General features: G+C 40.2%; 1 protein-coding gene across 1 annotated transcript; it reads left to right on the top strand.

Annotated features, from left to right (window-relative positions):
* Window positions 1-65,273: 65,273 nt before the first annotated feature.
* On the top strand, window positions 65,274-204,721 carry LOC124613051 (hexokinase type 2-like). Its single transcript, XM_047141627.1, has 9 exons — window positions 65,274-65,447; window positions 68,018-68,157; window positions 68,301-68,516; window positions 75,477-75,539; window positions 87,903-88,002; window positions 119,647-119,836; window positions 168,791-168,946; window positions 177,004-177,280; window positions 204,480-204,721. Exons 1-9 carry the CDS (start codon window positions 65,414-65,416, stop codon window positions 204,555-204,557), a joined length of 1,254 nt encoding a protein of 417 aa, XP_046997583.1. The 5' UTR covers window positions 65,274-65,413; the 3' UTR covers window positions 204,558-204,721.
* Window positions 204,722-288,358: the final 83,637 nt, after the last annotated feature.

The raw sequence follows: 288,358 nt of genomic DNA, 5'->3' as shown, positions 1-288,358 counted from the left end.
TACTTCGACCATCATTAGTTATTTTGCTCCCCAATTAGCAAAACTCATTTACTAGTTTAAGTGTCTCATTTCCTAATCTAACTCCCTCAGCATCACCCGATTTAATACTTGGCAGGTATATGGGAAAAATGAGTGCTTATCACATCAATGTATTTTTTAATGCTGGAATCTTTAAAGGCTTCCTTGCACTGGCAAACAGCCAAAGTCTCTGCATTATCGAAGTCGTTTACTATCCCTCCAATGATCTCGAAATGTTCGTTGTAAAACAACATAGTTTCGACCCACGTACCCTAACGAGTTACCACTGGTTCGAGGGGTAAAAGCACGTTTGAAAGTTTTTCTTTGTAGATCTTGATAGGAGCAGGAGCCTCCAGAAACACTTTCTTTGTTGATGAAATCTGTTTATTTACATTCACACGCGTGGAAAGTACTTCTTCAGCAAGGCGATGTACTCAATGAGCAAAGCACGTCACATTAATCAAATTGGGATAAAATACTCGGAGGGCTTTTCCTGCTTTGATCATATAGGGAGTAGCATCTGAAACAAACACAATTCCATCTACAGAAGATTCTGGAAATATTTCTCTAGTACCCTCATTCACAAATCTGGCGATCGTAGAATGATTTAAAAGTTCTTTGCAGGCCACTAAATAGGAAGAAGAAGGCTCTTCTTTTAAAGCACCAACAATTAAATTTGCAGTGTAACGGACACAAGTGTCTGTAGTTTCGTCGATTGAATTCCAGATAATCCTGTCCTTGAGTTTATTGCGTATTTCTTCCAGAACATTTACGTAAATTATCGGTATGTAATTTTTACACGATGTTGATTCATCTGGTATATTTTGATTTAACCAATATTTGCGCAGGAAGCCTTTGAGGATAGGGTTTGTAACTTTGTGGAGAGGAATATTGCTTGCAGCGAATGCTTCATATAAATCCATGTTAAACCGACTTTTTTGGTTACCTTTGGACAAATTACAGCTACTGCAACATGCTGTTCTTAGAAGTTGTTGTCATGGTGCTTTCTTCTGCTTTCCTGTCATATGAAGACTTGTCTTAACATGCTGGTGTATTTGAAACTTGTTTTTGCACGAAACGATTTTCTCGCAAACTCGGCAATATTAAACAATTCCGTCGTATCTAAATGTTCCAGGATGGTCAGGTATCCATGAAAGGTTTCTTTTTTTTTCGGGCGGGATAGCGCACAACACATTACACACCACACGTCGTAAACACTTTCAGCTGTGTACAAGTAAAGAGAAAGCTAAACTGAAACAATGGAAGTGCGACTAAAAGCTTGCTTAGTTTAATGTAATTGTTGCCGACGCTTACGGTATGGCAGCGGAAGGGATTAACCGGGGACGTGGGCGCAGGAGCATTGACTCCGCCCGATCTCGATCCTCTTCTGTAATGATTTCGCTAGGCGGTGGCATCTCGATTAGCGATTGCACGCAGTTCTAGGTCGCGGTCATTCTGTGAGACATCAAAACTAGATGGAGCTAGAGACTTCCCGACAAAATTTTTAAAAAATTGTAAACATAGAGCGAAAATATTCATCGTATCTAGTTTTTACTTAAAATATGCAATAACCGGTGGAAAGGAGAAAATATACAAATGCACATGCAGCATGCAAATGCATATAATCCGGTCTCTAGTGATTACCATGGACGGCAATTCGTGCTCTGCAGTGTACCCTCATGCTGGAAAGGAATTCTTGTGGTAGGTCTTTCCATTCCTCCACCAGGGCAGTTGACAATTACTGGATGACCATTGGTGCATGCGGATTGTGCATGTGCAAGTCTCCCCAACGTATCCCGCGACGTGCTCCGAGGGAATTAAGTCGCAGGAGCGAGCATTCGTGGAGGGGATTAACCGGGGTCGCGAGTATTCCCCAAATGCCCTCTCGTTCCAAGAGGTCCTCCACCTAAGCTTTTCGATGCGGTCGCGCATTGTCATGGGCGTACAGTGTTCAAAGATTTGGAGGGTCCAAAACATGGTTCAAATGGCTCTGAGCACTATGGGACTTAACATCTGAGGTCATCAGTCCCCTAGAACTTAGAACTACTTAAACCTAACTAACCTAAGGACATCACACACATCCATGCCCGAAGCAGGATTCGAACCTGCGCCCGTAGCGGTCACGCGGTTCCAGACTGAAGCGCCTAGAACCCTCGGCCACTTCGGCCGGCGATTTGGAGGTCAGTAAGCCCATGCAGCATTATGCTTCCCCAAACTATGACTCCTGGATAACAAAAACGAACATGTTCAACAGTGCTGGACGTATCCTCATATGGCGAAAGATGGAAACACGTAATGCGGCCAGGAACATTGCACCTTTCATGCTATTCGAGAGGAACGGTTTAAGCTCTGCCCTCGAATTCTCCTTTCCCTCATTTCATTCTCGACTTTAAACTGAGATTACAAAAGTCATGGGATACCTCCTAATATCGTGTCTGATCTCCTTTTAGCCGGCGTAGTGCAGCAACTCGACGTGTCATAGATTCAGCAAGTCGATGGAAGCCCCTGCAGAAGTACTTATCCATACCGTCTCTAAGCCCCGCCATTATTACAAAAGCGTTGCCGGTGCAGAGTTTTGTGCATAAACAAACCTCTCCATTATGTCCTGTCAATGTTGGATGGAATTCTGCCGGGCGATCTGGGTAACCAGATCATTCGCTTAAACTGTCCGTAATGTTCGTCAGATCAGTCGCAAACAATTTTGGGGTCAGTGGCATGGCGCATTGTCATCCATGAAAATTTGGAAACATGACGTCCATGATGATGATGATGATGAGTCCCATACTCCTTTACAGAGCGTAGGGGAGCGACGCGGGAGAACCGCGCCGCCTTACTAGGCAAGGTCCTAGTGGAGGTGGTTTGCCATTGCCTTCCTCCGACCGTAATGGGGATGAATGATGATGATGAAGACGACACAACAACACCCAGTCATCTTGAGGCAGGAAAAATCCCTGACCCTGCCGGGAATCGAACCCGAAACCCCGTGCTCGGGAAGCGAGAACGCTACCGCGAGACCACGAGCTGCGGATGAATGGCTGCAAATGGTCTCCAAATAGGCGCACATAACCATTTCCAGTCAACGATCGGTTCAGTTGGACCAGAGGACACAGTCCATTCCATGGAAACACAGGCTACACCGCTATGGAGCCACTACAAGCTTGCAAAATGCCTTGGTGCCGACTTGGATCCACGGTTTTGTTAGGTCTGCGCCACACTCGAACCTTACGATGACTGAATCTTTCAAACATATCTTTGTAAAACACGTGACTGACAATATGTCATGGGGGAACAAATTCTTTATGGATGATATACGTACCATCAAAAAAGCAAATCAGCATTGCTTCGATCTTTGATTCACTCATTCGAGCTTTTTATTGATCCATGAGATGTCCCAGTGTGTCACTCCTCACTTAGCCGTTTTGTCTCAGGATCGTACTCAAAAATCCATGACTTATCGCCTGTGATCGCACGATTGAACCATTCGTCGTCATTGACAGTTCTCTCAAGAAGATCAACACACACGTTTATTTGTTGTCCTTCTGCTCAATTCTGGGCTTTCTTTTCGGTACCAATTTGGCACAAATCTTTCGCATGTGCAAAGCTTCGGTCAAAATTTGATGTGCGGTAAAAGAGTTTAACAGGTCATGCATAATCCTTGTTGTTAATCGTCGGTCTGATCTCTCCCTGATCGAGGTTCATCTTCAACTTCCCAGCCTCCCGTATTTCAACGGCTTCTCTAACTGACCTTGTCGCAGTACGGTATTTCGGCGTTTGTGCTAAAATCATGGTGCATTCGTATTCCATCGCGTGAATGTCGGACAAACACTGCTCAGCTACCGCGGACTTGTTGGGATGCGTCGGTCGTGTGTGCCGCAGGTGTTCTCGGCCCAGATCAATATTGTGCTCTTTCTGACCCATCTATGTCTTGCCACAGTGGTACGGAATAATCTGGTGTACACCAGCCTTCCATAAACGGAGGTAATCATTCACTCTCCCCAGTAATGAAATGGTACAAATGGCTCTGAGCACTATGGGACTTAACATCTATGGACATCAGACCCCTAGAACTTAGAACTACTTAAACCTAACTAACCTAAGGACATCACACACGTCCATGCCCGAGGCAGGATTCGAACCTGCGACCGTAGCAGTCGCGCGGTTCCGGACTGAGCGCCTAGAACCGCTCGGCTACCGCAGCCGGCCCCCAGTAATCCCCCATGTTTTTTGGGCGGACAGAAGATAGTTTTTACCGAGCAAAGACTTGACTTAAGAATACTCGTAAATTTGAGTTAGTATTGGAGAATTCAGTATTACTTGTTCAAAAAACATGTCAGTCAAATACTGCCGATTGCAGAATCGCCACAGGCAGTTCGGACATATATATTCCGTCCCGGTTGGTTAATGGGGTGGTAATAGGAAAGACATCCGAGCCAATTACGTTAATAACCATGCTGATTTTGCCTCAAGACGGGGCAAAGGCACAAGAGAAACCAGAAAAGAAAATGTCTTCCACCGCTAGGACTTGAACGGGATTCCTGCGTCGAATGTCATCACATTTGAGCGATTGCGCCCTCAGAAGGAAAGATTTGGTTCAAAATTCCGTCGACGACGAGGTCTAGAGACGGCACACAACCTCGGATTAGAGAAGGAAATCGAATATATTCTTTTCAGAGGACCATCCCAGCATTTGCGTTGAGCTGTTTCAGGATATTCATTTCGTTTCATTGCTTGCATATTCAAAGACCTGGTGCACCATAATACACTCCTGGAAATTGAAATAAGAACACCGTGAATTCATTGTCCCAGGAAGGGGAAACTTTATTGACACATTCCTGGGGTCAGATACATCACATGATCACACTGACAGAACCACAGGCACATAGACACAGGCAACAGAGCATGCACAATGTCGGCACTAGTACAGTGTATATCCACCTTTCGCAGCAATGCAGGCTGCTATTCTCCCATGGAGACGATCGTAGAGATGCTGGATGTAGTCCTGTGGAACGGCTTGCCATGCCATTTCCACCTGGCGTCTCAGTTGGACCAGCGTTCGTGCTGGACGTGCAGACCGCGTGAGACGACGCTTCATCCAGTCCCAAACATGCTCAATGGGGGACAGATCCGGAGATCTTGCTGGCCAGGGTAGTTGAGTTACACCTTCTAGAGCACGTTGGGTGGCACGGGATACATGCGGACGTGCATTGTCCTGTTGGAACAGCAAGTTCCCTTGCCGGTCTAGGAATGGTAGAACGATGGGTTCGATGACGGTTTGGATGTACCGTGCACTATTCAGTGTCCCCTCGACGATCACCAGTGGTGTACGGCCAGTGTAGGAGATCGCTCCCCACACCATGATGCCGGGTGTTGGCCCTGTGTGCCTCGGTCGTATGCAGTCCTGATTGTGGCGCTCACCTGCACGGCGCCAAACACGCATACGACCATCATTGGCACCAAGGCAGAAGCGACTCTCATCGCTGAATACGACACGTCTCCATTCGTCCCTCCATTCACGCCTGTCGCGACACCACTGGAGGCGGGCTGCACGATGTTGGGGCGTGAGCGGAAGACGGCCTAACGGTGTGCGGGACCGTAGCCCAGCTTCATGGAGACGGTTGCGAATGGTCCTCGCCGATACCCCAGGAGCAACAGTGTCCCTAATTTGCTGGGAAGTGGCGGTGCGGTCCCCTACGGCACTGCGTAGGATCCTACGGTCTTGGCGTGCATCCGTGCGTCGCTGCGGTCCGGTCCCAGGTCGACGGGCATGTGCACCTTCCGCCGACCACTGGCGACAACATCGATGTACTGTGGAGACCTCACGCCCCACGTGTTGAGCAATTCGGCGGTACGTCCACCCGGCCTCCCGCATGCCCACTATACGCCCTCGCTCAAAGTCCGTCAACTGCACATACGGTTCACGTCCACGCTGTCGCGGCATGCTACCAGTGTTAAAGACTGCGATGGAGCTCCGTATGCCACGGCAAACTGGCTGACACTGACAGCGGCGGTGCACAAATGCTGCGCAGCTAGCGCCATTCGACGGCCAACACCGCGGTTCCTGGTGTGTCCGCTGTGCCGTGCGTGTGATCATTGCTTGTACAGCCCTCTCGCAGTGTCCGGAGCAAGTATCGTGGGTCTGACGCACCGGTGTCAATGTGTTCTTTTTTCCATTTCCAGGAGTGTATAAAAAGATGACGTACATTTTACAATTTTACATATAATCGTACATTGTTTCACGTTACTAGCACGAACTGTTTTGAGCAATAAAAATAAAGGCAATAAGAATGAGTTACAAAGAAAATTGAACTATTTGAAGAAAAAGGAGGTTATAAAATAATAAATGTTAGTAATTTAGAAAATAATAGATAGATACGAAAGGGACGATCTGGAGATTTTCTTTTGCTGTTAAAACGAAATATAACATGTAAATCAGAGTTAGTATTGTTGCTATTACAGGTGGGAGGGCTTTGGCAGAAATATCAAGCTGTCCCACCTGAAGAAGCATAGAAAATTATATCTTTTTACGAGGTGTGTGAGAATCGTGCTGGGAGTGACAACACTGCGAGCATCTGGCAAAGCTGTGTTTTTCCACTTGAGTTGACCGGTGTGTTTATACCTTCCAGATGCTCAGTCCGAGTTTCAGCTCCGTACAGCCATCACGTGAGTTTTGAGAGCGCCATAGTGAAGTTGTGTTTTTGTTGTGTGTTACGAAAATGGAACAGCGGAATTTAGAGCAACGGTTTGCTATCAAGTTTTGTGTTAAACTTGAGGAACCCGCGAGTGTGACCTCCTATGAAAAGTTGTCCATCGAGACTCTGGTTATAATCTCAAAAAGGCTTGGGAACCAAAACTGAGGCTAATTAAGAAGTACTCAGCTGACACAATGTTCTTTCGGCCTGGACGGACGGACAGTCTAGACCAGTGGTCTCCGAACCTTTTCCCTTAAGAGCCAGTTGACATTGTACGGCGACACCTCGGGCAGCATCAGAAGGAGGAGGAGGCTAAGTGTCCATTGGAAGAAAGATTCAATTTTCAATAGACCGTGGTTGCTGATAGAAGCTTACCACTTACAAGTTTTGAATCTACATATTATAAGGCATCACAATCAATATTTTTAAGCGAAAAAGAAAATAATTTATTAGAACTACACTCATTTTTCTGAAGGCTTACAGAATGACAAATTTTCCTTACCTAAGCGGAATCAGTGTACAGTGCAACAGGACCTACTGTTTGTTGTTCAGACTTCCGAGCACATTTTTTGGGTATTTTCACACCCTCGTGTCTAAAAGAATCCCAAGTGGCTGCACCATTTTCAATCGCATTTTCGTATTAGGCTATTTGGAACAAAGATGGTTTTAAAAACTACTACTTAATTAATTCAAAATTGTCACTAAGGGATAGAATTTCGGATGAGAGGTTTGCATTTAAAAGGGATTAGAAGTCAGTTTTACCTGTTGCGTTATGTATGTTTATGGACGTAACTAACTCTTACATCTTAGTGGGGTGAACACCATGGCCACTTTTCCCGAATGGACGGGCAAAATATGTAGTTGCCTATCTTCCTGTCCTGGTCATTTTACCTCACCTTCCCCTACAGATCTGACTGTTAATTGGTAACCTACATGAATTAGTATGTTATATTAATTAATAACAGCATTTACAACATGAGACACGATCACAGACTTTTACTGAATATTTTGAATTTCATTTTTCTGTTAGCCTACTAATTGGATTGTATTACAAGAACGTTAATTTGATTTCATATTACTTGCTAAAAACATGTGCCACATTTGAAGATGACCGTTTGTCTATAATGCGCATTCAAGAATCCATGTTAATTCCGTTTCGCATTTATACCATGGCAGCTGATTGATGCGATGTGCGCACGCTCGTGGGATGATTAGCACTGGAAGACAAATCATAAAATACTCCCTGTGTCACATTCTCTAATCCCACAGTGGCTGCTCTATGTATCACTCTATCCCTGACGCAAGCGGCGAACTGTAGTTAGCTCACGGTCGAATTCACGGACGTCAGTTCAAACTAAGCACATCTTAAAATATCAATGTCTATATAAATATGTTTGTGTGTTACTAAGAAAGAGAAATATACTCTTGTGAAGCGCTTAAAATCAGTTAACGTTTTTGGATTTGGCTGTTAGGTGTTATAAGAATACTATTATTAAATACGCCTGAGAACCACGGGTTTCGGCAACAGCTGATCCGGGCCGCATGCTACCGGCGGGCCGCAGATGGTGTCATCGGCCACAGCTGCCGGTGCAATCGCCACTTAGGCCCTCGACGCAAGCCCCAAGTGCGCACCGCTTACGGACGGCCCGTGGAGGGAAGGGTATATATAAGTCGGATGTGTACCCATTTGACCTAAGAAATTCGTCCTTCCAAAGTTACAGACCCTCCTGTGTTTCTTTTAGGAAAGTACTGGAATGTCGGCCGGCCGGAGTGGCCGTGCGGTTCTAGGCGCTACAGTCTGGAGCCGAGCGACCGCTCCGGTCGCAGGTTCGAATCCTGCCTCGGGCATGGATGTGTGTGATGTCCTCAGGTTAGTTAGGTTTAATTAGTTCTAAGTTCTAGGCTACTGATGACCTCAGAAGTTAAGTCGCATAGTGCTCAGAGCCATTTGAACCATTTTGAACTGGAATGTCTTATCCATAGAGCACAAAGCATATTCGTGCAAGACAACAACATAATAACCCGTGGACATTTTGTCTTCCGGCCAGAACTCAGAACTATCCACCAATCCCTACGTCAGGTGGGAAAGCATATGCAGGCCGAGAGATAGGAAACACAGTACTGGAGAAGTCTTTCTAGCGGCGCGGGATTAGCCGAGCGGTCTAGGACGCTGCAGTCATGGACTGTGCGGATAGTACCAGCGGAGGTTCGAGTCCTCCCTCAGGCATGGGTGTGTGTGTTTATCCTTAGGATAATTTAGGTTAAGTACTGTGTAAGCTTAGGGACTGATGACCTCAGCAGTTAAATCCCATAAGATTTCACACACATTTGAACATTTTTTGAGAAGTCTTTCTAGACAGAGAAAGGATCTGACAAATTCTGGCATGCTGGCTTAATTTACAAACTGCCTCAGTTAGACATTGCAGGACGCATGATCAGCACGATTCATTCGTGACTGTTGAGGACGCAATACTCTGTTAGGTGTGCAAACATTGCAGCAGTATCAGGAATGCTGTGGTCGAGGACCCACAGGACTCGGCTGTCGGTCCAGTATTATACATGCTCTTTTGCAGCGACGTCTGAAGCAGCTGCAACCTTACCTTTATAACCTGCAGGAACATCTGGACGCAATCACCAATTGGTATAATGTGACAAGTAAATAAACCCTAGGACGCCCAAGCCTTTTTTTCTAACTTGGATGCCTAAGGCGGGGGAGGGGGGGGGGGGGGGGGTTCGGCGAACCCACACGTATTAAATAAGTTTACTGATGAAAAATTACAACTTTCAAAATGGTTTATGTATTTTAACTAAGGCATCGGTTTATAAATGTTGTTAATTGTTATAAATATTGGAGTGAGTGAATAAAAAATTGACATATTACAATACAAAATACAGATGTGTTCATATACAATAGACTACTCTGAGTCCTCAACTCCAAGGCAAGAGACACACTTCACAATTTTTTCTGAATGTGTGTTACACACATGTTTATGACACTGTCCACAATATTGTTTTGGTTTACTTAGATTGTTGTACTTCTGCTTCTTTGTTTTAGCTTCTCTTAGACAAATATGGCACCGACCTTCCCCTTCAGGAGGCTGACGTGCTTCTGTTGTCACTTCTTTGATTTTCTTTTGTGGAATAGTCTCCATTGATTGAACAATTTGGTTAGATAACCCTCTTGCATTGGCACTTCTTTCTTCTACCTGCAATTTCACTAGTTCCAGCGCCCTCTAAACAAGCTGAGCATCTCATGAATGGTGAGGTGGACCCCTGGTTTATACAGTAGTGGAAACTTATCATTCACTTTGTTGAAAACATCACGGATTGCTGTGAACTTGTCTGCTTCCCTTCTTAGTTGGCGGGAACTTTTGTCATCAAACCTTATGATTGCAATAAGTTCCTTGAAACATTGTCTTGCCATAATACCCTTGTAAACTGGCTTACCCATTAGGTCTGGCAAAAGATCATATACACTGACAGAATTGTCCTTATTTACCCCCATAAGTATCAGGAATCCTATAAAGGTATACAATTCTTTCTCATTAGTCAAAGTAACATTTCGCCTAACTGCCTCTTCATTTGAATGTTTCACTATAACAACCATGATGTCAGGCGTAAGAAGTAACTTCAAGGCTTCTCCAGGTGAATGACGAACACCAGCTGGAGTTACTCCTGCCCGCTCTCTTACTATATTAGCAACAGACCTCCGAGGAATTCTAGGCTGTGTGGTTACGTTCCTTCTTCCAGACTTGGCCACAATAACATCCTGATGGTGACTGCCTGAAGCTGTGCTATCTTCATCTTCTCTAACATCCACATCACTTTCCCGTTCTGAATCGTACTACATAACACCATCCTCATATTCATTTTCATTTCCTGAGTCAGAATCTTCATCTAAAATTTCATTCAGAACTCTTTTTAAAGACGAGTCACGAATTCTTTTAGTCATTTCTAAGTCTGGGTGTGAACAGTAGGGAACTGCACTAACACACTGCAAGTTTACAAGATAAATAACAACTGACTGACATCAACAACCACTTCCTCCCAAAGTAAACCGATTGTTGTGAATATCAAGAATACCAACCAACAAGAAACTAACTTGCATTGTTGTAGAGATGAGAAATATGAAATACTACAAAGGGAAATTTTCTATAGCATGGAAGCCTAAGGGGGGGGGGGGGGGTTGGGGTTGTTGGGACCATAAAAAGTTTGTTTATTTTTTCTTTCAAAGCAGGAATTTTATATAAAATATATTGACACTAATGTTTCATAAAATAGAGCCAACAAACAATAACTCAAAGGGAATATGTAGTATTAAAGTTACTTGCGCAAAAGCAGGGGACATAAAAATTTTTGGGTTCAACGAACCCCCCCCGTTAGGTGTCCTAGGGTAAAAACACCTACAGCTTTCCTTATGATTTTATTTGATTTTGTCGCTACCAGTTTCAACGTTTCAGTGCGTCATCTTCAGGCTGTTTTTGATGTGATACAGGTTGATATGATCCCCATGCGTACCACATCTGTCGCCAGAATTACAGGACACGCAGAGAATGTGCCAGCACTCCAACCATCAACTGCCAACTGGCAGTAGCGACATAAAAAAAAAAAAAAAAAAAAAAAAAATCGTCAGGACGGCTGTAGGTGTTTTTATTTACTTGTCACAATAATAAAAGGCCGTCATCCCAGAGCCCTCCTGCTAAAAGGATGGACATACAATTGGTATAATATCTGTAAAATAAAAATTCATGCAGCCAGAATCATGCCAGACTGCTTTATTTCTGTGGTCGGCAAAAATATGCAGTGGACCGACTCGGTAGTCTCTCTTGGCCTTAAACTTGACAGAAACCCAACGTTTTGTAAACAGATAGATTGGAACTGAAGTAAAGATGTGCTGCTTACTATCAGTTCTATCCTCTCCTTAAGGGTGGAGTGGGGAATGGGGGGGTGGGGGCTATCAACAGAGATAAAGCTAAAAATCTACACTACTGGCCATTAAAATTGCTACACCAATAAGAAATGGAGATGATAAACGAGTATTCATTGGACAAATATATTATACTAGAACTGACATGTGATTACATTTCCACGCAATTTGGGTGCATAGATCCTGAGAAATGAGTACCCAGAACAACCACCTCTGGCCGTAATAACGGCCTTGATACGCCTGGGCATTGACTCAAACAGAGCTTGGACGGCGTGTACAGGTACAGCTGCCCATGCAGCTTCAACACGATACCACAGTTCGTCAGGAGTAGTGACTGGTGTATTGTGACGAGCCAGTTGCTCGGCCACCATTGACAGACGTTTTCAGTTGGTGAGAGATCTGGAGAATGTGCTGGCAAGGGCAGCAGTCGCACATTTTCTGTATAAAGAAAGGCCCGTGTAGTACCTGCAACATGCGGTCGTGCATTATCCTGCTGAAATGTAGGGTTTCGCAGGGATCGAATGAAGGGTAGAGCCACGGGTCATAACACATCTGAAATGTAACGTCCACGTCTACATAACGTCCACGTCTACATAACGTCCACGTCAATGCGAACAAGAGGTGACCGAGATGTGTAACCAATGTCACCCCATACCATCACGCCGGGTGGTACGCCAGTATGGCGGTGACGAATACACGCTTCCAATGTGCGTTCACCGCGATCTCTCCAAACACGAATGCGACCATCATGATGCTGTAAACAGAACCTGGATTCATCCGAAAAAATGACATTTAGCCATTCGCGCATGCAGGTTCGTCGATGAGTGCACCATCGCAGACGCTCCCGTCTGTGATGCAGCGTCAAGGGTAACCGTAGCTATGGTCTCCAAGCTGACAGTCCATGTTGCTGCAAACGTCGTCGAACTGTTCGTGCAAATGGATGTTGTCTTGCAAACGTCCTCATCTGTTGACTCAGGAATCGAGACGTGGCTGCACGATCCGTTACAATCATGCGGATAAGATGCCTGTCGTCTCGACTGCTAGTGATCCGTGGCCGTTGGGATCCAACACGGCGTTCCGTATTACCCTCCTGAACACACCGATTCCATATTCTGCTAACAGTCATTGGATCTCGACCAACGTGAGCAGCAATGTCGCGATACGATAAACCGCAATCGTGATAGGCTACAATCCGACCTTTACCAAAGTCGGAAACGTGATGGTACGCCTTTCTCCTCCTTACACGAGGCATCGTTTCACCAGGCAACGCCGGTCAACTGCTGTTAGTGTATGAGAAATCTGTTGGAAACTTTCCTCAGTCAGCACGTTGTAGGTGTTGCCACCGGCGCCAACCTTGTGTGAATGCTCTGAAAAACTAATCATTTGCATATCACAGCATCTTCTTTCTGTCGGTTAAATTTCGCGTCTGTATCACGTCATCTTCATGGTGTAGTAATTTTAAAGGCCAGTAGGGTATAAGAGTGTCATCCTTCCGACGATGCTGTATGGATCAGAGGTGTGGTTTATGGCAGAAAATTCGCCTCTAGACAAACTGCAAACACTGCAGAATAAGATCCTTCGCATCACAGCAGATGCCGACCAGTACGCGATAAAAACACGCATTAGGAAACTCCTAGGCAAACTATCCAGCTTTACCAGCGTGAAGTAGAAGTCTGTAAATCTCTATGACGAGACTTCCACTTCGACCCACCAGCTTATTCATCAGTTAGGAATACAATGCCGGACATGTCAGCTACTGTCGGCATCGCCTTCAGGAGGAACAGCGACCGTTAGAAATGAAACTTGTGGAGCAACCACAAATCGAATACAACTTTCATTTATCGTCATGCTTCACTTGACAGACGTAAGCTTCTTCAGAAATGAGGGAAATACGAAGTGATAAACCAACACAAAATGAAATAAAATTACAGATTCAACTTACAACGTGGTAACTCAAAATTTAGTAGCCAAAGGCCACTGGTTAAATATATCTGTATCACAGTAGTGGAAATCAGTATAAAGACAGGATCCCTGCGAAAGTAATAGTACACTGTTTGCAGCGGCATCTATAGAATTTATTATGTATGTTGTAGGCACATATAAGACAAACAATCATGACGGAATTACATCGTTTGTTCCATTACACGAGTAACAAAATAAGGCTTTTGTATTTACTAGATAGAAGTTGGTATAAAGGCACTCACTGCCCTGTTGTGCTATTGCATTGCTAGTACTTTGTCCAACCTCCGTTCTTCCTCATTACCTCAACAACTCTCTTCGGCATTGACCTTTTTAGGGCTTTTAGTCCTCGCATTGAAATCATCTACCACTCGTATCGCTCTTTTCAGCTCGCACATGACAAATAGCTGGAAACAGTATCAAAGCAAGACGTCTAGAAGTAACCACCTGGAGCGACATTAAGTGGAATGACCACATAAAACAAATAGTAGATAAAGCATACAGTAGTGGAAATCAGTAGAAAGCCATGGATATTTGTAGAAAAATTAACACCCTCGGTTGAAATAGTTGTGCAGTGTATACAGGGTGAGTCACCTAACGTTACCGCTGGATATATTTCGTAAACCACATCAAATACTGACGAATCGATTCCACAGACCGAACGTGAGGAGAGGGGCTAGTGTAATTGGTTAATACAAACCATGCAAAAATGCACGGAAGTATGTTTTTTAACACAAACCTACGTTTTTTAAATGGAATCCTGTTAGTTTTGTTAGCAGATCTGAACATATAAACAAATACGTAATCAGTGCCGTTTGTTGCATTGTAAAATGTTAATTACATCCGGAGATATTGTAACCTAAAGTTGACGCTTGAGTACCACTCCTCCGCTGTTCGATCGTGTGTATCGGGGAGCACCGAATTACGTAGGGATCCAAAGGGAACGGTGATGGACCTTAGGTACAGAAGAGACTGGAACAGCACATTACGTCAACATGCTAACACCTTTTTATTGGTCTTTTTCACTGACGCACATGTACATTACCATGAGGGGTGAGGTACACGTACACGCGTGGTTCCCGTTTTCAATTACGGAGTGGAATAGAGTGTGTCCCGACATGTCAGGCCAATAGATGTTCAATGTGTTGGCCATCATTTGCTGCACACAATTGCAATCTCTGGCGTAATGAATGTAGTACACGCCGCAGTACATCTGGTGTAATGTCGCCGCAGGCTGCCACAATACGTTGTTTCACATCCTCTGGGGTTGTAGGCACATCACGGTACACATTCTCCTTTAACGTACCCCACAGAAAGAAGTCCAGAGGTGTAAGATCAGGAGAACGGGCTGGCCAATTTATGCGTCCTCCACGTCCTATGAAACGCCCGTCGAACATCCTGTCAAAGGTCAGCCTAGTGTTACTTGCGGAATGTGCAGGTGGGGTTGCCACGGCCGCCAACCTTGTGTGAATGGTCTGAAAAGCTAATCATTTGCATATCACAGCATCTTCTTCCTGTCGGTTAAATTTCGCGTCTGTAGCACGTTATCTTCAAAAAATGGTTCAAATGGCTCTGAGCACTATGGGGCTTAACTTCTAAGGTCATCAGTCCCCTAGAACTTAGAACTACTTAAGCCTAACTAACCTAAGGACATCACACACATCCACGCCCGAGGCAGGATTCGAACCTGCGACCGTAGCGGTCACGCGGTTCCAGACTGTAGCGTCTTTAACCGCTTGGCCACACCGGCCGGCCACGTTATCTTCGTGGTGTAGCAATTTTAATGGTCAGTAGTGTACTATACACGACGATTTCCAGTAAACAGTAGATTCAATTGTACCAGAGAACCCAGTTCATTTCATGTAAAACACAGTCCACACCATTATGGAGCCACCACTGGCTTGCACGGTGCCTTTTTGACGACTTGGATCCATGGCTTCGTGGGGTCTGCGCCACAGACGAACCGTACCACCAGCTCATACCAGCTGAAATCAGGACTCATCTGACCAGGCCGTGCTTTTCCAGTCGTCCAGGATCCAATCGATACGGTTATGAGCCCGGGAGAGGAGCTGCGGGCGATGTTGTGCTGTTAGCAAAGGCATTCGCGTCGGTCGTCTGCTTCCAGAGCCCATTAGCGCCACATTTGGCTGCGCCATCCTAACGGATACGTTCCTCATATATCCCACATTGATGTCTGCGGTTATTTCACGCATTGTTGTCTGCCTGTTAGCACTGAGAACTCTACTCAAACGCCGCTGCTGTTGGTCGCTAAGTGAAGGTCGACGGCCTCTGCGTTGTCCGTGGTGAGAGCTAATGCCTGAAATTTGGTATTCTCGGTGTAGTCTCGACACTGTGGCTCTGTCCCATGCGTCTAACCCCGACTAGCATTTCGCATTCAACGTCTGTTAACTTGCGTTGTGTGGTAATAATTACGTCGGAAACCTTTTCATACGAATCACCTGAGTACCAATGACAGCTCCATAAACGCTCTGCCCTTTTATACCTTGCGCACGCGATACTACCGCCATCATTTATGCACATCGCTATCCCTTACATTTGCCGCCTCAGTGTTTAACATGACAATCTTGAGTTGTCGGGTGTACTGCTGGATATCGTCGTCTGTATTTGGGTGACGTGACTCATCGTCTTCATTAGTTGCTGATGAAGGCAACGAATCAATTTGAGTCCGGCATTACACCCTACAACAAAGATACGTCAACAAATCGCGGGAGAAGCCTGAAGAATTGCATGAAAACGGCTACCACATTTTCAAATTAAAAAACTGGGAGTATTATAAATAATCTTTATGTTAACCTGTGTTACTTTTTACAAAAGCATATTTCTCGGTTAATCGAACCTTCTTAAACAACTGTTTCTTGTATTTGATGTTGTCATAGCATTGCGAACAAATGGAGTGATTTTATTAAATTGGAGCATAAGTTTATGGCGTTTTTGTTTTGCATTTTGGTATTCCGATTACTATGAGTTTATTTATCGATTGTCATTTTGTATTTGTAGTTCACTGTTGATATTTGAGTTCACATACTTTCATTTGTTATATGGGGGTAATGAGTGAAGCTATGGACGGTACGCCGGCCGGAGTGGCCGAGCGGTTAAAGGCGTTACAGTCTGGAACCGCACGACCGCTACGGTCGCAGGTTCGAATCCTGCCTCGGGCATGGATGTGTGTGATGTCCTTAGGTTAATTAGGTTTAAGTAGTTCTAAGTTCTAGGGGACTTATGAGCACAGCAGTTGAGTCCCATAGTGCTCACAGCCATTTGAACCATATGGACGGTACATAGTGGAATGCCAAGTGGAGAAATCGGAACATTTGAGACATATTTTCTGAATGAGATCAGTTAGAGGGTTAACAGCAGGGAAAGCAGCCAGAAACATTTGCGCCTTGTATGGGGATAATGTCATTGAACAGAGTATGGCAAGAAAACAGTTTTATCGTTTTAAGGAGGATCGTTTTGATATCAGTGACTCTCCACATTCCAGAAGATCTTCAGGGTTTGATGACGATCGTTTAAACACATTAATGCACAACGATCCACGTCAGTGTACTTGATAACTAGCAAATATGATGCATTATGATCATTCCAACATCGTGTGACATTTGCTAATAATGGGGAAGAGTTAAAAATTTGGGTACCACATGCTCTAAGCCAAAAATCATCAATTGGCTCATGAAAAACACCGGCCATTCCCATCCTGTATCTTTACTGGCGACGAGAAATGGTGTCTTTAGTATGCTAACATGTTGTTGTTGTTCTTGTGGTCTTCAGTCCTGAGACTGGTCTGATGCAGATCTCCATGCTACTCTATCCTGTGCAAGCTTCTTCATCTCCCAGTACCTACTGCAGCCTACATCCTTCTGAATCTGCTTAGTGTATTCATCTATTGGTCTCCCTCTACGATTTTTACCCTCCACGCTGCCCTCCAGTACTAAATTGGTGATCCCTTGATGCCTCAGAATATGCCCCACCAACCGATCCCTTCTTCTAGTCAAGTTGTGCACTAATTTCTCTCCAATTCTGTTCAGTACCTCCTCATTAGTTACGTGATCTACCCATTTAATCTTCAGCATTCGCTTAGCCGGCCGTTGTGGCAGTGCGGTTCTAGGCGCTTCAGTCCGGAACCGCGGGACTGCTACGGTCGCAGGTTCGAATCCTGCCTCGGGCATGGATGTGTGTGATGTCCTTAGGTTAGTTAGGTTTAAGTAGTTCTAAGTTCTGGGGGACTGATGACCTAAGATGTTAAGTCCCATAGTGCTCAGAGCCATTTTTTTTCAGCATTCGTCTGTAGCAGCACATTTCAAAATCTTCTATTCTGTTCTTGTCTAAACTATTTATCGTCCACGTTTCACTTCCATACATGGCTGCACTCCATACAAATACTTTCAGAAACGACTTTCTGACAATTACATCTATACTCGATGTTAACAAATTTCTCTTCTTCAGAAACGCTTTCCTTGCCATTGTCAGTCTACATTTTATATCCTCTCTACTTCGACCATCATCAGTTATTTTGCTCCCCAAATAGCAAAACTCCTTTACTACTTTAAGTGTCTCATTTCCTAATCTAATTCCCTCAGCATCACCCGACTTAATTCGACTACATTCCATTATACTCGTTTTGCTTTTGTTGATGTTCATCTTATACCCTCCTTTCAAGACACAGTCCATTCCGTTCAACTGCTCTTCCAAGTCCTTTGCTGTTTCTGACAGAATTATAATGTCATCGGCGAACCTCAAAGTTATTATTTCTTCTCCATGGATTTTTCCCAACCACTGCTTCCCTTTCATGTCCCTCGACTCTTATAACTGCCCTCTGGTTTCTGTACAAATTGTAAATAGTCTTTCGCTCCCAGTATTTTACCGCTGCCACCTTCATGATTTGAAAGAGATTATTCCAGTCAACATTGTCAAAAGCTTTCTCTAAGTCTACAAATGCTAGAAACGTAGGTTTGCCTTTCCTTTCTTCTAAGATAAGTCGTAGGGTCAGTATTGCCTCCCGTGTTCCAACATTTCTACGGAATCCAAACTGATCTTCCCCGAGGTCGGCTTCTACCAGTTTTTCCATTCGTCTGTAAAGAATTAGCGTTAGTATTTTGCAGATGCTAACATAAGGTAGGGAAAGGAATGTTTGAGCCGTAAAAAGGCAGAAACTCCCCATACAAAGACCTGCGCTCATCCATGAAGGATATTGTTATGCATATGGTCGAGCAGCGACGGTGTGGTACACTATGAATTGCTTCTCCGAGGTATATTATTCGCGCTATCTAAGTTCACACTCGGCGTTGTGGCTGTTGGTAGTGACCGTAAAGGTATCGCCCATTTGTGGTCGCTCCCACCAGACACCGTGCCGAGTGTCAACTTAGTTTGCGTGAATAGAAACCATCACTGCTGTCATTTACTGACAACAACTGAGACGTCTTGCAGACGCAATTAGGAAAATTGCATGAAGTCATGCTACTCTACGATAACGCCTAGCCGCATTCTGCTAGACTACAAAAAACACTATATAGGAGTTTGGTTGTGAAGTCATTCTGCACACACCTCACTCACGAGATCTTACGCCCTCAGATTAGATTAGATTAGATTAGATTAGATTAATACTAGTTCCATGGATCATGAATACGACATTTCGTAATGATGTGGAACGAGTCGAATTTTCCAATACATGACATAATTAGGTTAATTTAACAACATACTTAAGTTAATATAACAACTTTATTTTTTTGTTTTTCTTTATTTTTTATTTTTATTTTTTTAATATTTTTTTTCTTTTTTTTCTTAATTTATATCTAAAAATTCCTCTATGGAGTAGAAGGAGTTGTCATTCAGAAATTCTTTTAATTTCTTCTTAAATACTTGTTGGTCTTCTTAAATACTCAGATTTTCACATTTTCCGCTCTCTATCGAACAAGCTTCATGGACCTAACTTTCCGGATGAAAATGTGCTCCGAGCATGCCTCGACGAGTTCTTCGCCTCAAAACCTCCTGATTTCTGCTGTCGCAGAATGTAAAAATTACCCTAGCGTTGGCAGTCTATTGTAAATAATGAAGAGACTTTATTATTGTTGACTAAAGTCTCTGTTATGTTTATCTGTGGTGTTGATTAAAATTATGAAAAAACGCTACGAACGTATGCAGTAAACTAATAGTTTATTTTTAGGCATACGGTAACCAAAACATTGTCTACAATGAAAACGGCTAATCTCAATGAAAACGTCACGACTATGGCTTGGCTAACTCAATGCGCGATACGCTAAGGAGCGAAGTTGAAGATCAGGTCGCCATGGCAAAACAGTCAGCGATCGCCTGAAGTGTAGCCAACCTGCTTTTATTTCTCTCAGTTCAAGCCCAATTTCAGTTTGTGAGATGACACTTGACATTACATAACAACAAATTGACATGGAAGTCCAAAAATGTTTTTTTTTACTGTTTTAGCACATTTACAAAGAGGGTTTGAAACAGAGCATTGAAAACCGAGTGTAATCCGAATAAACCTGAGAGAGCATTGTTGTGATATTACCTGTATCCAAATGATCAAGATATTATTTAGAAATTCCTCTATTCTTTTCTGTCCAATAAAAGTTAGTGTCAGCATATATCTCTTCTAGCCAATAAATCGAGTTTCACCTTATTATTTAGAAATTCCTCTACTCTTTTCTATCCAATAAAAGTTAGTGTCAGCATATATCTCGTCTAGCCAATAAATCGAGTTTCACCTTTTTGCAGTACACACTCCTTTGCCTTTTCCCATTTTTATTATAGTGGCAGTTTGGAATCGGGACTGCGAGTGTGAAAACAAATTTAACAAGGAAACTTAATCCACCATTATGAAGCCACTCGAGACATCCTGCAGGCTGTGCAAAGACCCTCCAATTTTTGCACATGCACATAACCATGCAGCTTTTTTGCATTCATTCGTAAGATATGTCTACAGTATCGGCTGCATCGTGAATTTTCATTCGCCAATTATTCATGATATAATATTTATAATTTTTCTAGAGTTTTATGTGCAGTAACCACTATGCCCCAATCAGAATGAACATCTTCTGTGGCTTTGCCACGCCTTTTACAAGTATTGGTGTACCATGCAAACCTCCATGATTTCAAAGACCAGGATAAAAAACCACAGTAGATATGACAATGAAAAATTCATCATATTGTAGAGCATCTCAAAGAATTTATATTCCCGCATCAGAAGTGCCAAGTGTTGTCGCCAGAGCGCAGCATGGTCGCATGAAATGAAAATGGTGACTCCACAGCAGCACGCGCAAGCAGTAGTGTGGTTTGCAGAAACAAAATCGCCGATTACTGTGCAAAGAAATTATCGTCGTGTGTATGAATGTGATCCGTCTGATGCGAAAACAATTTAGGAATGATATAGCAAGTTTCTGGCAACAGGAAGTGTTCTGACACATTTGGAGGTGCACGTTATGGAGTTTCAGAAGAGACTGGGGAGGATATCAGACAAACGTTTCTCAGATGCCCACGCAAGTCAATTCTAGGCAACTTGATGTACCTTGGTCAACATTGCATTGTGTAGTTCACCAGCGTCTTCGTATGTGTGCTTGCGAAGTGCAACATCTGATGCCGAATGACAAACCACACTGACAACAATTTGCTGCGGATATGCTGCAGCATATTGATATGGATGCCAGTTTCTTGGAAAGATGTTTTTCTCAGATGAGGTAACCTTTCATCTATCAAGAAGGGATTTGGGGTTCGCAAAATCCTCACGTTGTCATTGAACATGTTCGTGATAGCCCTAAACTAAACATCTGGTGCGGGCTAATTCATGACAGGATTGTTGGACCATTCTTCTTTGCAGAACAAACAGTGAATGGGTCAGTGTATCTGGACATGTTGGAGCAGTTTGTGTAACCTCAAATGTAAGACTTGCAACCCAACATCATTTTTCAACAAGATGGAGCTCCACCTCATTGGTCAATGGCTGTTTGCAGGTTCTTGGATAAGAAATTTTCCAGTCGTTGGATCGGACGTGGAGTACCCATTGCCTGGCCACCGCGTTCACCCGACATTACACTGCTTGATTTCTTCATGTGGGGATTCGTGAAGAACCGTGTGTATGCTACCAAAGTAGACGATATTCCTACGTTGCGACATTGTATCACTAATGCGATTGCAACAATAACAGAGGAAATATTACAAAGAATCTGGCAAGAAACTGAACATGGACTCGATATTCTTCATGCTACAAATGTTTCACATGTGAAGGTGTATTGATGATAAATAAATAAATTCTTTGAGAAACTCTACAATGTGGTGCATTTTTGATTGTCCTATCGACTGCGTTTTTTTTCCCCTGGGTCTTTGAAATCAGGGAGGTTTAACACCCTGTATACTGGGAACGCAAACTGCGCTTTGACTTCATCCAGTTCGGTTTTGCTCTGTGTCAAACGCAAGCTTTTAACTGCAGCAAGTATCTACTTTTCACCAAAACAGGGAAACAAGTCAAGTTTAATATTTCTCGTGACAACCATCAAACAACTACATTTCACGTCAGTTTAGACAAAAGCAATACACCAACAGTTATACAGTTTTTTGTTAAAAAAAATAAAAACCTCTGCTACTCAACTTATGGAAACAAATTACGCTAAGAAAAAAATTCAATTACAATAATATATACAGAATCGATGTTACTGATCAGCCATAACTGTAACGAAACATAAAACAAAATTTATCCATTTCGTAGCTCATAACGTGATTTTTAACGACGATCCAATAGACGGACATGAGAAGCTGTGTAGCATCTCTGACTGAACTTGATTGCGAATATGTATTCCAAGACACTGAACAGAGCTCCAGGGAATACACATGAAGGATTAGGACTGTATTAAGACTACAGCAAATGTTTATTCAGCCTATTTTCGGAGATCTGTTTCCTTCTTCGCTTACCCCCATAAATTCTTTTCCGAGGTTATTACTTTAAGTGTTGCACTATGTTAAGGAATGTTGTGTAAGTCTGTTTCCTTGAGAAATCCGAGAAATCAAAATATCTACACCAACGTCTTAGTGCTCAACCATGCCTCCGCAGCCGAGCGAACCGGTAAGTATGCATTCCCCATGTGTTGTGTGATTTTAGCGAACTCACAGTTTTTGGCCTTTACAAGTACAAATAACATTAAATAACGAAACTGTAATGTGAGCACACCTTAAAAGCTACTATACAATGCTTATGTAACATATTTTTGTGTTGCTTTGGAGTTTTAATGTTTCTAATTGCACTCTACAAAATGCGGAACTGAAGTTTGCCCGGCTGTCTCGTAATGCGAATCAGGGAGCTGGGACCTGTGTTTCAGGAGCGCCAAATTGTGGGTGGAGATCCAGAAAATCTCAATAGAGATTTCTGACCATATATGTTAGTGGTCTCCCTTGAACAGCACAATATGAAGTATTATTTTATTTTATTATTATTATTTGTATCATTAGCACCAGCTATACGCGACCTCAATTGCTAGTGTTTCCTACCAAGTTTTACTATGCTGTATACGCTCAGACAATTCACTTTATGTTGTTTTTCATTCCCGTGTCTGAATTTTATTTCAGCATTGTTCAGTTTCGACAACTGGTCGTTAGTTCTCAGAAGCGAAAGTAGTTATTACAGCAGGCTCTCGATCATAAGTGTAAAGATTATACGGCTTGCGGATTATCCGTGTATAGTTCTCGATTTTCGATAAGATAAAAGTAAACCTGAAGTGGTTTGTTGTAATTACAGTTAATATGTTCATTTAGAATACAAATTTCTATTTGTAACGGCGTAGATGACGAAAACATCTGCGAGAGCTTAAATGATGATGCCTTCTATCCGGCATTTGAGCAACTAAGGAACATGAATATAGTGATCAACAATAACTGACAGTGTTTAAAAACGTATTTCATGTGCTTCCCCTAAAAGGCTGAATTTTCAGGAGGGATTCGCGGTTTAGCTATACCAGATTATGTATTTCGCTTGAAACTGTGTATCCCATCAGTCATGCCTGTGCCATAACGTAAGATATGACATGTCTCAAGATACATCTGCCTACGTGTATTTTTTTCGCTTTATAACTTCATTCTGTAAAGTTATGCGGTATCTAGAGAGCAGTTTTCAATTTTGTGAGTGCATATAACTTAGGGTTTACAGTTTGTTGTTATTTTGTACTAGATTTTCAACAGGCTCGTCTCTATTCAGTTCAAGCAAGGGCGATTGCGACCTCGATGTTTGGTGCCGTAATCCACAAATCATCATTAGTCATGATCATCATCAACGATTCGTATAAGTGAAAAGTTGGAAAATACTGGTGTGACGTATAAACATTAAATTTTTGCTATCTTTCTCCGACGACATTTGTGTTGTCTTTGGTTTCTGTCGACAAATCAATAGTTTGTGATAATTTTTTTAACGTGGGCCATAAATAAATCTTAGATTGCTACATATCCAGTGATTCCATCGTGAAACAGGGAAGGTTGACATGATGGATGCTAATCACTAATGCAGCTAGTATCGAAAAAGCATTTGAATGATGAGTTTATAAGGTGATGCCTCGTTAAAGGAAATAATAGGCATGAGAAACAAAGCTTAGTAAGGGCAGGTTTTTGATTTGCTCGTAGCTAACAATGACTATCACTTTACGTGGGTGTATTTTTGGATTAGCACGAATTTTATCTCATATGAAATCACTAATCAGCCAAAGAAAACTATCTGGGATGATTATATTAACAATCTTTCTGCAGATGAAACACTTGAAGTACGAGAAAATAAAGTTGACTAGGGTTAATCGGGTCCTGCCATCACGATTATCAAAATCAGATGAGCAGTAGGGCAGCAGAAGACAGGAAAGTAGAATGAAATTTTCACTCTGCATCGGAGTGCTCTACCAACTTCTTTTTTTAATTTTTATAATTTGTTAATTTTTTATTGTATTTTTGGATTTATTTTTGTTTCATTAAAAAAAAAAAAACGATCCTTCAACTGCCATAGCCGAGCGCCCGAGTCGTCTTCTCGTCTGTTGGGAGTGGTTCCCCCTATTCCGTCCATAGAGGATCAATATGCTCGAGGATTTTTCTTCATTTTCAGTGTCTCATACCCGGAACGCCCCAGTGAGGAGGATCTGCAAATAATGAACCTAAGTAATTTGCGAAACAGTTCTGTACTTCGGGTGGCAGCTGAAAGCTGCGTGTATCGTCTTCAGTCGGGACCAAAAGTCGAGTGTGCCTTTGTGCGCATCGGAAAATATGTATTAAAGGGCAATGTTTTTTAGCCAGTTAACGGCGTTCGTCCTGGTTGATGGAAAGTATATGCCATCGGGGCGCAATACATCATCACAGGAGATAGACTCCGGCAATCGCTGCAAGAGTAATGCCAGCATGCACTGTATGAGTAGCCAGCACTCACTGGTCGCAGCAGAAGTCAGGCGATGTGCATCCGAGTCTATGACTGAGCTTGTCAGACACATGGGGTTGCCCGTCAGAGCAATGGAATGTAGCCTCTGAGGAGTAGTGAAATTCCCATTCACAACCATGTACCACAATGAACATACCGTTGTAGGTAGAAAAGGCAACAACAAGATGTCTGTGTGCGACTCTATTGATAGGTTGCTGCTGTTGATAGAGGTGATAATAGTCTTTCATGCTTGGCATCCTGTCATCGGAAGGTCTGACCTTAAGTAGCTGAGGTCAATCAAGAGCTCTCTGATGTGGGTGAGTGCCAGTGAAATGTGTCCTACAGAAACTGGGGAATGCAGAGAGTGTGGTGCCACATCAGTGATCAGGGTGCACATCAGAGTGGCATGGGCAGAGGTCCACGCGCTACGTGTAGTGTTGAGATAAAGCAGTCGCGCATGTTTATAGACATGAATTAAACCGATACCGCCCGCCCACTGCGGAAGTGTCAGGATTGCGTATCGGACTTTAAAAACAAGGCCGACGCTCACGAAATGTCAATAGGCTGCTTGCAATCTGTCGGCCATTGTAATCGGCAAGTGAAGGACATGCACAAAATTGTTCAGTTTGGAGACAAGATAGGTGTTAACATAATATGTTCTGAGGAGCATATCCATGCGACGCAATTTGTTGTCCCATATCAGAGCACGCGTCTGGTGTAGGAGCCGGCAGTACATAGCTGCCAGTGAGCGGTGAACATTGCTATAGAACTTTACTCCTAAATATTTGATTATGAGCACCTTGTCAAAGGGCACCGCCATTGCATGGAAAAGCCCCCCGGCGACATCCATATATTTTGTCTTCTTCATGTTGATGATGTTCCCAGTGACCGCCCCGTACTGGCATAGCCACTGGAGCGCTATATGCATTTCATCCTCTGATCTGGCCTGGAACATAACATCATCGGCAAATTCACCACAACGAAAGGTCACGTCCCGCAGGGACATGCCTGTTAATCGCTGCTGTAGACCTTGTAAAGCTGGTTCAAGTGCTGCCACAAATTATATACCCGACAAGGGGCACCCTTGTCACACTGAATGCCCAACAACAATGTGATCAGACTGGTAATTGTTGACTATTGACCAGTGCGCTCCATGGGCCAGTCGAAGGACCGCCTGTGTGGACTCTGGAGAGAGGCTCATGTGTTCCAAAACTGCGTAGGAAGCCATGGTCAAATACATGGTCGAAATCGATGGCGACAAGGGTGCCTCATATTTAGCAGGCCGCCATCAAAGCAATTATGTCGTGGTATGCTCCTAACACTGTATGAATGTAGCTGACACTACCTAGGTCCGCAGCTCGTGGTCGTGTGGTAGCGTTCTCGCTTCCCGCGCCTGGGTTCCCAGGTTCGATTCCCGGCGGGGTCAGGGATTTTCTCTGCCTCGTGATGACTGGGTGTTGTGTGATGTCCTTAGGTTAGTTAGGTTTAAGTAGTTCTAAATTCTAGGGGACTGATGACCATAGCTATTAAGTCCCATAGTGCTCAGAGCCATTTGAGCCATTTTTTTGACATTACCTAAACATGTCTGATCGGTGTGGATGGCTTTTCTGATAGCGGTGTGGAGACGCACGCGGAGGATTCAGACGAAGATCTTGTAGTCATTGTTGAGGAGTGTGAGTGGGTGAAAGTCCTGCCACCTACAACCACCATTCAGTTTCGGTACTGGGATCAAGAGGCCGTCTGTGAATTCCGTGGGGACAGTAAAATCAGGGCGGAACAGTTCTTGGAACATTTGAGCCACTTGTCGCACATAAGGTCATAAAAAGAGCGGTAGAATTTCAGGGATAACACGTCCAGCCCAGGCGATTTGTTTGGTGCTCCACGTGCCAAGGCCTATGACAGCTCGTTGGATGTAATGGGCAAGAGCAGAGTATCAACTGGTACCACGTCCCTAGAGGCGGGAAAATCGTACAACAGCACGTCATAATCATGTACGTTTCGCAGATCTTCCATGTACAAGGTCCCATAGTGTTGGGCGAACAGGTACGCTATGTCCGTTTGTGTCACTGCGCAGCCGCCCTCGTCCGTGTTTAGCGCCGTAATGAGCTGACGTTTGCGGTGACACCTCTTGCGCACAATGTGATAGACTGATGCCATTTCATTGGGGATGCAGTCTTGCACTCGCGCATAGATGCGGACATCTTCTAGCTGCTTTGCCCTGATGTGAAGTAGATGAGATTTGATGCATTGTACGGACATCTGACGTTAGGGAGACGGCTATTGCGTCGCCAGCTCACATAACACTATAGTAAAATTCCGATGTTGCCCTTTGCCAGTTCGCTCTGTCAAGCCCGTAGGCCATCAGGGTATTTCGGAGTGCAGGTTCGACACATCCCAGCCACCACATCAACGTGGAAGCATACATGGGCAGGCGCCTGAAACGACGACGCCACGTGTCAGTAACTGCTTGCCGACATGCTTCCTTGCAAAGGAGGGTGACGTTCAGCATCCATGGGCCTCTGCGAGGTCTTGTTAGTTGTTGGGGTAAGGTGATAGTGCAGATCTGTGAAGGGCGTCGGCCAGAGTTCTGCATCACAGGTTGCTATGCAGAGGTCCAGACGACTGGTAGAGTGGCCGGTAAAGTGCGTATATCAGCACTGGTTCTCATGATGTAACAGCCATGTGTCGTGGAGCACGAGGTCACATACCAGTGCCTGTAGAGCCGGGCATGAGACGTAATGTGGTATGTGGTCCTCGGGCCATCCACTATGTAATGGTCCATATTTGTTTGCAAAAAATGGGGCTACCTCTCTCAAATAGAAGACCACGGTGTGAAGTACCATAGGGGGTGTAGACGTTAACAAGATGGACTGCGCCAAGTGTGAGAGCAATGCCTTCTCCATGTCACATCCGTCACTTCTATGCCATCTCAGAGAAGGATGGCCGTCCCTTCTGCACCATCACCAGAGGGTAGGCTGTAGGTGGTGTAGCCATATAGGTCTAAACGCAGCTCGGGACGGACCTCCTGGAGAAGAGCAATGTCCAAGTCTGCTGCTCTGATCATGTCATGTAACATGTGGCTCTTGACAGTGAAGTGGACACCATTGACATTGACTGTTCCCACATGGTATGACTGAGACAAATCAAGTGGTGGAGGCAGTATGCATGTGCTAGCCCACGGTGAGCTTGTACACCACACATCCACCCAGCCACATGACGTGCATTACTGTGCCATATGATCCCCTGACTGGTAGCGCCCACCGGGTTCAGTGTCAGCCATGGGCTCTGGAGGAGGTATCGATGTGTGCTGTGCATCATTGGCCTCCCTGTCGTTTGTCCAATCACCAAGTGAGGATTGGGAGGTCAGTGGTGGCTGTCCACTTTCACAGGAGCCCACATTTTGGGAGTCTACCTGATGCGCCTCGTTTTCAGGGCCACCAGATGTACGAGTGTGTTCCTTATCATCAGGCGCCTTCTAGTGAATGAGGCCGATGGAACCTGTTGCAACTGTAGACGTGTCAATGCAGTTGATGTCTTCTGCCATTCTCACATCCCTGTCCCATTCTTCAGCTGACAATCGCCTCTTCTTGTTTTTCTTGGGTGACTTTTGCTTGCGGGTTCGAGATTCGACATCCACTGGAGGGCGGGGCTCGACACGGTCTCAGTCAGTCATCTCAGACAGTGATGGCGGCTAGGTGCCCACGACGCCACGGTGGCCAGAGGCTGCAGGAACCTCTACACCATTTGGCTGTGGTGGTGTTGTCGTTGACGTCATTGGCGCTGACTCTCCAATGGAGTTCGCAGTGGCTTGAGGTAGTAGCAGGTTTTGATCATCCATCAAATCATGTCGTGCCACCTCCACATACATTAATGGGAGAGACGTCATCGTGGATCATTGGGGAAGTTCATTGCGGGGTGCCTGAACAAAGCAGCGCTGCAGACACTCAGTTCTAACATGGCCCTCCTAGCCGCAGCCTGAGCAGGTCCTCGGTTGGCCATCATATACAACAATTGTGTGGCAGCTGCCAACGAAAACATATGATGGGACATGCTTCTTAAGTTCTATGTGAATTTGTCGTACCCTGTTAAGGACAGGGTACATTTCAAATGTATTCCATTTCTCCTCTTTGTGGCTCAGAATTGTAGCACATGATGTCTCGAAGAAACCGTTCAATTTCATGGGGCTTCGGTCTCGTGTATGATGCATTGAACATTAGATTGATGCATTGAACATTAGTTTGATCAAATGCCAGTTGAAACTATTAGGCCGGCCGCTGTGGCCAAGTGGTTCTAGGTGCTTCAGTCTGGAACCACACTGCTTCTACAGTTACAGGTTTGAATCCTGCCTCGGGAATGGATTTGTGTGATGTCCTTAGGTTTTAGCAGTTCTAAGTCCAGGGGACTGATGACCTCAGATGTTAAGTCCCATAGTGCTTAGAGCCATTTGAACCATTTTTTGTGAAGTTGAAACTATTAGATGATAACTGTATCTTAGTTCTCCAAAAAGTATTTAATCAGATTAATAATACTGGGAAATTTCGTGATAAACAGCTTATATCACACTTCATCCCTTTGCCCAAGAAGAGCAATGCAACAAAATGTGGAGATTACAGACTAATTAGCCTAATAAATCATACCTTAAAGATATTTCTCAAGATCATTCAATATTGAATAACTGCGAAGTATGAAGGAGATATGGGAACTTCTCAGTTTGGATTTAGACCAAGTGTAGTACAAGAGAACATTGGTCGCAATTCAAGTATTGGTTCCAAAGTGCTACAATCAGAGGAAGGATGTAATGCTGTGCTTGATAGATTATGAAAAAGCATTTGACAGAGTGTAACAACATAAACTTGACATAGATGGAAAACATATTCACTGCACAGAAAATCTTTATTGGAATCAAACAACTGAGGTTAAAATTGGCAATCAAGTGACAGAAGCACAAAGAATCTGTAAAGGAGTTAGACAATGATGTGTGCTCTCACCACTCCTCTTTAATCTGTACTCAGAACATGTATTCCAGGTGGCACTTGAAGACCATGAGATAGGTGTCAAAGTAAGTGGGGTATGGATTAACAACATATGATATGCAGATGACACATTCTTAATTGCTGATAACATGAACGGCCTAGAAGACCTTCCTACTGCAGTGGAAGAACACACTAGGAATATGGGTCTCAGCATCAACAGCAAAAAGACAAAATTTATGATAGACACTCGCAATTCAAATGAACATCAAATGTAGATCTAATGCATAACAATCAACCCATAGAAAGAGAGAATAGGTTCAACTACTTAGAGATGTGGTTACGTGAAAACTGGTCGTCTCACATGAAAATCAGATGTGGAATAGAGAAGGCCCACAGTGCATTCATGAAATTTAACTATGTTTTTACAAGCACTGTCTTTGAGCTTAATCTCAGAATTAGATTTATAAAGAGCTATGTGTGGTCAGTACTACTTTTGTATGATGTGGAAAGTTAGACGCTGAAAGTAAACACTATAACAAGTTGGAAGCATTTGAGATGTGGTTGTATCGAAGAATCCTTAAAATTCCATGGACAGCAAGGAAAACAAACCAAGAGATCTTGAGAATAGTAACCACAATCAAACGTAAGAAAACAGCTTAACATAGGTCATGTGATACGAAATGAAAGGTATCATGTTTTCAGCTGATAATCGTGGGGAATATTGAAGGCAAGAGAGGAATTGGTAGGAGGATGACGTCATAGCTCAGCAATGTCAGACAGTGGACAGGAATAAAAAATGTGGGGGACTTGATCCATACTGTAAGAGGAACAGAGGACAGCAGGTGTGACCGCAAACATCCATTAGTGGATATGCAGCAGCAGCAGAAGAAGAATGACTAAAAATTGGAAATCAATATGTAGTTGACTGGAAGGAATACTGTAGGCAGTGTGTCTCTGCTGTTATCTGCTATCTGTCAAATTTTTCATGGTCTATGAAACACATTTTATTACACCACTTTATAGGTTAATTCCAGTTCACAGCATATTTCTCTCCAAAATTTGTCACTATACTTATAGATGTCCCATAACATGGTTTGTTGCCTGCGAACGAGGTAATCTTTTGATTTGGACATCCTTACTCACCTGAGTTTTTCACTACCTCGGTTTCTCCCATGACAAGATATTCATCATAGACAGTGTCCTTATTGTACAACAAACGCAAATTTCACATCTTGGTTCTTTTGTGGTGGATGCAGTACTCTATTTTCCATGTGGCAGGGCTTCTGCTAATTGAAAGAATTTGTTGTTGTCAACATTCGATCCATATTAAACATATTTTTATGTATAAAAAATAATTTATTTATAAACAAAAGTGTGAGGTAAGTTCAGAAATTATGTTTAATATGAGTGATGAACCTATTATTTCTGTGCATATTATTTACAGACATTGTACGTCAATTGTCAAAAATGGAGGGAGGACCCACTACATAACTTTAACCCAAATAATGAATGCAAAACAAAGATTATAGTAACTGATTTATCTGTAGCCAATGTAGTTTAAGGCCCAAGCAAGTCAAGTGACCCCTTGGGGCACCAAGCTGAGAGGGGCACCAGAGGCGTCCTAGTGTAAAATTTCTATTCAGGGTGTATCGTGATTTGTAGTGAACACTGATACGGATGAAAGTATATGATAACAGAAGCAAAAACATTAACAGCAAACATGGATCCACACACAAGCCATTTGTGAGATACTGCAAATGTGTGTTTACGAGCTGCCACTGACTTCTGTATCAAATATCGTCCTACTTGTTGTGGACTGACAAGACAGCCAGTCCACAGTGACGGGTAACCGAAAGGCACGCGCTTAAACTCACGCAGGCTGGCGTGAGGTCTGAAACAGGATACGTAATGAATGCTATAAAGAAAAGTACGTAGCTGCTGGAATACTTAACTTTAATCCACAATTGGTGACATAGGTCTTGTTACTGTACATACTTGATTAGATACATAGCAAAGGATAAATGGTGCCTTGCTAGGTCGTAGCAATTGACTTAGCTGAAGGCTACGCTAACTATCGTCTTGGCAATTGAGAGCGTAATTCTCAGTGAACCTTTCCTAGCAACGTCGGCTGTACAACTGGGGCGAGTGCTAGTACGTCTCTCTAGACCTGCCGTGTGGTGGCGCTCGGTCTGCGATCACTGACAGTGGCGACACGCCGGTCCGACGTATACTACCGGACCGCGGCCAATTTAAAAGCTACCACCTAGCAAGTGTGGTGTCTGGCGGTGACACCACACTACTTAGTATAAAAGAATTTAAAATGTAAACTTTTAGGTTAAGACCCTATCAAATTGGGCTCAAATTTCACCCAAAGACTACCTTAATAAGTAATATAATACAGCTCTAGCACATTACATATTGTAATTTATACTCAAACATGTGTTACACATGTCGTCCTCACATTTTGGGGCAATACCACACTCATCTCTGCAGCGAGTGACAAATTATTTCAGACACCCTCGAAACATGGCATAAATCTTGATAAGACTGTACAGTTCTCTGCTCCAGTTCTGTACATTTCATTTTTGAGACAACTCCAATGGAGAAATCCGAGAATATTGAAGTCAGGCAATGCAAGCCAAGGTATGGTACAAGCTGTGCGCGACCTGTCTGTCTTGGACCATACTGGCACGTGAGATGTCATCTTATATTCAAATCAAAATGCGCCTGTGCACCATCATGTATGTACCACTTCACTCAATGTTACACAGAGTGAGCCCAGTTCGATGGTGCTCCAATCGAAAAGTTTACATTTCAAATATAAGAAAGTGTGCTGAAAAGTGCTGTCTCTGAATTTTTTATGTGAAAATTCTTAAATCTTTTTAAATAAAACAGATGTTAATAACATTCTACATCTTTATTCTTCATGTCTAAAGTTTTGCAACCCTCTCCCACTAGATGGCCCCAGATTGTAGTTTGTAACATGGCGCTGTGTAACATAACTATGTCGGGGCATGGGAAACAGCATGTGATAATCGGATTACGAATTCGAAGAGTTCGTCCACACACGGAACACCATTTTGTTCATCATGACAATGCTGGACCATACACGACCACTTCAACATCTGCAAGAATCCAACAAATTGGGCTCACTGTTATCGAACATCTTCCATACAGTCCCGTCTTGCTCCCATCCGAGTTCCATCTGTTTCCAGAACTTGCAGAACCTTGGGGGACCTGACTTTGATAGCGATGAAGTGGTGGAAGCAGAGGTGAGGTTGTGGTTCCATCAACAAAGTCAAAACTTTCTGCAGTGACGATATTATCAAACTCGCCCCTCGTCAGGAGTAATGTGTTTGTTGCCTGGATGACTAGGGCCTATGTTGAGAAATAAATATGTAGACATGAAATATAAAGATGTAGAATGTTAATAAAGTTTGTTTTGTGTAAAAAGCTTTATGAGTTTTCACTTTAAAAAATTCAGAGGTATTACCTTTCAGCATACCCCCATATTTATGCTAACTAGGGCAAATTTCATACTGAAGTCTGTGGTAGCTTGTAACCACAAACTCTCAATTATCTTGCAGACATCCTCTTTGTGGGCCCATGTTTACTCTTAACGTTTTTGTTTCTGTTGTCATATACTTCCACATGTGACAGTTTTTGCTATTAATTATGATCCACTACATCTATGCAATAACAAATTTTTAAAACTTCCTGGCAGATTAAAACTGTGTGCCAGACCAAGACTCAAACTCGGGTCCAACTGGTAATGCTGTTTCCCCTAGTCATGTAGTGTTCCCAGACAACTCCTCACTCATCCCAAAAGAGAGTAAGCAAAACCTGTGTGTCAGACCAAGATCTGCACCAAGATGGGTCTACATAAGCATTATTAAACAAATAATAATGCTTATGTAGACCCATCTTGGTGCAGATCTTCCAATCTGACATCACTTCAATGACGGACGTGGCTGTTTTAATTACTACCGTCAACAGTAATCAAACCCAGGTCTACAGCATGAAAAGGGTGAACACTGTCATTTTTTTGTCCTCTTTCTTTCAATCTGTTACTTCATCACCTTTTTTTTTTTGTCAGTGTTTCAGTGCAGATGTTGCATGGCAGCTTTTAAATTATGTCATAAGAGCTTCACATAGTTTTTCTAAATTTTTTATATCAGTGGGGTTGTAGAATACCCTCACCCCACCCCCCCCACCCCCCGCCCCCGCCCCCCCCCCCTCCCCTGAGTGGACACGGTGAGCTACTGTGCTGTCACCATTCAGGTACGAAGGGAAATTGTTATATTACACTAAAGTTATGAAAGTCATGGGATACCTACTAATATCGTGTTGAACATTCTTTTGCCCAGCATAGAGCAGCAGCTCGATGTGGCATGGGCTTAACAAGTCATTCAAAGTTCCCTGTGAAAATATTGAGCCATACTGCCTCTATAGCCGTCCATAATTGCTGAAGTGTTGTCGGTGCAAGATTTTGTGCACGAACTGTCTTCTTGATTATGTCCCATACATTTTTGATGGGATTCATGTCAGTCCATCAGATTGACCACATTATTCGATTGAATTGTCCACAATGTTCTTCAGACCAATGTGAACAATTGTAGCCTGGTGACACGTTTCCATTGTCATGTACACTGTGCACTGTGCACTGGTCTGGTGAGTATGATGAAAAAAAAAGTATGCACAGCCACTTGTGCACTGGTCTGGTGAGTGTGGCGGATGTGGCATAGTATCAAAGTGCAGGCAATAGGACGCCAGCATTGTCATGCTGAAAAATTACGCCTGTAGTCAGAAGTCGAAATCACTTTGGTCTTACTGCTAAATGAAACTGACTTTTTAATGTATTGGAATATGATGTACTGGTAATGCTGTTTCCCCTAGTCATGTAGTGTTCCCAGACAACTCCTCACTCATCCCAAAAGAGAGTAAGCAAAACCTTCCCTGCAGATAGCTCCATCCAGAACTTCTTGAATTTTGGTGGTGAGGAATGGTGCCATTCCTTGGTTGCTCTCTTTGTTTTGGGTTGGTGGTAGCACACCTAAATTTTGTCTACTGTAATGATTCTTGCGAAGAACCCATCAACTTCTGCTTCAAAGTGCCGCAAACGTTCTTCACAGATGTCATTGTGTCAGTCTTTCACTTCTAGAGTGAGCTGCAGTGGCAACTGTCTTGCAGACTCTCTGTGAAACTTAAGCAATTCATGAACAATGTGCAAAGTGAATGTAAAATGACAACTCGTTCCATGTCACTACAATTTTTTTCTGCAAGTCATCCATCGAACATGCAAACAGTTAACGAGCTGCAATAGACTCTGGTGTCACAATACAGTGTATATGATCTGGGTACTGACCATCTGTCACAGAAATCATGCCATTTCAAAACCTTCTACTCCACCCATGCACTTGCTGCCATGGCAGACAAGCAGCATAATACTGGGCCTTCTTTCTCTGATGGATCTCAGTAGGTTTTGTACCTTCACTGCTCCAAAAACGTATGACAGAACACTGTTCCTCCTTGGTGCAAATTGAAAGTGGGGCAGTCATTTTGAACTGGTGCTTGTCTGTGGTATTCTGCCACCTTCAGTGCATTCCTTACATCATTGGTAACAGTACTGCCAGCTTACAGAACAGTGGTAAGAAATGTCAGTTTTTAATTACTTTGTTAAGGATTTCATTTGACTCCCCCTTGTACATTTCTGATGTATAATAGAAGTAAATTTGTCTATTGTATCTATATAATGTGAAAATATTCAGAACCCAGCTGCATGCATAAACTGCTCATTTTTCATATAATGAAATTGTTCAACTGAAATTTTGTCATCAGTTCAAGATATTGTTGTAATGAGGATTTTAGCAAATAATAGTACAGAAAATGCAAGTATTTTACTACATGATGATGTTTAAACTGCATTTCCTGAAATATAATCACAAGTACGTATTTTTTAACCATAATAATGGCATTTAATAGCTTGTGAAAAGTGGAATACATTGATATAGCATATGCCAATGTTCACAATAAAACATTTCACAAGAGCTGATGGCAGTGTGCTATGTGCACTGTGCAAGTCTGATAGGACAGCAGTTTCAGCCCTGTTAGGATATATTTAGAAAGGTGTGCAACTGAAAAAGAGCTGTATTAGCATACTTCCATCTGATATTCAGCCCATATTCTGGCTATTTATACAGAATATTTGGCTTTAAACCTTGGTTTTACTTGAAATGTTGCTGCTCTCGAACAGTGCATAAATAATTTAAAAAGAAACCACTTTTGTATATTGCATTATCCTCAACACAGGATATGAGTATCAAGAAGTAATTAGATGATAGCAGGAAAGTTTTCAATGAAAAATTTATACTTATCTTGTTCAGTTGAAAGTGGCCATCATTGTTAATGAGTTTAACAGATTAGTCTAATTCACTGCAGAAAATATTTGGGTGACTCCTGTGGAATATGCTGCATACTTACTACATTACAAACATCTTTCCCGCAGCCAACATTCTTTTTCAAACTTCACGATTTATTTGTAGCTGCTCTACTTTTCCGTTATAAAACTTTTCATTGAAAAACATTGAGACATTCTGAGCAAAATCTCAACTGCCCTGTGGTCACAGCCCTGGTCACTTATAAGATATTTTAATGAAGCATTCAATTTTAGGTATTATTATAAATTATGTGGTTTTAAATTTTGATGGAAAAAGATTAACACAAGTAGTTTCACATCATTTCATGGTCAGCAGAGAACAAAGATACCCTTTAAATGGTTTCATAAAATATAGGGCATTGGATATTAAATATTACATGATGAATATTTTTAACAAGTTACATGATGAAAATTTTTAACAATTAATATTACAATATGCGTATTTTCATCAGAATTAAATTAATACTTCACTTTCTTACAATAGTGGTAGGTTCATTCATCAATATTACAATAATCATAATAATACTTAGTGAATGATTCAGTGCTTATGTATAAAAACAGGTTACAATTCTTGATACATAGCACAATAATACATTCTTCTGTTATACATCATTGATTAACAAAATGATTAAATTACTAATAAAATGGTTTGCTTAACATTATTTACATATTTTTTTTAAGCACTTCTTATTCTGCATATAAGTATGGTATTCTTCTAACGTGTAAAATGGATCTTGTAACAGTAATTTCTTTGGCTGAAATTTGAGCTTCATTGTGGATGGGGTCATAATGTTACTGGGCACTGCATTGGCTAACTTTAAACCTGTGCGTTGTGGACCCTTTTCATAGAGTGCTGTTCTGTGGTTGCAGATGTAATTTTTTTTTTTTTAAATTTCTTGCGTTGTACTGATATTAATCGGACCAAATGTTGGGCTGCAGTCTTTTAACTAGTAATATGGCTTTTAGAATGTACATGTTTACTGTGGTTAGTCCACCAGTTTCTGGAAACAAGCCACAGCATGATTCTATATGTTTTGCTCCACAGATGACTCTTATAGCCCTTTTTGAAGCAGGAATAGCTTATTTAGATTTGCTTAGCTTGTTGCTCCCAAAATTTCTATTCCATAATTCAGGTGAGAGGAAGATAGAGCATGGTATGCAGTCTCTAGGGCAACAGAATCTTTGCACAACTTGCTAATTGTATTAATTGCAAATATATTCTTAGACAACTTACATGCTAGAGTGTCAACATGTGTGTCTCATTTTAGATTGCTTTCAATTGTTAAACAGAGGAATTTTACACTAAACTCTTCTTTTACTAATTCATTGCATATGTGTAGTTTAATTTCATCATTAAAACTACTGTTGTTAAACTCTGTGAGACATGTTTTATTACTGCTTACATTCAAGTGGCTTTAATTAAAGTACTGAAAAATTTCATTTATCAAGTTATTACAGTGGGTCTCTAGTTCATTAAATGATTCCTTTTTACACACAATGGATGTGAGGGAAATGTTCGGGTTAGTTACACCAAACAACCCCCATTTAGCAGTAGTTCATTTATTCAACCAAACACAAGCAAGGCTCACAAAGAACTGGACATGGCAGAAGAGGCCAAAGATAATCTTAGCTTAGTTCAAAGATGGGTGCATAGATGTTGGTGTCGATTTCATTGGCGCCACATAGCCCCCCCCCTCCCCCCTCCCCCACAGTACGGAGTAATTGTGAGAGGCCGGGGGGGGGGGGGGGTGACTATGGTGTTGGCAGCAGTGGTTTGTGGATGGAACGGAGCAACGACGACGATGTCTCCGGTGGGCGTGGCGAACACACGAAGCATGTCTAGGTCGACGTTGTGTGGGAGGGAAACACATTTCAGCAGGTGGCAGGGAATGGTGGAGGTTGAGCACTGGATGAAGAGAAACACACGATGAACAGTGTATAATTGTGCAGTATTATTGAGATGTCGTAGATTATGTCTGGGGGGACAGGCACAAACACCTCGAGCGAGGGCACATTCAAGATGGGGGAGCATGTGAAACCTCGAAGGGGCGAGGCAGGCAACGGTGGAGAGGTCGAAGGGACCGGCAAAGGGTCCGGCGGTGAGGGCATGATCGTAGGTAAGCTCGATGTGGGGAGCATGTGGTCACTCGGCGGAGTGCGTGAGACCGGAGTAGAAGGCGAGGTCGGAGGAGAGCTCGATGATTGGAGCCGGAAGTCACTCGACCGAGTGTGTAAGTCCGACGTGGAGGGAGTGGTCGGAGCATCGTGAGCCACAACAGTGAGTGGTGTGGTCGTAGCCTGAAGGGGGGTAGAAGAAGGCTCAACATGAGCAGGCTTAAGTCTGTTGAGAGAGACTGTAACAGCTGAATCTTTCATCTAGATGTCATAGGTGTTGGCTGAGCGCCAGAGAACTCGGTACGGGCCGGTATATGGAGGTTGGAGGGGAGCACTGACAGTGTCATCTCGGAGCATGACGTACTCACGATTGTCCAGAGATTTCGGGACGTGAACCTTAGGGCGGGAGTGGCTGGTGGGTGGAGGGATATGGAGGTTGATGAAGTGGCATCTGACACGGCCCACGAAGGAAGGTAAGTCAGACTGAGGGAGAGAAGAGAAAGGGCTCACAAGTTCACCAGGGAGAACAATGTTCTGGCTGTATACAAACTCGGCTATTGTGCCTTTGAGGTCTACCTTATAGATTGCACGAATGCCGAGTAGCACAAGGAGAAGGGCCTCCGTCCATAGAGAGTCATGGCATCGAAGAGCCACCTTGAAAGTGCGGTGCCAGCGCTCAACTAGCCCGTTACTTTGCGGGTGATATGCTGTGGTATGGATGTGCCGGATGCCGCAAATGTTACAAATCTTGTTGAACAGGGCCAACTAGTCTGCCCTGGTCAGTCGTGATGATAGCTGGACATCCGAAACACGATACCCATGACTCGACGAAAGCTCGAGCAACAGATGCTGCCGTAATATTGGGGATGGGGACAGCCTCGACCCAGCGAGGTGTTCGGTCAATAGGTGAGAGAACATAATGAAAGCCATTAGAGGGGGAGAGGGCCGACAATGTCAATATGAATATGCTGGAAACGCCCAGGAGGGGACGAAAAGGCGCCGAGGGACGGGGGTGAAGTGTGCTTGTGTACTTTGCAGCATTGGCACGCAACGCAGTCCTTGTTGACATTTCTCCACACAAAGCGCTCTGCTACAAGGCAGGCGGATGCACAAACACCGGGGTGGGCTAAATTATGCAATGCGTTGAAGACAGCTCGACGGAGTGTGGTTGGGATGAGGGGGTGTAACGTGCCTGTATTGTCGTCATACCAGATCTCACCAGAAATGCCAAGGAGTGTGGTGCGGACAAAGTGTAGTAAAGAGGTAGAGTCTAAAATCAAGTTTTGTGTTTCCTTGTTGGCGGGTTGGAGGTTAGGCAGTTCAGAGAGGTCTAACAGCAAATGGACGGCACTGACTCGTGAAAGGAAATCAGCAACAATATTGTCAGCACCCTTTATGCGTCTGACATCAGTGGTGAACTGAGATATGAAGTCCATGTACCTGAAGCAGCGAGGAGGCGGGTCAGCTGGCGGGTTTGTAATGGCCACAGCCAGGGATTTGTGGTCCATTGAGACATAGAAAGGGCGTCCCTCAACGACAGTCTTAAAATGCTTGATCGCTTCGTAGACCGTGAGCAACTCCCTGTCAAACACGGAATATTTCTGTTGTGCATTGGTGAGCTTGCGCGAGAAAAACTGCAGAGGTGAAGTTTGGCCATCGATTGTCTGGCTAAGGACAGCGCCGATGGCAGTTTCGCTCGCATCTGCGGTGATGAAAAGGATGAGGATGTGCCATGGTGCAGGCGTCGGCAAGAAGATTTTTGAGGGCAGTGAAAGAGGTAGTCATAGCAGGGGTCCATGGAATGGGCCGAGATCCAGAAGTGTTGATGCCTGCCAAGGCGTCCGTCAGTGGAGCCTGAATCTCCGCAGCCCGAGGTAGATGTCGGTGATACTAATTAACCGTCCCCAGAAAGTGCCAGAGCTCTTTCAATGTATTGTTCGTACTTTCTCATGGGGCGGTGAAATGCCGTCGGCAGAGACCCGAAAACCAAGAAAAGTGACAGCGGGTTGATGTAGCTGCAATTTGTCCTGGTTAGTCTCAATGCCTGCTGCCGTGAGAGTGTTCATAACAGTTTGCACATGTCAAATGTTCTCCTTGACAGAGGAACTGAACACAAGAATGTCATCAAGGTATGCAAAGCAGAATTTTAGGTCGAATAGCAGTTTGTTGATGAAGCATTGCCAGGTCTGGGTTTTTTTTTCACACGGAAGGGCATGAATCAAAACTGAAATAACTCGATCAGGGAGGTGATTGCTGTCTTCTTGATGTCTTCAGGTGTCATGGGGATCTGATGGTAGGCCTGTTTGCAATCAATGACAGAGAATGTGGTCGCACCTGCGAGGGAGCTGGTAAAGTCAGCAATGTTGGGTATGGGGTAGGTGTCCATAATTTTTCATGCGTTTAGTCGACAGTAGTCAGCGCACATGCACCAGGACCCGTCTTTCTTGGGTGTCATATGTATGGGCATAGACCAGCTACTGGCAGAGGGCTCAATGACGCCGGAGCTTAGTAGTTCAGAAATCTGATTTTTAAGGTCGAAGAGGTGCTCGGTACAAAGTCGATGTGGTTTACTGGAGATCGGGGGACCCTGCGTGAGGTGAAGCTTGTGAACCATGCCGTTGGTGACGACGGAAATGTTGCCGGCAGCACAGGAGGTGGTTTGTTTACGATGTGTGGGAGGCTGGGCAGGCGAGACGTGGTCGTGGTGTTCAGAGCCACTCGGCGGATCCGACGGGAGCCAAGGCAGCAAAGTGTCCCAGGAGTCAACGTGACAAGATGGCCGCCAGCCCGAAGCAGTGGCACCGTGGGTGGGTGAGCTCGGTACAGCTCGTGAGCCGTTACTGAGTCCATTGTCCGAGGGCACGGCCTGTGGCAGCATGGTCGCGGGCGAAACGCTTGGCCTGAGTGCACTGTTTGTGTTGCCAATGGCGGTCGCATTGCGGCACGCAAATTTGCATAGTTTGAGGTGCTGTCCACGAGGGACGGGGTGGGAGTCGTCAGTTCGGGGACACGTGACGCTCGTCGCGCATGTGCACTTGTGTCCGGCCGAGTGTCAAACGCTTCCATGTTAGGAGGGTGTGGCCCTGTGGAGCTGTCAGTACAAGTTATGCCAATCTTGATAGCACAGTTGTGAGGGGTATCGGGAGGTAAACATACAGAGGCTCGATTGCTGGGACTGCAAGCAGATTCGGCGTACTTACTGACCTTGCTTTGTCCGTGCTGTAGTGTCTGTCATACTTTTGCTGCATCGGAGATCTGGAGCTGAGTTTCGTGGAGCCAGAGGGAGAGCTCAAAGTTTTCCTTGCATAGGCAAGCGACGTTTTCAGACTCGACAAGGCACATGTGCCTTGTTTCTTGTAACGTCGTCAACAGAGACGAGCATGTATGGATGAGATGAGCCCAGACTGATGTGTCATGGGGGGGTTTGCTCGATGGAGCACAGGGGACGTGAGTCTTGGACGGGTGATGAAACACGGTGTTTCGCACTAGGTCTGGTGAAAGTTTGTGATATTGCAAGAAGTCAATGCCTAGTATAGGTTCGTCAATTTTGCACACTAAAAAAGTCCACTTGAGTTTGCAGTTTGCGGAGAGTGAGACAACATGGGAAGTTGAAGCCAAGCATTGTAGTTTAGTTGAATTCACGGCCTGCAAGGAAGTATGATGCGGGCTGATGTTCAACGATGCTAAGGACATAGGCAGCAACGAAACATCGGCGCCTGTGTCCACTAGGAAAAGGTATCCCGATGAAATGTCTTTAATGTAAAGTCGTCTGCAATTATCCAGTTGTTCCTGGACAGAATGGAGCACTGGGGGGTGCTTGTCATGTTGTGCGCAGGAGGCAGCATCCAGACCTACCTGTGATTGACATTTGGGAAGTAGCAGGGTGGTCTGCAGTTCCCCGCCGCCTCATCAAACCGTGTGTGAAAGTAACAGTATGGGTAGTGCGGTTGCATTTCCTGCGGAACGTTTCTTGCCAGTGGCAGTGGCCGAGGTTTGCTGGCCGCAGCAGGCTTGGTTGCAGGAGGGGGCGTGACCGTGGGCGGAGCCGGTGACGTCCCCAGTAGCTTGTCTACTGCTTCCCGGAGCAAGCGGAACGGTCGGCACAGTGCAGCCCTGACAGCGTCCGGCTGCAGGATGATGAGCCTGAACCTGAGACTTGTCAGGTAGGCAGTGGCTGGCGAAATAGAGCAGCGATGCATCGTGTAGCTTGTCAGCAATTGTCATTCTTTGCTCTACAGGTTCAGGAGACCTCTGAGACAGAGCAAAGCGGATGTGAGGAGATAGTTTATCTGACCAGATGGCGAGGAGAGCTGTGTCAGAGAGTAGATGGGCGCTGACCAGGGCATGTATCCGTCTCCAGAGCTAGGAAGGTTTGTCATTGCCTAATTGCTTGATGTGGAGCACTTGCCATATTGGTGCCTCATTTGAGCGTGCAAGCCGACGTAGAGCTGTCTTTTTGGCTAGAGTGTACCAGGTAGATGAGTCCGGGGTGTCAACCAGGTCAGCAATTAAGTCCTTCTGGTCGTGCAGGTTGGTGATGAGGCACAGAAACCTGGTTGACTCGTTGAGTTTGTATTGGTTGAACACTTCATCTGCAATTTTGAACCAGGTTGTAGCTCTGTAGGGATTAAACGGCGGCAGCTTCGGTAAGTGTTGTAGAATGTTCTGAAGAACAGGTTGAGTTGAGTTCGTCGGGGCACTGCCTGAAATGAGCTGTTGTTGCTCTAGTATTCCAGGAGAGTGTGCCTCCAGGGGATGTGGCAACGACTGCTGTATGGGTGGCAGCATGAAGGTGACACATTGTGGTTGCGTGCGATCCGTCGCGATGCGGAAGGCCGACGCGGGTGAGACACCGTAATGTGTCGATTGCGGTTGTGGAAGCTCAACACATTGGGGGTGCATTCAGATTGACACGTCACGGAAGACTGATGTGGATGAGGCACTGAGATGTGCTGAGAACGGTAGCAGAAGCTCGACTGGAGCCAGCGCGGGAGCGACAGGTGAGAAAAAGTTCAAACTTTGAGAACGCATGTTAGTCTGCGGAAAGCTCGACGTATGATCAGAGCTGGGGCCACCTGTGTTGCAGAGAGGCTGCGGAGGTGCGGGCTGTCCAGAAGCACACTGTGGGAAATGATGTCGAATGTGGGAATGTTCACTGTTCATAGTCACTCCACTCAAAACGGTGTGCGGATAAGGTGAATGTTAGGGCACAAAACGCTGAGGCATAGCAGTGGGATGGAGGTGGAGGTCAGGCACAGATAACAAGTTATTGTTCCTGTTGCAGACCGAGTTATCAAAGTGGGAAGGCATGTGCTGATGCTGTAACGAGGCAGGTGCGGGTGTGGTCGGATGCTGAGTAGGTTGACTTATGAACAAAGCAGTTCCGGCCACGTGGCTGGTATCCGCGTGGTACTGCACAGATTGCGGCACAGAAAATCATTGTCCTGCCGGTGGTAGGTTGTCCAACAAAGCATTTGCAGAAATCGGCATTGGTCCCGTACTGCACGGAGATCCGTAAGAGGTAACTGCACAGTCAATGAGGGAGGGCACATGTGGTGGGAACAAAGGCGTTTGATAACTGGAGTCATGGACACTCCTAACCTCCTTTACATCATCATTCATTGTTAATTTATCATCATTGCTTCTGTTATTCAACCTGAAGTATATACAATTAGTTTTGATTACTACCTTTCAGGATGCCTATATTAATATTTTGTGGATCTGATAAGTGTTTTACTAGAAATCCTTCTGAAGTTTGTGAAATCTCAACACACTGCATCCGGTTTTCTAGGTAGGACTTAAACCACATCTTAACCATACCTCTTATTCCTATTAACTCTAATTTATATACAATTATGTGGTCCACTGTATCAAATGCCTTTGATAAGTCCATGAAAATTCCATTCACATGATCATCTTCCTTCAGTGCCTCAAGAATGACCTTTGTAAGCTGTGCCATAGCCAATTCTGTACCTCTTTTGGACCTGAAACCATGTTGTTCTTTGCAAAGAAGGTTAAACTTATTTAGATACTGCATTAACCTATTTTTCATTACTTTTTCAATAATTTTGGAAATGGTGGACAGTAGGGAGATTGGTCTGTAGTTTTCTACATTTTTAAGGATTGGTATTACTTTCGCTTGTTTTAGCTGCTCCAAAAAACAGATTTGAATGAGTCATTGATTATTTTTGTTAATGGAAGTTTTATGGAATTTGCACATTCTTTAAGGACACAAGCTGGGATTTCATCTAGACAAGTTGATTTTTTATTTTTTAATTGATGTATAACTTGTGCGACCACTTTCTCAGTTGCTGGATAGAGTGCCATTGAGTTTGGTGGATGGTTCTGGTTGGGTAAGACATATGTGTCTAGAAAGTTTTGTTGTAATTTCTTAGCAATGTTGTTGAAGTACACATTTACAAAGTAAGCTATTTCTTTTGGGTGGTTCATTTGTCTATTTTTGTTCTTAATTTGTGAATTCAAAAGTTTTTGCCCCATGTTTGCTGTTTCCTGTTTGATAATATTCCAGGCTGCTTTGCTTTTGTTTTCTGCCTGCAATAGTATTTTATGGTTTGTGATTTTTTTAGCAGCTAGTAGTACCTTTCTGTAGATTCTCTTATAGTTCTTATAAAATTGCAAAAAAGCTGGGTAAGTCTGTCTATTTTTGATTGAAGTGAGATACCTAAGAGTTCCAGAGGATTTTTTGATCCCTTTGGTTATCCAAAAAGATTGTTTCTGAAGCCACGATGGTATGCAAAGTTTTGGGGAATGCTTCCTCAAATTTTAGTGTAAAATTGACATGAAACTACTAAACATTTTGTTCACATTCGTTTCTGCATAGACTTCCTCCCACCCTTCATATTGTATCTGGGGTGAAAATTCATACAGGTTTGACTTTGAGAAGAGCCATTTGTATACTTTTAATTTAGGGTGCTTTTCTACACAAAAATTTACTTTTAATTTCTGACACAAATGGTCTAATAAGTCCAGATCTTGAAAATGTATATAGCATTTTTTAGTGTCTATATCTGTTGCTACATGTTCTGTGAATGTAGAAGATTGTTTCGTTACTCTAGTGGCACAGCTTGCAAGTGAAGTCATGCAATAACTGTACAAAACATTTAAATTGGCATGGCTGACATATCTGACTTCATTGTATTGGTATTGAGATCCTCACAGATTATTATGTTTGTTTTTGTTTACTAGTGTCAGATTTAGTTTTGAGAAAAAAATATCCACATAACCACTCGGTGATTGGTACATACAAATTACCTGGTCAGTCATGGACACTGCAAAAAGCTTATTCTTGTGAATGAAAGCTCACTATCCAAGTTGTTGCCTGCTTTCTTAGATGCCTGAGAGAAGCACAGAGTGAAAATATAGTTATTGTAATATATGATGCGGGTGGAGCTTGCTCCCTTTGTACCATTCCTTATCCCAGTGCACTGTAAGTATAGGGTGTAAGCTCATTTTCACTGCTCTCCGCAGCTCATACTGAAAACCAATCTGAGAGAAGATTTTATTCTGCCTGGATGTATGATTTTTTTAGTGAAATGTTGCACATAATTGTGAAAAATACTACAAGAACAAATATATAAAGTATTCCAATCATAATTACAGACTGTTAATGGATTGTACATTAATTGTAAATAACATTTTAATCATTTGTAATATAAGTGTTTATTTTGACAGGTAAGGCAGTTATGCAAGGAATTCCATCTCACTGATGTTCAAGTTAACCAACTTATGTCTTCTTTTTTGGAGGACGTAAAGCTTGGTCTGGGGAAGGATACACATCCAAATTCAATTGTAAAATGTTTTATAACATATGTGCAGGATCTTCCAAATGGGAAAGGTATGTTTTATAAATAAAATTTCTGATGTCACAAGGCATATTCAAGTTTTCAGAAACATCAGGTAGCTAATGTTTACTGTTGTATATAAATATCACAGTATGGATCTGGAAATGGTTAAAAATTTGCAGAGCCTCTTCCATTAACAAATACTGATAGTCAGGCACTTAACGCTGCCCACCTCAATTACAAGTTGAGTAGCACCATTTTAGTTCTTCTCTTTTCCATCTAATGAACATGACAATTTACCGTTCACTATTATCATTCTTCTGTTTTGGAATTGGACATGAGCTGTTTTCTTTAATTCAAAGTCAATGTTAATTAATAGTGCACCCTGCCATTTATTCATGGTAAAGACCATAGCATGTTAGAACATATTTATAAACTTCATCTGGCATACTGGTGATCATTGTCATTCCATTCCACATTGACCCCTATCACTTCTGTGCAAAGATTTGTGCAGTCCTGCTGTGAGATGACACAACTCATTTGCTGGCCAATCGCAGTACAGTTGACCTACACTTTATTATTGTTAGTCAAAGGTCTGCCAGAAATGACATGCCACTCACCAGAGATCAAAAAAACAAACAAAAAGATAAAAAATTTAAAAAAAAAGTGAGATTAAAACTTCCACAAACTTGTCATGTAGGAATACTGAAACCTAACAGTTCTCCAGTGCACAAAAATATTTCACATTGGAAACTTAAGGACTCCTGAAGTTTCAGTGTAAAATAGGCTAAAAGAATGTGCAAAAGACAAAAGAAAGAAAATGTGGCACAAAAAACCTAATATGGATATCATATTGCATTGCATGGTCTCACAGAAAATGGAAAAGAAGTAAAATTACAAAATCTATAAATACATTTACTTTTACACAAAATAGAATCTATCAGTATTTATGGATCAGCACGGCTTTAGAAAGCATTGCTCCTGCGAAACGCAACTCGCCCTTTTCTCACATGATATTTTGCGAACCATGGATGAAGGGTATCAGACGGATGCCATATTCCTTGACTTCCGGAAAACGTTTGACTCGGTGCCCCACTGCAGACTCCTAACTAAGGTACGAGCATATGGGATTGGTTCTCAAATATGTAGGTAGCTCAAAGACTTCTTAAGTAATAGAACCCAGTACGTTGTCCTCGATGGTGAGTGTTCATCAGAGGTGAGGTTATCATCTGGAGTGCCCCAGGGAAGTGTGGTAGGTCCGCTGTTGTTTTCTATCTACATAAATGATCTTTTGGATAGGGTGGATAGCAATGTGCGGCTGTTTGCTGATGATGCTGTGGTGTATGGGAAGGCAGAGCTGTTAAAACACGATATAAAGAACATCTATTAGGTAAAAAAGGAGCTAATGTTCACAACTCTACTTTTGCTGAACACCTCTTGATAGCCGGCCATACGCCTAAACAGTTAGGAGACACGGTTATCCTACACAGACAAGTTAAAGGACGGAGACTAGATCTGTGGGAAGAGTTATTTATTTTTAAACATCTAGAGCTCAAAGACGGTAATATACTCAACGATCAGTTGAACCTTGCCTGTAGACAATTTTTTGAAGGCTTTAAACCCGTACTATTTAATTCATAACATTAATGTTGATAACCTCAGTTGTCTATTTCCTCAGGAAGCTATAATGCATTTTTATATCTCTAAGCTCACTACCTTTTATGCAATGTGATTTACTCATGATGTATGGCTGCCACTACACTGGCCCTCATGTAATTCTCGCTTATCCTAAAACCTCAGATCCCAGTGAATATATATTAACTAGATTGTGGACCAGCTTTCATAATTTACGTCTTAAGATGCCATTACTGTTTATTCTTACAGTTTTGACTTATATACGTTCTATGTGCTTCACTAATATGGTAATATAATTATATTTTGGCTGTATATGCCACTGCATGTAACTCATGGCGTATGCGCCACCTACCTTTTTGAAATACGTTTCTACGTTATTGTTTCTAAGGCTCCCACATTGTCATAATGGGAATGTTAAATTGCTTTCCTTTTATTTACTGTCACTCTATCTAAGGACGCAATTAATATTTATATTTTACATGTTGCTTCAGTACTCCAATCGGCACATAGTACGCGACCTGAGCACCACCTGCCCTGGTCGCAGTGCTACCACGCAGGCCGATTTTACTCAGTTGCTTATGCGCTCTCCAACTTCCATGTACTTAATTTGATTTATCTGACAAACCCTACTCTTAGGGCTATATGTGATTTTGACTAATGGAGCTATGGAGATGGTTGTTAAAATGGCAATGACATATCACTCCATGTTAATATAATACTGTAAGTACAAGAAATCCTTCTCATACTCTGTAACACAAGATTCTCTTAATATATGTTAAACGCTAATCTTGACTTATGTGTATACCTTTCATATAAATCACAATGTTCATTTTCCTCAGGCCGACTTCTGAAGAAGATAGGTTTAAACTTATCGAAACCTAGGTAAAGACTACTTTATCCTTTGCAATGGGTCGGCTGTTTTTAATCTAATTACGTGGAACCGTTGCTGTTACGCAGCTATGTTTAAAATAATGAAAAGCATCAATATTATTAAGAACAATGAAAGGATTGAAATACACAATGCATATCAATTAGTCTCTAATTATGTTTCTTTTACAAATAATAATCATTCAGGATCAAAAATGAGGGGCACACAATAGGAGATTTCTGAAGAAACATGTGTAAATACTATATATGAAAACACAGAGAAGAGAAAACAATTTTAAATGAATGGTACTCTAGAATATGATGTGCTATTTAGTTTCACAGAGTAAATACATATATACTAATCAAATTTGAAATCAATCTGGTCGTAAACTCAGTCTGGCTGTAACAATTTGTGGGGCTATGAAATGGAATGAGCACATGGCCGCAGTCAAAGCAGGTGGCAAAAGAGGGAAGTGCAAGCAGCCTACAAAGGAGACTGCATAGAGAATACTTGTCTGACCCATCCTAGAATATTAGTCAAGCACATGGGACTAATACCAAATACGCCTAACAGGCGATATTGAACAGACACAAAGAAGGACAGCCTAAATGGTCACAGGTCTGTTCAACTCATGAGAGAGCATCACAAAGACACTGAAAGAACTGAAATGATAGATGACTGAAGACTGGTGAAAACTACCATGTGAAAACCAATAGTCAAACACACACACACACACACACACACACACACACACACACACACACACACATGCACCGTACACTAGCAATGGTGCTATTATCCCACACTTCAAAAAGCACACATCAACAACACATGAGAAAGTGAATTGGGTGACACCCCAAGTATACAGGCAGCAACTGCTGGTGCTACAGCGTTGTGTGAGGGGTGCCCAGGAGGTCATGTGACATGACGAACTCCAACATGTCATCCATACAGAGCTTATATACAGCAGAAGCTGGTAATACTGTATGGCACAGGTGGATGGGATGGACACAGGATGTTGAAGTTGCTCCTAGTTCACCAGGTTGTAGGTGGCAGCTGTCAATACTACAGCATATCCCAAGGACTGTTGGGAAGGTCACATGGCATGGCAACTTACAATGTGACAATTGAGCAGAGACAGCAGGCTGCATAAGTCAGCTATGCTGTAAAGCTAAGATGGTGGGGATGGTTATGTGACAGTGTATATAGTCTGAGCATGCCACACTCAGCTACTCGTACAACCAAGTTGTAGGGTATGAAAAAACGGTTATGAAGCATGACATACAACACCTCCCATAAATCAGTTGCTTGCAGTCATGATGGCTCAATTTCCTTCCTCTTTTCTAATTATTATGCATCACTTGAACAAGAAATATGAACTTACGGCAGCATCATAACAGTAATAATGTTAGGTCAGTACATATAGCAGCAATCTACCTAATAAACAGCACATAGTGAAACTGAACATGTCTCAATCCAAGAACACACAATGACAATGACAATGTTTTTTACCATGTAGACATCATCATTGGTAATTCATTTAACTAAATTATTAAAGTTTTCTTTATTTTTAGTTTAGTCATCTAGTTCCATAGTACCAAATTGAGGAGAAAATATCAAAGGTCATGGAATGTGGGAATGTGTCAGTACATAAAATTACAACACAAAAATAATAACAGATAAAATAAAATGTTTATGAAACTAAAAAAAAGAGAAGCCATTAGTTAATGTAAACGCAATCAGCAGTATAACACAGGAATCAGCTTAATTTTTCAATGAACTCCTCAATATAATAGGAGTGACCCATAAGGAAAGCCTCCAGTTAAGATTTGAAAGCACATGGATTGCTGCTATTCTTATGGTAGCTTATTGAAAATGGATGCAGTAGTATACTGCCCACCTTTCTGCACAAAAGTCAAGGAAGTGTGATCCAAATGCAGACTGGATTTGTGCCTAGTATTAATTGAGTGAAAGCTGCTTATTCTTGGGAATAAGGTGATATTATTAACAAGAAACATCAGTAAAGAATACATATATATTGAGACGCCAGTCTCAGAATAGCCAGACTAATGAACAGGGGTTGACAAGGGCTTCGCGAACTTACATTGCTTATTGCTCATTTCTGAGCCAAAAACATCCTCTGAGAATAGAAAGAGTTATGCCAAAATATAATACCTTACATCATAGGCAAATGAAAATAAACAAAGTAAACCACTTTTTATGTTGGGCTATTATTTACTTCAGATACTGTTTGAACAGTGAAAATGGCAGCATTAAGTCTTCGAACAAGATCCTGAATGTGGGCTTTCCATGACCATCTATCTGAACATTAGAAATTTGAACTTTTCAGTTTCACTAATCATGTGCCCATTTTGTGAAATAAAAACACTGAATTTTGTTGAATTGTGTGTTAGAAACTATAAAAACTGAGTCTTACTATCATTTAGTGTTAGTTTATTTTGTACAAGCCATGAACTTTTGTCGTGAACTGCACTATTTGGAGCAGAGCCAATGTTGCACACAACATTCTTTACTACCAAGGTTGTGTCATCAGCAAACAGAAATATTTTAGAATGACCTGTAATACTAGAGGCCATATCATTTATACAAATGAGGAACAGGAGTGGCCCCATCACTGTTTTCTGGAGCACCCCCCCCCCCCCCCCCCCATTTAATTGTTCCCCACTCAAACCTCACACCATAGCCACTCTCAACACTGTGAATAATAACCTTTTGCTGTCCATTGTTAAAGTAAGAGGGGAATCAATTGTAAGCTACTTCCCATATTCCATAATGGTCCTACTTCTGGAGCAATATTTTGTGATCAACACAATCAAACACCTTAGTTAAATGAAAAATTATGCCCAGTGTTTGAAACCTTTAGTTTAATCCATCCAGTGCCTCGCAGAGACAAGAGAGAGTGTTTTCAGTTGTTAAATCGCTTCTAAAACCAAACTATACATTATGTGAAATAAGATGCTCAATTATCCTTACATACACAGAATTTTCAATAACTTTAGCAAATACTAGTGGTATAGAAATAGATCTAAAATTGTCTGCATTATCGCTTTCTCCCTTTCTATAAAGTGGTTTTACTAATGAGAACTTTAATTGTTCATGAAACTGCCCATTCTTAGAGGAAATATGGCTAAGTACAGGGCTAGCATGTGCAGCACAATTCTTTAATATACTGCTAGGCACTCCTTCGTACACATGAGAGTCCTTAGTCTTGAGTGATTTAATTATTGACCCAGTCTCTGCCCTATCAATATCATAGAGGAGTATTTCAGACATCAGATTTAGAAAGGTATTTTCCAACAGAGTTATATAATTCCCTGTAGAAACTAAGTTTTTATTTAATTCACCAGCAATGCCCAGAAAATGATTATTAAATACTGGACATCATGTATCTGACTCATCAGTAACAGAAATATTTTTACTACGAACTGACTTTATATTGTCGGCCTTGTGCTGCTGATCAGACACTTACGTATGTCTTACTATACAAACATCACACAAAAAAAAACCACTGGCACAGAAGTGATGTTCTTCAATTCTGTTACTGATTATAGTGCACAGTTCATTAATTTTATCACAGTGAGTTATCTTGACCAGTTTATAAATGGATCTAAGAAAAGTTAAACCAAAACATGTACAAATTCTTGAAACTTATTTGTAATTAAGGCAGTCCTTTCTTCCATGATGCAGCTTTGAAATTTTCCACTTTTCCTTTTGCACTTCTTTTCTTACATTTATTTTGTCCTCTTCAGTTTTTTCTTCCTTCTCTTCTACAATTGCTATCTTCTCTCCATTACCTTTTTTCTCTTCTGCCTTTGTGGTGTCTTCTTCTGTTTGTCAACAAGATGTAATAATTCATGGAAGTTATCAAATGTTTCCAATAATTAATTTCCTGTGTACATTGCACAACAAATGTCTGGCTCAGACAGTGATCAAGGTGTCTTCATTTAGAGGAGCATTCAAGAAGATATTTTGGCCACAATATTTTTGCAAGGAACTTCTCATATTTCTTTTATTTCTATTTTAATTGTTGAGCAAAAACAATTTTTCTTTATAATTTGTAGTTTCTCATGCTGTTTCAAACTCAGCAGCAGTTATGTACTGATTAACCGTATAGTTGGGCCAAGTGTGTGTGCTTGTACTCATGTAATGAAGGTAACATTCTGTTTTTTAATCTTATGACTTCATGTGAATGAAAGAAACTTTGAATTGTTTCATGAAATCTATGGGATTATTAGGATCAATTTCTTTGAATTGACAGTTCTTGTCAGTATTATCAGAAACAATGTTTCTAGACAAATTCACATCACAACCTTTACCAGTGAATGTACTGACTTCTTCACCACCGTCTGGAACCTAATTACGCAATTGAGGATGACATCCAGTTTGTCACTGAAACTGCTCCTCAAGGTAATGTAAAGATCAGTCTTTGAGCATTATGACAAACCCTTAATGAATAATTCTGTTAAATGTGCATATACAGAGCTCCAGGGGTCACAGGATGGGGTCATCAAACATGGTTGTGTTAAATGCTTGCGTGACTAATTTCCAGATATATGCAGTACCAGCAGAGTACTATTCTCTAATCAATGTCGTTTTCAGTGTTTTCACAAGGGCTTTTCTTGAGTGTAAATATTTGCAAAGTGAAAAAAAAAAACATTATATTGTAGATCACAGAGGTAGACTGTGAAACATATGGTACCTATGTTATTCTAACAGTATAACAGGAAAAGTTTTAAACTTGAATAGATAAATTATATAGTTACAGGATTAATTTGCATAACAGTTTCAAAATATATTTCACTTTAAATAGTTCTGATTGGGGACGCTTGGAGTTACCAATGTCTAACATTGGTTTGTTCTCCAGAAAGAAACATTCCCAAGTAGAATATAAAGACACAGAACAACAGTGATTGATATTTTATTTCTAAATTGATCTGCCTATCTTCAGATACATGTGAGCTAATTAATAAATGGTTTGTCTGTTCATGATGGTGAAATGGGATCAATAAAGCATTCCCACAAATCAGGTTTAACATCATCATCATCATTTTCTTCTTCTTCTTGTTCTTCTTCTTCTTCCTGAATTGTTTCTGTTCATTCCCAGATCCTCTTCTAATTGTCTCTTTTCTCCAACGGTCTATTTTTCAAAATTTTCTCTCAACATTGCCCTCTCCAATTCACATCATCCTTTACCTGGTCTCTTCATCTTGTTCATGGTCTTCCGTTTTCTCTTCTTCCAGATTCTATCCACGCCAGAGCTTTTCTCAATAGTCTTCCTTTTCCCATTCTTATATCATGGCCAAACCATTTCACCCTATTTCTCTCCATTTAGTTTCCTTTTGCAGACTGGTGTGAAGTGTGTTTTGTACTGTTTCATTTCTTGTCTCGTCCCTTCTCATCTTAACCAGGATCCTTCCTAGAAAGTGCATCCTGTTGCTTATGTTCTGCTCAATTTTTTTTGTCCATGTCCAACATTCTGATCCCTGTCAGATAGTATGATTTATATTTCATGATATTTGTTCTGACTGGTATTTTCTAATTCCTAATTATGTCTGATACACAACAGTAAAATTTTGAGCAATTATTTCTCCTCTCCAAAATTTTCTTCCTTAATGATTGCTTTTCTCATCAGCTTACTTCCTAGATATTCAAAAGCCTCTACTTCTTTAATAATTTTTCCATTACAACTCATATCTTTCATTTTTTCATTTTCCCTGCTGATTTTTATTATCTAACTTTTTATTTTGTATGTCTGTGACTGCAACAACAATGTCTTTCCCAGATTCCCATTTATTTTGCACTTGTGGTGACTATCGACCAAGTCATGTGTAATATCTAGGTTTGGCAGGCTCTTTGCGACCAGTCTGTGGCCGCACGCGAAACAGTAATTGAGAGTGTATATAGCTATATATGTGTGCTTCTGAGTAATAAAATAGTGCTTATTACATGTGGTATAGTGTACATCATTGGATCTGGCAATCCTACAACACTAAACCCATACTGGTGACCCCGAATTTTGTTCATGAGAGCTACAATGAACTCTCGTAACGTCGGGTGGTACACAATGTATCACTTGCCGCATGCTACACAATACAAGTGGCAACTAGATGTTCCAACGGATGCTTCGGCATGGTTTTCTAATTATCCACCTTGTGTTCAAAATAGTTCGACACAGTTCCCAAACACACTGACTAGCTGTACTCAACAAGACAACACTTCTACTTTCCAACAGCCACATATGCCGGCATCAGGTATGAACAATAACTTGTTGTTACTGTACATGAGTCAGCAGTCATGTGGCAGTGTATCATACCAACAGAATATTTTTCATGCTCAAAGCTTTGAATGCAAGTGTTTTACACTGAATATGAACTTTCCACATGTTCTGAGGGCTCAACAATGGCTGACACAATGTGCTCAAACCCCAGTGACTATGTTTACAGGTTTCCCAAGTGCCAGTGTGAACTTTCTGTCCGAATCAGTGGTGGTACAAATCAAGCCAGACACTCAAGACAGTAAATTTCATGTTTATCTCAGAACTCTGGATTTTGCACCAGCCCCCCTTACCCCCCCCCCCTCCCCCTCCCCTCCGACTACCAACGTCCACTTTACGAGTGTTTCTGATGGCACATGCCATTCCCTGCTGCGTCTGCCACGTGTGTTCCACAAACATGAGTGATTTAAACAATTTTAATGCACCTGTAGGGGAGGGGCCTGGAAACTGCACTCCGTAATTTTCCGTACATCGGTCAACTACAGTCGACTCTACTGTGCCGGTCCATTTTACGCCTGTTGGCGTTACTCCATCGAATGCCCGACTTGTAGATTTCTTGACCAAGGCCGAGCCAGCCGCACCTACTACACCTGAGCCAATTATGCTGCAGAGCTACGGACAGGGGGTGACAGTTTCTGACAAACAGTTACGTCAAGACTTCCCCATCCGTTGGCCTAAGCTACCACCCCTTCGCAAGGACATGGTTTGCCTTGGTTGACCACGTCCTCCAGCTACAGTGTGTCGTTGATGGCAATTCGAAGTTCCTTTGCTTACTATGTCACCTCCATGATGAACTGGACCTGATCTGCGATATTGTGGCTTCACCACACACTACAGATAAATATGCATTTGCCCAACGCACCATCCTCGAGCAACTATCTACACCAACAGAGGAAGCTATCTGCCTCATCAGTCATGAGTCGCTGGGCTCCAGATCCCCGTCGCAGCTGTGTCATCATCTCCACACCATGATTGACACACATCACATGCCAGACGTTACACTTTGGACCATCTGGTTGCTCAAACCTCCCCCGTAGGTTCAAATTCACCTTCTCCGTGTAACTTTGGCCCCACTAGACTCTAAACTGTAGATCACAGTCCAGGTTTAGAACATTCTGCCCCACCCGCAAACTCCCCCCCCCCCCCCCCCCCCCCCTCTCCCCCTTCCCAGGGGGCCCTCAGGCCTTAGGGGTTGGCACACCTGCACGGCAGTTTCCATCGTGCAGTACAGACTGCGTATGACTTGCTCTGCCACTTTTAACTCAGGCAGCCTGATGGACAACCCTGCGCGCCGTCCCACTTGGTGTTATTTCCATTTGGCGACGCGGCTAAGAAATGTCGTACTTATTGTGCATTCCCAAACTAATAATGTGACCCAATTCAGGAACTACGGGCGTTGCACTGCACAGATGCCTATCACTTAATACTTCCTCACCTCACACACCAGGACGCTTGTACGTGAAAGATGCAGTGTCTACCCTTCTTTTCTAGTTGACACGGGGGGTGGGGGGGGGGGGGGGGGGGGGGGGGCGAGGTTAGTCTGCAGGTATTAAATTTGAGCATCAGCCTAGCCCCCCGCTTTGAGCGGCCAATAATTCCCTGATCCAATCCCATGGAATAACTAATTTAAGCCTTAAACTGCAGGACATTAGTACCCCATTATAGCGGACTTTCATTATCGCGGATGTGGATGAACCAGTGCTTGGGGTAGATTTTCTCTTAGCCCATGCACTTTCACCTAACCTGTAACGAGGTACACTAACCTTTAACTTGAAAGGCTGTACCACCGGTTCAGATATCTCTTCCCTCTCACCCGAGAGCACCAATCTGTTGTGTGAGCTAGCCGAAACCAGTGTCGCAATGCTCTCTCTTAGATGACACAACGACAAACTTTGGGACAGCAATGAAGCCCTCCGCTTACGCATCGTCGCCATGCAAGCCAAGCTCATGGATGCTCGTAAGCAGGTCGCCCAGCTGTCACACACGGTCACGCCCCCAATCCCTGCACTGCTTCCTCGCACCCGCCGCTGATGCCGCGTGACATTTCTACTGCCAGACAGAAGCTGTGCCCACAACACTACCGAATACCCCACTGAGCTCCACGACAAGGACTACCATTGGATCACCACCACTGCTGCTGACCCACCGGACTGGGATACACAAGCATGTGCATTACAGGTTAGTCGTACTGCATCGGGTGTGGGTCCATCATCCCCATCAGTGTTCATGATCAACAACAGTACTGTCCATAGAATCAATACCACAGAAGGTCCACCAGTACGCGCAAAGGCTAGGCATTTAAACCTGGGGAAACTTAAACATGCCAAAGCTATTATTCAGGAACTTTTAGACAGTAAGACTATTTGCCCTTCTTCTAGTAGTTGGTCGTCAGCCATTCATTTGGTGCCCAGGAAAGATGACACTGTCCGCCCCTGAGGTGACTATCGGGCACTTAACACCAGAACAATTCTAGATAAGTATCCTGTCCCAAATATTCAAGACTTTGCTTCCCAGCTGCATGGGGCACAAATTTTAAATGTAATCGACTGTCACAAGGCATACCACCAACTGCAAATGGCACCGGAGGATGCTGAAAAAACTGCTATCATCACCCTGTTCGGGTTCTTTGAGTATTTGTTTCTGCCATTTGGCCTTAAAAATGCTGCACAGATGTGGCAACGGTTTCATTGACTCATTGGTTGGAAAACTGGACTTTGCATATGCATACGTGGATGACTTGTTAATTTTTTCTTCGTCCCTCGAGGAAAATGAACTCCATTTAAATAAAGTGTTCCAACTATTACAAGCAAACGGTGTCACAGCGAACAATGCTAAGTCACAACTCTGCCACACTATTGCCACTTTCCTGGGCCATGGGGTTTCTGCCGACGGCATCCACCCCCTACCCCTACCCCCTACCCGTGTGCAGAGGCCATTAGTACGGTGCCTTTGTCCAAAGATTTTCAGAGCCTCCGCCGCTTCCTTGGAATGGTAAATTACTACTGCAAGCACATCCCCCATGCTGTTGACATACAAGGTCTAGTGACGGATGCTCTCACAGGAAAAACACTTCAGGGTCTCAAGCGGTCACGTGAACTCCAGATATGTTTTGCGCACTTGATAACCTAAAGTCAGCCTTACAGATGGCCGTTACGCTCGCTCACCCCATTCCTTATGCATCCATCTTGCTTACTACAGACGCAAGTGATACAGCACTGGGGGCGGTATTTCAGCATACATATTGATAACATCGGGCCCTTGGCCCCCTCGAGCCCCTTCCATTACATACTGTCTGCCATTGACAGGTTTACTCGCTGGGTAGAGGTAATTCCTCTCACTACTATCACATCTGACGCAGTGGCCCGAGCCCTTTTATTAATGTGGAATTCGCTGCCCAGTTTCTATCGCCACTGACCAGCGCCGCCAGTTCGAGTCTGCCCTCTTCTGACAGCTTTATGAACCGTGTGGGGTGAAACGATTTAGGACTACAGCATATCCCCCCCAGAGCCATGGGCTTGTCGATTGCTGGCACCAAATGCTTAAAGCTTCCCTGATGTGCCACGGAGGTGAGTGGGGCGACACCTTACCATGGATAATGTTAGGCGTTCGGGCCATGTACAAAGAGGATCTTGGCATGTCCCTGGCAGAAGTACTGTATGGAGAACCCCTCACACTCCCAGCAGAGCTAGTTGAGCCTTCACTTCCTCCAGGTCAAATCTGCGACTCAACATTCGTCGGGCATGTTTAGGAGTTAATCACTAACATTCGCATGCCTCCTCCTCGACCACACTCGCTCCCTCCCATATTTCTGCATAAGGACTTGGCGTCATGCACTTACATCATGGTGCACGATGACACTGTCCGATCAACACTCAGACCTTCATACTCAGGCCCGTACAGAGTCATATCGCAGTGTCCCAACATGTTTGAAGTGCTGATTAATGGCACACTTCAAACGGTATCTGTCTGCCACCTCAAACCTGTGTGGTCTCTGGGAGAGCTGCCCGATACCCCATCCAGTCAGGCCCCATCCCCCTGCTACATCCGCCTCACACGAGACATCTACCAATGCTCCATGGGTGAGTGACACCAATTCCCACATGTGTGACGCTACCCACTCCCAGTCGTGTGACAGTGCTTCAGGTGCATGTGACATTCCCCTACAGAGTGACACGTGTGATGACTCCCCCTAGGCAGCCCCCCACCTCTGCCCTGTTAGGATTTAGTGACGTTTCAGGGGCCAGCCCCAGAATGTGTGATGTCGCCAATGATGACTCGTATACGGAAGTGGTAGTGAATGTCAACGCAGATGTTATTTGCAGCTCTAAAGTGTGTTTTGTTATGCATCTGGATAATGTGTGTGTCTTCTATGAACAAGCCAGCTCCTCCAATGACAGTTTAATCCACATTCATCATCTCCAATCTGTCCCCTTGCCTGTTGGTACTGACCCATCAACAGTTAAAGTCCTACATACTGCAGCAGGCATTCAGGTCTGTTACCACAGCTCCTCACAACCCACCGTCCCCTCCCCAGATCCCTTGACTGCTGTACAAGGATTTGCCTGGTTGGGCATGACTATCCACCCCCCTCGCTGGCTCGAAGACTTCAAGTACTAATGTAATGTAAGGTATGGTTTCAGTTTAAACACCCTCTCCCTCCCCCATAGGCGTTTCCTTTACATGTATGCCCCAATATCAATATTTGTTTTGTGCTCCACACTCTAGGGGGAATGGGGGGGGGGGGGGGCTAATATGGTAACTATCGACCAAGTCGCATGTAATATCTTGGTTTGGCAAGCTCTTTGTGACCAGTCTGTGGCCGCACGTGAAACAGTACACACGTGCACCAAGAATCAATAATGTATATAACTGTATATGTGTGCTTCTGAGTAATAAAATAGTGCTTATTACATGTGGTATATTGTACATCATTGGATCCGGCAATCCTACAACACTAAACCCATATACTGCTTGTTTATCTGTAAAAGTTTAAGTGAGCAGTAGAAGTTTAACTAAGAAGGAAAAATTACAGTTTCATATAATTGTAAATTCTCATTTAATCACACTATCAAAGAGAATTTTGCTGCATAAAAAGTGGGAAAAAGTTGTATCTTGTGCCAAAAATCTGCTGTTAAAGGATTACAAAAATTGTCAGACCAGTGAAATGTAGTAAGTCGTCTTTTGATGCTATCTAAATCAAAATATTGAAATGTAATATGAAACTGATAGCACCTCCTTGAGGTACCTTTGTAGTCAGTCAATGAGTCAATCTGTTTTTTTCTGAAAGTCTGAAACATACAGTAGTAATTTTCATTCATAAATATGGAAATTAACAAGTAATCTCTGATTATAGGCCCATATTTCTCTTCACATATTTTTAAAACCTGGAAAACACTTATAATACAATGTTGAATAACTTTTCTGTACTACATTTTAATAACTGGTCAGTTTGATTTCTGTATAGGGCTGCCTATGGAGAAAGCTACTCACAAACTCAATTCTGGGAACAGCATAGTCATAACTAGTTCTCAGTTTACAGAAAGCAACCTGTCATTGTATAACCTGACACGTCCCATATTCCTGAAGACTAACCTATACCTCAATCGCCACAAATGGAACTCTTGATTGCTATGTTGTTCTATGTTAAAAACCCTATTCCTCAGGAACAGGCTCACATATAAGTTTAAATTTATGTCACATACTGAGGTCTATGGACCCTTGGTGGTGGAAAACATTGAAGCTTTTAATTCAATGGAATCAGAAGATAGGCCATTTTGTCACACATTTTAATACTCGCAAACTTATTCAGAAAATCCCCTATGGTACTTCTCATTGGCCTAGAATCATGAAACTTGGCAAAAAGTAAGTTTCACAGTACAACCAAAAACTGTAAAACTGTAAATTTGTAATTATATCGTACGAAAAAAATTTTGTTGTCATTTGTTATCTGTTTGTCTGTCTGTCTGTCTGTTATTACCCCTTTTTCTCAGGATTGGGTAGATGCATCACATTGAAATTAATGTCACATACTAAAGTCTATGGTCCTTTGGTGAGGTAAAAAATTAGAGCCTCTATGTCAATGTAGTCAAAAGATATGGCCATTTAAGTCATATATTTTGATACTCGCAAAGTCACGCATCAAAACCTATAGGGACTTCCCATTGGTCTAGAATCATGAAATTTGGCAAATAGGAAGGTTGCGCAGCACAACCAAAGGAAAAAATCTGAATACTGTAAATTTGTAAATACATCACAAAAAAGGACATTTCTTATCTGGCGTCAAACTTGAAATTAAAACTATCAATAGTTCTATATTCAGGTTGACTGAGTCACTGTGGCGGAGTCAAACATCAGGTGAGAAATGACTTTATTGCTCATATGACATGTTTTGGAATTAATCCAGGAGCGATTACTGCACGTAGGTATGACGTTTCAAGTTGTATGTGAAACCAACACTTGCAGACTAATGTAACGAAAATGTGTTTCACATAAAACTTGAAATGCCATATCTCTGTTCAGTAATCACCTTGGATATCTTACAATGGATTAATTTTGAAACACATCATATGGGCAATAATGTCATTCCTTGCCTGACGTTTGAATTTTACTTAGTGAACCAGTCAGCCTAGATGGAGAACTACTGATTATTGTAATAATGGTCACATGCCTCCAGCATTACTTTACATCATATTTATATTACTGAAATTGAAACAGTCTCCAAAATTTTGTACCCTGGGACCAATATCTTGCTAGTATCAATATCAGTAGCAGGAGAAAATGGTCAAGATTCTTAATTCCTGGCATGGATGAATTGTCTGCAAACATAATTAAGTTTGTGCAGTGCCCTCACTGCTCAAGTGCCACTCGCACCTGGCCAATATTTTTATTCTAGAGGATGATAAAGAGTGCTGATGAGGCAAATAAAATTGTAGAGGAATCTGGATTGAACAAGCTGAGGGAGGTGGGGTGATTAAGTCCTAGCGTGATTTTAATAGGCAAAATTTCTTTAGCAATTTTACAGATACTCAAAAAGGGCAATATCTCTTTGAAACAAACTGGCAATAACAAATGAAGCAATAGTGATAGAAAACTTTTGCAGTGACTTGTCTTGTGACATGTTTGTCAATAGAAAAATAAGCACACTAGACAAAAAATTATTCACTTCCAGGAGATGTCACATAAATACCCTGTTACACTGTTTGTAGCTGTGATTGTGACTGGTCTCAGTTCAATGAAGAAGAGGATCCACAGATTTCTTCAGACATGCTATATGCAGCTGAAGCCACTCGTTGATGATTAAATCTCATAGAGCTATCAGATTATAGGGATATTGAGTACTTTGTTTCCCCTGGTGTTACAAGTAGTCCCACACATTTCCTACAGAATTAAGATTGGTTGACTTACTGGGTCAGACAAGGTTCAACAGAGCACTGGAATGTATTGTGCAGCTGTGTGTACACAGCTAATGTCATGTTGGAGGATGGGAGTGTCCACAGCATACTCATCATGAGGATGTAGAAGTAGGGCAACAACTGGTTATTAAGAATGTGGAAATAAAACACCCTGGTACATGTTTAAAGTAACATGAATAAGTGGTTCCAAATCATGATACAAAAAGAAACACCAAAACATCACAGATCCACATCTGGCCTGGATCATACCCTCTACACACTAGGTTAAATGCCTCTTTGGGCTATCAGTGCACTCGGTGCTTTGCAACATTTTAAAATATACTGGTGATGTGAGGGAGGATAAGATTACAACATGAAGTTACCAACACTTCTGACATGTACTGACATTTCCTGAGTATTTTGGATACTTACAGAGTGACATAATTTTTTATTTAATTTTTTTCCACAAAGAAATTTATTTAGGTGTTAAGGGGTTAAAGGAAATTAAAATTGACCTTGAGAAGAAATTTAATAACTTGAGAATATTTCCACTACAGACACAGAAATGTTGAAGAACAAAATGAAAGGGTTTGCCATGATTGTAAATACACTGAAGTGGCAAAAAAACTGGTATAGGCATGTGTATTAAAATACACAGATATGTAAACAGGCAGGATGCAGCACTGTGGTCAGCTATGCCTATATAAGACAACAAGTGCGTGGTGCAGTTGTTAGATTGATTACTGCTGCTACAATGGCAGGTTATCAAAATTTAAATGAGTTTGAACGTGGTGCTATAGTTGGTGTATAAGTGGTGGGACACAGCATCTCCCAGGTAGCGATGAAGTGGGGATTTTCCTGTAAGACCATTTCATGAGTGTACTGTGAATATCAGGAATCTGGTGAAACATCAAGTGTCTGACATCGCTGAGGCCAGAAAAAGATCCTGCAAGAATGGGACTGACACTGACTGAAGAGAATTGTTCAGTGTGAGAGAACTGCAACCCTTCCACAAATTGCTGCAGATTTCAATGCTGGACCATCAACAAGTGTCAGCAAGTGAATCTTTCAACAAAATATCATTGATAAGGGCTTTCAGAGCCAAAGGCCCACCCGTGTACCCTTGATGACTGCACAACGCAAAACTTTACACCTTGTTTGGACCCATCAACGCTAACATTGGACTGTTGATGACTGGAAACATGTTGCTTGGTCGGATGAGTCTCGTTTCAAATTGTATCAAGCACATGGACATGTATAGGTATGGAGACAACCTTATGAATCCATGGACCCTGCATGTCAGCAGGGGACTGTTCAAGCTGGTGGAGGCTCTGTAATGGTGTAGAGCACATGCAGTTGGAGTGATACGGGACCCCTGGTATATCTAGATATGACTCTGGCAGGTGACATGTGTTCCTGTTTCTATGTGTTTGGGCGCTGATGACCAGGCTGTTTAGCGCCCGAAAACCTCAAACCACACACGCACACACACACACACACACACACACACACACACACACACACACACACACACACACGTAAGCATACTGTCTGATCACCTGACATGTGTACCATTTTTGTTGGCTCTTCAGTGTTGCATCGGAAGATGAACACACAATCATGAATAGGACAAAATCTTGTATATATTATCATCAAAAAGCTGCCATTTTCATAACAGATTGCATTAATCGATTGCAAATCGCTGAACTGTACGGGGTTCCTTGTCATATTCTAGTCTCACAGATTCATGCTCAGAACCACATTCAAAATGAGTGAGAAGAAATAGAACTCTTCTTAATAAAATCATTTTGGGTATTAGGCAAAATCAGTGTGAAACACTAAAACAGCTAAAATACCAATGTTGTGAACAACCTTGCAGTAGTCCACTTCATGGCAGGTTTATCATCTCGAAGAGGACCACCACAAAGTCAGTGGAAACTTTGGCATTTCAGTTGTTTTAGCATTTCATAATGATGTTGCCTAATACCCAGAATTATTTTATTCAGATTGACAGTGGCCATGGGAGCCTATGAACATTCAATTGATTACCATTGGCAGACAAAACATGTGTCTTCTGTCTCACTTCTTGTGGAGATTTTGAGGAGGACAGGGAAAAGGGATGTGTGTGTGGTATGTGCTGCTGGGAAAGGCATGACATGAAGGAAGTAAGGTCTTCCTTATTCCTGCAGTGCTGCCAGCAAGGAGATGGGGTTATGCAAGAGGGTATTGAGAAGTCAAGAGAAGCAATGTAACATGCCAACAGATGACAGTGCAAGGCTGCACACATAGGTTTTGGGAGCACCTATGTTCACAAGTCAGTGTGCCAAGAGACAGTGTCCTGTTTATATATGGAGCTGTGCAGCTGGGGCTATTCTGACCATGTTTGTTACCAAACCTGCAACTTGTACAAATAACAAGTTAAAATAATGAGTGACCGTGAAATTTTGTGTGAACTGGAGAAATGCACCTCAGAGAGACTTGACACAATTTGAAAAAATTTATTGTGATGCTCAACAAGTCAAGCGAGATGTTTTGAGTGGCATGTGCAATTCAAGAATGGTAGAACATCACTGGAAGACAATGAGAGATCATGACGACCTGCCACAAGCAAAACACCAGAAAATATTGAAACCAATCAGGAACTTGTGGAGGAGGATTGTTAGCAAACAATCCACAATGTTGTTGTCAATGTTAGTGTATCCTGCGGATCACTGAAGGCAGTCCTTAAGTGATTTCAACATGCAGCATGTTTCTGTCGAGCTTGGCCCCAGGAATGGAAGGAACATCACATCCAAGTGTGCCGAAAGCTGTTGCAGCATGCTGTGGATGATCCGTTCATTTCCAGGATCATTGTGTATGATGAAATATGGGTATATCTCTTGAGACAAAGTGACAGTCTTCACAATGGGAGAGCCAACCATTTCCATTACAGAAGAAGGTAAGGCAACTCCAAATGCACGCTCATTGTCATTTTCAACACTTGTAGCATTGTTCTTAATCTAGGTTTTAAGGCATGTGGGGGAGGACATTCGGTGTAAGCAGTCTGATTTGTGGTGAACAAAATACTTGTTATTCCATGACAACAATGCACTCTGTCACCAGAAACAAGATTATGAAACTTCTGCACCCACCTGCTCACCAGATTTATGTCCTGTAGACTTCACTATTATCCCAAAGCTAAAGATCCAGCTCAAAGGTTGTTGTTCTGCTTCCACTGCAAAGATCCAGTGCAAATCACAGAATGTGCTAGACATTCTTTGAAAAGAAGACATCCAGGGCACATCTCATCAATGGCAGAAACTCCGGGAACACTGTATTGCTGTATAAGGTGACTATTTTGAAGTTGATTGTGTGTAAACATACATTCATAAATTACTTTCTCATAAACAGAGCTAGTCTCAGAACTTCCAGTATGCCCTCATATTTTGTGTTCTGTGTTTATAACATCTAAAGGGTGATTTCAGTAGGAGAATTTCCAGTGTGGGAACAATAAACAAAATTGAGGAAAGGCAACCAGTAACCAGTAGCTGATTGGTGTTTAGTGCATAGAAACATATCACAACTCAGAGATGTACATTCTGAATTATTTATTATGGAAAAAGGAGCAGTATCTCAAAATTGGTAACATCTCTGCCCTTTGGTGTATTTTTATGTGTCACACACCAGGTATAGGTGATTCCCATTCCTAATTTTTTTTCATTTGAAATTCTCCAACTTTTGCCAAATGAAAACTCTGATGAATGTAGAGGCAAGAAGAAATACACAGGTAGTATTTTCCACTTATTGTCACGCACTTTATTCCTAATGTTCCATCAGCATAAAGTAACCGTGCAGATATTAGTAATTTATTAAAATCTCTGAGAGCATTAACTTTCTGTAAGTAGCCATTCTTGGCTTTCTTGAACCTTAGAATATCAAAACATACCTTAAGTTTAGAGGTGGGTAAGGATTTCTTCTCTGGCATCACATTCTGCAGTGTTGAACCGGAATAGTTCTGAGGCATAAATGTATAGCTTCTCAGTTACTAGTGCAATAAAGAGGATGATAGCTTTGTGTATCCAATGACACATTACATGTATTTTGAAAAAAATCTTGTTGTTATGAATAGAATGTTCCAGTGTGAGAGAGCCATATGAGAGGTGTGGCTGACAGATGTCTCAAATACGTCACACACAATTTTTTCACTTCCAACCACATCCTTGAATTTTCACAGGGAAAAAGACGTTGTTTTGTAGATATGTTTGAATTATTTTTCCCAGTTACTTTTTGAATCTATAAAATATTTAAAATTTGAGAGACATTCCTTTTTTGTATCCCAAAATAAACATATAAGAGATTTTTAATGTATTATTAATTACAATAGAGTACATTGTATGATGAGAAATTAAAAGAGAGTCATACAATTTCTGATATGTTTAATAAGATTTGAACTTTTGCGATCTGAGGTAAGTAAGGTTGTATCAGTATTACAATGTATGACAAAATGCAGTTAATAATTGATATCAATTTGAAAGAACAGGCTGAGGTATGATCCTTGTAGGACATCAATACTAATTTGTATTAAGCGAAGATAATGCCTGTGTCTGACCAAAACAGGTTGTGTCCTGTTATTAATGTAGAACTATTTTCAAGTAAAACAAATCATTAAGTACCAAAAGGATTACAGTGAAATTATATACTTAGAAAATGTAATGTGAGTGTCATTATGTTCTTATTTTCTAAAGCTTATTATATTTGATCAACAATTTCTAGAACAGTTGCAATGCTATTTTTACTCAGTTGGAAACTAAACTGTTTCATGTTTCGTAAAGTAGCTACTAAGTTGAATCTGACAGTATCTGGTCATCCACTGATATTAATATAAACAAAAAAATGCTTTTTATGCAAGCAACAGGGAGCTTACTTCAAGGAAATTAATTTGTTATATTTCCTAACATAAATTTTACTTTTATTCACGAAATTAATCTACAGCTATTGCCATAGCATATAATTTATGAATTATGCAAAACTGTAGGAGCAAAGGAGACTGCTCACTGAATAGCAGAAGCCTTATCATCAACAAGCATGTACAAAACAAAATGTCATAGCTTTCAGAGTAAATCCTTTTCCAGGCTTGCGTTGTATATCCAGTCAGGTCTATGTTGAGACTCTGTGCGCGAGTGAGTACTTGAAATTAACAAACAATTTATTCCAAAAGCTAGCATGCTTTCTTTCTTTTATGTATATGCCTACTCTTTTGTGTGGACTTGCCGACTCAATGCTTTTGGTATTTGGTTAGGGTTTTCCTTTACTCCTAAATTATTTATATTATGATTTATGCAGCATAGGACAGAGTTAAATATCTATTAAATTTAAAGCCATATGAAAGCAGTACTGTATTTGGATGAGGGCTTCTAAATTATAATCACTGTAATTCAGAATACACATAACTTCTTGTTATGTATGGCGGTTTGGTATGTAGTACCAGCAAGTTTAATCTTCTCTTCTTTTCATTCTTTTACAATACAGAAAGGGGAAAATTCCTTGCACTTGATCTTGGAGGTACTAATTTTCGTGTTCTTGTTATTCACTTGTCTGAGAAGCACTTTGACATGAAAGCCAAGATATTTGCAATACCACAAAAAATTATGGTGGGAACTGGAACACAGGTTTGTTGGTAATACATCACTGATAATATAGTAGTTTGATTATAGCAGAACATTCTGCAGTGTAGTTAAATATTTATTCTGATAGCCCACTATCAAACAATTCTACTGTTATGTTTAGCACTGATTCTTATGTTTTCTTGCAGCTGTTTGATCATATAGCTGAATGTCTAGTGGCATTTGTTAAGGAGCATCAGTTACACACAGAAGTACTGCCTCTAGGATTTACATTCAGCTTTCCATTAATGCAGAAAGGACTATCTGTAGGAATTCTTGAAAGGTGGACTAAAGGCTTCAACTGCTCTGGTGTTATTGGACAAGATGTAGTTCAGCTGCTGAGAGATGCACTGGACAAAAAACCGGTAATATAGTATCAGAATCTTAACAATAAATTTTATTCTTCAAGAGAACTTGTCCTCACTCCTATAGATCAACCCTATCTCTAAAATTTGTTTTATTTGGTTCCCTTCTCCTCAGTTAACCATCCTACACGAATCAACTTCTGCCTCCCTGATGCTGCCTTAGGAACATGTTCACATTTAACCATCCATTCCCCAAAATTGTCTTCACTTTTATAGATGCCAAAAAGCATCACTCTTTTACAGTTTTGTTACTTATGCATATCGCAGCTGTAATGATAAACAGTCTCTCTCCAAATACCAGGGAGGCCTTGCAAAGGCTACTTGCTTAGTTCAGTGCCCCATAAGTCACTTCATGTGACAAATCTTAATTCTTTGGAACTATGACAATTAGTGGAGATGTTAAGTTGCAGACAGGCACTTCAAAAAGACTACTACACAGGTAGCTTTCAGCTAAAAGACTTTCTTCTGAATTAGACAACACTCACTCACACTTTCATGCAAACTCAACTCACACACACATGACCACTGTCTGTGGCTGCTGAGGTCAGACTCTGAACAACAGAGCATGATGGGAGAATTAGTCTGGATGGTGAGGGTAAGGAGGAGGCTAGGGCAGGAAGGGGGAGGAATGATGGTGAAGTCTGGAGGTTAGATAGTGGGTGGTTGAGGCGGGGTGGGGGGGGGGGGGGGGGGGGACGGAAAAGGAAAGAAATAAAGAAGATTGTGGATGCTTTGGTGGAGTAGAAGTAGTGCTGGAGTGGGAACAGGAAATGGGATGGTGGGTGAAGGACAATGACTAATGAAGGTTGAGGCCAGGAGGGTTCCGAGAACATAGAGTATATTACCGGGAGAGAAAATATTGTCATTATTTCATCATGGATTTTCCAATATCTAGAACTAGTCAGCTTACTGAGTATTAACATAATGATTATTTAAATATGGCTGCTAGCTGACCATTTACAGTGGTTTCAATACAGCAGAAAACAATCTTCACCTTCATGGCACAAGTTAGTGTGTAACACTTATGCACTAGATAAGAACTAGTTTCATATGATTTTGAAACACAGACCTGTTGGTTTTTGAACATTTTTGAACGCATTCTAAGTTGATTTCTGAATGAATCATAAGTTGATTTTTGAATGAATGTACAGGGTGTCCATTGATAGTGTCTGGGCCAAATATCTCATGAAATAACCATCAAACAAAAAAACTACTAAGATCAAAACTCGTCCAGCTTGAAGGGGGAAACCAGATGGCCCTATGGTTGGCCCGCTAGATGGCGCTGTCATAAGTCAAACAGATATCTACTGCGTTTTTTTAAATAGGAACCGCCATTTTTTACTACATATTCGTGCAGTACATAAAGAAATATTAATGTTTTAGTTGGACCACTTTTATCACTTTGTGATAGATGGCACTGTAATAGTCACAAATGTATAAGTACGTGGTATCATGTAACATTCCACCAGTGCAGGCGGTATTTGTTTCGTGATACATTACCCATGTTAAAACGGACCGTTTACCAATTGTGGAAAAGGTCGATATTGTGTTGATGTATGGCTATTGTGATCAAAATGACCAACGTGCGTGTGCTATGTATGCTGCTCGGTATCCTGGACATCATCATCCAAGTGTCTGGACTGTTCGCCGCATAGTTACGTTATTTAAGGAAACAGGAAGTGTTCAGCCACATGTGAAATGTCAACCACGACCTGCAACAAATGATGATGCCCAAGTAGGTGTTTTAGCTGCTGTCATGGCTAATCCACAAATCAGTAGTAGAAAAATTGCGCGATAATCGGGAATCTCAAAAACGTCGGTGTTGAGAATGCTACATCAACATCGATTGCACCCGTACCATATTTCTATGCACCAGGAATAGCATGGCTACGACTTTGAATGTCATGTACAGTTCTGCCACTGGGCACAAGAGTAATTACAGGACGATGACAGATTTCTTGCACATGTTCTATTTAGGGACGAAGCGTCGTTCACCAACAGTGGTAACGTAAACCTGCATAATATGCACTATTGGGCAATGGAAAATCCACAATGGCTGCGACAAGTGGAACATCAGTGGCCTTGGCAGGTTAATGTATGGTGCGGCATTATGGGAGGAAGGATAATTGGCCCCCATTTTATCTAAGGCAATCTAAATGGTGCAATGTATGCTGATTTCCTATGTACTGTTCTACCAATGTTACTACAAGATGTTTCACTGCATGACACAATGGCAAAGTACTTCCAATGTGATGGATGTCCGGCACATAGCTCGCATGCGGTTGAAGCGGTATTGAATAGCATATTTCATGACACGTGGATTGGTCGTCGAAGCACCATACCATGGCTCACACATTCACCAGATCTGACGTCCCTGGATTTTTTTCTGTGGGGAAAGTTGAAGGTTATTTGCTATCATGATCCACCAACAATGCCTGACAACATGCATCAGCACACTGTCAATGCATGTGCGAACATTACGGAAGGCGAACTACTCGCTGTTGACAGGAATGTCGTTACACGTATTGCCAAATGCATTGAGGTTGACGGACATCATTTTGTGCATTTATTGCATTAATGTGGTATTTACAGGTATCAAGCTGTAACAGCATGCGTTCTCAGAAATGATAAGTTCACAAAGGTACATGTATCACATTGGAACAACTGAAATAAAATGTTCAAACGTACCTACGTTCTGTATTTTAATTTAAAAAAACCTACCTGTTACCAACTGTTTGTCTAAAATTGTGAGCCATATGTTTGTGACTATTACAGCACCATCTGTCACAAAGCGAAAAAAATGGTACAACTAAAACATTCATATTTCTTCACATGCTCCATGAATATGTAATAAAAAATGGGGGTTCCTATTTTAAAGAATGCAGTTGATATCCATTTGACCTATGGCAACGCCATCTAGCGGGCCGACCATAGCGCCATCTGGTTTCCCCCTTCAAGCTAGATAAGTTTTGTTCTTTGTAGTTTTTTTGTTTGACGCTTATTTCATGAGATATTTGGGCCGGTCACGATCAATGGACCACCCTGTATGGTGTACATGATGCCTCTGCCAGGGGAATCCCCACTGCATCTAGATAGAAAAAAACTTTCCCACAGACCGAAGGGGATGGGGCTATATGAGCTGAGCTGAATAAATCCGAATGGGTGAATGCCAATTGCTGTCTGTTTATATGGTTGACTGGTTGTGTGAAAGATAAGCACTGTTGTAATTGTTAGCAAAATCCATAGATTGAAACTACCAGAGTGTAAATAAATGACTAACAGAAATAACATGTAAGAAAGGTTACATATTAATATTCTCAGTGTATCCAAGAAAATGAAATTTTGACAGACAATTTTTGCCATACCGCTACAGTACTAAGCGCCAGTTGTACTGTCCACACTTAGCAGCTGCTTAAGGTCTATTCTTTGAATAGTGTGGAAAATGCATTGTACGAACACTTACTAATGCCTAAACAGAGAATAAATAACACTTACTAATGCCTAAACAGAGAATAAATAACACTTAATAATGCCTAAACAAAGAATAAATGTGGGATAACTAAACTGGTGATTCTGGCAGAGTTAGTGAAGTTAACTGGAAAATGAGTTTTGATAATGGCAGGAATAGTTACAAAATTAGTTATGACATGATTATTTGTTAGAATGAGGAAAGAGGTGAAATTGAGACATCACACAAATCATATGGAAGAATATGACGATTCCAAATTTGTATAAAAATTTAGTACTACTACTGTTCAGTCTCATGCTTGAGAATTTAAAGTTTATGAATGCAGTGTGAAACTGTTTCCTAATGTACAACTTTTTGCTTGTAGTAGACTTAATAGGCATTTGATATGGGTGCTTTGTGAATTATATTCTGTTGTGTTCTTTATGTAAATGAGGTAAATGTAAATGACCAATTGTGCCAAGACAGTCTTGCTTATTTGGTGTGTGTTACAATTGCTGCAGTATCAGAAAGGTCAATTTCACTTTATGTAGCAGACAGTGACAAAATAGGTGTAATCAGATCAAGAAACCACACCAGTCTTTGATACTATTCATATTATCAGATTCTTTCACAGAAAGGAAAACACACCGTGTAAAGCTGTAGCAAGATTAGAGAGAAAAAACTGCTGGAATCTAAGGATTGAAGAAATGTCTACTGTCCTGTTTGTCTCTTGTCTTTACTGGCTTTATGTTTCCTGTATTTGATTTTATGTCACCCCAAAGCGAAAGTCACTAGCTAGTAGGCAATAAAGAGTGCAAATTTTCTGAAGAGCTCCTTTTCTCCCAGTTACAAATAATCCCATCCAGTATTAATTGTGAGTATTTTTTAAGGAGGGTAGGATGTCAAATCGTGTGATTGGAAGCAGGCACCACAGGATATTTTAATTTCCAGTGTCCTGAATATACATTCGATGGCCTCCATTACAAAACATACAGCTTGAATTCCGCAGAGTGATGTGATGTGCGATAGAAGAATGCTGCGAAGAGGTGTGGCACTGCACATTGTCACACTTGAGACAAAATAACGTGTCTTAAATTTCCCCGAATATATATGTTTTATATATCAAACTCCACAGAGAGATGTGCACTACAAAATGAATATATTTTTGAAAAAATGTTTCTTTTTTTTAATTTTTGACATCCTACCTCAAACTCTTGAGGGAGGAGTGGTCATTTTTTCCCCGGTTCGGAAGTATCATACATCCACAGCCTCTTAGAAGGGCCAATATCAACTTACTTTCAGAGTTAACTTTGCTCTGTGACAGACATTTAATACCATTAAGTGAGCATCAAAGATTTTGGTAGCAGCTTTATTCATCACTTTCTGACCTAAGGTCAGTTTTAAGGAAGTGTAACGGGGATAACTTTTTCTTCTAACATTGCAGTTATGGATAGTATTATACATACAGAATTCTAATAGATTGTTTACAACAAATTTCATGGTAGAAAATTTTGCAGTAACACTCCTGTTAGAATATGTAACTCCTTAAACAGTTGTCTACAATATGATCAAGGATGAGCATAGCATACTATTTTGATGACACAATTTTGTGAAATGAAGACTTTTCTTCTTAAAGATGAGTTGCTCAGAAAACAGTCCCACATGACATTTCTAAATAAATACAAGCAATGTTAGTGAATATACTGTGTAGTCTCTCTGTGAGACTTGCAATAGCTTGAAGTACAAAAATGGCTGAACTGTGTTTAAGAAGATGTAAAATGTATTTTTTTTGGTGATGTACATTCTTGTTATTATGTACAACCAAAAGCTCTGAAGAACTCTGCCTTGCTTACTAACTCCTGCTCAAGGTTTAATTTAATGGCTGCTGTTGTACTCCTTGATACTGTGTGTCTTTAAAATTAAGGGGGAGACCATTTTCAGAAAGCCAGTCAACAATCCTTTTAAACACATGTTTGTCTGTTGGAATAGATTATAATACTTGTATTATCTGAAGAAAGAACTAATTAACTAGAAGTATATTAATGAAAGATTATTAACATGTATGAGAAATAACGGAGAACCAAGTATTGAACATTGTGGAGCTCCATTAATGATTCCCTCCTACTCAGAACAGTGTTCCCTGTCAGCAGTTGGTGGATTATGGAGTAGACATACTGCACTCTTTTTGTTAAATGTAATGTGAGATATTTGTTAGCATTAATTCTATAAAACCTTAGTTTTTGTATCAAAATATTGTTATTTACTCCATCAAATGGTTTGGATAAGACATTTAATTCTTGTATAATCTACCAAGTGAGTGACAATCCAAGAATGATGGGTGAATGTGTACGTAACAACCTTTCTCAAATCCAAGTTTTGCTTTACTAAGTGTATTGTTACTACCAAGATAAGACACTATTGTAGATTATTCTTATAAAATAATACATTAAACTGCAATGAAGCTTTCATGCTGCTGTGACAGTATTATGATCTACGGACCATTAAGCTGAACCTGTGTTGTGAGCCTCACCAGTGGAAATCTTCTGACAACTAACCTGTAAAAATATAATTTTAGAACAATTTTCAGATTAAAAATCTATAATGCTACATTTTAAGGTTTATTATTTTATTCTGTAAAACTTTTATCAATGCCACTGAGTTTAAATATGATATTTTGACTTCAAACATCTTTGTTGGATGAATACATATTATACTTGCATTTAATTCATATACAATACTTATGTGAATGTAAGTTTTGAATAATATTACTGACTAATTGGTTTGCACATTCACTTGATACTAATGAAACTACTTATACTTTATTCATAGGTTCTTACTCTCAAAATGTCACTTTCAGTACTGAACTTAGAATTCCCAACTAAAACGCTCATTATGGTCACCTTAACTTTAGTATGACATCATGAGTTGGTAAGCTATCTTCTGCATTGTCCACAATAGCTCCTTAATTAATCAAGTTATGTGAATGGTTTTCCATTGATTGAAGAGCTTAAGGACTTTTAAAACAATATAAATAAATAAACAAAGTAAATAAATTTATGCGTCTCATTTTAGATGGAATGAGGTACAGAAGAAATCAACTTTCCACAACACTGAATATACTTCAAGCTCCAAATCAAGCATGCTTTTAAAACTCTTAGTGATTTTGACAACTGAAGTCTCATGTGTGTGACTGAGCACCACAGGGCATTTGATGCTAGGGTGCGTGGAGTTTGAGAGGTGAATGCTCATTTATTTCGCTTATACTGTCCACCAAAAAAAATTAGCTAAATAAGACTGTAAAATAAACATGTCTCTAATCTTGTAGTATTAAAAGTGGGCCCGCAACACAGTATTAAAAAAAATTTTTTTTAATTTTCAGTGTGTGTGTCCCTTTGTGGTGTAGGCCCTTAGGCTACTGCTTAAATAGTGTGTACATAAATGTGGCCCAGAAGTCATGATCCACCCAATGATTGGTTGACTAATTTTTTTATTTTTTTCATTGGATTCTGTAGAGATTCAGAAGGAAGAACTTCAGGGTGAAACAATCCAAGATATACATTAACAGAGTGAAACAGGTATTAGAAACTGAATTAATAATTAAATGTTATTCAATGGCAGTAAACTATTTGTGCTTGCATAAGCTGAATTTGTTGTTGTTCTTGTTGTGGTCTTCAGTCCAAGGACTTGTTTGATGTGGCTCTCTATGCTAGTGTATACTCTGCAGGCCTCTTTACTCTGCATGATTACCACAACCTACATCCATTTGAACCTGCTTATTGTATTCAAGCCTTGGTCTTCCTCTACAATTTCACTTCTCCTCCCCCCACTTCCAAATTGACAATTTCTTGATACCTTCTTTCAGTGTGTGGCATATATTTACTTTCTCCACAATTTGATTCAGTACTTCCTCATTTGTTATTTGATCTAGACATCTAATTACCAACATTCATCTATTTCATCACATTTCAAAAGGATATCTTCTCTTCTTGCCTGAACTATTTGTCATACATGTTTCACTTTGATACAAGGATACATACCAGAAAAATACCTTCAGAAAAGAGTTTCTACCTTCTTTCAGTGTGTGGCATATATTTACTTTCTCCACAATTTGATTCAGTACTTCCTCATTTGTTATTTGATCTAGACATCTAATCATCAACATTCATCTATATCATCTCATTTCAAAAGGATATCTTCTCTTCTTGCCTGAACTATTTGTCATACATGTTTCACTTTGATACAAGGATACATACCAGAAAAATACCTTCAGAAAAGAGTTGCTATCACTTAAATTGATGTTACATATTAATTCCTATTTCCAACCTGTATTTTATATCCTTTCTACTTTGGCCATCATCAGTTATTTTAGTACCCAAATAGCAAAACTCATCTACTGCTTTTAGTTTGCCATTTCCTAATCTAATTCCCTCAGAATTGCCTGCTTTAATTCAATTGCACTCCATTGCCATTTTTTGCTTTGTTGATGTTCATATTAGAATTTCTTTTCAACACACTATCCATTCCATTAACTCTCTTCCAAATCCTTTGGCATCTATGACAAAATTGTGTGTCATTGGCTAACCTGTAAGTTTTCATTTCTTCTCCCTGAATGTTAATTCCTATTGCAAATTTTTCTTTGGTGTCCCTTAAAAATTAAATAACACTGGGGATGGACTGCAACTCTGTCTCACTCCTTTCTCAACAACAGCTTCCCTTTCATGTCCTTTGTCTCTTGTAATTGCTTTCTGCTTGCTGTAAAAGCTGTAAATAACATTTTGCTCCCATAGAATTCCAGAGAGTGTAGACCAGTCAACATTGTCCAAAGGTTTCTCTAAATCTACAAATACTATAAAAATTTTAAAATTTTGTACATGGTTGGATTGTAGAAATAGTAAACAGCCAATCAGTTGCAAATTGGATGGTTTATTGAAACCCGTTTACTGTGGTTCTAACATTTATAAAAATGCCTTCTTCGGAAGGAAATATAGAGGATTACATGTTGTGATAGAAGTACATTGAAATATAGCTGAAAGGCATCAGTAAAATATAAAATTTCACTTCCATATACAGCTAGTGCTTTCTCAGTTATATTAAATAACAGCTGTTTACCTTGTATTGCTAGTCTGATTTTTGTGTACTGTAATGAGTACACTAGCTGTAAGTTGGTGAGGAAATATCATATTTCAGCAACCATTTTGTGCATGTTTTAATTTAATATGAAGGCGAAATTTTATATTTGACTGATGCCTTTTGGCTACATTTTAGTGTACCTGTGTCACAATGTGTAAACCAGTTGTGAGATTTAAAACCTTCATGGCGTACAGATTGTTCCATAAAATTTTGGACAATCTGCCAGATGTCTGAAACTTGCTGCCGTGATGTTTCAGTTCAGTCTTCTGGCCATCTTCAGCTGAATACTGACAGGAAAGGCCCTGAGCTCATGTATTTAAGACCCTGTTGGCACATGTGAGGAGTGTCCAGTAGGGGTTGCCCATGCGCTGTTTGCCTGCAACTCTGTGCACTGTGTCACATACCCCCACGTGACTTCTGTGATGAAAGCTGGCTTCATCGATATCAGATCAGATGTTTTCGCTTGGCAAATTATGCTGATTATGCAGAGCATAAAGTTTCTCTATGGCCATGATGAAGTACAAAACTTTGACATATGGGCCATGGTTTTCATTTGGTCATATCCAGTTGTCCATATTTCCTTCTGAAGAAGACTTTTTACAAACATTGAAACCATTGGCTGTTTACTATCCCTACAAGAAAATGCTATAAACATAGGACTGCCTTTCTTCAACCTATGTACTATGATAAACCATAGGGTCAATAAGCCTTGCATGTACTTACATTTCTCTGGAACACAAAGTGATGTTCCTTGAAGTTGGCTCCTATGTTTCTCTATTCTTCTATAAATAATTTGTGTCAGTATTTTGCAACCAAGAATTATTAAACTGATGGTTAAGTAGTATTCACATCTGTCAGCACCTGCCATCTTTGAAATTCTTTCTGAAGTTTGAGGATATTCTGCCTGTCTCATATATCTTGCACACTAGGTGAAATAATTTAGTCATGCGTGGCTCCCTCAAGGAACTCAGTAGTTCTGGTGCTGTGAAAGCAGCTGCTGCTTTCTCCATTATATTAAATAACTGCTGTTTACTTTGTATTGCTAGCTTAATTTTTGCACACTGCACTCTTTACACATTTTAACACACTGCAATGATATTTCTCATAACAAAGTATATTCCGGGTGAGCTATATACGAGGGTGGTTCAGAAAGTAACCTCCGATTGGTCACAGTGCGGGTTGTGGGGGGAGTAGCGACGCCATCTGTGCGTTCACGCACTCAACAGGTCAGTCGGCATCAAGCAAGCCGTGGTCGAGTGAACGTCGTACCTGCGCTAGTTTAGTTTTTGTGGCAGTTTGAAATGTGTGCTGCAATAGAAAACCCCGCCAAATGTGAAGTGCGTGCTGTCATAAGGTTTTTTACAGCCAAAGGATATTCTGCAGCAGCTATTCATCGTGAGCTTTGTGCTGTGTACGGACCAAGAGTTATGAGTGAAGGAGTTGTCCGTGAATGGGTACGTTTATTTAAAAGTGGACGAGAAAACGTTCATGATGAAGAGAGGAGTGGTAGACCATCATTGGTGACTGACGAACTCGTTCAGACAGTTGATGCAAAAGTTCGTGAAAATCGACGTTTCTCAATGTCGGAGTTGTCTACTGGTTTTCCACAGATTTCTAAGACTCTCTTGTATGAGATAGTGACAGCAAGATTGGGTTACCGTAAGTTCTGTGCACGATGGGTGCCCAAAATTCTTACCGACCACCACAAAACTCAAAAAATGGCCTCTGCATTAGACTTTCTGTCACGTTATGTTAAACAGAATCGTGACCGGTGACGAAACCTGGATTGAGTACGTGAACCCTGAGACAAAAGAACAATCAAAGATGTGGGCACATTCAAATTCGCCTACCAAACCAAGAAAAGCCTCGCAAGATTTTTCTGCCAGAAAACGTGGTACGACCATTAATCAAGACGTGTACTGTGAAACAATAAAAAAGTTACGACGGGCTATACAGAACAAACGCCGTGGTATGCTGACTTCCGGTATCGTTTTTTTGCACGATAACGCCCGTCCTCACTCTGCTCGCAGAACAACGGCCCTTCTTGAGTCCTTCAAGTGGGACGTTATCAACCATCCACCTTACAGCCCAGACCTGGCGCCAAGTGATTATCACCTCTTCATGCATTTGAAGAAATGGCTCGGGTCACAGCGGTTTGATGACGACGAAGAGCTCAAAGATGCGGTCACAGGCTGGCTCCAGGCACAAGCGGGTGATTTTTATGCAGAAGGAATTTCAAAGCTTGTGAAGAGATACGATAAGTGCCTCAATCGCTATGGAGACTATGTAGAAAAATAGTGCAAAGATGTAGTTGTAAGATGTATATATTAAAATATTTTTATTTAACTTGGTGTATTTTTTTAAATCAACCGGAGGTTACTTTCTGAACGGCCCTCGTAGATGTAGGCCTGTGAGTCATGAGCTTTGATGCTTATCAATCAGCTGACAGTAATTTGCTTCTTGAGTCTAGATCATTTGCAGAAGCAGTTAATAATGTGTGTTGTCAATTTCCTCCTCGATTTAGTGAGATTCCTGATTTCTTTCTTTGTACTAGATGGGAGGTAGTTGAAGAGTTTTGCCCCACAAGATAAAGCCCCATTCTGAATCCTAGACAAGAAGGCATTACGTTACATTAATTTTATTTCATGAATCATTTGGAGAAAAGTCTGTGGGATTGGAAAAAAAGGCAAAGACATACATTTTATTTAACTGCAATAGCGTGAAATGACTTAATGTTATATTCGAGTGTTCTATTAAAGTGACAGCATTGATTTCAAAATACCGAGAGCTTTAATTTTAAGAGTTTCTGTGCAAATACTTGAGAACACTAAACTCTCAAATTCTGTCTTAAATTTGAATACTTTACCATATCTACAAGACATTTAATATGTTCTAGCAAGTTTTATTGTTAAGCTCTTATCAGAATACCAATTTTTTTTAAATTCTCTTCTCAGTTTGTTTTAGAACTAACATCAGATATAATTCACACAACTCACTTTGCCCCAAAAATGACTCTACTAATGAATGGAAATATGTAGAATAAACTGATTCCTCAATTTTTAAATTATGTATACTGAAAATGCAAAAGATTTGAAGTCAATCATTTTGGTCCAGAAAGATGTCCAGTATTAGGACATACATTTTCAGTAACTTGCCAGCAGCCCTAGAAAGGTTAACTGCAAATAAAGTTCAATTTAAGAGGAACTTAAACTATTTATTGTTTGCCAACTCCTCCTACACCATTGAAGAGTTTCATAGTAGAATTGACAACTGACTAATACAACTCACGACCCATCCTCACAGCTTCACTTCTGCCAGTACTTCATCTCCTACCTACCAAACTTCACAGAAGTTCTCCTGTGAAACTTTCAAGACTAGCACTCCAGAGAGAAAGGGTATTACAGAGACATGGCTTAGCCAAAGCCTGATGGATTGTTCCCAGAACATACTTTTCACTTTGCGGTGGAGTATGCACTGTATGAGACTTCCTGGAAAATTAAAATTGTGTGTTGGACCTGCCTTTAGCAGGCAAGAACTCAACCAACTGAGCTACCCACACAGTCATGGCCTGTCCTCATAGTACCTGCCCACAGAGGTCTTAGGTTCAAGTTCTACTCTGACACACAGTTTTAATCTGCCAGGAAGTTTCAACGTAATTTCTGCTTCTATGTTTTCAACTGCAGTTCCCTTTGGACCCACATTTCTTTCATTCTTCAAGAATGTTGTTCATTCTCTTACTGCATCCACTTTCTTCCAACTCTTGATTTTTTTTCCTGTCCTGAAAGCCTGCTTTCTCTTTTGCTTATTTAGACAGTGTTCTGTTTCTTATTGTGTCCTCGTTGGTTCTCATGTGTTTGATATCTCTTCCTATTTCCCCCAGCCAGGTGATTTTGGATCTGTAATTGTTTAGTAAATAAAAAAATTAGTTATTCTCACAGTGTTCATCTTGCATGTGTGTCCATAGAATTTTAATCTCTCTTTTCTCATTGTATCTGTTAACTTTTCAATTTTCAGTTATAGGTATTTATGTGTTAAATCTTAATCTATTCTGATTCACTGCTGCTTTTGTGTCCTAATATTTTTCTTGGGTTCCTTCATTCAGCTTTTTTCAACTTTGCACGCTGTCCCTTCTCTAGTCTGCATAGAGTATTTAGGGTATGACCACCATTTCATAGTGTTCCATGTTTAAGATTTTATTTAGTATATGTGTTCCTTGTTATTTGAAAGGCCCTCTCCATTTTATGTATTCTAGTCTGTGTTGTTTAGTATCCATTCTCCTATATACTTAGAACAGTCTACTTTAGATATTTTGTTGTTATTTATTTGAAGCTTTTGAGTTGCATTACTGATGTTTTTCAAATGAGATTTTTAATCCAACTTTTACTGCTTGATGTTTTAGTTTAGTCATTTGTTCTTGTGCACTTTCAGTTAAATGTGTGATAACTGTCACATCATTTGCAAATGTTAAAACAATCTACAGTGCTCTTGTTTGAATTTCTCCCTAATTGTATACCATTAGTATTTTGGCCTTTGTCCATTCTATAATCACTTCCTCTAATGCACGATAAAAAGGAGTGGTGAAAAGCCATTTCCTTGTCTTTAATCTGAGCTTTTCAAAATTTTCTGACAGTGCTCATATAAATTTTACTTTTGGTGTTGTGTTGGTTAAAGCTGCTTTAATTATTTCTGCTGTTTCATTATCTAGTTCAGACTCTTTCAAAATGCTGAGTAATGTATTTCTAACAATAGAATTGTATGCCATTCTAAAACCTGCAAATGTTACCACATATTTGAAGCTTCTGATTATGGTAATTTCTAAAGATGTGCTTTAAATTTATGACTTGTTCTAGTCATGGTCTACTCTTCTCGATCTCTCCTAACTGTGGATCAAGTATTCTTCCAGCTTTGTTTAAAAGTGCAATAAACAAGATTGTATAGGTCACTGGCAAGAGGAACATCCCTCTATAAATGTTAGGATCTGTTTCATCTTCATTTTTGTTAGGGTATGTCCATCCCGTAGGCAGGGTGTTGGTTCTCACATTCTTGAATTATATTCATTAGGCATGCTATCATATTGTCACTAAGAGTGCGTCCATAATTCTGCAACTTTACTGGCTTCCCCATACACTGTTTATTTTTAACTTGTTTGTTACCATGCCATCTATGTCTAGGTGATGAGTAAATCACTCAAATAGGGGTGAAACTCTTCTTGATCAAGTTGATAGGATTTGCAGTTGAAGTTTTCAAAGAATTTTAGTGGAATAAGCACGAAAAAATAACTATAGGATGTACAACATAAACAAACAAACAATATACACATAAAATATATACTTTATTGATTTATATTTAGGATAACATGTTACATCATACTACATTACTGGCCATTAAAATTGCTACACTGAGAAGAAATGCAAAGTTATGGACTGTGTGGCTGGTGCTGACGGAGGTTCGAGTCCTCCCTCGGGCATGGGTGTGTGCGTTTGTCCTTAGGATAATTTAGGTTAAGTAGTGTGTAAGCTTAGGGACTGATGACCTTAGCAGTTAAGTCTCATAAGATTTCACACACATTTGAACATTTTTGAAGAAATGCAAATGATAAACGGGTATTGATTGGACAAATATATTATACTAGAACTGACATGTGATTACATTTTCACACAATTTGGGTGCATAGATCCTGAGAAATCAGTACCCAGAACAACCACCTCTGGCCGTAATAACGGTCTTAATATGCCTGGACATTGAGTCAAACAGAGCCTGGATGACGTGTACCGGTACAGCTGCCCATGCAGCTTCAACATGATACAACAACCATCAAGAGTAGTGACTGGCGTATTGTGACGAGCCAGTTGCTCAGCCACCATTGGCCAGATGATTTCAATTGGTGAGAGATCTGGAGAATGTGCTGGCCAGGGCAGCAATTGAACATTTTCTGTATCCAGAAAGGCCCGTACAGGACCTGCAACATACGGTCTGCATTATCCTGCTGAAATGTAGGGTTCCGCAGGGATCGAATGAAGGGTAGAGCCACGGGTCGTAACACATCTGAAATGTAATGTCCACTGTTCAAAGTGCCGTCAATGCAAACAAGAGGTGACCGAGATGTGTAACCAATGGCACCCATATGGCGATGATGAATACACGCTTCCAATGTGCATTCACCGCGGTGTCACCAAACACGGATGTGGCCATCATGATGTAAACAGAATCTGGATTCATCCGAAAAAAGGACATTTTGCCATTCGTGCCCCCAGGTTTGTTGTTGAGTACACCATCGCAGGCACTCTTGTCTGTGATGCAGCATCAAGGATAACTGCAGCCATGGTCTCCGAGCTGATAGTCCATGCTGCTGCAAACGTCGTCAAACTGTTTGTGCAGATGGTTGTTGTCTTGCAAACATCCCCACCTGTTGACTCGGGGATCGAGACGTGGCTGCATGATCCGTTACAGCCAAGCGGATAAGATGCCTGTCATCTCGACTGCAAGTGATACGAGGCCATTGGGATCCAGCCCGGCATTCCGTATTACCCTCCTGAACCCACTGATTCCATATTCTGCTAACAGTCATTGGATCTCGACCAACGCGAGCAGCAATGTCGCGATACAATAAACCGCAATCGTGATAGGCTACAATCTGACCTTTATCAAAGGCGGAAATGTGATGGTATGCATTTCTCCTTCTTACACAAGGCACCACAACAACTTTTCACCAGGCAACGCTGGTCAACTGCTGTTTGTGTATGAGAAATCGGTTGGAAACTTTCCTCATGTCAGCACGTTGTAGGTGTCGCCACCGGCACCAACCTTGTGTGAATGCTCTGAAAAGCTAATCATTTGCATATCTCAGCATCTTCTTCCTGTCAGTTAAATTTTGCGTCTGTAGCATGTCATCTTCGTGGTGTAACAATTTTAATGGCCAGTAGTGTATGTTGCATGACAATCATTAAAACATGCTCAACACATCTGAGGTGATTTTGGACAATTGAAACCATAGGTCAAGGTTGTTTTCAAATTTTTCTTTGCTGCTTGGCATTTGGCAGTTTGCCATTCCTTCTGGTAATACACAGTGCACTTCATTCATACAGGCATTTTCCATGGACAATAATTCGTCAATGACATGTCCCCTAAATTTTCTTATTTCTATTTTTGTATGTGTGTCCCCTGGTACATGATGTGAACATTTACTATACTTGTTCCTAAAAGCAAATGTTGTACTAACTTCCAATACCACTTCATATCCTTCCTTTTCATTGTGGAGTATGACCTCATTTGATCACTTCTGTGAATGGCAGTTTTTCAATTATTATATGCCAGTATTGCCAAAGGTTTCTGTTTCAGAGTATGACTGTGGTGCATAGAATCTGAGCTTGATGTCATAATAGGTATGTGTTTTGTTGGTAACATCCCAACATTGCAAGTGTGCCTCCATTTTAGCACCACAGTACCATTGTCATCTTCATGTGCTAGCATTTCATCTCTCTTCCATGGTTACAACATTAAAAACTTGTGGCATAAACTTTTTGTTGTACCGTACTGTTTCAACAACATGCATTTTAAATTTAAGGTATTTGATTGTGAGTTCATATCTCATACAAAAGTGCAAGTTCGATATAGACATTTTTAGCCATACTAAATTTCTTTCTTAGATTGGTATATCATCCAGAATATACTCCTGCAGGCCATGTATACCCTTCAGTGGAGCACAGTTTGAAAAATTTTATACCATACTTATGTGATTTCATTGGTATGTATTGTCTGAACCTTAGTTGTGTAGTCTCGTTGACTACAGCATCTTTGCCTGGTGAAAATATTTTTTTATAGTTATCAGTCAATATATTTAGAAATGGTAAAAATTTTCGAAGACTGCTACTCTCATCCATCATTTTATTATTTGCAAAATGCAGAAGTGCTGTTTGAGAGTAGACTGGTACGGAACGAGTATGAAAGTGATTCAATTAACCCCCTGCCAGACTCTTAAATGTGAATTGCAGAGTAGTTATGTAGATGTGGATATAGATGTAAACATAAATTACTAAATTACTTTAAATTGTCTTAAGTAAATTTAATATGCATCAAAGCAAGAAACATGAACACAAAATTCTAGTAAACACAATAAAAATATGATATAAGGAGTACTCACATTGTCAAAGTTATCACACAAATCAGTTTCTGTGACTGTCTTTGTCATAGACAGGAGTACAGCATATCACAATTGGAATGTGTATCACCTACGCCTATGAAGATCTAGAATCAGAAACTGCAGTAAATGGTTTTCCTGATCTAGCAGTTACATTTCAACATGTCAGTCAGTTAGCAAAGTTGTTTTTGTTGCCAAATTATTAGATGAAGCTCTGTATTGTTTGTATCTTCGTGATTAAATGCGGGACTTTGGTTTTAAATGTCTGGGCTTTGAGACTAATTTTATTTATTTATTTTCATTTATCACTTCTTTTGCCTCTGGCAATGCTTCTTACTGTACAGAATGCTGAACTGCAACATGGATCTGAGTTCTCATTAAGTTTTTGGTCCCCATATACCTGGTTGGGTAACTCTGTTCGAAGGTCTGACGAAGACAAGGGTATACTGCCTCCTGTATACTACCATGCTCAGTAAATTAATGTGGTGGTCAGCTCACCTTTGGATTGATGACTGCTCTATTTAAACTGATTATGCAAATTTCATCCCCACAGGAATCTAAGCCATGGTCAATGATCTGTAATATGTCAAACAATGGAAAATCCAGGATGGAATGTAACAATATTATGAAAAGGAAAGTTGCTACTCACCATATAGCGGAGATGCTGAGTTGCAGACAAGCACAACAAAAAGACTCACAAATAAAGCTTTTGGCCATTAAGACCTTTGACCTGTAATATGTGTGCTTTTATCATGCTTAATATGCTTCTGAAACTATGATGTAACACCACTGTTGTCTACCATTTGTATTTGCTTTCAGATCAGCCATGGCACTTAATGGACAATGCCACATGGCTGAGAATTATCATCTGCTGAATGATGTATTATTTATAATATTTGTTATAAGGATATCTATGACAACACTATCTTTTGAAACCACACCACTTGAATACACCATATGCTGTTTTCCTAGCATTCTGGGCCTATGTTGTGGACGCCTCCTATGTTACAGAGCCTTAAGTTCTGCAAATTATATTGTTTCTTGCCATTTACTTTACACATATCTGACTATTTTGAAGTTTTTCGATTATAGAGAAGTTTCTTGAAGTCTGAGAAGTTCCTTCTGCTTATTTTTCTGCATGTTTACAGCATAAGACCTTCAATAATAAATAGTGTGAGTCACTGATGTGCAGGAACATCTGAGGTTGAAGAGTGACAATCTTGTTGCTAGCTGTCTTTTGTGGTGTTACCAAGCATGCCTCATGTTAATTCATATCATCAGTGAACATTGTCAGGTGATCTGTGTTATACAACATATTTAATTTGTGAGCTGGATTCATTTTCTGAACTAGGATCAAACTTTATCTGCAGTCAGCAACAATTACATGACCGGCCCTAAAAGTAATATATAAGTTTTGCTATTTGCGTAGCAAAATAACTAAAGATCGCATAAGTAGAGAGGATACAAACTGCAGATGGCAGTGCAAGAAACATATTTCTTAAAAAGAGAGATTTGTTAATTAAGAACACAAACTCAATCTTGGGAAGCCTTTTCCAAAGGCATTTATGTGTTTAGCCTTATACTGAAGTGACACTGTATTACAGTTCATACAAGAAGAGGTTAGGGGAATACAATGTGGTGCTACTGAATGATGTTTGAAGATTAGGTGAGTGGATAGAATAACCAGTAAAAAAATACTGAATCAAGTTGGGTAGAAAGAAATGTATGGCAAAACCTGACCAATGGAAGAGATCAGCTGACAGTACAGATCCTGGGTCATAGAGAAATCTTCATTTTGGCAGTGGTGGCATGTGTGTGGGGAGGTGGAGGGGATGGAGAAATCGTAGAGATGAAGAGGCTTGCATAGGATCAACTAGTGAGGAGAGTTGCATCAAACTGGTCATTGAACTGACACTGTATATTGATGTTATTCCTAATAAATAATATTTTTGATACTGTTTCAGAATGATCATTATTCCATTACTATCAGTTTATTGCTACTATTACTATTGACCCAATCCTGAATCATAACTTTGTTATTTATTATATTCTGTAACAAGTTGTATAGATCTTGTAAACATGACATATTACATAAAGATAGACAATAGATCTAAAGATGGCAGTAAAAAAAAAAAATGTTGTTACAGCACTGCTTGATGTGATGCTTGTCTTGGTGGAAGATAATAATAGTTAAAATTTTACATGAAGCAGTTGCTAAGAAAATGTTGATACTTTCAGTGTGCCTCTCATGATATTGGTCCATAATTAAATTGAATCGTGGTGTTGCAGATTATGTAAACTTTATAACATACAAACCAAAATCCCTTCATGCACAAAGAAATGGTAAAGAGTACCATACCTTTTTGACCTATCTTTTTGATTACAGTGTTAGTATTGTTAAAAAATGTAAATGCTAACTCTATATAACATGAAGAAAATCTGTCAGCCACAGAATGAAACTTAGAGAAGCCATTTCTTTGTTTTACATGTAGAGTCTACTTTTTCTTTGCTGATGCTGTTTTCCATACTCAGTTTCAATTGCTTTGTCCTAAGTTCCAAAATATTTGAGTGGAATGTTGGGAAGACCAATAACTCTTTTAACTTGCATCACTGAGTATAAGAATGACAAGATATTTGTAATGTACTTAGACAACATTCTTTTTATGTATAGGATGTGAAGATTAACATCGCTGCAGTTCTTAATGACACTACAGGTACGCTGATGTCATGTGCATGGAAGGATCACAACACAAAAATAGGACTCATCATTGGTAAGAAATGAATTACATCACATTTTTGATACATCCTATTTGCTTTCCCACAATCCATAAGTCTATAGTTCTGTGGCATTTGTCAGTAGCAAAAACTATATAAGGTAAAAATTAAGTATTAAATTATTAAGTGTCACTGGAGCAATTGGCCATCTAATGTGACTATGAAAGAATGCAAGTCCGTCAATCTTTAAGAAGGATCTATGAGCAGATGTGTAAAGCAGTTGTCCCATATGATTAGAGTCAGTTTGTTGTTGAATTATGGCTCATGTCTCACATATATATGTGATGACTTCTTAGGAATGGGAAAAAGAATAGATTTTGCAGGTACCAGTTGTGCAAATACGAATAAAATAAAGTTTCAGACTATTTACACTCTGTTTTCTTTTAGCCAAGTTCTAATTGTAATTGCATGCTGTTTTGCAACTTTTTTATGTTAGTCCTTTCTTTTCCATTATGACTTGTTATACAATTTACTGGGGAAGACAATCACCTATTGTCCCCACTTTCAGTGACTTCTTACGTTGGTTGTACATCACAACATTACTTCAAGGATTTTTATCAGTTTTTTTGTGTACCTTTCATTGTCATTTCAAATCAACTTGTTCTAAAATGCAAACAAACATAGATAATTATTGTACTTCATTTTTAGTCAGATGAAACAAAATTATAATACAGTTTCAGCCAAAAAACTTTCAAAATGACAGTATTCGTTTAGGCTTCCAGCTATGTAAAATCGTTTAAAATCCATGAGCTTTTGACCAAGTACACCTTTGCCATTCTCAAGTGGTGACTGTTGATTGGTTTCTGCTGCTGTCCTTATGTAGTGGTGTTACTACCTATGACATCACTGTTTCCCAGTCTAATGCCATATAAGGTTATGTTTTGTTTGCAAGACCGCTGTGCCCACTTCAAACTTACAAAGGCTGGGTGCCAAGCTGTGCTTAACTGCAAATCATCGTCTTTATTCATGGTTTTTGCAGAAATTTTTATCTTGACCATTAGTTTTATGATGCTGCCTCAAAAACCATTTGTCTATATAATAAATGTTTTGCCAAAAGCAGTTCAATATTTGTTTTCCAGAGCATCTTCTGCTATCACTAATTTCTCAGAACACCATGAGTGGAAACATCTTTCATGTTCTGTAGAGTGCTGTTCAACAATATGTGCAGTCTGTCCAATGTAAAACTACAACCACATGGTATTTTGTATATACCTCATGTTGTGAGGTCTGCATCATCTTTCACTGTCCTAATGGGTAGTTGAATTTTTGATTGAGGCTGAAGATTGAATGGATTTTATGCCTGCTGGCTAATCTTTCTATATGGCACTGGAATGCTCATCAGTGACACCACAGATGGTAGGGCTGTTGTACAAGGATGACAGCAGCAACAATATGATAGTCATCACTTGACATTGGCCGTGGAGTACGTGGCCGAAAGCTTGTGGATTTGAAACCATTTGACGTGGCTGGAAGGTTGTCTGAAATTTGTCAGTATATATTTCTCAAAACCAAGCATTTGCAGCTTACAGGATATTCACACTTCATATTTTATCATCCATAATACAGTTACTTATTTCCTTACAATCTTAATGAACCTCTTCCTTTCTTACAATATAAAAGAACCTCTTCATTTCTCAATACATAGTAATATTCTTGGCCAGTTTTAAAATTATTTCTTTCTCTTCAATTATCTCTCTAACATACACTATTAAGCCAAAGCATAATCACCACTTGCTTAATACTATGTTGGTCCTCCTTTAGAACGTAATACAGCAACAACTGTGCATGACATGGATTCTAGATGTCCTTGGTAATTTTCTGCAGGTAAATGGCACCAGATGACTATGCACAAGTCATGCAATTCCAGTAAATTATAGGACATTGGTTTGTGGGTGCAGAAGTAGCTCTCAATATGAGTTCTATAGGGTTCAGACCATGCAAATTTGTTTGCTCATATGAGTGCACTGTCAAGCCTCTCAAATCATTGTGGCATCATTCTAGCTGTGTGGCATGGAATACTTGCTGGAAGATGTCATCATTGTCAGGGCAGAAATCAACCATGAAGGGATGCAAGTGGTCTGCAATGATGTACATGTAGTCCGCAACAGTCATGGTGCCTTCGATTCCTGTCATGTGCCCCATGGTAGCCCAGGTGAATGTCCCTGACAGCATAAGGCTACCTCCACCAGCCTGTGGCCATGATGCAGCCATTGCCTGTCTGACATATTTGGACGCAACCATCAACCTGGTGGTGCAAGAAACATAATACACCCAACCATGTGACATGCTTGCATTCATTCTCAGTTCAATCTTGATTGTCCTGTACCCACTGTGTGTCATATTTAATGATGCCACTGGGGCAACATATCCAACAATGCTCACTGAGTGGTATGTTCTGAAACATTTGCGCCTCCACCAGCATTGCACTTTGTCATCGTAAGGGAAAGCCTGCTACCTGCACAGTCTGTATGTCAACCACCTCGTCACCTGCTGATGGTTTCACTGTCCAGCAACACAGTTCCTTGGATGCTTATCACAATAGCATGTAAACAGTTAATCACAGTTGAAGAATGGAAAATCCAGGATGGAATATAACCATATTATGAAAATGATAGTTGCTACTCACCATATAGTGGAGATGCTGACATGTGCAGACACAACTACACACATGACTGCAGTCTCTGGCAGTGTGACTTCAGCTGCAAGAGACTGCAGTCATACGCATGAGTTGCATATGTGTGTGTGTGTGTGTGTGTGTGTGTGTGTGTGTGTGTGTGTGTGTGTGTGTGTGTGCGCCTGTTGTCTATTTTTAACATGACCTTGCTGGCCTAAAGCTTATTTTGTGAGTCTTTTTTTGTGCCTATCTGTAACTCAGCATCTCTGCTATATGGTCAGCAGCAACTACCCTCTGCTATATGGTGAGTAGCAACTACTCTTTTCATAGTACTGTTAATCACATTTGCCATTTCCTAAATGCTTATTCCCAGGCAATTTGCTATAACAATCTGCTCTGTGTTAAAGTTGCTTCTGTCATAGCTTTCCCAATCTGTGGCAGGTATCACTGCTAGAATCATTACTCATTCATCTCTGCTGCTTTTATATCCTTTTCTTGCCACATCACATGCCTAAAACACCACCAGGTGTCATTCACTGTCAGAGTGGATAATGATTATAATGTTTTGGCTCATCAGTGTATGTTATAACACTGGAAGCTCATGCCCTAACTGCAAGGAGTCCATTTGACTGCAGTGTGCAAAAGAGAGGGCAAATAAATTTTGCACAACTTATTGAAAGTTTTTGAAGATGATCAGCAATACTTCCCCTAATGACACAGTCACTAGCACTTCTTGCACAGTCATGCAGCTATTAAATGTGCAAAGTTACAGTGTGGTGCAGGCTTGATGCTCTTCCATAGGCCTTGCACTGTGCTATAATATAACTAACAGTCATATTCCCTTAGCTATGTGGCGGGGCCAGGAGCCTGTAAGTTGCATTTGCTAAGTGCTCATGTGATGAAAGCTAGTGAGGCTGTACGATATGGATAGCAATTTATAGATAATGGGTGCCACTCACTGAGTTTCACCACATGGATGCAGTGCTGCAGTGTGCGTTATAGATAGAATTCATACCCAGGATTTGAAAAAGACAAGCAAATATTGTAAACAATTTCCAACAAGATATTTTTTCACTCATTTATAGCTGACTGATATGGCATGCAAAGAAACATGCAACAGAAAATAGTATTTACACTAGCTTTTGAGCTCTTGCTCTTTCTCTGGCCAAAGTATACATCTTCATAGATACAACCATGCGGACACCCAAATGCACTCTCCTGGGCTATGCAGACACCCAAATGCACACACCCATCACTGTGGGCATAATGTGAACTCTAAAAATAGCAAGTAAGTGCAGATTTATGACTTGTGAGGTTTAACTCCTTAACATAATGATTTTTGTGACTTATGTTCAAAAAATAATTTTTTTTATTAATGAAAAACATCCTATAATGAATAGCATTAGATACAAACATATAAAGATAGCTTTTAATGCTCAAAGTAGTGAGTTATGAAACTTTGGAGATCAACAATGATAAAATCCCAAGTATACTTGTGCACTGGACTTTAACTAAAATATCCTGAAACTTGAAGTCATTTTTTTTTGCTTCTATGTAGCTATGAAGTCTAATCATATATTAAACAATGGTTTCTGTGAGCCTAAATCTTGGGGAGCTGGCTGGGGCACAGCAGATGTATTTGTCTCATATCACTGACAAGCACTTGTCACTCATCGGAAAACTGTTGTCACTTTCTGTCTCTAATGAAGTAACATCACATTTTTTGTTATTTTCTGAGCCACTAAATGCAATGTCGAATGGAGGTGCACAATAGCCATCCTTTTTCTAAGGCATTGTGTAAACAACTATACAAGAGAGAGGTTGAAACCGCATGTTTTGTTGTTGAGTATCCAAAGATGCACACAGTAATGATGGTATCTAACAGCAACCAATTCAACCAAATCATGACAGCCAGGCTAAAACTGTAGAACCAGATGCTCTCTAGTGGCTGAATACCTAACTTTCAGTGCAGAAACGGATATAAGCAGGGTTTTATTTTTTTGAAGGTCTGTTCTTAATTTGCTCTAGTATACTCAGGATTTTAAGTTTCTGTCAAAACATCAAAACTGAGATAACTTGAGGTTTTATGATAAGGGATTAAATGCAAACAAATGTGTAGTGATTGCAAATTTCATTTAGCCCCTGAGTGGAGGATGCTGGGAGTGGAAGCTTGTGATCAGCTCATAGCACCTTGGCTGCTGAGACAAGTCCAGCCTACTTTTTCCAGAGCAGCCAGCTTAATGTAATGGATTAATGTGTCAAAAGAGTGACACAAAAGTTGATGGAGAATCACTAGATTTAGCAGATATAGCCTCTTCACTCAGTTTTGTAAATAAAATGAACAATCACTATGTGCAACAACACACGTGGATCAACACAATTGGCATTTATTGTTACAGCACACAATACCTTCATGTAACTAAGATCAGCAATGGGCATAAATGTTCTAGGTTGGCAAAAAATCAACCAACACAAATATGGTGATCATGTTGTGGTAGCAAAAAGTTATCTGATTGAAGAGAATGGTAAACTATCTCATAGAAACCAGCAAGGCATGTGCAATACTTCTTATGAATATGTGGAAATATTGATACAACCAGAACAGCACAAATCTGAAGACACAAATATAAAGGATAGAGCAAAGATGCTCCCCTGTGAGTCAAACAAACTTGTGACTGTCTGTGCTGCCTTTTTCCTTAATGTGTTCAATATTTGCTATTAGTCTTTTTCTGGTATATCTCCCACACATTTTAGCAATATTCTGAAAAATGATGCACATGCGTTTTGTGAGCAGTATCCTTTGTGAACTGGCAGCATTTGCCATATATCCTGCCAATGTCCCAATGAACCAAAGTCTACCACCTGCTTTATCTATGACTGAGCCTATTTAATCGTTCCATTTTATATACCTGCAACTGGGTATATCCAGGTATTTCATAAGTCAGTTTATTCCAGTTGTGACCCACTGATGTTTCAGTCATAGGCTACAATTTTTCTGAATTTTCCGAACTGCACAGTTTTACACTTCTGTACATTTAAAGCAAGTTTTCAGACTTTGCACTAATTTGAAATCTCATCAGAATCTGACTGTTTATTGGGGCAACATTTTTCAGACAGTACTTCATTATAGGTAAAGGAATCACCTGCTAGAACTGTCTACATTAGAGCATTCATGCAGAGCCACAATTTATGGATTTGTGTATATTTCTTCATGTTAACATTCAGTACACAAGTGCATTTACTAGTATTGCCTGTAAATGTTTGAACCAATAAACATGCCTTTCGAAAGGAGAAATTTTACTGTTACTGCATCAGGTAAATATTAGAGAGATTGGAAAGTAATTTTGTTTACTTACGTTAAATTCATACCTATAAATTGTTAAATAATTTTTTTAATCAGTGATGTAATCAGCCTCATTATCAACAATCTTTTGCGATCTAGTGTGGGAATTTTTGATGCTGGATTGTTAAAAATAAATTAGTTTTTGAGCAAAATATCTGGAGAAGACATTTTGGACATCATTCTCCTTGTTGAATTTATCACTTAGAAATTGTTGCAGTGATCATGTTGTTGTTGTTGTGGTCTTCAGTCTTGTGACTGGTTTGATGCAGCTCTCCATGCTACTCTGTCCTGTGCAAGCTTCTTCATCTCCCAGTACGTACTGCAGCCTACGTCCTTCTGGATCCGCTTAGTGTATTCATCTCTTGGTCTCCCTCTGCGATTTTTACCCTCCACGCTGCCCTCCAATACTAAATTGGTGATCCCTCAATGCCTCAGAACATGTCCTACTAACCGATCCCTTCTTCTAGTCAATTTGTGCCACAAACACCTCTTCTCCTCAATCCTATTCAGCACTTCCTCGTTAGTTATGTGATCTACCCATCTAATCATCAGCATTCGTCTGTAGCACCACATTTCGAAAGCTTCTATTCTCTTCTTGTCCAAACTATTTATCGTCCATGTTTCACTTCCATACATGGCTACACTCCATACAAATACTTTCAGAAACGACTTCCTGACACTTAAATCTATACTTGATGCTAACAAATTTCTCTTCTTCAGAAACGCTTCCCTTGCCATTGCCAGTCTACATTTTATATCCTCTCTACTTCAACCATCATCAGTTATTTTGCTCCCCAAATAGCAAAACTCCTTTACTACTTTAAGTGTCTCATTTCCTAATCTAATTCCCTCAGCATCACCCGACTTAATTCGGCTACATTCCATTAGCCTCGTTTAGCTTTTCGTGATGTTCATCTGATATCCTCCTTTCAAGGCACTGTCCATTCCATTTAACTGCTCTTCCAAGTCCTTAGCTGTCTCTGACAGAATTACAATGTCATTGGCAAACCTTAAAGTTTTTATTTCTTCTCCATGGATTTTAATACCTACTCCAAATTTTTCTTTTGTTTTCTTTACTGCTTGCTCAATATACAGATTGAACAACATCGGGGAGAGGCTACAACCCTGTCTCACTCACTTCCCAACCACTGCTTCCCTTTCATGCCCCTTGACTCTTATAACTGCCATCTGGTTTCTGTACAAATTGTAAATAGCCTTTTGCTCCCTGTATTTTACCCCTGCCACCTTCAGAATTTGAAAGTGACTATTCCAGTCAACATTGTCAAAAGCTTTCTCTAAGTCTACAAATGCTAGTAATATAGGTTTGCCTTTTCTTAATCTAGCTTCTAAAATAAGTCGTAGGGTCAGTATTGCCTCACATGTTCCCATATTTCTACAAAATCCAAACTGATCTTCCCCAAGGTCGGCTTCTACCAGTTTTTCCATTCGTCTGTAAAGAATTCACGTTAGTATTTTGCAGCTGTGACTTATTAAACTGATAGTTCGGTAATTTTCACATCTGTCAACGCCTGCTTTCTTTGGGATTGAGCATAATAAATGGAAATCTGGTGGTGCAGTATTGGGCAAGTACAGTGAGGCAATTATTTTCACTCCAATTCATTATTTTTTTTCCAGAGTTCCACTTACTCATTGCATTCTTGCATTATCATGTTAAAGAATAATACTTTTTCTTCATTGATAACTGCTGGGCACTTATCAATTAAAGATTGATTTACTCAATCCAGTTGTTCACAGTAAAGGTCTGCATTCACAGTTTGTCCAAGTATCAGAACTTTAAAATGAATGACCCCACAAATGCTCCATCAAATGCACAAAAGTGCCTTCTGGAGTGTAAACCTGGCTTTTCTGTACTTGGGATTTATTGCGAGAGACCTACTGCATTATGCAGCTTGGATTATCACAGGGAGACTCATTTGTCATCTCCAGTGATCAAGGAATAAAAATAAAACCTTGTCTATTGTGCCTCTGAAGCAATAAGTTGCATGTGATGGATTGGTTAGCTTTGTTCGTCTTTACCAATCTGCTACAGATGTTCTTGGATGGTCGACCAAGTTTGATTAAAAGTGTTTGACAGTTCCTCAATTGTCTAATGTGAATTTGCTGCAACTTCCACCCTTAATATGTCATTCTCTAATGTTGTTAGTCTTCCTTGTTTATGTCAGTTGGAAAAATCAAAATGATTGATTTGAGCTTATAAAACCAACTTTGGCACTTAAAAACATTTAATGCACTTGGATAAACATTGCAATGGATGAGATTTGAAAAATTGACAGCTTAAAGTTGGAAGACAGGATAATATGCAAGACAGGGATTACTGACAAAACATCATGCACGAGTTAATAAGAGCAGAAAGCTGAATGCATTGTATGTGGTAGAGGTGGGGGGATTAGGCAGGTCAGAAAATAAAAGATTTAGAAAACTAAAAGGGAGTGGAGGAAGGAATAGTTACTGAGAAGAAATGCTGAGACCAAAGAAACTGACATAAATTAAGGCCAGGTGAGTGGCGAGCAGCAATGACATGTAACACCAGTTCCAACCTGCAGGATTCTGAGGAATTGGCATCTGGGGGAAGAATCCAGATGGCATGCATGGTGAAACAAGCACTGAAGTCACTGTCATGTCGTAAAGCATGCTCTACAACAGGATATTGTGTGTTGCCAATATACACCCTCTGCCTGTGTCCATGCATCCTAGCTGATAACTTGGTGGTAGTCATGCCAATGTAAAAGGCCATACAAGTGTTTACATAACAGCTGAGACACACTGTTACATTTCACAGGTGCTCTTCTTTTGATAGTATATGATTTGCCAGTTACAAGGGTGTATAGACGATGGTAGGAGGGTTCATAGGGCAAGTCTTAGAGTGGGGATGGTCACAGAGGTAGAAGCCATGACGTAGAGGAATGAGTGCAGAAGCAGCATACGTTGTTGTTGTTGTTGTGGTCTTCAGTCGTGAGACTGGTTTGATGCAGCTCTCCATGCTACTCTATCCTGTGCAAGCTTTTTCATCTCCCAGTACCTACTGCAACCTACATCCTTCTGAATCTGCTTAGTGTATTCATCTCTTGGTCTCCCTCTACGATTTTTACCCTCCACGCTGCCCTCCAATACTAAATTGGTGATCCCTTGATGCCTCAGAACATGTCCTACCAACAGATCCCTTCTTCTGGTCAAGTTGTGCCACAAACTTCTCTTCTCCCCAATCCTATTCAATACTTCCTCATTAGTTATGTGATCTACCCATCTAATCTTCAGCATTCTTCTGTAGCACCACATTTCGAAAGCTTCTATTCTCTTCTTGTCCAAACTATTTATCGTCCATGTTTCACTTCCATACATGGCTACACTCCATACGAATACTTTCAGAAATGACTTCCTGACACTTAAATCAATACTGGATGTTAACAAATTTCTCTTCTTCAGAAACGCTTTCCTTGCCATTGCCAGCCTACATTACAGTAAAGCTGCATGCCCTCGGGAAAAATTACGGCTGTAGTTTCCCCTTGCTTTCAGCCGTTCGCAGTACCAGCACAGCAAGGCTGTTTTGGTTATTGTTACAAGGCCAGATCAATACGTTATGACAAGGATATTGTGGAGACTGGGAGAGCAATAAAAAGTTATTCTAGGTATGATGGGCAAAATATTAGACAGAATGGACCTCATTTCAGGGCATGATTTTAGGAAGTCATAGCCTTGTTGAAGCAGCTGATTAATATGTTCAATACCAGGATAATATTGAATAACAAAATGTGTACTCCTAGTAGTTTTTTAGAGGAATCAGCAGTACTAGAACTGGGTGTGATGGCATGGGAAATCTGCTTTTGAACTAGGCTGGGGGCATAATTATGTCTACCGAAGGCTGAGGTGAGAATGGTAGTGCACTTCTGTGAAGAATCTGGATCTGGACAAATAAATTTGCCTCAAATGCCAAGGCTATATGGGAGGGAATGTTTGGCATGGAAAGGATGGCAGCTGTCAAAATGTAAGTACTGTTGTTTGTTGGTAGGTTTAATGTGGACAGAAGTGATGTGTAGCTGGTTTTCGATGAGGACGAGATCAACATCAAAGAAAGTGGGATAGGAAATGTAATTTGGAGAAGGTATTCAGAGATTCCAGGAATTTTAGCAGGTCAGCCTCACCGTAAGTCCATACGGTAAAGATGTCATCAATGTATGTAAACCAAACCAGGGTCTGAAGACTTTTGGATCTCAGGAAACCCCTCCCCCCCCCCCCCCCCCCCCCAAGCAACACATGGAAAGGTTGGTGTAGGAAGAAGCCATCCTGGTTCCCATGGCCGTACCCATGATCTGTTTGTATATCTGCCCCTCAAAGGTTAAGTAGTCATTGGTAAGTACAAAGTTGATTAAGGTGAGCAGGAATAACATCATAAATTTGGAATTAGTTGGGTGCAAATTGAGGAAATGCTAAGCAGCTGACAGACCATTTACATGAGGCATTTGTATAGAGGGAGGTGGCATCAGTGGTGGCAAGCAATGTGTGTGTTGAGAGTGGGACGTGCACAGATTTTAGATGATCTGGGAAATTCTTGGTATCTTTAGTAAAGGAGGGAAGTCTTTGTGCTATAGGTTGCAGGTGTTGGTCAATTAAGGCGGATGTATGTTTGGTGGGAAGATATGTGGAGAGTGGGGAAGAAAATTGCTATCAAATTTGCAAATAAATCATCAAAAGATAATTGCGAGAAGGCTCTGTAGTGTAATGAATTGTGAGTGAAGTCTAGAAAAAATTTAGGGGCAAAATGTTGGTTATTACAGGTGGTATAGGTAAATAAATGAGCAAACTGTCACATAAAGTCAGAAAAAGACAACAGACTGAACAAGATACATGACAACAAAGAATAACAGAGTATTACATAAAAAGGAATGGTGGCAACACAGGTAATATAGCAATGAAAAAAATTAATTTTTTAAAATATAATATAATCGGATAGGAAAAAAAAATCTACTTACCAAGTGGTGGCAGGAGAATACACATGTAAAAGTACTGGATTCTGCAAGCTTTTGGAGCCAATGGCTCCTGCTGCAGAAGGGTTGAAGTGGAGGGGCAACGGGTTAAGGAAAAGCATTGGTTAGGAAATGGAGAGAGTTCAGAAAAGTTGCCCGGGATAGAGGAGACTTATCGGATGGGATGAGAAACAAAGACTGATTATATGAGATTTGAAAACCTGAGAACTTAAGGTGGAAGAGAAGCTACGGTAATACACTAGACAGATAACTGACAAAACATCATGCATGAGTTAATAAGAGCAGAAAGCTACATGCATTGGTTGGGCGGTAGGGGGGGGGGGGGGGGGGATGCAGACAGATCAGAAAAAAGATATAGAAAACTAAAAGGGAGTGAAGAAAGGAGTAGTTACTGAGAAGAAATGCTGAGGCCAAAAAATTGACATAAATGAAGGGCAGGAGGGTGGCGAGAAGCAAGGACATGTAACACTAGTTCCCACTTGCAGAATTTTGAGAAACTGACATCTGGGGGAAGAATCCAGATGGCATGTGTGGCGAAAAGGGCATTGAAATCACTGTCGCATTGTGAAGCTTGCTCTGCAACAGGATATTGTGGGCTGCCACAATGCACCCTTTGCCTATACCCATTCATTTTAACTGGTACCTTGGTGGTAGTCATGCCAAAGTAAAAGGCAAAACAAGTGTTTACGTAACAGCTGATACGTGACATGTCATTTCACAGGTAGCTCTCCCTTTGATGGTATCTGATATGCCCTTTGCCAATTACAGGACTGATATAGGTGGAGGTAGGAGGGTTCATAGGCCAAGTCTTACAGTGTGAACAGTCACAGGGGTAGAAGTCATGGGGTAGGGAAATAAGTGCAGAAGGAGCATAAGACGTGACAAGAATATCACAGAGATTGGGAGGGCAATGAACAGCTATTATGGTGTGATAGCCAAAATGTTGGACAGAATGGACCTCATTTCAGGGTATGATTTTAGGAAGTCATAGCCTTGTTGAAGCAGCTGATTAATGTGCTCAAGAACGGGATAATACTGAATGACAAGAAGTGTACTAAGTTCTTCTTTGGAGGAATCAGCAGTGCTAGGATTGGATGTGATGGCCCAGGGAATCCACTTTGGAAGTATGCTGGTGGGGTATTTATGCCCTGTGAAGTCTGAGGTGAGAAAGGTGGTGTACTGCTATAAATAGTCTTGATCTTACCAAATAAATTTGCCTTGAATGCCAAGGCATGTGGGAGGGAATGTCTGACATGGAAAGGATGGCAACTGTCAAAATGTAAATGCTGTTGACTGTTAGGAGGTTTAATGTGAACAGAAGTGTGTAGCTGACCCTCAGAGTGGATGAGGTCAACATCAAGGGAAGAAGCATGGGATGTGGAATAGGTTCACATTACATTTAATTGGGAGAATGTATGGAGAGATTCCAAGAATTTTAACAGGTCTGCCTCACCATGAAACCATTTGGGGGAAATGCTGTCAATGTATTTAAACCAAACCAGGGGCAGTAAACAAGGCATACTAACATTAAAATATCTTAGGAATGACTCTGAAGTAACAATGAAGTGATAAATGACAAATGAATATTGACATGCACAGAAATGACCTTTCTGGACCTTCTAATGTGTTGTCACCAATGAGCAGTATATTTTAAATGTATTACATTGCAATGTGGTGTCAGTGCAAAGGGATGTTGAAATGGTTGAAACAATAGCAGAAAGCCTAATAATATTTGATGATAGTAGTATCCATGAGAAAATAACACTTTTATTAGACCGGACAAAAAGACTGTTATCTGAAATACTTCTCCTCATGCCATAAACTTGAAACCTCAAACACTTAAGTGTGTATTATAACAGACAGGGAATTTCACAAAAAAAGAGAATTATAAGAACCTACAAACAACAGTGCCAATAAATAAATCAGATTGACAAAAAGTATGAATTAGATGGGAGAGATTATTGTACACTTGAGAGCCACAGTAGAGGAATTTCTGCTATTATACAAAATAAAGATGCCACAATGAAAGGGATTTGAATCACAAAAAATCTCAGTCCAGGATACAAATGAATAGTAGAGGGAACTGCAAATGATGATACACCAAAATAAAAGCAAACTTACAATAAGACCACTAAAAGATACAGCCTGTGAGGGAACCCATAAGTGAACTTTCTCATGGCAACATTCCACATGGGCATAATCTGATACCGAACGAGGTGGCGCAGTGGTTAGCACACTGGACTCGCATTCGGGAGGACGACGGTTCAATCCCGTCTCCGGCCATCCTGATTTAGGTTTTCCATGATTTCCCTAAATCGTTTCAGGCAAATGCTGGGATGGTTCCTTTGAAAGGGAATGGCCGATTTCCTTCCCAATCCTTCCCTAACCTGAGCTTGCGCTCCGTCTCTAATGATCTCGTTGTCGACGGGACGTTAAACACTAACCACCACCACCATAATGTGATGGATTTTATTTATTTGCTGGAAGCTGTGCTTAAATTATGATGTGTAGTAGTTTTGTAATCTTTGTATATATATATATATATATATATATATATATATATATATATATATATATATATATATATATATATATATATATGATGTGTAGTAGTTTTGTATATATATATATATATATATATATATATATATGTCTGCTTGTGTCTGTATGTGTGGATGGATATGTGCGTGTGTGCGAGTGTATACCTGTCCTTTTTTCCCCCTAAGGTAAGTCTTTCCGCTCCCGGGATTGGAATGACTCCTTACCCTCTCCCTTAAAACCCACTTCCTTTCGTCTTCCCCTCTGCTTCCCTCTTTCCTGATGAGGCAACAGTTTGTTGCGAAAGCTTGAATTTTGTGTGTATGTTTGTGTTTGTTTGTGTGTCTATCGACCTGCCAGCGCTTTTGTTCGGTAAGTCACCTCATCTTTGTTTTTATATATAATTTTTCCCACGTGGAATGTTTCCTTCCATTACACATATATATATATATATATATATATATATATATATATACAAAGATTACAAAACTACTACACATCATAATTTAAGCACAGCTTTCCAGCAAAAAATAACACAAATAACAACAGCTATAACTGGATCTCAAGGTCTTTTATGTATTTTATAACATGACTCATCACTGGGGAGAAATCTTCAAAATGATGCTTGTAGGCACATGCGGGTCATGTTGATACATCATGAATCTCACGGAAAACTTGTGTGACAATGTGGAGATAATAATAAAAAATAGGAAATACAGAAAAATATAGAGCAATGTTTCATATGCAATATTTATACCTGTAACATCTGTGATGCCTCAATTTCATAAAGCATAGATTGCATATAAATTACAAAATATGTGAATAATCCATAAATCCAGTTAAAGAAGAGACAAACATAGATCTGAAAACCATTTAATTACTGGCATCATCAGCAGCAAACCCATTACCAGTTAATGAACAACGTTGGATGAAAAAGGAAGAGAAGGCTCTCCTAGCTACTACGAAAATCACACATTTTAAGTCTACCGGAACAGGATGATACACTATCAGTGATGGCATGTGAGTCTATAGCATTCAGACCAGTGAATAAGGGAAAGGCATCTACATATGAAGTAGGAACTACACATGCAGTAGAAGCTGCAACAAGAAGCACAACAGGTGAGGAACCAACGAAAGTACAGTCGGTAGCTTAGTGGTCACACAAAAACTAAGCTTCTTCATTATTGAAAGAATTTTTTTATTTGAAAGCAAAGACATCAGAAAGGAAGAAACTCCCAAGGTAAACAGTGCTCAAAGTTTTTCAGTTGCAAATATGGAGTGTGTAAGAAATAAAGTACATCAGTAAGAAGTGAAACTGCTGACTAAAGGGAGCTCACAGATTTGTGTTATGGAATACTGGTGCAAAAAATCTGAAATAATACATATAGCTTTGACCCTGCAGCAGGTGTGCTGAAGATAATTATGCCAAGGACATGTGTGGCACTCTGTGTCGCCTAACTGGCAATTTTTTTTAGTGTTATGGTAGAATTCATAGAAGAGGTTTTGAGCTAAAGTTAGACTGTTATAAGCACAGATTTCAGTGTTATTATAGGACTTTATTAAAGTCTTACAAAAATGTATAGTGAAGAGAAATGGAAATACTGTATAGTCATAATAAAGAACGGGACATCCAATTAAGAAAAAAAATATCAGGGCCGCACATCAAGTATCACACACTTTGTTCCTGTGGAGAAGCTCTGCAGTCATTACAAGTCACAATATTGTGGCTGTGTTGCTTGCAAACAAATCTTGTACAACTGTTGCAAGCCCCACAATTTTTTTTTTTTTTTTTTTTTTTTTTTTTTTTTTTTTTTTTTTTTTTTTTTTTTTTTACCGTCACAAAGATAGCACCTTCCCCACCTTCTAACAAACTCTTCATTACCTATGGGTATCGATCGATAGGATGACAGAAATCCTTGGATGTCCCCTGGTAAAGTAAAGAGTTGTGCCCTATCTTTCAACTGGCTCTCTACTAGAGCCAAGGACAGGTTTGTGAGGTACGTTCTTCTTCTGAACCTTTTATCTGGATTATTTGCAAAGAACAGCACTTGGGAATTAACTCCACCAATATCCAGATATCAGAAAAACAAGGCCAAGTGCCATCTTCTTGTTGTCCCCTGAGTGGAGCAGGATGTACACATGTAATTAACAGCTGGCCAGTGTGGTGGAGTGGTTCTAGGCGCTTCAGTCTGGAACTGCACGACCGCTCCGGTCGCAGGTTCGAATCCTGCCTCGGGCATGGATGTGTGTAATGTCCTTAGGTTAGTTAGGTTTAAGTAGTTCTAAGTTCTAGGGGACTGATGACCTCAGCTGTTAAGTCCCATAGTGCTCAGAGCCGTTTGAACCATTTATAATCAACAGCATGTATGCCACCTTTGGTTGCATTGTAGTCCAGATTTACAACAGACATTCCAATAGATGTTTTTTATGCATTGATGACAGAAAATGCACGGCCTTCTTTCTTTTCATTTTTGCATGAAACAAGACAGAAATCATCTTGGAATCCAAAAAGACGGTTTCCAATTTCTCATGACCTGGTAAGCAAAAATTCTGCAGGAATTTCCTTCTTGTTCTCTTTCAGTTTCCCTATGAAGGTTAGCCCATTTTCTAAAAGATACTGTCCTAAAGGATAACTACTACAATAGTTATATCCTGTGAATGCCCTTGATTGGTCCAACTAATCTTCAAAATATCCATAGGCTGGTTAGATACAAGATATGGTCCAGAATTCTGTTTGCCACAGTATACGTCAAAGTTACAAGTGTAAAATGTCTTAGTATTACACAATGCATACAACTTCAAACCATACTTGAAGGCTTATTGGACATGTATTCCACTAAACCACAACTTCCATGAAAACCAATGAGAATTTTATCTGTGGTTGTGAACTCTCCTGAACTGTAGTTATTTCTCCAGTTGTTCAAAAATACAGAGTGGAGACCATGGATGGTAGCAATTTTGTCAATTACAAGTCACTCTTTTCTCATGGAAGTATCATCAAACCTCAGTGACCAGAACAAGAACAGAAAGTACTTGTAACTAAATGCTGGCCTGAGATTAATCATTCCTGTGCCATTTGACGCCCACAAGTCTGATACATTTGTGTGTCCTCCTCCTCGTACAGCAATAAGAAACAGTGCTCCTAAGAGAGCCATTATTTCAGAGGCAGAAGTATTTCAGCAGTCTCTGTCCATTGTGTAATTCACAGACAATCTCTTGTTATTTATATGTCTATTGGTGTCCGTAACAACACAATCAATTATCTCAGGATAAAAAAATTTGAGAAGACTTCCAATTTCAGTTTTAGTTCCTGTAGCATTATGTTTTGGGCCAGGTAACACCTTTAATTATATTCTTACGCATTGTTTTACTTGGCACCAGTTACGGATTATTTATCCATAATGTTTCCTGGTCCTTACCAATATAAAAATGGCACTCATCACTTGGTAATTCATTCACTTCATTCCCACCATCATCCAATTGCTCAGACTCACTGGAATAATCTTCAGCCTTGACTATTTCTGCTTCACCATTGCTGTCAAAGAAATCAGCATAATCCTCTTCATAAGATGATTCCAGAAGAAGGCATTCAGTTTCGTCTGGCGTCAATCCTTTTCTTTGTGCGAACCTTCTAGACAATAGTAAAAGTAAAAATGTTATTGTAAAATATGGTTTCTGACCTTCAGAATATTCAGGAGAGATTACGCCACATTTACTTACATCACCGGACATGTGTGGTATGCAGTGCTACTTCAGTGTGGTTGTCCATTTCACAGATCAGTCACGGCTCTTATGAACGGTCTTATAATGCAATAATAGTGAAACTTGTTGCCTGATAGTGTCATTGGAGCATATCTAGCTCCATTGCTGTGCACTTGGTGTTCTAACTTAATTACGGAAATAAAACTGAATTGGCAGTACTGTATGCTGCAGGGTTAAGCTCAAATGATCTAGAATTAAAACTATAAAAGAAAAAAAAGTTGGATTGGGTGGAACACTTGCTAAAGTCATTAAAGCAGCTTCAAATAAATAAAATAATTAATTAATCTTTTGAAGAAGATCACTTTCCAAACTTTCTGAACAATGCAGAATGGTAACCACTGACAAAGGCTCATAGGAAGGTAAAGAAAATTAACTTCATTTCCCTCCTTCCTGTATTTTCTAAAATTTTTGAAATGATAATTCAAATTCAAACTTTCTGCCAAAAATTTAATGTAATCTCAGAAAACCGATTCGGCTTCTGAAAAGCCAAAAGGCAATTTATGTCCTCAATGAATTTATGAATAAAATTTGTTCCACTTTAGACAAACCACAAAAAGCTGTGACTTATCCAAAGCATTTGAATGTGTGAACTACTCCTTACTATCATATAAAATGAAAAAAATGTAATTATGGATAGTGCCTTACAGTGGTGCAACTCAAGTCTGGCAGAGAGAAAGCAAAGAGCTTTCATAACATTGAGCAAAAGGAAATACTCTTCACAGTGGAGAACTGTGATTTGTTCTTAAATACAAATTATAATTCTGTTTTATTTGCTAATGACATGTCAATACAGACAGAAAAAAACTGCAGAAGAAATTCCTGAAAGTGTTATAAATATATATGCAAAAAATATACAGAGTAATATTACTAGCTGCTATGTTGTTGTGGTTTTCAGTCCTGAGACTGGTTTGATGCAGCTCTCCATGCTACTCTATCCTGTGCAAGCTTCTTCATCTCCCAGTATGTACTGCAGCCTACATCCTTCTGAATCTGCTTAGTGTATTCATCTCTTGGTCTCCCTCTACGATTTTTACCCTCCACGCTGCCCTCCAATACTAAATTGGTGATCCCTTGATGCCTCAGAACGTGTCCTACCAACCGATCCCTTCTTCTAGTCAAGTTGTAGCACAAACTCCTTTTCTCCCCAATCCTATTCAATACTTCCTCATTAGTTATGTGATCTACCCATCTAATCTTCAGCATTCTTCTGTAGCACCACATTTAGAAAGCTTCTATTCTCTTCTTGTCCAAACTGTTTATCATCCATGTTTCACTTCCGTACATGGCTACACTCCATACGAATACTTTCAGAAATGACTTCCTGACACTTAAATCTATACTCGATGTTAACAAATTTCTCTTCCTCAGAAACGCTTTCCTTGCAATTGCCAGTCTACATTTTATATCCTCTCCACTTCAACCATCATCAGTTATTTTGCTCCCCAAATAGCAAAACTCCTTTACTACTTTAAGTGTCTCATTTCCTAATCTAATTCCCTCCACTTAATTTGACTACATTCCATTACCCTTGTTTTGCTTTTGTTGATGTTCATCTGATATCCTCCTTTCAAGACACTGTCCATTCCGTTCAACTGCTCTTCCAAGTCCTTTGCTGCCTCTGACACAAATACTTTCAGAAATGACTTCCTGATACTTAAATCAATACTCGATGTTAACAAATTTCTCTTCTTCAGAAACGCTTTCCTTGCCATTGCCAGTCTACATTTTATATCCTCTCTTCGTTGACCATCATCAGTTATTTTGCTCCCCAAATAGCAAAACTCCTTTACTACTTTAAGTGTCTCATTTCCTAATCTAATTCCCTCAGCATCACCCGAATTAACTCAACTACATTCCATTATCCTCATTTTGCTTTTCTTGATGATCATCTTATATCCTCCTTTCAAGACACTGTTTGTTCCATTCAACTGCTCTTCCAAGTCCTTTGCTGTCTCTGACACAATTACAATGTCATCGGCGAACCTTAAAGTTTTAATTTCTTCTCCATCGATTTCCACATAAACTGGACTTATTAAAATATTGGAAATGCAAATTGTAACAGCTTGCTGTGCACTCTGAATAATAACTTTGGGGCAGACTCCATTCGCTAGAGCAACATAAGTTATAGCGTAATGTTGTTGTAAACAAATGTGGAGAATATCTAACTGATGTTCAAATTATAAAAAAAAAGTATGTGGGGCAGAAGTGCTCCCTAGTACTTAACTTCAGTAAGTAAAACTTTTATGTATGTCTGTTGTTGGTCTGCTCCTTGTATGTAAATACTGGCAGGTACTTCTTTCTCATAATTTAATAGTTTTCTTAACTGAGCTCAACACATTAGGAGCACTGGGAGTGTGGGACCATGTGGAAGTGGGATCGGGCAGGAAGTTGTCTTCCAAGTTTGCTTTGTCATTGAGCCGCCAAGCTGGTTTGAGACACGAGACAGACACTGTTTGTCTTTTGCTGTGGAGCAGTATATCAAAAGCCTGCATTGAGTGGCATAATAGTTTATGTGTGCCCGGTGCCCGAGTGGGGGGTGGGGGGGGGGGGGGGGGGGGCAGTGCGGGTCGCACTGTGTCATCACACAACATCACATAATCACAAACATGTATGTCTTTGTGCACGAAGACACAATGGCCCATGTGTGCCCTTGGCGGCAGGCGCATGAGGGTTAGAATGCTCAACTAACTGTGCCAGAAGGATGAGAGGTTGCCCATACAAAAGTCTCTTAGGGAGGCCTTTAAATCCTCTTTGAAGGCTGTACAGATGCCAAGTACGATCCAGGAGGGATCCTCTGACCAAGACATGTCATGGCACATCAGCATGGCTTTTAAAGTGCTGTGCCAGCACTCAATGAGCCCATTACTCTGCGGATGGTAGGCTCTTGTACATACTTTATGTGCACCACACTGGTCACACAGCTTGGAAAAAAGAACAGCCTCAAATTGTCATTCCTGGTCCATCACTGTGACTGAAGACAGACAGTTGAGCTGCACGATCCAGAAAGCAATAAAGGCCCATGCGACAGAGTTGGGTGTTATGCCCTTGATCAGAATGGCCTCGACCCACTGACTAACATGGCCAATGATAGACAGGATGTACCGAAAACCATCTGAAGGGGGCATCGGGCTGATGATCAGGTTGAGATGCACATAACAGAATCTGTCTTCAGGAATGTCAAATGAGTTCAATGGTGGATATGCTTGGGAACCAACCTTTGAGCATTGGCAGGGTACGCATGCACAGGATTAGTTTTTGCAATTTTTGCCTAAACTCTGTCCATACGAAATTGTCCGTTATTGGCATGTGATGCCCCAAATACTAGGATGTGCGAGGACATGGATAGTAGCAAAAATCTTATGGCACAAGACAGCTGGAACTAAGGGGCAGGCCTTACCTGTGGAAATGTCACAGAGCACCAGTAGGGGAGAACCCAGAATTCAGCGCAGCTCGATTGAGAGTGAGGTAGACTCACTGTGTAATAACTGCTGTATGTCATCATCCATCTGTTGCTGGGCTGCTAGTTTGTCAAAGTCCCAAGAGAATGAGATCGTACCAACTTGTGACATGTAGTCAGCAATGACATTTTCTGCACCCTATATGTAACAGACATCAGTGGTGAATTGACATATTAGGTCCATGTGTCGGAAGAGTTTGGGGGAGTGGGGGGAGGAGCTCTGTTTTGAGGATACACGCTGCATTGGCCAGCGACTTGGGGTCTGTATATATAGTCACTGGCCTACTCTTGATGTCCTCATGGAAATGTCCAACTGCTTCGTAAATGTCAAAAATTTCTCATTAAAAAGTGGACCATTGATGTTGGGAGGCAGACAACTTTCGTGAGAAGAAATGAAGTGGTTGCACAAACCCTTCACCTGATGAAGGAGCACAGCGTTAATGGCTGTATCACTTGCATCTGCCGTGTTAGATGGTGTTGTTTTGTGGTCTTCAGTCGTGAGACTGGTTTGATGCAGCTCTCCATGCTACTCTATCCTGTGCAAGCTGTTTCATCTCCCAGTACGTACTGCAGCCTACATCCGTCTGAATCTGCTTAGTGTATTCATCACTTGGTCTCCCTCTATGATTTTTACCCTCCACGCTGCCCTCGAATACTAAATTGGCGATCCCTTGATGCCTCATAATATGTCCTACCAACCGATTCCTTCTGCTAGTCAAGTTGTGCCACAAACTCCTCTTCTCCCCAATTCTATTCAATACCTCCTCATTAGTTATATGATCTATCCATCTATAGTATTCTTCTGTAGCATGACATTTTGAAAGCTTCTATTCTCTTCTTGTCCAAACTATTTATCGTCCATGTTTCACTTCCATACATGGCTACACTGTATACAAATACTTTCAGAAATGACTTCCTGATACTTAAATCAATACTCGATATTAACAAATATCTCTTCTTCAGAAACGCTTTCCTTGCCATTGCCAGTCTACATTTTATATCCTCTCTTCGTTGACCATCATCAGTTATTTTGCTCCCCAAATAGCAAAACTCCTTTACTACTTTAAGTGTCTCATTTCCTAATCTAATTCCCTCAGCATCACCCGAGTTAACTCAACTACATTCCATTATCCTCATTTTGCTTTTCTTGATGATCATCTTATATCCTCCTTTCAAGACACTGTTTGTTCCGTTCATCTGCTCTTCCAAGTCCTTTGCTGTCTCTGACACAATTACAATGTCATCGGCGAACCTTAAAGTTTTAATTTCTTCTCCATGGATTTTAATACCTACTCCAAATTTTTCTTTTGTTTTCTTTACTGCTTTCTCAATATACAGATTGAATAACATCGAGGATAGGCTACAACCTGTCTCACTCCCTTCCCAACCACTGCTTCCCTTTCATGCCCCTCGACTCTTATAACTGCCATCTGGTTTCTGTACAAATTGTAAATAGCCTTTCGCTCCCTGTATTTTACCCCTGCCACCTTCAGAATTTGAAAGAAAGTATTCCAGTCAACATTGTCAAAAGCTTTCTCTAAGTCTACAAATGCAAGAAATGTAGGTTTGGCTTTTCTTAGTCTAGCTTCTAAGATAAGCCGTAGGGTCAGTATTGCCTCATGTGTTCCAACATTTCTACGGAATCCAAACTGATCTTCCCCGAGGTCGGCTTCTACCAGTTTTTCCATTCGTCTGTAAAGAATTCATGTTAGTATTTTACAGCCGTGACTTATTAAACTGATAGGTCAGTAATTTTCACGTCTGTCAACACCTGCTTTCTTTGGGATTGGAATTATTATATTCTTCTTGAAGTCTGAGGGATTTCTCCTGTCTCATACATTTTGCTCACCAGATGGTAGAGTTTTGTCAGGACTGGCTCTCCCAAGGCTTTCAGTAGTTCTAATGGAATGTTGTCTACTCCCGGGGCCTTGTTTCGACTTGCTACCACATTCTCATTGAGTATATTAAAAATTTGAAAGATGATGACCATGCTCCTCAGATGTAATTGGCAAAATAAGAATTTTTTAGGCCGTACGGCATGCAGCAGTACTCGTAGAGTCTGAAAGGGATGATTATTGCAGTCTTGGAGATGTCATCCATATGCATTGGGATCTGGTGGTAAGCTTTCAGGCAGTCTGTCACACTGAAGACTGGAGCACTGTGGAGCTGTTGGGTGAAATCCTATATGTGTGGTATCAGATAGTTGTCTAAGATTGTCTGGGCATTCAGTTGTCAGTAGATGCCACACAAACGAAATGAACTATCTTTCTTAGGATCTAAGTGACTTGGTGAGGACCAATTACTGCTGAACAGGCACGCAATACCGCTAGCAGTTCTTGCATGCTGCAATTTTGTGGTGTTAAGGCACTGAGCCTTATGGCATACTGGTGGGCCTTCCATGGTGTTCAGTTTGTGACAGGTGCCAGTAGTAATCGTGACTACCACCAATGGGATTACCTGAGCAACAACAGTGGAGGCAGACATAGGAACACTTGCGACAATACAGGCTGGAATGTCACTGACTTGTGGGAGTAGGTGTCCCAGTGAAGGTGTCTGTGGTATCTGCACCATAGCGGTATCAGCGTTGTTATGTCCCTGCGATGTGGCCGCATCCTCTGCTGCCTCGAGTGCACGTCTGGACAGCTGATGCAGCAGTGATCAGCTCTTGTAGGCACATGTTCTCGGCATGAAGGTCATTAGTCTTGTTGTGCTGAGTTGTTAGGTGGGTCAGGGCAGCAGTGAGTTTTGCAGCGAGGCAGGCACACACAGTTGTAGCAGCAGACAGGGCTTCACAGTATGTGGCAGGAGGCGGTAGGGTGGTAGCAAAGAACCCTGGTATCTGGTTACCAGTAACATGATGCATGAGGGCTCCTGCTTTGAGATCCGATGAGAACCCAAAATTGCATAGGAAATCCATGCTGATAATGGGGAAGTTGACATCCACAACACAGAATGTTCAAGTACAGTGTAAGGCAGACAAGAGATGCAGTTGAATTTGGCCATGCTATGGACACAAATTGTGGCATTGTTGGCAGCTGGGAGAGGCATAGAAGACGGCAGGAGTGTAGGAGGAGTGCTCAACTTGGGAATGATGCTAGTGTCAGCACCTGTGTCTATGAGGAAACAGAGTGTGCTGATCCTGTCATAGATGTATAGTCTGCTGGCATGATGGGCAGCTGGAGCAGTCGGCTGAGGATTTGATCAGCACCCTGAAGTGTTGGTATGAGCCGTGGTACCTATTTGGACTTGTGCTTCACATTTGGGCAGTATCAGGTTGTGGAACAAGAATGCGTGGCATCTCCATACTTAATGTGGTACCAACATAGTGGATATGCTGTGTGTGGTACCTGTCCCAGTGAGCTGGTGGCAGGGGGTGCGAGGCAATCTGCTGTAGCATGGGGGTAAGCGTACCAGCTGGGCTATAAGTGGCAGCAAGTACAGTGGTTTGGCCACTAGGTGGCATCATCAGCTGCTGGTATGTGCTGGATGCTCAACCTCTGCCGGTCGGCCACTGAAACACAGAAGTTGGGGATGGTGCACTGCTACCGACTCCTGGCATGCCCAAGAAACCAGCAGACGTGAGCAAGCTGTGTTTAATGATGCTGTATGTCTGGTCCGCTAGGTGTGGCTTTCTTTCCAGGGTAGTATTTTTGTGAACCAACAAGAGCTGACAGAAATTTTACGAGCCACAACAACCAGTGTACGAGGTCGGGAAGTTTGCATGTGCTGACCTGAGCCCATAAGTGGTGCCAAAGGTGAGAAGGCTTACAGTCCCCTAAAGACACTTCATGAATAACAGAGTGGATGGCTTCTACATGGGGATCCGTTAAGTGCTTGATGATGCAGGTTGTTGCAGTTGCATATTTGTGCTGGGTCGGTGGCATGAGCAATAGATCACTGACCAGATCCAGCTTGTTGTGTAAATGGCTCATCAAACAGATGAAGCGTGCATCATCTCCCTACATGCCATTTATGTCCAGGATTTTATCCACCAGAACGAACCACGCTTTGAAAACCGCCTGAAAGGTGGATGCTGCAGCAACGTTGGTGGTGGTGGTGGTGAAGGGGGGGGGGGGGTACTCAGAAACTGGTATGCAATCTGTCTGTGATTCAGCATAAGTAAGCATCTGTCCACATGATGCACAAGGCATGGAAGAAAACGCGGTAATCATGGGCATCATGGCGGCAGCAACACAGTCGCAGGTTGTTGACACAGGAACATAATGACATGAAAGTCAGGTGGGAGTACTTGCTCTTGTGTCATGCTGGCAGAAAATGTGTTTCATTCAAATGTTGTAGGGCACTGTTTTTAAGGCAAGTGCTTGTTTCACCTGCAATACGAAGTCCAGGAACTGTCGTACATGTCAGCATGGTGCATTCTGTGTGAGCCACGGCTCATGGACAGTACTGCTGGTTTGGTTATGTTGTGGCTACATGGGAACACATAGACATGGAAATGCACTCAGAACTGTTGATGTCTGAACCACCAGAAACTTGTCAGTGAGAGAGACTGTAGGCAGACTCATGGCCATTTCTGGATCACACACCATGTGGTGGTTCATTAGTACTACAGCACATGTATAATGTGAAATGAGAGTAGCAGAAACAGGTGCGCAGTTGTATCAAAGAAGTCTGCAGTAACCACTATGGGAACAGGTCATACAATCATTGTTTAAGGACCTGAATACCACTTTGTATATAAAATCTGTATTTGTTGAGAACACTGTACACAACACACAAGAACACTGTACACAACACACAATCATAAGTCAAGTGCCAAATAGAGACTAAAGAACAAAACAGTAATGGTGGCACTAGTTTGAATAGTCAAAGATTTTGGTAGTTCAGGGATAGCACATTGCATCAACACTTGATTCAGGTGGTTGATTACTGCCATAAATGTAACTCCAGCACACACTTTCCAACTGGCAGAAGAACTGGTTTTCAAAACTATTGTTTGATTGTGTCCATAGTCAAACATCTACTGTGAGAAAACAATGACTTCCATGCCTTCTTGAAGAGTCAATAGGTAGTGCCACTTACCTGCAAGTTTGTTCTGAGCTTCCAACGTATAAATATAAGCAAACACTACTTACTTTTCATGTACACCTTTTATTACTAAATAAATATCTAAAAATCACATTTGTGGTGCTTTGTTTTGTAAAATTAATAAAATCTAAAACACTTGTGGAATTCCTAAGAAACCAAGTTGGTGATTTATTTCAACTTTGGTATATAACTCTGAAATCTGCCACACTTATTTATAAAAGACCACTTTTTGCCCAGAACCCAATCAGTCTTGTTGTTTACTGATGGTTATTGAAAAGTATCTCCATGCTTGAGCAAGCAATAGTATGGTATGCAGGCATCTGAAGTACGAGATATATTTTGTATGCCTGCTGCACTATGAGTAGTTGTCACATGATGTGAAGTGATGGCTCATCAGCTCTAGAGGAGAGGCTGGAAATGGATCTCATTCTAAATGGCCCTGCAGTCACCCCAATTTCCTCATGGTGGACTGTATCCAGTACTGTAAGGTTGGATAGTCTAGCTGTATATTCATATCAGGCAGGGATTGCACAAAAGCTTTATAACTCAGAAATAAGCAGGTTCTATCTGCTCCACATTTTCTGTGTGAAATACGTTTTAAAATGATGGCAATTTTTCCCATGTAAGCTGTAATATTTATTAAGACTTCTTCTTAGTCACTCAACCTATTTTGGCCTATATATCCATTTTCGAATGTTCACAAAAAAATGGCAGCAAAGCTACAATCCATGATGGTTTACAAACTGTATTAGAAATAGTACCAATCTACTCTAGTTTGTAAACTGTCACAGGAACTTCCTGTGTGTTTGCTGCCATTTTTATGCAGGCACTCAAAAATGGCTATCTGTTTGACTAAGGAAAGATTTTAATCAGTACTGCAGACTAAGCTGAAAAACGTTTATTCCATAAATTTATGAATGTGGTGAGCACTGTGAAGAAGATATACATTTTAGAACATTAAGGGCTTCGAGTGGAGGAGTTTTAAACCTCCTTAGGTGTGGCAACCATGTAAACTTCTGAATGAAAATGAGGTCCAGAAACCACAAGTTGAAATTGATGTCCTTCAATTTAAATTCAGGGAAATTAGAAGGGTGCCCATTCCACTCCAAAATCCTTTGTTATCTGCAATTGCCCTGTACTTCATGCAATAATGGAAGACAAATTAAAAACTGAAAAGCTGCCCACAAATAAAGAGCAGTGGACAGGACTCTTTCCCATTGGTGTAACACTATCAATAACCAAATGGTACCATGCATAAAATGTCACTTTGAAAGACACCATTCCATTTTATAATATGATATGATAGTACGTCTTCAACTCAATATCTAAAAAGTGTGGAGAGAGGACGAACCATAAAAAAGATGATTCCCCAGAAGTTCCATGAAAAGAACTATCATTAGACATTGGTTCCAAGTTGTGGGATGGGTTAGACACAGAACCCACAGAGAAAGTGGCTTAAGGGTCTGCCTGGATTATAGTTTGCAGACCAGTAGCAGTTGGCCATCTGCTCCAAAGTCTTCTCCACATAGCTTGTAAGGGCAATACATTGATAACTATTTTTGAATGAACTGTCGTTCCCAGGCTCAAGAGGGCAATTAAAATAGCAGTCTTATATGAGTCAGGGAATTTGTTCTATTCCCATATTAAGTTGAAAAGTTTCATAAGGATTTTCTCAGAAGTATTTCTGGTGACATTCCACAACATGCTGTATTTGATTTTATCATACCTGGAGCCACATCAAGTGCTGTAGACAATGCTGAATCCATGTCCCACATAGAGAAGGAGCAGATATAAACTTCACCACTGATGGAATTAGTCATAACTGCCTCTTTTAGCACTCACCTGGTAGTGACTGAAAACAAATTACGGCTGGCAGTAGTGTTGATTTAGGCAAAATGCTCTGCCAAGGTTTGCTCATTGTCTCTCTTGCTGATCAGCAGGCTCTCATTCTTCATTGAAGGATCAGCAGGGTATCTCCCATTTATCCCTGAAATCCTTCTAACAGCTTTCCGCACATTCATTGAGTTGATGTAATGGTTGATGGAATTGATTTGCTCTTGCCATCTAAAAGACTCTTTAAGATTTTCATCAGTTGGCTTATACATGGAACTTGCACAGTTGTTCATCTGATCCTGATTGCCAAATAACACTCATCATTACACCAAGGGGCAGACAGGTTTTGGAGCTGTCTAGAAGATTTTGGCATAGATGCATCAGCCTCATGGTGTATCATAGGGCTGAAACAAACAATCTATAATTGGCCTTAATTATGTTCAAATCAAACCAATTTATTGTCTAACACTCAGCTTATATGTTGAACACCCATTTTGACATCCGTCGTGTGGACTGTGCTCAGTCTGATCAGTTTATCCTGATCAAAAAGTGGTACTTCAGTGTACAGCTTCAGCCACTTCACACTTATCGATGTGTACAAGGATTGGACAGCATATGGATAGGATGAGTCTTGTGGACATCCACCATAGCAATTCTGATGTGTACACTCAGTTCCATGTTCAGAAGATATGGGTTTTACATCAGTTAGAGACTCTCAATAGGTCAATCGTGTGGTTGGTGGAACACCGCAGTATTAAAATCCCCACAGAGGGTGAACTAGCGGGGGAGGTGATTAGGTAGTGGAGATTCTCATCATCTAGAGCAGGTAAAAGCTATCTTCACTTTATCTAATACTAGAATTGAAGCAGCAGTTGTTTGCAAATTGGTCTAGAGTTGAGACACGTGTTACAGGCTGTGTTGTTTATCAACAAGGCAACACCATCATAAGCCCTCTCCCCACCAAGATTGTTGTTTGTATGTTAAATCATAAATCCTTTAAAACAAGGATGTTAGTCATTGTAAAAGGGATGTCTTCCAAGTACAGAGTCTTACGTGTCCTATTTCTCTTAATTCCTCCACATTAGTAAGGAATCCATTAATGATCCACTTCCATATGGGTTCAATTTAGTAGTGAAGTTGTTCTCTGTCTTCTGTTTTCTGTTGAGTTGGTGGGTCTTTGGAGATTCACGATTTGAGATAGGGAAATTGTTGATTCCCTTTTAGATACTTCAGTAGATTCTGTTGGCAGGGTGTGGCATCTCTGTCAGAATCAAGTCAGTATGGTTTCATGGTTTCAACTTGGTTTTTCAAGTCCTGTCTTTTTTGTGTTTTGTTATTGCTTGAGGCACACCCGTTTGATTTTCCATAGCTGCCTGTCTGAAAGACATGATTGTTTCCAGCCTACTGCTAGCTTATCCATTTGGTGATAACCTCAGTTGTTTTTGTGGCCTAAAACAGTGTTTGCATGCCACTTCACATTTGCCACATCTTTCCTGATCCTTGCAATTTATGATGATGGACCATAGTACAGGCACTTAAAACATTTCATTGGCTTTGGTATATAGAGTCCCTCATTAAAACAGATTAAATTATCCTTGACCTATTCTGGTAACAATGGTGTGTTTAAGGTGAGTATAAATGTAGCAGCTTTCTCAAGCACTCTATCCATTCACTTCATTATGTTTCTCACATCAACAGTTCCTTTTTCTCATTCATATTTCAACTTCTGGAAGTGCATTCCCATTAGGTATCTGCATGACATTACATTTTGTTGTGAATTTTGGGACCTACTGGTTTTTCACAAGCTATGGAAAGTCCAGCAAGTGTCTCAAACAATCAACTTACCAGTTTAAATCTTAAAACACAAAAAAGATAGGACTTGGAAAACCAAGTTGAAACCATAAAACCATACTGACTTGATTCTGATTGAGATGCAATTCCCTGTCAGCAGAATCTACTGAATTACCTAAAAGGGAATCAACAAGTTCCCTATTCAAATCATGAATCTCCATAGACCTGCCAACTCAACAGAAAACAGAAGACAGAGAACAACCTCACTACTAAATTGCATCCATATGGAAGTGGCTCATTAATTGATTTCTTACTAATGTGGAGGAATTAAGATTAATAGGACTTGTAAGACCCCTGTGCCTGCAAGACATCCATTTTAAAATGACTGACATATCTGTTTTAAAGAATTTATGAGTTAACACACAAACAACAATCTTGGTGGGGAGAGGGTATAAGACAGTGTTGCCTCGTTGGTAAACAACACATATTGTAATTCGTGACTCCACTCTAGACCAATTTTCAAACAACTGCTGCTTTACTTCTAGTATTAGAAAGAGTGAAGATAGCTTTTCCTGTCTCTAAAGCTGCTCTAGATGATGAGAATCTCCTCTACCTTATTACCTCTCCTGCTAGTACACCACAGACCGCAGGGTTGAGCTATTGAGAGTTTCTAACTGATGTAAAATCTGTATCTCCTGAACATGGAACTAAGTGTACATTTCAGAACTGCTGTGGTGGTTGTCCACTAGCCTGTCTATCCGTACAGTTTTTGTAATTGGGTGGCTGCAAAGAAGTAAATGTTTTTACAAGAAATATTCCATTTCTAAGCTGCTTTACTTGTCTAAGACTTTATGGGAAGAGATCTTTTCAAACTGCTCATGTAAGCTGCTTTTCAATTCAGGGCTTTTTGAATATAAAAACAGGAAACATATTCAAAAGACACCACATTACATTTCAGTTAACAAGAATGATCTTTTAGTTAGTACTAGGCAATATGAAACAGTGGTAATACTGGACTCACATTCATGAGAATGGCACCTCAAATGCCTGTTCGTACATCCTGATATACAGTATGTTTCCTGTGGTTTCCTTAAGTAATTAACACGAATGCTGGGACAACTCCCCTTCTCCAATCTAAGCATATGCTACTTCTATAATAATTTTATTCTCAGTAGGGCATGAAGTTCTGATTTTCATTTCTTACTTCCTCCTTTTAATTGGATCGATGTCATTGACCCAAGGCAGTGAATACATCCATTTGAGAATATTTTATGCATTAAATGGGATCCATAATGCTCCCCTGAGCAATAGAAGAGGTAAATATTCATACAGAGCCTCTTTTATCTGGAAAAGTATTGTACAATTGGGATGCCTTAGACAATCCTGAGGTTGCACAACAAATGTCTGTTTCATCGCAGCAGCTATTCACTGTGTCAGCACATAGCACGCCTTGGGGTTGAAAGGTTTTATGTCAAGCTTTGTACCATATAGCAGTCCAGGCAGTTATGGCAAGATCTACATCCTCTGTAACATGCAACATTCCGCCACCAAACTGAACTGTGGTACTAAAGCATCTGAAACTTGAGCCAACCAAATCCATACTCAGCCTAGATTTGTGAAGTTATCTGTTTGTCATAACACAGGGATTAAGAAGAAGTTATCAAAGTGGCATGGATACACTCAACATAATATCCTCCCTCCTCCCCCCCCCCCCCCCCCCCTCTCCTGCCACACCCACCCACACAAAGATAGCAGGAGACATGTGAGCTATGTTACTGAATATTTTCTCCAAGTATGTTTAGGGGCAGATTGTTTTCAATTTTAAAAGGTGTTTTCTTCTTATGATTTTGTTATCTATAACAAGAAAACAATTTAGTTGATAATTTTTTTATTTAATTTTGTTGCTTTTCATTACAGTTTCATAATGATATTTAACTGCTAACTCTCTTCATATTACGTCAGTGTCAGGTCAGTCAGAATTTGGCAAAAAATAATCCTCAGTTAGAATGTTAGTTGGTGAATTTGCTGTATCTGTGAAGCAGACTTTTTTTAATGAATGTTCATTGTGGTAAATGGAACAAACAGCTGTAACAGTTTTGCCTTTTGCAACTAGATTTTACAGTGATGTGGGGCATGTAAGATAATCTCACAGATTATTAATTGTACATCTTAAAAACTAGCATGTAAGAGACACTACTTCTTCTCATTTCTTATTATATTTCTGAATAAACATGTTCTCACTTAATGTAGGAACTGGTACAAATTCATGCTATGTAGAAAAAACTGAGAATGCAGAACTGTTTGATGGTGACAGGAGCAAACCATATGTAATCATCAACACAGAAAGTGGAGCATTTGGTGATGATGGAAAACTTAATTTTATTAGAACAGAATATGACAAAGATGTAGATGACAATTCCATAAATCCTGGAAGACAACTGTAAGTAGTCACCTTTAAAATAATCTATGAGGAATCACATGCAAAGAGTTTCTAATCCTATAAAATTAACTTGAAATAGATTATTTATTTGAGAATAATGTTTCCCATCATATGTCTTCAGTTAATAAACCTGAAATGAGACACAGATTCTCAGCAATATCAATGAATCAATAATTTAAAACAGCAGTGGTTACAGTATTAGCATTAAACATAACCTTAATGTTTGTTATATATTCCTAAGCATTTTGTTTGTCGTTAGCTTCTAGTAAGAGGCATAAATGCATTTATAAGCAACGTGTGTTTAACATTCACTAGCAGTTGTTAATTATGGATGCAATAAATTCATAACTTCTGCATGCAAACTAGCTACTTGCTTTTTGATGAGGGAAAGTTAAGAAGCTGTGAGCATGGCACAAAGGCAGAGATGATCTCAATTAAATTTAGTACATGTAATGCTGACACCTGCTGTGCGAACAGTGTAAACTGATTGTCGAACTGAACTGCAGAGAAAAATTTGTTTATACAGTGTTTTAAGATAGTTGTGTTGTATGTTATTAATTCAAGTGAGTGAACTAGAACACTGTGATGCCATAAAATGCTTTTCGCATATAGGGGCTGTAGTATGAAAAGTTAGTGTGGATCATGATTGGATGGAGGAGTGAACTGAGTCAGACAGGGTTCAATATTGATTTTGGATGGAGTCTGATTGGTAGGGTTAGTGGCAAAAAAGTGTTTCCACTCTATGGACTGGGAAAAAGGAGAGAATGTCTTTAACAAGTCCAGCATGATAAAATTTGGGGAAGGATTGATGCCTCAGTGAGATGGAGGGTCTTGGAGAATATGCTCATGACTGTGCTTTGGGTCTGTTTAGGTTCTGGATTCTGTATGATAGTGGGATGGAGTTTCTAAGGGGATGTAAATGTAGTAAGTCAGTGAGGCAGGATTTGTTGACTCTGAGGGGATGAAGGGGAGGTTTGGAGGCTCTTATAAAAGTGGTGGTTAGTGGCACTACAGTGCAGGAGTAGAAGGTGAACAGGTTGATAGTTTTTTGAGGGGATATCATACATGCTGTCATAATTCGTGGAGGGCAAGAGATTCAGTCAGTGAGATGGGATGCAGGAATTTGGGATTGCAGAGAAGGAGAATTTCACAGATAGAAAGGAGGTATTGCTAGGAGGTTTGGGCCTGATTTATATGGTTTTTGCAGGACTTGTTTGGTGATGGCTATAGACTGACAGAATTTGAACAAATATAGGTCATTATGGTGGGAAGGGTAATTTTGTGGTAAGGCCATCTGAAGGTCTAGGAATAATTGTGTTGGTGGTGAGATAATGCACCAACAGTGGTCACATAGCTGCATGTTGTGCTTCGATGAGACCATTGTTAGAGTGTGGCTTGGAAGCCAGAGCATGTGCAGTTTGGAAGGTGACAGTAAAACACAGGAAAGAAAAGGAAAAGGACAGACACATACCAAAGTAATGCTTTAGAGAACAGTAATATAGGAAAGCAGCGCTAGTTTGTGGGATGAAAGGAAAGCCGTTAGGTAAAATCAGACAATGGGAAGTCCAGGAGCGAATAACAACAATATGATTAAAAGCATAGATTGCTACTTACCACATAGAGGAGGCACTAAGTCACAGGAAGTGACAATGCTGCCCTCCAATACTAAATTGGCGATCCCTTGAAGCCTCAGAATATGTCCTACCAACCAATCCCTTCTTCTAGTCAAGTTGTGCCACAAACTCCTCTTCTCCCCAGTTCTACTCAATACCTCCTCATTAGTTATTTGATCTACCCATCTAATCTTCAGCATTCTTCTGTAGCACCACATTTCAAAAGTTTCGATTCTCTTCTTGTCCAAACTATTTATCGTCCATGTTTCACTTCCAAACATGGCTACACTCCATACAAACACTTTCAGAAACAACTTCCTGACACTTAAATCTATACTCGATGTTAACAAATTTCTCTTCTTCAGAAACCAGTCTACATTTTATATCTTCTCTACTTCGACCATCCTCAGTTATTTTGCTCCCCAAATAGCAAAACTCATTTACTGCTTTAAGCATTTCATTTCCTAATCTAATACCCTCAGCATCACCCGATTTAATTTGATTACATTCCATTATCCTCATTTTGCTTTTGTTGATGTTCATCTTATATCCTCCATTCAAGACCCTGTCCATTCCGTTCAGCTGCTCTTCCAGGTCCTTTGCTGTCTCTTACACAATTACAATGTCATCGGTAATCCTCAAAGTTTTGATTTCTTCTCCATGGATTTTAATTCCTACTCCAAATTTTTCTTTTGTTTCCTTTACTGCTTGCTCAATATACACATTGAATAACATCAAGGATAGGCTACAACCCTGTCTCACTCCCTTCCCAACCACTGCTTCCGTTTCATGTCCCTCAACTCTTATAACTGCCATCTGGTTTCTGTACAAATTGTAAATAGCCTTTCGGTCCCGTGCCACCTTCAGAATTTGAAAGAGAGTATTCCAATCAAGGGTTAGCAGTCTATTATCGTCAGCAACCTAGTCCTGCAGAATTATATAAATCAGGCTCAAACCTCCTTGCAATACCTCCTCTCCATCCATAAAATTCTCCTTTTATGAATCCCAAATTTTCACACCATATGTCACTAATTGGAACCTTTACCCTCAAAGAAGCAGAGCAGCACACACATCACCACCTCAAAAATCTCTACAGTCTGTTCACTTCCTACTCCTACCTTAGATTACCACTATCTACCATCTCTACAAGTGCATGCAAACCTTCCCTGCATCCCCCCGTAGTTGACAAACACTGTCTTGCAGACCTACTAAATTTACTACATCCTCAGAAGCACCCTCCCACCAAACATACAAAGTCCAGAACCTTTACAGACCACAGACACAATCATAAACCTATTCTCCAAAAGCCTCATTCCCACCTTTTGCCCCACTCTCAAATTTAATGATACTGGATTTGTTACAGACTTTCTCTCCTACTCCCGGTCCCTGAAGTGGAAACACTTTTTTGCCACCAACCTTATCAATAAGATTCAGTCCAATATCAATACTTAACCCAGCCTGACTCAGTTCATTCCTCAATTTAACTGCGATCAATCCCACTGCCCCCAAATGAGTCCACCAGCTACCAGATTCATTCACCAATGAACTCTGAAACAGTGACACCATTCCAGAAATTTAGTGGGATCTCCAGTCTCTTCTCATATCCTTAGGCCCCAGAAACTCTCCCCTGAGTCTGTCTCTCTCTCCCCACCCCTTACACTCCCCACACTCCTACTTTCTACATCTTTCCTAGAGTCCATGAACTCAACCACCCAGGCTGCTCTGTTGTGGCTGGTTATTATGTGTTCATTGAGAGAATCTCTGCTCTCATGGACCAACGCCTTCAGCCTATTACCTGTAACATACCCTCCTAATAAAAGACTCGAACCATTTTCTCCACTGAATCTCCACAGTTCCTGTTCCTTTACCACCCAGTGCTCTGCTTGACGTTGTTGTTGCACCTCCCTTACACTAACATCCCTAATGCCCATGACATTGCCACTATCGAACCTACCTTTCCCAATGCCTCACTGACTCCAGATCTACTAGCTTCATCCCAGTTACCACAACCACCTATATTGTCACCCACAATTAGTTCTCCTTTAAAGGCATCACTTACAACCAGATCCATTAGTACAGCAATGAGTACCCACATACTATGCCAACATATTCATGGGACATCTACAGGAATCCTCCTTAACCACCCAGAATCCCAAACTCCTCACCTTGTTCTGATTTATTGATGACATCTGCATGATCTGGATCATTGTTGAGGACACCCTACCTGTGTTCCTCCAGCGCCTTAACACCTTCTCCCTCATTCATTTCAGCTGGTCTTCCCAATGAAACAAGCCATCTTCATTGATGTTGATCTCCATCTCAAAGGATGGCTGCATCAGTACCTTCATTCACATCAGACCTACCAATCACCAACAATACATCCACTTCAACAGCTGCCACCCATTCCATACCAAGAAGTCTCTTTCATACATCCTAGCCACCCATGCTTGTGTCACATCTGTAGTGATGAGCAGTCCCTCTTGAAATATGCCAAGGGTCTCACAGATGCTTTCACAGACCAAACTTACCCCTCCAACTTTGTTCAGAAACAGGTCTCCCATGCCTTGTCTCTCTAGTCACCTTCCATCTCCCACATACCCCACCGTCTGACCATAAGGGAGCACTCCTATTGCGACTTAGTGTCACCCACGACTCAAGCAACTGAACTGCATTCTTTTGACTAACTCTTATCATGCCCTGAAATTCAGAATACCCTACCCACTATCCTCCCCACCTATCCCATAGTGGTATTCTGTTGGCCACTGAACCTAACAATATTCATGTCCATCCCTATCCAGCCCTGCTCCCAATCCCCTGCCTCATGGCTCATATCCCTAGAATAGATCATGATGCAAGACCTGTTTCACACATCCCCATGGCACCATCTATCCCAGGCCCAGAACAGACATCTCCTATCCCATCAAAGGCAGGACTACTTGTGAAAGCAGCCATGTGGTCTACAAACTAAGCTGCAACAACTGTGCTGTTTTTTACATGTGCATGACAGCTAACATGTTACCTGTCTACATGAATGGCCACTGTCAAGAGACAGCTGGACCACCCAGTTGCTCAATGCACTGCCCAACACAATGTACTTCACTTCAGTAAGTGCCTCACAGTTTGCACCATCTGGATCCTTACTACCAACACCAGATTTTCTAAATTATGCAGGTAGGAACTCTCCCTGCAACATATCTGTCATACCTGTAACCTCCCTGGCCACAGCCTTCACTAGTATCATCCTGCACCTTCCTGTCCCCTATCCACTCCAGCACTGCACATTCCTTCTGTTCCAATAGTCTTTTCCTCTTCTCTACTTCTCTCATCTCCCCTTTTCCACCCACCATTCTCCCCTCTCCTTGCACAGCCTCCTGACTCTGCACCTAACAGTCCTATCCTGTCCCCACCACATCCCTGCATGGTCTCACAGGTAGCACAACACTTTCCCATCTACCCCAGATGGCTGCTCACGTCAGATGCTGTTGCAGTCCGCAGTTGGGTCACAGGAACCAGAGACAGTGACCATGTGTGTGTGAGTTTCACTTCTTTATAGTTCACTTATCTAAGAAATGTTTTTCATTCATCACACACTCCTGGAACTCTTGAGCACAGTAAAATCCTTTACTTTCATCCATTTTGAAATGCTAGTTTTAAAGTTATTTATAGGCAACATGTAGGCACTTTCAGGTAATCTATTGAAGTAGACACTACCAAAACATTTATAGCTGTTATACCTCTTTGCTGACATAGCATATGGAATGTTAAATGTCTGCCCACTTCTTGTGCTATGGTCATAGACTGACCTGCCTCCATAGGTGATAAGTACTTAAGCTTTCTTTGACAAATACGAGACCATTATCGATAGTCCTAGGTACTGTAGGTCAACAGAAGTGACCGATTCCCACATCTGCTTTGACCCATGATGTAAGGGTGTTGTGATGTGTGACGTCATTAGGGTGCGGAGTTTATGAGTTGGTTGTGTTTGTAGATGACTTTTTGTGTTTGATGGTACCCTCTGGTGGTGGTGGTGATGGTGGTGTGTGTGTGTGTGTGTGTGTGTGTGTGTGGTGTGTGTGTGTGTGTGTGTTTTAATTTCTGTAGGGATGTTTGATTTTTGGGTTTTTGGATGTGTATTGGTTTTATTTTTATTTTTTGTAGTTGTATGTGTTGGTTTTTTTGGTTTTCATAGTTGTAGGTGTTGTTTTTGTGGTATTGGCAGTTGCGGTTGAGCTATATAGTTCAAGGGAAGCATCCGATTCCTGTGGATTTCTTTTTTTCATCATTTTGTGTGTTTTGGGATCATGGTGTGTTCTTTGCTGTTATAATTAGCTTGTTCCACCCTAAAACCGCCAATTTCGCATGGTTTTTCCATTAGTTTGATTGTATTTTTGGAGGGATATGTTATTGTCTTATTTATATGTATTTTCGTGTTTGTTTTCATGTGTATGTAGTGACATCACAAGCGCCATATTGGAGACACTGAGAATGGCTATTTCCGCCATACTTACGATGTTATTGGTCAAAGCAGATGGCTGGAATTGGACACTTCTGGAATCCCAGTACTGTTATTATCTTAAGTTGTTTAAAATAATCTCTACATGATTTACCTGGGTTAAGACCTGGAATGCACCTGATAATATTCTTTAGCCATTTGAATCCTAATTTTGAGCCTACAGAATTATCCTTTGGTAGCATTGCATAATTTGGGTGGGACTGGAAGAACCAGAAATATGCACATAACAGGAGTTCTTTACTGACACTGCTTCTCAACTTGTATTGCAGATAGATGACATGAGCTAGGCTGCCTTCAGTAGTACATTTGCCTCAAAGCAACTACTAAATCTCTCTGTCACTACCACCATACTAGCTTGGACATTTCTGAAGTTAGTATCACATGTGATGAGTGTTGTTTTATGTGTGTATGGTATGCATCACATGACACTACTGTGGGCAAATTATTTATGCAGGTAATAAACAAAAAACATCCAAGAACAGATCCCTGAGGTATACCTTTTGTAACTGGAAGACAATCTGTCTTTTGACTATTTATTTTCACTAAATGTTTTCTGTTGTTCAAGTAAGACTGCATTAGGGACAGGGCCTTTTCTGCTACTCCTTAGTGGTGGAGTTTTCTGAGAAGAATATTGTGGGAATCCATATCAAATGCTTTACTTAGATCCATCAGTATTATGCAGATTATCTCTTTATTTTCAAAACAGTTGTATATCTTTGATGCCATATTCTTAACTGCTTATTGAAATGCTGAACCTGAGCCCATATTAAGTATATCATTATACTGCAAATATTGGCTCATCTGTTTATGCATGCAGTATTCTACTTTTTTTTATTATTTTTTTTATGTGTAGATATAAATGATATAGGTCAATAGTTATCCTGAGAGGCTACATCTGCTTTCTTAAGTACTGGTCTAATTACAGGTATTTTTTAGACATTCTGGATAATTGCCTTCATTTAAGATTTTATTAAATATTTTACACAATGGGATTACAATTTGTTTGTTTGTTTATTTAATAATATAATTTGAGAGGCCATAATAACCCTCTGTTCTAGAATTTTGCTGCTGATTCAGTGACCACATTCTCTGCTGCAATGAGTTCAGCAAAAGTTGTGTGTTGCTTTATTGTTTGTTACTGGCAATAGTGTCTCTGCCTTAGTCACATCCTCCTCATTGTTGTCATCTGAGTGACGACTGACGAAATAAACATTTAGGATCTTCGGTGGAATTAATATCTAGTGTACTTTGTCATCACAATTTATTTCTTTTCTAATAATTTCTCACACAACTTTGCATTTATTCACTAAGTTGAGTTCAGTATAGGTGTATGTATAATTTGTTTTTCACTCTTACGTGATTTCAGATGTGTAAAGCTTTGTCACATTCATAAACATTTCCTTGTAACCTTGTAACCTTTGCTATGATACAGTATGTCATGATTCTTATTTTACTTACATGTGGGGTGTACCATATTTCATGGTTGAGTGCAGTGACTGTTTGCTCGGTTCAGGTCCAAATATTTGAGGGCAATTCATTAACATCTGCTTTGGTTATTATTTTGTCCCATTTTATTGTCTTCAGTTAATTTTTCAACTGGCTTAGCTTTGAGTCAGTAATCAGTCTTGCAGTTCTTCTATGTTCAGTGCAGGTTGCACTTTAATACTGTTAAGAATTTATCTGAGCCATAGTCCATCGCTGGCCGGTGTGGCTGAGCGGTTCTAGGCGCTTCAGTCTGGAACCACGCGACTGCTGCGGTCGCAGGTTCGAATCCTGTGTGTGATGTCCTTAGGTTAGTTAGGTTTAAGTAGTTCTAAGTTCTAGGGGACTGATGACCTCAGATGTTAAGTCCCATAGTGCTCAGGACCATTTGAACCATAGTCCATCATGATCAAAACTGTAAAATCTGACTTTGTCAGATTCTACTTTGTTTAGATGAAAATTACATATTATGTTATATAAGCATGCTGTCTGCCTTGAGGGTTTTCCATTAATGCAGCAGAAATTAAAAGATATTAATGTATTTAGCAGAAGTTAACATTTCTATTCTTAAACCTAATGGCTATATTGATGTCACCAAACATTAATATTCTGTACTCAATATGTTTAAATAGCTAGAGCATCAGTTTCTCCAGCAGTTTCAGAAACAAGTCTATGTTGTGACTCAGGAGGCAGTATATCGAAGCAGTTATAATTTCAACTGCAGTTTCATATTTTGTCTCTAGGCACATTTCAATTACGTCCATAACTTCATCAATTAAGTTCACAGTATTTTTAACATAGACAGATACACAAACATGTTTTGCCATTGTTGTGTGGTAGGTAGTTGTCAAGACGTACTCATATGGAACACTTAATTTTAGGTCCTCGTGTCTCAGTCAGTTCTCATTTAGTAATAGTACTTTGCAGTTTTAGTTTTCAAGGCAGTTACAAAATTCATTAACTTTATACTTAGAGATGGCACATTGGTATGCAAGAATGTGATACTTTGTGCTTGGGGGTTATCTGTTTGTGGTAATGTACTTCCTTGTTCCTGATGTTTTTTGGAATACTGCACTATACTGTGTGGGTAATGTGTAAAATCATAGCTATTCTCTTTCTTCACTTGGGGATTATGAGGGTGACAAAATTATTTGGCATATGACTGTTTACTACGCACAATATTATATTACATGGGAACTCACTATACCGTGTGCTGGCCCCATTCCTCCATTTTCCTGCCAGGTTGGTTTCTACTGCTGAAGTGGTATTATCAAGGTTGAGCTAAATTCCACAGTACTATTTTTAATGTAATTACCTGTGTGTAGAGTTATTTGTCTCTTATCTTTATGATTAAGATGGATACCAGTCTTGTGTGGCTTTCACAGGTTTTCTCAAGACCAGCACTAAATTTTGTGATTTCAGCATAGTCGCAGGACCAGCTTGGGAGACTATCTTTTAGGAACATTTGTTTGATGTATGTGAACCACACTGGTTTTAGGTTTCCTACTGTGAATTTCCTGTTTTTGCAGTAAATATCATTAGCTCTTGCACTGAAAACAATGTAGTCTTCTGTGCCCATGTACACAGAGTGCTGTATTATGTTTTTGATAACATAAAAAATGGAGCAGCAGGACTACTCGTCCCTTCAACAGAATACCTATAATTTACATTTTCATTTAGGAAGACCAGAATCCCTCTATCATCAATATCAGCCAACACAAGAGTTTTTCTTCTTCTGGTAATTTTTCCTTGTTGCTTTCTCGTGCATCTTCTGTCGTAAATTTTTCGCCACTATATTGAGTCTGTTATGTGTAAACATACAGCTTTGTACACCGTTACTGCTGCCTAATACTTTATTCTTGAGTTTGCTTCTCAAGTGACTAGGATTAGAACTTATGTATATGCCTTTTATTTCTGGAGAACTTTTCATTCACTAACTGCAAGTCTGCAGCTTTGCACACCTTCTGTGATACTATTTTTGCCTCTTCCTTTTGTTGATCAGACTTTATACATATAGAAACATTTCCTCTTTATTTTATCATCCATAAGTGATAATACAATGTGCATCTGAAAATAGAGAGAGCAGTCTCAGAAAATAATACAAAATACCTTTACTGACCTTCAGAGTAATCACCATTAGCTATAACACACTTCTGACATCAGTCATTTAGCTGTTGGAAACTGTCAGCAAATGCTTCTTGTGATATCACTCAAAACAACATGGTTATGCATTGTTGGCTATCCATAATGCCTGTGAATGTTTCCGAACAATAGTGCTTACACTGTCTTGCTTATTTAACTCTACTGGTCTCATTCTCAAAGACAGCTGCCGATCATCCACAAGCATTCCTCGCATTCACCTCATTGCAAAATCGAGCAACACATTAACATGAAGTTTTCGTTCAAATTAGGAAAAACAACAACAGAGACTCAGAATGTCAGTGCAACTGCACTGGATTGAAGCAGTGAGCAAAAATCATGTTTTTGAGTGGTTTAAAAGCCTTAGAAATAGAAAGGATGGTATTAAGGATGATTCGCATTTGGGTCAACACATAAAATCACAGACTACATTGAATGAGTGTGACTTATACTTGCAGACGATCAGTAGCTGTCTTTGAGAATGGAAGCAGAATAGTTGAAGACAAGTAAGGACAGTGTAAGCACTATTGCTCACAAACATTTGCAGATGATGCAGATATCCAAGAACACGTGACCACAGCATTTCAAGTGATTACAAGAGAAGTGTTTGCTGACAGTTTCCAACAGCTTTACAACTAATGTCATAAGCATGTTGCAGCTAATTGCAATTACTTTAAAAGCCAGTAAATGTATTTTGCTTGCAACTCTTGTTTCCTTTTTCTGCTGAGAACATTCACCAAACTTTTCAGACGCATCTCATATGCCATCATTACCCTCACTGTCTCTGCTGTTCATTGTCCAATCACATTTTAGCACAACACTGCCCATTCTTCCAGTTTATCACAAGTTTGTTGTTTTCTTTCATTGAGGAATCAATTTTAGGACACTAGAAATGAAGTATGCTATTATATTTCACACATTGAATGTCTTTTTTGCTGTTATTGTGTCCTTGTTACACTTTTCACAGATTGAAGAGGAAATATCACTTATAGGAATATATTTGTTCTGTGCTTCCTGTTCAAGTTGTTGGTTTTCTTTTAGTAGGAATAGAGCAACGTGTCATTGTTGAGTGACTGAAGGATAGTACAAGATGACTTAGACAAAATTTCAAATTGGTTAATGAACGGCAACTACCTCTAAATGTAGAAAAAATGTAAGTTAATTCTGTGATGTTTGGATACAGCATTAGCAGCATCTTGCTTTGCACAGTCATTTTGTTTAAATATCTGAGTGTAATGTTGCAAAGTGGTAGGAAATGGAACAAGCATGTGAAGATTGTAGTGGGGAAGGTGAATGAAGGCGAATGGTCAGGTTTGATTTTTTGGGAGAATTTTGGAAAGTGTGGTTCACCTGCATATAGAGGAGACTGCATATAGAACGCTAGTGAAACCCATCCTTGAGTTCTGCTTGAGTATTTGGGATCCACACCAGATCAGGATAAAGGAGGACATTGGAGCAATTCAGAGATGGGCCTGTAGGTTTGTTACCAGTAGGTTGGATCAACGTGCAACTGTTACAGAGATCTCTGGAAATTAAAATGGAAATCCCTGGAGGGAAGGTGCTGTTCTTTTCAAGGAACACTACTGAGAAAATTTATACAAATTTAGAGAAACTGGGGCTGACTGTAGAATGCTCCTACTGCCACCAACATACATTTCACTTAAGGACCATGAACATAAGATAAGAGGAATTATGGCTCATATGGAAGCATATAGACAGTTGTTTTTCCCTCACTCTGCTTGTGAGTGGAGCAGGAAGGGAAATGACTAGTAGTGGTACAACACACCCTCTGCAATGCATAATATGATGATTTTCAGAGTATGCACATACATGTAGGTATAGGTGTAGATGCAGATGTAGAGGTTGCTTCAGTCTGTTGATTTCTCTGCAGTAATGTACTGTATTTACATTTTAAAATGAGTTGCGTGCTTCAGTTTCTTGACATTCTTTTGTTTAGTTCGTTCAGCTTCTCTTAACCCTTAGCCATCACTTGCCAAAAATTCCACACTGTCATCTGTTGATCTGCAGAACTTGGTGAAGGTATCACAATTCTTCCTGAGCTTGTAAAGGCAACGGTGATGAAATATAAATGGAATTTTTGTATTTTATGAAGTTGCCAAGTTATAGTTCATTACTGATAACATGATGTAATATCTTTAAAAAAATTTTTGTTTTTTTATTCTTTGGTAGCAAAGATGTGATGATTCTGGAATAGCTGCTAAGTAAAGTCAATAAAGATGTCTTAAGCAGGTCAAGTGGCATGTGTTCTTGGTGATTTAAAATTAGACTAAATATCGTTAAGCAACATCTTTTGGGAACTGCCGCAAATATTACATTACAGCAGTTATATTTGGTGACCCCGAAGTGATAACAAGAAGATATGATGATAAACAGGGGTCTTTCCGAAGATCGCCTGGAAGCAAACAAGGTTAGCGTCAAAATTCCGCCTTTTTGGAGTGAAAAACCCGAAATTTGGTTTCATCAGGTAGAAGCACAGTTCAGCTTTTGCAGAATTGTTACAGAAGAAACTAAATTTAACCACCTAGTGTCACAATTAGAACCAAAATACATCGAGAATATTTGGGACATTATCTGCAGCACAGATGTGAATAAATATTCGTTGGCTAAGGAACGTCTACTGAATATTTTCAAAGAAAGTGAAGATAAGCATATTAAGAGATTAGTTACTGGAATTGATTTGGGAAACCAAAAACCTAGTCAGTTATTACGCAAAATGCAAGCCTTGGCAGGTGTAGATGTGTCAGAAAAAGTCCTAAAGACACTTCGGCTAGAAAAACTTCCAGATTTGATAAGAAACATTTTAATTGTCAGTGACGAGGGACTTGAAAAGGTGGCTATAATGGCTGATAGAATAACAGAAATAAATCCCCGTAACAAATTGTATGTCACAAAATGTGGTGCTTGTAGCCAACAGGATGTTTCGATAACAATGAGTGACTTGATGACAAGAATTTCGGGGCTAGAGCAACAAATGGCCACGCTGTCAACTGGTTATCCGGGCAGGTCTTGTAACAGAAGCTGTGAGCATCAATATAAAAGAAGTCTTACTAAGTCTCGGAATAAATACAACCCCAAGGGCAGGTACTGTTATTACCACTTTTGCTTTGGGCAGAACTGCAAGCCTGAAAAATGCACACCTCCATGTAGCTGGACTGAAAAGGGAAACGTGACCCAGCAGCTGAATTAGTGGCAAGTTCTGCTGCCCAAGTCCATTGCCGCAAAACCCACTTATTTGTAACCAATAAAAAAATGGGATTGCAGTTTTTAGTCAACAGTGGGGCGGATGTTTCTGTAATTCCTGCTCACGCAAATGTTAATGGTGAGTCACCATATAAATTGTATGCTGCAAATGGTACCGAAATTCCTACATATGGAATCGAACTTCGTACTACTGATCTGGGACTGCGACGTCAATTTCAATGGCCATTTATAGTTGCAAAGATCAATAAAGCTATACTGGGTGCTGATGTTTTGAATAAATTTCAATTATTAGTAGAAGTCCATAATAAAATATTAATAGATGATGTAACCAAGCTCAATGCTGAGCGTAAAGTTGTCAGTCTCAGAGGAAAATGTCCTGAGCACCGTGAGCCAAAACACAAAATTTACAGATCTGCTGTTACAGTATCCAGACATAGCTAAACCTAATTTGGTACCTAGCAAAATTAAACATGATGTCAAACACTATATTACCACTGAAGACTCGTCTGGGTTTTATAGGGCAAGACAATTAGACCCAAAGTGCATGGCGATGGCAAAACAAGAATTTAAATTCATGTTAGACAATGGCAACATTAGACCATCTAAATCTGCATGGGCAAGTCCTCTCCATATTGTACCTAAGAAGGATGGCTCAATACGTCCGTGTGGAGATTGTAGACGGTTAAATGAAAGAACAATTCCAGACCGTTATCCTGTACCTAGAATAGAAGATTTCCATTATATTCTTCAAGGCAAAAACATATTTTCTAAAATCGATCTCTTTAAGGCCTATTATCAAGTACCTATTGCTGAAGAAGATAAGCACAAAACAGCTGTAATCACACACTTTGGACTGTATGAATTTAATGTCATGAGCTTTGACCTGCGTAATTCACCTTCAACATTCCAGCGATTCATTAATGAAGTTATGTTTGGGCTAGATTTTGTGTTTCCTTACCTCTATGACATTTTAATCGCCTCATCCAGTATTGAAGAACACCGAACACACCTTAAACTAGCCCTGGAGCGATTGTCTAATTATGGACTTCGAATCAACATATCAAAGTCAACCTTTGGAGTAAATAAAATTGAATTCCTGGGGTGCTGGATAACATCAGAGGGATCCCGTCCAGTACCTGAGAAAGTGCAAGGAATTTTTACCTGACAAACTGCATGAGCTCCGCAGATTTCTTGGCATTGTCAACTACTACCATCGCTACCTTAAAGATGTGGCACAGACTCAAGCTGTTTTGCATGACTGTCTTAAGGGAGCAAGAAAGAAGGATAACAGACAAATTCAGTGGACTGAAGAAGCAAAGAAAATGTTTGAGAAACCTAAACATGATATAGTAAATGCTACATTATTGGCTTTTCCTAACTCAGAGTTACCCCTAGCATTATGTACAGACGCGTCAGATATTGCTGTTGGTTCTGTGCTCCAGCAACTGGAAAATGGAAATTGGAGACCTGTTGCATTCTTTTCACAGAAACTGAGTAAATCACAGAAGGGTTACAGTACCTATGACTGAGAATTATTGGAATTTACCTTTCTGTAAAAAAGTTTAAGCATTTACTGGAAGGAAGAGACTTCATAATCTTCACTGATCATAAGCCACTCACATTTGCTCTCAAGCAAAACAATGATAAGGCATCTTCTCGACAGATGAGACTGTTGCAGTACACTTCATAATCTTCACTGATCATAAGCCACTCACATTTGCTCTCAAGCAAAACAATGATAAGGCATCTTCTCGACAGATGAGACTGTTGCAGTACATTTCACAATTTTTGACCGATATTCATCATGTCAGTGGCCATGACAATATTGTTGCAGATGGCCCTATCCAGAGTTGATGAAGTAGTAATACTGGACTATGATGAAATTGCCAAAACCCAGCAACAAGATCAAGAACTACAGCAACTCTGAGCAGGGAACAACTCCTTAAACTTCAAGTCATATCAACTTCCATCAGGGAAAACATTGTGGTGTGACACATCCACTGCAAATATCAGACCTTATATTCCTCAACCTTTTTGTTATCAAATATATCTTCATTTTCATGGTTTAGCTCATCCTGGCATAAAGACAAGTGAAACTGTTGAGTAGCAGAGCCATTTGGTCAAACATCAAAAGTGATGTGCGACAGTGGACTAAATCCTGTGTCAGTTGTCAGAAAACCAAGGTCACTCGCCACACAAAATCACTGCTAGAGAAGTTTGAAGAACCTGATGAACGTTTCAGTGTTGTACACATTGACCTCATCGGACCTTTTCCTCCTCCTAATGACATGACTTATTGTTTAACTTGTATTGACCGTTTCACATCTTGGATGGAAGTCATACCACTTGAAGATATTTCAGCTGAAAAAGTGGCAACAGCCTTCTACCAGCACTGGATTGCAAGATCTGGTGTACCATCACAGGTAATCACTGAGCAAGGAACACAGTTTAGATCGCAGTTGTTTAATAATTTGGGCATAGTATGTGGAATGAAAATTCAGCACACAATGCCATATCATCCTCAATGCAATGGTAAAATTGAGCGAATACATAGAACTCTGAAGTCTGCAATTAAGGCCCATAACAGTTCTAATTGGACAGAAATTCTGCCTACTGTTCTATTGGGGTTGCGCACTGCAGTGCGAGAAACATCGAACCATTCCATTGCAGAGATGGGATATGGAAAAACTATAAAACATCCTGGTGAATTTTTTGAAGAGTCCACTACAAAGATTGAACTTGATTCATTTGCATCTAATTTGCAAAAGCAAATGCTTCATCTGAAACTTAGTAGGCCTACACAAAGCAAATCAAGATCAGTATTTGTTCCAAAAGATTTGCAAACCTGTTCCCATGTCTTCCTGAGATGTGACAGGGTTATAAAACCATTAGAACCTACATATGATGGTCCCTTTCCTGTCATTTCAAGACATGAAAAATATTTCACTATTAAAAGGAAGTGCAAACACATAAATGCGTCAGTGGACAGACTTAAACCAGCTTATCTCCTGTAAGAAAAATGGGAATCGGTGAAGGAACTTCCAAACTTTTCCAAGGACACTGAACCACAACATCCCACAGAGGAACCATCTCCAAATATCAGAGTATCGAAGTCAAGATGGATTATAAGGTTCCCACCTTGATTCTTAGAGCAGTTGTCTGTGGAGAATTAATCAAATATCATACCAGACATTGTAAAAAGTTTTTGTAATTATCTTGTATCATATCTTTCGTCATTCCAATATGTTTTTTTATTGTTTTATGTTAATGTTGTGCTGAATATATATATATATATATATATATATATATATATATATATATATATATATATATATATATATATATATATATATATATAAAAAAACAAAGATGAGGTGACTTACCGAACAAAAGCGCTGGCAGGTCGATAGACACACAAACAAACACAAACATACACACAAAATTCAAGCTTTCGCAACAAACTGTTGCCTCATCAGGAAAGAGGGAAGGAGAGGGGAAGACGAAAGGAAGTGGGTTTTAAAGGAGGGGGTAAGGAGTCATTCCAATCCCGGGAGCGGAAAGACTTACCTTAGGGGGAAAAAAGGACAGGTATACACTCGCACACACGCACATATCCATCCACACATACAGACACAAGCAGACATATTTAAAGACAAAGAGTTTGGGCAGAGATGTCAGTCGAGGCAGAAGTGTAGAGGCAAAGAAGTTGTTGAAAGACAGGTGAGGTATGAGTGGCGGCAACTTGAAATTAGCGGAGATTGAGGCCTGGCGGATGACGAGAAGAGAGGATATACTGAAGGGCAAGTTCCCATCTCCGGAGTTCGGATAGGTTGGTGTTGGTGGGAAGTATCCAGATAACCCGGACGGTGTAACACTGTGCCAAGATGTGCTGGCCGTGCACCAAGGCATGTTTAGCCACAGGGTGATCCTCATTACCAACAAACACTGTCTGGCTGTGTCCATTCATGCGAATGGACAGTTTGTTGCTGGTCATTCCCACATAGAATGCGTCACAGTGTAGGCAGGTCAGTTGGTAAATCACGTGGGTGCTTTCACACTTGGCTCTGCCTTTGATCGTGTACACCTTCCAGGTTACAGGACTGGAGTAGGTGGTGGTGGGAGGGTGCATGGGACAGGTTTTGCATCGGGGGCGGTTACAAGAATAGGAGCCAGAGGGTAGGGAAGGTGGTTTGGGGATTTCATAGGGATGAACTAACAGGTTACGAAGGTTAGGTGGACGGCGGAAAGACACTCTTGGCGGAGTGGGGAGGATTTCATGAAGGATGGATCTCATTTCAGGGCAGGATTTGAGGAAGTCGTATCCCTGCTGGAGAGCCACATTCAGAGTCTGGTCCAGTCCCGGAAAGTATCCTGTCACAAGTGGGTCACTTTTGTGGTTCTTCTGTGGGGGATTCTGGGTTTGAGGGGACGAGGAAGTGGCTCTGGTTATTTGCTTCTGTACCAGGTCGGGAGGGTAGTTGCGGGATGCGAAAGCTGTTTTCAGGTTGTTGGTGTAATGATTCAGGGATTCCGGACTGGAGCAGATTCGTTTGCCTGCCAGCGCTTTTGTTCGGTAAGTCACCTCATCTTTGTTTTTATATATAATTTTTCCCACGTGGAATGTTTCCTTCCATTATATATATATATATATATATATATATATATATATATATATATATATATATATATATATTAAAAGAAAAGTTCCTTCATCACCATGTATTAATTCGTAACCATGTTGCTGGTGGGGGAGTAGTGTAAAGTCAACAGTGATGAAGTCTAAATGGAATTTTTATATTTTATGAAGTTGCCAAGACCGTTAATAGTTATAGTTCATTACTACTGATAACATGATGTAATATCTTTAAAAAATTTTTTTTGTTGATTCTTTGGTAGCAAATATGTGATGATTCTGGGATAGCTGCTAACTTTTCCAAGGACAATAAAGAAGTCTTAAGCAGGTCATGTGTTCTTGGTGATTTAAAATTAAACTAAATATCATCTAGCAACATCTTTTGGGAACTGCCGCAAATATTATGTTACAGCAGTTATAAGCTCATAAAATGGCTGGATCTGTAGTTGTTTCCAGATCTCTCCCACACAACAGCCTCCCTACAGGTTGGATAACAGGATTACGCCACTGCTCCCAGCCACAATTTTGTTGAATGACATTGTGATGACCCTCATTTCATAGTCCTCAATGTTGAGTCCTGCTTTTTTAACAAAACAAGAGTTTCTAGTTGTGACTCACATTTACATAGCTGTTTTACACTTCATACAGATGATTCTTGTGGCAACGCTCTTTTTAATGTAGCAGTGACTGGAGTCTACCACTTCATGTGTTCCAGTAAGCAGATAATGCATTGATATGGATGCTGCATATATGATTTCATTTATCTGCTTTCATCTTTCTGTACCCCTTTATTCTACTAGTTTTGCATTAATATAACACACTATAAATTTTGCATCATAGTAAATTCTTAGTTTCTTACAGCTGACACTTTCTTAATTTGTATTTTTAATTAATTTAACAAAACAATTACATTCTTATTTTACCTATGCCACTTTCTAAGAGAGATCTTTGTTTGTTTAACTTTCTGTCAAAGCTGATAGCTAATAGAGAAGCTTATGAACAGTATATTTAAAGTGCTCCAACAGATGTAAGACAGCATGTATTATCATATACATGAGCATACTCATACCTACATGCAATACATAATGCATGAACCTTATGGCATAAATGGTCACTTTCTGAATACAATAAATGAGCTGACCTCCAATATAACCAAAAAGGGTCATGTGCAACTGATCTGCTTGGTGCAGTGATCCTTAGGAAGTATGGTTCCCACTGGGATATTATCAGACCCACAGGTGCACATATGGCATCTATGGGTTCAGGGCGGCCTTACCCAATGACCTGCAGTATGTCAGTGACCCCACTTGATGACAAAAGTTGCTTCTGTGTTCTACAACTTCTAAAGCATGGACTATTAATAGATGTCTGATTGCATCCATTACTGGTCACTGAAATTACAATACCCTGAAGGCAGCATGCAACCAGTTTGAAAGCAGGTCCAAGTGCTTGGATATGTAATAATTACCATTTCATCACAACCACACAAAGTAGTTAGCAGCTGCTTCTGTATACAAGGAGAGGTTGTGTAGTGGGTCTGTCACACAGTAATCAGATTTGATTTTTGTTCATTTATGAGAAGGTGTGTTATGCCTCATGTAAGGAGAAGAAAAGTACATCAGCTTTTGTTGGAATTTGACAATGGCAGGATATGGCTATCAAGACTGCAGTTTCTCATTATGACTGCCATGTGGAAATTGGCCATAGTCAACGCCATGCAGAATCTCAATGACCTCACATAACCACAGCCCAATAAGACAAACATAATGTTTGCTTGACTATGCAGCATTGTATTGCCATGTCACTTACCTTGAGTCAAGAAATGTACTTGTTTGCAACAAAACAAGTATCCACATATACAATGTGGCTACATTTGGACAACTATTGACTGTCAGCAAAACACCAATTGTTATGGCTATCCTCATTATGGCAACAGAGAGAGGTGTGACAACAGTGGTATGCCAAATGACATCACTGACGTAGGAATGGTACCACATCATCTCTATATGTAAAAGGCGATGTCCCGACTGACTGACTCATTCACTGATTTATCATTGCTTGGGATTTCGGTCTTATACTATAGGCATCACTTCAGGAGGGATTTTTTGAAATTCCATGCCTAAGGGGTGAAATAGGGGATGAAAGATTTTTTGAAATCATTTTGCTATTAAGGCAATTCTGAAGCTAAACCTATGAAAATTGGTATTTGGTTTCTTGGTCATAAATAAATAAATATGTGTTACAGCATTTTTTTGAAACTTGACCCGTATGTAGGTAAAGCAGTGGGTGAAAGTTTTTTTAAAAATAAATCATTATTAAAGAACTACTAAAGTATTGTTAAAGCTAGATCTATGAAAATTGGTATTTGACTTCTCAGTCAGAAATTTAAAAAAACAATGTGTTTTAGCATTTTTGGAAATCATGGAAATCATTGGGGGGGGGGGATGGGTGTGGAAATTTTTAAGGAAATTTTTTGTTATATTAAAAAATTTTGAGAGGTAAATCTCCGAAACTAGTATTTCACTTCTCAGTTAGATACAAAGAATTATGTGTTAGGGGATGAAGTTTCTATGGAAATACCATCACAAGAACACAAAAGACATGATCAATGAAAACCTTGGACTCCACATACCAGAACAGCTTTTTCTGTGATATCATTTCATGAGAAAAGTTTAGAAGGTATTGCATTTTGTGAACAACATAAAAATTCAATTAAAGGAAAACAAAAACAAAAATCTGTTCAGACCATACAGTCTACATGAGTGAAGCAGAGGGCACTAAGCTAGTCTTTTCATATGACACTCTGTTCTGCATACAGCATCGTGATGGACATATCCATGTCTTGAGGTTCTGAGGAGAGTGAATGTTGCCAAACTGCATTCACTGCTGTGTCGGCACAGCACTTGGCTTTCTGAGAGGAGGTACCACTAGGAACACAGACTCCTTATTTGGACAGCAGGTATTACATTTCTGTCATGTTAAGGACAATGGTCATGACCTACCTTTGAGATCTTTATTATGTTACCTTTTCAACAGCATTACACAAGACTGGATGCAGCCCATGTTGTCATACATACCTCACATAGAAAGTGTTCAGCTGCTGCCCTGTGCACCACATGCTCCGGATCTCTCACCAACTCCAGACATCTGGTCATTGTATGCCATCAGTCACCAAACACCGCAACTCATGAACGCTGGCATAGAGTTGAAGCAGCATGGGGTGATATTCCTGTATGTGTCATCAAAGCTGAATTTGACTCAGTGCCCTGATGTATTAGAGCAATTGTTGGTGCCAGAGATGGCAGCTCTTGTGTACTAATTTTTTCAACCTGTATACTCCCAAGTTTCCTATAAATTTAATCATATATTTATCCTACACTGAGATAACAAAAGTCATGGGATAGCTGTATGTGCATATACAGTTGGTGGTAGTATCATACACATCAGGTATAAAGGTGCAGTGCATTAGCAGAATTGTGATTTGAATTCGGGTGATTAATGTGAAAAGGTTTCCGAAGTGATTATGGAAGCGCCATAGGAAGTAACAGCTGCTGAATACGGAATGGTAGTTGGAGCTAGATGCATGGGGCATTCCATTTCAGAAATCATTATGGAAATCAATCTGTTAAGATCCACAGTTTCTAGATTGTACCAAGAGTACCAAATTTCAGTGATTTACCTCTCACCATGGCAATGCAGTGGCCGAATGGCCTTCACTTAATGACCGTGAGCAGTGGTATTTGCATAGAATTGTCACTGCTAACAGACAAGCAATACTGCATGAAATAACTGCCAATGTCGATGTGGGACATACACTGAACATATTTATTAGGACAGGGTGGTGAAATTTGAAAATAATGGGCTATGGCAGCAGATGACCAATGAGCATGCCTTTGACAATAGCATACCACCTGCAGCAATTCTCCCGGGCTCATGGCCATATCAGTTGGACCTTAGATGACGGGATATTATGACCTAGTCAGATGAGTACCGATTACAGTTGGTAAGAGCTGATGGTAGAGTTCAAGTGTGGTGCAGACTCCACAAAGCCACAGACCCTGGTTGACAGCAAGGCACTGTGCAAGCTAGTGGTGGGTCAATAATGATGTGGACTGTGTTTACATGGAATGACTGGGTTCTCTGGTCAAACTGAACCAATCATTGATTCGAAATTGTTATGTCAACTACTTAGAAACCATTTGCAGCCATTCAATGATGGAATTTTATTGGATGACAATGCTTTATGCCACCAGGCCACAATTGTTCATGATTGGTTTGAGAACATTTTGGACAATTTGAGCAAATGGTATGGCCAACCAGATTGCCCGACATGGATCCCATCAAACATTTATGGGACATAATTGAAGTCAGTTCATGCACAAAATCCTGCACCAACACTTTCCCAATTATGGATGGGTATAGAGGCAGCAGGATTCAGTACTTCCACATTGAGCTTCCAATGGCCCATGTCACGTTGAGTTGCTGCACTATGCCAGGGAAAAGGTCAGACACGTTGTTAGGAGATATCTCATGACTTTTGTCATCTTAGTGTATGTGCACAATAAGAAAAATTCCATTATTTGCTATCTTCCCAGTGTTGCATTTGTAGTGGCCAATTGTGAAGACAAAAGGAAAAATAACCAACCTTTTTGTAAACCACTCTGTGCCATATTTAATCTGGAATTTTCTCTGAGTCATTGAAAATTTTCTGCAGTCATACCTGCTAAGGAAGGAGACAGGCACCTCCCGTGTAATTACAACCTGTTTCTCTTGTCCCAATATTCTGTACAATATCTAAGTCCCTAATGCATCATAAACTGTGTAACTATTTTGAAAAGCATGATCATATCTCCACCTGTTAGTTAGGTAAAAATGGAAGTGAGCGTGTGGCATTGTTGGTCGGGAGGCCCCAGTTGGGGAAGTTTGGCTACCGAGTGCAAGTCTTATTTCATTGGGTGACTTGCCAGCCGGTGATGAGAATGAAATGATGATGAGGACAATGCAATGCCCAGTCCATAAGCAGAGAAAATCTCCAACCCGGCTGGGAATCGAATCCAGGTCTGCTATATGGGAGGCAAACATGTAACCACTCAGCTAAGCAGGTGGACAGTTAGGTTTCCAACAAGAAAAGAATACTGACATTTCTGTCCTTGAAATCATTAATCAAGGACTTGCTGCACATGAAAACATAAAATAGTAGCTCTTAACTCAACCTTAGTTGTAATAGAATCATTTTTAAGCAACAGGGTGCATATTGTCAGTTTAAAACAGACAATCTGAAGGAAATAAAGACAGGTGTGCCATAGGACTGAATTCTGGGATAATTGTTCTTCATAGCTGTGATGAATGATTTGTTCAGTTACATAGGATCTCAGCCAGTTATCTACAGGGTTAATCAAAAGTACCTCCAGTCTTTCAGAAGACGACTGCACAAAAACTATGAGACATACAGAAAAATGACGTGAGTGGGTAGAGCATCTCTCCAAGTTTTGATTCATAGTATGCACCGTGTCATAGTTGCAGAATGCAACACAAGAGGGCAGGTGTGCCACAACACAGTTATGATGAAGTGATGCTCAACTGCCAGAGTGTTGAATTGGATATGCTTCCTGTCATGACTCTCCTTTCCTTCAGTGGCACCCACAGTCACCAGACTTTACTCTGTGTGATTTATTCTTACTTTTCTGTGATTTCCCTAGATCACTTCAGGCAAATGCCGGGATGGTTCCTTTAAAAGGGCAGAGCCAAGTTTCTTCCCATCCTTCCCTAATCTGATGGGACTAATGACATCACTGTTTGGCCCCCTCCACCAAGTCAACCAACAACAACAACCAGGATCCTAGATCACTTCAGGCAAATGCCGGGATGGTTCCTTTAAAAGGGCATAGCCAACTTTCTTCCCATCCTTCCCTAATCCAATTAGACTGATGACATCGCTGTTTGGTCCCCTGCACCAAGTCAACCAACAACAACAGCAACCAGAAGGATGCAGCATGTTACCTTGGATGAATCATTGCCAGATGTAGAAGTAACTTTGGATGTACCCCAGGGAAGTGGATTGGGACACTTGCTATTCATGTTGTATATTAATGACCTTTCAGACAATATTAACAGTAGCATCAGGGTTTTTGCAGATGATACAGTTATCTATAATGAAGTACTACCTGAAAGAATGTGCCTTAATATTCAGTCAGAGCTTGATAAGATTTTAATGTGGTGCAAAGATTGGGAATTTGCTCTCAATGTTCAGAAATGTAAAATTGTGCACTTCACAAAATGAAAACAAAAATAGTATCCTATGACTATAATATCAGTGAATCACTGTTGGAATACTATAATATCAATGAATCACTGTTGGAATCAGCCAACTCATACAAATACCTGAGTGTAACATTTTGTAGGGATATGGAATGGAATGATCACATAGGCTCTGTCATGAATAAAGCAGGTGGTAGACTTCAGCTTATTGTAGAATACTGGAGAAATGCAATCGGTCTACAGAGGAGATTGCTTGCAAATCATTCATCCGACCCATCCTAGAATATGGCTCAAATGTATGGGACCTGTACCAGGTAGGATTAACATGGGATATTGAACATATACAGAGAAGGTTAGTACAAATGATCATAGGTTTGTTTAATCCATGGGACAGTGTCAAAGTGCCACAGAGATAGTGAAGGAACTGAGCTCACAGATGTGTGAAGACAGATGTAAACTAAGTCAAGAAAGTCTATTAAAAAGTTTTAAGAACCAGCTTCAAATGATGACTCTAGGAATATACTACAGTCCTCTATGTTCTACTCATGTAGGGATCGTGAGGGTAAGATTAGAATAAGTACTGCACACACGGAGGCATTCAATCAGTCATTATATTGAAATTTGCGATGTCACAAACTTTGCATGTCTAGGCAGAGTTATAAACTTTGTGAGATGTTCTATATGCTGACATTGCCACAAGTTGTGATGCATGCAATGGGGCATAGCTGTTAGCATTGCTGGCTGACATACTACAGGTTGCCAGTTCAAACACAACCATCAATAAGCATTTGTTATTTAATGTTTATCAGTTCTGGAAGGTTGTAGAAATTTCTTATATTTGTATTATTTATGTATTCTGAAATACTTAATGTTTGTGTAAATTGTAGCACTGTAAAATCAGCAGTTCAGTTCTGTTATTGCTGTACCTTGATGTTCATAATAAATGTGCTATCAGTGCCAAGTGTTGTTCTTCATTAACGTCCCTGCTTTCAAGTTGGGACTTGAGTATGTATACAGCATGACATCCTTTGGTGGAGACAGCGGGTGTAATTTGCGAGGGCCTCTAACAGTCTGTTAGACAGAACGCAAGCCACTGTAAGGAATGCCAGCAATGGAAACAAGTGCAGCAATTACCTCTGAGGCATGTGGTACCAATTCTGCCTGCAGCAGCTTCAATCCACAAATTGGAATCAACCTCTTTTGGAGGTTTTTGAAGCCAGCAAATGAGAATCTTTGAATAATAGTCTGCACTGACTACCATATCTACTATAATTAGTTGCCAATGTGTAGGAAAGAAAAAATTGCTTTTTATAGCAATAACTTGTCCATAAATTAATGCAATTAATGACAGGTAACAGACTACAATATAATAAATAAATAAATGTAAAGTACCACACCTAATACACTGTCACCATAGCTATGATAACTGCCAAACCTTGAGAAATTACCAATTTCATTGCAGATGACATCAATTTGAAGCACATATCATCACATATGGTGATCTCTGAATGTGAAAAAGCTTTTCAGTCGACACTATACTCCATACAGCAAGAGAGGAGCTCTGACAGTTGATGCAGCCTTGGAGACATGCTGCGCACATCCATGATGGCCAATCAGATCGTGAGCTTTTGTTTACATTACTGTGGAAATGCCCCTGTGTTGCCATAGTGCTGGGTGACCACTGCTTTCAGTCAGTTGTGCCACATGCTATGTTCAGGTTTGTGTGCATACATGTGCAGTCCGCCACCTCTGTGAGTTTCTTGCTGTGTGTATAAGTGGAAAAGCATTTATAAGTGGAAAAGTGTGTATAAGTGGAAAATGGCTGCCTGTAGTGCAGACAAGAGGGCTTTTGGAAAAGGAGCTAGGCTGAAATCCCAAGCACACGAATTTATATACAGATTGCATGTTTACTTTGAAAGGGAAAGGGACAATGGTGGGCCTTTGATATCAGTGAGTAAAGTGGTTGACAGAGGGGCAGAAGCATTGAACATCTCTATGGCAACAGTGAAGAGTGTCACAAATGATAAAGAGGCTGCCAATTCAGCTGTGAGCCCTGGTATTGTGATGCCTGGAAAGTCAAGGAAGAAATCGTGCTGTGTGACTGAAACAGACAAATTTGATGAAAGTGCCATCAGGCAACACATATACATGTACTACAGCAGGAAGGAGTATCTGACACTTAAAATGTTGATGGAATTACTGTCAGACAGTGGTTTGTTCACAGGCAGAATGACAAGCCTCTCCATTGTTTTGAAAAAAATTGGCTTCCATTGGAAAAAGTTCTGAGGACAAAAGGTATTAATGCAATGCGGAAACACTGTAGCATGGAGACTTTGATTCCTGCACAAGTTGCTAGCAGTGAATCCAGAAAATGTAATATGAATTGACAAAACATGGGTCAACATGTGTCATGCATATTCCATCGCATGGACAGACGACATGCACCACAGAACTATGAGTGTGCCAACTGGTAGGAGGGCGACTAATTATAGTTCATGCTGGCTCTATGAATGGTTTTGTGCCCATTGTTATGATGATATTTTATTCAAAAACAGCTGTCAGCTACCACATGGAAATAAATGCAGATGCATTCAGATACTGGTTTGTTACTTGTTTGCTACCAAATGTCAGTTCTGGTATTTTTTTTGTGACGGACAATGCGCCATACCATTGTGTACAATTAGATAAGGCACCAACAGCTGCTGCAAGGAGAGGTGAAATAGTCAGCTGGTTGAAAGATAGTAAAATAGGCTTTGTATGTGCAAAGTGGAGCACAACTGAACTCATCTGGGCTCAAATAAAAGCAGATGTTGCGGAGCAAAAAAAAAAAAAAAAAAAAAAATAAATAAATAAATAAATAAAATAAAATAAAAATCATGAACCACATGTGGAAAGAGATTAAAAGGTCAAACATAGCAGAAGATGTAAGAGAAGAATCCGTTCATAGTATTGTAATTTCTTTATCAGACAATGAGGACAGCAGCAGTGAAGATACGGAAGGCAATTTGGTCATGACCAGAGATGAACAATCAGATGATGATGATCTTGGGGTTTTGGTTCTCCTGCATGAAAAATAGAGATAATATCCTTATTCGATGTTTTACACATAACATTTGTGCAATTTGCTTTACCTTGTTAATGTTGAAAGTCTGACTGTGTGTAATTTTTACTTTGGTCTGGAACCATAGTCATGATGTTACCACCATTTTACAGTAATCATTTTTATTTTATTGTTATATGATCCAGAGTTTGGCCATAGGCCATCTTCAAGTACAGTAACTTATTTGTATGTCAAAAGATATCAGACTGGTATGAAATACAGTGAAATCTGAACCGTATAACAATAAAATAAAAATTGTTGCAGTCAAATGGCAGCAACACCATTAAAGAAAATATTTATGTGTGTGTTTGTGTGAGGTTACAAACACTGGTAGCACATGTGAAAAAATATTCCATCAAGGAATACATCAGTCAGCAGAATGCTGCCCCTACAGGAATGCTGCAATGAATGATACAGGACTGTTAGGTTCTGAAGGAGCTGATTGTTGCTAGGGCTGAAGGGTGGGACAGGAAGGTCTGTCACCCCGCTCTCCACGACCACTGGCTCGCTGCCCATTCATGTTGAATAATGGTAACTGCACTGCCAGCTGTCAGAGCTCTTCTCTCGACGCACCGAGTGTAGTATCAGGATAATTTCATATTGTGACATCACCTGTTGGATGACAACTGCTTACTATCCTCAGACAAATGGCCTCACAGAAGCCTTTCATAATGCTGGCACATATGCTCTTGATGAATGATGATGTCAAAAAGAGAGACTGGGACACCATGCTGCCCATCATGTCAATCGCACACAACACAGCAAAGCAAGACACTACAGACTTCATGCTGTTCTTTCTGCTTGACAGTCGCAAGTCCAAAATGACAATTGGTTTCCAATTCCACCGGATGGTACTCAGATTGACTAGGTAAAACACCTCATTATAAGGACTGAAAAAGCAATGCAGCTACCTTGCATCTGGATCCTGTATGCCTAGGAGAAAGATCAATAGTACTGTAACACCAAGCACCAATTAGTGAGATACAGCCTGGGAGACTACCTATGAATATTTGTGCCTGTGCGGAAAGTGAGACTATCGATAAGATTACTAAAGTGCTACTTTGGGCCGTACTGTACCCTTTGTCACATGCCACATATCACAAATGAAGGTGAAGATATGACCCTTCATCAGGAATACAAGAACATAGAGATGTCATCCATGTCACCAATATGAAGGCCTACTATATTCTGAGATGCAGATCAACAATGGGGACTTCTCACTCAAGCATACTGGAGACCTCAATGATTGCAAAGCTTTACTGAAAGAGGCTGCCTCCGATGCTCATCATAGTGAACGGGATGTGACAATATGACCAGAATGTGAGGATCTACCTGCACTGTCATTCAGAGGACCATTGACAAGTACTGGGTTGACACCACTGAGAACTTCTGAAACAGCAGGTCACTGTCTAGGAGAGGGACCAATGTCACGAACTGGGGCATGCAGTGTGGCATAGCATTATGCCTGGTGTGCTGCATACTGCAAAATCAAACCCAACGTTCAGCATTATTTCTTACTTAGAAATTATTGTTTCCAGAAGGTTATAGAAATTTCTTATGATTGTAACATTTATATATTCTGAAACATTCTATGTTGATATAAATAGCAGCACTTTCCATCTGGGAGTTTTGTTCTGTTCTGGCTGTACAGTTGGTGCTCACAGTAAATGTACTTTCAGTGCTAAGTGTTGTACTTCACTGATGCTCCTGTTTTTGGTCTTGAGCTTGAATTGCTACAAGTGTCTATTTTCAGTATGTCTTGGAGCAATTTTCGTGGACTCACCTTCAGAAACTGCAGAGGTATTAATGAATAACTCTGTACTATTTAGACGACACTGATAAAGTCCAACATGACACTGTAGTATTGTACCATGCTATCTAGGAAACCCCGAACTCAGAACTGAAACTGGTTTACTCCCAAGAAAAAACACAATGTCTCCCGCTAGGATTGTCCAAGGAGCCAGAAGGGGTGGCCGAGCAGTTCTAGGCACTACAGTCTGGAACCGCGCGACCGCTATGGTCACAGGTTCAAATCCTGCCTCGGGCATGGATTTGTGTGATGTCCTTAGGTTAGTTAGGTTTAAGTAGTTCTAAGTTCTAGGGGACTGATGAGCTCAGAAGTTAAGTCCCATAGTGCTCAGAGCCATTTGATCCATTTGATTGTCCAAGGAGACAGAAAGCAAATCAATAAAACATCTTGACACAAAACTGGACTTGGAGGAACATAATAGCAATATTTGCCAGAAAACAGTATGAGTGTCCTATCTTGCATGGAAACTGGCAGGTCTGGCCACTGATGAATATCTAATGATGGCTTGCTTAAGTTTCTTTCAGTCTCTCATTTCTTGGGTTCTGTTGTCATGAGGACACTCTGGCAACGTTTCCGACATTCTAAAAATGTGGAAGAATAATATGCAAAGCTGGTCCCAAGGGATTCTGCCATCCTCTCTTCGTCATCATAAAAACACTTACCATTATAATCTCTAAATTTATGTTGCACTACTATATTTTCAGAGCAGATTGAATCAGTTTGATAATAGAAAGAATACCCACTTCAACAACATCAGGTGGTATGTGCTACTGAAGACAGGTAGCTCACACAAAATCATCAGTCCAAAACATTTCAACAAACTCCTGATTCTGATTGATCCAAATTGTTCATACTCTTTAAAGCAAAGATTTATGGTCAGTTACTGGAACATGTATTCTATGAGCTGAGAAAAATACATGATATTGACATTACTTTGTAAGAACATTTCTGCATAAGCAGACATAATTTTTGTAAGAATTCCACAGTAAAAGAAATCATAACTTGTTTAATGCCAGTGTCTACTCTGCTGTGTGGCCAATGCCAAAAAAAGATTTCATTTGAATTAAATCAAAGAACAGAATTGGATTGCTAAGTTTATTGCCAATGGATATCCATCTCCAGTGAAAGTTTCTTTATATATTTACACACCCTGCAAACTGTCATGAAGCACGTGGCAGGGGGTGCAACATAATAAAATTTCTCCTCATGCTGTTCACATACTAGTGCAGGAGGAATGTCTTTTGAAGTGCCTGTGTAAATGCTGTAATTAGTCTTGCCGTTTTAGTCCCTGTGTATCTGATCTAGGGGCAGCATCCTTCATTAGTAATCAAAACATCTTTGGTCCCCCATTCAAGCCCAGGCACTGCTTAAAATTTGAATAAAAATCATCAGTAATGGTGGCCAAAAAGCTTCTGTCATAGGAAGTCATCCCCTTTCAGCCAACAGCCTTGTCAAAGAGGGCAAAGGTGCTGACAGAGGTTTAGGACACTCTCTTGCCCTGGCTGTGGAAAACTGAAGCTAAAGGCAAAAGAATCAGCAATAATCAATGGAATGAGGATGCAGAAGGTAATGCAAACCACTGCATTAAAGACACACAATATATATCTCACAGGATGTGTGGCTTGCAATTGAAAAGTGTCATGATGATCTCTCCATTGGCAAAAGATCCCCAAGTAGTCCCCCAATTGGATCTCCAGGAGGGGACTGCCATGGGGGAGGTGACCATCAAATAACCAATGAAAGGATAATGTTCTGCAAGTCAGGGCATGGAATGTCAGAAGTTCGAACTTGGTAGTACAGCTAGAAAATCTGAAAAGGGAAATGCTAAGAGACAATCTAGACATAGTGGGTGTCAGTGAAGCAAAATGGAAAGGTCACAAGGATTTAGGTCAGATGAGTACAAGGTAATATCAACAGGAGCAGAAAATGTTGAAACAGGTGTAGGATTCATTATGAGTAGGAATGTAGGGCAGTGAGTGAGTTTCTGTCAACAATTCAGTGATAGGCTTGTTCTCCTTAGAACTGACAGCAAACCACACTGACAAATATACTTAAGACAGGACACGCCTACATTGCAAACAGAAGATGAAGAGGTAGAGAGAGTATATGGGGATATTGAAGGGTAATTCAGTCCATAAAGGGAAATTAAAATCTATAGTCATTGGGAACTCAGATGTGGTAGTAGGGGAAGGAGAAGAAGAGAGGGTTACTTGACAATATGGCCTTGGTAGATAGAATGAGGTAGGAGAAAGCCTAATTGAGTTAAGTCCCATAGTGCTCAGAGCCAAAGACTAATTGAGTTCTCCAATAAATTTCAGCTGGTGAGAGCAAATATTCTGTTCAAGAATCACAGGAGGATGAGTTACACTTGGAAAAGACTGGGAGATATGGGAAGATTTTAGATTATGTCATGGTCAGGCAGAGATTCCAAAATCAGATGCTGGATTGTAAGGCACACCCAGCAGCAAATCATAATTTAGTAGTGATGAAGAATAGGCTGAAGTTTAAGAGACTAGCCAGGAAGAATTGATGCACAAACAAATGGGACTGGAGGTGGGAATGAAGTGATACACTTGAAGTTCTCCAAGGCTATGTATACTGTGATAAAGAATAGCTAAGTAGGCAATTCAGTTGAAGAGGAATGGACATCTCAAAAAAGGGCAATAACAAAAGCTCTAATAAAAAACATAGGTACAAAGAAGGTAACTGTGAAGAAATCATGGGTAACAGGAAAAATACTTCAGCTGATTGATGAAAGAAGAAAGTACAAAAATTTTCAAGGAAATCCAGAAATGCACAAATACAAGTCACTTAGGAATTAAATAAATATGAAATGCTTTGAAACTAAGGAAAATTGTTGCATAAAAGAATGAAGAAATTAAAAAAGAAATGAATGTTGGAAGAACTGATTCAGCATACAGAAAAATCAGAACACCCTTCACTGAAATCAAAAACAAGGGTGGTAACAATGGGGGCTTTCACTGTTAAATGCAGAGAAGAGAGCTGATGGCTAGAAAGAGTACATTGAAGGCCTCTATTAGAGAGAAGAATTGGCTAATGACGTGATAGAAGGAGAGACAGGAGTTGAAATAGAAATGATAGGGAAATCAGAATTTAAAAGAGCTTTGGAAGATTTAAGATCAAGTAAGGCAGGAGGTTTAGATAACATTTCATCAGAATTTCTAAAACTACTGGGGGGAAGTGGCAACAAAATGACTAGTCAACTTGATGTGTAGAATATATGAGTCTGGTCATATACTGTCTGACTTTGGGAAAAATATCATTCACACAATTCTGAAGATTGCAAGAGGTGAGAAGTACAAGAATTATTGCACAGTCAGCTTAATAGCTCATGCATTGGAGTAGCTGACAATAATTGAAAAGAAAATTGAGGATGTGATAGATGACAATCAGCTTTAGAAAAGCTAAAGGCACCAGAGAGGCAGTTCTGATGGTGCAGCTGATAATGGAAGCAACCTGAAGTTTATTATTATTAGTTCATTCTGTGAAGAGTTGTAAACACACATTTCACAGGCTTTGGGCAGTTAGATCTGAATCTAGTGCCATTGGTTAAATATGAATGAGGATTTACCTATTAATGTTAAAGTTGTTAGCCTGTTTCGACTAGGAAGATGGAAGAATTAGTGGCTGTTATTAGGGCTCTAGGGGAGAAATTTAAAAAAAAACTTAAATATGGATTTCTTAAATGTAAAAATACAAGAACAGGAATTAAAAAGAAAAGGGGAGGAGGTAGCTACAAAAATAGATAAAATTTCTAATATAGAAGTGACCTTATTGAAGTTAACTTAAGGAGTCACAATTGGAGGAAATTAAACAATGTGACTTGGTCAAGAATGAATTTCAAGAAGAGTTCAGAGATGTAGATGATATGATGCAACAAATGAGGAATTGTCAAGTGATGAATTTGACAGTGTTCGCAACCAAATCTCAGATATTTTGTGTTTCGATATAATTGTCATAAAGGAGTGTGACTGAAAGAAGTTCAAAATATTTATTTGATACCACAAATTGTCATAAGCCACAGTCACTAAAACAATGAAATTTTTAAAAGGTTACATGAGTAGTTTCGATGCACTGAGTCATCCTTTTCAAATACATTCACAATCCTAGAAAACTGCATTAATAATTGCAACCATACTTTATTCAAATATTACAAAAAATACACTAAGACCAGTAAATTGAGGCAAAGGCACCAGAAATTGGACACAAGACCTCATGACAATTTTTGGTTATCAGTTATTTCGCACCTAATGTCATGTAGATGAAAACTGCATTGGGATGAAAGATATTATATTCTCTTGTGCTATATCCAGCCATGATGCAACAATCATTCTGCAAAACAAAGGTTGACATATCATAATGTTATGACATGCAGAAATCCCAAAACTAGAACACAATGTGCAATCACATATCAAGGAAGTAGGCTTAATAGTAGATATAGTCATGTGTGTAATGGCTTTAAGTTTTGTTATAGTAAGTGTCTGAACATTAACCCTTGAGTGGGCACACCTGTGCATAAAGTGTGCCAATCAAACATAAAATGATTTTGAGTGGTTCCATTGTTGTTTCACAACTGCAAACCCATGCCCATTCCTTCAGTATTGTTTCAGGTAACACAACAATAAACTAGTGTTATCATATGTCCAAGTGAGCAGCAGTAATATAAAATACAAAGCGAGCTAGATGAGAAAACAAGTACAATACGTGCAAAAAAAACAACCCCAATTATGAACTAGCAACATAATCCCACATTGAGGCCATTGTCTATGAGATAATTAGTGGTTGAATAAGCAGCTGGCTGGGATCTGATGCAACTGCACTGCTTAATGCTTCAAGTGGGTCATTACTGCCTCTGTAACACCTGCCCTTGACAACAGAGTGTTATAGTGAAAAGTGATTTCATTGTTGTTTAATAAAACAGTGGTTAAGCTCATATTATGTAAGTTTATTTTCTTGTTGTTTAAATAAACTGAGATTAAACTGGGATTTTGATCATACATGACTTATCTTGATAACATAAAGAAAGCTATCCTATACATGTGTACAAAGTGGCCCTGCCCGTGTTATGAGAAACAGCATGCCCACGTGAGGGTTAATGACCATGAAAAAGAAGCTTTAAGCTGTGGGCATGTAAGTATTAATATACTATGTGAACTGTTGTCTGTTGGAAAAATGAAGTCTGTGAATAGCAGACTCAGTGTAATGACAGGCATACTACAATCTGCTGATGCTCATTGTTGGCTAATAAGAAGTGTATTATTTAACATATCAATGGAAAATAAAGATTTAAGATATATTAACAGTCCAAAACCTGGTGGTGGGTATATTACTTCATGTGGCGGGCACATAGAATCATTGTTATTGTGGTATTCCTTGTATAAATCAGTATCAGAACTTGAAAGACTTGTATTTACTTCATAAGTTGATTATTAAGATTTATATATGTTTGTTATTTTATTATTTGTTTGAGGCATATCAGCTTCATTATGCATTTAGTGATATATGAAGCAGATGATATTTTAAAAGTTTTGTAGTCATATTATGATAGGAATGTTCTTTGTTGTGTAATAATTTTCATCTGCTGTGGCAGAAGGATAGCATTGTAACAGGATCATTGACTCGGCAACGGAACATAAGCTTAATGTTAAATAAATTTCTTGCAGGTGCTAGAGCATTTCTGTGCAATAAATACCATATTTAATTTATTGGAACAGAATTTTAAATGAATATTACAAGCACTGAAAATATATTTTAGTGGTATGTAAGACACCTCCTACCTGACCTTGTAGCAGTTACAGTAACAAAATGGTTTAAGAGACTATTATATAAAAAAAAGTAATAGCTCTATGCATTCTGCAACTCAGACAAATGGTTGATGTTAAAATACATGTAAGGTATGTCACATGAACAGGGGGAAGAGGAAGGGAAAGGAAACCATTCCTTAAGTGGAATAGGACTTGCTGACATCCAAGTGGAAAAGCAACAGTTCGGTGAGTCATTCATTTTGCCACTGGAGCTAAGACTATTGTTATCTCTGGTGAAAGATTGCTAATGAATAGTTTAACAGCTGATGTGATGTGTAAAAATAATACAAAATGCTTGAGTTATCTCTGATGAGAGAGCTATAATGAATAGATGATAAGGAAGTGAAATAAAAGCCTGTGATTAATAATATATTATGTTAACAAGCAGAGAATCACAGGATTGCTGGGTTACCAAATAGATTTGTTTTATCTTATAAAAACTGGAAAGATTAAATAAGTATTAAGAGAAAACTTAGAATAATTCTCAACAGAGCTTGAGTAACTACCTGTTAACATACATAGTAAGTATTTGTCTAAAGAAATAAAAGAAAGATCTTTTTTTCACATACGTAAACACTCAGTACTGTATTTTTGTAATTGCTGTTGATGTGAACAGAATGTGACTAGTTTTATAACAAAGAATAAAGATAAACTTTATAATCTAGTACCAAAGGACAGTCATTGACAACAAGTTTCCTGAGATTGCAGTCGTGTGTGTGAGTTGTGTGTGTGTGTGTGTGTGTGTGTGTGTGTGTGTGTGTGTGTGTGTGTGCATGTATATGCACATCTATTGTTGATGAAGGCCAAAGGCTGAAAGCTTTAATTGTGAAAGTCTTTTTGTTGTACCTGTCTGCAACTCAGCATGTCCGCTATATGCTGAGTAGCAACTTTCATTCTCACAATATAGGAGGAATAATGTGAGAGAAGGATCATTATTATACGATTTAATAGAATATATGTAGGTTATGTTGTTAGACGGAGTGTAGGTAACAAGGTATAAAAGGAGGAGTCAGGAAACATAGGTTTTGAATAACCGGGTAGAGTGAATATGCTACAGAGAAACTTCATCAATGGGATGCATAAAGATAAGGGTCAGAGGCAGTGCACACTGTTAAAGACTTAAGATGGGCATACACAGTTTTATGTAGGAGGTGCTCCTAATGGCACTATGTCTCAGATGAAACATCAGGAACAAAAAAGTTTCTTTGACTTCACTCTGTTCAGCCATTAGTGTGTGTGGAACATGCTTGCCCATAGCTTCCAGATGCAAAGTGCATGACATAATTGCTACATCAAGTTTGATACAAAATTTGTACCCTAATCCATAACTAAGGAATCAGACACACTAAATTTAAGTATCCAGCTGTTAATATAGCCTAAGCTACCATACTAGACAGCTGATCATGAATCACGAGTATTGCCAGAAACCTTGAAAAAAATCTATAATTGTTAGTATATATTTATTTCTGGTTGATATTCTTTTTAACAGTCCCAATAAATCAAGTCCAATTACCTTAAAAGGTTTAGAGACCTCTAGGAGTTTTTGCAAAGGAATTTTCTGATGACTAAGATCTGTGCTTTGTACACAGGGTACACAGTCTTTTATGTACTGCTCAACATTCCATGTACTGCTCAACATTCCATTTCTTGTTCTCCACCAGAGCCTTTCCACATCTCATCTGTTGTCATTCTCACCCTGACGACATATGGTCATACACTTGTCACAACACCTCATTGTTGAATGCGTGCCAGAATCATTATGCATGGTCCATATTTCATCATACTACAGAGTACGCCCTCATGCATCACAAACTGTGGTTGTGACCTAAATGCCTGGCAGTCTGTGTCAGAAACTTATGTTCTCTGCCACTCCATTACACTTTTCCATATTGTGTTCAACACAGCAACCTTTCTACTCAAAGTATCTGCATTTGTGAATTTCCTATCCAGTTTATGAACCATTTCATAATCATGCCTGGTGAGTCTGAGTGCCCACCTTATCAATTTGCTTGAAGTGTCCCAACAACCATTTCAATGATGTATGATCTGTTACAATCTTAAACTCTCACCCCTTTAAATAACAATGAAAATATGTGATCCAATATATAACCACTAGCACTTCCTTTTCTGTTGTGGAGTAGTTATGCCCTGCTTTGTTCAGTTGCCTTGAAGCAAATGCAGCTGGTGTTCCTGCCCGTTGATATTATGGCTCAGGGTACAACCACTCATCACATTACTGACATCACATGAGAGAGAAATTTCTTCTCAAACTCAAGAAAGATCAGTGCTGATTCAGATACTAATGAATGCTGTCATCAGTGTTGCAAACACTGTCTGACATTCACTGGCATTTCATGCCCTTTCTCAATGATCGATTCATTAGTTTTGTGATCTTTGCAAAATTCTCTATAAATTTGCAGTAATAAATGTAAAAACCCAGGATAACTGTAATTCTTTCATGACCTGTGGCATTGTGAAGTCCAGATTGTCTCTTTAAGCAAGGATCAATTTGAACACATTGCCCACTAATCACAGGCCCTATGTAGTTCACCTGTGTCTGTGCAAAACGGCACTCTATGCTAAGCATCAGACGTGTTGATCGTAGGCTACTGAATATGTCTTGCAAGCTTTTGCATACTCTGACATATCCTTGTAGAATACAAAGATATCATCCAAATATACCATGCATGTTTTTTGCTTTAAACCATGTAGCACCCCACTAATAATCTTTGGAACTTGGATGGCGCATTTCTGGAATCCTCCTATATTGGTAATGTCCCTATAGGACCATAAAAGCTGTCTATGGTCTATCTTCTGGGACTACCACAGCTGGTGATATCTGCTTCTTAGATTCATTGTTGTAAATTTGTTTGACATTTCTGTAATATTGGGGATGGGATATGCATCAGAGGCAGTTTTTGCTTAGTATCATCCAGTGATTTTTTTGGAACAATGACAATGCTTGCACCCCATGGTCTATTATCCCCTCTGCAAATTCTTGGTCTGTGAATTCTTCCATTAAGGGTTGAAGATGCTTCACTATGTGGTACAGCTTTTGTAAACTGGTGCATTACTATCCATAGGTAGGCAGTGCTGGGTAACAGGTGTTAGTGGTAAAGGACCATCCATGTTCATAAATTGTAGTAGCTAAGTTTCCATTGCCTGACGATCACTACCTTGCAAGTGACCCACTTTCCTATAATGCTGCTATGTCAACAGTTTACTTGTGACTCTGGTCATCACATGACATGTCAATGTCCTCTTCATCCAATACATTGAAAGTGGCAATCATTAAGACCTTCAGCAGACTAACCATGTCCATGCCGAAGTTGTCCAAGCTTACAGGAACCATAAATTCACCACAAATACTATTTATAAGCACTACACTTCTGCACTCAAAACATTGCATTTTGACTGACTCTTAATTATCCAACAGTGGCTCTACCACATATAACCTTTCAGAGCATACCAACTTGCTCATACCTGCTGGTTTTTTTTATCATGGGAACCAACCTTTAGTGTTAAAGTGCCCAGTTTTTCTTGGAAAAACCCTGTGCTATTTTGGTTGTGATAATGCTACCTTAAGCTGTCAGCTAACTGTTGGAATGTTTTCCTTTACTAAGAACTTCACAATCCAACATGTATGTTTTAGCTTCACCTATCATTCGTAAATTAGCCACATGGAGAGGAGTCTCGCTTCACCAATCACACACTATGTCAGTAGACCTAGCATTGTTAATGAGTACAGTTACATCCTCTGTTGACTTGCAAGAGAAAAGCATTATCAAGTTAGTTGCTAACGGATCAAGAGGGAGGGAGGGTACACTCAACACAGCCTTTGCTTCCCCAGATTCCAACTGGTATAGCTGCACCACAGCTTTTAAAGCTTCAGCCTGCCTACAAAGCTCTTCCTTTGCCTGTTTTTGTTGAGAATTAAAATCTAACAATGCTCGTACTCACTCTGTGAAAGTGGAAACAGTGTAACCCATAGTAGCAGCCCATGTATCTGCCATTTGTCTAATTTACAATGGCCATTTTCCACAACAAACAAGCACAAATACAAAATCTGTACATAAAATACTCAGAAAATAATTATACACTAGTCTTTTTATTGTCTCATTCCCCAATGGGACTTGGAACAATCTTGTGCCAAATGACCAAATTGTCTGCAAGTACTACATGTGGCCGGCACAGCCTTGGTACATGGCAATTTGTGCCCTGACAGGTTACAAAACTTGCACCACACTGCCATTAAATAATTTCCCCTCTCATTCCTTATAAATAATGACAAGTCTGCAGTTTCCTGCATTTTAACAAAAGACTTTCACAGTGCTACTGAAGTCTCTACAACTTGATATGGTCCAACCAGATACACATGTACACCAAAAGGCCAACAAAGAAGAAAATTGTCCTCACCACATTACATCTTAGGTGACAATAGCCAACAGTTTGTCCTGAATGTTTGTTGTTATGAAGTTTAAGCACTGGTCACCTACCATGGGTGAACCAAGACTGCAGCAGATGTTCATGAATCAACCAGGGGTTGACAGTTGCACTGTGGCTGGACAGTGAAGATGACACCTCCCAGGCCATCTGCAAATGAGAAGGACTGGTAGCACACCTGCCTTCTCCTTGTCCATGATGGCCTAGTGGGCAGCAGTGGCAGACCACAGCTGTGTTTGCATCAGTTTGGCTGCATCTCAGTGTTGAAGTCAGCAAGCAGGTAGCGGGCAGATCATCATCAATCAGCTTGTCATGTCGTGGTTTCACTGAAATTCAACAGACCGTCATTCTCTCTGGTTCTGGCAACACAGATAGAATGGTGGCTTGACTGAATATGTCCTCAATCTCCAAAATCCCCATTAAAGAGCCAAGCCCATGCCTATGACATTGTGGCTCTGAGTATATAAGCAAATTTGCCCTCATTTATTTTTCTCGTCGGCACTCCTTGCCTTATTGTGGTTTCTCAATAATTATTCTGAGTTTCAAACTCGGTTCTTTCTGCAATGTCTGACTAGTGCAGTGGCGCTCTGGTGCTTAAAGTTATGGAGTATTACTTCATACTGCCATGTTATGTTGTAATGCAATGTTTACTCTGTTCCTCGCCAGACTTGAAGGCTGTGTGGCACTGCTCACCAGGTGCTCTGTCTTCCATTATATTGGCACTATGCCATGTTCACATTTCATTTGGCACCCAAGCCCTGAAGTGCCTCCTTGACTCAGAGCTTGCTGGGTAAAACTTTAATACACTCATGTTCAGAAAAAACAGAACATCTTGAAAGACTGGAGATAGGACATTCATATTCACAGCACATGTACATTAGTATGTTATGCAGAAGTGATCAGCATTTCAGTCACCTTGGTTCATCATGTGTCCTGTTGCCTCATAGGCACAGGGTCCACCATAGGCTCTGATAACTTGTTCCATGTGTGATGATGTCAATGTGATGAGGTGCAAATGGCGTCAAGTTGCATTCCTAAGTTTACCTGTGGTGGTTGGCATTGGGTCACAGCGCTGCACCTGTCATTTCACCATATCCTACACATTTTTGATTGGTGACAAATCTGGTGATCTGGCAGGCCAGGGTAAAAGGCTGACCTCCTGTGACACCAAGAATGTATGCATTTGTGCAGCAACATGTGCACTGTCTTACTAAAAATGGCATCTCAGGTGGTGTGCAGAAAGGGTATGGCTGCAGGTCACAGGATGTCACACTGGTCATAATGCCCTGGACATAACCAGTTGTGATTTGTGGTTGTATCCAATAGCGCCCCACATCATAAGGAGACCTTGAGATGGTGCTCTACATCTTTTGTCAATGTAGTCACTGTGGTGCTGGTCTCCCTGTCTGCGGTGAACCTAAATGCGGCCATCATTTTCAAACAAACAGGGCATGGATTCATCCAAAAACATTATCTGATGGCATTCCTGTCCTCAGTGACATTGTTCCACACATCATTGGCATCTAATATGTTTCTGCACATTCATCAAGGTAGGCAGAGAAATGAATGACGCACACACAACCCATACCTTAATAAATGGTGACGGACTATCATCCCTGATAGTGCATGATGTGTTACACTGTTTCACTCTTGCACCAGTGCTGAGGAGGATGCAGATCTGTCCCGAAATGCCATTTGGATGAGGTGTTGATCTTCTCGGGGTGGTCCGGGTGGTGCAACCTGACCCATCGCTGCGTGTTCAGTGGCCTTCCATGAACTATTCTCCACACACCCATTGCACAGCCAAAACGCTTTGTCCTACACAAGCAGCAATTTCCTGGATGGATGCATTACATTCTCTCATGCCAGTAATGTGTCTTTCAAACTCACTGATCTGATGGTACGTGCATACATTTGTGATGCATCCTGCATGTCTGCTCAAGCCACACTAATATTACCTCCAGTTTATAGTGACAACAAGAGCTGTAGGCTCAGTTTACCAGTAGGTGATGTTGTGCCATGATATTGATGTTGACCTTGAACCTGTGGGTCAAAATGGTTCAAATGCTAATCACTTCTGCAGAATGTCATAATGTACATGTCCTGTGAATATATATAATCATTTGAGATGATGTTTTTTCTGAACATGAGTGTAATTTTAGACCTTGCACACTGAATTCATTCTGGGGCCAACACATTGTATGCTACTTCAAGGAAAGTAGATGAATTTTTGACAGCTACCATGCTCCCAGTTGTCAACCATCACAATAGTTCTATTCATGCTAGTTGACTGCAGGCGATTAGTGGAAACCTGTGGCATGAAGCTCATGGTCATACCCTGGACAAGGTCACTCCCCAACACTCCATAGCTGTTCCCCACTGCCTTACAGAGATAGCAGCTGTTCGTGATAGCAGCTGCTCGTCTAGCTGCCAAATTCAGGAAAACTAAGAAAGGCGACCATTTATGGAGGTGAGCCCGCCACAGATGAAAATTCTCTATAGATGGCAGTCACCAAGATGTCAGGAAATCTCATTGATGGCTAAAATTTCTTGGCAGTAGTTGACTCGGGGGCTTCCTTTCTTGTAATGCCAGTTGCTGCTCACCCTATCCACCAGAGAACAAAAGTGGCCCTACCATACTTGCCTGGGCACTCCTGATGACATCCTTGTACTTAATGGACATTTGCAGTCCAGGACAATGTACTTGGTTCTATTACTTAAAAAATGTTTGAGCCACTCACACATCTGCTGGCCAGCTCAGATGATCATTGACGGTCTGCAGGGTGGCATCGTGTCAATGATTTCCGGAATCTGGAAATATGGAAAATGTCTGTAGCCCTTCACCCATGATTTGCAAGAAATCATTTGAGAAAAGAGCAAATTGAGTTTTGCACGTGTGATGCTTTCTAAATCCATGATGATTTGTGGACAGAATATTTTCTGTCTCAAGAAAATGTGTTACTTTCAAACTCAGGAGACATTCAAGAAGTCTACCGAAACTGATGTTAAGGATATTGGTCTGTAATTTTGTATGTCCATTCTTTAACTCTTTCTATGTATCACAGCTCTTCACTGAACAGGTATTTGAATGTTGTGCAGGGGTATTTGAATTTATTGAAACTAAACTTCTAATTGTTGTTGTTATAATTCCCATAATTCTGACTTAAGAGCATTTCTGCTCAAGCTAGAGAGGGTTCTTGGTTCACTTTGTAGGAAGTACCAGAAATTAGTTATATGTGGTGACTTCAGTATAAATTTTGTATATGATGGTGCAAGAAAAAGGATGTTGGTTGATCTCCTGACTTCATATGATCTGATGCAGACTGTGTTTTCCAACTAGGGTGCAGGGGATAATAGCACAGACATAGAAAATATTTTTATTCATTCTTCATTACTAGATGGGCATTCTGTTAGTAAAAGTGCCTTTGAGACCATGATGCACAATTTTTAACGCTAAAAGGCTTTTGTAGTCAAACAAATGTCACATATAATTACAAACTATGTAGGAAAGTTAATACAACAGCAATATAGAGTTTCAGGCCGTGATGCACAAATTTTAACACTAAAAGGCGTTTGTAGTCAAACAAATGTCGCATATAATTTCAAACTATGTCAGAAAGTTAATCCAACAGCAATAGAGAGGTTTTTAAACCTTGTCAAGGAAGAAGAGTGGCAGGATGTTTATAGTACCGATAGCATAGATGATAAATATAATGCTTTCCTTAACACATTTTTCATATTCTTTGAGAGTTGCTTTCCATTAGAACATTCTAATTGGGGTACTAGCAGTAGTAGGCAGCACGGGTGGCTGACTAGTGGGATAAGAATATCATGTAGAACAAAGTGGGAATTATATAAAAATGTTAGAAGTAGTCACAATCAAGCTACAGGAGCCCATTACAAACAGTACTGTAAGGTGCTTAAAAATGTTATTCGGAAGGCAAATAGTATGCGGTATACCAACAGCTAATTCACAGGATAAAATTAAAACCATATGGTCAGTTGTGAAGGAAGTGTCTGGTTAACAGCACAAGGTCAATGATATAAAGTCAGTTTGTGGTAAAAATATATATGTTACTGATAAATCAGATGTATGTATAGTATTTAACAATCATTTTCTGAGCATTGCTGGCGAATTAATTAAAATTTTAGTTTCTACAGGGAATCATAAACTTTTTTGGCAAATGCCTTTCCAAGATTGATGTTAGAAATACGCCCCTGTGATACAGACAAGGGGGGAGATTGAGTCAATAATTAAATCACTGAAGACTAAGGACTTTCAGTGTTATGATGGAGTGCCTAGCAGAATATTAAAGTACTGTGCTGCACATGTTAGCCCTGTATTTAGCCATATTTGTAATTTTTCCTTTAGCAATGGTCAGTTTCCTGAATAATTAAAGCATGCAGTAGTAAAGCCACTTTATAAAAACGGAGAAAGGGATAATGTAGATAATTTTAGACCTATTTCTACATCTGTGTTTGCCAAAGTTATTGAAAAGGCAGTGTATGTAAGGATAATTGATAATGTTACATCACACAATTTGCTATCAAATGTACAGTTCAGCTTTGGAAGTCGTTTAACAACTGAAAATGCTACATTCTCTTTTTTCTGTGAGGTACTGGATGGGTTAAACAAAAGGTTTTGAATGATAGGCATATTTTTTTTTAATTTAACTAAGGTGTCTGATTGTGTTGATCACAAAATATTGCTCCAGAAGTTGGACAATTATGGAATACGGGGAGTAGCTCACAATTGATTCACCTCTTACTTTAGCAACAGACAGCAAAAGGTCATTATTCACAGTGTTGAGAATGGCTATGATGTGGGGTCTGAGTGGGGTACGGTCAAGTGGGGGGTGCCCGAAAGATCAGTGTTTGGGCCACTCCTGTTCCTTATTTATATAAATGATATGCCCTCTAGTGTTATGAGTAACTCTAAAATATTTCTATTTGCTGATTACACTAGCTTGGTAGTAAAGGATGTGTGCAATGATGGCTCGGTTTCAAATAGAGCAGTTCATGACATAACTTCATGGCTTGTAGAAAATAAACTAACACTAAATCACAGTAAGACTCAGTTTTTACACTTTCTAACACACAATTCAACAAAACTCAATGTTTTAATTTCACAGAATGGACACATGATTAGTGAAACTGAACAGTTCAAATTTCTAGGTGTTCAGATAGATAGTAAGCTGTCATGGAAAGCCCACATTCAGGATCTTGTTCAAAGACTTAATGCTGCAATTTTTTGACATGAAAATTTGTCTACTTTGCTTATTTTCATTCACTTATGTCATGTGGTATTATATTTTGGGGTAACTCTTCTCACTCTAAAAGGATACTTTTGGCTCAGAAACAGGCGGTTCAGGCAATATATGGTGTAAGTTCACGAACCTCTTGTCGACCCCTGTTCACAGGTCTGGGTATTTTGTCATTGGCCTCTCAATATATATATTTCTTACTGTCATTTCTTGCTAACAATAATAGCTTGTTCCCAAGAATAAGCAGCTTTCACTCAGTTAATACTCAGCAGAAATCAAACCTGCATTTAGATCGGACTTCCTTAACTCTTATGCAGAAAAGTGTGCAGTATAATACTGCATCCATTTTAAATAAGCTACCACTCAAATTCAAAAATCTTAGCATTAATCCGCACACTTCCAAATCAAAACTGAAGAGTTTTGGGTCACTGCTTCTATTCTGTCAAGGAATTCCTTAAAAAATTAAACTGATTCTTCTTGTATTGTTGATTGCGTTTACTTAAACTTATGGATTAGAGAAGGAAAGCTGCTACTCACCTTATAGGAGAAATGCTGAGTCACGATAGGCACAACAAAAAGATTCACACAATTATAGCTTTCAGCCATTAAGGCCTTTGTCAGCAATAGACACACAAACACACACACTCACACAAACGTAACTTGCACACATGTCTGCAGTCTCAGATAACTGAAACCACACTGCAAACAGCAGCACCAGTGCCCACCACCCCCACCATACTATCCATCCCCCTCCCCACCCCAGCCTCCTCCTTACCCTCCCACCCAGTCGCCACTCCCATCATGTACTGATGCTGCTGCTCGCAGTGTGGTTTCAATTATCTGAGGCTGCAGACGTGTGTGCAAGTTGCGTTTGTGCAAGTGTGTGTGTGCATGTGTGTATGTGTGTCAATTGCTGACAATGGCCTTAATGGCTGAAAGCTATAACTGTGTGAATCTTTTTGTTGTGCCTATCACGACTCAGCATCTCCGCTATATGGTGAGTAGCAACTTCCTTCTCTAATGTTGTTATATTCCATCCTGAATTTTCCATTGTTTAAACTTATGGATTGACTTTTTTTGGGTTCATAAACATTTTGTTTTTATCTGTTGTTACTTTTATCTTGTAATTTCATCTACTAAAACGTTCCATGCCTGTGGGGTTTTCTACTATATTTAGTCCTATGGAATGTGACATATAAATAAAATAATGGAGTTACTTACACTTCTTTACAGTCACATGGGACTTCCCTTTGAGCAAGAGATCCATGATAAATGCAAGCTCAGGGGCAATGTCACAGAGTACTCTCTGTTAAACCAAATTGAGATTCCATCTGAACCTGTGGCTTGGTGACTTATTTGTTTTCAACTGTGTCAATTGCTTCTCTACACCAGGGGTGTTTATTACTGTGTCCTGCATACTGGAGTCTCTGTGACAGTCAAACTACAGTATGTATGCATGATTCTCCTGTGTAAATGATTTCTTAAATGTGAAATTTAAAACTGCAGCCTTCCTTTTGGTGTCTTATATTGCCAGAGCAGACTGATAGGCAAGTGACTGGATAGAAGCCTTTGAGCTACTTGTTACTTTAATATAAGACTATAATTTTTGTTGTTCTCTTCAATATCTTTTGCTAAGGTATGTCAATAGAAGCTTTCATACACTCTGTGTACTGATCTTTTTATAGGTGAATTCATTTCCATGTCTTTCATGATGGACTTCTTGTACCAACTGTTCTCAGTGTACTTGTCACATTAGTTCTCTAAGAATATATGAGCTTTCAACACTAAGCACCAATGCTTTTGTCAAGAAACCAGCTGACTGTCGAAGACAGTGATGACTATCATCAGATGCTTAGATTTTCGTAGAGAATTAATGCAACAAATGCATCAAGAACAGCTTATACAGCAAATATTTTATTACTACCTCATCTAAAATAAATCAGTAGTCAGTGCTAACAGCCAGTTATGTAAGAACTACTGAAAAGAATGATTTATAGTGGTGTGAACATTTAAATCTACACTGAAAACCTAAATAATTATTGACCTTCACATGGTAGCTGATAAAAAATTGGTCACGTAAATGTTCCATCAGAGAATGAACCTAATATCTTAAAAGAAGAAGTCCCAAAAGCTATAGCTACATTGAAAAAATAACAAAGCACCTGGAATTGACCTTATTAATGCCAAAATGATCAAGGCATCTGGAGATTTTGGTTTGAAAATCGTGCATGAAATATGTAACAGCACATGGAATAATGGAACAGGTATAGAAGACTGGACCATGTCAGTAATAATTCTGTTTAATAAGAAGGGAAATGCATAGTGTTGTGAACACTATAGAACCATTTATTAATTTCATATACCAGCAAGATTCTTCTAAATGTTATCCGTGAACACCTGAAAACATACTTACATAAAGAAATACCACCAAAGAAAGCTGGATTTGTGCACGATGAAGGAAGATGAGAGCAGATTCTCAATGTCAGACACCTAATTGAAAAATGGAGATAATTCCATACCCCCATCAGTCCTTTGTTTCTTGGACTATAGCAAGGATTTTGACTGTGTTTGATGGGAGGAATTGTGGAACGTACTAGCAGGAATGGGCATTCCTGATCATCTTAATATCCTTATCAGAAATCTCTACCCTGATAGTAAGACAGCAATCAAAGCAGATAAAACTATTTCAAGTCCTTTTGAACCATGTAAAAGAGTTAGACAGGGGTTCATTCTGTCTCCGGTTCTATTTAACATCTAAGGAGAATATGTTACGAGAAAAAGTCTTTATGGCTGGACTGGTGGGATCGGAGTTGGATGAAGAATCAATCATTTAAGATTTGCTGGTGACACCACACAGTGCACAGAATGACAAGTGGAAATGAAAAAACTATGGATAAAGTTATGAAAGCAAGAAACTTGGATTGTCAGTTAATAAGAAAAAGACCAAAATCATGATAACTGACAAAGGGGAGTCACTACCAGCCACTGATGTACTATCAGAATATGAAGCAGTTGATCATTCTGTCTACCTGGGCTCAGTAGTTCAGAAAGATGGTGGCTCTGTGCAGGAAATAAGATGTAAGGTTGTTTTGGGTAGTGATGCTGTATCAAAGCTGATAATTATTTGGAAAGAACGAACCCTAACCAGACTTATTAAATTGAAAGTGCTGAAATCTCTGGTGTTTCCAGTTTTCATTTACAGCACTGAGACATGGGCAGTAACTGAAGAGGATCACAAAAGAAATGATACTTTGAGATGTGGACAAATAGGAGGTTGCTGAGAATATCATGGATGGACAAGTGGACCAAAAAATCAATCCTTCAAGAACTCAGGGTGGACAAAAAGTTCTCCAGTATATGTTTCCAGTGAATCTTGCAGTCCTTTGGTCTCATAATTTGACAACAGGAGGATCTCTTGTAAAAGATTTCCATCCAAGGCAAAGTCAAAGGGAGAAAATTGAAGGGAAGACCATCGAGTTGATGGACAGGTCAGATAAAGGAGAAGACACACCAAACATGAGGCCAGGTATACCAAGATGCAGAAGATCAGGAAAAATGGTGACAGATTGTTAGGAGGATTGTATGATGGGTCACCAATTTTCACCTGTGAAAGATGGAGTGTTGATAATGATGGGAGCTTGCTGATTTAACTTTATCAAAGAGCACAGTTGTAATATATCATGCCATAGATTTTACAAGTGGTTCTATTTAGTTTAATTCATTCAACACTAAGTATCAAATTTACATATTTTCAAGTCGCAATAGGCTATGAACATTAGTTTGTGTGCTCATGACTGCTTTTTACTGATATTTCAAGTGTTTCTTGACATTACTGATATTAACTGGTATTTCTTCTGCTTCTTAGGATACTTCCGGATCATGTGTGGCTTGTTTTGCATGTCTTCTTTCTTCCCAATACCTCTTCATTCTCTTGCTTCTTCTGTTTCTTTCTTCTTCTATTAAGACAACTTTGATTTTGGAAGTCAAAATTTTAACTGGTATTTATTATTAAGCTCCTCCAACTATCGTAGCATAATTCTCACATTGTGACTTGTGTGATAGTGCTTCTAGAAAATGATATGTTCATTGGGAAACATATCATGGTGTACATGCTCTGCAATAATATGGACATAGTCTGCACCATGTATCGTACATACTGTAACAGATGCAGATCTCACATAGCGTAAAAATGTCACTACTGCCCTATGTTTGCTCCAGGCTGAATATGTCAAGGAAGTATTTTCTTGGAACATAGCATATCCTGACAAGGCCACCAACCAGAGCAACAGGAAATTGATTCATGTGACCATCTTTTTATTGTTCTATACTATAGATAGCATCAGAGTAGTATCTAATACTTATTTCAAATTATCAGTCTATCATAACTGGCTCTTTTCAAAATACACTTCAAGCAGCAGTTTTCACTTATATTTGCACAAGGAATCAATTAAATGATTTCCCCATATCTCTAAAGTGTGTTCTATAAGTTGTAATGAAGTACATATCCTTCACGTCAATGGGCATTCATGTTCCGTGGTAGAGAAATGGGAACAATGTTCTCATTGATGATCATACACATCTCTCATAACTTTTATTTTGTACCATATATTCATTGTTGTTTTAACCCACATAATATGTTTTACTTGTTACAGGCATGAGAAGATGATATCAGGAATGTATATGGGAGAAATAGTTCGACTGATAGCTGAGAAAGCTATTAAAATGAATGCCATCCTGGGTGGAAAAGGTTCTGATGCATTTCAAAAGCGAGGGGGTTTCTTCACTAAATATGTATCTGAAATAGAAAGGTATTTATAGTCTTTTTTAATTTAAATTGTTTCTTTTCTTGTATTAAGTTGCCATTAAAAGCAAATTTTCCATATTTTTGAACACCAAAGATAATTTTATAATTGCTATAAAAATTAACATTTTTGAGTGTTGTTATTTCATGCATCATATGTTGCTTTCATAATTGATTAGCAACTGAAAAAAAATGAGAAGTTTTCAGGACATATCAGTCATTCATTTATTCATTCATTCAATTTGTTCAAAATATCTTATCATGAATAAAAGCCTCCAGGCATATGAAATGAGGCAAAGGACACGCTAACAATGTGAATGAGAAGGTTCATGGTTCTAGATGACAGACTCTGGGATAGTCTTAATGTTTAGAGGGCTTGTTAGAGATCTTGTTAGACTTCTACAATGAGATCACTGTAGTAAGGTTTGTGAGCAGAGATGACAGAGTGCTGGCTGAGACTCGCAGCCATGTATGATTCATGACCACATGGGTGGAGTTCTTGTTAGCAGGAAGTATGTTAAGGTCAGGATTGGGTTTTAGGCAGTAATTAGCTGGCTGTTGCATGGCTGTCATGTTTTATTCACAGGGAAGGGATTTGAAGAGGAGTATGAAGCCATGTTGGAGATGAGGAATTTCTCAAATGTGACTAGGAGGTAGCGGGGTGGAAAGGAGGGATGATTACTGTTGGAGGGTGGCTGAAACTGGTTAAGGTAAGGTTCAGTGAGTAATTTTGGGCCTGTATGCTGTTTCCTCTTTACAGTTTTCTTCTATTTATTTTCACCTATAAGGTCTTACTTTGTTTTCCAGGGGTTGTACAATGTCCAACACACCCTTAAGTATTGCAGCTAACTCTAGCTTCTCAGATCCATACACATGATTAAAAACTTGTATGTGTCTTCCTTACTGCACATCTGCAAATCCATTCACTCACCCTTCTTCACTGTTCTCTTCACCTTATTACCAGTCTGAATCTCTTATACATTTATTGAAAAAGCAAACACTTCTTTCAATAATTGTTTACCCTACTAGTTTATTTTTTATTTTTGATGTACTTTCTTTCCCTGTTTGATTTCTACAATACCAAGTAAGTACTTTTCCTCTTTCTACCTCTGCCGACTCAGAACCTTGTTTCTTTGCCTAGCCCAAATCCGTTACAAATGCTGTTTCTGAAAACCTATCTTGCTCTCCGTACACCATCTAGGAAACATTACCTTACCAGTGGTCACCATCCCACCTTTTATTCACCTTTTCCAATTCCTTCAAATCCTAGCCTTCACAATTGTAGTACTGTGTAAATACCCTGCCCAAGCATTGACCCTATTCAACTCGCCCCCCCCCTCCCCTCCTCCTCCACTGATAACCTCGGCATTGGGCACCAGTAAGCTCTGAACACACACACTCAACCACCTCCATTCCTTTCACAAGATAATTTTATTCTGTCACAACAGCATCTGGTATTCCACCTTATGAACATCTGATCTGCAGACCAACATCCTATCTGCCCCCCTTCCCACCCAACCACCCCTGGTAGCTTGTGAACTCCTCGTCTCCCTTCTTGCTTCCACAAATTCTTTTCTGTGAGTTCAACATCACAACTATGGAACAAACAGCTATTCATGACCTAAAAAGCAACTGTGACAGGGTTGTCTTCATTATACTAATCATATAACCTTGCATACCCTACAAAACATCACACTTCATAATAACGTAATGCAGGGATCACTTAATTTTGAACTGAATTGGTTTGCAACCAATTAAGTCCATCAAAATCCAAACAAAATTCAACAACTTCTTTTAATTTTGTCAAATGGAGCAGAAAGTAAAAGTATCAAGCTTCTGAGAAACCATATTGACTCAGACTTTAATTGGGAAGAAAGCATTAATCATGTATATGAAAAGCGCTTACAAGACTGTTATTTCATGTTGAGACTGAGGGCTGTGGTTAGTAGTGTTTATCTCTGTATTTTGAGCTCTTCTGTTCACATATTTTAGAGAATTTTTGCATGTGAAGGCATTTTTCTCAAATCATTAACATTTTAAAAGTAAAATGTGATTGACCATATAATATGCAAGAATGGTCCTGTGGAACATGATCAGCCATTTTCTTAATCAGTCTCAAGAGTACTAACAGTTGTGAGGTGTATATTTATGTTAGGAACTGGGAATCAGGAGAGGTGCATTACTGCCTCCTCTTCTCACATCAAAAAACAGGTAGCATATATGGATCTAATCAGAGGGAGATTGTAAAATGGTGGGGGGTGGAGTTTTGGGGGTGAGGGTGGGGCAGGTGTGTGACTGGGTTCACTACTTTACAGTACTTGATGTAAGACAGCGATCTACCACTAAAAATGACAAATTATTCAAAACATACATAGCTATCATCTTGAAATATGTGGAAAGTAATGCAGATAATTTAGATGAAAAAACCACAATGTTAAAATCAAAAAACTATGTTCTACTTATGCAAAGTGCAATGTGGTAAATATTAGTCAACTAGAGAAAACTCTGCACATTGAACATGGTGAGCATCTGAATTACCTAGTGGAAATGAGTGAACATGCAAGACCCAGTGAAATTAAAATACCTTTCTGTGCTAGTAACAGTATTCTCCTTCTTCACATAAATGTACAATCTCTTATAGGTAAAGTCAATGTACTGCAATACTAACTTGATAAAATTAATTGCAGTGTTTTGTGTATCAATTAACACTGGGAAAAAGAGTCTGAAATGGACCTATGTGTTCTACTTGGATATTTGCTGGTGAAAAGCTATTGCAGAAAAAGCATGTCACATGGCAGGGTATAAATCTACATCAAAAGTAATCTTGATTCACATTACTCAGTCATAGACCTTCGCAGAATAACCTTGAAGGCATATTTGAAGTAGCTGATATGGTAATGTGCACACAAAAAATTGTAACAGTCTCAGTTTATTGAACTCCAGGCTCTGATCAAATGGTATTTACAGAAAAAATAATACTTTAATATTGCATTTATCTAAATATAAACAGCATAAATTTATAATTGTAGGTGATATTAACACAGACATAAGGACAAAAAGAAAAAAATGTGACTCATATGGTTAATTCTTTGAAGTCATTGAACTACTATTGGCTAAATGAAAAGACCATCATATTGAATTCATGTCTTGGTGACATAATTAGTAATATACACATTCTGTTGTACGTTATGTAATAGAATTAGGAATATCAGGTACTGCAGGGCTATGGCTTCAGCTCTCAATACTGGAGGAAGAGAAATGACATACAGACTACCAAGAGAAGACAGTGTAAACAATATGATAGACCAGTTAAAGAAATGGATTGGTCTCATATAATGGATGATAACAAAAGTATTGACAAATGCTTTTGCAATTTCCTGACAGAGATTAAGCGCGTAATAGAAAAGATGTGCCCCACTGAAACCAAATGGTATCGTATTGATATCATAGGTAAGCAACATCATACCAGCAAGAGCTACACTCCACAACTGAGGATATTACTATTAATTCTAAAAGACGAGTCTCATAAAAGTGATTGGAACAAGGAAAATTACATAAATATGAGATACTCTACAGATCTGAGATAAAATATTCTAAGTGTGTGCAAATGATGAGTACATTTTAAATTCCAGAATTAACTATAAAGCAGCATGAAATGTCATCAAAAGGGGTAATTAATAATATCAATAAAGAAAACATCATCCATTGACTGTGATTCACTCAATGAATATTTTGTAAATATTGCCAGTACTACCACTCCACTCAATTAATCCACATTAGGTACAGAATCACTGCTAACTCCTGTAAAATAAAGCAGCGAGAAATTTATGTGGATACAAATCACTTTAAATGACATTCATAAAAGAAATTTTCTCAGAGTGTGTTAAGGCCACAGTTACATTGCCTATGCATAAAAAAGGTGCTAAAAATCTCCCAAATAACTACAGACCCATTTAAATAGTACTAATCATATCCAAGATAATAGAAAATTGTATGCATAAACAGATATACAGCTACTTTGAAAGCAACAAAATTTTTAATGACCTACAATTCACATTCGCATCTCATCTACTAACTGAAAAACAGTTGAAGCTTTAGTGAATAATGTTGATGAAGGGTATGAAAAATGGCTATCTATGTCTTGAACACTTATTGATTTGAGCAAAGCATTTGACTCAGTGTCACATGACATAATCATCAAAAGCTAGAATATTATGGCACAGAAAATAGATCTCTCAGTTTATTCAAATCTTATTTAAGTAATAGGTTACAGCTAGTATGTGCAAGTAAGCATAGAGTGGCAATACTTCAGCTAAAAAGAGCACCAATCCAAACTTCTGTTCTTGGGCCTTTCTTGTTTTACATTAATGACTTTTCAAATTACATGCCATGTAAGAACATACTACATGCTGATGACATGATATTCATATCCACAGGTGAGAATTAACAAAAAAATGGTTCAAATGGCTCTGAGCACTATGGGACTTAACATCTATGGTCATCAGTCCCCTAGAACGTAAAACTACTTAAACCTAACTAACCTAAGGACATCACACAATACCCAGTCATCACGAGGCAGAGAAAATCCCTGACCCCGCCAGGAATCGAACCCGGGAACCCGGGCATGAGAAGCGAGAACGCTACCGCACGACCACGAGCTGCGGACGAGAATTAACAAAGTGTACACTAACAACAGAGAAATGATGCAAATTTCTAATTTCTGGTGTCATGCCAATCAGCTGTGCACAAACAAAACAAAAACAGAACAAATAATTTTTATCTGAAGGTAACCAAAAATGAAAATAAAACAGTAAAACTACTTGGACTGTTCATAGGCCACAAACTTTCTTGGGAAGAACACACAAACTATCTGTGCAGCAAACTAACTTGTGTACTTTTTTTATTGTATATATTAAGGAACAATGTGAGCAAACAGTTGGTGCTCCAGCTGTATTTTGCTTCCTTCCATTTTCGTCTGCAGTATGGGATATTGCTCCAGGCAATTCCCCAGGAGTTAAATGTATTTTCAAATGGCAGAAGATACAATCAGAGTTTAGTAGGATTGCCAGCCATAGAGTACTGCAGAATCTGTTTTAAATGCCTCAGCATAACTGTTTGATAGATGCCAGAGAAAATCTGGAAAAATTCAACATGAGATGTGATGTGCATATACACAAAACCAGAAATAGTCACTTATTGAACTTGTCTTACTTAAGACAGATTTGAGACATTTGGATATCACTGTGGCCCAATGTAGGACTGCAAGGGAATATGATGGCAGGCATACTCATTGTCAGTGTTACAGTCACCCACACCTGACCTCCATGAGGCAGGATTGCTGTATAGTGCACCAAGCACATCGTAACCTCTTTAAATCTGCACCTGCCATTTGAGAACAATAACAGACACCATGCATTATTCTGTCATCCTGCACCATTGATCAGAGACTAGCAGCATTTGGGATAGGGAATTAATATCCCATTGGTAGGCTTCCACTAACACCACAACACAAATGACTGTGTGTGGGATGGTGCCATGACTTTGAAGCACATAATGCTGATGAACAGTATCATTGTGCACTGCCCCAGATGACCATTATTGGTGAGCATGGCAGTGAGCTAGGAAGAGGTGCCATTCCTTCAATGGTTTGGAGTGCCACTCCTGACATCATGGCATGGGGAGCCATCAGATATGACTTCAGGTCACTGTTGGTAGTGACTGAGGGGACTCTGATGACAAATGGAACGTCATAGACATCCTGCGTCTTTGTGTGTTAGCTCTCATGTCTATCTTTTCACTGTTGTACCACACTACTCACGAAATTCAAAACTGATGTCAATGGTAAATTGGTACCAAAAATACCTCCAGCAGATGCGTATCAGAGGCACGTTGAAATTTGAAAATATTAGTTTCCTTCATTTTTTTGTTTTCAGATTTAATATTAAAGTAAAAACAGGGATGTTACTGTAAAATATGGTGAACAGTGATTAACTAGCTTAGCAGCAATACCATTTCCTGTTGCTGTATTTTCAGTAGCAGTAGATGTATCTGCTGTTATTATGTTTGATGGGTTGAAATCAAACAATGGAATGTCCAGGACAGAATACCAACAATAATTTTTTTGCTTTTAATTGGTTGCTAACATCATTTTATTTCTTAAAGGTCTGTGAACTTTTGCCATGTTTTTACCAACTTCAGTGTACCATGAATGTCATGTTAATTAAGAAGAACTTTTTCAGCAGTCCTTTAATATGCACCTCAACATAAAAGATCTTCTATCCAGCAGGCTACAAGGTGACAGCTAAGAGGGTTACAGGGCTGATAGGTATGGAAAAGGAGACAATTCATTTCATGAAAGGCATAACAGTTGCCTTTGATAAGATCTGGCATTATTTTGGAAGAGCTTCTTTCCAAATTTACAGTTTCATGCTTTTTTAGCTTGTTATTTAGTTCAGTTTCACTGACTTGAAATTGTATGTGTTTGAACTGATTGTCCTGTATGACAACAAGATTTCATAATAAATAACTTCTCACAATATGGTATGATCTTGAGATTCACTCCTTTTTGTGAAGTATTTTTCAGTGATCACATTGCAGTGTCCCATAATTTCTTGTGCACCTAGCTACCATAGATAATCCATCACACATACCAAAAGAAAAATTAATCAAATAAACTAATATATTACAAGAGTGAAATGCTGGCCAGCATTTACTTTCATGATATGAAGTGTATTGTATTGCCAATACACACATACAAAAGTAAAAGCGATACATTTCCTAGCTTTTGGAACTAATAGTTTCTTCCTTTGAGGGGAGAGATGTATAGGTTGGGGAAAGAGGAAAGGAAGGGCAGTCTACTACAACAACCACTTCAATAACTTCTATACAGTGACACTTCCACTGAATGGACTTCTGTCATTATTCTCAATAAAGTGTCACAGAAGGGCATGTTCACTTTACTAAAATACAGTTTTTTGCTTAGATGATTGCCTTGAAGTTAGTCTCATTGTCTTCTTTTCAGGTTATGACTTCACTCTCCAGATTTGGCTGTACAAAGAAATATACTATAACCAGGTTTGTTAAGTTGGCAATTTTTTAAATTCACATAAAACAATTTTCTCATTGAAATTTCTGTAGTCATAAATTCATATGCAGCTGATTCACAAGATATGTCTCATGTAAGGTTCCACATGATTAACATTTCCGCAACTAAACATTACTACTTTTTACATCTGTCTTTCCAACAGTCTGTCATACAACCACTCTTCTCACCAAGGGCCAACAAGAAGTGGTCCAAAGCTTACATTTGAGGCAAAGAGGTTTAAATGACTTACATCATAGTGAAAGACATTGTTTTGGTCAATTGATACATAGTTAGTGAAACTTAGTAAAAATAATTTTACAGATTTTTCTTATTAAAACAATCATCCTAATTACATATAATAATAGTTCTGCATGAATGATACATTTTGTTTAACATAGTTTTATATGAACTTTTGGTCTTATAAATGGTATTTGTGGTTTCAGAAAGTTTCTCATGTTTGATTATATCACAAAACTCAGAATCAAGGATGAAAAAGATTCCACCTGTAGTGAGGGTGAGGGTAGGGTTCTGTGAGACTTATTTTCCAATATGATTTCTTCCTTTTCCTGATCAGTGCATTCTTGATGTTTTAATTGTGTTAATCTCAAACATGGCAGTTATTTCATCCTGTAAATTGTTTGTTACTTATTGCATGCAACGTAGATAGATTTATCTTTTTATTTACAATTTTGCTCTTTACCCTGTCTGTTCAGTTCAAATGAAAAGAATTTTTTACAGACCCAAAAGTCTTTATAAATTTTTGTGTTAACTTTAACCTTATTGTAAGAATCTATACTAGTGGGCACAAAAATATTATCTTCTCTTGACACAATTAATAGCTTTAATATTTCAGCGTAGTGAAGTGTTCAGTATTGATAGCTGTGAGCTATAAATTGTGGAAATTACATCATGTTCAGTATTGATAGCTGTGAGCTATAAATTGTGGAAATTACATCAAACTTTTTATTTATATTTTACAGTGATAAACCAGGTTCTTACACAAATGTTAAGAGAATAATGAATGAGCTTGGTCTTCCACATGCAACTGAACAAGATTTTGTAGACTTCAGACATATGTGTGAAGCTGTTTCTTCAAGAGCTGGTGTCATGGTCTCTGCTTCAATGGCTACATTACTTAATAAAATGGGTTTTGAACAAGCAACTATTGGCATTGATGGTTCACTCTATCGATTTCACCCTGGGTTTGCAGACCTAATGACAAGAAAAATTTCACAATTAGTGAAGCCAGGGATTAAAGTAAGTACAGCCAATTTTACACACAAACACACACACACACACACACACACACACACACACACACACACACCAAAAAAAGTTTTGCTTCACTTCAGTTCCTCTGGAACCTGTACAGAAAATTGGAATAGAAATCAGCATAAACATCAATTCTGCCATTTTTATTGCTCATGAAAACCACACATTGGATGTTGTACCACCATACAGAAAGACCTTCAGAGGTGCTGGTCCAGATTTCTGTACACACCTCTAATACCCAGTAGCACATCCTCTTGCATTGATGCATGCCTGTATTTATTTATTTATTTCTTGTTCCGTAGATCCAGATACTGAGTCAATCACAAGGATATGGAACGTGTCAAATTGTACAGGTTTCAATTTAAACTTACAATAAATACAAGGGCAATTCAATGGCAAATGGTACATATTTTAAGTAAGACATACTATAAATACAGTAACAGATACAATGTCAGCTAGATAACGTAACAACCATTTAACAGAAAAAGGAGTTTCAAATAAAGGTTAAAGATAAGAGCACAAAGTTAAATCAGATATTAGGCCTACAAGAGTAAATACATGTACAGCCAATCTGTTGTTACAAAAAGTGTGCTAATGCCCAAATGCACAATAAAATCAATTGAAATACTTCTAGACACAATAAGTTTAGTGATGGTATACATTTTCTTTCAGATATTCATCCACAGTGTAATAAGATTTCTCTGTCAGGTAATCTTTGAGAACTTGTTTAAATTTTGGCAGTTCTGTATGAACACATTTGATATGTAGTGGTAAAGCATTGAACAGCTTAATGCTGGAGTAGTAAACTCCTTTTTGTACCAGAGTGAGACGTTTCATTTCGAAATGTAGATTGTCTTTGTTTCTGGTGTTATAACCATGGAATTTACTGTTGTCTTGGTAGATGGAATAATTTTTGCACACAAAGGTCAGCAAGGAAAAAATATACTGTGAGGCAGTTGTTAGGATACCTATCTTCCGAAACAAGTGCCTGCAAGAGTGTCTTTGATGGACCCCACACATTATTCTGATTGCTTTTTTTTGGATGGTGAAAACTTTTTTTGCAAGTGGTTGGTTCCCCCAGAATATGATAGCATATGACATCAATGAGTGGAAGTAGCCAAAGTAGGCAACCTTAATAGTGTCAACTTCAGCCACTGAAGAAATTACCCATAATGCAAATGTTGCCGAGCTAAGTTTTTTACATAGATGAAGAATGTGAACTGACCAATTACATTTACTGTCTATGTAAGCACCCAGGAATTTTGTATCTTCAACTTTCTGTTTTGGTGGATCTCTACATTTTATGTTAATTTCATCGGGATTACTTTGTGATGTATGGAACCTCATATAATGAGTTTTATCTGCATTGAGTGAGAGATCATTTGAGGAGAACCAATTTAAGATGTCATTAAAAACAGTATTTGTAGCTTGTTCAAGATCATGATCAATCAAATCGAATTAGAATTGTGGTATCATCGGCAAACAGGGTAAATTCGCTGTTTGTCTCAGAACAAAGAGGAAGATCATTAATAAAGATGAGGAAAAGCAGTGGGCCCAAAACGGAGCCTTGAGGCACACCACATGTTATCGTGCCCCATTCAGACGAGGCAGGTTCTCCAGAAGAGCCATTTAGCATTACAGTCTGCTTCCGATCCTGTAGATATGATTGTAGCCACAAGCCAACAGTACCACCTAAACCATAGTATTCTGCCTTTTTCCAAAGAATTTGGTGGTTTACACAGTCAAAGGCTTTCGTAAGATCACAAAAAATACCCACTGGAGACATTTTTTTGTTAATGGCTTCCAAAACTTGGTTGCTGAAAGGGAATATTGCCTGTTCAGTACAAAGACCGGCACGAAAACCAAACTGATTTTTGCTTAAGAAACTGTGGAAGTTGAGATGGTCTACAATCCTCCTGTGCATGAGTTTTTCTAGAATTTTCGAGAAGGTAGTTAATAGGGATATTGGGTGATAGTTTGTAACAATGCTTCTATCACCTTTTTTAAAGAGAGGAATCACTACAGCCAACTTAAATCTGTCAGGGACAATCCCATCTTGTAGGGATGCATTGTATATGTTGCATAAGATGGGACTAACAAATTTATAACAGTGTTTCAGTATTTTACTAGAAATATTGTCCACACCAGCAGAATTTTTATTTTTTAATGATCTAATTACTCTTATGACTTCGCTTACAGTAACTGGAGGTAAGGATAACTGTGGGATTCTGTTGCTAACAGCTTTCTGTAGGAGGGACAATGATTCTTCCATAGAACCATTACAGCCTGTCTTCTCTGCTGCTCTCAAAAAGTGGTTATTAAATATTTCTGCAACCAACTCAGGTTTCTTTATGATACTGTCCCCTGTTTTAATCTCTACCTGAGACATGTTCCCTGTTGTCCTGCAAGTTTCCCTCTTTATTACATTCCATATAGTTTTAATTTTATTTTCTGAGCTTTCAATTTCTGATTTTATGCACATACTTTTAGATTTATTTATAACCTTCTTGAGAATGCTACAGTAAAGTTTGGATTATTACAAGTCCTGAGAGAACTTTATAACATCCTCTTTGTTCTACAAGATGTTATTATCCCTGTAGTGATCCAAGACTTCTTGGCATTGCCTATATGACTATTTCTAACTACTTTTTTGGGAAAGATGGACTCAAATACAGACATGAATTCATTTAAAAATGAATTGTACTTTTTGTTTACATCTGTTTCCCTATAAACTGGGCTCCAATCTATCTCTTTTAGGCTATCATTGAATTTTTTAAGGCCCCGTTCATTTATTATCCTAAAAGATTTCCAAGATTGCTCGGAACTGTTGCACACACTGATGTAATTGAGCCTAAGCAATTGACCACCATGATCAGAAAGGCCAAGGATTGGATGCACAGTGATCTCATTGCATTTAGACTTATCTATAAATATATTATCTATCAGACTTTTACTGTTAACAGTAACCCTAGTTGGGAAATCTACTATTGCCATCAGATTATAAGACTCCATTAAATGTACTAAATCAGCTTTACTATTGCTCTCATTTAGGAAATCAACATTAAAGTCACCAGTAATTATCAAGTCCTTGGACTTTGAGTACAGTATGGATAGTAAAGAATCTAAGTGCTTAAGAAATACATTCAAATTCCCTGAGGGAGATCTATACAATGCTAACACTACAGCCGTGAAGTCATTTACAGTAATCTCAACACCACATACTTCAATTTGTTGCTCTATACAATGGCTCTTTAAATCTAATGCATTGTAAGATATGTTGTTTTTTACATAAATTACCACTCCACCTTTTTCCATGATGGTTCTAGAGTAATGCGCTGCCTGACAGTAACCACTTAGCTGTAACCTTTCAATATCTTTCACATGATGTTCACTAAAACATAATACATCGGTATCTTTTATTCCTTGTGGTTCCTCTAACAGAACAGTAATGTCATTTACTTTATTACCAAGTCCTCCCACATTTTAGTGAAAAATCGTCATTTCTTTGGAATTAGAGACAGATGTAAACTTTTGCCTAAAAAATTATCTGTAGCTACAGACACAGTACATTCATTACTAACAATTTCCTGAAACATTTGAGTTTGAAGCCGAGTCTGACTTGATGGCTGGAGCCATTTAAGTGCGATTGGTTCCAACTTTGGGGTACATTTGTGGACTTCTTCCAATATTTTTGTTTTTAAAAGGGTACCTAATGCTTTTTTTCCTGATCTGTTCAGGTGCATACCGTGTCTTGTAAATAATTCTCGTCCAAAACTGCTTATATCTACAACACGAGTATTTTTAAAACGCTTACACAACTTTGCTAACTTAGAGTTCGTTTGTGAGATAGCCTCATTTACACAGGACTGTGGAATTAAGTCATGTCTCTCTGGAATGTTCACAACAAATACCTTAGACTGATGAAGCGCCGATATTTTCTTCCTGAGCGACTGTATGACATCATTCCCTTCGTTGCAGGCAATGTTGTTTGAGCCACCTATTAAGATCACACACTTGTTTTTCACTTTTTCAGGCTTACACCCCGCTACAACTTCTTGAAGTTTAGCACCTGGCTTCACAATTCCACAGACATTGGCAGCATTAAAACTGCCTGTCACTATATCAGCCCTGCCTCTACCATGACTATCAGTGAAAATGTGAAAATGATTTGTTGATGTTTCACTCACAGCAGACTGGATCACACCACTGCCACTTTCATTGCTGTTAACTGAACGTTGTGGCTTTGGAAGATCAAACCTAACCTTTTTCCTATAGTTTATCGGTACACTCTTCTTACGATGGTTTTCACTTTCTGTGAGACTATTACTAGAACAAAGTACATCAAAATTGTTTACATTCTTGAACCTCGAAACATTTGCTGTAGACGAAGTTTTAGTGCTGATTGTTTGACGCTTGTTGTGTACTACCTTCCATTCTGATGATTTATCAGCGTCATTTTGCACCAATGTAGCCATGTTCTGGCAAAAGTTTTTGTCCTTCTGTCTGTCTTGAAGCAATGGATCCATGTTTCGCTTCATCGTGGCATACTATCCACAAGTTCATCAAGGCACTGATGGTCCAGATTGTCCCACTCCTCAATGGCGATTCGACGTAGATCCCTCAGAGTGGTTGGTGGGTCGCATCATCCATATACAGCCCTTTTCAATCTATCCGAGGCATGTTTGATAAAGTTCATGTCTGGAGAACATGCTGACCACTCTAGTTGGGCAATGTCATTATCCTGAAGGAAGTCATTCACAAGATGTGCACTATGGGGGCACAAATTGTTGTCCATGAAGACTAATGCCTCGCCAATATGCTGCCGATATGGTTGTACTATCGGTCAGAGGATGGCATTCACGTATTGTACAGCCGTTATGGTGCCTTCCATGACCACTAGCGGCATACATTGGCTCCTCATAATGCCACTCTAAAACAGCAAGGAACCGCCCCCTTGCTGCACTCTCTGGACAGTGTGTCTAAGGCATTCAGCCTGAGGGGGTTGCCTCCAAACACATCTCTTACAATTGTCTAGTTGAAGTCATATGCAACACTCATCAGTGAAGAGAATGTGATGCCAATACTGAGAAGTCCATTCGGCATGTTGTTGGGCCCATTTTTACCATGCTGCATGGTGTCGTGGTTGCAAAGATGGTCCTCGCCATGGATGTGGGGTACGAAGTTCCACATCACGCAGTCTGTTGTGCACAGTTTGAGTCATAACATGACATCCTGTGGCTGCACGAAAAGTGTATTCAACATGGTGGCATTGCTGTTAGGGTTCCTCCGAGCCATAATCCCTAGGTAGCGGTCATCCACTGTAGTAGTAGCCCTTGGGCGGCCTGAGCGAGGCATCTCTCTGTATTTTCTCCATGTCTGAACTACCTCGCTTTGGTTCATTCCGATACGCCTGCACACTTCCCTTGTTGAGAGCCCTTCCTGGCACAAAGTAACAATGCAGATGCAATCAAACCACAATATTGACTGTCTAGGCATGGTTGAACTAAAGACAACATGAGCTGTGTACCTTCTTCCTGGTGGAATCACTGGAATTGATCGGCTGTTGGACCCCCTCCATCTAATAAGCACTGCTCATGCATGGTTGTTTACATCTTTGGGTGGGTTTAGTGACATCTCTGAACACTCAAAGGGACTGTGTCTTTGATACAGTATCCACAGTCAACATCTATCTTCAGGAGTTCTGGGAACCGGGGTGATGCAAAACATTTTTGATGTGTGTATATTCAGTGAGAAGTATCCATTAACTGAAAAATTCAGTTTAATTCACTCGCAAGTCATGCTTCATCATAAGACATGTCATCAGATTTAGTGATGTGTTTATGTTCTATGGTCCATAGCTAGTAGGCTATATCACTGAATTTTTCTGTTAAATTCAAAATGGTTATCAGGTTACAAACTGCTTTCAGTGGGGGAGCAGGTTTTTTAAGTGACCATACTGCATATGGAAGATGATCGGTGAGGTTGGCCCCAACCGACTTGAGCAGGGAGTAACACAAGGGGTATTCATAAAAAATTTAATTATTGCTTAATTTCTTGCAGTGTAATGTGGTACAATTTAAAGCTTCCGTGGTGTTTGGTGTTTCACAAAGCATCGTTCACCACTATTTGAAAAAAATGGAAAATTTATGGTACTTTCATTGTATTGGAGAGAAGACAGCAAGGCCACCGAAGGAAATCTCTTGATTTGACAATACAGGGTGAGTCAGAAGGAAAGATTCATACTTTGAGGGGGTGATTGTATTAGTTTCTTTCCTCTTATCTCCCACAACCACCAACCCAAAAAAAAAAAAGAAAAAAAAACCATTTATTGCTACACTACTCTGCACCTTACTCTTTTTTCTCTCTAGTGACACTTAGTAAAGCCTTAAAGGCTCTAATTTTTCCTCCCATCCATTTATTTCCGTGTCCAGAGCAAATATTATTAATGCCAGTAGAACAAAGCATTTGCCTTTCCTCCTGAATCAGCCTGTGTACACACGATATGGTTCCACGCAGTTATCAGTGACAAAAATACTATAAAATACAATCTCATTCAAATAGATTACGGGTGGAGAGTTAATAGCGGGCTTAGCAATGTGACATCAGCCATGCTTGTACCTCCATGATTATTCATGGCTCTTTGCACTAGTGTATAACGTGAGCAAAATAGATTCCAAATTGTCAGAGATCAGTAGAACAATAACCTAATAGGTTCTTGTTTGCAGTATATGAGTCACCAATGCTTCCCAGCATAATACTGTGACAGGTGATGAAAAAAAACTGTAAGCTGAAGAGTGAATCACCCATGTAACTCAGGTGTCTATTTTTATCTGAAATATATCAAAACTTAATTGTGTTGATTGAACCAGCTATTATTATTGTTTATAAAAAACATGAACATAAAATACATGAGCCATAACAAGTAAAACTGACTCTGTGATGCTATGCAGTTGATATGGCAAATAGTTTCATTGGGGAGAATGTAGTTGTATGAGAAATGGTGAACTAAATGAGATTCTCTTATTGTACTGCTATATAATGATATTTGCACTGGACAGTGAAATAAAAGAACAGGAGGCTATGCTGCGTGGCACTAAAGAGAATAAAGGTTAAGGTGAGGAGAATCATAGAGATAAAAGAGATTCTCTTTAAGCTTCAAGCTTCTGAAAAATAGGTGAGAGGAAGGAAATCCTGCTGTTAGGTAACAACAGTGAAAGAGATATGGATCAGCTCCTGCAGAATGAATTAGATAATAAGTACCAGTCACAAGCTTAAGCAAGCTAGGTGAGTGTATTACACGTATTAGCTTTGCGAAAGAATTTGTTAGAAGATCATCATGTTGTGATAGTGAGTGGAATAGGAACCATTACTGATGGATATTAAGGTTTCTGTGTTGTTACTGACTTGACAAGAATTGGTTCAACAATAGACCATACCTATTGTGAAGCTGTTTTAACTTGAGGCATTATTATCAGACCCATTGAACAGCACTGTGAGTGGGTTAACAGTGACGTAGATGAATTATTTTGTGAATTACTGAGTAAAAATTGGTTTGGCGGGTGGCGTTTTCCAAGTTATGGCCTATATTTCAGTAGAAGAGTTTAAGGGCAAGTTGTCTGGACTGATAGCAGTAGTATTAAATTGTGTCTATGTGTATTCTGTTTCATCTGAAGAAGGATCTATCTGAAAGCTAATAATGTTATCAATATTTTTTATGTGCTAATTGTCCATTCAGTCTTTCAGCAGTATGTTGAGTTGTTACATTTACCCCTTCCATTATTTATATTCTACAAAGTACTGTAATTTACCATACTTGTAATATGTTGTTCGGAACATCGTTTAACCACTGAAATACAAATTCCTGTTAATGATGTATGGGAAAAGGAGGAAAACCTATTTACATTACAAAGATCTGCAAATATAAAAACAATATTCTTAGGTTTTGTCACAATCACAATTTTGAAAGTCCTTTCACAGACAAATAAATTCAATGAAAATTAAGTGATTATTACAATACAGAAGGATTCAGTTGGCAATTTAGAGCTATTCACAAAATAATTTGCCATTTCATTAAGCTTTTTAACTCATAAAACTAAAGTTCAAAAAAGAGCAGAAGCTAGTGTAATTTTGTGAGCTTTCAACTACGTTGTGGTTCCCCCCCCCCCCCCCCCCCCCCCCCCCCCCCAGAAGTCACTGTATCATTCATGCAGAGAGGTGTGATTGCCTGTCATCATGTAAGGCAATAATAGTACTATAAGGCCATGATGAATTGGAATACCGACACAAAATCTTATGATCAGAAATTTTTGAACCATAGGCAATGTGACCCCCTCATGAACCATGGACCTTTCTGTTGGTGGGGAGGCTTCTGTGCCTCAGCGATACAGGTATCCATACCATAGGTGCAACCACAATGGAGGGGTATCTGTTGAGAAGCTAGACAAATGTATGTTTCCTAAAGAGGGGCAGAGCCTTTTCAGTAGTTGCAGGGGCAACAGTCTGGATGATTGACTGATCTGGCCTTGTAACACTAACCAAAACAGCCTTGCTGTGCTGGTACTGTGAACAGCTGAAACCGAGGGGAAACTACGGCCGTAATTTTTCCCGAGGGCATGCAGCTTTACTGTATGGATAAATGATGTTGGTGTCCTCTTGGGTAAAATATTCCAGAGGTAAAATAGTCCCCCATTTGTATCTCCTGTGGGGACTACTCAGGAAGACGTTGTTATCAGGAGAAAGAAAACTGGCATTCTACAGATCTGAGCATGGAATGTCAGATCCCTTAATCAGGCAGGTAGGTTAGAAAATTTAAAAACTGAAATGGGTAGGTTAAAATTAGATATAGTGGGAATTAGTGAAATTCGGTGGCAGGAGGAACAAGACTTTTGGTCATGTGAATACAGGGTTATAAATACAAAATCGAATAGGAGTAATGCAGGATAGGTTTAATAATGAATAGGAAAATGGGAATGTGGGTAAGCTACTACAAACAGCATAGTGAATGCATTATTGTGGCTAAGATAGACACAAAGCCCACGCCTGCTACGGTAGTACAAGTTTATATGCCAACTAGCTCCGCAGATGACAAAGAAATTGATGAAATGTATGAAGAGGTAAAAGAAATTATTCAGATAGTGAAGGGAGACGAAAATTTAATAGTCATGGGTGGCTGGGATTTGATAGTAGGAAAAGGGAGACAAGGAAACATAGTAGGTGAATATGGATTGGGGGGAAGAAATGAAAGAGGAAGCTGCCTGGTGGAATTTTGCACAGAGCATAACTTAATCATATCTAACAGTTAGTTCAAGAATCATGAAAGAAGCCTGGAGATACTAGAAGGTGTCAAATAGATTATATAAGGGTAAGACAGAGATGCAGGAACCAGGTTTTAAATTGTAAGACATTTCCAGAGGCAGATGTGGACTCTGACCACAATCTATTGGTTATGAACAGTAGATTAAAACTGAAGAAACTGCAAAAAGGTGGGAATTTTTGAGGAGATTGAACCTGAATAAACTGAAAGAACCAGAGGTTGTAGAGAGCTTTAGGGAGAGCATTAGGGAACAATTGACAGGAATGGGGGAAAGAAATACAGCACAAGAAGAATGGGTAGCTTTGAGAGATGAAATAGTGAAGGTAACAGAGGATCAAATAGGAAAAAAGACTAGGGCTAATAGACATCCTTGGGTAACAGAAGAGATATTGAAATTAATTGATGAAAGGAGAAGATATAAAAATGCAGTAAATGAAGCAGGCAAAAAGGAGTACAAACATCTCAAAAATGAGATGGACAAGAAGTGCAATATGGCTAAGCAGGGATGGCTAGAGGACAAATGTAAGGATGTTGAGGCACATATCACTAGGGGTAAGATAGATACTGCCTACAGGGAAATTAAAGAGACCTTTGGAGAAAAGAGAACCACTTGCAGGAATATCAAGAGCTCAGATGGAAACCCAGTTCTAAGCAAAGAAGGGAAAGCAGAAAGGTGGAAGGAGTATATAGAGGGTCTATACAGGGGTGATGTTCTTGAGGACAATATTATGGAAATAGAAGAGAATGTAGATGAAGATGAAATGGAAGATACAATACTGTGTGAAGAGTTTGACAGAGCACTGAAAGACCCAAGTCAAAACAAGGCCCTGGGAGTAGACAACATTCCATTAGAACAACTGACAGCCATGGGACAGCCAGTCCTGACAAAACTCTACCATCTAGTGAGCAAGATGTATGAGACAGGCGAAATACCTTCAGGCTTCAAGAAGAACATAATAATTCCAATCCCAAAGAAGGCAGGTGTTGACAGATGTGTGAAAATTACTGAACTATCAGTTTAATAAGCTATGGCTGCAAAATACTAACACGAATTCTTTGCACATGAATGGAAAAACTGGTAGAAGCTGACCTGAGGGAAGATCAGTTTGGATTCCGTAGAAATGTTGGAACATGTGAGGCAATACTGACCCTATGGCTTATCTTAGAAAATACACTCCTGGAAATGGAAAAAAGAACACATTGACACCGGTGTGTCAGACCCACCATACTTGCTCCGGACACTGCGAGAGGGCTGTACAAGCAATGATCACACGCACAGCACAGCGGACACACCAGGAACCGTGGTGTTGGCCGTCGAATGGCGCTAGCTGCGCAGCATTTGTGCACCACCGCCGTCAGTGTCAGCCAGTTTGCCGTAGCATACGGAGCTCCATCGCAGTCTTTAACACTGGTAGCATGCCGCGACAGCGTGGACGTGAACCGTATGCGCAGTTGGCGGACTTTGAGCGAGGGCGTATAGTGGGCATGCGGGAGGCCGGGTGGACGTACTGCCGAATTGCTCAACACGTGGGGCGTGAGGTCTCCACAGTACATCGATGTTGTCGCCAGTGGTCGGCGGAAGGTGCACGTGCCCGTCGACCTGGGACCGGACCGCAGCAACGCACGGATGCACGCCAAGACCGTAGGATCCTACGCAGTGCCGTAGGGGACCGCACCGCCACTTCCCAGCAAATTAGGGACACTGTTGCTCCTGGGGTATCGGCGAGGACCATTCGCAACCGTCTCCATGAAGCTGGGCTACGGTCCCGCACACCGTTAGGCCGTCTTCTGCTCACGCCCCAACATCGTGCAGCCCGCCTCCAGTGGTGTCGCGACAGGCGTGAATGGAGGGACGAATGGAGACGTGTCGTCTTCAGCGATGAGAGTCGCTTCTGCCTTGGTGCCAATGATGGTCGTATGCGTGTTTGGCGCCGTGCAGGTGAGCGCCACAATCAGGACTGCATACGACCGAGGCACACAGGGCCAACACCCGGCATCATGGTGTGGGGAGCGATCTCCTACACTGGCCGTACACCACTGGTGATCGTCGAGGGGACACTGAATAGTGCACGGAACATCCAAACCGTCATCAAACCCATCGTTCTACCATTCCTAGACCGGCAAGGGAACTTGCTGTTCCAACAGGACAATGCACGTCCGCATGTATCCCGTGCCACCCAACGTGCTCTAGAAGGTGTAAGTCAACTACCCTGGCCAGCAAGATCTCCGGATCTGTCCCCCATTGAGCATGTTTGGGACTGGATGAAGCGTCGTCTCACGCGGTCTGCACGTCCAGCACGAACGCTGGTCCAACTGAGGCGCCAGGTGGAAATGGCATGGCAAGCCGTTCCACAGGACTACATCCAGCATCTCTACGATCGTCTCCATGGGAGAATAGCAGCCTGCATTGCTGTGAAAGGTGGATATACACTGTACTAGTGCCGACATTGTGCATGCTCTGTTGCCTGTGTCTATGTGCCTGTGGTTCTGTCAGTGTGATCATGTGATGTATCTGACCCCAGGAATGTGTCAATAAAGTTTCCCCTTCCTGGGACAATGAATTCACGGTGTTCTTATTTTAATTTCCAGGAGTGTAGATTAAGGAAAGGCAAACCTACATTTCTAGCATTTGTAGACTTAGAGAAAGCTTTTAACAATGTCGACTGGAATACTCTCTTTCAAAATACAGGGAGCGAAAGGCTATTTACATTTTGTACAGAAACCAGATGGCAGTTGTATGAGTCGAGGGGCATGAAAGGGAAGCAGTGGTTGGGAAGGCAGTGAAACAGGGTTGTAGCCTATCCCCAATGTTATTCAATCTGTATATTGAGCAAGCAGTGGAGGAAATAAAAGAAAAGTTCGGAGTAGGTATTAAAATCCATGGAGAAGAAATAAAAACTTTGAGGTTCGCCGATGACATTGTAATTCTTTCAGACAGCAAAGGACTTAGAAGTGTAGTTGAACGGAATGGATAGTGTCTTGAAAGGAAAATATAATATGAACCTCAACAAAAGTAAAACAAGGATAATGGAATGTAGTCGAATTAAGTCAGGTGATTCTGAGGGATTTAGGTTAGGAAATGAGACGCTTAAGGTAGTAAAGGAGTTTTGCTATTTGGGGAGCAAAATAACTGATGATGGTCAAAGTAGAGAGGATATAAAATGTAGACTGGCAATGGCAAGGAAAACGTTTCTGAAGAAGAGAAATTTATTAACATCGAGTATTGATTTAAGTGTCAGGAAGTCGTTTCTGAAAGTATTTGTATGGAGTGTAGCCATGTATGGAAGTGAAACATGGACGATAAATAGTTTAGACAAGAAAAGAATAGAAGCTTTCTAAATGTGGTGCTACAGAAGAATGCTGAAGATTAGATAGGTAGATTACATAACTAATGAGGAGGTATTGAACATAATTGGAGATAAGAGAAATTTGTGGCACAACTTTACTAAAAGAAGGGATCGGTTGGTAGGGCATATTCTGAGGCATCAAGGGATCACCAATTTAGTATTTGAGGGCAGTGTGGAGGGTAAAAACTGTAGAGGGAGACCAAGAGATGAATTCACTAAACAGATTCAGAAGGATGTAGGTTGCAGTAGGTACTGGGACATGAAGAACATTGTACAGGATAGAGTAGCATGGAAAGCTGCATCAAACTAGTCTCAGGACTGAAGACCACAACAACAACAACAGGGAATATGATGATTGTACTGCTTAGATGCCAGGTGCCCATTAGTGTGTCATTATATAATGAAAGTTGAGCCTATCATGTCTAGTTTATACTCCCAGATTTATTTTTATTGTGGGTCAACTCATTGTTCAACAGCAATGTTTGTCACTACACTGGTGGCTGGAATGTCATCCTTTCTAGGATATTCATTCAAGGAATTATCCAAAACACTATTTGCCTCCTTGTGTTCACAAATCAGTTGCATGACACTTAACCATATGCTGATACTGGGTACCTGTTAAGACCACTGTTGCACCAGTGAACAGCTGGACTGCTGCTATAGTAGCTCAGCCATGCGTAGATGCTGCCCTCAGCTTATTCTACTTTGTTTGCCAACCACCGGTGGAAGACCATAGTACTGATCTTGTTTCCTGGTCCCAGGACAAGAAGTTGGTATTCTATGTAAACACTCATTTCTTTGACATGGCAAATTATATACTTAATGAACTGATTTATCCTTTTGCGTATGATACCCCAGTGGAAAATTTCACAAAGAGCTGTAGGCTGTCAATCACAAATAGAACTGTTATTGAAAAGAGTGATTTCACCACTGTGATTTTAAAAGAGAGACTTATTACTCCTTTGACAGTGTATTATCTCTTTGAGTTGCAGTCAACATAGATTTAGTGGATAGATCTATCAGGATAAAAGGTATGAAATGATATCCTTGACCAGAGTGCACCCTCTTAAACATGCAATTTAGTATCCTTTGTCCTAGCCACTCAGCTGTCAAGCTACTGTGGAAACTGTAACCTGCACAGAATGCAAATGCAAAAGTAATTTCTCATTTATTAGTAGAGTAATCTGCAATTGTGACAGGCTCCAGTTGTGTTCTGTTTTCACCCCATTTGTAGGTAATGATATTGGGCAATAACAGTGGAGCAGTGAGAGATGACAGACATGTGGGTAGGGGCTTATATAGACTCCTTGGGCCTACATTCCTGCTACACCGTATTTTCCTACATTTCATAATGTGTGCCAAATCTGCTCATAGTGGTGGCAGTCCCTTATAGGAAAAGTAATACTTAATTTTCCATGAAAAGGATACAGTAATAATATGAACTAGATTGCACTATTGCTGGATAAAAAGTGGCCTTGTCCTTCACAGGGGATGTCATAGCAGTACCTTTGTATACATTCACTTGGAGACTCCAAAAAAGCTAAACTTTCTTAAATTAACATCCTTGTTCCTATGTCTAGATCTGCATACAATCTCTTATATTGTACAAACCACTGTGAAGTTCATTTAAGAGCATGGTACCATCTGACTTAAGGATTTCTTCCTATTCCAGTCACATATAGAACCTGTGTGCATGCTGTAATTAGTCTAATTTTGTCTTCATTATCTCTACACTTACATCCACACTCTACAAACCACTGAGAAGTGCATGGCACATTGCAGCACCACTTATTATGGTTTCTTCTTGTTATATTCACGTATAGAGTGTAGGAAGAATGATTCCTCTGTATGCGCTGTAATTAATCTAATCATGTCCTCACGATCCTTATGTGAACGGGAACTAGGGAGGGTTGTAGTGTATTCTAGAGTCATCATTTAAATCTGGTTCTTGAAACTTTGTAAGTAGGCTTTCTCAGGAAAGTTTACGCTTATCTTCAAGGGTCTGCCAGTTGAGGTTCTTCAGTAAATCCATGATGCCCTCCTGTAGAACAAACTACAACTACATATGCCATCTATCTTTGTATCCATTCAATATACTCTGTTAGTCCAGTTTGGTATAAGTCCTACACATATGAGCAGTATTCTAAGATGGAACCCAGAAATGGTTTGTAACCAGTCAGCTTTGTAGACTGGCTGCATTTTCCTATCAATGAACTGAAGTCAGCCACCTGCCTTACCTGTGACTGAGCCTATACGATCATTCTATTTCATGTCCTTAAAAATTTTTACCCCCCATGAACCATGGACCTTGCCGTTGATTGGGAGGCTTGCGTGCCTCAGCGATATAGATAGCCGTGCCGTAGGTACAACCACAACGGAAGGGTATCTGTTGAGAGGCCAGACAAACGTGTGGTTCCTGAAGAGGGGCAACAGCCTTTTCAGTAGTTGCAAGGGCAACAGTCTGGATGATTGACTGATCTGGCTTTGTAACAATAACCAAAACGGCCTTGCTGTGCTGGTACTGCGAACGGCTAAAAGCAAGGGGAAACTACGGCCGTAATTTTTCCCGAGGGCATGCAGCTTTACTGTATGATTAAATGATGATGGCGTCCTCTTGGGTAAAATATTCCGGAGGTAAAATAGTCCCCCATTCGGATCTCCGGGCAGGGACTACTCAAGAGGATGTCGTTATCAGGAGAAAGAAAACTGGCGTTCTACAGATCGGAGCGTGGAATGTCAGATCCCTTAATCGGGCAGGTAGGTTAGAAAATTTAAAAAGGGAAATGGATAGGTTAAAGTTAGATATAGTGGGAATTAGTGAAGTTCGGTGGCAGGAGGAACAAGACTTCTGGTCAGGTGACTACAGGGTTATAAACACAAAGTCAAATGGGGGTAATGCAGGAGTAGGTTTAATAATGAATAGGAAAATAGGAATGCGGGTAAGCTACTACAACCAGCATAGTGATCGCATTATTGTAGGCAAGATAGATACGAAGCCCACACCTACTACAGTAGTACAAGTTTATATGCCAACTAGCTCTGCAGATGACGAAGAAATTGAAGAAATGTATGATGAAATAAAAGAAATTATTCAGATAGTGAAGGGAGACGAAAATTTAATAGTCATGGGTGACTGGAATTCGAGTGTAGGAAAAGGGAGAGAAGGAAACGTAGTAGGTGAATATGGATTGGGGCTAAGAAATGAAAGAGGAAGCCACCTGGTAGAATTTTGCACAGGGCACAATTAATCATAGCTAACACTTGGTTTAAGAATCATGATAGAAGGTTGTATACATGGAAGAACCCTGGAGATACTAAAAGGTACCACACAGATTATGTAATGGTAAGACAGAGATTTAGGAACCAGGTTTTAAATTGTAAGACATTTCCAGGGGCAGATGTGGACTCTGACCACAATCTATTGGTTATGACCTGTAGATTAAAACTGAAGAAACTGCAAAAAGGTGGGAATTTAAGGAGATGGGACCTGTATAAACTGAAAGAACCAGAGGTTGTACAGAGTTTCAGGGAGAGCATAAGGGAACAATTGACAGGAATGGGGGAAAGAAATACAGTAGAAGAAGAATGGGTAGCGTTTAGGGATGAAGTAGTGAAGGCAGCAGACGATCAAGTAGGTAAAAAGACGAGAGCTAGTAGAAATCCTTGGGTAACAGAAGAAATATTGAATTTAATTGATGAAAGGAGAAAATATAAAAATGCAGTAAGTGAAGCAGGCAAAAAGGAATACAAACGTCTCAAAAATGGGATCAACAGGAAGTGCAATATGGCTAAGCAGGGATGGCTAGAGGACAAATGTAAGGATGTAGAGGCTTATCTCACTAGGGGTAAGATAGATACTGCCTACAGGAAAATTAAAGAGACCTTTGGAGATAAGAGAACCACTTGTATGAACATCAAGAGCTCAGATGGAAACCCAGTTCTAAGCAAAGAAGGGAAAGGTGGAAGGAGTATATAGAGGGTCAATACAAGAGCGATGTACTTGAGGATAATATTATGGAATTGGAACAGGATGTAGATGAAGATGAAATGGGAGATACAATACTGCGTGAAGAGTTTGACAGAGCACTGACAGACCCAAGTCGAAACAAGGCGCCTGGAGTAGGCAACATTTCATTAGAACTAGTGACGGCCTTGGGAGAGCCAGTCCTGACAAAACTCTACCATCTGGTGAGCAAGATGTATGAAACAGGCGAAATACCCTCAGACTTCAAGAAGAATATAATAATTCCAATCCCAAAGAAAGCAGGTGTTGACAGATGTGAAAATTACCGAACAATGAGTTTAATAAGCCACAGCTGCAAAATACTAACACGAATTCTTTACAGACGAATGGAAAAACTAGTAGAAACCGACCTCGGGGAAGATCAGTTTGGATTCCGTAGAAATACTGGAACATGTGAGGCAATACTGACCTTACGACTTATCTTAGAAGAAAGATTAAGGAAAGGCAAACCTACGTTTCTAGCATTTGTAGACTTAGAGAAAGCTTTTGACAATGTTGACTGGAATACTCTCTTTCAAATTCTAAAGGTGGCAGGGGTGAAATACAGGGAGCGAAAGGCTATTTACAATTTGTACAGAAAGCAGATGGCAGTTATAAGAGTCAGGGGACATGAAAGGGAAGCAGTGGTTGGGAAGGGAGTAAGACAGGGTTGTAGCCTCTCCCCGATGTTATTCAATCTGTATATTGAGCAAGCAGTAAAGGAAACAAAAGAAAAGTTCAGATTAGGTATTAAAATCCATGGAGAAGAAATAAAAACTTTGAGGTTTGCCGATGACATTGTAATTCTGTCAGAGACAGCAAAGGACTTGGAAGGGCAGTTGAACGGAATGGATGGTGTCTTGAAGGGAGGATATAAGATGAACATCAACAAAAGCAAAACGAGGATAATGGAATGTAGTCGAATTAAGTCGGGTGATGTTGAGGGTATTAGATTAGGAAATGAGACACTTAAAGTAGTAAAGAAGTTTTGCTATTTGGGGAGCAAAATAACTGATGATGGTCGAAGTAGAGAGGATATAAAATGTAGACTGGCAATGGCAAGGAAAGCGTTTCTGAAGAAGAGAAATTTGTTAACATCGAGTATAGATTTAAGTGTCAGGAAGTCATTTCTGAAAGTATTTGTATGGAGTGTAGCCATGTATGGATGTGAAACATGGACGGTAAATAGTTTGGACAAAAAGAGAATAGAAGCTTTCGAAATGTGGTGCTACAGAAGAATGCTGAAGATTAGATGGGTAGATCACATAACTAATGAGGAAGTATTGAATAGGATTGGGGAGAAGAGAAGTTTGTGGCACAACTTGACCAGAAGAAGGGATCGGTTGGTAGGACATGTTTTGAGGCATCAAGGGATCACCAATTTAGTATTGGAGGGCAGTGTGGAGGGTAAAAATCGTAGGGGGAGACCAAGAGATGAATACACTAAGCAGATTCAGAAGGATGTAGGTTGCAGTAGGTACTGGGAGATGAAGAAGCTTGCACAGGATAGAGTAGCATGGAGAGCTGCATCAAACCAGTCTCAGGACTGAAGACCACCACCACAACAACAACAACAACAACAATTTTTACACACATGTTGACTCAGATTCAGATTCTTTATTGGTCATTCAGCATTACAACATGCAATAGGCTTCATCAGTTCCCTTAACCTATTAATTTTACAAAATTGATTTTTACATATTTAAGTTGATATTATTCTGCAGTTACCCCAGAGTATTAACCCATACCTTAAAACAGATCAAAAAAGGCAAAGTACACTGTCCTTATGTACTCAAATGTCACACAACACATCAGTCTCTTCAACAAATATATAACTCTTGATAACCTAACCGCTATGTGATCAACATGAGAGTTCCATGTTAGACTGTTGTCAAGTATGATACCTAAAAACTTTGCCTTTTGTTTCTCTATTTTTTTAGTCTTTGATAGACTGAACCACTTATTCTGGGTCTTTTCCTCATTTAATAGAGGACCATTTGCATTAAACCATGATGTTGCATTTTCTTTTGCCAATTTCATACCACTTACCACGTTATCAAATACATGGTTTACAGATAGAAATGTTGTGTCATCTGCATACATATATGTCTTTACATCTATATTTCCTGGTACGTCATTTATGTGTACAAGGAAGAGAAGTGGTCCCAATTTAGATTCCTGCGGTACTCCGTGTTGAACGTTGAGTGTGTCTGACAGATGACTTCCTGAACTCACCACCTGTTTCCTTTTATTGAGGTATGATTTGATGAGCTTTAAACTTTTATCACATATTCCATAGTACTCAAGTTTAGAGAGCAAAAGTGAGTGGTCAACATAGCCAAAGGCTTTGCTCAGATCATATAAGGTTACCTGTGTGTGAGCTTGGTCCTCGAATGCTGCTAAAATGTGTCTGACTAAGAGCTCTATGGCATGTATAGTTGACCTTCATTTTCTGTAACCAAACTGTGATGCACTTAACATATCATTTAGTTCTAGGTACTCATACATCTGCTGATATATTATGCCTTCAAAGACTTTTCCTAGTACTGGAATTAGTGAAATTGGTCTGTAGTTTGCAGGATCTGATTTGATACCCTTCTTAAAGACTGGAGTCACCTTGGATAGTTTGAGAGAATCAGGAAAAACCCCTTCTATGAGACACAGGTTTATAGAATATGTTAATGGTGCTGCAATGTAATGTATGATTTCTTTAAATAGATTGTTTGACTTATTAAAAATGTCTGTACTGTATGATTTTTTTCATTTCTTTGACTATTTTAAGAACTACATGTTGGCCTACCTCTTTAAAGTGTTTCAATGATGATCTGGCCCTATTATGATTTAGGTTTGCACTCTTAAGATAATCTATATATGTTACATTGGGTTTACTGATCAACTTTTTGATATAATCAGCACAGCTTACAAAATATTTGTTGAATGTATCTGTTGGTATTGGGACTGTCTTGTCAAAGTTTCTGACTTCACCTTTAACAGTATTAATTACTAACCAAGCTGTTTTGCATTGGTTTTTACTATTTTTTATGAAATTTGTGTTGTATCTTCGTTTCGCCAATTGTAACGCTTTCTTATACAGTTTCTTAGTGGTTTTTTCGAGATCCTTAATTTCATTAGAATTATTTACTTTGCCAAGGCACTTCAACAGCAGTAGCTTATTTTTTTAGATTCTCCAGTTCTTTGGTGTACCACAATTTACCCTTTCTTGTTTTATGATATTTCTTTGGAACAAGATGGGCTTTTAAAGTATCTATTAAGTAATTGTAGACTGTTTCATAAACTGTTTGGGCACTGAAATCACAGTTTTGAAATAATTTGTCCCAGTTAGTTATGCTCAGCTGGTGTGTTAGTTTTCTGAGATTGTGTTTTGTTAATATTAAGGTACTAGATTTTGTTAACTTTTGTGCAGCCTTACTCTCATCTCCTTTTATAAAATGTCTTAACTCTACTGATAACATGGAGTGGTCTGAGAAAACAAATTCCTTTACCTTGATGGAGTACATATCATGAGCACAGTTGACAAAAGCATTATCCAAGCACACTTTTAGTCTTGTTGGTTCTGAATTTACATGATGAAAGTTGTGTTGCCTTAGCATCTTCAGTAACTTATTTACACTGGGTTTGTTACATGTTACATTAAAGCTTGAATTAAAGTCTTCCCCAATTATAGTTACATGTTGTTTCCACTTCATTATGTAGCAGAGTACACAGTCTAAATTACCTAAAAAAAGTTTTATCATCTGAGTCAGGGGAATGGTAGATACATACTACGATAAGTTTCATTATATCACATATGATCCCGGTAATTTCAAAGTGTTTCTCTACATGTGCCCAACTAAGATCTAGTGCTCTACACTCTATTTCATTTGAAATGTAGATAAAAGTACCACCATTACGGTACTGAGATCTGCAAAACTGTTTCCATGTTTATAAGCTTCTGGTACATAGTATTATATTTGTTCTGGTTTAAGCCAATGTTCAGTTAGACATAAGAAAGAATACTTATTCTGTGGCAATGACTCCTCTAGAATTTCAACTTTACTTTCAAGATACTGACTGTTTAAAAATAAAATATTGCTGTGACTTACCTGTGAGTAAGCAGGCTGGTTTTTCACATTTTTATTTTCTTCTTGGCTTGAAACCATAAAAAATTATCACTGAATGACACAGATATATTTTTCCTTTGACTCCTCCTTAAGCATTGCTGTGTTGCTGCTCCAGTTGTTGTTGGTACTGCTACTGCTGCTGCTGTTCTTGTTGCTGTTGCTTTTGTTGCTGTTTCTGATGATAATGATGGTGCTGCTGTTGTTTCACTTATTTCTGGTGTTTGTTGTTCCACAACTGCTGTGCCTTTCTGTGAATTGTTAACATTTGGGCTGTTCACTTTCTTTAATAAAATTTCACATTTGTCTTTGAGAAGTGTAGCATCATTGACAGCAGATTTCACATTTGAGTCTCCAGGTAACACACACTTCCTGTCCATGAGAGGTATGACTTTTCTATCACCACACTGCACATTTGGGATTTTATTTACTAGTTCTAAAATGTTTGTTACTATTACATTTTTTCCAATTACATTTAGATGAGAACCATGTGTTGTGTGAAATCTTTTCCCTAAATTGCTGACCTTCACAAATGTTACATTTTCAAACTGCTAGCAAATATTTTGCATCTCTTTATTTGCAGTTTCAATTTCTTTATGTACACAGGACCATTCTATCAAGTCATAATGGGGTGGCACTGAAAAAACAATAACATTTTTTCCTCTCAGCTCATACAGTTTTCTTTTTAGCAAAATTAAGAGATCTTTTTTTCGTTCCTAGCGACATCATTTGATCCCGCCAGGAAGATGGAGAAGTCCTTTTTGCTCAATGAGGAAATTTTTTCTTGATTCATTGATGTAGCAGCACTGAATTTTGCTCCTGGTTTTATTGTACAATTAAAATTAAAATTCTGACTGCTTGTACGCCAAAATTCAGTGGCTATATTTCGTCCTTGGCTGTCGGCATACAGTTCAATTTTACAGGTACTTTCTTTTCCGAGATTACCTGTTTTCTGCCTACCTTTGCAGTAAGCGAAGTCTTCTTTGGCACTACTTATTATGTCTTTTTTGTTAACACACGTCGATATTGTCTCAGCAGAACAGCTTAACGGTGTAAGAATTTTTGTGAGCACTTTCACATATGATCTTTTACTTAACTGCTGCTGAAATATTCCATGTTTAACCTCATTCACAAAGTCGTTTGGTTTTCCACGTGGTACACTCCAACTGTTAACAACACTGTCACAATCAGTAGTCGAAAGAGCTTGAAAGTAATTTTCGTTCACTACATTTATGTTTCTTTCACCTCCTTCTGTATCTTGTATTATCTGTTTGTGTCTTTTGTATTTCACTTCCGTCCAATTTTCTGACATATTCGTACTTTCATGGCACAATTTTGTCATGTTCCGTTCACTTTTTTCTTCTTTAAGTTTCTTGATATCCATCTTCAAGGAACTAATAATAAATTGTAAACTAGACACACGTTTGCTGAGCATACCTATTGTGACTCTTTGATAATGTAGTTGTAGGATACTATGTTTTTCATCTTGTGAAGTGCACAGTTTTACATTTCTGAACATTTAAAGCAAGTTCTAATGTGCACACTACCTTAAAATCTCACCCAGATCTAGCTGGATATTTGTGCATCGTTTTTCAGACAGTACTTCGTTACAGATAACTGTATCATCTGAGAAAAGTTTGAGGTTACTACTAGTATTTTATGCCAAGTCATCAATATACAATTATACAACATGAACAACCAGTGTTCCAACACACTTCCATGAAGCATGTCCGAAGTCAGCTTCTACTTCTGTTGATGACACCCCGTCCAAGATGATAAGCTGCCTCTGCCCTAGCAAGAAATCCAGTTAAAAGTTCTGCTTGATACTCTATATAATTATACTTCTGCTCATAAACATTGATGTGATGGACTCAGTCTGGGCTGCTAAGAGGCATGTTTTTTAAGTAAGTACCATTTTGCCACACCGCAGCCGCAGTGCTGCGATTGGCATCCTGCGCATAAGCACTGGGTACCTCCATCTGGTTGTCTAAGCACTGATGCCATTACAGTCTGATTCTTCCTTGTTTATGTTGTGTACTGAGTGTTTAAGATGCCTCCGATAATTGTGAGTCCCGCTGACTGTGAAGTACGAGGCTGTTATAAGATTTCTTAGTGCTAAAGGCCTAAAAGCGATCGATATTCATCGTGAGATCTGTGCAGTTTACGGAGAAAACATTATGAGTGATGGAATGGTAGGAATGGCCACACAAATGTGCATCATGAACAATGGCGTCCTTCAGTCGTTAATGAAAGTTTGGTGCAGGAAGTGGACAATAAGGTGAGAGGAAACAGAAGCTTTATGATTTCCTCCTTGTGGGATGACTTTCCTAATGTTTTTCGTAGTGTTTTGTATGGCATTGTGACCGAGCACTTGAATTACCAAAAATTTTGCGCACATTGGGTACCGAAAATGTTGACAGATGTGCACAAAACCAAACATTTAGACAGTGCATTGACTTTACTTGAGAAGTACCACAACGACAGTGATGATTTCGTAACCCAAATTGTTATGGGCGATGAAACATGGTTGGCCTACGTCACACCAGAATCAAAGCAACAGTCCATAGAATGGCGGCATTCAGATTCACCCAGATAAGTGAAGTTTCAGTAAACATTTTCTGCCTGGAAAAACATGTGCAAATTTTTTTGGGACAGAAAATGAGTATTGCTTGTGGAATTTCTGCCTAATAATGAGACAATCAATGCAGCATCGTTTTGCTGCAAGACAATGCCCGTCCACATGTGGCAAATCAGACCAAAGATCTCATCACATCTTTTCGATGGGAAACTCTAGATCATCCTCCGTACAGCCCTGATCTTGTGCCCAGTGACTACCATCTGTTCCTGTACTTGAAGAAACCCCTGGGCGGTCAGTGTCTTCAAGACGATGATGAAGTCAAAACAGTGGTGATGCAGTGGTTAACAAGTCAGGCAGCAGACTTCTGTGAGGAGGGTATTCAAAAACTGGTACAACATTATGACAAGTGTCTCAGTATTGACAGAAATTATGTAGAAAAGTAGATTAAGGTACAGGCTTTCGTGTAAAAATAAAATTATTGAGATATCTTAGCACTTTTTTTTCCCCCCCCCCTTCCAAAACGGTACTTACTTAAAAAACACACCTCTTATATGGACACTGAAAGTTAGTCAGCAAATATAAGTATGAACAGCCCCACTAAAATGGTTCCCTTCATTAGAATTTGCAATAGACTTGATACAAGAATATCCTTTAATCTACAAATGACCACTAGATGGAGCTATTATTATTATTATCATTATTATTATTTTAAAGTATGTCATTTGTTTCTGGCAAAACAATAGCAGCCCAGAAATTAATACTGTTGTTTGTTTACAGCAAGTCTTGAAAGATACAGTTTTTTTCTAAAGATCTAACTCAAAAACAATGCCTCTATCACTTTGTTCACCTTTTGGTAATCAATTATATTCATAAAAGAGTGTTTACTATTTGTTTGTAGAATTTCATGTTGAGTACACTTCCACCATTGATAAATGTTGTGAAAGTCAACCAAAATCAATTGTTTGGGTTTTCCAAAATGAACCAAAATCAACAAAAGTAGTTCATCGGAGAAGCCCCTCCAAGAAAATGTTCGTTTCCTTGATTACATTGAACACGTTGCAATAATTGCTTCAGAGTATCAAAGAACAGTTAACTGCTGAATGATACAGAACAATATATATTACCACAAGTCACCGATGGAATCATTAATGTGTTGAGGAATTGCAAAATTTCTTACACCCATTATTTTTACATATCAAGAAGGACTCCATTCCTATAAGCAAGCTGAAGATTTTTTATTTCTTGGGCTGCAAAGAAACATTTTCTCATGACTCTTCAGGCTTTTCCAGGTGATTTCATTATAAAGCTCTGGGTCTGTCCCAGATCATGTTTTGTAAATCCCGCAATATTTCTTCAAAGTAACTGCTTGAAATTATCAATATTAAGTCCAGAGCCCCTGCAGGGAAATGAACTGTGGCCTTTCATGCACCAAGTCACCAGTGCTGCTGCCAAACATCACTGTGACTGGGAGCCAAACAGAAATTGGTAGCTAGGTGGATCCTTCATTATTGCATTATTAAATTATTAGATTACCAATTATAGTACTGTCTCCTTTATTCCATGGGTCCCATAGATGAAACTGAGTGTATAATCTTTGTCCTCTTGTATATTGTGTGGTGTCATGTACTGTGGCTATTCTCTGCTATTGTATATTTTTCCACTTGGCTCAGATGTATATGGATGTAGTGTACATTACACACATCTTATACTGTACAAGTTGTTTGGCCAATATATGTCATTCCACATTCACAAGGAATCTCATTCCTGAGGGTTAGATCATCTTTGTCATCACCCAACAAATTCCTCAATTTCACAGGGGTAGAGTCCTTAAAAAATTTTGTGTGGTTTACAAAATATGATTTGGTGGCAGACCTCAGAGCCATACATAAAATATCTCAGTATGGGCATTAAATGGCTTAAATGTTCTTCATGCATCATCAAAAAATGACATGACATTTAGGCCGCAAAAACTATTTGTCCACTTTAAGATTTGCGACAAGTTATACATCACACATTTGAAAGTGACTGAAACACTGCACAGACTAGATTACATGACACTTATTTCATAGACACCATTAGGTGCACTATGAAAGTAGTCTTACTACACTCGACCTCATCAATCTTAACAACCAGTTTGCACATCAACAGAGGAGAAATACTCCCTACTTTCATACCAAGCTGTCATTAATTCATGGTTCTGGGTAGATCCTTTTTGGAGATTTTGTTCCACGGGCACAGAAATTCCATGCATTATCTTTCATTATCGTGTATACCACTAGCCAGAATCATATATGCTCTGTTGGTTCTATGATACTATAAATAGCATAGAATTCATTGTCTCTCATATTAGCTATTGCTCATCTTGAAATTTTATAGGTTGCTACCATGACAGGTAGCATACCTTGTGGGGCTAGCATTCCTGTAAGAAAGGATGTGGCGGTAGTAAAGCTGTGAGGACGAGATGTGAGTCATGCTTGGGTAACTTACTTGGTAAAGCACTTTTCCATGAAAGGCAAAGGTCCTGGGTTTGAATCCTGGTTTGGCATGCAGTATTAATGTGGCAAGAAGTTTCACATCAGTGCACACTCCACTGCAGAGTGAAAAATTCATTCTGTGATCTGTTAATACATTATGGATGAATTCATCTACTCATTAAGTCTTGTGATCTGCCCTACAAAAGAGTAGATATTCAAACTGAATGAATCTGCTCATTAAATAGTTTTTAATTTTTTTCTCTGAGCTCTTGGCAAAAAGTTCATTCTATGCTGACAAACAGTATCAATTATTCTTAAATTTTGAGGAACTGACATTTAAGCTGTCAAAAATTTTCTCATTTAATGTAGCAAACTATTACCAAATAGCTCTAGCATACCCCTTTCAGTTGAGAAAAAAACCATCTCTGCTTGAGTGTAGACCACATGTTGAGTTTCTATATTGTGTCTGTGATCATAAATGTAAGGTTTTTTATGTAAAATCTGATTAATCATGTGTTTTTACCCAGTAGCCATGTTACTGTTGAAGAGCAAGAATGTAGATTTCTAAGTGAGACAACAATTGGCAACTTGCTTTAAATGTTGAGAAATGGAAAATGGTGCACTTCACCAAAATGTTAACTGTGGTCTCCAATTTCTATGACATCAACAAGTCACAACTGGACCCTGCAAATTCCTCATTGAATACTACTAAGGAAATGAAATCAGTCTACAAAGGAAATTGCGTACAAAACACTAATGTGACCCATCCTAGAATATTCCTCAAGTGTTTGGGACTTGTACTAAATAGGACTTAAAGGGAATGTCGAATATATACAGTGAAGGGCAGCACAAATGATCACAGGTTTGTTTGACCTGTGGGAGACTCTCACAGAGATGCTGAAGAAACTGAACTGATGGACACTTGAAGTTAGATGCAAACAATCCTGAAGAACTGTACTTATAAAGTTCTAAAAACTATAATTGAATTAAGAGTCTGGTGAATCTTAAGAATATTTTACAATCCCATACGTATTGCTCCTGTAGGGATGATAAGATTAAGCTAATTTCAGCGTGCGCAGGGGCATTTAAACAATCATTCTTCCTGCACTCCATACATGTATGGAATGGGAAGAAGTCATAATAACTGATACATCAGTAAATGCCCTCTGCTGTGCACTTCAGAGTGGTTTACACGGTGTGGACATAAATGTTGATGTAGTTATTGGAGTATTAAGGAAATGCTTGCTCACCACTTAATACTGTAACTGCTGTTTTAATTAGTGTTTCAAAACTATTAGTAGCTATTACTTCAAAATGAACATACAAATTTAAAAAAATATTTGTATTACAGTTCAAGTTAATGTTGTCAGAAGATGGAAGTGGAAGAGGAGCAGCTCTAGTTGCTGCTGTTGCCAGTCGGGGAGACTAACAGCAGTCAGAGTTAAATACTTTGCTTTTTGTTTTAACCAGATTAGCTTAAATCTGTCTTTTCTCTTGTAGAAAAATTATTTGCCTTAATGTTTTGTGGCCTGGGTTTTTCACCAGCAGATATTGTAAACAATGAGACCACCACATCTCTTTGTATTAAACAAATGAAACACGTTGAATTCAACTGTATCTTTGTGTAAAGATCTGTATCTAGATAAGAATGTAAAGGAAAAATGAAAACTCACTGCATAAACTGCCTGTAAGTGCATTCATTATGGATGTTTTTTTGTGTTGCTGTGTGAGAGTGCTTTAACAGGCTTTCCAGTTCAGCTAAGTGGCATATCATAAGAAAAATATGCTTATTCTCACAGGTGCAACACATTATGTATGTGGCTGGCATACTTGTTGGAACTTACATCAGGAACTCCTACATAGACGCTTTAGGGCCAGTTTAGTACAAAATTAACATTATGTTACAACAGATTAAATTATAAATTAGTCCACAAAAGCAAATAATAATAGTTCATGATTGAAATTGATACAATTCCAACTATGACTACTTTGTTGCGCATGTGCATTGCATTTATGTTCCAAGCATAATGCGTGAGATCTCTCTCTCTCTCTCTCTCTCTCTCTCTCTCTCTCTCTCTCTCTCTCTCTCTGTCTCACACAGAAATGTGTACCAGCTCATATAGTGCAGATAACAGGCTCAACATTCTAGTCATGTCGTAATCAAAACACATGGCAGTCACTATCCAAACACAACTTTACATTGGCCTGCTAAGCAATTACATGTGACCAGTGAACAATATCAGTGGCTTCCCTCGCCAGAGATAGACAATGCTTCCACTTGTACCTGCAGTAGGATTACTAAACAAGGCAAATCACATTATTATGATAACTTGCTAATATCCACAGGAACTGCCACTTGCAACTCCAAGACAAGCTACACATGACAGATCATAACTGAATGTACTGCCATACTGTAGGTAGTGCTTTCCAGAAATCCTTACAGGGTGTGTGGCATATAATTCACACAGTGAATGGAATAGTCAGTGTGGTCATACAGATGTTAAGTTGGGTTAAAATAATGATAGCTAAGGCCTAGAAAAATGCACTTCTTATCTTTCACTGAAGATAGATTTGTAAGCAAACACTCAAGAATGCCTGTATCACTATTCCTTATGGAATAATGGTCCTTAGACTGACATTAAACAATTTTACAGGCCATAGCATGGGCCCAACCATGATGTATTGTTCCAGAAACTGTTGCAATGTTTTTGTTTTCCAGTATTTTTCAACTAGATATACTGATGAAAGGAGAAAATATAAAAATGCTTTATATGAAGCACAGAAAGGAGAATACAGATGTCCAAAAACTAAGATCAACAGGAAGTGCAAAATGGCAAAATAAGAATGATTAGATGAGAAATGTAAGGCTGTAGATGAATAGATGTAGGACTACAGGAAAGACAGATGACATCAAAGGAAAGAGAAGTGCCTTTCTGAATATTAAGAGCTCAGATGGTAAGCCAGTACTAAGCAAAGAAGAGAAGGCTGAAAGGTGGAAGGGTTATAAAGAGAATTTGTACAAAGGGAATCAGACTTGAAGGTCGGAACAGTATTATACAAATAAAGGAGAAAATAGATGAAGGTGAGATGGGAAATATGGTACTGTGAGAAAAATTTCACAGAGCACTCAAAGATGTAAGTTGAAACAAGGTGGTATACTTAAAATTTTTGAAATGCTTGGGAAAGCCACTATTCCAACTGGTGTGTAAGACTTGTGAGACAGCTAAAATAACCTCAGACTTCACAAAGAATGTAACCATTTCCATTCCAAAGATGGCAGGTGCAGACAGGTATGAATATTATTGAAATATCAGTTTAATAAGTCATGATTGCAAAATAATTATTCAAATTATTTACAGAAGAATGGAAAAATTAGTAGAAGCTAACCTCAGGAAAGAACAGTTAGGCTTCAGGAGAAAAGTAGGAATCTGCAAGACAATACTGACTCTACAACTTAGCTTAGCATATAGGCTGAAGGAAGACCGACTTAACATTTATATCTTTTGTACAGGGTGGCGCAGTTAAAAGTAACCCACCTCCTCTTTGAATGCAAATGCAATATTTTGACTTCTTAAATGGAGTAAATAGCTAAAATATTGGACAGCTTTATGTGATAATTGATTGTTAGCATTCTTCTGTCAGAATTTTGGTTTATTTCTTCAGTAAAGTTAGATGTTATTCTTTTCTGTCTGCAAAATTACGTTCTCAATAACGAAAGAATTGAAATTGTAGAAGCATGTATGGAAACAGGTTTGATTGAGGAAGTTGATGAAATTTTTGGGCTCAAGTATCAGGATAAAGAACAACCAGCAAAGAGACCACTACAAGGCCTGTATAAAAATTGGTGCACCTACAGATGTGTGCAAAATGTAAAATGTCAAAAAATTCCTTTAGTTCACATACTAGAAGTTATTGCAGACATTCATCAAAGAATTATTCAGAGGCCAAAGAAGTCTACATATGTAAACTGGCCCAACAGACACATTTAACCAGGAGGAGTTGCCAGCGGATATTGAAAAGTCATAACTGGAAGCCATATTGTGTGACGGTTGTGTACCACTTGCAGGAGGATGAAAAAATGTGTGAATTACTGCATGTGGCTTATGAATAACATCAACGATGGTTTGTTAAACACTCTACATGAGTGATGAAGCATGGCTTCATCTTTCTGGTCATGTGAATTCACGGAACACAAGGGACTGGGTAATGGAAAACTAACACTGTGTTTCAGCAACCATTCCATGATGAAAAAAACACATCTGATGTGGTATAACGGGAATGCACATTGCTGGAGTGATATTTTTTTACACTACCTTTAACATAGTTGCATACATGGAAATTTTAGATACATTTTGTGCTCAACTCATTAAATATGAAAGACAATACTACTACTTCTGACAAGATAGGGAAACATGCCGTAAGTCTAAGATATCCTTGGAATGAGTTGTAATGGGATGTCCTCCTCTAGCATTACTTTTCCTCAACGGACAGGTCAGTATTATCTCAGTTGCCTTTCTGAAATCTTTCATACAATTTTATACACACAAAGATGAGGTGACTTACCGAACGAAAGCGCTGGCAGGTCGATAGACACACAAACAAACACAAACATACACACAAAATTCAAGCTTTCGCAACAAACAGTTGCCTCATCAGGAAAGAGGGAAGGAGAGGGGAAGACGAAAGGAAGTGGGTTTTAAGGGAGAGGGTAAGGAGTCATTCCAATCCCGGGAGCGGAAAGACTTACCTTAGGGGGAAAAAAGGACAGGTATACACTCGTACTCATGCACATATCCATCCACACATACAGACACAAGCAGACATACTTAAAAGACAAAGAGTTTGGGCAGAGATGTCAGTCGAGGCAGAAGTGTAGAGGCAAAGAAGTTGTTGAAAGACAGGTGAGGTATGAGTGGCGGCAACTTGAAATTAGCGGAGATTGAGGCCTGGCGGATGACGAGAAGAGAGGATGTACTGAAGGGCAAGTTCCCATCTCCGGAGTTCGGATAGGTTGGTGTTGGTGGGAAGTATCCAGATAACCCGGACGGTGTAACACTGTGCCAAGATGTGCTGGCTGTGCACCAAGGCATGTTTAGCCACAGGGTGATCCTCATTACCAACAAACACTGTCTGCCTGTGTCCATTCATGCGAATGGACAGTTTGTTGCTGGTCATTCCCACATAGAATGCATCACAGTGTAGGCAGGTCAGTTGGTAAATCACGTGGGTGCTTTCACACGTGGCTCTGCCTTTGATCGTGTACACCTTCCGGATTACAGGACTGGAGTAGGTGGTGGTGGGAGGGTGCATGGGACAGGTTTTGCATCGGGGGCAGTTACAAGGATAGGAGCCAGAGGGTAGGGAAGGTGGTTTGGGGATTTCATAGGGATGAACTAACAGGTTACGAAGGTTAGGTGGGCGGCGGAAAGACACTCTTGGCAGAGTGGGGAGGATTTCATGAAGGATGGATCTCATTTCAGGGTAGGATTTGAGGAAGTCGTATCCCTGCTGGAGAGCCACATTCAGAGTCTGGTCCAGTCCGGGAAAGTATCCTGTCACTCGTGGGTCACTTTTGTGGTTCTTCTGTGGGGGATTCTGGGTTTGAGGGGATGAGGAAATGGCTCTGGTTATTTGCTTCTGTACCAGGTCGGGAGGGTAGTTGCGGGATGCGAAAGCTGTTGTCGGGTTGTTGGTGTAATGATTCAGGGATTCCGGACTGGAGCAGATTCGTATGCCACGAAGACCTAGGCTGTAGGGAAGGGACCGTTTGATGTGGAATGGGTGGCAGCTGTCATAATGGAGGTACTGTTGCTTGTTGGTGGGTTTGATGTGGACGGAGGTGTGAAGTTGGCCGTTGGACAGGTGGAGGTCAACGTCAAGGAAAGTGGCATGGGATTTGGAGTAGGACCAGGTGAATCTGATGGAACCAAAGGAGTTGAGGTTGGAGAGGAAATTCTGGAGTTCTTCTTCACTGTGAGTCCAGATCATGAAGATGTCATCAATAAATCTGTACCAAACTTTGGGTTGGCAGACTTGGGTAACCAAGAAGGCTTCCTCTAAGTGACCCATGAATAGGTTGGCGTACGAAGGGGCCATCCTGGTACCCATGGCTGTTCCCTTTAATTGTTGGTATGTCTGGCCTTCAAAAGTGAAGAAGTTGTGGGTCAGGATGAAGCTGGCTAAGGTAATGAGGAAAGAGGTTTTAGGTAGGGTGGCAGGTGATCGGCGTGAAAGGAAATGCTCCATCGCAGCGAGGCCCTGGATGTGCGGAATATTTGTGTATAAGGACGTGGCATCAATGGTTACAAGGATGGTTTCCGGGGGTAACAGATTGGGTAAGGATTCCAGGCGTTCAAGGAAGTGGTTGGTGTCTTTGATGAAGGATGGGAGACTGCATGTAATGGGTTGAAGGTGTTGAACTACGTAGGGAGAGATACGTTCTGTGGGGGCTTGGTAACCAGCTACAATGGGGCGGCTGGGATGATTGGGTTTGTGGATTTTAGGAAGAAGGTAGAAGGTAGGGGTGCGGGGTGTCGGTGGGGTCAGGAGGCTGATGGAGTCAGGTGAAAGGTTTTGCAGGGGGCCTAAGGTTCTGAGGATTCCTTGAAGCTCCACCTGGACATCGGGGATGGGGTTACCTTGGCAAACTTTGTATGTGGTGTTGTCTGAAAGCTGACGCAGTCCCTCAGCCACATACTCCCGACAATCAAGTACCACGGTCGTGGAACCCTTGTCCGCCGGTAGAATGACGATGGATCGGTCAGCCTTCAGATCACGGATAGCCTGGGCTTCAGCAGTGGTGATGTTGGGTGTAGGATTAAGGTTTTTTAAGAAGGATTGAGATGCAAGGCTGGAAGTCAGAAATTCCTGGAACGTTTGGAGAGGGTGATTTTGAGGAAGAGGAGGTGGGTCCCGCTGTGACGGAGGACGGAACTGTTCCAGGCAGGGTTCAATTTGGATGGTGTCTTGGGGAGTCGGATCATCAGGAGTAGGATTAGGATCATTTTTCTGCGTGGCAAAGTGATACTTCCAGCAGAGAGTACGAGTGTAGGACAGTAAATCTTTGACGAGGGCTGTCTGGTTGAATCTGGGAGTGGGGCTGAAGGTGAGGCCTTTGGATAGGACAGAGGTTTCAGATTGGGAGAGGGGTTTGGAGGAAAGGTTAACTACTGAATTAGGGTGTTGTGGTTCCAGATTGTGTTGATCGGAATTTTGAGGTTTTGGAGGGAGTGGAGCTGGAAGTGGGAGATTGAGTAGAAGGGAGAGACTGGGTTTGTGTGCAATGAGAGGAGGTTGAGGTTTGCTGGAAAGGTTGTGAAGGGTGAGTGAGTTGCCTTTCCGGAGGTGGGAAACCAGGAGATTGGATAGTTTTTTGAGGTGGAGGGTGGCATGCTGTTCTAATTTACGGTTGGCCTGTAGGAGGATGTCTGAACAGCAGGTGTGGACGTGGGAGAGGAAAGATTAAGGACTTTTATTAAGGATAGGAGTTGACGGGTGTGTTCATTGGCTGAGTTGATGTGTAGGTGAAGGATTAGGTGGGTGAGGGCAATGGATTGTTCAGTTTGGAACTGGTATAGGGACTGATGGAAGGAAGGGTTGCAGCCAGAGATGGGAACTTTAAGTGTGAGGCCTTTGGGGGTGATGCCAAATGTCAGACAAGCCTGAGAAAATAGAATATGGGAGCGTAATCTGGCTAGGGCGAAGGCATGTTTGCGGAGGGAATGTAAATAAAACTTAAAGGGGTCGTTGTGGGGGTGTTGTGAGGGTGACATGGTATTAGAAGGTGGAAAGTGTAACATGAGGTGAAATGAAAATGAAAATAAAAATATATGGGGAGAGATAAAGGTGAACTGGAAAGTAACTGGAGATCTGGAATGAAAAAAGGCGAAAAGGTGTTGGTTACAGCTGGGCTATGTTGGACTTGGGTTGATAGACAACGATGTGCATAAAGGTTAGGTGGTTGTGTTGCCGCCAAAACACGTCCTCAGAACACCCCCACAACGACCCCTTTAAGTTTTATTTACATTCCCTCCGCAAACATGCCTTTGCCCTAGCCAGATTACGCTCCCATATTCTATTTTCTCAGGCTTGTCTGACATTTGGCATCACCCCCAAAGGACTCACACTTAAAGTTCCCATCTCTGGCTGCAACCCTTCCTTCCATCAGTCCCTATACCAGTTCCAAACTGAACAATCCATTGCCCTCACCCACCTAATCCTTCACCTACACATCAACTCAGCCAATGAACACACCTGTCAACTCCTATCCTTAATAAAAGTCCTTAATCTTTCCTCTCCCACGTCCACACCTGCTGTTCAGAGCATCCTTCTACAGGCCAACCGTAAATTAGAACAGCATGCCACCCTCCACCTCAAAAAACTATCCAATCTCCTGGTTTCCCACCTCCGGAAAGGCAACTCACTCACCCTTCACAACCTTTCCAGCAAACCTCAACCTCCTCTCATTGCACACAAACCCAGTCTCTCCCATCTACTCAATCTCCCACTTCCAGCTCCACTCCCTCCAAAACCTCAAAATTCCGATCAACACAATCTGGAACCACAACACCCTAATTCAGTAGTTAACCTTTCCTCCAAACCCCTCTCCCAATCCGAAACCTCTGTCCTATCCAAAGGCCTCACCTTCAGCCCCACTCCCAGATTCAACCAGACAGCCCTCGTCAAAGATTTACTGTCCTACACTCGTACTCTCTGCTGGAAGTATCACTTTGCCATGAAGAAAAATGATCCTAATCCTACTCCTGATGATCCGACTCACCAAGACACCATCCAAATTGAATCCTGCCTGGAACAGTTCCGTCCTCCGTCACAGCGGGACCCACCTCCTCTTCCTCAAAATCACCCTCTCCAAATGTTCCAGGAATTTCTGACTTCCAGCCTTGCATCTCAATCCTTCTTAAAAAACCTTAATCCTACACCCAACAGCACCACTGCTGAAGCCCAGGCTATCCGTGATCTGAAGGCTGACCGATCCATCATCATTCTTCCGGCGGACAAGGGTTCCACGACCGTGGTACTTGATCGTCGGGAGTATGTGGCTGAGGGACTACGTCAGCTTTCAGACAACACCACATACAAAGTTTGCCAAGGTAACCCCATCCCCGATGTCCAGGTGGAGCTTCAAGGAATCCTCAGAACCTTAGGCCCCCTGCAAAACCTTTCACCTGACTCCATCAACCTCCTGACCCCACTGACACCCCGCACCCCTACCTTCTACCTTCTTCCTAAAATCCACAAACCCAATCATCCCGGCCGCCCCATTGTAGCTGGTTACCAAGCCCCCACAGAACGTATCTCTCCCTACGTAGATCAACACCTTCAACCCATTACATGCAGTCTCCCATCCTTCATCAAAGATACCAACCACTTCCTTGAACGCCTGGAATCCTTACCCAATCTGTTACCCCCGGAAACCATCCTTGTAACCATTGATGCCACGTCCTTATACACAAATATTCCGCACATCCAGGGCCTCGCTGCGATGGAGCATTTCCTTTCACGCCGATCACCTGCCACCCTACCTAAAACCTCTTTCCTCATTACCTTAGCCAGCTTCATCCTGACCCACAACTTCTTCACTTTTGAAGGCCAGACATACCAACAATTAAAGGGAACAGCCATGGGTACCAGGATGGCCCCTTCGTACGCCAACCTATTCATGGGTCGCTTAGAGGAAGCCTTCTTGGTTACCCAAGTCTGCCAACCCAAAGTTTGGTACAGATTTATTGATGACATCTTCATGATCTGGACTCACAGTGAAGAAGAACTCCAGAATTTCCTCTCCAACCTCAACTCCTTTGGTTCCATCAGATTCACCTGGTCCTACTCCAAATCCCATGCCACTTTCCTTGACGTTGACCTCCACCTGTCCAATGGCCAACTTCACACCTCCGTCCACATCAAACCCACCAACAAGCAACAGTACCTCCATTATGACAGCTGCCACCCATTCCACATCAAATGGTCCCTTCCCTACAGCCTAGGTCTTCGTGGCATACGAATCTGCTCCAGTCCGGAATCCCTGAATCATTACACCAACAACCTGACAACAGCTTTCGCATCCCGCAACTACCCTCCCGACCTGGTACAGAAGCAAATAACCAGAGCCATTTCCTCATCCCCTCAAACCCAGAATCCCCCACAGAAGAACCACAAAAGTGACCCACGAGTGACAGGATACTTTCCCGGACTGGACCAGACTCTGAATGTGGCTCTCCAGCAGGGATACGACTTCCTCAAATCCTGCCCTGAAATGAGATCCATCCTTCATGAAATCCTCCCCACTCCTCCAAGAGTGTCTTTCCGCTGCCCACCTAACCTTCGTAACCTGTTAGTTCATCCCTATGAAATCCCCAAACCACCTTCCCTACCCTCTGGCTCCTATCCTTGTAACCGCCCCCGATGCAAAACCTGTCCCATGCACCCTCCCACCACCACCTACTCCAGTCCTGTAATCCGGAAGGTGTACACGATCAAAGGCAGAGCCACGTGTGAAAGCACCCACGTGATTTACCAACTGACCTGCCTACACTGTGATGCATTCTATGTGGGAATGACCAGCAACAAACTGTCCATTCGCATGAATGGACACAGGCAGACATGCCTTGGTGCACAGCCAGCACATCTTGGCACAGTGTTACACCGTCCGGGTTATCTGGATACTTCCCACCAACACCAACCTATCCGAACTCCGGAGATGGGAACTTGCCCTTCAGTATATCCTCTCTTCTCGTCATCCGCCAGGCCTCAATCTCCGCTAATTTCAAGTTGCCGCCACTCATACCTCATCTGTCTTTCAACAACTTCTTTGCCTCTACACTTCTGCCTCGACTGACATCTCTGCCCAAACTCTTTGTCTTTTAAATATGTCTGCTTGTGTCTGTATGTGTGGATGGATATGTGCGTGAGTGCGAGTGTATACCTGTCCTTTTTTCCCCCTAAGGTAAGTCTTTCTGCTCCCGGGATTGGAATGACTCCTTACCCTCTCCCTTAAAACCCACTTCCTTTCGTCTTCCCCTCTCCTTCCCTCTTTCCTGATGAGGCAACAGTTTGTTGTGAAAGCTTGAATTTTGTGTTTATGTTTGTGTTTGTTTGTGTGTCTATCGACCTGCCAGCGCTTTCGTTCGGTAAGTCACCTCATCTTTGTTTTTATATATAATTTTTCCCACGTGGAATGTTTCCCTTTATTTTATATATATATATATATATATATATATATATATATATATATATATATATATATATATATGTCTGCTTGTGTCTGTATATGTGTGGGTGGATATGTGTGTGTGTGCGAGTGTGTACCCATCCTTTTTCCCCCTAAGGTAAGTCTTTCCGCTCCCGGGATTGGAATGACTCCTTACCCTCTCCCTTAAAACCCACATCCTTTCGTGTTTCCCTCTCCTTCCCTCTTTCCTGATGAAGCAGTCATTCGTTGCGAAAGCTAGAATTTTGAGTGTATGTTTGTGTTTGTTTGTGTGTCTATCGACTTGCCAGCGCTTTCTTTTGGTAAGTCACATCATCTTTGTTTTTAGATATATTTTTCCCATGTGGTATGTTTCCCTCTATTATATATATATAGAGGGAAACATTCCACGTGGGATATATATATATATATATATATATATATATATATAGAGAGAGAGAGAGAGAGAGAGGGAGGGAGGGAAACATTCCATATATATATATATATATATATATATATATATATATATATATATATATATATATATATATATATATATATACAGGGTTATTACAAATGATTGAAGCGAATTCACAGCTCTACAATAACTTTATTATTTGAGATATTTTCAAAATGCTTTTCACAAATGTTCGATATGTGCCCCTTTAGCGATTCGGCAGACATCAAGCCGATAATCAAGTTCCTCCCACACTCGGCGCAGCATGTCCCCATCTATGAGTTCGAAAGCATCGTTGATGCGAGCTCACAGTTCTGGCACGTTTCTTGGTAGAGGAGGTTTAAACACTGAATCTTTCACATAACCCCACAGAGAGAAATTGCATGGGGTTAAGTCGGGAGAGCGTGGAGGCCATGACATGAATTGCCGATCATGATCTCCACCATGACCGATCCATCGGTTTTCCAATCTCCTGTTTAAGAAATGCCAAACATCATGATGGAAGTGTGGTGGAGCATCATCCTGTTGAAAGATGAAGTCGGCGTTGTTGGTCTCCAGTTGTGGCATGAGCCAATTTTACGCGGGCTACGCGTGAAACTTGCCAGCACGCGTTCAACCGTTTCTTCGGTCACTGCAGGCCGACCCGTTGATTTCCCCTTACAGAGGAATCCAGAAGCTTTAAACTGCGCATACCATCGCCGAATGGAGTTAGCAGTTCGTGGATCTTCGTTGAACTTCGTCCTGAAGTGTCGTTGCACTGTTATGACTGACTGATGTGAGTGCATTTCAAGCACGACATACGCTTTCTCGGCTCCTGTCGCCATTTTGTCTCACTGCGCTCTCAAGCGCTCTGATGGCAGAAACCTGAAGTGCGGCTTCAGCCGAACAAAACTTTATGACTTTTTCTATGTATCTGTAGTGTGTCGTGACCATATGTCAATGAATGGAGCTACAGTGAATTTATGAAAGCGCTTCAATCATTTGTAATAGCGCTGTATATACATTCCTGGAAATTGAAATAAGAACACCGTGAATTCATTGTCCCAGGAAGGGGAAACTTTATTGACACATTCCTGGGGTCAGATACATCACATGATCACACTGACAGAACCACAGGCACATAGGCACAGGCAACAGAGCATGCACAATGTCGGCACTAGTACAGTGTATATCCACCTTTCGCAGCAATGCAGGCTGCTATTCTCCCATGGAGACGATCGTAGAGATGCTGGATGTAGTCCTGTGGAACGGCTTGCCATGCCATTTCCACCTGGTGCCTCAGTTGGACCAGCGTTCGTGCTGGACGTGCAGACCGCGTGAGACGACGCTTCATCCAGTCCCAAACATGCTCAATGGGGGACAGATCCGGAGATCTTGCTGGCCAGGGTAGTTGACTTACACCTTCTAGAGCACGTTGGGTGGCACGGGATACATGCGGACGTGCATTGTCCTGTTGGAACAGCAAGTTCCCTTGCTGGTCTAGGAATGGTAGAACGATGGGTTCGATGACGGTTTGGATGTACCGTGCACTATTCAGTGTCCCCTCGACGATCACCAGTGGTGTGCGGCCAGTCTGGAAGATCGCTCCCCACACCATGATGCCGGGTGTTGGCCCTGTGTGCCTCGGTCGTATGCAGTCCTGATTGTGGCGCTCACCTGCACGGCGCCAAACACGCATACGACCATCATTGGCACCAAGGCAGAAGCGACTCTCATCGCTGAAGACGACACGTCTCCATTCGTCCCTCCATTCATGCCTGTCACGACACCACTGGAGGCGGGCTGCACGATGTTGGGGCGTGAGCGGAAGACGGCCTAACGGTGTGCGGGACCGTAGCCCAGCTTCATGGAGACGGTTGCGAATGGTCCTCGCCGATATCCCAGGAGCAACAGTGTCCCTAATTTGCTGGGAAGTGGCGGTGCGGTCCCCTACGGCACTGCGTAGGATCCTATGGTCTTGGCGTGCATCCGTGCGCCGCTGCGGTCCGGTCCCAGGTCGACGGGCACGTGCACCTTCCGCCGACCACTGGCGACAACATCGATGTACTGTGGAGACCTCACGCCCCACGTGTTGAGCAATTCGGCGGTACGTCCACCCGGCCTCCCGCATGCCCACTATACGCCCTCGCTCAAAGTCCATCAACTGCACATACGGTTCACGTCCACGCTGTCGCGGCATGCTACCAGTGTTAAAGACTGCGATGGAGCTCCGTATGCCACAGCAAACTGGCTGACACTGACGGCGGCGGTGCACAAATGCTGCGCAGCTAGCGCCATTCGACGGCCAACACCGCGGTTCCTGGTGTGTCCGCTGTGCCGTGCGTGTGATCATTGCTTGTACAGCCCTCTCGCAGTGTCCGGAGCAAGTATGGTGGGTCTGACACACCGGTGCCAATTTGTTCTTTTTTCCATTTCCAGGGGTGTATAAAAGATTCAGAGACTTACCAACCGAGAAAGCACTGGTAGATAGACACAATAAAAAACACACACACAAATTTCAAGCTTTCGCTACCCAAGGTTGCTTCATCAGGAAAGAGGGAAAGATGAAAGGACGTGGGTTTTACGGGAGAGGGTAAGGAGTCATTCCAATCCCGGGAGCAGAAAGACTTACCTTAGGGGAAAAAGAACCTGTATACACTCGCACACACACACACACACACAAGTCCATCCGAACATATACAGACACAGGCAGACATATGTAAGGGCAAAGAGGTTGGGCAGAGATGTTAGTCGAGGCAGAAGTACAGAGGCAAAGATGTTGTTGAATGACAAGTGATGTACAAGGGGGGGCAACTTGAAATTAGTGGAGGTTGAGGCCTGGTGGGTAACGGGAAGAGAGAATATATTGAAGGGCAAGTTCCCATCTCCGGAATTCTGATAGCTTGGTGTCAGTGGGAAGTATCCTGATAACCTGGATGGTGTAACACAGTGCCAAGATGTGCTGGCCATGCACCAAGGCATGTTTAGCCACAGGGTGATCCTCATTACCAACAAACACTGTCTGCCTGTGTCTGTTCATGAGAATGGACAGTTTCTTGCTAGTCATTCCCACATAGAAGGCTTCACAGTGTAGGCTGATCAGTTGGTAAATCACGTGGGTGCTTTCAGACGTGGCTCTGCCTTTGATCGTGTACACCTTCTGGGTTACAGGACTGGATTAGAGGACTGGAGTAGGTGGTGGTGGGAGGGTGCATGGGACAGGTTTTACACCAGGGGCGGTTACAAGGGTAGGAGCCAGAGGGTAGGGAAGGTGGTATGGGGATTTCATAGGGATGAACCAAGAGGTTACAAAGCTTAGTTGGACGGCGGAAAGACACTCTTGGTGGAGTGGGGAGGATTTCATGAAGGATGGATCTCATCATTTTAGGGCAGGATTTGAGGAAGTCGTATCCCTGCAGGAGAGCCACATTCAGAGTCAGATCCAGTCCCAGAAAGTATCACGTCACAAGTGGGGTACTTTTGGGTTTCTTCTGTGGGAGGTTCTGGGTTTGAGGGGATGAGGAAGTGGCTCTGGTTATTTGCTTCTGTACCAGGTCGGAAGGGTAGTTGTGGGATGTGGAAGCTGTTTTCAGGTTATTGGTGTAATGGTTCAGGGATTCAGGACTGGAGCAAATTCGTTTGCCATGAAGACCTAGGCTGTAGGGAAGGGACCGTTTGATATGGAATGGGTGGCAGCTGTCATAATGGAGGTACTGTTGCTTGTTGGTGGGTTTTATGTGGACGGATGTGTGAAGCTGGCCATTGGACAGATGGACGTCAACATCGAGGAAAGTGGCATGGGTTTTGGAGTAGGACCAGGTCAATCTGATGGAACCAAAGGAGTTGAGGTTGGAGAGGAAATTCTGGAGTTCTTCTTCACTGTGAGTCCAGATCATGAAGATGTCATCAATAAATCTGTACCAAACTTTGGGTTGGCAGACCTGGGTAACCAAGAAGGCTTCCTCTAAGCGACCCATAAATAGGTTGGCATACGAGGGGGCCATCCTGGTACCCATGGCTGTTCCCTTTAATTGTTGGTATGTCTGGCCTTCAAATGCGAAGAAGTTCTGAGTTAGGATGAAGCTGGCTCCGGTAATGAGGAAAGAGGTTTTAGGTAGGGTGGCAGGTGATCGGCGTGAAAGGCCCCTACAAAACCTTTCACCCGACTCCATCAACCTCCTGACCCCACCGACACCCCGCACCCCTACTTCTACCTACTTCCTAAAATTCACAAACCCAAACATCCTGGCTGCCCCACTGTAGCTGGTTACCAAGCCCCCACAGAACGTATCTCTGCCTACATAGATCAACACCTTCAACCCATTACATGCAGTCTCCCATCCTTCATCAAAGACACCAACCACTTTCTCGATTGCCTGGAATCCTTTCCCAATATGGTACCCCCAGAAACCATTCTTGTAACCATTGATGCCACTTCCTTATACACAAATATCCCACGTCCAGGGACTCGCTGCGATGGAGCACTTCCTTTCACGCCCATCACCTGCCACCCTACCTAAAACCTCTTTCTGCATTACCAGAGCCAGCTTCATCCTAACTCACAACTTCTTCACTTTTGAAGGCCTGACATGCCAACAATTACAGGAAACAGCCATTGGTACCAGGATGGCCCCCTCGTACACCAACCTATTTATGGGTCGCTTAGAGGAAGCCTTCTTGGTTACCCAGGTCTGCCAACCCAAAGTTTGGTACAGATTTATTGATGACATCTTCATGATCTAGACTCACAGTGAAGAAGAACTCCAGAATTTCCTCCCCAACCTCAACTCTTTTGGTTCCATCAGATTCACGTGGTCCTACTCCAAATCCCATGCCACTTTCCTCGACGTTGACCTCCATATGTCCAATGGCCAACTTCACACATCTGTCCACATCAAATCCACCAACAAGCAACAGTACCTCCATTATGACAGCTGCCACCCATTCCATATCAAACGGTCCCTTCCCTACAGCTTAGGTCTTTGTGGCAAACGAATCTGCTCCAGTCCTGAATCCCTGAACCGTTACACCAATAACCTGAAAACAGCTTTCGCATCCCGCAACTACCCTTCCGACCTGGTACAGAAGCAAATAACCAGAGCCACTTCCTCATCCCCTCAAACCCAGAACCTCCCACAGGAGAACCCCAAAAGTGCCCCACTTGTGACAGGATACTTTCTGGGACTGGATCCGACTCTGAATGTGGCTCTCCAGCAGGGATACGACTTCCTCAAATCCTGCCCTGAAATGAGATCCATCCTTCATGATATCCTCCCCACTCCACCAAGATTGTCTTTCCGCTGTCCACCTAAACTTCATAACCTTTTGGTTCATCCCTATGAAATCCCCAAACCACCTTCCCTACCCTCTGGCTCCTACCCTTGTAACTGCCCCTGGTGTAAAACCTGTCCCATGCACCATCCCACCACCACCTACTCCAGTCCTGTAACCCCAGAAGGTGTACACGATCAAAGGCAGAGCCACGTGTGAAAGCACCCACGTGATTTACCAACTTACCTGCCTACACTGTGAAGCCTTCTATGTGGAAATGACCAGCAACAAACTGTCCATTCTCATGAACGGACACAGGCAGACAGTGTTTGTTGGTAATGAGGATCACCCTGTGGCTAAACATGCCTTGGCGCACGGCCAGCACATCTTGGCACAGTTTTACACCGTCCAGGTTATCTGGATACTCCCCACTGACACCAAGCTATCAGAATTCCGGAGATGGGAACTTGCCCTTCAGTATATTCTCTCTTCCCATTACCCACCAGGCCTCAACCTCTGCTAATTTCAAGTTGCCGCCCCTTGTATATCACTTGTCATTCAACAACATCTTTGCCTCTGTACTTCTGCCTCGACTAACATCTCTGCCCAATCTCTTTGCCCTTACATATGTCTGCCTGTGTCTGTATATGTTCGGATGGACTTGTGTGTGTGTGTGTGTGTGTGTGTGTGTGTGTGTGTGTGTGTGTGTGTGTGTGTGTGTGTGTGCGAGTATATACAGGTCCTTTTTCCCCCTAAGGTAAGTTTTCTGCTCCCAGAATTGGAATGACTCCTTACCCTCTCCCTTAAAACCCATATCCTTTCGTTTTTCCCTCTGCTTCCCTCTTTCCTGATGAAGCAACCTTGGGTAGCGAAAGCTTGAAATTTGTGTGTGTGTGTTTTTTATTATGTCTATCTACCAGCACTTTCTCGTTTGGTAAGTCACAGCATCTTTTTCATATATGTATTTTTCCCACATGGACTGTTTCTTTCTATCATATTTATACACAGTATTTTATATTTCATGGTAAAATTTATGAAAAGAAATTACTTTATAAAATAGTTTAGTTTAGATGTTATAATTGATAAGTACTAGTTCTGAATGTACAGGTAAAATTATCTTCTTAGGAACAGTTAAGATTATTAATTATTTGCACACTTAAAATTTCTATTATTAATTAGACAATGTTTATTTCTGGATTCATTTGTGAAATAATAATTGAAATTAATAATGTAATGAAATCTAGTAGGAATTCTTTTGTTAAGAAAAATTGTAAATGCTTTGGAATTTTGTTATTTCCGCTTATTTCTGCAGAGTGTGAGTAGTTGTAAGCTTGCTTCTGATGTGATTGGATGTCTTTTTGTATATTAGATGCAAACATTGTAATTTCAGCTTTGTTAATGTGAAATATAAAAAAACTGTATGATATACTAAAATAACATAAAATATATTTACATAAAAAATTCTGCAACAACAATATTCCAGTTTATTTAGTTCAAACTAACTGTGAGAACCTGGTGTTAGATTTTCAGCTTCAAGAATCAGACTGCTAGACAGGAAGAACCTAAGTAAACTTGAAAGTTTATACTAGTCTTTGCTCCTCTTAACTCATCATAAAAGACTGCTCATTGATTACTTGGACTGGCCAGTGTTTAATGTGGACAATAGATGGAAGAAGGATGGAGGAGGGAGGTTACAAGTGGGGGTTTGTCTGGGATTATTTGACTAATAATGAAGGTTTGTCCATTGTAGAAATTGTTTTATCTTGTTGATTTTTTAAATTTATGGATGAATAAACTTTCGATAAAACAGAAGGCTGCCCAACAAAGTATCTTTATACCAACAGTGATGATGCACTACCAATAATGATGGACCAGATATAATAAAAGTGAGGAGGACTTTACAACTACAACCATGGACATCAAAAAGGAAAGATGAGTACAAACTAATTGTGAAGTTAATGTATTTGTGGACTTGTATGCATGTTAACAAAATGAATAGCATCAAAAGCAAAAGTGAGGTGGAAATTGAAGCTGCAGGATCAAGTCAGGACATGTTTGAGCCAAGTAAAATCGTAGACAGTAAAGGAACAGTAAAGACTGATGTTTTGCAGTTAATTTTGGAAAAACTAGAGAAAATAAGAACAGATAGTGATAGCAAATTTAATGTGAATAATAAGAGGCTAAATGATTTGTAAACTTCACTACAAGGACAATTAATTGACTTGAAAACTGAAAACCATAGCAAAATGGACAGGGTACAAGATCAGATAGGTCAACTTAGTAATTAAGTTTCAGAGTTAATAAAGGGGTTGTCAGAGGGGTCAAAAAGTGTGAATGAAAAAGTTGGTGTTTTACAAAATAAATTTATTGTTTTAGAAAATGAGTTTGTAGGTGAGTCAGTGAAACAATTAAAGAACGTTGATGACATCAGAGTGGAACAGAAGGCCATAGCAGAAAAACTGTGTGAGTTGGGAGCTGCTACCCAACAAAATGTCACCAAATTAAACCAAAACATTTTTAATGTAGAAAACAGTATGCAAACTAATATAACTGTTTTAGATCAAAAGATTTCAGCAGTCCAGGAAAGTTGTATTAACAAAAATCTGTGTGCAAACAATGGTATTGCATGGTCCAACACTCCTGTCAAAAGTTTTCAGTCAGATAATTTACATCTAGTAGATTTACTGCGCCACTGCAGAGATGGCATTGTGTCAAGCATGAATGACAATCAAAAAAATAAATTTGTTAAAATATTTCATGGAGGCAAAGTTCTGTCATGGGTAAATTTAAATTTAAGTCAGTGGGAAACATACCAGAGTTTTGAGAAAAGTTTTTTTAAATAAATTTTGGTTGGAAGCAGAACAGCGGAGAAACATACATGAATTTTTAATAGTCCTAATTATAGGAATAGGGACAACTCTTTGAAAAAGTTTTGTAAGGATCAACTTAAAAATTAGCACATCTTGCAAACCAAAGGACAAAATGACCTTGATTGATGCACTTAGAAAGAGATTACCAGAAAAAAATTGCAGAGGGATCTGAACAGTTTTTAAGAAATGTTGACAGGCTGGCTAGGACAGCAGAAAGAAGTATATATGATAATAATAGGAATTATAGAAATCACAATGCAAGTACTCACAGAAACATATATAATGGTAACTTCCATCAGGATCAAAGTGACAGTAGAGAGGGAAGTTCTGAACAGCAGTAGGATACAAATAATGGGAATAACCATGGGCATTTTAATAGAAAAAACAATCACAGAAGTAACTAGTTGGGAAATGGCAGTCTGCCTCAATGAAGGTCCACAGTTTGGGGTGAGGAAATGTAAGAAGCACAGAACGCCTAAGTTACACTTTCAATTAGACAGTAATAACAGTGTTAATGATATGGCACATGTATCTGACATTGAACAGGAGGTATATCAGATCGTTTTATGTTTTGATGAAAAGTTTTGAAATACTATGTTTCATTATGGTGATATAAGTGATAATCACAAACCAGAATGTGAGAAATTTGATGTAGTATGTACTAATTATTTCTTCTCTTGGGTGGAAAGAGTGTTGTTGATGTTTGTAAATCAAGTGATGACTGTCTTGGATCTGAATTAGGTGGAATTTTTGATGTAGATGTGAATGAGAGCTGTGAAGTAACTGAGGTTGGTAAGCCTGACACTGGTGGCTTATTGTAAATGAATGTAGATGAGGTAAGTGACTTTGATGGAGATGAGACTTGTATTGTCAGTGATGTTATTGATGAAGTAATTTTGGAGGGCTATGATGATGACGAGTATCGGGTATTTGTGGAGTTCAAGAGTAATGAAGTTTCAGAGTTCCCAGAATGAGATTTTCACTCTGCAGCAGAGTGTGTGCTGATATGAAACTTCCTGGCAGATTAAAACTGTGTACCCGACCGAGACTCGAACTTGGGACCTTTGCCTTTCGCGGGCAAGTGCTCTACCATCTGAGCTACCGAAGCACTGCAGGAGAGCTTCTGTAAAGTTTGGAAGGTAGGAGACGAGATACTGGCAGAAGTAAAGCTGTGAGACCGGGCGTGAGTCGTGCTTCGGTATCTCAGATGGTAGAGCACTTGCCTGCGAAAGGCAAAGGTCCCGAGTTCGAGTCTCGGTCGGGCACACAGTTTCAAGTTTCAGAGTTATTTGTAAGTGATGTTGATGATACAGATAAGGTAAGTGATGTTATGTGATGTGGTAAGTGAGGGTCGTGGAATACCAGTTCAATCAAAACAGTTTTTGATTAATGTCATGCAGAGTAATGATCCAAACAGTGAAGTTGAGGTATCTGTAAGCCTGGAGAATAAAGGTGATTTTTGAAGTTTGTTTGGCATCAGATTGATGATGACTTAGATAAAGGTGCACTCTGGAATAAGTTAGCTGTGGTTAGTCAGAATTTGTATTACAGTTGGTGGAATGAAGTGAAAGACGATCTAAGCAGGAAGTGTAATTTTGACAGTAATGTGTTTTGTGTTCATTCTGTTAGAAGTTATATTAGTTGTGCCATGGAATCTATTCACTGTGTTCAATCTTTACCAGACAATTTGAGTAATCAAAGTAATGTTATGATACCTATAAAGTTGATAAAACCTTCTGAGGACAGTGTGAATGGACCATTTGAGGAAATTTAAAGTGATCATTTGCATTAAGTCTCTGACAACAGAGAGGATGAGTCAGATTTTGGGTGTCCTTACATTAAAATTAAGGCTAATCAAAGGGAAAGCAACTGTTTGATTGATACAGATGGCCCAATTTGTGGTACATCTGAACAATTTAGAGACAAAATCAAATATAGTAAGAATTTTGTGGAAATGCCCATTGTAGGTGTAAAGATAAGAGGAGCTACAGGTAAGCAAAGCAAATTGGTAAAGTCTCAGGCACTTTTAATTTTTAGTATAGAAGACAAGACCTTTGAACTTGGATGCTTAGTGATCCCTCGTTTAGAAGAAAACATAATTCTTGGTATGGATTGGATAGTGAAAGTTGAGGCTTGTTTTGGATGGAGTGCTAAAGAGTTGTTTATTTTTGAACCTAAAAGTAATACTTATGTGAAAACAAACTTCTGTATTTTAAACTGTGGGAAAAGTTGTAACTATTTGCAAAACATTGTGAGTACCAGATGTTTTATGATGATATAAATTTTGGTGAGACAGAATCAGGATTTTGAACGTGTAGTAGATCCTAAAGCGAGGGAAATTAAAACTCTTAATGACAAACAAAATGAACAACTTAGAAATTTGTTATTGGAGTTTAGAAATGTGTTTAGTGAAAGAGCAGGGAATAATGAAAGGCTGTCAGTGCATGCTTTACCTTAGAGATCATCAACCTTTCTTTCTCAAGTCATATAGCATACCATTTACAAAAGGGAAAGATATAGAGAAAGAAATTCAGAAAATGGAAATGTGGGGAGCAATTGTGAGAAGTAAGAGTGCTTACATAAATCCTTCAGTTGTGGTAAGTAAGAGAAATGGTGGAGTGAGAATTGTTTTGAACTTTAGACATCCTGAGAAAATGGATGAGCTGTTACATAAATTTTATTATGCAAAATTCGTGAGTAGTTTGGACTTGACCACTGGATTTCACCAGATTCCACTGGAAATTAGCTGTAGAGAGTACACTGCATTTTTGTATGGAGGTAAGTGTTTTCAATACTGTGTGGAGCCTTTTGGGCTAAATGTATTTGTAACTGAATTCACAAGAGCTTTGGATTCTGTCTAGAGAAGTGAAATGAGTTCAAAATTAATTTTGCATGTCGATGACATTTGGCCACTGAAAAGATTGGGGAACAACATTTGGATCTGTAAGTGCTGTGTTTTCAAAATTGGAATCAGAAGGTACGACTTTATAGTTAAGTGTAAATTTGATGTGGAAGAAGTAAATTTTTGGGACATGTTATATCTGAGAATGGAATTGTACCTGATAAAGAGAAACTTGATGCTATTGCTAATTTTCCTGCTCCTTGCAACAAAAAACAGTTTAAATCATTTTTTGGGTTAACTGGATTCTATAGAAAATTTTGTAGCAGCCAAGCTTTGAATGCTTCATGCCTGTGCGAACTTTTGAAGAAGAATACTGTTTGGGATTGAAATCAGGAATGTCAGGATACTTTCAATGATATCAAAGGGCAGTTGGGTCAAAGTCAGATATTGCTCAGACTGATTTGTCTCTTCCTTTTTGTATTATGACAGACAGAAGTGATGTTGGTTTGGGTGCTCATTTATTTCAGGGGGTTGAAGTTGAAGGTGTTGTTGAACATAGATCACTTGCATTTGCTAGCAGAGTATTGCAGAAGCATGAAAAGACGTACACTGTAGCTGAGAAAGAACTTTCAGCTGTACACTGGGCATTTAACAAGTTTAAAAATTATTTACTACCTCACAAAGTTATCATCTATACTGATCACAAAGCGTTATCTCCAGGAGTGCAAGCTGTACCAGAACAGAATTACTCATTGAGACATGGTTTTACAGCAGTTCAGTTATGAAATCAGATACATTAAGGGCACAGGCAATGTAGTTGCTGATGCTTTGTCTAGGCTACCTTTAGGAATGAATCATCTAATAACTTCAGAGAAGGAGAGAAAGAAAGAGTTTAAAATTATGTACTTGACAGATGTGAAAGAGGAAAAAGATATCTTGAAAATTTGTGCAAAGACATCCACAGGTATCAAAATCACGATCAAAATTGGAAATTGGTTAAGAGTATGTTGGGTAAGAAAGGAGGAGAAAAGACTGAACAATGTTATAAGGTACACAAGGCTATTTTATTCAGGAGACATAAGACTGACTCAGATGACTGGAAACTATGTTGGCCAGAACAATGTATTGATACTTTAATCACTTATATGATGACCATTGAGGATCAGCCAAATGTACACAAAAGTTTCAGGGAAATATCTGTTTTTATAACATAGGAAGGGTAGTCAAGAAGAAGAGTGCCATCTGTGACAGATGTGAAAGAGTGAAGGTAAGTAACCAAACAAATAGAGGTCAAATGCAAAACATACTGCCTAACAGTAACCTAGACCTCATGTCTGTGGACATCTGTGGATCTTTGCCTTAGTCTTTGAATGGATTTTGTTATGTTTTTGTGGTGGCTGATGTATTTTCAAAGTACATAAGACTATTTCCTCTTAAGAAATCTACCTGTAAGCAAATCATTTCTAAGTTTGGAAACACAAATTTTCATCAGGTGGGTATTCCTAAAACAATTTTATCTGACAATAGTTCTCAATTTACTTCACAAGCTTGGAAAGACTTTGTTGATCATGTAAAAATAAGGCATATTCTAACCTCTGTGTACCATCCATCAAGTAACCTTGCAGAAAGATATATGTGAGAGAGACTGAAAACTGTTTAGAACATATTGTAGTAAGAATCATACCAGTTGGATGGATTATGTCAGTGATTTTGAGGATATTATGAAGAGCTTACAACACTCTGCAATAGGTTTTTCTCCATTTGAAATCATGTCTAATCACAGACCAGCTAACTTTATTTCTGAGAATGTTGAGTTTCCACCACGTGAAATTCGTTCACCGCAAGAGAGAGAAGAGCGTGTCACAGAGATGGTGAAAAAGCAGGGCGATAGGGGAAAGGAAGGACATGATGGTGAAGGCAGATTTTCTATGCTTGAGGTAGGAGATATTTTGTTGGTGAAAGCCAAAGAGAAATCTAAAGTGTTGACATCTGGAATAAAGAAATTCTTCAATATTTATATAGGACCATTCAAAATTCTTGAAAATTCACATCCTAATGCATACAAACTTGTGTATCCTAAATCTAAGAAGATGTTTGGATTGTGCAATATCACTGGACTAAAAGCTTGTAGATGTGATCCATAAGTATCTTTTTTTTTCTTTCTCCTTTGTGATGTAAAGTTCTGTTTTGTCTGTTAACTGAGTTGAAGTCTAGGCCACACAATATTTGCAAGTTCATAAAACTATATAATTCTGTTATGTAATAGGTTTGTGCTTTAGATTTTGATACATATATGCCATGTCACTAAATGGGTAGATTATTTCACAATTTTTAAATGTGATAATGCCATCAAATATCTAATGATAGATTTCTGATTTTAGAATGCCATTAGTATTAATTGTTGTTATTATTATTGTGTACTCTGCAGAAAGTGATTTAATTTAACCATTAGGAACTCTTTTGGGTGCAGTCATGGATGTTGTGGTAAATTGAGTGAAGACTTGTTTTATTCATGTGTACTGTAAATATTAGGAATAGTATCTTGAAATTTCATATATGCAAACCAAACACATATGTATGTTTAGCACAGAATTCTTATGTCAGTACTTCATGGTCTATGGTCCACACCTCATTTTGTAGGCACTTGTCAGATGCTGCATCAGTGCAGTCCAACTTGTCTTGCTTGTTTACATAATTTCTTTTACTCAGACACTTTTCAATCCACTCTGAGATAAACCCTGAATACTTACTTTTTTCAATATAGATAGGCAAAACATATGCCATGCGATGTGAGGGAGATATTACACAGCATACTTGATACATATAACAATATTTCAGGATATAGGAGTGCTTATTTTCGTGGCAATATGTACTAATAAAGGTTTCTCGGGCTTCCAGCCATGTCAAATGGTTTAAAATCCACAAGCTTTTGGCTGGGTACTCCTTAGCCATTGTCAAGTGGTGACTGTCTTCTGGTTGCTGCTGCTGATCTTATATAGCCGCACTGTTTTCCGTGATGTCACTGGTACCCACTCTGGCACCATATACGGTTATGTTTGCATTGTGCGGCCACTACGGCCACTTCAACCTTCTGATGGCCAGGTCCCACACTGTGCTTAGCTGCAGGCCACCATCTTTATCGAGCATGTTGCTACAAATGTTTATTCTGATCGCCTCTTTTATTATGCTATCCCAAAAACTGTTAGTCCATGTGATAATAGATGTCTTGTCAAATGAAATACAATGACCATTTTCTATTGGATGCTCTACTATCACTGATTTCTGTTGATACCGTAGACAAAAACATCTCTCGTGTTCTACACAGCACTATTCAATGGTACACACAGTCTGTCCGATATAGAACTGTCCCCACCCACATGGTATTTTATATACTCCTGGCATTCTGAGGCCTATGGTGCTTTTCACAGGCCTCAAAAGTGTTCGAATTTTTGCTGGAGCCGTGAAGACCAATCGATTTTATGCCTCTTTAGGAGCCGGCTTATCTTTCCTTCTCCTCCTATAATAACGTGGCATCTTTGGATACCCCTAGTCACTGTGACTGTGTGTGTGTGTGTGTGTGTGTGTGTGTACTCAAGAGGAGTGTGCAACTATTGATTCAGGCTAGATGCTTCCTCTAATTTTTCTTTACAAATGTTTGAACTTACTGATATATGATTAGGAACTTTATTCATTTTATTGTGTTGAAACATTTCTGCTGTGGTTTGGATTCATGGGACGGTCCACACATCATAAGCATAGGATCTAATATTTCTTCATTATTTTCTCTTTTCATGAATCAACATATCCTTAGTTCTCTGGTTTATGTGGCTGATTGATTTTGTGCTATACTGCTATTTGTGATTGAGTGTATTCTTCTGGTCAGTAGTGAGATTTTTTGAGTCGGCTCATTTTTCGTACACTTAGGCTCTGATTTTTTCTTCTCTTTTGATGATTTTGAAGGTGTGACTTTGGGTTGGGTTGTTTTGGGGAGGAGACCAGACAGCGAGGTCTCCAGTCTCATCGGATTAGGGAAGGACGGAGAAGGAAGTCAGCTGTGCCCTTTCAAAGGAACCATCCTGGCATTTGCCTGGATCAATTTATGGAAATCACAGAAAACCTAAATCAGGATGGCTAGACATGGGATTTAACCGTTGTATTCCCAAATGCAAGTCCAGTGAGCTAATCACTGCGCCACTTCTCTCGGTGGTGTTACTTTATAGATGTAAACTTGCAATTTGTATTTCTAGTACTTTACATTGCCTCTGCTCTTATTTCTATAGTTAAGTGTTGTAATGTTGTAGTTTGGACTGTGTGTCATTTGTCTTGGGACAGAATGTTCCTCAGATCTGAAAATTTGAATGCTATGTCCTCATATATGTATAGATATTTTTCTTATATATATATATTATGAGGCAACAGTTTGTTGCGAAAGCTTGAATTTTGTGTGTATGTTTGTGTTTGTTTGTGTGTCTATCGACCTGCCAGCGCTTTTGTTCGGTAAGTCACCTCATCTTTGTTTTTTTTATATATATATATATATATATATATATATATATATATATATATATATATATATATATATATATATATATATATATATATATATATATATATATATATATATATATATATATTTTAGTGCCATATAAGTTTAAACTGATGTGTTACAGAACATAATTACAATGATCCCAAAACCAGAACCTTAACATATTGCAGAATATATATATATATATATTAAACTTATATGGCACTAAAATTGTACTTGCTCCTTAAGTTTCTGATTTGAAGCAGTGTCTCTGGCATAACTTCATTCTTAATTAACAACCTGTTACTCACACTCATAGAGATCATTCAGTTTTAAGTATATTGGTTAATGAGACCTATAAACTGGTGTAATATTCTTGCAGTTAATATGATATGTATCAGATACTTCTATACATCTGAATTCTACTTTATGATGGTTAATATGCTTACACTATGTTCGTAGTAACAATGTTTCATTTTGGTATTACTGTATGTTCATTTACATTAGGCTATTATGGTAACATTTTTCTATAATATTTTATTATTAATTTTCACATAACATTAACAGCCACTTAAACCACACTCATTGCAATGCTGACAGAGCCTTATACTAGATTAGACCATTCTGTATGAAACTAGACATGTTAGGGCAACTTCATGTGAATTTTGTCCGTAATTTTGGAAATTGTTACCACATGTTAACATTTTCATTTCACTACTCAGGTTTCACACTTATAGTGACTATAGACAAATCATAAGCAAGAAGAACTCTGTTGTAATCAGAGACTTGTCAGATGCTATTTATTTCCTTCTATACCTGTTTTCAGTTTTTTGTAAGCTAACCTATATTTAATGTTCATAGGGAAGTGATGATCGTATTATAATGATACAGCCTTCCCCAAAATTCATATGAAATGTCTGATACCACCCTTTTTATATGCATCTGGATAGTTAACGGACAATTCAGTGCTTCCTAAGGCCTCGTATGTGTGTCTTTATATATATCATTCTGTGCTATTTGATAGAAAACTTGATATTCATTGCGAAGGCGTGTGGAATGTTCTGGAAGGATGTGCTTTGTCATATTATCGGTGGATTGTTGTCATTGATAAAATTATGTACATATACTAAATTAAGTAACTAATCAAGAAATTGAAGTAATGAGTCGTTAGAAATAAATAACTAGAGACTGCAGAGATGTTAGCATGAAAAAATCAATGCTTCTAATTAACAAAATGGTAATGTAAAAATCCAGTAACAAAAGGCATTGCTATCTTGAGAGACAGCTTAAAAGTTATTAACAAGAGATGTACTTTCATTTGTTATTTATGTTTATGTCTACCTCTGTAATTAATATTCTTTGTAATTACATTTCTAATTAACTCTCCAGTTGTTTACGTCTCACAGTTTTCCAATTTCCAGAATTTGAGGCCTTATTTGTGCATTTTATGCATGTAATTGGATAAAGCACAAGCTCTGTACTACCATTGGATATTATTAACCAAATCCAAACTGTAATTAATTAGGTAACTAAAATAATATGAGAGACATTATTGTAATAAAAGTTCAGAATGATTATTTTATGGAAAACTAAAGATATTACTATAAAAGATTGTCATTCAATATTGTATTTTATACCTTATTTGGCTGTAACATCAGTTTCTTTACGTTTTGTAAATTTTAATTGTAACATCAAAATTGTACAAAATTAATATTGCTTTATTTTGGAAGCTATTGTTAAAATTCTATATAAAGTGATGCTGCAACAAGTCAGTTTTGAGGTTACTTTTGGAAGTCAAAGAGATCAGTGAGGTCTGTCTGTGTTTTGTTTACATGACGAGTATGTAGTTCGGATCCAATTAATGAGAACAAATTTTGTGAAGAATGAAAATTTCACATTCATTCATCAATGGACCAGGCAGAAGAAGCTTAAGTAACATTCAATGTGAATCATTACAATATGACCTAAAATTTTCTTGTATTTTTGGAATTTAACTTTGACAAGCTGTACTCTGTCGTTCGGCTTCATTTTGTATCCCATTTGGCAAACTTTATAGTAGGTCACAAAATATTGTAAACACATTGTTTCATATTATGTGAGGGGGATGTTGTAACAGGACATCCTCCTCGATCATTACTTTTCCTCAACAGTAGTTGTCAATACCAGTATTTTTTTGAGTTTTGGACAGGTCAGTATTATCTTAGTTGCTTTTCTGAAAACTTTGGTACAATTTTATACGCAGTATGTTATATTTCAAGCTAAATTTATCAGAAGGTATTACTTTATAAAATATTTTAGTTTTGGTGTTATAATCGATAAGTACTAGTTCTGAATGTACGGTAATAATAATAATAATTATTATTATTATTTTTAGAAACATTTGAAATTATGAATTAGTTGCACACTTAGAATTTATATTATTAATTATGCAATCCTGTACTGTTTCCTATGTTTATTTCTGGATTCATGTATGAAATAATAATAGAATTAATAATGTAACAAAAACTAGTAGGAATTGATTTGTTAAGAAAAATTGTAAACCCTTTAGAGTAAAGTTATTTCCATAGAGTGTGAGTAGTTGTAAGCTTGTCTCTGATGTAATAGGAGTTATTTTTGTATATTGGCTAGGAACAATGTAATTTTGGATTTGTTATGCGAAAAATCAAAACATTGTATGATATACTAAAATGTGAAGCAATATATTTATGTAAAAAATTCTGGAACAACAATCTTCCCAATTTATTTAGTTCAAACCAACTGTGAGGACCTGATGTTAGATTTTCAGCTTCAAGAAACAGACTCCTAGACAAGAAGAACTGGAGCCATCTCAACATGACAAGCTAAGTAAACTTGAAAGTTTGTTGTAATCTTCACTCCTCTCAAATCTTCATTAAAACTTTGCTTATTAATTACTTGGACTAGGCAACGTGGATAGTAGATGGAAGAAGGAAGGATGGGGGACATTACAGAGTCCATGATGTCTTCACTGAGGAATGATTTTCAGCAAACATGTATGGCCACCACATTCTCTGGATCTAACAATATGGAATATTTTCCTGTAGGGACATTTGAAAAGCAAGGCCTATGAAAAAACCCACACACAATACAGGAACTGAAAGACAATCAGTCATTAAGTTCCCACAAGCAATATCTGAACTTCACTGGATGTATCTGAATATGCTTAGATGTGCACACCTGTGTATTGATGTTGCAAGAGGTCCCTTTCAACATTTTTTATAAATGTATTTTTCACTGTATTTTTCATTGTAAATAAATGGTAAGTCCATATCACCCCTTTGATTCTGTAATTTCACTGGATTTCCTTTACACTTACATGGGCTACTTTTATTTGCACCACCCTATATACTTAGACAGAACTTTTGACAATGTTGACTGAAATATACTCTTTAACACCATAAAGCTAACAGGGATAATGCAGAAACCAGACTGCAGTTAAGAGAGCCAAAGGACATGGATTGGAACCTGTAGTTGAGAAGGGCATGAGACGTCATTGAATAACCTCGATGCTATCCAGTCTGTACATTGAGCAAGTGAGAAAGCTGGGCAAATTCAAGGAGAAATTTGGGAACAGAATTAAATTTTAGAAGAGATACAAACTATGAACTTTACTGATGACACTAATTCTGTCAGAGACAGCAAAAGACTTGGAAAAACAGTTGAGTGGAACTGATAGTATCTTGAAAAGTGTTTATAAGATAAACATCAACAATCATAAAACAAGGTTAATGAAATGTAGTCAAATTAAATCAGATCATGCTGAGTAAATTATATTAAGAGATGAGACACTGAAGTAGTAGTAGTAGTAGTAGTAGTAGTAGTAGTAGTAGTAATACTATATGGGAATTAAAGTAGCTAACGATGGCAGTAGCACAGAGGCAAACTAGGAATAGCATGAAAACTAGTTTTGAATAAATTTAAGTGTTAGGAAGTCTTTTATGTCTTGAAGTCTTGAGTATAGCCAAGTACAGAAGTTAAATGCGGATGAGAAACACTCAAGAACAGAACAAAAGTTTCGGGAATGTGGTGCTACAGAGCTGAAGTTTATATGGGTAGATTGGATCACTAATGAGGAGACAGTTAAATTGGCGAGAAAAGAAATTTATGACTCTGCTTGATTAAAAGATGGAATCAGTTGATAGTACACATCCCGAGTCATCAGGGAATTGTTTATTCTGTAATAGAGGGAAGTGGGGAGGGAGTGGTGGCAAAAACTGCAGTGCTCCTTACCAGGAGGTTCAAATGGATATAGATTACAATAGTTACGCAGAGATGAGGAAGCTAGCATAGGATACAGTAGTGTAGAGAGCTGCATCAAACCAGTCTTCAGACTGAATACCTCAACAAAATACTGAAATTCGTATGACTCATCACAAATGCCTGTTGTCATCACTTAACAAGAGTCCAGTTCCAGTAATGTCAGACTAGTTCAGTTGATGAACCATTGTTAGTAATGGTGCATTCACCACCTGTCTTCCTTGGAGCTCCATGTTAATCGAGGTTCATGTGACAATTATAAGTTTGATTATTCCTGGTTTTGTCTACAAAGTAAGCTATTCCACTGTAGCATCTCAGTTCACCTTACATACTGTCATAGTGCATACTTAGTATCAGCCTGGGGGCATGGGCAGCATCATGACAGTTATTCATAATATTACTATGATAAGGTCACATCACAGAAGCATGTGAACAACACACAAACTTGGCTGTAAGAGAAATACTGTTCCCTTAGCCAGACTGCCAATGTTGTTAGTATGCAACATGATACACATTATATGTGAACAAAAACCACCAGGCACATGACTACACCTGTTTCTCTCCAGAACACATTCATATTGTAGCAGGTTATCAATATTTCAATAGTAGGTATATAATTATATTTCACCATTTCAAATGTCCCTAAACATAGGACAGCATTTACTGGACCTTTAGATTAATGTTATGTTACCTTGAATTATCATCAAAAAGTATTTTAGAACTTCTGTGTAAGAAGTATGTTAATTGGTTCATTCTCTTGGTTGTAATATTACTTTGATTCTGTTTTCATACTTGTATTTCCAAATTTCACGCATATATTTTGTTTTTTTTTGGTTATTTACAACAATAACATTATCCTAATGCTACCTTTTATTTCTCCAGTTGTCACAAACTTCCCATTGTTCAGTAAAAAGACTAGTGCTACTTCCAAGCAACACTGACTGTGCTGCTGACAAGTGACACCTTAAGTCATTTATAAAAGTCAAGAATAACAGAGAATAACAGTAGGCTACTCCATAACTGCACAATACATCAAAAAGATTCTTTTGCTTTCATAACATATTTCTACCCTCTGCTGCCTGCTAATAATATACCACATAAAGTAGTTGCAGGAAATTCCATAAATCTCATATAATTTCATAAGTACAGATTACAGTTGCTCAAGTGAAAGCTTTTAGATAAACTTTACTACTTTTGCTTTATTACTAGATCTGTGTTGTTTACCAGCCATGACTGGACAGACTACGTCAAGATGAATTACATATATACATTTTAAAAAATATTCACAAAATTAAGACATTTATACTTAATAGAAACAATATTTGTTTGTCCATTCACTTTGGTCACTATTAAAGAATTCACCAATGGAGTACAATGGGCGTTCTTTCAGGTCCTGTGCTACTCTCCTTCTGAATGTTCCTAGCGGGCAGGGATTGAACTTCTTGAGGCAGTGAGTTGAACATCTTTAGGGCAACCACTGAGAAGCTGTCTTGCGTTCCCATTAGTTGACACCTTGGTATTTCGATGCTCCTATTTTTAGAGGTATTGTGATTGTGTATATCTTGCCTCATGCTGAAGACTCCTTGGTTTTCTTTCACACTGATGAGACATAAAAACACATACTGGCTGAAGATTGTCATAATTCCTAACTGCTTGAATACAGGCCTGCAGTGCTTCTGTCTTTTGCTTGATGTGATTTTTCTGAGAGCTTTTTTCTGTAGAATTAGTACATCCTTACAACCTACAGAATGTCCCCATAACAGTAGACCATAATTGATGTGGCTATGGAATAGGGCATAATATACTGTTATGAGATATTGGTTGCTCAATACACCTTTTAACCTCCTCAGAAGGTATATTGCACGGGAGAGCTTGGAGCACACGTACACTGTGTGTTCGTTCATTGTTAGTTTCCTGTCTATCATGAAGCCCAACAGTTTGACAGCCTCCATATTATCATGGCATCCAGTGCTGTTAAGGGTGCATATCAGATGTAGTGTTTTTTCTTCATTCATTTTCATTTTATTTTCGATGAACCATTCCTTAATGTTTTGGAAGAGTACATCTGTTTCTTTGAGTGATTCTGCAGCAGTTCTTCCTTTTGCAAAAAGGGCGGTGTCATCAGCAAACTGTAACATATTATTGTTATAACACACATCATTGACATAAATAAGGGACAGGAGGGGCCCTATGATGGACCCTTGGGGTACTCCATGTTCCAGCTTTTGTTCTTGTTATGTTGCTCCATGAATTGGTACCACCTGTCTCCGGTTTTCCAGATAAGACTGAAAAGTTGCAAGAACAACACCTCCGACACCGTAACACTTCGATTTATTTTGCAGTATCTTGTGGGAAATGCAGTCAAATGCCTTGCTAAGATCACAGACTGTCAGTGCCACACTTTCTCTGTCTTTGAATCCTTGCCTTATTTTTCTGGTTAAGTCCAGTGCTGGTGTAAACATTGACTTTCCGTTGTGAAAACCATGCTGTGTCTCCTGGAAGAGCCAAGTCATAGTAGTGTCAGGGATAATCTTCAGTGATACTGGCCACAGTGGGCAAGTGAGCTTATTGTTAACAATAAATAAGTCTTTGATTCAGCCTGCATGTGTTACATAGTCTGATCAATTCTCTTTGCAAGGGTACCTACTGCAATAGTGAGAAAATGTTATTCATTATTAACTATGCAGTTATTAATGAGGAAAATTACCTATTTCCCCATAATGCTGATCCCACAACAATGAAGAAAAACACTGTGTATATTTCAAAGCATAGGGTGTCCAATGTTGTTGTTGTTGTGGTCTTCAGTCCTGAGACTGGTTTGATGCAGCTCTCCATGCTACTCTATCCTGTGCAAGCCTCTTCATCTCCCAGTACCTACTACAGCCTACATCCTTCTGAATCTGCTTAGTGTATTCATCTCTTGGTCTCCCTCTACGATTTTTACCCTCCATGCTGCCCTCCGGTACTAAATTGGTGAACCCTTAATGCCTCAGAACATGTCCTACTAACCGATCTCTTCTTCTAGTCAAGTTGTGCCACAAACTCCTCTTCTTCCCTATTCTATTCAATACCTCCTCATTAGTTATGTGATCTACCTATCTAATTATCAGTGTTCTTCTGTAGCACCACATTTCAAAAGCTTCTACTCTCTTCTTGTCGAAACTATTTATCGTCCATGTTTCACTTCCATACATGGCTACACTCCATACAAATACTTTCAGAAACGACTTCCTGACAGTTAAATCTATACTCTATGTTAACAAATTTCTCTTCTTCAGAAACGCTTTCCTTGCCATTGCCAGTCTACATTTTATAACCTCTCTACTTCGACCACCATCAGTTATTTTGCTCCCCAAATAGCAAAACTCCTTTACTACTATAAGTAACTCATTTCCTAATCGAATTCCCGCAGCATCACCCGACTTAATTCGACTACATTCCATTATCCTCGTATTGCTTTTGTTGATGTTTATCTTATAGCCTCCTTTCAAGACACTGTCCATTCCGTTCAACTGCTCTTCCAAGTCCTTTGCTGTCTCTGACAGAATTACAATGTCATCGGTGAACCTCAAAGCTTTTATTTCTTTTCCATGGATTTTAATACCTATTCCGAACTTTTCTTTTGTTTCCTTTACCGCTTGCTCAATATACAGATTGAATAACATCGGGGAGAGGCTACAACCCTGTCTCACCCTCTTCCCAACCACTGCTTCGCTTTCATGTCCCTCAACTCTTATAACTGCCATCTGGTTTCTGTACAAATTGTAAATAGCCTTTTGCTCCCTGTATTTTACCCCTGCCATCTTCAGAATTTGAAAGAGAGTATTCCAGTCAACACTGTCAAAAGCTTTCTCTGAGTCTACAAACGCTAGAAACGTAAGTTTGCCTTGCCTTAATCTTTCTTCTAAGATAAGTCGTAGGGTCAGTGTTGCCTCACGTGTTCCAACTTTTCTACGGAATCCAAACTGATCTTCCCTGAGGTCAGCTTTTACCAGTTTTTCCATTCATCTGTAAAGAATTCGCGTTAGTATTTTGCAGCCGTGACTTTTTAAACTGATAGGTCGGTAATTTTTACATCTGTCAACACCTGCTTTCTTTGGGATTGGAATTATTATATTCTTCTTGAAGTCTGAGGGAATTTCACCTGTCTCATACATCTTGCACACTAGATGATAGGGTTTTGTCAGGACTGGCTTTCCCAAGGCTGTCTCAGTTCTAATGGAATGTTGTCTACTCCCAGGGCCTTGTTTTGACTTAGGTCTTTCAGTGCTCTGTCAAACTCTTCACGCAGTATCATATCTCCCATTTCATCTTCATCTACATTCTCTTCCATTTCCATAATATTGTCCTCAAGAACATCACCCCTGTATAGACCCTCTATATACTCCTTCCACCTTTCTGCTTTCCCTTCTTTGCTTAGAACTGGGTTTCCACCTGAGCTCTTGATATTCATGCAAGTGGTTCTCTTTTCTCTAAAGGTCTCTTTAATTTTCCTGTAGGCAGTATCTATCTTACCCCTAGTGATATGTGCCTCAACATCCTTACATTTGTCCTCTAGCCATCCCTGCTTAGCCATTTTGCACTTCCTGCCAATCTCATTTTTGAGATGTTTGTATTCCTTTTTGTCTGCTTCGCTTGCTGCATTTTTGTATTTTCCTCTTTCATCAATTAAATTCAATATCTCTTCTGTTACCCAAGGATTTCTACTAGCCCTCGTCTTTTTACCTACTTGATCCTCTGCTGCCTTCACTATTTCATTCCTCAAAGCTACCCATTCTTCTTCTACTGTCCAATAAAATCAATAAATAATAAATAACATCAGTAAATTTAATATAGTAGTTTCACATCTGGGCTTAGGAGGGAAGAAACTTGATCACACAATGTTACACTATACTAAGAGAAGCCATTCTACTGTGTTACACACTGTCACCAGAGCTGTGATTACAAAAATGTTTTGTGCATGAAAATGTGGGTGACCACTCTCTGTCATAAGTCCTCAAATATTTGTGTACATTAGCAGGCCCTGAACTTCTCACCAATCTTTACATGTGTTAGAGCATCATAAACTTCAGTCCACATATGTGCTGTCATTGCGGCACAGACAGGCTTACCATGGTAAGTATTAGTAGAAATGGCAGATGCCATCACAACCAGCTTAAGTGAAATTTCTGCATCCAGAAAAATCAACAACAACTATGGAAGCTAACATTTGGTAGCTAATGTTACTGGCCCTAGAACACAATGAATACTTCCCATGCTTCCCATGCATCTACTGAACCGCCCATGCAGCAGCTGGCAGCAAAAATGGCAAAAAACGTGTAATACCAACAGTGAATTGAATAGAAACAGCAAGTCTGGTGCAGCCAAGAATATTAGCATACTGCATATGTTGATAGATGGGGTTAGCAGTTGGGATGGGACAAACACATGGATGTTTATGTACAGACAATCATTAAAGTGAGAGAAGTGAGGTGGCTAAATTATGAGAAATAATAAGATGGTGGAGAGGAAGGGGCAGACAATGGGGTCGGAAAATGGGCCAAGATGGGTGTCAGGAATAGAACAGTAGATATTGACACCAGACCTGTGTTCAGACTGAAAGATGTATTGGAGAGATAGTTTAATACCTGCAGCATCCAGAGAAGCTGTTTTTTTTGGAAAGGGCAAGGGATGGTGGGAAGGATCAGAAGGCACAAGCATCATTCTCTGACACCACTGAATGGTAAAACTTGCCATTGATCACAATTTAGACATGGCCAAACATATGGTTGTACATATGGCTGGTTGTCATGTCCATATAAAAGATCATGCAGTGCAGATGATATTTAATATGGTTAATTTGGAAGGAGAGATTGCATTTGATGGGATATGATATCCTAAGCAGGAATAAAATTTGCTGGCTGGATATAGAGGATAGTACTTAACATGTGGGTTTTATAAGACCTTTGATTACACATTAAATATACTGTTGATTCCATTGATACTTAGTTTGGAGGTCCTCAAGGGTGTAGAATATGTCATGGAAGAAGAATATGCAACACATATTTACAAGAAAAGATATATATCAATGTTCATTTCACAGATCTCAAATTAAGTGATCCTCATAGATGTGGAATAAGGCAAAAAAACCTGGAACATAAACTGCTAGGGTAAAAATTTAGTACACCCTTTTAGTGGTTTCCAATTCACTCAAGATTTTTAGTTGCAACAGTGCATATAGAGTACACAAAATGATTACATTTACAGATCAGTAGCACATGGAGTTCCAAAGTACCAGGTATTGATCCATGCTGAAACACCCATTCTAGTACATGGTGTAACCTCCATAGGTGGCAGTGCAGGTGCTGATTCTGGTACCCATTCGATTGTATCTATAGCGAATCCTGTCCTGGGATATATTATGCCAAACCTGCTCACCCTGTTCATGTAGCTCTGTGAAAGTTGTTGGTTGACTAATTGCATGAGTCACTTCTTGCTACATCACACCCCATGTGTGCTCAATTGGAGATCATTCTGGCCAGGGAAGTTGCTGCATGTCTTGCAGATCATGTAGAGTTTCACAGGCAGTGTGTGGGTGAGCATCAACCTGTGGGAACAATACATCACCTTCCTGTTACAAGAATGGCTCTAACAACATTCTGCGCATTCTGAATGGTAGTTAGTGTCCCCTCCAAAAACACCAATGGTGAACAAGAGTTGTAGCTTATCACACCTCAGACCCTAAAGCTTGGGAGGGGGGCAGGGAGGGTTGGTTCAGATGGCTCCGAGCACTACGGGACTTAACATCTGAGGTCATCAGTCCCCTAGAACTTAGAACTACTTAAACCTAGCTAACCTAAGGACATCACACACATCCATGCCCGAGGCAGGATTCAAACCTGCGACCGTAGTGGTCGCGCGGTTCCATACTGAAGTGCCTAGAACTGCTCGGCCACACCGGCCGGCGGCAGTGAGGGATGGGGGCCATTATACCTTGGATGAATGCACTCTATGAGACAGTGCTCACCAGGTCTGTGTCATACATGCAACTTATCATCACTTGAATGCAGGCAGATCTGCTTTCTATGCTTCCAAGTAATACTGTAGTGGCACCAGTCACTACAGTCACTTGTGTGGAAGATGGGCTAGAGGTGTGCATGCACTCAATCACACTGCTAATAACTGGTTCCCAACAGTTCATGTTGAGATGTCTGGGCTCATAAGTCCTGTAATCTGGGCTGTGGAAGCTGTATGATCTGCCACTGCTGCCCTCACAATCCTGGTAGTTGACTGTGCTGTGTGGATGTCCAGAACCTCACCTATGTTTGTGAGAATGTTCACATGACTATTGATACCATTATCATGGTACAACTGATGTAGCACATTTAATTTGTGAGGAAGTTCTGTGAAGGGACCATTCTCTTACTCAGAAGGCCACAATTTGACCCCTCTCAGACCCACTCAGTTAGCTGTAGCAAGCAAAAGTGTATTTCCATGGCATGGTTGTCTGCTTGATTTGCATGTTTGCACCACACTGAGCCTTCTGGCTGTGAGCATTCTCTAAATGGTAGACTCAAATGGCGCTCTGGTAGCTGCATCACTATGCTATCTGTTGGCAGACAATGGTGAAACAATTATCACCACATCTACTATCCCCCTGGTGGCATATACCATCATTGGATCAAAACTGATAGTCTTTCCAAGTGTTCTGTTCTTTTTCTGGCAGTGTATTTTCATTTAAGAGTTACTAACAAACTTGTCACATATCAGGTAAATGTGTAATACATGAATGTGCATTGATTATTTTTAGGCTGTTGTAGCCACACACCACAAAACAGAAAATTTGTTGACTTTTCTTATTTACATTGATTTCATTAATGCACTGAAGATTGTAGACATCAAATTTTACATAACACATATATTATATAATACTATTAGTAACATATTCAGTGGTTAGTTATCCTACAAGATTCATCAATGGAGAACAAGGAGGTGGTCATCAGTCAAACTTTAGATTCCTTTTAAATTGCTGGGATCTACATCTACATCTACATCTATACTCCGCGAGCCACCTTACGGTGTGTGGCGGAGGGTACTTATTGTACCACTATCTGATCCCCCCTTCCCTGTTCCATTCACGAATTGTGCGTGGGAAGAACGACTGCTTGTAAGTCTCCGTATTTGCTCTAATTTCTCGGATCTTTTCGTTGTGATCATTACGCGAGATATATGTGGGCGGTAGTAATATGTTGCCCATCTCTTCCCGGAATGTGCTCTCTCGTAATTTCGATAATAAACCTCTCCGTATTGCGTAACGCCTTTCTTGAAGTGTCCACCACTGGAGCTTGTTCAGCATCTCCGTAACGCTCTCGCGCTGACTAAATGTCCCCATGACGAATCGCGCTGCTTTTCGCTGGATCATGTCTATCTCTTCTATTAATCCAACCTGGTAAGGGTCCCATACTGATGAGCAATACTCAAGAATCGGACGAACAAGCGTTTTGTAAGCTACTTCTTTCGTCGATGAGTCACATTTTCTTAGAATTCTTCCTATGAATCTCAACCTGGCGCCTGCTTTTCCCACTATTTGTTTTATGTGATCTTTCCACTTCAGATCGCTCCGGATAGTAACTCCTAAGTATTTTACGGTCGTTACCGCTTCCAATGATTTACCACCTATGGCATAATCGTACTGGAATGGATTTCTGCCCCTATGTATGCGCATTATATTACATTTATCTACGTTTAGGGAAAGCTGCCAGCTGTCGCACCATGCATTAATCCTCTGCAGGTCCTCCTGGAGTACGTACGAGTCTTCTGATGTTGCTACTTTCTTGTAGACAACCGTGTCATCTGCAAATAGCCTCACGGAGCTACCGATGTTGTCAACTAAGTCATTTATGTATATTGTAAACAATAAAGGTCCTATCACGCTTCCCTGCGGTACTCCCGAAATTACCTCTACATCTGCAGATTTTGAACCGTTAAGAATGACATGTTGTGTTCTTTCTTCTAGGAAATCCTGAATCCAATCACAAACCTGGTCCGATATTCCGTAAGCTCGTATTTTTTTCACTAAACGTAAGTGCGGAACCGTATCAAATGCCTTCCTGAAGTCCAGGAATACGGCATCAATCTGCTCGCCAGTGTCTACGGCACTGTGAATTTCTTGGGCAAATAGGGCGAGCTGAGTTTCACATGATCTCTGTTTGCGGAATCCATGTTGGTTATGATGAAGGAGATTTGTATTATCTAAGAACATCATAATACGAGAACACAAAACATGTTCCAATATTCTACAACAGATTGACGTAAGCGAAATAGGCCTATAATTATTCGCATCTGATTTATGACCCTTCTTGAAAATGGGAACGACCTGCGCTTTCTTCCAGTCGCTAGGTACTTTACGTTCTTCCAGCGATCTACGATAAATTGCTGATAGAAAGGGGGCAAGTTCTTTAGCATAATCACTGTAGAATCTTAAGGGTATCTCGTCTGGTCCGGATGCTTTTCCGCTACTAAGTGATAGCAGTTGTTTTTCAATTCCGATATCGTTTATTTCAATATTTTCCATTTTGGCGACGGCTGAAGTCAGAGACCGTGTTACGATTTTCCGCAGTGAAACAGTTTCGGAACACTGAATTCAGTATTTCTGCCTTTCTTCGGTCGTCCTCTGTTTCGGTGCCATCGTGGTCAACGAGTGACTGAATAGGGGATTTAGATCCGCTTACCGATTTTACATATGACCAAAACTTTTTAGGGTTCTTGTTTAGATTGTTTGCCAATGTTTTATATTCGAATTCGTTGAATGCTTCTCTCATTGCTCTCTTTACGCTCTTTTTCGCTTCGTTCAGCTTTTCCTTATCAGCTATGATTCGACTACTCTTAAACCTATGATGAAGCTTTCTTTGTTTCCGTAGTACCTTTCGTACATGATTGTTATACCACGGTGGATCTTTCCCCTCGCTTTGGACCTTAGTCGGTACGAACTTATCTAAGGCGTACTGGACGATGTTTCTGAATTTTTTCCATTTTTGTTCCACATCCTCTTCCTCAGAAATGAACGTTTGATGGTGGTCACTCAGATATTCTGTGATTTGTGCCCTATCACTCTTGTTAAGCAAATATATTTTCCTTCCTTTCTTGGCATTGAAAATTGGTGCTCCAGAGTGATGGACGTTTTTCTGGACCAAATTAAGTGTTTTTAAGTCTTTATGGAGATTATTCTTATTTCCAGTGCTGATTCCATGAAATGAGCGTTTGGTTTGGAAGAGAGAGAGAGATTATGATGATGTGATCTTGACTAGCCTGATGCAGCTCACCACACAACCCTATTCTCTACAATCCTGTTCATCTCTGAATAACTACTGAAACCTACAACCATTTGAACCTCCTTATTGTATTCATCCCTTGGTTTTTCTCTACAATTTTTACCACCCATCCCCCCATTTCCCCACCACTTCCCTCCATTACCAAACTGACAATTCGTTCATCCCTCAGGAAGTGTCTTATAAACCAATGTTTTCTTTTAGTCCATTTGTAACACAAATTTCTTGTCTCCTCAGTTTGATTCAGTATCTCTTCATTAGGAATGTGATCTGCCCATTCTTCTTAGCCTGTTTCTGAAGCTTCTTTTATTTTCTATATACATAAATGATCTGACAGATGTCTATGTCTGTTTTCTGGTAATGCTGTGGTGTATAGAAAGATGTTGAAGATGAGTGACTGTAGGATGATACAAAATGTCTTAGAGAAAATCTCTATTTGGTGTGGTGAATGGCAGCTACCTCTGAAATGTAGAAAAATGTAACAACAAGCCCATAATGTTCGAGTACAGCGTTAGTAGTATGGTGGTTGATACAGTCAATTTGATTAAATATCTAGGTGTAATGCTACAAACTAATTTGAAATGGAATGAACATGTAAGGATTGTAGTATGGAAGGCAAATGATTGACTTCGGGTTATTGGGAGAATTTTAGGAAGTATGGTTCATCTGTAAAGACGACTGTATATAGGACACTAGTGGGACCCATTGTTGAATGCTTGTCATGTGTTTGGGATCCACATCAGGTCGAATTAAAGGAAGACATTGAAGCAATTCAGAGGCAGTTGCTAGATTTTTAGCAGTAGTATTGTGGAGATGCTTCCAAAACTCAAGAGGGAATCACTGGAAGGAAGGTGATATTCTTTTAGCGGAGCACTATTGAGAAAGTTTAGAGAACAGGCATCTGAGGCTGACTGCAGAACAATTTTAGTGCCACAAATATATATTTTGCGGAAGGACCATGAAGATAAGATTAGAGAGATTAAGACTTGTATGGAGGCATACAGGCAATTGTTTTTTCCTTGCTCTTTTTGCAAATGTAATAGGAAAGGAAATGACTAGTAGTGGTATAGGGTACACTCTGTCATGCATGACATGGTGGCTTGCAGAGATGTAGAATGTCTTTTTTTCTGAAGTGCTTATTGGCCATATTTCTCTTTTGCATAAGACAACACATCACACAAATACCTTTACAATAGACTACCTAACACTTAAATTTGTATTAGGTGCTAACGAATTCTGCTTATTAAGAATTGCTTTTTGAGCTATAGCCTGTCTGCATTTTACATTCTCTCTAATTCAGCCATCATCAGTTATTTTGCTGCCCAAATAGCAAAACTAATTTACTACTTTCAGTGTCTCATTTTCTATCTAATTTAATTCAACTACATTCCATTACCCATGTTTTACTTTTGGATGTTCATTTTATAACCTCACTTCAAGTCACTATCCATTCCATTTCAGTTGGTTTGCAATTCCAATGCTCTGGCAAATCCAAAAGGTTTCGTTCTTATCCCTGAACTGTTAATTATGCTTCCTTTCCTGCCCTATGACTTTTATGTCTACTGCCCAGTTTCTGTACAGTAACCTTTCACTGTCTGTATTTTATCTCTGCTCTCTTCAGAATTTCAAAGAGTATATTCCAGTCGATGCTGTCAAAACCTTTCTCCAAATCTACAAAAGGTATAAATGTAGGTTTTCCTTTCCTTAATATATCTTGTAAAATATGTTGTAGTGTTAGTATTGCCTCATATATCCATATATTTCTCCAGAATGCAATCTGATATTCTCAGGGACTAGCTTCTACCAGCTTTCCATTTTTCTGTAAATAATTTGAATCAGTATTTTGCCAGCAGGACTTATTAAACAGATTGATGGTTCAGTAATATTCACCCCTGTCAGCACAACCTTTCTTTGGAATTAGAATTATTACATTCTTCTTGAAGTCTGAGGGTAGTTTGCCCATCTCATAAATCTTGCCCATCAGGTGAAATAGTTTTGTCATGGCTGGCTCTTCCAAGGGTCTCAATGATTCTGAAGGAATGTCACCTACTCATACTACAGGGGTCTTGTTTTGAGTTAGATTTTTAGGTGCCCTATCATGTTCTTCTTCTACAGCCTTTGTTTATATTCTTTCCATCTTTCAAGTTTCCCTTTTTCTCTAGTACTGGCTTACAATCTGAGCTCTTGATATTCATAGAGGTGTCTCTCTTTTCTCCAAAGATTTATTTAATTTTACAAGCAGTCTGGGTTGTAGGACCACTTCTGTGCAGGGTTAGATGATGGCAGCACTTGGAGGTCATGGGGACAGGTCACTGATAGTTCATCCAGACAACATCAACAAGTTAAAACATTTTATTAACCTTCATTCATCTACACTGGTACCATCTCAGTGGAAGCAGTGACCACGCTCCCATTGAGCAAATAGAGTGACAGTGTGGATGGCAGTGAGCTTACAGCTGCCACACTTTGATGTAAGTGCACTACAGTGTTGACTCCAGTAGCTTATGCAACAATGTGTGGGCTCATTACTGAGACACAGTCACCCATGTACATAACTAGTGGTCCTGGCAACGAGTGGGGGATGCCAGTCTTCGATGGTGGAACTCGCCTCAGTGAGTGATGGTATTTGGCGCCTAGGTGCATGCACTGGCACAGAAGGGTGGGGAGCTGAATTACCCAGGTCTTGAGCTGTTACCCTCCAGGACAGGAGTCTGGCAGCTGCTTGAAGTGGACCATATGGCAATCCACTAGCAGACTAGTACCATGTCCAAGAAGGGGAACTTGGCCCTTGCAGATGGTGTGCTGATGCAAGCCTGAACTTGTAGCAGTTACACGCTGACCCATAACACCTGGTCCTCCTGCATGGCCCCCATGTCTGTTGCCACTGTTGGACTGCTAATCCCTGTGCTCAAATTAATGATAATTATTATTCATACTCAAGGTCAGCCTACTTGTGCTGCCTCAACAGCCCTGCCCCCCGCCCCCTTTCCCCCAGCCCAATGCTGCAATCAAGATGCCACCCTCTGGCTGCCTTCCACTGCTGTACGTAATTGCTAGTTTCTGTGCTAATGTCCAAAAACTAGTAGTGGCATTACATTATCTTCCCTCTTCAGAAGACCCATCCCCCAGGTCTTTACTTTAGGCCAGTCTGCAACATAACTCAACATACATGGACACAGTGTCCAATATTTTACAAGTCTTCCCCTAAGCACCAGGCAGCTTTCAACACACGTTTCAGAGACTGTGAATTTACTCTGCTGATTTAGCTCATAGGCTCTACATTCCCAAGTTGATCTTTATAACTCGTATTTTACATTGTCCACTCTTGCATCACATGAAAACTTTTTACAGCACAACTTACAACTTCTACTACCTCCTTACTCAGTCACACCAATGCAGCATCTCTCCCTGTGTTGCTTAAGCACAGGCCTCATGCCCTGTGCAGTTGTGCTTTGCTTCATCTTATATATTAGGAAACATATTTCTTACCTCTACTCTCTCTGTAATGCTCATCCACACAGAATTACACCACCTAAGAGAGGTATTTTGGAAAAATGGGTACAGTGAAACACAGATTGGTAGGGCCTTCAAGAGGAGACAGGCTGACAAATTTCAGGAAGAGGAAGAGGAAGTTAACAAGAGACTTTCTTCCATATTTGGGGCCCGCATCAGCCAAAATCGGGAGGCTATTAAGAAAATTGAATATAAATACCATCTTCCGACCACCGCTGAAGGCGAAAGAGCTGCTGGGCTCAGCTAAAGACCCACTCAAACTAAACACACCTGGTATATACAGCATTGCCTGCGAATGTGGTGTGCAGTACATTGGTCAAACGCAGTGCTGCATCTCTAAAAGGTGCGAGGAACACATCAGGCATGTTCGACTTGGACAGATAGAGAAATCTGCTATAGCTGAACATAGCATCAAAGAAAACCACACCTTTGATTTCGAAAACACCAGGGTGCTGTGCCGAGCCGGGAGCTATTGGGATAGTGTCGTTAAAGAATCAATAGAAATACGGGTCCACGAGAATCTTGTGAACAGGGACGAAGGCTATCAACTGAGCACGGCCTGGAATCCAGCATTAGCCACAGTACGCCAGGAACACAACAAGAACCGTCCAGCTCACGAGACGCGATCAGAATGCTCTGACGGAGACACAAACGGCGCACCCGCTTCCCCCTCCACCCCGCCCGCCGGCTCCGCTGGACCCAGCCTCCCGCGGCCAGATGGTGGGGGGCACACCGCAGGTATAAAGGGACCGGCATCCACAAAGTCTCGGCACTTCGCCAGAAGATGATGAGTATGTCACTCGTCGAAACGTCGCAGTTTGAAGACATCGCCACCCGGCTGGAAGCCCGAGAACTCTTCGCCAATTATCTTTTGCTCCTCACTTATAAACTAGGAACAATATTGCACAAGTCTTTCTTGATAAATTATTCTTCACAAATCATCTTTATCAACAAACGGTCTGACTCCATTAATTTTTTACTCCTTAGTCTGTTTGGAACATTGTTTGCAACTTTCACTGTGACAACACTCACTCTTGTGCTATCCTAGAAAATATATCCCCAAAACTATCATCACACATGAACTGGTACTACTGTTCACAATACATTGACAGGTAGCCCCACTTGTCTCTCTGATTGTAGTGCTGATCATGGACTCAGTTCTCAAAATGCCTGGCTTTCTCATATCATTGCTCACTCCTGAGCAACTTCTTGTTGCTTAGTGGCACTATATCATAAGGATTAAGCCTTTGCGGCTTTGTTCACAGTTTAATCGATTTTTTCATGAGATGCCCAAATCTTGTGACAGCAATCCACTGGTGACATTTTTCCCTAGCTGCAATTTTGTCCCATGCGGTTCTAAGCGCTGCAGTCCGGAACCGCGCGACTGCTACGGTCACAGGTTCGAATCCTGCCTCAGGCATGGATGTGTGTGATGTCCTTAGGTTAGTTAGGTTTAAGTAGTTCTAAGTTCTAGGGGACTGATGACCTCAGATGTTAAGTCCCATAGTGCTCAGAGCCATTTGAACCATTTTTTTGCAATTTTGTCCCTATAATTTTCACTGTGCATCACTGAAGGTTAATTTCTGCATGATGTTCAGACAGAAAATTTACTCTCAGATTTTCCTCATACCCTACTTCACACTTGTCACCTTTATCAAGCTGCAGCAGCACTGTAAATAGTTCATGGTATATATCAAGCAATTTGCCTTGAAGGCTGTGACCTAATACCTGTGCTACTGCAACCTTATGAAGCTCAGGCATACACTCCTCAACGTATTCTGCCTTGTAAGCCTGATCGCTAACCTTATGACCATATCTCTTCTCCCTTTTCCTATGTTCACCCTGTTTCTGAGGAAGTCTATGTACCTGTAACATTTCTTTCACATCATCTGTAGTGTAACTATGAACAACAACATCTTCCTGTGCATTTCCCTTAGTATCTAAAATAACATCGTCAGCTGCAGTTCCATTCAGCACGACCCAAAAATCGGTGGCACATGCACTTTGCCTTGCATTTGGTCCAGGACCAATGGCCTCAAAATGACACCCATTATCTTCCTTTACTGTAGATACTGCTGTGCATTCTTAGTCACTTGGGTACAGCCCCCACTCACCCCGTCTGGCACTACAGCTACTTCAGACTCCACAAATCCACATTTTATTGGAGTTGATATTTCTAACTTTCTCCCCACTTCAGACTCCACAAATCCACATTTTATTGGAGTTGATATTTCTAACTTTCTCCCCTTCACTTTTACATTAATTCCCTGTTGTTGTTGTGGTCTTCAGTCCTGAGACTGGTTTGATGCAGCTCTCCGTGCTACTCTATCCTGTGCAAGCCTCTTCATCTCCCAGAACCTACTACAACCTACATCCTTCTGAATCTGCTTAGTGTATTCATCTCTTGGTCTCCCTCTACGATTTTTACCCTCCACAGTGCCCTCCAATGCTAAATTTGTGATCCCTTGATGCCTCAAAACATGTCCTACCAACTGATCCCTTCTTCTAGTCAAGTTGTGCCAAAAACTTCTCTTCTCCCCAATCCTATTCAATACCTCCTCATTAGTTACGTGATCTACCCACCTTATCTTCAGCATTCTTCTGTAGCACCACATTTCGAAAGCTTCTATTCTCTTCTTGTCCAAACTAGTTATCGTCCATGTTTCACTTCCATACATGGCTACACTCCATACAAATACTTTCAGAAACGACTTCCTGACACTTAAATCTATACTCGATGTTAACAAATTTCTCTTCTTGAGAAACGCTTTCCTTGCCATTGCCAGTCTACATTTTATATCCTCTCTACTTCGACCATCATCAGTTATTTCACTCCCTAAATAGTAAAACTCCTTTACTAATTTAAGTGTCTCATTTCCTAATCTAATTCCCTCAGCATCACCCGATTTAATTTGACTACATTCCATTATCCTCGTTTTGCTTTTGTTGATGTTCATCTTATATCCTCCTTTCAAGACACTGTCCATTCCGTTCAACTGCTCTTCCAAGTCCTTTGCTGTCTCTGACAGAATTACAATGTCATCGGTGAACCTCAAAGTTTTTACTTCTTGTCCATGAATTTTAATACCTACTCCGAATTTTTTTTTTGTTTCCTTTACTGCTTGCTCAATATACAGATTGAATAACATCAGGGAGAGGCTACAAACCTGTCTCACTCCTTTCCCAACCACTGCTTCCCTTTCATGCCCCTCGACTCTTATAACTGCCACCTGGTTTCTGTACAAATTGTAAATAGCCTTTCGCTCCCTGTATTTTACCCCTGCCACCTTCAGAATTTGAAAGAGAGTATTCCAGTTAACATTGTCAAAAGCTTTCTCTAAGTCTACAAATGCTAGAAACGTAGGTTTGCCTTAATTCCCTACATCTTAATATTTCCACAAATGAGACCATCCCATTAGTACTCAAATTCTGGCCTCTGCCCTACAGTATTAATGGCAGTAGGGTGTACAGGAGGAACAGGTAAACTAGTCAAAAGCCTATTCCCTTCAATAGCTTTTAATCTGTTCTCAATACTCTCTTTCTGTGCCAACTCTCTTTCCCTTCTTTCCATCCTCTCCAAAATCTTCCTATTCCTCTTCTCTACTGAGACCTGTTTTCAATTCATGAGTCACAAGTCCTTTCCACGTCACCTCTACATATTCTGAGGTAACTATAGCAAAAATCTCTGCCCCACTCCTTTTTCATCTTATCTGCCCCTAATTTCTAACTGGTTAGACAATCTTATGCTGGCTACTCATAGCTTATCTACTTTGCCTTTCACAACTTCCAGTACCCTCTCTTTGTTAGCACATTGTGGTATTGAAAACCCCACTCCCAGTAGTACTGTCCTTGACACAATTGTCTTTATCAAGTACACTAGTAACAAGGGCAATTAAACATACTACTAGCCCAGTGCTTCCAACAAATTTAAGTGCTTTCATAACAAGCCATATTCCTTGCTTCACACCATTGCCCACTCCAAATGGTACAAACTACCACACATTTCCTACAAATCTCAGACTCAGGCATCAGGATAATCTATATAATAAATGCAGCAAAATAGCAAAACAAAATCAATTTATGAGGACATTGTCCATAATACTGTCATAATACCTCTTAATATAACTTAACTACTGTCCCTGAATGGTGGATCCTAATTATTTGTACACTGAAAATAACAAATACTCCTTGACAGCACTCACAGTCACCTCTTGAATCACTACACATGGTTAGACTGTTACATACTCATAGCGTATGAGCCACGCCCATTGCTCTTGGTAATACATACTGAAAACAAACATTTTCACATGCACAAAATACTGTCTATGACTGCCCATTACATACTGAGCTAATTAATAAAATCACATACTTGACAAACAACCTATTTACTCTCCTTGACACTCCCACTCAAACAAAAACACAAACAAACTGCACTCACCCCACCACATGTCAACAAAACTGGAACCCCTCAAGTAGTCTTCATCCATGGATGTTGGTTGTAGGCATTGTAAATTCTGCTGTTGACACCAGAGGAAGCAGTGAGGAGTTTGAAAATCCTATTTCTGATCACAGCCGAAGTAGTCTGGGGATGTAAGATCACTTTTGTGCAGGTTTGGGCCACAGTGGCTCATGGAGGCCATGATAACAGTCAGTTGATACCTCAAGCAGACAACATCAGCAAGTTAAAACATTTTACAAGGCATTTCATAAAATAAGGTCTCCAATATTTTTTCACATAGAAAACACATTTATTGGCAATGAATGTTATACTGATGGAAAAATTGGACTTCCAGCTATTTTTTTATGTAGTCATGCAACTGATGCACATCTGCATGTGCTGAGACATTTTTTGTGCATCCTTGGCATAGAAATCTCCCACCACGTTGCACATGTAGCGCTCGACCTCATTTTTCAACTCGTCATCACTGTGAAAATGCATTCCAGTCAGGTGTGACTTCAGTTCTGGAAACAGATGAAAAGCACTATGCACTAAGTCTGGGCTGTAGGGGTGGATGGGTGAGAATGTTCCACCTGAACTGGGCTAAGAGATTGGCTGCTGCAGTGTGGGGACAAACATTGTCATGATGAAAACACACACCCTTTGTCAGCATTCCTCTCCTTCAACTTTGTATGGCATGATTCACTTGTTTTAAAGTCTCACAGTAGGGAACAGCATTTATTGTTGAGCTGGTAGACATAAACTTGCAAAAACAATACACCTTTTTTGTCCCAGAACACACTGGCCATCACATTGCTGGCAGACAATGTTTGTATGAACTTTTGCAGCTTCCTTCATTTCAGGTGTCATGTAGTGTACCCATATTTCATCACCGGTGACAATTGAATTGAAAAATTCTTCACCTTATTCTGCGTAGCACTCCAGGAATCCACAGTCCACATCAACACATTGCCGTTTATGGTCTTCAGTGAGCATTCTTGGAATCCACCTTACACATACCTTGCGATAATGCAAATGTTTGGTCAAAATCTTATGTCACACTCTTACTGACTTCAGGAATCTGTTCACATAGCTTGTGCACTGTCACATACTGATCTTTAAGCATTTCTTTCTCCACTTCTGCAATTGTTTCAGCCAAAACTAAAGACTGATCAGAACACTGTCTGACCTGGTATCAGTACAATCATCCTTGAATCCTCTGACTCACTTTTGCACATTTCTGACTTCAATACACTGTGACCTATAGACCTAGCATAACTGACGATGAATGCCAATGGGGGTACTGCGCTTGGTACTCAAAAAACTGATCACTGCCTGCAATATGCACCTTGCAGGAGAAGCAAGGGAGAACTTCGTAGCAAATGGCTGCCTAGTGAAGACTGAGTGCTGCAGTAGGCTCAGGTTGGTGGGGATTTGAAGGAATGGAACCAGGCTATATGCCATTGTTGCCTGATTTCATGTAAAGGTGTTACTCAAGGCCCCAGCACCTTGTAGACCTGACCTTGTGGACACACATCATATGAACAGTCATTTGTCTACATTTATATTGTCTCAGTGAAACTAGTGACCATGTACCTTTGAGTACATGGAAAGGCAGTGCAAACAGCATTGAGCTGGTGGCTAGCACACTGTGACGTATGAGCCCTTCAATGCTGATGTCATTAACTTACACAGTGGCATATGGCCTCATTACCGGGATTTGACCACCAATGCATGAAGTCACTGCTCCTGAAGACTGCCAAGTTTCTTGCAGGGGATGCCAGTGACCAATGGTAGTCCTTGTACCAGCAGCTGGTGGCATGTGGTACCTAGACATCTGCACTGGCACTGGCACAGAAGGATGAGCAGTTGAACTGCCTTGGATCTTAAGCTTCTGCCCTCCAGGGCAGAACTCTGGCAGCTGCTGGATGTGGGCCAGGTAACAGAGTGCCAGCTTACTTGCACCAAATCAAAGGGAGGAGGGGACTTTGACCTAGCAGATGGTGCAGTGGTAAAAGCCCAACTTACAGTAGCTGTGCATTGTCCAGTGGCACTGAGTTGTCTGGCATGGTCCTCCCATCTCTGTCAGTGCTGCTGGACTGCTGTGCCCAGAGCTCAAATTAATGATTATTTACAGTCGCACCCAGCCTACTTGTTGTGCCGAGGTACTGCTTCCAGCTAAAACAAATCTGTGTCCTGGGCATGTCAATAGCTTGCCTCAATCTGCAAGAGTCCTGTTTTACTGCTACAGTTGCAGTATTGTGGCACTCAGTCTAGTTTACCTCATTCTATCTGAGCAGCCCCCGGTTTTCCAGTTGACATAATGACACGTAAATTAATTACCTTTCACTGCTGTTGAAGTGCTAGGTTCTCTGGCAACACCCAAAAATAGTGGTGGCATTACAATTTCCTTTAGGCAGCATCTATTTCTGACCTAGTTATGCATGTTTCTACATCCTTGCAGTTCTCATCAATCCATACTTGTTTTGTCATTTTGCGCGCTTACTATCAGTGTCTTTTTTAGATGTGTGTATTCCCTTTTGCTTGCTTCATTTTCTGAATTTGTATACTTTCTTCTTTTGTCGATTAGATTCAATATCTCCTTTATTATGCAAGGATTTATACTGGAGTTTTTCTTCTGCTATAATCACTATCTCATCTTTCAAGACTACCCATTTGTCTTGCATTCCTCAGCCCTGTTTCATCATTACTGAATGCTCCCTTTCAAACTCACAACAACATCTGATATGTTCAGTTTTTCCAGTTCTCATCTCCTTAATGTCCTACCTTTCTGCAGTTTCTTTAATTTTAATCTGCAGTTCATAATCAATAAATTACGGGCAGAATCCGCACCTACCCTGGAAATATTTTGCAGTTTAAAATTTGGTTTCTAAATCTCTGTCTTAACTTATACAAAACCTTCCAGTCTCAAGATCTCTTCTACAAATATAACTTTGTTCATGATTATTAAACCAAGCATCAGTGATGGTTAAATTACGTTCTGTGCAAACTTATGCCAGATGGTTTCTTTTTTCATTCCCTTCCCCCAGTCAATGTTCTCCTGCTATATTTCCTCCTCTTCACTTTCCCATTAACAAATTCCAGTTCCCCATTACAATTAAATTTTCATCTTCATAACTATCTCAATAACTTCCTTCCCCTCAATGTATGTTCTTTCAGTCCCTTCAACATCTGCAGTGCTAGTTGACATATAAACTCGTGCATCACTGTGGTTGGTACTGGTTTCATGCCTATCATGGCTAGAACAATGTATTCAGTATGCTGTTCATAGAAAGTTTACCCACATTCATATTTTTTATTCTTTTATTAGACCTACTACTGCATTACCCATATTTGATTTTGTATTTAGAACCCTGTATTCACCTGACAATAAGTCCTGTTCTTCCTGCGACTGCACTTCACTAAGTCCCACTATATCTAACTCCAACCCATTGTACCATGCCTGCCTGCCCTGTCTATTGCGTGAGATTTCTACATTCTGTTTTGGTTTAGTGTGGTCAGAGGATGTACCATACTCCAATGTTAATGTCGATATCACCAAAAGTAACCATGATAAGCATTCACCGTTCATTGATAAGTTGAAGAACATACATAGTTCAAAACTATGCTACTTGAGTAAATGTTAATATGCCTCTCTTTTCAATGGAAACAATTTCTTTGTTGTGTTATGTTATTAACATAGCTCACTACTTCTGATATATAATATCTATAACTGCTGAGTGCAATTCTAAAATAAATTACATAAACTCAAGTCGTTTGTCCTATTCTGAGTTGATTTCTATCATAGATCTACCATAGTGCTAGCAAATAAAACTAATCTCTGCTGTCGGAATCAAATCATACAAAAAAATTATACAAAACAACCCAAGTATCACTGCCACTTTTCAACAACAGTTGTATAAAGCTCAGCCTCTTCAAGCGTTGACAGATCACAGATCTTTGGAAAGAAGAAGAAGAAGAAGAAGAAGAAAAGGGACATTGACAGATGATGAACCCTCAAATGAAATCTAATTTAATTATGGTCACTTGTCACACAATGCATTTCTGAATTACGAAATAGCCATACATTATCTCTTGTCATTGTTCCAAAGTTTCAGGCGCAAAACCTTTATATAGACCTCCAAAATATAAAATGCTTTATAAAGTAATATATAATAATGTTTCCTGATTACTTCTCACTATGGACTCTCATTTTCACTATGGACTGTCATAAGAACAATCTATTTATCTCAAGATAAACAGAATAAAGCTCATACTCTAGTACCTTAGAATGAGCCTACAGTTCAACTAGCTTTACTTACAGCAAACAACTGGAACCTCCATCCAACAAAGACAGACATATATTCCCATACTCTGGCAAATGAAATTCAATAGGTGCTCAGTAAGTGAACACATTCCTTAAATTTAATTACTAGCATTATCATTTAAATAGATCTCCCTAGTGAATGCCACTCACAAACTAACTTCCCTGATAACAAATACCTGGAACCTATTTTCTTGGAATCCATCAAAATTTCGATCAAGCATGCTCACGCACAACTTGCTAACCACAATCTCTATATGCAGTTAGCCTTACTGCGTCAAGATGCGTATTTCCTGACCAAGTTCCTCCAAATAAGACGATCAGCCTTGTATAATGGCCAAGAGGGGACTGACTATCTCTCTACATTAATTAACCTTTAACAATTTTGAAATTCTACAATAATAAAATTGTAAGGGATAGCCATATCATGATGCTGGTGGACAATCTTTGGAATCAGCTGTAGCTGCCACACTCTCTCTGCTTCATTCCATGGCTGTAAACACTCATCCATCCTGATATCGATTTTCTACAGCAAAGCTACATATGAATGTTCAGACAGCCATTCAAGCAATATTTTACATGAATCCATTTAGTTATTTATGTTTCTTTGATGACTGTGCAAAAGTTAGTGGTGACAAGTAAACCACTTTTGTATGGCAAAACCTTTTGACACATTATACCACCCATTTTCCTTTTTTAAGTCCCCTAGCCTACCTACCTGATTAAGGGATCTAATGTACCGCAGTCCAAGAATTTCAGTTTTATTTTTTCTGATGAGGATGTCCTCCTGAGTAGTACCCATGCAGATATACAAATGGGGGACTATTTTACCTACTGAAAATTTTACACAAGAGGATGCCATCATCATTTATCTGTACAATAGGGATGCAAGCCGTAGGAAAAATAATGGCTGTAGTTTCTCTTTGCTTTGTGCTATTTACAGTACCAGCAAAGCAAGGTCGTGTTTGCTAACTTTACAAGGCCAGATCATTCAGTCATCAAGATTGTTGCCTCTGCAACTATAGAAAAGGCTGCTGCTTCTCTTCAGGAACTATAGGTTAGTCTGGCCTCTCCACTGATAGTACTGCATTGTGGCTGCGTCTATGGTATGGCTATATGAATCATTCAGGTACACAAGCCAGCCCACCTCAGAAAGATCCATGGTTCTGGGAGGTTCTTTTTTCTTTTTTTCTTTTTTTTTTTTTTTTTTTTTGACAAATTTAATTAAGAATTAAAAATATATTGGAGAGCACTAGTTGGTACCCCAATTCCTTGAGAAGGCCTCTGAGGACATGCTTCTGCTTACACCACAAATCACTTACACACTCAAAAAACTTCAGCTTGGCTTAGTGAGTATCCCAAAATGCCCCCGTCCCACTCAGTCCCAAAAAAAGATATTATTGTATTAAAGTGGGCAAATTATCCCCATTTTTTTAATATCACATATGTTTGGCAACATCTGCATTGCAAATAAAGTTTTCAATTAATGAAGTACTGCTCCAGTTGCTAATAAGAATTCTTTATAGAATGAAATTTTCACTCTACAGCGGAGTGTGCGCTGATAGGAAACTTCCTGGCAGATTAAAACTGTGTGCCGGACCGAGACTCGAACTCTGGACCTTTGCCTTTCGTGGGCGAGTGCTCTACCAACTGAGCTACCCAAGCACGACTCATGCCCCATCCTCGCAGCTTTACTTCTGCCGGTACCTCGTCTCCTACCTTCCAAACTTAACAGAAGCTCTCCTGCGAACCTTGCAGAACTAGCACTCCTGAAAGAAAGGATATTGCAGAGACATGGCTTAACCACAGCCTGGGGGATGTTTCTAGAATGAAATTTTCACTCTACAGTGGAGTGTGCACTGATATGAAACTTCCTGGCAGATTAAAACTGTGTGCCGGACCGAGACTCGAACTCGGGACACACTTTGGAATGCTACGACCAAACAGTCTTTGACAGGCACATTTGTAAACAATGGCACCACATCAAAACTGACCATAATATCACCCACACTATGTCAGAGATGGTCAATTCAGTTGATAAAATCTGCTGAATTCTTAATATGATGTTTGCAGTGGCCAACATGTGGAGGGACGATATTGGTCAAGTACTTTTTCTCAATGTCCTTGTCCACCAAATATGAGATGGATGCCTTGGCCACTGTATCTATAGAAAAACCAACCACATCAATCTGTACTTGCATGCCATCAACCATCATCAACTAGCACAGAAGCGCACTGTTTAACAAACATTGTGCATCATGCAAGAATGATATCAGACACTGATAACCTGCCCCATGAGCTGAGCCACCTATGCAAGGTCTTCAGCAACAAACACTATAGCACCCCTCAAGTAAATAAAGTGATCTTGAGCAAAAATCATAAGACAACCAACGAGGAGCAGGAAAAGAAACTTGCTTTCTTGCCATTCTGTGGCTCCATGTCAGGCAAGATAAGTCACCTGCTGAAATGATACCGATCAAATCAATCTTCAGGCCTCTCACAAAAATCTGTCAGTTACTGAGACCAGTTAAAGATGCAGCAGGTCTCAGATCACCTGGGGTCTACAAGATGCCTTGCATGTATGGCCAGTCTTATGTCAGACAAACAGCATGCACTGTGGAACAATGCATGAAGGAGCATTAGAGGTTCTATCCCTATGCTATCCCGAGAAATCTGCTTTAGCTGAGGATGCTTTAGAAAGTGAACACCTGATAAAATTTGATGAAACATCCATCGTGTCTTGCATAAACAGCTTCTGGAATTCTGTAACTAAAGAAGTCATTGAAATAAAAATCACCAATAATGAGCGTTTGGCGCCATTGGCTGTGAAGCCCCTTACGGGGCAGGTCTGGCTGCCTTGGTGCAGGTCTTATTACATTTGATGCCACATTGGACGACCTGCACACAGGATGGAGATGAAATGATGATGAAGACAACACAACACCCAGTCCCTGAGCAGAGAAAATCCCCGACCCAGCCGTAAATCGAACCTGGGCCCGTAGGACGGCGATCTGTCACACTGCCCACTCAATGATGACCTAAATAGAGACAGTGGTCTGTAGCCCAGCATGGTGCACAACCCAGTAATCACACAGTCGAAGCAGGTGCATCAAACGCCGACAAAATATGTCCATATGCAACAATGCCACAGGTAACAGTGATGTCATAGCCAGCAAGTAGTGTCTATAAGGGACATACGAACAGCCCACTGGCCAAGTAGTGCTTGGTCAAAAGCTCATGTAATTTTAATTATTTGATGTGACTGGAAACTCAAGAACTTTTTATTCAATGTTACCGCTGCAAGAGTCTGCATTCTTACATCTCAAAAAGTACTTCACTGATTTACTTCAAAATTCTTGGCTGATTTACCTCAAATTTCTTCCGTTAGATGAAACAATGAAGAAAATAAAAGAAATCTTAAATGCCTAACAAATAAAATATATCATAATAAACTGACTGTAATTCCTGTCAGAGAATAAATTACAGTGGAAATACTCATCTTTGAAGTAGTATTATAGGACGTCACTAAATTACAGAATGAGGGAAAACTCAAAAATTTGACAGAAACATGACTGCAGACTTCACATTGTTACATATGCAACAGAAAAGTCTGGCCATGAAGTACCTATTACCAAACATAACAAAGGCCATCATCAGAGAATATGCTGCAGGTGAAGATGTATTTATTCCTTGCATTCCATTGTTCTTGTGGTTGTTGTGGTCTTCAGTCCTGAGACTGGTTTGATGCAGCTCTCCATGCTACTCTATCCTGTGCAAGTTTCTTCATCTCCCAGTACCTACTGCAGCCTACGTCCTTCTGAATCTGCTTAGTGTATTCATCTCTTGGTCTCCCTCTACGATTTTTACCCTCCACGCTGCCCTCCAATACTAAATTGGTGATCCCTTGATGCCTCAGAACATGTCCTACCAACCGATCCCTTCTTCTAGTCAAGTTGTGCCACAAACTCCTCTTCTCCCCAATCTTATACAATACCTCCTCATTAGTTATGTGATCTACCCATCTAATCTTCAGCATTCTTCTGTAGCACCACATTCCAAAGGTTCTATTCGCTTCTTGTCCAAACTATTTATCGTCCATGTTTCACTTCCATACATGGCTTTCAGAAACGACTTCCTGTCACTTAAATCTATACTCAATGTTAACAAATTTCTCTTCTTCAGGAACGCTTTCCTTGCCATTGCCAGTCTACATTTTATATCCTCTCTACTTTGACCATCATCAGTTATTTTTCTCCCCAAATAGGAAAACTCCATTACTACTTTAAGTGTCTCATTTCCTAATCTAATTCCCTCAGCATCACCCGATTTAATTTGACTACATTCCATTATCCTCATTTTGCTTTTGTTGATGTTCATCTTATATCCTCGCTTCAAGACACCGTCCATTCTGTTCAATTGCTCTTCCAAGTCCTTTGCTGTCTCTGACAGAATTACAATGTCATCGGCGAACCTCAAAGTTTTTATTTCATCTCCATGGATTTTAACACCTACTCCGAATTTTTCTTTTGTTTCCTTTACTGCTTGCTCAATATACAGATTGCTAGAAATGCAGGGAGAGGCTACAACCCTGTCTCACTCCCTTCCCAACCACTGCTTCCCTTTCATGTCCCTCGACTCTTATAACTGCCATCTGGTTTCTGTACAAATTGTAAATAGCCTTTCGCTCCCTGTATTTTGCCCCTGCCACCTTCAGAATTTGAGAGAGAATATTCCAGTCAACATTGTCAAAAGCTTTGTCCAAATCTACAAATGCTAGAAATGTAGGTTTGCTTTATCTTAATCTAGCTTCTAAGATAAGTCGTAGCGTCAGTATTGCCTCACATGTTCCCATATTTCTACGGAATCCAAACTCATCTTCCCCGAGGTCAGCTTCTACAAGTTTTTCCATTCATCTGTAAAGAATTTGCATTAGTATTTTGCACCGTGACTTATTAAACTGATAGTTCGGTAATTTTCACATCTGTCAACGTCTGCTTTCATTGGGATTGGAATTATTATATTCTTCTTGAAGTCTGAGGGTATTTTGCCTGTCTCATACATTTTGCTCACCAGATGGTAGAGTTTTGTCAGGACTGGCTCTCCCAAGGCTGTCAGTAGTTCTAATGGAATGTTTTCTACTCGCGGGGCCTTATTTTGACTTAGGTCTTTCAGTGCTCTATCAAATTCTTCACGCTGTATCATATCTCCCATTTCATCTTTATCTACATCCTCTTCCCTTTCTATAACATTGCCCTCAAGTACATCACCCTTGTATAGTCCCTCTATATACTCTTTCCACCTTTCTGCTTTCCCTTCTTTACTTAGAACTGGGTTTCCATCTGAGCTCTTGATATTCATACAAGTGGTTCTCTTTTCTCCAAACATCTCTTTAATTTTCCTGTAGGCAGTATCTATCTTACCCCTAGTGAGATAAGCCTCTACATCCTTACATTTATCCTCTAGCCACGCCTGCTTAGCCATTTTGCACTTCATGTTGATCTCATTTTTGAGACGTTTGAATTCCTTTTTGCCTGCTTCATTTACTGCATTTTTATATTTTCTCCTTTCATCAATTAAATTCAATATTTCTTCCGTCACCCAAGGATTTCTACTAGCCCTCATCTTTTTACCTACTTGATCGTCTGCTGCCTTCACTACTTCATCCCTCAAAGCTACCCATTCTTCTTCTACTGTATTTCTTTCCCCCATTCTTCTCAATTGTTCCCTTATGCTCTCCCTGAAACTCTCTACAACCTCTGGTTTAGTCAGATTATCCAGCTCCCATTTCCTTAAATTCCCACCTTTTTGCAGTTTCTTCAGTTTTAATCTACAGTTCATAACCAATAGATTGTGGTCGGAGTCCCCACCTGCCCCTGGAAATGTCTTACAATTTAGAACCTGGTCCCTGAATCTCTGTCTTACCATTATATAATCTATCTGAAATCTGTCAGTAGCTCCAGGCTTCTTCCATGTATACAACCTTCTTTTATGATTCTTGAACCAAGTGTTAGCTATTATTAAGTTGTGCTCTGTGCAAAATTCTACCAGGCGGCTTCCTCTTTCATTTCTTACCCCCAATCCATATTCACCTACTACGTTTCCTTCTCTTCCTTTTCCTACTATCGAATTCCAGTCATCCACGACTATTAAATTTTTGTCTCCCTTCACTATCTGAATAATTTCTTTTATCTCATCATACTATTTATACTCTACATAAATGACTTCCCTAGCTATATAAATCATAAACTTATCATGTATGCTGATGACACAACAATCATTTGCACAGCTGATACAAAGGAGGAGCTTGAGAAGGAAGCACTCCTGAATATCGAAAATGCAAATAAATATTTGACACAAAACAACCTGTTTATGAATCAGTCTAAAACAATGAATGTAGTATTTCAAACCAAGCATAGTGAAAATTATAATATAAATGTTAATATAAATGGAAAGACTATTAAAGAAGCAACCAGCACAAATTTTCTAGGAGCTATAATAGACAAACATCTGGCATGGGGGGAGCACATAGATGCACTGTGTAAAAAGATAAACAAACAGATCTTCATCATGCATAAAACAGCTAAGACTGTGGATGATAAAGTCCTCAGATCAATGTATTATGGACTTGTCTTCCCACATTTGTCTTATTCAGTTCATATATGCACAAGCTGGCTACTTAGAAAGAATATTCACAATTCAGAAAAGGGCAGTGAGATGCATTGCAAAAATACCACCAAGACAGACCTGCAGGCAAGCTTTTGTATACTATAATATTATGACAGTATATTCACTGTACATATACCAAAGCATAATGGCGGTAAGGTCAAGCGATAAACACCTCTTAAATAAAGATATACACAAACATGGTACAAGAGGAAATGAAAATTACTACATGATAAACAGAAATCTAAAACTGTCTATGACTGCCCCTGAAGAAGCAGGCAAAAGGTTTTTTAATAAACTCCCCAAAATCATTAAAAAAGAAACAGACCTAAAATGTTTTAAAAATCATTTGAAACTATATCTCACAGAGAAATGTATATACAGTTTGAGTGAATACAAAGATGGTGTATAAATGTGTTATATCATTACTGAAATGTACCTTTAAAAATTATCATTTCTGTATGTTGTTTCGATTTGTGTGTATATATAATGTGAAACATGTAATACCTTTGTATGCTTATGGACTATTTCTGTTTAATTATTTGTTTCATTTATATATAATGAAATCAAGTTTGATGTTATTAGCCTATTGTATGACACACCCAATGGATTTTCAGCTGGAGTCCACAGGCAAAGAATAAATAAATAAAAAAATAAATAAATTTTCGTCTCCCTTCACTATCTGAATAATTTCTTCATCATCTGCAGAGCTAGTTGGCATATAGACTTTTGCTACTGTCTTAGGCATGGGCTTCGTGTCTATCTTGGCCACAATAATGCATTCATTATGTTATTTGTGGTAGCTTATCCAAACTCCTATTTTTTTATTCATTATTTAACTTACTCCTGCATTACCCCTATTTGATTTTGTATATATAACCCTGTATTCACCTGACCAAAAGTCTTGTTCCTCCTGCCACCAAACTTCGCTTATTCCCACTATATCTAACTTTAACCTATCCATTTCCCTTTTTAAATTTTCTAACCTACCTGCCCGATTAAGGGATCTGACATTCCACGCTCCGATCCATAGCATGTCAGTTTTCTTTCTCCTGATAACAACGTCCCCTTGAGTAGTCCCCGCTCGGAGATCCGAATGGGGGACTATTTTACCTCTGGAATATTTTACCCAAGAGGACACCAACATCATTTATCCATACAGTAAAGTTGCATGCCCTCGGGAAAAATTATGGCCGTAGTTTCCCCTTGGTTTCAGCCATTCACGGTACCAACACAGCAAGGCCGTTTTGGTTAGTGTTACAAGGCCAGATCAGTCAATCATCCAGACTGTTGCCCCTGCAACTACTGAAAAGGCTGCTGCCCCTCTTCAGGAACCATATGTTTGTCTGCCCTTTCAACAGATACCCCCTCCGCTGTGGTTGCACTACCGTCCGGCTATCTGTATCGCTGAGGCACGCAAGCCTCCCCACCAATGGCAAGGTCTATGGTTCATGGGCGGGGTGGTGGGTGGGGGGGGGTGGGGGGGGGTGGGGGGGGGGGGAAGGAGGGGGGTGCATTCCATTGATAACCCATAATTTAAATATGTCTTTTGATTTAAAGTGATTGCAGTTTCCCATGCAGCTTGCATTTAATTTGAGTATCAACAAGGCACAAGGCCAGTCACTTTGTGTGGCAGATATATTAAACATCCCTAATAATGCCAGGCACTGTAGCTAATATCTCAATATTATTGAGCCTTTGTGAACTGCTGTGGACAGAAAGGTGCACGACTGCTATCCACTTCCATCACCTGAAATTGCCACTATTTCACAGGAACAATGCTATAAGTTTCCCTTGAAAACCACATATAACCTGTATTTTTTCATTTTGAGATGACTGGAAGCTGTTTTGAATCCCAACAAATTTTCTACACTGTATTGGGCATGGTAAGGTGTTGTTGAGTGGAGTTTCAACATTTTTGTCCACCCCCTGTGATTCCAAACTGGGAGATGTAAGAAGGCTTTTTTTGAAAGTTACACTGATTTTGAATAGTGATAAGAAATAATGAGAGTGCAGACAGACAATATAACTTAGCTATTTGAGAAAGGTGTTGTTTGCAGCTGATTAGTGAAGTATTCGAAGTATGGGAGGATTCAGTATGGAATATCTGTTGGTGCAGCAGTTTTGAGAAGTATGATGCCTGTGTGTGCCTTGACAAGGCCTTCAGCATACTGAGAAAGGGACCATCCATCAACGCACACACACCAAACACAGGTGGTATACCTGTACGGGAGAGTCTGTTTGGTGTGGAATGTTGGTTGGTGGGCTGGCAAGGATAGATGATACTATGGAGTCATAAGGGAAGTTTAGATCAGTGTCCAAGAAGGTGGATTTCTTAACTGAAGAAGACTAGGGAAATAAAATGTGTTGAAGATGTGGAGAAATGAAGACAGAAAGTCTTGGCCCTGTGTCCAAACCATGAAGATAACTTCTCTCAATCTGAACCAGAGAAGAGGATATTGGTCAGCTAGAAAGAGTTTGTCTAGTTGACCAATAACAAGGTTTATGTACAAGGCAGCATTTGAGTGGACATGGCCATGCCACAGATTTGTTTGCATATCTTCTCCTCAAAGGAGAAGAAGCTGTTGGTGAGCACATAGTTTGCCATCTGTAAATGGAATGAGGTTGATAGATTTAGAGTTGTCAAGATCTTAAGTATACTCAAAGGCAAAAAAATGATGCACTATGAAGAAATTACTGAAATGAGACAGAAGTCAGTAGATGTGATGTATATGTACAGATGAACAAGTGATTACCATTTCAGAAAAATTGTATGACTTATTCAAGAGAAAGAGCTTCACAAATTGTGCAAGTCAGTAACACATTGGTCCACCTCTGGGCCTTATGGTAGCAGTTATTCAGCTTGGCATGAATTGACACAGTCATTGTATGTCCTGTTGAGGGATACTTCATGCCAAATTTTGTCCAATTGCGTTGTTAGATTGTAAAAATCCTGAGCTGGTTGGGCTCTGCCCATAATGCTCCAAACATTCTCAATTAGGTAGAGATCTGCCGATCTTGCTGGCCAAGTTAGTATTTGGCAAGAACAAAGACAATCTGTAGAAGATCTTGCTGTGTGCAGGTAGCCATTGTCTTGCTTAAGTACAAGCCCAGGATGACAACAAAAGTGGTCCTGCTATGAAATGAAATGGCATCCAGACCATCGCTCCTGGTTGTCAGGCTGTATGATGGGTGATAGATTGGTATCCTCCAGACATACCTTTGGCCTGGAATCTCATTGACTGGAATAGGATTGACATAGAGATGAGTCTCACATGGAGACTGTTTAGAGATGCCTTGGACAGTGGTGGAATGCCAACCTGGCTGTCACTTACCTGTATTGCCTAACATTCCAGAGTGATGGTTTGGGGTGCCATTTCATTTTCAGCAGGACCCCGTTGGCCATCATCAATGGCATCCTTACAGCATAGTGGTACATCACTGATATTCTGTGCCTCTTTTTGTTGGCCTTCATGACAAGCCATCCTGGTCTTTTTTTTATTTTTATTTATTTATTGTTAATCAGCCAAGCAGATATGATTTGGGGCCAGTGCACCTCCCCAAATTCCACCAGCAACATGCAGCATGTTAATGTACATGGTTAACTGTGTGACTCGGGGTTTCAGAAGACGACTGCATGAAAACTACAAAACATAAAATGACACTTGCCAGTGGACAGAGCATGTCACCAAGGCTTTAACTCACATTACCGGTGTTCAATATTGGCTCAGTTTGTCATGTGGCACTGTCAGTACAACAGTCAAACTCTTACTGTACATGTCTCAACAGGTCCTTGTGTCAGTGATCACATTAATTATCCTCTCCCAATAATCTAGCTAACATATCCATTCCTGTCACAGATATTTTCTGTGCATCACAGAGTGAGACATTTACAAAAGCAACCATGTCATCCATGCCATATATCATTTAAATATGGTACAAACTTTCATATGGGTATCATTTACCAATATGAATGGACACCAAAAAGCTATTACCCATAACAAGTTTGAACACATAATAGAAGGAAATGTTGCCAAGCACAACATGTTGTTTCACAATCCATGTCATTTTTATCACTGAGCTGCATAGGTAGAAACTGACATGTTTCCATTTGGCAGCTAGCCTGGCCTCATTCCCCATTACTTAGCTATATTTAATTCCACATGTATGCCAATTCTATTTTCTGGTGCAGCTCTCCTGTACACCCATACATTTACACTAACTTCTTACTTCTCCCTAAATCACTCTCCTCTCCTCTTTTAGTTAATTTTACAGTTTATATGTCCTGATCCATAATGGTTTCTCAGAATTTCTCTCCCTCACTACTATTCCACAATGTATTCTCAAAACCCTTCTCCCCATCTCATGCAAATTATGCTATGACCCTGCCTGCTGCAACAGCTAAAATTACTAAGATTAAAGAAAGCTCCTAGGCCTGAAAGAATCTTGTCAGATAGGAATGTGCAGTTGAATTAGTTCCCAATTTAACTATGTTACACACCAGATTCCTCAAGCAAATAACTGCGCCCAGTCATTGGAAGAAAGCACAAATCACATCTGTTTACAAGGTAGGTAGCAGAAGTGATCTATAAAACTGCCATGTAATATCATTGACATCCTGTAGAATATATTCTGAGCTCAAATTTAATTATTAACAAGGTACATCAAGCAGAATGACCTCCTCCATGCCAACCAGCATGGATTGGGAAAAACATCGGTCATTGAAAACACAACTCACACTTTTTCCTCATGACATCTTGAAAGTCATGGATCAAGGAAAGCAGATGGATGCAGCACTTCTTAACTTCCAGAAAGCACTTGACTCAAACTACATCCATGCTTCTTAAAAAAAAGTATGATCATATGGGATATAAAACTGAATTGTAGATTCCTTTGTGGAGATTATATAGCTTATTAGCTTGGATGGAGAGGTGTTAAGAGATGCAGAAATAACTTCAGCTATGCCACAGAGAAGGGTATTCAAAAATTGAAATTGTACTACTCACATAATACAAAAACATAATGTCTTATGATCACTATATAAATGAGTCACAGTCAGAATCAGTCAATTCCTAGTGGGTGTAATGCATGCCAGCTGCAACAATTTGTTAGAATATGCAATGGGTGGGCAACATAGGCTTAGCTGCAGATAAAGTAGATGGCAGACTTTTAGTTCATTATTAGGATACTGGTAAACTGCAGACAGTCTACAAAAGAAACTGGTTACAAAACACTCATGCGTCCCACCATTGAATTTTGCTAATTACAGGATGCACAGAAGGACTGAAACAGTCATTAGTCCTGCACTTCATAAGTGAATGGGGCCTTTTTCGCCATAGCTAGTCTGCTTTTGATGTCCTCCTTGCTCCATCCGTCATTGGTTATTTTACTGCCTAGGTAGCAGAATTCCTTAACTTCATCTACTTTGTGACCATCAATCCTGATGTTAAGTCCCTCGCTGTTCTCATTTCTATTACCTCCCATTACCTTCGTCTTTCTTCAATTTACTCTCAATCCATACTGTGTACACATTATACTGTTCATTCCATTCAGCAGGTCGTGTAATTCTTCTTCACTTTCACTCAGGACAGCAATGTCATCGGCAGATCATGTCATTGATATCCTTTCAACTTGAATTTTAATTCCACTCCTGGACTTTTATTTCAATCATTGCTACCTCATTGTGCAGATTGAACAGAAGGGGAGAAAGGCTACATCCTTATCTTACACCATTTTCAATATGAGCACTTGGTTCTTGGTCATCCACTCTTATTATTCCCTCTTGGCTGTTGTACATATTGTATATGACCTGTCTCTCCTTATAGCTTACCTCTACTTTTTTCAGAATTTCAAACATCTTGCACCATTTTACATTGCCAAACGCTTTTTCCAGGTTGACAAATCCTATGAACATGTTTTGATTTTTCTTCAGTCTTGCTTCCATTATTAACTGCAATGTCAGAATTGCCTCTCTTGTGCCTTTACTTTTCCTAAAGCCAAACTTATCATCATCTAGCACATCCTCAATTTGCTTTTCCATTATTCTGTATGTTATTCTTGTAGGCAACTTTGATGCATGAGCTGTTAAGCTGATTGTGCGATAATTCTCGAACATGTCAGCTCCTGTCGTCTTCAGAATCGTGTAGATGATGCATTTCCGAAAGTCATATTGTATGTCGCCAGACTCATACATTCTACACACCAACATGAATAGTCATTTTGTTGCCACTTCCCCCAATGATTTTAGAAATTCTGATGGAATGTTATCTGTCCCTTATTTGACCTTAAGTCCTCCAAAGCTCTTTTAAATTCTGATTCTTATACTGGATCCCCTACCTCTTCTAAATTGACTCCTGTTTCTTCTTCTATCACATCAGACAAATCTTCCCCCTCATAGAGACTTTCAATGTATTCTTTCCACCTATCCCCTCTCTCCTCTGCATTTAACAGTGGAATTCCTGTTGCACTCTTAATGTTACCACCCTTGCTTTTAATGTCACCAAAGGTTGTTTTGACTTTCCTGTATGCTGAGTCTGTCCTTCCGACAATCATTTCTTTTTCAATGTCTTCAGATTTGTCCTGCAGCCATTTCATCTTAGCTTCCCTGCAGTTCCTATTTATTTCATTCCTCAGTGACTTGTATTTCTGTATTCCTGAGTTTCCTGGAAAATTTTTTTACTTCCTCCTTTCATCAATCAACTGAAGTATTTCTTCTGTTACCCATGGTTTCTTCACAGTTACCTTCTTTGTACCTATGTTTTCGTTCCCAGCTTCTGCAATGGCCCTTTTTGTAGATGTCCATTCCTCTTCAACTGCACTGCCTACTGAGCTATTCCTTATTGCTGTATGTATAGCCCTAGAGAACTTCAAGTGTATCTCGTTATTCCTTAGTACTTCCGTATCCCACTTCTTTGCGTATTGATTCTTCCTGACTAATGTCTTAAACTTCAGCCTACTCTTCATCACTACTATATTGTGATCTGAGTCTATATCTGTTCCTGAATACGCCTTACAATCCAGTATCTGATTTTGGAATCTCTGTCTGACCATGATGTAATCTAACTGAAATCTTCCCTTATCATGCAGCCTTTTCCAAGTATATCTCCTCCTCTTGTGATTCTTGAACAGGTTATTCGCTATTACTAGCTGAAACTTGTTACAGAACTCAATTAGTCTTTCTCCTCTCTCTTTCCTTGTCCCAAGCCCATATTCTCCTGTAACCTTTTCTTCTACTCCTTCCCCTACAACTGCTTTCCAGTCCCCTATGACTATTAGATTTTCATCCCCCTTTACATACTGTATTACCCTTTCAATATCCTCATACACTTTCTCAATCTCTTCATCTTCAGCTTGTGACGGCGGCATGTATACCTGAACTATCGTTGTTGGTTTGCTGTTGATTCTGATTAGAACGACCCTGTCACTGAACTGTTCAAAGAAACACACTCTCTGCCCTATGTTCCTATTCATAAGGAATCCTACTCCTGTTATACCATTTTCTGCTGCTGTTGACCAGAAACACTTGTCTTTTTCCACTTCACTGCACTTACCCTACAATATTTAGATTGAGCCTTTGCATTTCCCTTTTCAGATTTTCTAGTTTCCCTATCACGTTCAAGCTTCTGACATTCCACACCCCAACTTGTAGAATGTTATTCTTCCATAGATTATTCAATTTTTTTCTCATGGTAACCTCCACCTTGGCAGTCACCTCCCAGAGATCCAAATGGGGGACTATTCTGGAATCTTTTGCCAATGGAGAGATCATCATGACACTTCTTCAATTACAGCCCACATGTCCTGTTGATACACATTACATGTCTTCAGTTCAGTGGTTTCCATTGCCTTCTGCATCCTCATGCTGTTGATCATTGCTGATTCTTCTGCCTGTAGGGGCAGTGTCCCACCCCTAGGACAAGAGAGTGCCCTGAATCTGTCTGCTCCTCTGCCCTCTTTGAGAAGGTCGTTGGTAGAATGGTGTGTCTTCTTATGCTGGAAGTCTTCGGCCGCCAATGCTGATTATTAAGCAAAATTTAAGCAATGGTGGGATTCAGACCCGGTACTGCAGACGTTTTGATTACGAATCAAAGAGGCTACACCTAGACCACAGGTGCATTCAGATAACAATATGATACTAACCTGACTGTCACCCACCATACAGCCCAACAACAATGAGTGACGGTCTGGAGGCCACTTCTTTTCATAGAAGACCTCTTTGGTTGTTATCCACAGCACTCTTACAGCACAGTATTACATTGATGATACTATGTCCCATTTTTTTTGCCCTTCATGGCAAGCCATCATGGACTCATATTTCAGAAAGGTAATTCCCACCAATACACAGCAAGAGTCTGTACTGCTTGTCTTTACGCTTGCCAAACCCTGCCTGGGCCAGTAACGTTGCTGCATTTCTCCCCAAATGAGAATGTTTGGTGCCTTCTTGGCAGAGTCCTCCATCAAGTGCAGGATTTTGATGATCTAATGTGCCCGTTGGAAAGAAACTGGCACTGTATCCCTCAGGATGACCTCCAACAACTCTATCAATCAGTGCCAAGCCGGATAACCCCTTGAGTGCAATGTTGCAAGTTCAATCTTTAGTAAGGCTCATTTGAGAGTGTTACATTAACAATTATGACAGAAATAATATTAGCTGCTAATGACTCACCAAGTGCATCAGGAGGACAACAGGAAATGAGTGTCTCGCAGCTGCAGAGATCAACCTTCTACAGGATGTATGTATTGCACTTCACAAAATGGACATGGACAATATTCAACAAATGTTCAAAACAAACTATTAACTTGCACTATGAAAACCGAATGAAATATGGTTCATCACAGTGATCATACAGGTTCATACTTCCAAATCGAAGGCAAACTCCTTGGGAGCTACAAACTGTGCAGAATGTCCAGTTAGGTATCCACTCTTAAGGACTGCATACAGAATGATATGGGTGTAATGGGGTGACAAGAACAGATGGAATGTGATGTCATGCAACTGAATGCGAAACAGTCTGCCGTGGAACTTATTGTGAAACCGACTATCCTGTAAGTCATATCTGCAGACAGTGCAGTAATATAGGCACAGAAAAAACAAACATCCAGAGGCTGAATTTGCCCAGAGAATCCAGGTGGTACGAATTACAACGTCACACACTTTTCAGGAGGGATAGTTTGCTCCAAAGGAGTATTATTTTTACACACAGACCAGGAATAAAGCAAAAATATGTTATTTTGAACAGCTATTGGCCAAAAGCAGTGCTCGTACAGTATTTGCAGTTATCTTACACTGATTTTCCCACTCTTACTTGCTGTGATGTAAATGTTCCCTACTGTCCCTGCAAGGTCATGCTCACAAGATAGAATCATACTGGATAGAGCACCTCAACATCCTGCAGCATGGTAAATAACTTTCCAACCAATTAACCATCCATATTAACAGTTGGCATAATTGTATGTGAATGCATTATGATATTGATGATGTTAGTTGATCTTGGTACAACTCTCTTGGTACCTCTAATTTCCAGGGTTCCTTTCATATGCATTTCCTCTTCAAATCCCAATTAGACAGAGTTGAAAACAAATTTCTTACTGAACAATGGGATGACTTTTTATTTGATTTATAAATTTTTGGGCTGATTCCACAGTTCACTATGCATCATCAAATTGACAATTTGTTTGAAATTTTGTTATCTTTCATCATCCAATTCTGTAGCGCTGTTTGAAGTTATGGAATCATCCACCACTTCCCTTGAAATCACTGTAATCTCTGCCACATGCAAATTAAAGTGCATGATGTAGTTGGTCAGTATCATGCACATTCTGTAAACTGGATTTAGCATCCTTGAAATGCGAAAACACTAGTTTTTGAAACCTGTAAGCCTTGTCCTCCCTTGTGCACTACACAGTCATAGTGCTGCAGACGTACTCTAAAGCTGTTTTTACTGTGCCACAGATGATTCTCCACACACATAATTATGTTTACTACACACTCCTTGGGCAATGATTGTGCTTTGCTACTTTTCATTGGAGATGGGATTTGTGGCTCCCTGTCTGACAAGGATGATGAACTACATGGCTCATCACCTGTTTCAATAACACTTTCACCTGTTAAGCACATGTTGTCATCATTGTTCTCCTCATGTACATTGTCCACACAGTTGAGCATATATGACATCATACGTTCCATTGATAATCTTGCAGAAACATTAATATATCATCTTCCAATTCTCTCTTCCGCTGCAAAATTCCTTGGGTTCCTTTCTGACAAAATGTCAACTTCAGCAACTCTTGTTGTAGATATAATGCAATGTTTGTTTATCATTGCCATTGCTCTGCTTTTTATTAACACCACTAGCACTGTTGTGAGTTACTCGCCGATTAAGCAGTTCAACTACGCTCCTTAGACTCGTGCTGTGCTCAGCAGTGGATACCTCCAGTCTCACTCCCTCTTTCCATTAGCAGCCAATATTGTGGTTGTATGGTAGTTGGTATGTGGTCCGCCCCCAGTAGCTGAGTGGTCAGCGCGACAGACGGTCAATCCTAAGGGCCCAGGTTCGATTCCCAGCTGAGTCGGAGATTTTCTCCGCTCAGAGACTGGGTGTTGTGTTGTAATAATCATCATTATTTCATCCCCATCGACACACAAGTTGCCAAAGTGGCGTCAAATCGAAAGACTTGCACCGGGCGAGCGGTCTACCCGATGGGAGGCCCTCGTCACAAGCCATTATTATTATAGTTGGTATGTGGGGCGTTGAATGCCATAAACATCATTGGCCTTTTGTAACCACACAGTTCCTTGTTAAAATGTATCTGCTATTTGGAAAGTACCATGTGCCATGCAGTCCACTGTGGTTAGAATGGTATCTATGATGATGTATATCTAGCAGCTAAAATTTGCTAACATATTGCATTATTTCTACAACTTTTGGTGCAGGCAGATATCTGGCAAAGCTTTCAGTGATGGGGATAATGAGATATGCACTGCTTCACATGCTTAAGGTGTGTAAGGTTTATGTAATAGAAGAAGACTCAAATGCTTGGAGTCCCAACAGCTGACTTACAATCACATGCAGCTGTAGATTGTTGATCAAAATTTTATTGATATAAGTGGCTGGGCAACTAGCACCCAGAACACACCGTGTAGATTTGCACTCACCTGTGGTTTCTACTATGTACAGGCCTGCTGTCCAAAGAAGAGGGAAACATGAGTGCCCCAACCAGACATGGCTAACTGTACTGGGGTTTATATGGACATGAGAAGGAGCATATAGTTTCAGGTAACCACAAACTGCCCATAAGTATCAGTACGTATTGATTAGCACTAGTCATAATTTGTTGTTAGTAAAATTTACAGAAATGTCACCAGTGGCTCCTTCTGCTTGTTATCATATTAACTTCCTTCATTCCACATCCATGAAGGCTCTTCTTCATTATGGGATCACAAAACATGATATGTAAATACAGGAAACTAACTGTTGTCTTCATTAATAACTGATCTTGGAGCTGGCATGAGCTTTAAAATGCTTTTGAGAACGCAACCCCACTGTAATAATTTTCTACATAAAGGTGTACTCCATGGATATTGAAGAAGTACCATACCAATACAAACTCGATATGGCTGGATGGCTATAGGGCACCAGAAATGAAGGGCAGTAATCAGTTGACTAAAGAAAGCCAATGCTTTGTAGAGGAAGCAGTGAATGGAGGATAAGCATATACAATATTCAGCTTCTGTGTTGTCATTTGTTGACTCACACCTCACAATTTCCTCTGTATATCTACATCTACAAGCTGCAAACCAATGTAAGTGCATGGCAGTGGATAATTAACATTGCACGACACATTAGGGATTCTTCCAATCACATATGGAGTGTGAGAAAAATGACAGCTTAAATGTCTGTTGTGCTCTTAAGTAGTCTAACAATGTCTGTGGAGTCTCCATGGGAACAATACATAAGGAGCTGAAGTATAGTTCTATATTATTCTCTCAATACTTGTCCTCAAAACTTTGTAAGTACGATTTCTTAGACTAGCTGGCACCTATCATCAAGTGACTCCCAGTTCAGGTTTCCCAACATTTCTATGACTCTCCTCCATCAGTACAATAAATCTGAGACAATTTATACTGCACTTCTACATATACATTCAATATCCCCTATTAACCTTATTTTGTACATTTCACACACAATCTAGTAATCTTCTAAGAAGTTACACACGGGAGTTTTGTAAATGACTGCATTTCCACGTTTTGCGAATGAACCTTAGTCTGGTGCCTGATCTATCTACAGGTGTGCCTATGAGATTATTCCATTTCATATCCATACAAATTTTTACACCCAGGTAATTGTACAAGTTGACTGATTCCAATTGTCTACTTTTCTCCATTTTGTGAAGTGCTCAGTTTTAATTTTCTGAAGAGTTAAAGTAAGTTGCCAATCTTTGCACCACTTTGAAGTATTATCACAGCCCCCACAATTTTAATTTTCTGGACATTTAAAGCAAGCTGCTAATCTTTACACTACTTTGAAATGCTATAACCATGCAGGTGGATATTTGTGTTGTCTTTTTCAAGTAGCACTTCATTATACACACATCAAAAAATGTTTTGCATCACCCCACTTCCAGAACTCCTGAAGACAGACGTTGACTGTGGATATTGCATCACAGGCACAGTCCCTTTGACTGTTCAGAGATGTCACTAAGCCTGCCAAAGATGTAAACAATCATGCACGAGCAGCACCTATTAGACGGAGGGGGTCCAACAGCCAATCAGTTCCAGTCATTCCACCAGGAAGGAGGTACACGGCTCGTGTTGTCTGTAGTTCAACCACACCTATACGGTCAGTACCACAGTTTAATAATGTATGCATTGTTACTTTGTGCTAGGAAGGGCTCTCAACAAGGGAAGTGTCCAGGCGTCTCGGAGCGATCCAAAGCAGTGTTGTTCGGACAGCGAAGATATACAGAGAGACAGGAACTGTTGATGACATGCCTTGCTCAGGCCACCCAAGGGCTACTACTGCAGTGGATGAGTGCTACCTACGGATTATGGCTTGGAGGTAACCTGACAGCAACACCACCATGTTGAATAATGCTTTGCGTGCAGCCACAGGACATCATGTTATGACTCAAACTGTGCGGAACAGGCTGCATGATGCACAACTTCACTCCTGATATCCATGGCGAGGTCCATTTTTGCAACCACGACACCATGCAGCATGGTACAGATGGTCCCAACAACATGCTGAATGGATCACTCAGGATTGGCATCAAGTTCTCTTCACCAATGAGTGTCGCATATGCCTTCAACCAGACAATTGTTGGAGACGTGTTTGGAGGCAACCTGCTCAGACTGAATGCCTTAGACACACTGTCCAGTGAGTGCAGCAAGGTGGAGGTTCCCTGCTGTTTCAGGATGGCATTATGCGGGGCCGACATATGCCACTGGCAGTCATGGAAGGCGCCGTAATGGCTGTACGATACGTGAATGCCATCCTCTGACCGATAGTGCAACCATATTGGCAGCATATTGACGAGGCATTCATCTTCATGGGTGACTATTCGCACTCCCATCGTGCACATGTTGTGAATGACTTCCTAGAGTGGCCAGCAAGGGCGTACCCAGGATCTGAACTGGGGGCGAAGGGGAAGGGGGGGGGGGGGGGGCAGGTCATACTAGTCTCAGGAAACAAGGACTTGAGACAACATACAGCACTTCTTATTAAATAAAACAGTAAACCAGTGAAAAATTGCTTTTAATAAACATTTTAAATACAAGAATGCACTTGTACAATCCGAGAAAACATGCAGCGTTTCTAATTAAATAAAACAGTAAACTAGTGAAAAACTGCGAATATCTTCTAAGGTTCTATGGGGGGAGGGGGGGGGGCAGTGCTGAATACAGAGATGAAATCCTAGTTTGTGGTGAAAGAAATTTTTATCACACATGTTTTGTCAAAAAGAGGAGGAAATATGGTGCTTTAACGTTTCCGTCTCCCAAAACTTCTTCAGTGCCTCAAATTATAGTCCATACCCCTTGTTGGAGATTGCTAAACTGCATCTTTGATTTGTATCTGTGTCTCAGCATTCTGCAACTACAGGTGTTATGTAACTTCGTGATCTGTTCAATTCTGTGTTGACTGATGTTAAATCACTTTATAATAGCTCCTACATATTTCCTGGTGCTAAAACCTGGGAAATAGAACTTAGTCAGCAATTTCAAGTAACGAAGTATCAGATTATTTCCTGCATAATATACAATGCACACTCTTAGCTGAGTCATGGAAGCATTGCGACCTTCAGCTTCCTTGCATTCATTATCATAATATATCAGCTTATTTCCCATATATTAGTTGTTGGAGTAGTCTTTGAGTAGACTGCAGAAGAATATTTGTTAAATTTCATACAAGTGCACAAGTGACCTCTGATAAGGACATGTAAATTAAGACTTGTCAAGTGTTGCTACCTATTAGTGACACTACAATTATGGCTAAACATGAGCAAATATATGGAAACAGCTGACTGCCTTTCAAAGTTGAAGTATAAACAAATAAACTTGTTTGATGATTTCATGCCCAAAAATGAGATAGAATAGATTAGCATCTGATTGCAGGAAACTTTGACTAGACTGATGACCTTGGATGACACTCTCCAAGAGTTATTTTTTTGATGACGCAGAATATGAAGGCGATTTCTTACCACGTGAAGACTATGCAAACCTCTGAAGTGAGTACTCCTGAAGGTGAAATATAGTATTGAGGGAAGACTTTCAGGTGCCATGGACAACAGGATTCTTTCTGGTGTTGCTACACAGTTGTGTAGTTACAGTGTTCAACCATCACTGATTACGCAAGACTCATTTTCTGGTGGTATTGAGCAGTGAATTCATTTCTGGGAATGGTTTGAATCCTCTAGTGATGGAGACCAAAACTTGTCAACTGTCAACAAACATGTATTTCTCTGGGTATATCTGGACAGGGAACCTAAGAATCTGGTATAAGCCATTAGTATAACTGCCATTGCTTATGAGCAAAACCATGATTTTATGTGCACATTATGGAGGCAGAGGTACACCTTGACTTTCTGGAAGTCATCAGACCAGTAACATTTTATTCCCCTAGAATCTGTTAACACTAATTGAATGCTGTATTGTTTTCATGCTCTGCAGGCACCAGAGGAGAACATAGAAACTTATTATTGAGGATTCATTCCAAAGATACTTCATGCTATTCCAGAAGACATATGTTGATGTTGGACAATTCATACAGAAAGGGAACAGTTATAACAAGGGAACACCATGAAACTGATGGAATTCTTGTTAGAAGTGGCAGATGGTGCCCTATGGATCTATGTATGAATGTTTAACAGTAACCACAATATACAAGTAGTATGCACACGGCACTTCATTTTGGACATATTACACAGCAGAACTTGACTGACAACATGCACATCAAAACAAAAAATCTGAACAGAACTCTAGTCAATGAGGTTCAGTCACAAGAGGTGACTGTCACTTATTGGACATGGGGAAGGATGAAGGAGCGTGTTGTCATTAGTCTAAGTGACAATCCAGTGGGACTGAGGAGTCGACATCAGATCGTGATGTTATGGTCAACATCTTGAAATTGCAGAGTCATCAAGTAGGAGGTACGAGACAACTCGCTCTGGTTGTGGGCATGGAGTGTGATCATGATGGAGTGGAACAATGTATCAGGCAGTATGTGGAATGTGCGGAATAGCGTTATGTGGGCAGTGGAAGGATCCTCCAGAGAACAAAGGTGAGCAAGGAGGATGAAAGGCAGCCCATTCACAGTTGACGTGAAAGATCATCGATGAGATACACCAAGATGTCAGCAACAGATCTCATGACGCCCAAGTGTATGGAAGAGGGTGACAACTCCTGAGACCTGGTGGGAGACACACACAAGGAGGTAGCAGTCAAATGGGTTTCCTTGTCAAAATGGGTGAACGGCACAGTACACACATCACTTTCACTGAGAGGGGAAGAACATGGCATACTTTGGTTGGTATTATGGGATAGGGAGAATTCACTGGACAAAGGCTTGATAGGAGCTGAAGGGGAGGGAATGGAATCGTTCAGGACCCATGCTGGTTTCACGCGGATGAGCAACACCAAATGGCATTTGCCTTGGAGACAAATGTTCCAGCACAGGCAATGCCCTTGCATGGACCCACATACAGAGGCAAAAGGGCAGACTGAACAGAATCATCACAAAGCATTACATACAATGTGGCAACTCTTTGTGTAGAAACACTTGAGACATAGAGTGCACAATTGCAAGGAGACAGTTGCACGAAGGCCATGTGTGACAAAGGTAGGCAGCTTGGCCAAAGGAGGAGCGTCATCCTCGATGAACTCAAATGGAAGAACAAGAGGTTCCTCATACAAGATGTTGGCCAAAGAGGCATGTAGGCCATCTTTGAAAGCAGTGCGGATTCCTAAGAGACCCATGGTAGGGCCTCTGACCAGGAGGCATCGTGGCACAGAAGAGCAGTGTTGAGTGCTGCACCAAAGGTCCACCAAGCCGTTACTCTGAGGATGATGTCATCATGTGGAATTTGTTGGAGCCACACAAATCACACTGTTTTGTGAAAAGTACAATTCGAACTGCAACCCTTGGTCCATGGTGATGGAGAAGGGGCAGCCGAAATGTGAGAGCTAGTTACTGATGAAAGTTTGGGCTACAGAGTTGGCCGTAAATCATGTAAAGGAAATGGCTTGATCCGTCACGTGGTGCAATCGATAATGGATAGTGTGTATTGACAACTTCCTGAAGAGGGTAAGGGTCCAATTAGATTGAGATGAACATGGTGAAATCTGCCATTATGGATGTCAAACTGACCTAATGGTGGTTGGGCTTGCTGACCAATTTTGCTTGTTAATGTCCCACCACACGAAACACTCATGACCAACCTAGTAGTAGCCTTAATGCTAGGGTGGGCCAGATTATGTAAGGCCAAAAAGACTTTAAAGGAAGGAGATGTGGGAACCGGAGGTCTGATAGTGCTCAAGGAAACGTCACACACAATCGGAGGTGTCGAGCCAAGGAGATTATGGGATTGTATGTTCAGGGACAAAGAAGAGTTGTTGATCAAGTACAGTGCATCTGATTTGGACGCTCAAGAGTTTGTTCAGGTCAATGACAGAAGAGATAGCACACACGACATGCAGTCTGTCACGACAATGTCAGCTCCATTAATGTTAACAGGTATCAGTCATATATTGACATATGAGGTCCATAAGCGGCAAAGGAGTATGTCAGGCGAGGAGTTGCAAAGGGCATCAGCCGTAGTCAGTGGTCTGTGAACACAGTAATTTCTCATCCCTCAAAGTCCTCTCAGAAGTAATGTATAGCCTCAAAAATGGCCAGGGCCTCCCTGTCAAAGGTGGAACATTTACATTTCGAGGTTGAAAGTTTTTTGGAGAAGAAACGCAGAAGCTGAGAGAGATCACTGACATGCTCCTATAAGACAACTCCACTGGAGGTTTCCTTTGTGTCAGTAGTTTTGGTTAGGGGAGCATCTGTGATAGGATGTAACAGCGTGACTACATTTATAAGGGCCATGTTGAGGTCACAGCAAGAGTGCTTCATGTCTTTGGATCACTGAATCTTATCAGACCAGAAGTGTTTTTTCCAGACAAAGATTCAGTTAAAGAGACCTGAAGAGAAGCGGCATGGGGACTATGACATCAAAAAGTTCACCATCTCAAATTGTGACAGGTTGCAGGAAAAGGAAGATTATTGAGGAAATCAGTGCAATCAGACGTTAGGCTGATATCCTTGGATGAGACACAGTGTCCAAGAAATGGAACGTGGGAGTATCAGAGTTGTGATTTTTCATGGTTGATTCCCACTCTGTGGTCGAAAAGGATTTGTAGGACCTGTTGAAGATGAGGTTCACATTCCTCAATGGAGAAAGGAAAAATGAGAAGTCATCCATATATGCAAAGCAAAAGGGAAGTAAAAACAGTACAGAGGCAATAAATTGCAGTGAAGTTTGAGCTGTGTTTTTTAGACCACGCGACATAAAGGCAGTATTCAACAAACGCATAGGCAGTAGTGATTGCTGTTTCCGATATGTCATCCTTAAACACTGGAATCTGATGGTATGCTTTGTGGCAGTCGATCACACTGAACACTTGTGCGCCATGAGTTGATGGGCGAAGTCTTGAATGTGGGGAATAACATAACTGTCAAAAGATGTACAAATGTTCAGTTTGTTTTTTTGGGCACCAGGTGAACAGGGGATGTTCAGGTGCTATTGGAGGGGCACACAATACCTACATCTAATAGTTTCCGTACTGCAGCCTTAGAATGATTTAACTTGGTAGTGTTATGGCAGCGAGGTCTGTGATGAACTGGCAGTCCATCTGCAACATGCTGTCTATGGCACTTACTGTTAGTAATAGCAACAATCTGATGCAGAGTCATTAGTTAATTGGGCAAGCAATATCACGGGAGAAATCTGAGATATGGCACACGAAACACAGGACGTGCTAAAGTCACTAACCTGAGAAACCAGTGGTGAAGGCATCAAAGGCGAGTGTGCAGAATCCTCAATGGAGGATACATTCGAAATAATAACTCTCTAATCACTTGATGAGCTAGCTGCAATTTATCTGTCGTGTCAACAATATGTTGGTGTGGAGTATTGTTGTTGGAGTGAAAAGCAGAAATGTCGTGGCGTTGCAATGTGACAGTGGCGAGAACAACTGTAAGGGATGGAGCAAGGTGCGAATATTTGGTAGAGAACAAATGGCTCAGACGAATAGTCCAGAAAGGTCATAATGGGGGAGGTTAAACACTGGGAAATCTTGCACACCGAGTAGTGCAGGAAAGTTGCTGTGCAGAGGTCAAGGGAGAGGCCAAAGAAGTGCAGAAAATCTATGCCAAGAACTGGAACATCAACATCGGCCATTTGAAAAGTCCAAGAAAGAAACAAGTTGGGCGGGAATTGCAGTCAGAGTGTCACAGCACCATGGACAGCAACAGGAGAGTGATTATCAGGGCATGGAACCATTGATGATGGGAGAGGGTCCACTGGAGCGAGTGACCTCAGAATGATGTTCGAACTGTCGTCAGTATTGACCAGAAAGGACTGTGCAGTGAGATCGTACACTTAATGGTGTCTGGAAGGCAGAGAATCTGGAGATGATGATTAATTTGAGAGGAGATACCATGAAGAAACAGTGCAGGCTGGGGCGCCTAATCCAAACCGCATAGCGCATTTGGGTCACATGGAAAATGACAGTTCCATGCTGCTTCACCAAACATAACATAGAACCCATACACTGGGTATACTGGGTGCGGCTCACGCCATCTGTAGCGCTGTGCTGGATACCAGGAGTGGGATGTTCTATGGGAGGTGGAGCCGGCAAGGTTCAGGTGTGGCCACCAGGTGGCAGTGGTGTTGCTTTATGTAGTGCATGGCAGCTTCGTCCATGAGGAGGAGGGCGTGCCAGGGAGGCAGGCACACTAACCATATCAGGCGAAGAGAGCTTGGTAGTGGGTAAGAGCAGCCAGTGGAATGTATGCCCTATCTGTGAAGCAGATGAGAGCATTCAGGGGATCGGTAACATGAGACAACAGTTGCAACTGAAGGTCATGTGGGAGCTTGACCATCCACAGAGTCCACAGGGCAGAATCAGGCAGCACGTCTGAATTGACAATGGTGCTCAGACACCTTCAAAGTTGCAAAATAATTTTATCTCCTAACATTTCCTCATAAAAGACATGGTGCAAGGAATCTTCAGGATAGTGAGAGAGGCATTCAACGGTAATTGGCACTGCTGTACGTCGGGAAAGAAGGAGGGAAGAGTATGAGGTCACTGATTAGATCATTACGTTCATTTAGATGCAAGATCAGGCACACGAATTCTGCATCATCAATGTGCCCACCATGTGTGTTGAGGATGTTATCCACCAGTACAAACCAAGTCTTGGTGGATGGTGAGGGAAGTCGCAGGCCAACTGAAAATTTGTTGGTGGTCTGTGTGCCACCCTCCAAGGTACCACTAACATGGCAGGCGTGAGTGGACAAAATACAGGCATAGGCATGGTAGAGACCAGAGCGATTGACGAGCCATAGCTCAAGGTATGCGCAGAGTCCATAAAGACAGTGTGCGAAAATTCCAACATGAAAGGCATGGGCGGATGAGAGGCCGGAGGGCTCATGTAAAATGTGGGCAATGCGTCAATCGATGTAGGCACGATAGATGCTTGTCCAGAAAGTGGTACATTGCCCATGGTCTCTGCGGCAGCCAGCAGAGGGTGGCATGAAGGCCCTGGCACATCAGGCACAGAGGCATAGAACAACATAGTGGTAGGAATGGAGTCTAACAAAGTTGCTGTCCTGTCTGGCACATAAGAAATGGCAGTCCTGGCTGATGCGTACCTAATTAGCATGGAAGGAGTGGGCAGACCACTAGACAAGCTAGCAGAAGCAGTTCCAGCACTGGTAAACAAGTAACTTAACTGGCACAGAACTGGGATACGGACACATTGATGCATTGTGTTTTCTAGTCAATGTAGTGTCACATTGCAGTAGCGTGGCTTGGCCTTCCCATCATGGAGGCACGCATATATATGGGTTATGGTGCTGCATTTGTGAATCCGAAAGCACAGACAGGTGAGATGTGGCTGAGAATTGTACTGCAGGCGACAAATACAAAACTTGTGATATATCCGGCACAACCAAACGAGAAGGAACAAGGTCTTTCTCAGAATCCATTGTCTGTGATCGTTACGCGAACACAAGAGCATAGCACTGCAAAGAAAATACGAGAACCGCATGAAGTTAGGGTCACCACTGTGGATCTATGTATGAATGTTTAACAGTAAAAACAAAATAAAAGTAGCAAGCATACGACATTTTATTTTGCAGATATTACACAGCAGCAGAAGACTGTGCATGTGTACATTAAAACAATACATCCAAATAGAACGCCAGTCAAAGGGGTTCAGTCCAAGAGGCGACTGTCACATATCGATAGTCACCACAGAGTCATGGGGACTAACATTGTTTTCCCAACAGTGGCCCTTAATGTCCAATGTAATCCAGGAAATACAGCAGGCAGGTCTGTACATAGGGTAGACAGCTATTGTGTGTTTTGTGAACAGCGTGATAACTGGGAGCAAGGATGTTCCTGACCACCTTCAGATTTTGAGGTCCAGCAAGAGTTACTGCAAAAAGAAAGGAAGTGCATTTTGTCTCTTTTGCAAGAAAAGCTATCACAAGGGAATCTGCAGCAATTCAGAATGTTCTTCATCGGCTATGCCTGTTGAATACAGTTCAGTTGACAACATGAATACTGGATATTAGGATTCACTTACCTCTGGATAGCCCATGAGTATGTAACAGGAGCCCCATAAATGTAAACAGACTTACACATTGCATTTTAAATAATGGCAGCTAATCTAGCTTCATCAGAAGATCACTGATCACCAATTTAAAACTGGAAGTTGTTGTGAATCATCTCCGGCAATTCATGCCATTGAATCTTCACTCACTACCTTATGTCATGCTCACAAAGGCTGATCTGCCTCATGTTGACAAATGAATGTTACAGTTACTGCATTCAAGAGTTTGCATTCCTTTTCAAGATCTTTCAGTACCTCAAAAATTCAAAAGGCAACAAACTAGTAATCTACAACTGGATATTCCTGCAGAAAGATATTCTGATCCCTACATTGAGCTATTAACTGGAAATCTGCTAAGACACAGCACTGATATGTGTCTCATTTTCACTGGCTTTACTTCTTTTGACATTCAACTGGATCCTTAGTGGTAGTTACCCAAGTGTTTCCATAAATCATACCATCTCTAACTTCATCAACCTGCCATTCAATGAGTCATTTGAAAATGCAGTCCGAAGCTTCTGGGATTTAGAGACCATAGGAACATGCAATAAATCAGGACCAATCAATGAGATTGAAGAATTCAAAATTTCTTGAGGAATTTCATACTTCCTGTTCTATCAAGACTCAGTGAAGAGTTGTCCATTTTCTACAAAAATCGGCAGCTTTGCTTCCGAATAACATGTGTAATACTGAAACATGCTTCCTCTCTTGGCAGAAGCATCTGGAGATGAATGACATCCACCATACTGCCTACGAGACATAAGCATCAAATTACATACGAGATGGACACATTGAACTGGCTCCACACCAATATTCAGTAGACACCATTTATTTGTGAAATCAGACAGTGATGAGAGAGAGAGAGAGAGAGAGAGAGAGAGAGAGAGAGAGAGAGAGAGGCATGGAAGCACCGAGTGGTGAGTCGTCTTTGATGCATCTTCACACACACACAAAATTGATCCACACTTATGTCTTGGAAAAATGACCTAACCTTGTTCCTCAAGTAACTGCAGTATTTGTGCATTTTCAAGCACAACATTTTGCTATCATTGGACATATTACCCGATACTTTCAATACTTTTTGCAGTTAGCTGTCCATCCACAAGACAGAGATTTTTCTGGTACAGAGAGCGTCATCACAGAACAAATGAAAAATCAGTATGCATATAATCACTAACTTCGTGGAGGAGGAGATCATGACATTACCTCCAGGATGCAATTCACCAGTCATAAAAGACTTGATGACAGAATTCAAACTTGGTCAGAAAACAGCAGAAGATTGCTGGAAGTGCTGAAGCAAAGTGTGTCTCATGTACTCGCACATCTTCCATCAAGTTCAACACCCAAATGGAAGAGCAGCAAGTATCCAAGGTAACATTTTCCTTCTGCGAGCAGAGGCAGAAATGGAGTCCCATACAAAGCTGTATTTGACACTTCACCAGGCCTTTCCAGCTGGTCAGGATAGGGAAGATGTATGGCACTGCTAAATTGCAGCTCCAATTTGTATCTGTATCTTGGCATTTGCAACTAATGGCATTAAGCGACTTCCATGATCTGCATGTTCTGTGAAAAATAAAGTTGTACATCAAAGGAAAGAATTGAAAAATCCACTCCATTAGCACCTTGCCCAGGGAAACAATGTAGAATTTCCACAATTTTACTGGTATCCACTATCAGAATATTGCGCTGAGTCTGGTTTCTGAACATGAAACAAAAAACTGCTGCAGTCAGCTGAAAAGTGATGGCACTGGAGTATATTAAATATGAAGTAACACAAACATTTGATCAGGTTGACATTCTTCCAACTTCTTTGCAGGAGAATGAGCAAATAATAAATACTTTTAAAAGCAAAAACTCTCATGTCATTCTAATATTTTAATCAAAATACTAACTCTCGAGTCAGCCACAGTTTGGATTTCAGAAAGGCAAATCACTGAAAATCTTATCAATCAACTAATTCTCCATGTCATAAAATATTGAAATGAAAAAATTTGTGACTTAAGACATTTGATTGAACTCTTGTTTTAGAGAAACTTGAAGTTTACACCACTGAATATAGCAATAGCTGGTTTAATTAATACGTAAATAGTACGAAGCAGAGAATCTCACAAGACAGCTCCATTACTCTGGATGAGGAATCATTTTCTGACTACGCACAAATCACAAACAGCATACCACAATGTGGGGCTGAGTAAATTATAATTGTTTTTTATACAGGATATTTCTAAGGTACACTAAATACATAATTTTAATGTGTCACATATCACATCACTGTTTGTTCCTCCACTGATAGTTACTCTTTCATTCAACAGATGCAGGTGGGTGGAATACAATCTTTTACAGCATATTTCTTAATATGGATTTCGATTTACTCTACTATCTTCCCACTGTCTTCTATACATTCTAGAAGTTTATAAGACAATGTAAAAACATTCTTTATTAATTATATTTCATAAGTATTAATAAAATAGAAACAATCAATCTTGCTGATGGTGCAACCAGTATATTCAAGTCCACAAAAAAAATAAACTGAAGAAAAGGAAACCTTCAACAAAATGGATAAAAAATCAGTTAATCTAAAAAATAAAAAGAAATAATTTCTGAGAGAGGACATCATTTGAAGAATAACAATGGAAAGTGGGGCAAAGGCTATTACAGCCAGCTTTATTCAGAAGATCGAAAGATACAATGTGAATAACACAGAGTAAAATCTTAAAGCTATCAGAATTGGGCAAACGCTATTACAGCCAGCTTTATTCACAAGATCGAAAGATACACTGTGAATGACACAGAGTAAAATCTTAAAGCTATTAGAATTAACAAAAACTGACAAAGATAAATTTAGACAGAACAAGGCCGGTATTGCTCCTGGATGTTTGAAGTCAGGGCAAACTCAACAATAAAAACACAGCTCTCTAACCCATGCCCTCCCTGTATATTGGCCCAATGACAGTCATTTTTTCAAAGAGGCCGAAGACCCAGGAAGTTCCACACAGCACCCGTGTTGTGACGACACTTAGCTCCCTAGCACAGCAGCCAAAACAGAGGAACAGATGGGCAGATCAAGGCACCCATGTTCCCCACCAGTTCAGTGTCACAGTCAAAAATTCCACACTGTGGGCTGCCGGCCGGAGAGTGCTGACCGCACACCTGAGTGACTGGACGCCATACTTGGCAGCC

This window comes from Schistocerca americana, chromosome 4 (genome assembly GCF_021461395.2).
Source record: "Schistocerca americana isolate TAMUIC-IGC-003095 chromosome 4, iqSchAmer2.1, whole genome shotgun sequence".
Classification (NCBI taxonomy): domain Eukaryota; kingdom Metazoa; phylum Arthropoda; class Insecta; order Orthoptera; family Acrididae; genus Schistocerca; species Schistocerca americana.
This window is presented reverse-complemented; position numbering and strand designations above follow the sequence as displayed.

Excerpts from the sequence above, each read along its gene's own strand:
- LOC124613051 (XM_047141627.1), top strand. The coding sequence starts at position 65,414 with ATGGGAGAGCCAACCATTTCCATTACAGAAGAAG. Across the intron at positions 75,540-87,902 it reads ACATTAACAGAGTGAAACAG|GATGTGAAGATTAACATCGC; the intron begins GTATTAGAAACT and ends TTTTATGTATAG. Across the intron at positions 88,003-119,646 it reads AAAAATAGGACTCATCATTG|GAACTGGTACAAATTCATGC; the intron begins GTAAGAAATGAA and ends CACTTAATGTAG.